General features: G+C 42.7%; 6 protein-coding genes and 1 pseudogene across 15 annotated transcripts; all 7 read right to left on the bottom strand.

Annotated features, from left to right (window-relative positions):
• Positions 1-124,545: 124,545 nt before the first annotated feature.
• On the bottom strand, positions 124,546-192,684 carry LOC118397090 (rho guanine nucleotide exchange factor 12-like). Of its 5 annotated transcripts, XM_035791542.2 has the most exons (42): positions 192,130-192,684; positions 190,997-191,127; positions 156,795-156,815; positions 156,050-156,144; positions 150,028-150,084; positions 149,154-149,252; positions 147,971-148,020; positions 147,076-147,133; positions 146,624-146,826; positions 146,305-146,382; positions 145,436-145,555; positions 143,788-143,904; positions 143,435-143,572; positions 143,032-143,130; positions 142,686-142,796; positions 142,388-142,486; positions 141,600-141,642; positions 140,723-140,828; positions 140,339-140,476; positions 140,111-140,143; positions 139,011-139,125; positions 138,792-138,900; positions 138,275-138,481; positions 135,839-135,983; positions 135,521-135,553; positions 135,113-135,267; positions 133,294-133,440; positions 133,010-133,095; positions 132,195-132,320; positions 131,626-131,740; positions 130,608-130,708; positions 130,177-130,254; positions 129,838-129,913; positions 129,387-129,554; positions 128,996-129,083; positions 128,669-128,746; positions 128,460-128,539; positions 127,939-128,166; positions 127,481-127,729; positions 126,742-126,968; positions 125,594-125,669; positions 124,546-125,506 (listed from the first exon to the last, which is right to left on the bottom strand). In XM_035791542.2, the coding sequence occupies exons 2-42, from the start codon at positions 191,026-191,028 to the stop codon at positions 125,496-125,498; spliced, it is 4,395 nt and encodes a 1,464-aa protein (XP_035647435.1). In that variant the 5' UTR covers positions 191,029-191,127; positions 192,130-192,684; the 3' UTR covers positions 124,546-125,495. The 5 variants fall into 5 exon arrangements, with proteins under 5 accessions (XP_035647435.1, XP_035647433.1, XP_035647436.1 ...); XM_035791540.2 differs by having other exon boundaries at positions 190,997-192,684; XM_035791543.2 differs by having other exon boundaries at positions 156,050-156,141; positions 190,997-192,684.
• Positions 192,685-193,832: 1,148 nt separating this feature from the next.
• On the bottom strand, positions 193,833-201,666 carry LOC118396804 (TLC domain-containing protein 5-like). The gene is made up of 2 exons (XM_052467209.1): positions 201,471-201,666; positions 193,833-195,644 (listed from the first exon to the last, which is right to left on the bottom strand). Exons 1-2 carry the CDS (start codon positions 201,664-201,666, stop codon positions 195,088-195,090), a joined length of 753 nt encoding a protein of 250 aa, XP_052323169.1. The 3' UTR covers positions 193,833-195,087.
• Positions 201,667-204,388: 2,722 nt separating this feature from the next.
• Positions 204,389-210,375, bottom strand: LOC118397089 (TLC domain-containing protein 5-like). Its single transcript, XM_035791538.2, has 3 exons — positions 210,030-210,375; positions 205,237-205,439; positions 204,389-204,921 (listed from the first exon to the last, which is right to left on the bottom strand). Exons 2-3 carry the CDS (start codon positions 205,430-205,432, stop codon positions 204,389-204,391), a joined length of 729 nt encoding a protein of 242 aa, XP_035647431.1. The 5' UTR covers positions 205,433-205,439; positions 210,030-210,375.
• Positions 210,376-210,805: 430 nt separating this feature from the next.
• LOC118397088 (out at first protein homolog) lies at positions 210,806-239,068 on the bottom strand. The gene is made up of 4 exons (XM_035791537.2): positions 238,259-239,068; positions 226,355-226,489; positions 225,715-225,895; positions 210,806-213,503 (listed from the first exon to the last, which is right to left on the bottom strand). Exons 1-4 carry the CDS (start codon positions 238,487-238,489, stop codon positions 213,226-213,228), a joined length of 825 nt encoding a protein of 274 aa, XP_035647430.1. The 5' UTR covers positions 238,490-239,068; the 3' UTR covers positions 210,806-213,225.
• A 13,027-nt stretch (positions 239,069-252,095) lies between these two features.
• On the bottom strand, positions 252,096-253,114 carry LOC127908948 (uncharacterized; annotated as a pseudogene).
• Positions 253,115-259,376: 6,262 nt separating this feature from the next.
• LOC118397087 (high affinity cGMP-specific 3',5'-cyclic phosphodiesterase 9A-like) lies at positions 259,377-273,315 on the bottom strand. 4 transcript variants are annotated; one of them, XM_035791534.2, is made up of 19 exons: positions 273,205-273,279; positions 267,640-267,710; positions 267,223-267,300; positions 266,973-267,016; positions 266,682-266,736; positions 266,479-266,549; positions 266,242-266,329; positions 265,986-266,070; positions 265,792-265,866; positions 265,430-265,516; positions 265,182-265,286; positions 264,927-265,009; positions 264,427-264,583; positions 264,070-264,183; positions 263,382-263,486; positions 263,002-263,130; positions 262,524-262,619; positions 262,233-262,316; positions 259,377-261,391 (listed from the first exon to the last, which is right to left on the bottom strand). In XM_035791534.2, exons 1-18 carry the CDS (start codon positions 273,271-273,273, stop codon positions 262,266-262,268), a joined length of 1,563 nt encoding a protein of 520 aa, XP_035647427.1. In that variant the 5' UTR covers positions 273,274-273,279; the 3' UTR covers positions 259,377-261,391; positions 262,233-262,265. The 4 variants fall into 4 exon arrangements, with proteins under 4 accessions (XP_035647427.1, XP_035647428.1, XP_035647426.1 ...); XM_035791535.2 differs by having other exon boundaries at positions 262,233-262,310; XM_035791533.2 differs by lacking the exon at positions 262,233-262,316.
• A 5,595-nt stretch (positions 273,316-278,910) lies between these two features.
• LOC118397086 (hepatocyte cell adhesion molecule) lies at positions 278,911-287,032 on the bottom strand. 3 transcript variants are annotated; one of them, XM_035791530.2, is made up of 8 exons: positions 286,703-286,840; positions 285,817-285,972; positions 284,722-285,069; positions 283,966-284,247; positions 281,404-281,497; positions 280,859-280,938; positions 280,205-280,284; positions 278,911-280,092 (listed from the first exon to the last, which is right to left on the bottom strand). In XM_035791530.2, exons 1-8 carry the CDS (start codon positions 286,794-286,796, stop codon positions 279,757-279,759), a joined length of 1,470 nt encoding a protein of 489 aa, XP_035647423.2. In that variant the 5' UTR covers positions 286,797-286,840; the 3' UTR covers positions 278,911-279,756. The 3 variants fall into 3 exon arrangements, with proteins under 3 accessions (XP_035647423.2, XP_052323168.1, XP_035647424.2); XM_052467208.1 differs by lacking the exon at positions 285,817-285,972 and having other exon boundaries at positions 284,722-285,065; positions 286,703-287,032; XM_035791531.2 differs by lacking the exon at positions 285,817-285,972 and having other exon boundaries at positions 286,703-286,844.
• Positions 287,033-288,358: the final 1,326 nt, after the last annotated feature.

The following is a 288,358-nucleotide window of genomic DNA, read 5'->3' as shown; positions in this document are numbered from 1 at the left end:
ATTGAAGGGTATGTTTGGTATAACACAAAATACAAACTAATGTGAAAGACACCAGAGGCTCTGGGGGAGTGTGGATATGTGTACGGTCTAATATGATGAAAGCATATGAAATTATCGATAAAGCCATATAAGTAATTACTGGTTTGCGCTTTGAACACAGGGAGTCAGATTATTGTTTTGTTGTGTTTTCATGCTATTTGCCACCTGAACAGTCCACATGCGGTAGAGTCATTTGTTAAGTTAAGTATACTGTACCTGTATACAGAAGTGGATGCTATTTACATACAGTATGTGGGGATCATAACAGTCGAATTGGGAGATTAGATGACTATATAATTGATGTTGATAACATTCCATTGCGTGTTGCTTTGGATGGTTTCCATCATTCCTTCGGGACTCTAAACTGTGTATCATTAATGGAAGGATATCCCCCTTAAGCGATAACTTTACATCTATATATGGCAAAGGAAACGATGTTGTGGACTATATAGTTACCCTATTGTTTGAAATTTAAGGTGTTGGTTTATTTATTTTTATTTCACCTTTATTTAACCAGGTAGGCAAGTTGAGAACAAGTTCTCATTTACAATTGCGACCTGGCCAAGATAAAGCAAAGCAGTTTGACACATACAACAATACAGAGTAACACATGGAGTAAAACAAACATACAGTCAATAATACAGTATGAACAAGTCTATATACGATGTGAGCAAATGAGGTGAGATAAGGGAGGTAAAGGCAAAAAAAGGCCATGTGGCAAAGTAAATACAATATAGCAAGTAAAACACTGGAATGGTAGATTTGCAGTGGAAGAATGTGCAAAGTAGAAATAAAAATAATGGGGTGCAAAGGAGCAAAATGAATAAATAAATAAAATAAATACAGTAGGGAAAGAGGTAGTTGTTTGGGCTAAATTATAGGTGGGCTATGTACAGGTGCAGTAATATGTGAGCTGCTCTGACAGTTGGTGCTTAAAGCTAGTGAGGGAGATAAGTGTTTCCTGTTTCAGAGATTTTTGTAGTTGGTTCCAGTCATTGGCAGCACAGAACTGGAAGGAGAGGCGGCCAAAGAAATAATTGGTTTTGGGGGTGACCAGAGAGATATACCTGATGGAGCGCGTGCTACAGGTGGATGATGCTATGGTGACCAGCGAGCTGAGATAAGGGGGGACTTTACCTAGCAGGGTCTTGTAGATGACATGGAGCCAGTGGGTTTGGCGACGAGTATGAAGCGAGGGCCAGCCAACGAAAGCATACAGGTCGTAATGGTGGGTAGTATATGGGGCTTTGGTGACAAAACGGATTGCACTGTGATAGACTGCATCCAATTTGTTGAGTAGGGTATTGGAGGCTATTTTGTAAATGACATCGCCGAAGTCGAGGATAGGTAGGATAGTCAGTTTTACAAGGGTATGTTTGGCAGCATGAGCGAAGGATGCTTTGTTGCGAAATAGGAAGCCAATTCTAGATTTAACTTTGGATTGGAGATGTTTGAAACAGACACCTAGGTATTTGTATGTTGTCCACGTATTCTTCAGAGCCGCCCAGAGTAGTGATGTTGGACAGGCGGGCAGGTGCAGGCAGCGATCGGTTGAAGAGCATGCATATAGTTTTACTTGTATTTAAGAGCAATTGGAGGCCACGGAAGGAGAGTTGTATGGCGTTGAAGCTTGCCTGGAGGGTTGTTAACACAGTGTCCAAAGAAGGGCCAGAAGTATACAGAACGGTGTCGTCTGCGTAGAGGTGGATCAGAGACTCACCAGCAGCAAGAGCGACATCAATGATGTATACAGAGAAGAGAGTCGGTCCAAGAATTGAACCCTGTGGCACCCCCATAGAGGTTCCCGCATACACAGATGGTTGAAGAACGCAGAGAAAAATTAGAGTTCCTGATCATTCTTTTTTTATTTATGATATTTTATGTTGACCATGAACTTTCTCAACCAGGTATTACTGTGCATCACTCAGTGCAAAATATACATTTCCCGTATACATTGCATTCGGAAAGTATTCAGACCCCTTTTTCCACATTTTGTGAAGTAAGCTTTATCTAAAATGTGTTAAATATTTGTTTTCCTCATTGATCTACACACAATACCCCATAAAGACAAAGTGAAAACAAGTTTTTAGACTTTGTTTCTCATGGTCTGAGAGAGTTCCAGAGTTCCTCTGTGGAGATGGTTGTCTTTCTGGAAGATTCTCTCACCTCTGGAGCACTCCACCAATCAGGCCTTTATGGTAGAGTGGCCAGATGTAAGACACTACTCAGTAAAAGGCACATGACAGCCCTCTTGGAGTTTGCCAAAAAGGTACCTAAAGGATTCTCAGACCATGAAAAACAAGATTCTCTGGTCTGATAAAACCAAGATTGAACTCTTTGGCCTGAGGTGAAGCATGATGGTGGCAGTATCATTCTTGGGGATGTTTTTAAGTGGCAGGTGCTAGGACAGTAGCGAGGATCGAGGGAAACATGAACGCTGCAAAGTTCAGATAGATCCTTGATTAAAACCTGCTCCAGAGCGCTCAGGACCTCAGACTGGGGCGACGGTTCACATTCCAACAACCCTAAGCACACAGCCAAGACAATGCAGGAGTGGCTTAGGAATAGTCTCTGAACGTCCTCGAGTGGCCCAACCAGAGCCCGGGCTTGAACCTGATCGAATAGCTCTGGAGAGACCTGAAAATAGCTGTGCCGCGAAGCTCTTCGGGGAAGAATGGGATAAACTCCCCAAATACAGGTGTGCCAAGCTTGTAGCATCATACCTAATATGACTCGGGGCTGTAATCGCCTCGAGTCGGTGCTTCAACAAAGTGTCTTAATACCCCTGTAAATGTGATGCTTCAGTTTTTTCTGTTTAATAAATGTTGCTATCTCGTAGTGTGTACATTGATGAGGGGAAACAACTATTCAATCAATTTTAGAATACGGCTGTAGAATAACAAAATGTGGAAAAAGTCAAGGGGTCTGAATACTTTCCGAATGCACTGTAGGCCTGTATGTAAGAAAATAAATGTGCCAAATGACTTTCTTTGTTCTGAAATAGTATGTGGAGCTCTGCTGGAACTCATCAAAACGCTGCAAAGATGTCAAGAAACAACATTTGCTATAGATGTGTGGTATGAAACATTTTGGAATATCATATATTCTGAATTGGGAAACAATTATGTGAATAAAGAATACTGTACACCCCCAAGTTCAATAAAGTTTACAAGCTGAACAAGCCTTATTGGAATGATGAGTTAAGGAACCTGTGGTCTATAATGTGCAAGACTGAGTATTTATTCTTACAGTGTAAAGATAAGAGAACATTTTAGGTTGGAATTTAAGAAAAACCTGCATGGTTGATATAAGACTCTCTCTGCCTATTCAAACTGAGATATCAAAAGGCAGATATTCCACCTTGATGATACAGACAAGAAATCCTCAACAGTTTTGGAGACAAATAAGTTAAGACCAAAACAACATAAGAAAATTCCAATGGAATTCAGGGAACAGCAGTGAGGGCTAAACTGATAGTACACAGGTACTGTGGCAAAGAAGGGGGTAGAGTGATACATGGCAGATATGTGAGAGCAGAACTAATAAACTAAAATGGCCACCTCACTAAAATGGCACCCCAATCAAAACTACAGATCACAAAATGGCCCAGAAGCAATTCCCAGAAGCAAGGGGGGCCAATTCCTCAGAATGTGGGGCCCGAACCCACAGATAAAGGGTCAAGACAAACCAGGAAGAGAGAGAGAGAGAAAGGGCTGGAAGGAACTGTGAACCATAGAGAAAGAGACAATATATTACATTTACATTTACATTTAAGTCATTTAGCAGACGCTCTTATCCAGAGCGACTTACAAATTGGTGCATTCACCTTATGACATCCAGTGGAACAGCCACTTTACAATAGTGCATCTAAATCTTTTAAGGGGGGGGGGGTGAGAAGGATTACTTTATCCTATCCTAGGTATTCCTTAAAGAGGTGGGGTTTCAGGTGTCTCCGGAAGGTGGTGATTGACTCCGCTGTCCTGGCGTCGTGAGGAGGAGTGTGTTCCACCATTGGGGAGCCAGAGCAGCGAACAGTTTTGACTGGGCTGAGCGGGAACTGTACTTCCTCAGTGGTAGGGAGGCGAGCAGGCCAGAGGTGGATGAACGCAGTGCCCTTGTTTGGGTGTAGGGCCTGATCAGAGCCTGGAGGTACTGAGGTGCCGTTCCCCTCACAGCTCCGTAGGCAAGCACCATGGTCTTGTAGCGGATGCGAGCTTCAACTGGAAGCCAGTGGAGAGAGCGGAGGAGCGGGGTGACGTGAGAATATATATCGGCTCGATTTACCGTGTATGAGCTGGACTATATATTTTACCTCTTGGGGATGTCATTCGAAAACATTATGTTAACTTTCACTGCTATGCGGATGACACACAGCTGTACATTTCAATGAAACATGGTGAAGCCCCAAAATTGTCCTCGCTAGAAGCCTGTGTTTCAGACATAAGGAAGTGGATGGCTGCAAACTTTCTACTTTTAAACTCGGACAAAACAGAGATGCTTGTTCTAGGTCCCAAGAAAAAAAGATCTTCTGTTGAATCTGACAATTAATCTTGATGGTTGTACAGTCGTCTCAAATAAACCTGTGAAGGACCTCGGCCTTACTCTGGACCGGATCTCTCTTTTGACGAACATATCAAGGCTGTTTCAAGGACAGTTTTTTTCCATCTTACTTAACATTGCAAAAATCAGACACTTTCTGTTAAAAAATGATGCAGAAAAATGTATCCATGCTTTTGTTACTTCTAGGTTAGACTATTGCCATGCTCTACTTTCCAGTTAACCGGATAAAGCACTAAATAAACTTCAGTTAGTGCTAAATATGGCTGCTAGAATCCTGACTAAAACCCCAAAAATGTATCATATTACTCCAGTGCTAGCCTCCCTACACTGTCTTCCTGTTAAGGCAAGGGCTGATTTCAAGGTTTTACTGCTAACCTACAAAGCATTACATGGGCTTGCTCCTACCTATCTTTCTGATTTGGTCCTGCCGTACATACCTACACGTACGCTACGGTCACAAGACGCAGGCCTCCTAATTGTCCCTAGAATTTCTAAGCAAACAGCTGGAGGCAGGGCTTTCTCCTATAGAGCTCTATTTTTATGGAATGGTCTGCCTACCCATGTGAGAGACGCAGACTCGGTCTCAACCTTTAAGTCTTTACTGAAGACTCATCTCTTCAGTGGGTCATATGATTGAGTGTAGTCTGGCCTAGGAGTGTGAAGGTGAACGGAAAGGCTCTGGAGCAACGAACCGCCCTTGCTGTCTCTACCTGGCCGGTTCCCCTCTCTCCACTGGGATTCTCTGCCACTAACCCTATTACAGGGGCTGAGTCACTGGCTTACTGGTGCTCTTTCATGCCTTCCCTAGGAGGGGTGTGTCACTTGAGTGGGTTGAGTCACTGACGTGATATTCCTGTCTGGGTTGGCGCCCCCCTGGGTTGTGCCGTGGCGGAGGTCTTTGTGGGCTATACTCGGCCTTGTCTCAGGATGGTAAGTTGGTGGTTGAAGATATCCCTCTAGTGGTGTGGGGGCTGTGCTTTGGCAAAGTGAGTGGGGTTATATCCTTCCTGTTTGGCCCTGTCCGGGGGTATCGTCGGATGGGGCCACAGTGTCTCCGGACCCCTCCTGTCTCAGCCTCCAGTATTTATGCTGCAGTAGTTTATGTGTCGGGGGGCTAGGGTCAGTTTGTTATATCTGGAGTACTTCTCCTGTCTTATCCGGTGTCCTGTGTGAATTTAAGTATGCTCTCTAATTCTCTTTCTTTCTCTCTCTCGGAGGACCTGAGCGCTAGGACCATGCCTCAGGAGTACCTGGCATGATGACTCCTTGCTGTCCCCAGTCCACCTGGCTGTGCTGCTGCTCCAGTTTCAACTGTTCTGCCTGCGGCTACGGAAACCTGACCTGTTCACCGGACGTGCTACCTGTCCCAGACCTGCTGTTTTCTACTCTCTAGAGACAGCAGTAGAGCGGTAGAGATACTCTTAATGATCGGCTATGAAAAGCCAACTGACATTTACTCCTGAGGTGCTGACTTGCTACACCCTCGACAACTACTGGGATTATTATTATTTGACCATGCTGGTCATTTATGAACATTTGAACATCTTGGCCATGTTCTGTTATAATCTCCACCCGGCACAGCCAGAAGAGGACTGGCCACCCCTCATAGCCTGGTTCCTCTCTAGGTTTTTCCTAGGTTTGGGCCTTTTCTAGGGAATTTTTCCTAGCGTGCTTCTACACCTGGATTGCTTGCTGTTTGGGGTTTTAGGCTGGGTTTCTGTACAGCACTTTGAGATATCAGCTGATGTACGAAGGGCGATATAAATACATTTGACTTGATTTGACTGTTTGGACTTACCTGTTGGTGTTTGGACATGGACCTAACAAGAACCCGATTCATGCACCGAACCCTGCTATCCTTGACCTTACCTGCGGCCTTAGGTGGACCAGGACGGAGAAACAAACACAGGTACTGGCCTGTTCAAAATAACTCTCATTCTGGGGTGATTTTGGTGACAATTTCCCACTTAATTTGTGACAAACGCTCCTAATCTTGAAGAGATTTTCCACAGTACTTAAAGGAGTGGGAGTTTGAAAGTTTGGTCTCAGGTAACAAAAATGTGGCATATTGAGACAATGTATGTTCTCTGAAAACTAAACTGGAAAACTCAATGTTAGAACTCTTATATATGTAACTCGTACTTAAATGAGGAGCTGTCTGTGGCAGAAGTTAAGGTGTTTGATGCTGCAAAAAATGGGAAAGCATTTGGCATTGAACTTCCTAATGAAGTTAAAATCCCCTCAATTAATTAACATCCTATATGATTTGCTCCAAATTTGTTTTGAGTACAGTATACTGCCATCCACTTGGTATAAGTCTATAGTGAATCCAATTCCCAAATCTTAAAAATATGACCAGAGAGTGCCTATAGAGGCATAAGTTAACTAAGTGTGGTCTTTAAGGATCCACCCCTTTCTTTCAATTTTCGCCTAAAATGACATATCCAAAACTAACTGCATGTAGCTCAGGCCAGGAAGCAAGGATATCCAAATTCTTCGTACCATTTGAAAGGAAACATGTTGAAGTTTGTGGAAATTTGAAAGGAATGTGGCAGACTATAACACAATAGATCAGGTAAAAGATAATACAAAGAAAAAAAAACGTTATTTTGTATTTTTTTTTTGTACAATCATCTTTGAAATGCAAGAGAAAGGCCATAATGTATTATTCCAGCCCATGTGCAATTTAGATTTGTGTGCAAAGTTTTATACTTATCCAATGAACCATTGCATTTCTGTTCAAAACTTTGTATCAGACTGCCCAAATGTACCTAATTTGTTTATTAGTAACTTTTCATGTTCAAAATTGTGCACCCTCCTCAAACAATAGCATGGCATTGTTTCACTGTAATAACCACTGTAAATTGGGACAGTGCAGTTAGATTAACAAGAATTTAAGATTTCTGGTGGGAGTTCCGGTTTAGCATGTGAATGGAGAAGAAGTTGGTGGACGAAGCTCCTACGCATTAGTTAATTTTGCCAAATTTGTACTTTGCATTCCACTTTCTTACATACCATATTTGATTGATGAGTTCGTAAATTACCTTCTTGATTCAAATGTCACACGACCCGAGGAGCAGAAGACCTGTAAATAACGTTTAAACCGCATTGGCAAACCTGAATGATAATGGTGCCGACTCCAGTCCAACTGTTACAGAGCCTCATGCGTTCACACTCCCCACAGATCTTCAGAACCTCCATACGATTCTGGCCTCAGAAATTACAGCTATCATTGCCACTCAGCTCAAAACTGCCATCAATGCTGCTCTGGCCCCCTTCTTCTCCGTCCTAGATTGTGTTCGAGCCGCTGCGGATGAACAAGGCTGCCGACTTGACAGTTTTGCACATGACCTGTCTGACTACAGTGACCGCATAGTCGCACTCCAGAAAACCAAAACCTGATTGACAAGACCGATGACCTGGAATCCTGCTCTCGCCGCTGCAATCTTGGTATTGTTGGTATACCAGAGAAATGTGAAGGAGGGGACCCAGTTAAGTTCATATCAGAATTCTTTGCAGATGTGCTGGGTCCCGCCATCTTTCCATCACCCCCGAAGCTGGACAGAGCCCACCACATTGGCCCCTCCCCAGCGGGCGGAGACGACAACTCCAAGCCTAGAGTGTCTGACTTCACTACTACGGTGACAAGGAGCGCATCCTCTAGAGGCAGGGCAGAGACCAGCTACAATTGTTCATCTTTCCTGACCTCAGCTCAAATGTCGCCAAGAAAAGAGATAAATTCCTCGACATGAAACGCAAACTTCATGAGAAGAAAGTGAAGTTCTCTGCTCGTCTGCACATTGAACATGCCGGGTGGGGGGAGCTACAATTCGACTCCCATGAGGATGGCCAGCATTGGACAGTCACTCCTGAGCCGTATTTTGGATCTATGACCTACTGTTTTGCCGGGTAGCATGCATAGCCTAGTCTCTAAATTTGACTTTTACAGCAGGGCATTTTTTTCTCCCTGTTGCCATTACTTTTCTACTTGGGAGGCCCTTTTTTGGCCCTTTTTTTAACGTAGTAATGCATGGTTACAATTCCAGGCTTTTGCAGAGTTTTCCTGTTGTTTTTGGTCTTTCTTTGTGTCTAGCTACTTACTGAAGGACTTCTGAAAACTTTGCTCCCCTTCTGGCGCAAATGAAAACTGGCTTTCAGAGATGGGGTAGCTTGCCACTGTCACTTATAGGAAGGATTTAATGCTGTAAAAATGAACATTTAATCTATTCCAATCTATCCCATTGATTTTACAATCAGGCGGTTACCACATTTATCTGGGGAGGAAAGGTACCCAGAGTCAGTAGATCTTTACTCCAGAGACGCAAGGTTAGTGGGCAGCCAACTTTCAGAAATTGCCATTCTGGTAACATGCTCCAGATACACCATGGTGCCACCTAGAGGCACATTCTTGTATTTCTTCTTCTCTTCCTGCTTTACTCTGCTTCTCTCTCCCAACATCCCCCTCTTGCTATACTCCCAATCCTGTAGTGCTTTCCACACTCAAGATTTGGTATCAGTTTCGACAACATTTTAAATTCTCAGCTGCATCTACTGTGGATCCTATTGATAAGAATCACTTATTCCCCGCTTCTCTAATAGATAATGCCTTCTCTTACTGGACAAGGAAATGTATTAAGTCCTTCCAAGACTTATATGTAAATATACACTGCTCAAAAAAATAAAGGGAACACTAAAATAACGCATCCTAGATCTGAATGAATGAAATATTCTTATTAAATATTTTTTTCTTTACATAGTTGAATGTGCTGACAACAAAATCACACAAAAATGATCAATGGAAAATAAATGTATCAACCCATGGAGTCAAAATGAGGCTCAGTAGTGTGTGTGGCCTCCACGTGCCTGTGTGACCTCCCTACAACGCCTGGGCATGCTCCTGATGAGGTGGCGGATTGTCTCCTGAGGGATCTCCTCCCAGACCTGGACTAAAGAATCCGCTAACTCCTGGACAGTCTGTGGTGGAACGTGGTGTTGGTGGATGGAGCGAGACATGATGTCCCAGATGTGCTCAATTGGATTCAGGTCTGTGGAATGGGCGGGCCAGTGAATAGCATAAATGCCTTCCTCTTGCAGGAACTGCTGACACACTCCAGCCATATGAGGTCTAGCATTGTCTTGCATTAGGAGGAACCCAGGGCCAACCGCACCAGCATATGGTCTCACAAGGGGTCTGAGGATCTCATCTCGGTACCTAATGGCATTCAGGCTACCTCTGGCGAGCACATGGAGGGCTGTGCGGCCCCCTAAAGAAATGCCATCCCACACCATGACTGACCCACCATGCTGGAGGATGTTGCAGGCAGCAGAACGTTCTCCGCGGCGTCTCCAGACGCTGCCACGTCTGTCACATGCTCAGTGTGAACCTGCTTTCATCTTTGAAGAGCACAGGGCGCCAGTGGCGAATTTGCCAAATTTGGTGTTCTCTGGCAAATGCCAAACGTCCTGCACAGTGTTGAGCTGTAAGCACAACCCCCACCTGTGGACGTCGGGCCCTCATACCACCCTCATGGAGTCTGTTTCTGACCGTTTGAGCAGACATATGCACATTTGTGGCCTGCTGGAGGTCATTTTGCAGGGCTCTGGCAGTGCTCCTCCTGCTCCTCCTTGCAAAAAGGCGGAGGTAGCGGTCCTGCTGCTGGGTTGTTGCCCTCCTACGGCCTCCTCCACGTCTCCTGATGTACTGGCCTGCCTCCTGGTAGCGCCTCCATGCTCTGGACACTACGCTGACAGACACAGCAAACCTTCTTGCCACAGCTCGCATTGATGTCCCATCCTGGATGAGCTGCACTACCTGAGCCACTTGTGTGGATTGTAGACTCCGTCTCATGCTACCACTAGAGTGAAAGCACCGCCAGCATTCAAAAGTGACCAAAACATCAGCCAGGAAGCATAGGAACTGAGAAGTGGCCTGTGGTCACCACCTGCAGAATCACTCCTTTATTGGGGGTGTCTTGCTAATTGCCTATAATTTCCACTTGTTGTCTATTCCATTTGCACAACAGCATGATTACAAGATCAGCCTACTTTTTTGTATGTTTCATTGAATTCCAGAGAGCTTTTTATTTTGTAAATAGGGATATTTTAGCCTATAGTTTGTTAAAGACGGGTTTATTGGAAATTTTATCACGCAATCCAGTCTCTCTACAAAGCACAAATTGCTTGTGTGCGTGTTAATGAATATTGTACAGATTGGTTTCCCTCACCCTCGGGTGTAAAACAAGGAGACGCCTTATCACCGACTTTGTTTGCTATGTTTATTAATTAAACAGTTACATATTGGAGTAAGATATGATGATGAAATGCTAAGTACCCTTTTATATGCTGATGATATTATTTTGATGGCAGAAACTGAGCATGATCTGCAGAAAATGTTATTATATACAGTAAATTGGTGCAATAGATGAAGACTCGTGATCAACCAGAAAAAAACACAGATAATGCATTTTAGAAAACCAGGTACTAAGAGAAGTGTTTTTCCGTTTTGTTTTGGTGAAGACATTCTTGAGTTTACTAGCAATTAGAAATATTTGGGTATTTCTATTGACGAACATATTACTTTTCTATACGGGACATCTACCCTGGCCGACTCAGCAAGTACAGTCGTGGCCAAAAGTTTTGAGAATGACACAAATATTAATTTTCACCAAGTCTGCTGCCAGTTTATATGATGGAAATTTGCATATACTCCAGAATGTTATTAAGAGTGATCAAATGAATTGCAATTAATTGCAAAGTCCCTCTTTGCCATGCAAATGAACTGAATCCCCCCCAAAATGTCCACTGCATTTCAGCCCTGCCACAAAAGGACCAGCTGACATCATGTCAGTGATTCTCTCGTTAACACAGGTGTGAGTGTTTTGACGAGGACAAGGCTGGAGATCACTCTATTTCTTCAAGGTCACAATAGTTACTTTGTCTTTACTCATCCATTTCACCACAACACTGACCTGTTTCGGTACGAAGGGGCAATATCCCTGATCTTACCTGTGCACATAGCGATCTCTTGCTTTTAGGTAGGTTGTACATTAACCTGCAGCCTCACAGACTAATTCACCCTTAATCAAAGAAAAGGTTCTCAATTTGGGTTTATGATAAATCTCCTCCATCCATTTTTTCCCCTTCTTCATATTACATCATCAGTTTTTAAATATTCTCTATGTCTCCCTTAATTTGGTTTTCATACAGATGTTCACAGTCAGACTTTTGGAAAAGGTCAGACATTTCAGTTGCCCAGGCTCCACCTACAGTATGGATAGATCCCATTGTGCTAAACAGGACACGTGCATGCCTGATACAGTTTGGAATACGTACTGTAGCATCACCAATATCTTGAAGTGTTTTTGTTTTTCCTATAACTCCCCCAAGAGCTCTATAGTCGTGGCCAAAAGTTTTGAGAATGGCTAAAATATTCATTTTCACAAAGTCTGCTGCCTCAGTGTCTTGAGATATTTTTGTCAGATGTTACTATGGAATACTGAAGTATAATTACAAGCATTTCATAAGTGTAAAAGGCTTTTATTGACAATTACATGAAGTTGATGCAAAGAGTCAATATTTGCAGTGTTGACCCTTCTTTTTCAAGACCTCTGCAATCCGCCCTGGCATGCTGTTAATGAACTTCTGGGCCACATCCTGACTGATGGCAGCCCATTCTTGCATAATCAATGCTTGGAGTTTGTCAGAATTTGTGGGGTTTTGTTTGTCCACTCGCCTCTTGAGGATTGACCACAAGTTCTCAATGGGATTAAAGTTTGGGGAGTTTCTTGGCCATGGACCCAACATATCGATGTTTTGTTCCCCGAGCCACTTAGTTATCACCTTTGCCTTATGGCAAGGTGCTCCATAATGCTGAAAAAGGCATTGTTCATCACCAAACTGTTCCTGGATGGTTGCGAGAAGTTGCTCTCGAAGGATGTGTTGGTACCATTCTTTATTCATGGCTGTGAGTGAGCCCACTCCCTTGGCTGAGAAGCAACCCCACACATGAATGGTCTCAGGATGCTTTACTGTTGGCATGACACAGGACTGATGGTAGCGCTCACCTTGTCTTCTCTGGACAAGCTTTTTTCCAGGAGCCTCAAACAATCAGAAAGGAGATTCATCAGAGAAATGACTTCACCCCAGTCCTCAGCAGTCCAATCCCTGTACCCTTTGCAGAATATCAGTCTGTCGCTGATGTTTTCCTGGAGAGAAGTGGCTTCTTTGCTGCCCTTCTTGACACCAGGTCATCCTCCAAAAGTCTTCGCCTCACTGTGCGTGCAGATGCACTCACACCTGCCTGCTGCCAATCCCGAGCAAGCTCTGTACTGGTGGTGCCCCATTCCCGCAGCTAAATCAACTTTAGGAGACGGTCCTGGCGCATGCCAGACTTTCTTGTGCGACCTGAAGCCTTCTTGATGATCCAATATGATCCAATAAATGGTTGATTTGGGTGCAATCTTACTGGCAGCAATATCCTTGCCTGTGAAGCCCTTTTTGTGCAAAGCAATGATGACGGCACGTGTTTCCTTGCAGGTAAACATGATTGACAGAGGAAGAACAATGATTCCAAGCACCACCCTCCTTTTGAAGCTTCCAGTCTGTTATTCAAACTCAATCAGCATGATAGAGTGATCTCCAGCCTTGTCCTCATCAACACTCACACCTGTGCTAACGAGAGAATCACTGACATGATGTCAGCTGGTCCTTTTGTGGCAGGGCTGAAATGCAGTGGAAATGTTTTTGGGGGATTCAGTTAATTTGCATGGCAAAGAGGGACTTTGCAATTCATCTGATCACTCTTCATAACATTCTGGAGTATATGCAAATTGCCATCATACAAACTGAGGCAGCAGACTTTGTGAAAATTAATATTTGTGTCATTCTCAACTTTTGGCCACGACTGTATGTATATTTATACTACTCTAGGGTTATAATTGTTGTTTGGATAACCTTATTTACTATGTATTTTTCAATCATTATGTGATACACACTGCAGAGATCACCAGAATAATTACCACAGTGAATTATTGTAATGTTTGTTTGTGTCAATTAATCCCATAAGGGATAGGTTGCCAATTGGCGATTTGACAACAACAACAAAAAATGTAATCAAAAGTGTACGTCTGCCTGTCTACCTACTTGATCACACATCATACATCAGGCAGAATTACTTCCTCAAAGCTTCCCTGGTTGGCACAGACAAACCACAAGTATAAATATAAGTAAATACTGTAAGTTTTGCTTTGATTGTATCCAAATATGTTTTTTTCCGGGTGAAAGAGATGGTAAGCTCTGCCTTGACATTTTAAAGAGTACATTTCATTGTTCATTTTCATGAGTGGTAGGCCAATGTTTGGCATTTTGCTGACTTGTTCGAAATGAAATGTCTTGGAATCTCAACCTCTCAAAGTCCTTCAGATCATCTCCATCTCTTACCGTGATGAATTGTCACGAAACAAATAATTATTTAAGTAATCTCCCATGTTTAATTTGCATAAACTAAATAAATCTATCACAAAGTATGAGATTGAACAACAACTTTAGTCATTATGCGACATACAGTATACTAGTCAACCCCCCCCCCCAATTTCCCCTGCATTTTCTCTCTTTCCAAGGACAAGACTGTCCGAGACTGATGGTCTTGTCTGTACCAGAACATGCATGGAGAAGCCATCTTTCTGAGGAGGACTGTGGTTAGGGGCTTGAGTTTTCAGCCTAAAACACTGAGGCAAAGTCAGTCTTGAGATGGAACTGCAGGGTCAAACAAGAAGTCTACCAAACATGTCCAACTAATAAGTTAAATGAAAAATACAGGTCAAAAATAAAGAATATAATTCATGATATAATCAGTAATACTATATTGAGACACTATCGCCTGTATTAAAATTTCAAGACGGCTTGGAACGACATAGTTAAAATGTGAGTGGTGGTAATAAGCAATAAAAAGTGACTGCAGAATATAGGAAAAAGAGAGAATTTAGTCTTCTTTGGGGCATTCTTAGTAAAGGTCATTTGTATAGCCTGACACATCCTCCATTTAGTCCTTGCTCTGTGTAATGTGTGTGCTTGTCTTGGCTTAATGGAATTTATAATGAAGAACAGTAACAGTCTTTTCAGAAACCTCTCAAAGTGGGACAAGATAATGAAGTAATGTCCGCTGTCTCTGTCTGCCATCTCACTGGAGGAAACGGGCCAAGCGCTATCTTGGGGTGACGCATGTACAGTGCCTTCAGAAAGTATTCACACCCCTTGACTTTTTTCCGCATTATGTTGTGTTACAGCCTGAATTTAAAACGGATGGAATTGATATTTTGTGTCACTAATCTACACACAATACACCATAATGTCAAAGTGGAATTATGCAAAGCTGAAATGTCTTGAGTAAATCAGTATTCAACCCATTTGTTATGGCAAGCCTATTTAAATTCAGGAGTAACAGACTCAACCACAGATTCAGGGATTTCACCATGAGGCCAATGGTGATTTTAAAACAGTTACATGGCTGTGATAGGAGAAAACTGAGGATGGATCAACAACATTGGAGTTACTCTACAATACTAACATAAATGGCAGATTTCAAAGAAGGAAGCCTGTACAGTTTTTTTTATTTATTCCAAAACATGCATCCTGTTTGCAATAAGACAGTAATACTTTACAGTAAAACATGTGGCAAAGGAAAAAATGTTTTATTAGGATTTCTCAACGCAGATACCGATACCGATATTTGGAGGACCAAAAAAATCCGCTGCCGATCAATCGGACGATTTTTTTATTTTATTTTATTTGTAATAATGACAACTACAACAATACTGAATGAACACTTATTTTAACTTAATATCATACATCAATAAAATCAATTTAGCCTCAAATAAATAATGAAACATGTTCAATTTGGTTTAAATCATGCAAAAACAAGGTGTTGGAGAAGTAAAAGTGCAATATGTGCCAGGTAAGAAAGCTAACGTTTACGTTCCTTGCTCAGAACATGAGAACATATGAAAGCTGGTGGTTCCTTTTAACATGAGTCTTCAATATTCCCAGGTAAGAAGTTTTAGGTTGTAGTTATTATAGGAATTATAGGACTATTTCTCTCTATACCATTTGTATTTCATATACCTTTAACTATTGGATGTTCTTATAGGCACTTTAGTATTGCCAGTGTAACAGTGTAGCTTCCGTCCCTCTCTTCGCCCCTACCTGGGCTCGAACCAGGAACACATCGACAACAGCCACCCTCAAAGCAGCGTTACCCATGCAGAGCAAGGGGAACAACTACTCCAAGTCTCAGAGCGAGTGGCGTTTGTAACGCTATTAGCGCGCACCCCGCTAAGTAGCTAGCCATTTCACATCGGTTACACCAGCCTAATCTAGGGAGTTGATAGGCTTGAAGTCATAAACAGCGCAATGCTAGAAGCATAGCAAAGAGCTGCTGGCAAAATGCACGAAAGTGCTGTTTGAATGAATGCTTACGAGCCTGCTGGTGCCTACCATCGCTCAGTCAGACTGCTCTATCAGATCATAGACTTAATTATAACATAATAACACACAGAAATACAAGCCTTAGGTCATTAATATGGTCGAATCCAGAAACTATCATCTTGAAAACAAGACGTTTATTCTTTCAGTGAAATACGGAACCGTATTGTTTTTACAAAAATGGAAAAAAACTTAAAAAACGGCCAAATCGGTGTCAAAAAATACAGATTTCCGATTGTCATGAAAACTTGAAATCGGCCCTAATTAATCGGCCATTCCGATTAATCGGTCAACCTCTACTGAGTACCACTACCACGCCCTGGCCATAGAGAGGCTTTTTATTCTTTATTTTGGTGAGGCCAGGGTGTGACTAGGGTGGGCATTCTATATCCTTTTTCTATGTTTGGTATTTCTATGTCTTGGCCTGGTATGGTTCTCAATCAGGGACAGCTGTCTATCGTTGTCTCTGATTGAGAACCATACTTAGGTACCCTTTTCCCCCCACCTGTTTTGTGGGAAGTTAACTTTGACTTTGTTCAGGGCACATAGCCCAAAGCTTCACGGTTTGGTTTTGTTCTTTGTTTTGTCGGCGTCATTTTTAATAAAGACAAAATGTACTCTTACCATGCTGCACCTTGGTCCAGTCCTTCAGCCAGCCGTGACACACTCTTCATATTTTCAAGTATGGTGGTGCCTGTATCACGTTATTGGGATGATTGACATTGGCAAAGGACTAGGGGAGTTTTTCCTAGTGAATTGAGTTATTTCCAACAGACACTGGGAGACAAATTCACCGTTCAGCAGAACAATAACCTAAAACACAAGGCCAAATATACACTGGAGTTGCTTACATTGAATGTTCCTGAGTGGCCTAGTTACAGTTTTTACTTAAATCGGCTTGATCATTGCTAGACTTACTACAGATTTCAACAGGCAAATAGAATAACAGGCAAATATTATACAATCAAGGTGTGCAAAACTCTTAGACTTAGCCAGAAACTGCCAAATCCATAGATTTATGGGGTTGAATACTTATCTAATCAAGGTATTAGTGTTTGATTTTCCATTCAAAAATGTGGAAAAAGACAAGGGGTGTGAATACTTTCTGAAGGTACTGTATCTACAGTATAGGTTCAAAGTTCTTGATCAACACGGACTACTGAATAGGTCTACTGAGACTTCCTCCTCAGTCCAAAGCTACATATATGTACAGTGGGGAGAACAAGTATTTGATACACTGCCGATTTTGCAGGTTTTCCTACTTACAAAGCATGTAGAAGTCTGTCATTTTTTATCATAGGTACACTTCAACTGTGAGAGTCGGAGTCTAAAACAAAAATCCAGAAAATCACATTTGTATGATTTTTAAGTAATTCATTTGCATTTTATTGCATGACATAAGTATTTGATCACCTACCAACCAGTAAGAATTCCAGCTCTCACAGACCTTGGTTTTCTTTAAGAAGCCCTCCTATTCTCCACTCATTACCTGAATTAACTGCACCTGTTTGAACTCGTTACCTGTATAAAAGACACCTGTCCACACACTCAATCAAACAGACTCCAACCTCTCCACAATGGCCAAGAACAGAGCGCTGTGTAAGGACATCAGGGATAACATTGTAGACCTGCACAAGGCTGGGATGGGCCACAAGACAATAGGCAAGCAGCTTGGGGAGAAGGCAACAACTGTTGCCACAATTATTTGAAAATGGAAGAAGTTCAAGATGACGGTCAATCCACCTCGGTCTGGGGCTCCATGCAAGATGTCACCTCGTGGGGCATCAATGATAATCAGGAAGGTGAGGGATCAGCCCAGAACTACACGGCAGGACCTGGTCAATGACCTGAAGAGAGCTGGGACCACAGTCTCAAAGAAAATCATTAGTAACACACTACGCCGTCATGGATTAAATTCCTGCAGCGCACGCAATGTCCCCCTGCTCAAGCCAGAGCATGTCCAGGCCCGTCTGAAGTTTGCCAATGACCACCTGGATGATCCAGAGGAGGAATGGGAGAAGGTCATGTGGTCTGAGATAAAAATAGAGCTTTTTGGTCTAAACTCGTGTTTGGAGGAAGAAGAAGGATGAGTACAACCCCAAGAACACCATCCCAACCGTGAAGAATGGAGGTGGAAACATAATTCTTTGGGGATGCTTTTCTGCAAAGGAGACAGGACGACTGCACCGTATTGAGGGGAGGATGGATGGGGCCATGTATCGCGATATCTTGGCCAACAACCTCCTACCCTCAGTAAGAGCATTGAAGATGGGTCGTGGCTGGGTCTTCCAGCATGACAACGACGCAAAACACACAGCCAGGGCAACTAAGGAGTGGCTCCGTAAGAAGCATCTCAAGGTCCCGGAGTGGCCTATTTTTATTTATTTTTTTATTTCACCTTTATTTAACCAGGTAGGCTAGTTGAGAACAAGTTCTCATTTGCAACTGCGACCTGGCCAAGATAAAGCATAGCAGTGTGAACAGACAACACAGAGTTACACATGGAGTAAACAATTAACAAGTCAATAACACAGTAGATAAAAAGGGGAGTCTACATACAATGTGTGCAAAAGGCATGAGGAGGTAGGCGAATAATTACAATATTGCAGATTAACACTGGAGTGATAAATGATCAGATGATCATGTACAGGTCGAGATATTGGTGTGCAAAAGAGCAGAAAAGTAAATAAATAAAAACTGTGGGGATGTGGTAGGTGAAAATGGGTGGGCTATTTACCAATAGATTATGTACAGCTGCAGCGATCGGTTATCTGCTCAGATAGCTGATGTTTGAAGTTGGTGAGGGAGATAAAAGTCTCCAACTTCAGCGATTTTTGCAATTCGTTCCAGTCACAGGCAGCAGAGTACTGGAACGAAAGGCGACCGAATGAGGTGTTGGCTTTAGGGATGATCAGTGAGATACACCTGCTGGAGCGCGTGCTACGGATGGGTGTTGCCATCATGACCAGTGAACTGAGATAAGGCGGAGCTTTACCTAGCATGGCCTTGTAGATGACCTGGAGCCAGTGGGTCTGGCGACAAATATGTAGCGAGGGCCAGCCGTCTAGAGCATACAAGTCGCAGTGGTGGGTAGTATAAGGTGCTTTAGTGACAAAACGGATGGCACTGTGATAAACTGCATCCAGTTTGCTGAGTAGAGTGTTGGAAGCGATTTTGTAGATGACATCGCCGAAGTCGAGGATCGGTAGGATAGTCAGTTTTACTAGGGTAAGCTTGGCAGCGTGAGTGAAGGAGGCTTTGTTGTGGAATAGAAAGGCGACTCTTGATTTGATTTTCGATTGGAGATGCTTGATATGGGTCTGGAAGGAGAGTTTGCAGTCTAGCCAGACACCTAGGTATTTATAGGTGTCCTCATATTCAAGGTCGGAACCATCCAGTGTGGTGATGCTAGTCGGGCATGCTGGTGCAGGCAGCGATCGGTTGAAAAGCATGCATTTGGTTTTACTAGCGTTTAAGAGCAGTTGGAGGCCACGGAATGAGTGTTGTATGGCATTGAAGCTCGTTTGGAGGTTAGATAGCACAGTGTCCAATGACGGGCCGAAAGTATATAGAATGGTGTCGTCTGCGTAGAGGTGGATCAGGGAATCGCCCGCAGCAAGAGCAACATCATTGATATATACAGAGAAAAGAGTCGGCCCGAGAATTGAACCCTGTGGCACCCCCATAGAGACTGCCAGAGGACCGGACAGCATGCCCTCCGATTTGACACACTGAACTCTGTCTGCAAAGTAATTGGTGAACCAGGCAAGGCAGTCATCCGAAAAACCGAGGCTACTGAGTCTGCCGATAAGAATCTGGTGATTGACAGAGTCGAAAGCCTTGGCAAGGTCGATGAAGACGGCTGCACAGTACTGTCTTTTATCGATGGCGGTTATGATGTCGTTTAGTACCTTGAGTGTGGCTGAGGTGCACCTGTGACCGGCTCGGAAAACCAGATTGCATAGCGGAGAGGGTACTGTGGGATTCGAGATGGTCAGTGACCTGTTTGTTGACTTGGCTTTCGAAGACCTTAGATAGGCAGGGCAGAATGGATGTAGGTCTGTAACAGTTTGGGTCCAGGGTGTCTCCCCCTTTGAAGAGGGGGATGACTGCAGCAGCTTTCCAATCCTTGGGGATCTCAGACGATATGAAAGAGAGGTTGAACAGGCTGGTAATAATATAATAATAATAATAATATAATAATATAATAATAATATAATAATAATAATAATAATAATATAGGGGTTGCGACAATGGCGGCGGATAGTTTCAGAAATAGAGGGTCCAGATTGTCAAGCCCAGCTGATTTATACGGGTCCAGGTTTTGCAGCTCTTTTTAGCCAGTCTCCAGACCTGAACCCAATAGAAAATCTTTGGAGGGAGCTGATAGTCTGTATTGCCCAGCGACAGCCCCGAAACCTGAAGGATCTGGAGAAGGTCTGTATGGAGGAGTGGGCCAAAATCCCTGCTGCAGTGTATGCAAACCTGGTCAAGAACTACAGGAAACAAATGATCTCTGTAATTGCAAAAGTTCTGCTTTTCTGATGTATCAAATACTTATGTCATGCAATAAAATTCTAATTAATTACTTAAAAATCATACAATGTGATTTTCTGGATTTTTGTTTTAGATTCTGTCTCTCACATCTGAAGTATACCTATGATAAAAATTACAGACCTTTACATGCTTTGTAAGTAGGAAAACCTGCAAAATCGGCAGTGTATCAAATACTCAGACCCCTTCTTCACTACCACTACTATACACTCCGCTTAGTATTTATTTGGACAGTTCAGCTAAACTGTGTCAAATTTGCTTTATAATCTAGCATTTTGGAATTGAGATCGACAGTGCAGATTTTCAGCTTGTATTTTAATATATGTTTTACCATTTAAAAATGAAAGTACTATGCACAGTGCATTCGGAAAGTATTCAGACCCCTTCACTTTTTCCACATTTTGTTACTTTACAGGAATTTTTTGTGAATGTATACATTTTTTTTGATTGAAATATTACATTTACATAAGTATTCAGACCCTTTCATTCAGTACTTTGTTGAAGCACCTTTGGCAGCCTCAAGTCTTCTTGGGTATTACGCTACAAGCTTGGCACACCTGTATTTGGGGAGTTTCTCTCGTTCCTCTCTGCAGATCCTCTCAAGTTTTGTCAGGTTGGATGAGGAGCGTCACTACACAGCTATTTTCATGTTTGATCGGGTTCAAGTCCGGGCTCTGGCTGGTCCACTCAAGGACATTGAGAGACTGTGTTGTCTTGGCTGTGTGCTTAGGGTCGTTGTCCTGTTGGTAGTTGAACATTTGCCCCAGTCTGAGGTCCTGAGTGCTCTAGAGCTTGTTTTCATAAAGGATCTCTCTGTGCTTTGCTACGTTCATCTTTCCCTCGATCCTGACTAATATCCCAGTCCACACTGCTGAAGAACATCCCCACAGCATGATGCTGCCACCACCATGCTTCACCGTAGGGATGGTGCCAGGTTTCCTTAAGACGTGACGCTTGGCATTCAGGCAAAAGAGTTCAATCTAGGTTTCATCAGTCCAGAGAATCTTGTTTCTCATGGTCTGAGAGTCCTTTAGGTGCCATTTGGCAAACTCCAAGTGGGCCGTCATGTGCCTTTTACTGAGGAGTGGCTTCCGTCCGGCCACTCTACCATAAAGGCCTGATCGGTGGAGTGCTGCAGAGATTGTTGTCCTTCTGGAAGGTTCTTCCATCTCCACAGAGGAATGGAGCTCTGTCAGAGTGACCATCTGGTTCTTGGTCACCTCTCTGATCAAGGCCCTTCTCCCCCGATTGGTGATTGCAAGCTTCTTCCATTTAAGAATGATGGGGGCCACTGTGTTCTTGGGGACCTTCAATGCTGCAGACATGTTTTGGTACCCTTCCCCAGAGCTGTGCCTCAACACAACCCTGTCTCAGAGCACTACGGACAATTCCTTCGACCTCATGGCTTGGTTTTTGCTCTGACGTGCATTGCAACTGTGGGACCTTATATAGACAGGTGTGTGCCTTTCCAAATCATTTCCCAATCAATTGAATTTCCCACAGGTGGACAATTGGGGGAGAAGGGCCTTGGTCAGAGAAATCAAATCAAATCAAATTGTATTTGTCACATACACATGGTTAGCAGATGTTAATGCGAGTGTAGCGAAATGCTTGTGCTTCTAGTTCCGACAATGCAGTAATAACCAACAAGTAATCAAACTAACAATTCCAAAACTACTGTCTTATACACAGTGTAAGGGGATAAAGAATATGTACATAAGGATATATGAATGAGTGATGGTACAGAGCAGCATAGGCAAGATACAGTAGATGGTATCGAGTACAGTATATACATATGAGAAGAGTATGTAAACAAAGTGGCATAGTTAAAGTGGCTAGTGATACATGTATTACATAAGGATGCAGTCGATGATAGAGAGTACAGTATATACGTATGCATATGAGATGAATAATGTAGGGTAAGTAACATTATATAAGGTAGCATTGTTTAAAGTGGCTAGACACTGGCTAGTGTCAGTGTCAGTGTGTTGGCAGCAGCCACTCAATGTTAGTGGTGGCTGTTTAACAGTCTGATGGCCTTGAGATAGAAGCTGTTTTTCAGTCTCTCGGTCCCAGCTTTGATGCACCTGTACAGACCTCACCTTCTGGATGATAGCGGGGTGAACAGGCAGTGGCTCGGGTGGTTGATGTCCTTGATGATCTTTATGGCCTTCCTGTAACATCGGGTGGTGTAGGTGTCCTGGAGGGCAGGTAGTTTGCCCACGGTGATGCGTTGTGCAGACCTCACTACCCTCTGGAGAGCCTTACGGTTGAGGGCGGAGCAGTTGCCGTACCAGGCGTTGATACAGCCCGCCAGGATGCTCTCGATTGTGCATCTGTAGAAGTTTGTGAGTGCCTTTGGTGACAAGCCGAATTTCTTCAGCCTCCTGAGGTTGAAGAGGCGCTGCTGTGCCTTCTTCACGATGCTGTCTGTGTGAGTGGACCAATTCAGTTTGTCTGTGATGTGTATGCAGAGGAAATTAAAACTTGCTACCCTCTCTACTACTGTTCCATCGATGTGGATAGGGGGGTGTTCCCTCTGCTGTTTCCTGAAGTCCACAATCATCTCCTTAGTTTTGTTGACGTTGAGTGTGAGGTTATTTTCTTGACACCACACTCCGAGGGCCCTCACCTCCTCCCTGTAGGCCGTCTCGTCGTTGTTGGTAATCAAGCCTACCACTGTTGTGTCGTCCGCAAACTTGATGATTGAGTTGGAGGCGTGCGTGGCCACGCAGTCGTGGGTGAACAGGGAGTACAGGAGAGGGCTCAGAACGCACCCTTGTGGGGCCCCAGTGTTGAGGATCAGCGGGGAGGAGATATTGTTGCCTACCCTCACCACCTGGGGGCAGCCCGTCAGGAAGTCCAGTACCCAGTTGCACAGGGCGGGGTCGAGACCCAGGGTCTCGAGCTTGATGACGAGCTTGGAGGGTAATATGGTGTTGAATGCCGAGCTGTAGTCGATGAACAGCATTCTCACATAGGTATTCCTCTTGTCCAGATGGGTTAGGGCAGTGTGCAGTGTGGTTGAGATTGCATCGTCTGTGGACCTATTTGGGCGGTAAAGCAAATTGGAGTGGGTCTAGGGTGTCAGGTAGGGTGGAGGTGATATGGTCCTTGACTAGTCTCTCAAAGCACTTCATGATGACGGAAGTGAGTGTAGTCGTTTAGCTCAGTTACCTTAGCTTTCTTGGGAACAGGAACAATGGTGGCCCTCTTGAAGCATGTGGGAACAGCAGACTGGTATAGGGATTGATTGAATATGTCCGTAAACACACCGGCCAGCTGGTCTGCGCATGCTCTGAGGGCGCGGCTGGGGATGCCATCTGGGCCTGCAGCCTTGCGAGGGTTAACACGTTTAAATGTCTTACTCACCTCGGCTGCAGTGAAGGAGAGTCTGCATGTTTTCGTTGCAGGCCGTGTCAGTGGCACTGTATTGTCCTCAAAGCGGGCAAAAAAGTTATTTAGTCTGCCGGGGAGCAAGACATCCTGGTCCGTGACTGGGCTGGATTTCTTCTTGTAGTCCGTGATTGACTGTAGACCCTGCCACATGCCTCTTGTGTCTGAGCCGTTGAATTGAGATTCTACTTTGTCTCTGTACTGACGCTTAGCTTGTTTGATAGCCTTGCGGAGGGAATAGCTGCACTGTTTGTATTCGGTCATGTTACCAGACACCTTGCCCTGATTAAAAGCAGTGGTTCGCGCTTTCAGTTTCACGCGAATGCTGCCATCAATCCACGGTTTCTGGTTAGGGAATGTTTTAACCGTTGCTATGGGAACGACATCTTCAACGCACGTTCTAATGAACTCGCACACCGAATCAGCATATTCGTCAATATTGTTATCTGACGCAATACGAAACATATCCCAGTCCATGGAAGTCTTGTTTTCAGATTAGCCTTGTTAAAATCCCCAGCTACAATGAATGCAGCCTCCGGATAAATGGATTCCAGTTTGCAAAGAGTTAAATAAAGTTCGTTCAGAGCCATCGATGTGTCTGCTTGTGGGGGGTATATACGGCTGTGATTATAATCGAAGAGAATTCTCTTGGTAGATAATGCGGTCTACATTTCATTGTGAGGAATTCTAAATCAGGTGAATAGAAGGATTTGAGTTCCTGTATGTTTCTTTCATCACACCATGTCTCGATAGCCATAAGGCATACGCCCCCGCCCCTCTTCTTACCAGAAAGATGTTTGTTTCTGTCGGCGCGATGCGTGGAGAAACCCGTTGGCTGCACCGCCTCGGATAGCGTCTCTCCAGTGAGCCATGTTTCCGTGAAGCAAAGAACGTTACAGTCTCTGATGTCCCTCTGGAATGCTACCCTTGCTCGGATTTCATCAACCTTGTTGTCAAGAGACTGGACATTGGCAAGAAGAATACTAGGGAGTGGTGCACGGTGTGCCCGTTTCCGGAGTCTGACCAGAAGACCGCCTCGTTTCCCTCTTTTTCGGAGTCGCTTTTTTGGGTCGCTGCATGGGATCCATTCCGTTGTCCTGTTTACAAGGCAGAACACAGGATCCGCGTCGCGAAAAACATATTCTTGGTCGTACTTGAGTTGACGCTGATCTTATATTCAGTAGTTCTTCTCGACTGTATGTAATGAAACCTAAGATGACCTGGGGTACTAATGTAAGAAATAACATGTAAAAAAACTAAAAGCTGCATAGTTTCCTAGGAACGCGAAGCGAGGCGGCCATCTTTGTCGGTGCCGGAAGAGTAGCAGTCCTGCACAGTGGATCCCCTCTTCTCTCAGTGACTAAGAACTGGATGGTCACTCTGACAGAGCTCCAGTGTTCCTCTGTGGAGATGGGAGAACCTTCCAGAAGGACAATAAAGTTGTAGAAACATCTCAAGGATGATCAATGGAACCAGAATTAACCTGAGCTCAATTTCGAGTCTCATAGCAAAGGGTCTGAATACTTATTTAAATAAGTAACTTTTCTCTAACTTTCTCATTCATCATTATTCACGATTATCCATGATCAGAAACCACTTCTATTCTTATTTACAATAAAAGTGACTACAAAGTGACAAAATGCATTATTCACCATTCAGTTTTTATTGGGCAAAACATAATCCAAAACACATTCAAAACAAACTGAAAATGCATCCACCAAGTTTGTAGAGTCATTAGGTTGATGTAGTCATTGCGTGCTCAGAATATGGGACCAAATACTACTAATGTTTTAGCTTCACTGTCTAAATAAATACAGAGGGAGTGTAGATATTAAGTAGTTGGACTTAAGTGCTGTCATAATTACATGTAAAATTGGGGTAATTTGACATCCTTTACAGCGATATTTGCATTAAGTCTGAACATTAAAAGTATTCATTTTAAAAAGTGGTCTAATAAATCCTTAATAGGGACAAGGTGGTCACAGCTCTCTCTCATGCCTTTGAAGATGTCATTCTAGCCCCTCCATTAATAATAGAAATTGGACAACATCCAATCCTCTGTATGACCATCAGATTGAATTAAAGTGGATAAAGCTGCTCATATTTCAGGGCACAACTTCAGGTTTAAAAATCACACAATGACTTTCTCAGTGTCATCTACAGATTAAAAGTTATAGCGTCTGTTCTATAGCTCTACTTTAATCAATTATTAATCAATAATACTTTTTATGATCAATCAATTTCACACGGAATAGGCCACAAATGGGTTATCTTTTGAATAATGAATCGATGATGAGGTCACTCTCCTTTCACTCACAATAGTCCAGTAACAGACTAAAGAGACCTCTTTATTTGTCCAGCTCTTGACACCAATTCATCCCATGCCAATCCATCTCCGGGAAATTCCCAAAAATATGTAAATGAAGTCAGGAAAGTGCTAATGAGCTAATGACCACGTCTGATAAGATATAATGCCGGAGATGGATGATGATGATGACGGTATAGAAACGGACATTAATGAAAAAGAGAGAGCGACAAGTTGATTAAGGGGTGGGTAAGTGAGTAGCCTGTGGTACAATCTGTCACTGAGATGACACTGTACCTCCAAACAAACACCTGCAAGTGTGCAAGCTCACACACACGGCAGGCACACACTAACGCCATACACTGAGTGTCCAAAACATTGGGAACACCTGCTCTTTTCATGACATTGACTAAGTGGATCCAGACGAAAGCGTTGATCCCTTATTGATGTCACTTGTTAAATCCACTTCAATCAGTGTAGATGAAGTGGAGGAGAACGGTTAAAGAAGGATTTTTAAGCCTCGAGACAATTGAGACATGGATTGTGTATGAGTGCCCTTCAGATGGTGAATGGGCAAGACAAAAGATTGAAGTGCCTTTAACGGGGTATGGTAGTAGGTGCCAGACGGACTGGTATGAGTGTGTCAAGAACTGCAACGCTGCAGGGTTTTTCACGCTCAACAGTTTCCTGCGTTAATCATGAATGGTCCACCACCCAAAGGACATACAGCCAACTTGACACAACTGTGGGAAGCATTGGAGTCAACATGGGCCAGCATCCCTGTGGAATGCTTTCGACATCTTGTAGAGTCCATGCCCCGACGAATTGAGGCTGTCCTGTGGGCAAAAAAAAGGGGGTGCAGCTGAATATTAGGAAGGTGTTCCTAATGTTTTGTACACTGTGTATGCACGTCCAGTACTGTACATGCACACGCCTGCAGACACACACACACACCTGAACTTGTAGACGGACAGCTCAGAACACCCTCCACATACAACTAGCTTATGCCATAAGTCGACCACGCCCCACCGCCCCCAAACACAAAATAAAAGGGCATAAAATACCAACCTGGCGATGTCCAACCTATTCACATCTTAAAGCCTGTTTTAGCAAATAAACTCTATGGCGACCAATCGATGACATCAAAACAAGAGACACAGAAACTGCTCAATGATTGAATGTTGATTTGGGATGCAGGTGAGCAGCAGCCGTTTAGGATACAGCATCAAAGCTCTGTCTTACACACCAAAGCAGGTAGGTTGCATCTTTGAGATGCTGTGTGTGTGTGTGTGTGTGTGTGTGTGTGTGTGTGTGTGTGTGTGTGTGTGTGTGTGTGTGTGTGTGTGTGTGTGTGTGTGTGTGTGTGTGTGTGTGTGTGTGTGTGTGTGTGTGTGTGTGGGTAGCATAGTGACGCTCTATACATCAGTGTCACTGGAGAAACAGGGAGGAGGAGAATGTTCAACAGGAAGCGCTAGACCAGAGCCATGTATTCAGATGGCTCTGGTCTAGACTTGATAGTCAACATATGTTTCAAACATGGAGAAATATAATGGACGGTTGGTGGAAATGTATTGTTTCTCTGATGCAATATGATACCAGCATAAACCATGATAGACAAGCAAATGGATTCACTGATCTGCAAATCTTTTGTGGTGCCAATGAACAGTGATAAAATAGGTAAGTTAACATTTATTTATTGTAATTTTAAATTAGATATTTGTTTAGCTACCTTATATATCTACCTCAATTGTTATTTCCAACAAGATACAGAGCCTTGCAAAGGTATTCAGTGTTACAAAGTGACATTAAAATGGATTTGTCATTTTTTTTCGTCAACAATCATACACAAAATACTCTAATGTTAAAGTGGAAGAAAAATTATATTTCTTTAAGATCCATAAATAACATACAGTATAATTGTTGCATAAGTATTCAGCCCATTTGTTTCGACAAGCATAGTTAGTTCAGGAGTAAAATGCTGCTAAACAAATCACATAATAAGTTACATGGACTCTGTGTGGAATAATAAGGGGTGACATTCTTTTTGGAATGACTAACCAAACCCTTCCTCTGTCCCCCATACATACATCTGTAAGGTCCCTCAGTTAAGTATTGAATTTGAAGCACAGATTCAACTACAAAGACCAGGGAGTTTTTCAAAAGGACAGTAATTGGTAGATGTGTGTAACAATAACAAATCTGACATTGAATATATCTTTAAGCAAGTTAATAATTATGCAGGTGGCTTATGTATTAACTCACCTAGACACATCAAATATAGTTGTCCTTCTGAACTGAGCTGCAGGGACATGAATGACACTGGTCAGGGGTGTCACCATGAGGCATTTGGTGATTTTAAAATAGCTACAGAGTTCAATGGCTGTAATGGGAGAAAACTGAGGATGGATCAACAACGTAGTACATAAATGACAGAGTGAAAAGAAGAATACACATATACTGAATACAAATATTCAAAAACATGCATATTGTATGCGACAAGGCACTAAAGTAATACTGAGGGGGGAACACAGTAAATGAATAAACTGTTTGACCTAAATGCAAAGCCTTTCTGTTTGGGGAAAATCCAACACAACACATCACTGAGTAACTGCCTCCTTATGCTCAAGCATGGTGGTAGATGCAAAAATAAAAGCTAAATCTACACTGGACTTGCTTATCAAGATGACAGCAAAATCATTTTAAGAAATATTTTATATAATAAAAAAAAAAATTATATTAAATATTTTTTCTAATAGATTTAAAAATATATTTTATTTTATTTTAAGAATATATGGCAAATATAAATCAAGCCTGGATGTTCTTCAGAGATAAATGGGAGGGGTTGAGGGTAGCTGAAGGACGGAACTAAAAACAAACAAAATAGCATTATTGTAAAATATACTGTGTCCGTAAGATTTATATAGTGTATATAAGGTGGAAATAGAAGTGTTGTTGAAAAAGAAGAAAAAGAATATCGGGCTAATATTGCACAATCCAGGTGTGCAAAGCTCTTAGACTTAACCAAGAAGACTCACAGCTGTAATCGATGCCAAAAGAGTTTCTATCATGAATTGAAGAAGGGAGCTGAATACATATGCAATATATTTTTGTTATTACATTTTTATTAATCTTAAAAAATATATATTTTTCTTCCACTTTGATATTAAGAGTATTTTGTGTAGATTGTTGACAAAAAAAATACAATTAAATAAATGTTACTCCCACTTTGTAAGACAATAACATTTGAAGAAATACTTTCGCAAGGCACTATATTGAAGATGTGTCTATCTCAGAAACCAGCTAACTAGCTAACTTGTATGAATTGCATTCCATTGGTTGTTAATGCATTGAAATATATGAATTACTTTGCATTGGTTCTTTTGTTGCCTTGACTCCTATCTCTTTTACTAAGCTCCGTTAGTGTGTGGTCACCTCCCTGACCAAGGCCCTTCTCCACCGACTGCCCGGTCTGGCCGGGTGGCCAGCTCTAGAAAGTCTTGGTGATTCCAAACTTCTTCTATTTAAGAATGATGGAGGCCACTGTTTTTGGGGACCTTCAATGCTGCAGACATTTTTGGGTACCCTTCCCCAGATCTGTTCCTCGACACAATCCTGTCTCTGAGCTCTACGGACAATTCCTTCGACCACATTGCTTGGTTTTTGCTCTGACATGCACTGTCAACTGTGGGACCTTATAAAGACAGGTGTGTGCCTTTCCAAATCATGTCCAATCAATTGAATTTACCACAGGTGGATTCCAAGTTGTAGAAACGTGTCAAGAATGTTCAATGAAAACCGGATGCACCTGAGCTCAATTTCTAGTCTCATAGCAAAAGGTTCTGAATACTTATGTAAATAAGGTATTTCTGTTTAGTTTTTAAAATAAAATGTGCCATATTTTCTAAACTGTTTTTGCTTTGTCATTATGAGGTATTGTGTGTAGATTGATGAGGAAGAGGATTCATTTGATCCATTTTAGAATAAGGCTGTAACGTGGAAGGGGTCTGAATAATTTCCACATGCTGTGTATATGAGCAAAAAAATATTCCACTTTATTTGGAATGGCAAGCCAGACAAAGGGGGCCTATTTATATAATGAATATGAATTCGGAGGGCATAAATGATTAAATATTAAAGCATTGGACCTCTCAATTCAGTCAGACAAACTATACTTAAATCCCAACAGGTTAGTAAGAATGGCTCGCCCTTTGTTCAAGAATGGCCTTTTCCCCTTTATTCATATTACAACCTCTCACGTTCAGTTATTTGAAAATGAAATAGTCTCCAAAATATCACTATTTTTAAAACAAGTCATAGAAAGCTGGTTTTGCAATTTCAGTTTAATCCACCAGAAAAAAGACACAACAAATATTACAGTTAAACTCAAATAGTGGCCTTTTATTGTCCCCAGCACAAGGTGCACATGTGTAAGGATCATGCTGTTTAATCAGCATCTTGAGATGCCACACCTGGCAAAGAAGAAATGTTCACTAACATGGAAGTAAACACATTTTTGCACAAAATTTGAGAGAAATTAACATTTTGTGTGTATGGAACATTTCTGGGATCTTTTATTTCAGCTCATAAAACACTGGACCAACACTAAACATGTTGCGTTTATATTTTTGTTCAGTATGGATCTGTGTACTATCCTACAGCCTTTATTTCACTCCCTTGCGTGGACAAATGTCCTTACGACAATCCTGCCTGCACTAGACCTGTGTCATGTTCAGTAGGCAAACTGTAGAAAGATGTTTTGCAACAGAAAACAAAATTGGTGTTTAATATTAGATAAGGTCATGTAGCACCTCTCCATTTCACTTCATTTTAAAACTTTTTCTCCCTTCTCAACACCACCTAGTTGTGGTGGGCAGATATGTGTAAACAGTCAGGGACTGTTGGGACCCTCCAGCTAGCCAAAGCTGGAGGTATCTGCTTCTCAAACAACTCTGCCAGCAGTCACATAGCATTAAAGTGATTTACAGCTGTGCCAGACTGGTCCGGTAGTAACACAAGCTTTGATTCTACCTCTACCCCCACTACCGCCCACTCCCATTAGCCAGAGATAGATTGGCACACCTTCAATAAATCAGAGGCTACACCTTGTCATTTCTGTGTCTTTTAGTCCCAGGGGGGAGGATATAGCAAAGAAAACTGTGAGGATATGGTTCGACAAGACTCTTACTTTAGCACACTGGGATCTCTCCCAAGGTCGGCAAGTTTTTCAACTCTTTCAGGGGTGATGTGCTTTACTGTCATCTCCCTCCTAAGAAGTCTATCCTCTCGTTCTAAAGGAAAGCATTGTTGCCTTTCAACAGAGATCGAGAAGAATGCAAGCTAGGCAAGGACATGGTGAAGGAGCACACACGACTCGAATAGAGATGAGTTTAGAGTGGTTGGCAGTCAAGATGGAGAACTAGAAAAAGGGGAGAGCATGGTTCTTATGAGGCTTTTATTGCAAGATTATGCTATAGCCTTGATTAATGACTTCCCAAACATAATAGCATTGATTCTACCTCACTGAAAAGAAATGGGTTAAAAATAACCCAGGCATGGGTCATTATAGCACCTACCTCTCATTGGGTATTTTAACCCAACGCATTGAGTTGATTTGTTGTTACCCAACACATTGGGTTATCTATACTGAACAAAAATATAAAACGCAACATGTAACAACTTCAAATTCACATAAGGAAATCAGTGAATTGAAATATATTCATTAGGCCCTAATCTATGGATTTCACATTACTTGGTAGGGGCATGGATCAGAAAACCAGCCTCTGATGTGACCACCATTTGCCTCATGCAGAGCGACACATCTCCTTCTCATAGAGTTGATCAGTCTGTTGATTGTGGCCTGTGGAATGTTGTCCCACTCCTTTTCAATGGCTCTGCAAAGTTGCTGGATATTGGTGGGAACTGGAACACCTTACCTTCTCCCCCTTCCACTTGCCTCCTCCATCTTTGCGGTAAAGGCTGCAATCAGTTGGTTGTAATTTTGGATAGAGCAGAAATGTCCATACATTTGTGTAAACTGCATGTGTGAGAGAATTCCACCATGTTATCATTTACAAAGCCTATACCGTAAAAAAATAAAAAAATAAAATTAAAATAATGTTTGTTATCAATTAGTATATGAGCAGAAATGCCTTCTGGAACATGTGCCTTGATAACAAACGTGTACGTTATCTGTAAATACGAATACAACTCTTAAATTACGAGCCTAGTTGGTTTAGCCATGGAAAAAGACAGGAACTTTCCTGCTAGCCGTGATTGGCTGAGATAATGGATGGGCTGGACATGCCGAGAGATGAGTTTGAATTGATCTGCAATGTAGCACGCTTTTGTCTTTAACATGAGCTGGTCAGGATGTGTAGGTAATCCTTTATAACGCAGTTTTCTTTTAAAGGTATCTCATTGTAGAACCAACAATTTTTTTAAATGGTTGTTCCACTGTGGTAGAACTGCAAAAAGTGTTGCTCCACTTTCTGGAGGACTGAGTTTTGAAGTCAGTGGAATGCACAGTGTAATTCGAGTATGATAGCTAAGGAGATGGAGAACATTCTGGTGTTTGACTGCAAATAAGTAGAGGGAGTCAAAGAGAACACACAGAAGGCTGTGTATAAACACCTTTCTCCGGATTACATCTTCAAACTAAGGGCAACCATAGCATCCGTGACAAGTAAGATAATCTAGCTAGCTACATTTTCAGATATTATACATTTCTAATTTGTTAGAAAGTCGTTTACATTTCAAGTTAAAGCATACCATTAGCCAGCTAGCTAACGTTAGCTGGTTGGCTCGCTAGCTAACGTTACATGTATGATATGCGTAGTAATATTATTTGTATCTCAGAGCCATTTGCATTTCTAGTTATTGCCTAATGTTAGCTAGCTGGATAACATTTAACCTGGTTGGTTAGTTAGTAACATGCAAGTTCATGCAGGGTAGTAAAAAAAATGTTTCATTTTTTAGCTAGCTACAAATCTAAGAAACCATTTCACTACAACTTCTGCATCCTGTGCATGTGACAAATAAACTTAGATAGTATTTGATATAGTATGTGTTTACCAGAGACAGTAATGTGAAGAACAACATCACCTGCACCAAAGTCAAATTAGGATACAACGTTAGGCCAACGAGACAGTGTCCAAGTTCAAAACATTTCCGGTAGAATGCCTTGCTTTTATTTCGTCACAATCACAAGCTATTTTCTGTAATTGTCTTGTCATTAACTTGTAAATAATGATAATGTTTTGAGTTTATTTTCCTGTAGTAATAAAGACAAATGATGCAAAGTGAAGATGTTGTCAGCTATATGATATAGTCATTGTTTTGAACTGGCTAGCCAGCTAACTTAACTTTAGCTAGCTAGCTAATAAGCTAGAAACTAACCAAAACATTGTTTAGAAAGTTGCATTTTGTTGCCTGGTTTGCTACATTGATATGTGTTAAAATACACTAGTTATGCTATTTTGGATCACCAATTTTGGACCAGCCTGTAGTTTTTGTGTTTATAATTTTTCATAATGACAAGTTTTTATGCTGTAATAGTTTGTGTCGGGGGCAAGGGTCAGTCTGTTATCTATTTCTCCTGTCTTATCCGGTGTGAATTTAAGTATGCTAATTCTATCTCTATTTCTCTTCTCTCGGAGGACCTGAGCCCTAGGACCAGTCCACCTGGCCGTGCTGCTGCTCCAGTTTCAATTGTTCTGCCTGCAGCTATGGAACCCTGACCTGTTCACCGCATGTGCTACCTTGTTCCGGACCTGCTGTTTTCGACTCTCTGTAACTACAGCACCTGCTGTCTCTAACTCTGAATGGTCAGCTATGAAAAGCCACTGACATTTACTCCTGAGGTTGCACCCTCTACAACCTGTTGCACCCTCTACAACCACTGTGATTATTATTATTTGACCCTGCTGGTCATCTATGAACGTTTGAACATCTTGGCCATGTTCTGTTATAATAATATTCACTCGGCACAGCCAGAAGAGGACTGGCCACCACTCAGAGCCTGGTTCCTCTGTAGGTTTCTTCCTAGGTTCCTGCCTTTATAGGGAGTTTTTCCTAGCCACCGTGCTTCTACATCTGCAATGCTTGCTGTTTGTGGTTTAAAGCTGGGTTTCTGTATAGCACTTTGTGACATCGGCAGATGTAAAAAGGGCTTTATAAATACATTTCAATGATTTATGTCGGACAACAATAGAATGTTCATGATGTCACTGTGACAACTGTTCATAGACGTAGTATAAACCAACCTTTAGTCTTGAAATCTTTGATTGTTTAGTACATGGCCTCACACGTGGATCCTTAAAGAGTGAACACCCTGAATAGGTGTAGACAGAGGGGACAGAGGGGCGCTCCAGTAGGTGCTCTCTCTGACATTTGTGACATTTTCTTAAAGTTTATCAACTTTCAAAGCAGAATTACTTTCCCATTTTTCCTCAATTGTCGTGTATGATATACAATTTTCTAGTTCTGAGTCTCTACTTTTATGCAATGTAAAATACACCATTTCACATTTTTATACATAAGACCAAATCAAGCCGGTCGGTCACAAATGTGCAGTTTTGTCACACAACACAATGCTACAGATTGTCTCAAGTTTTGAGGGAGGGTGCAATTGGCATGTTGACTGCCGGAATGTCCAACTGAGCTGTTTCCAGAAAATGTCATGTTCATTTCTCTACCATAAGCCTCCTCCAATATAGTTTTAGAGAATTTGGCAGTACGTCCAACCGGCCTCACAACCGCAGACCGCGTGTAACCACACCTGCCCAGAACATCCACATCCAGCTTCTTCACCTGCGGGATTGTCTGAGGTGGGGACTCATTGTGGGGAAAAAACAATTCTGATTGGCTGGGCCTGGCTCCCAAGTGGGTGGGCTTATGCTTGCCCATACCATAACCCAATACCGCAACAGTTGGGATAATGGAACAATTAATTTCTTATCCCTGGTTTGAGGTGTGGTCCAGAAGTGGTCCTTCTGTAGCTCAGTTGGTAGAGCATGGCGCTTGTAACGCCAGGGTAGTGGGTTCGATTTCCAGGACCACCCATACATAGAATGTATGCACACATGACTGTAAGTCGCTTTGGATAAAAGTGTCTGCTAAATGGCATTTATTATTATTATTATTATTATTATTAGGTATGTTTTCCCGAGACATATTTCGAGCCAGCTCTGTGGTGTCTTAATCTACAGAGGAAGTCTGTCCGACCTTAGTGCAGCTGTAAGCAAGCGGGTCGGATCGGCTGGCTACCCAATAAGTTGCCCCTCTGGAATAAATCACCTCACCTCAGGGCTTCTATTAGAAATGTCTTTGTGAGCTAGTTTCTCTGTAATAGCATTACTTCTAGCGCAAAAACTGATGTGCCCCTGAAAAGGGCACTAAACTATTATTTGCTCCAGTGGCATCATACTACTATGGCTGACCCTATCAAACATTTCACTGCACCTACTGTACCAGTCAAATGTTTGGACACACCTACTCACTCAAGAGATTTTCATTATTTTTACTATTTTCTACATTGTAGAATTATAGTGAAGACATCAAAACTATGAAACAACACATATGGAATCATTTAGTAAGCAAAAAAGTGTTTAAAAAATCTAAATATATTTTATATTTGAGATTCTTCAAAGTAGCCACCCTTTACCTTGTTGACAGCTTTGCACACTCTTGGCATTCTCTCAACCAGCTTCACCTGGAATGCCTTTCAACAGACTTGTAGGAGTTCCCACATATGCTGAGCACTTGTTAGCTGATTTTCCTTCACTCTGCGATCCAAATCATCCCAAACCATCTCAATTGGGTTGAGGACGGGTGATTGTGGAGGCCAGGTCATCTGATGCAGCACTCCATCACTCTCCTTATTGGTCAAATAGCCCTTACACAGCCTGGAGGTGTATTGAGTTATTGAAAAACAAATGATAGTCCCACTAAGCCCAAACCAGATGGGATGGTGTATCGCTGCAGAATGATGTGATAGCCATGATGTTTAAGTTTGCCTTGAATTAAAAATAAATCACAGACAGTGTCACCAGAAAAACACCCCCACACCATCACACCTCCTTCTCCATGCTTCACGGTGGGAACTACAAATGTGGAGATCATCCGTTCACCTCGTCTGCGTCTCACCAAGACAAGGCGGTTGGAACCATAAATCTCCAATTTGGACTCCAGACCAAAGGACATATTCTACCGGTCTAATGTCCATTGCTCGTGTTTCTTGGCCCAAGCAAGTCTCTTCTTCTTAATTGTGTCCTTTAGTAGTGGTTTCTTTGCTGTAATTCGACCATGAAGGCCTGATTCACACAGTCTCCTCTGAACAGTTGATGTTGAGATGTGTCTGTTACTTGAAGTCTGTGAAACATTTATTTGGGCTGCAATTTCTGAGGCTGGGAACTCTAATGAACTTATCCTCTGCAGCAGAGGTAACTCTGGGTCTTCCTTTCCTGTGGTGGTCCTCATGAGAGCCAGATTCATCATAGCGCTTGATGTTTTTTTTATACAGGTAACAAGCTGAGGTTAGGAACACTCCCTTTAAGAGTGTGCTCCTAATCCCAGCTCGTTACCTGTATAAAAAGACACCTGGGAGCCAGAAATCATTCTGATTAAGAGGGGGTCAAATAATTATTTCCCTCATTAAAATCCACATCAATTTATAACATTTTTGACATGCGTTTTTCTGGATTTTTTAGTTGTTATTCTGTCTCTCACTGTTCAAATAATATAATTTATAATTATAACTACCATTTACCATTTCAAATTATAGACTGATCATTTCTTTGTCAGTGGGCGAACGTACAAAATCTGCAGGGGATCAACTACTTTTTCCCCTCACTGTAAGAATACAAATTCACACACACAGGCAGTCACAGACGCAGGCACGCATGCATGAACACGCAAACAAACACCTCACTCCTTTTGGTGATCATACCAGATGACTGGCAAGTTGACTACAGCAGATTGTTAAAAATTGGTTAAAGATTGGCTAAAATAGGTGACTTTGTAGAGCAAAAAATATTTAATGACAGATAACAACTACAAATAATCTATTGTGTTGTAGAGTGACAGATAAACATAGTTGTGGGGTGGTGAACATAAAAAGCACAGCAGCTCTGCAAATTGATATAGAATACTACTAATACTCCACTGTGTGGCCAAAAGGTCATGGCAGAGTGAAGTGAACTGACCTTTGTCTATGTGTTTTAAAGAAATATATATATTTCACCTTTATTTAACCAGGTAGGCAAGTTGAGAACAAGTTCTCATTTACAATTGCGACCTGTTCAAGATAAAGCAAAGCAATTCGACACATCGAACAACACAGAGTTACACATAGAGTAAAACAAACATACAGTCAATAATACAGTAGAAACAAGTCTATATACGATGTGAGCAAATGAGGTGAGATAAGGGAGGTAAAGGCAAAAAAGGCCATGGTGGCAAAGTAAATACAATATAGCAAGTAAAACACTGGAATGGTAGTTTTGCAGTGGAAGAATGTGCAAAGTAGAAATAAAAATAATGGGGTGCAAAGCAGCAAAATAAATAAATAAATACAGTAGGGAAAGAGGTAGTTGCTTGGGCTAAATTATAGATGGGCTATGTGCAGGTGCAGTAATCTGTGAGCTGCTCTGACAGCTGGTGCTTAAAGCTAGTGAGGGGGATAAGTGTTTCCAGTTTCCGAGATGTTTTAATTCGTTCCAGTCATTGGCAGCAGAGAACTGGAAGGTGGCCAAAGAAAGAATTGGTTTTGGGGGTGACCAGAGAGATATACCTGATGGAGCGCGTGCTACAGGTGGGTGATGCTATGGTGACCAGCAAGCTGAGATAAGGGGGGACTTTACCTAGCAGGGTCTTGTAGATAACCTGGAGCCAGTGGGTTTGGCGACGAGTATGAAGCGAGGGCCAGCCAACGAGAGCGTACAGGTCGCAATGGTGAGTAGTATATGGGGCTTTGGTGACAAAACGGATGGCACTGTGATAGACTGCATCCGATTTGTTGAGTAGGGTAGGATGGTCAGTTTTACAAGGGTATGTTTGGCAGCATGAGTGAAGGATGCTTTGTTGCGAAATAGGAAGCCAATTCTAGATTTAACTTTGGATTGGAGATGTTTGATGTGGGTCTGGAAGGAGAGTTTACAGTCTAACCAGACACCTAGGTATTTGTAGTTGTCCACGTATTCTAAGTCAGAGCCGTCCAGAGTAGTGATGTTGGACAGGCGGGCAGGTGCAGGCAGCGATCGGTTGAAGAGCATGCATTTAGTTTGACTTGTATTTAAGAGCAATTGGAGGCCACAGAAGGAGAGTTGTTAACACAGTGTCCAAAGAAGGGCCAGATGTATTCAGTTTGAGGTGATCAAATCATTTGCATATAACATATTTTAATAATCTACAGCCTTTGCACTGAAAAGTGGTGAAACTTTACACAAGTGTTTATAGTGAAACAAAAGAAGCTGCCAAATAATGATTTGAGTAAAACTAAAGAAAAACAAAATGGGGAAAAAGGTGTTTAATGAAAGCGATAAACAATGAAGATACGACAGAACCGACCCGTGAGGAGCAGAGCTACAAATAACAAGCAATAGGCAACACCTCCATACAAATATGTATAAGGTAGTTGTTGTGAAATTGTAAGATTACTTGTTAGTTATTACTGCACTGGCAGAACTAGAAGCACAAGCATTTCACTACACTTGCATTAACATCTGCTAACCATGTGTGTGTGTGTGACTAATAAAATTTGATTTGAAATGTAGCTGCTATATGACTAACACCATGAAGTCACTCACCAAATTGGATATGAACTGCCTCATAATAACTGAACTACTAATGTACATCTGCGTGGTTACTGCAGAAATAATTGTGTACCTGTGTGCTTCTCTCACCCGAGCTCCAGCATCAATGATCCAGTAACCAGTCATCTGTCACTGGCATTGTAATTAATCTGCTGGTATTTAGTGGATAATGAGATGCTGTTGTGTCGTATTTTGTGTGGCTAGCTCAATTTTTCAACTCTTTTCCCTGTGTCTGAAGTGAATTTAAGTTCCTGAGGATAAGTCAATAGAAGCCTCTAGCCAAACCTGACGAGATGAGCTTCTTAGCCTATTTACTTAACAGTATATCCCTGTTTGTCATTCTCATGTTGATTTCTCCTACCAGGCTTTTTTTTTTTACAATAGCTGAGCATATTGGAAATCTAGGAGCTAGCGTCATGCCAAAGACAGGGGATATGTCAGAAGTTGTCTCAGCTTAAATGACAAAAGCCTTTGTCTTTCTGCATCTGCTGAGCAATAGTGTGATCATGTGAACTGTTCCATATTTACCAGATTGCTGGGAAGAGGTGCCAATTTCACTAAACTAATCTGACAGCAATGGCCGTGTCTGCTGCACACAGATAAATCTTTTTCAATCATGAGTGAAAATTAAATGCCGGACGAGATGGGCGCTCTCGGCTCTGAGATGGAAATTGTACTGCCACATGTAATATCTCACACTGAGCTATTGATCATTTGCACTCTTTTCACTTGTAAAGGACCCCCCGAGAGGAAGTTGCTGCCACTATTTAGATGTAATTTCCTGTCCTAGAGGAAATGCACATTTAGATTCCACCTCCGAAGAATGACAAAGGCTACTTGTCAGTGGAGGCTCCTCAGAGGACGATTGGAAGGACTATCCTCCTCATGGAATTTCAAAAATATGAAAATACTGAAATATTTTAAGTTATCCTTTTTTAGATAAAACTATTCTAAATATATTCACCTCACAAAATTACTGATTACCACCCAATCGAATTATCAGAGAATTAATCTAGTACTGAAAGCATAAGCTAAAGCTAGCTAGCACTGCAGTGCCACAAATGTGGTGAGTAGCTGACTCAAAGAGAAAGACAATAGTTGAACGAATGTATTTCTTCAAAAAATAAGGAGAAGCAAGAGACCGAGAGCGAGAGCTAGCTATATTTCGTTGTATTTTTTTTCACTTCACTTACTTAGCTAGCGAATGCAGCTAGCTAGTTTAGCCTATTCAAACACCCGGCTCAAGCAGAGGGATGCTATGTTAGCTAGCTGGCTATGGCTATCCAACACTGGAACTTTTTCAAGTCAAGGTAAGCTTTTAGTTTTATGAATGTATTGCCACTGGGGCCCACCAGTGTAACTGCTAAACTGCTTGCTGTACACTGTACTGCATGATTGTAGCAGGTTTACTAATGCCTTAGTTCTAATAGAGGAAATGGCACCGACAGATGGGGCTGCCATGCTTCAAGCTCTTAGGAAACTATGCTGTATTTGTTTGTTTTTTGTGTTGTTTCTTACAATTTTTTTGTGTTATTACATACAGCCGGGAAGAACTTTTGGACATCAGAACGGCAGTAACTCACCAGCATTTCGACCAGGAATATGACTTTCCCAAACCGGATCCTTTGTTCGTACCCCCGAGGACAATTGAACTGATCCCAGAGGCTGTTCCAAAACTCAACTGATGGAAAAGGGGTACTCGAAGCAGACTTTTAGTTTGATTCAGGAGGCTCGCACAACACCCACTGCTTTCAAGTATATTACTCGCTAATGTTCAGTCTCTGAATAATAAAGTTGACAAGCTCAGGGCAAGGATTTCCTTCCAGAGAGACATCAGGGATTGTAGCATACTCTGTTTCACAGAAACATGGCTCTCTCAGGATATACTGTCTGAGTCCGTTCAGCCAGTTGGGTTCTCAGTTCATCGCGCAGACAGGAATAAATATCTCTCCTGGAAGATGAAGGGCGGGGGTGTATGTTTCATGATTAACTACTCATGGTTTGATTGTAAGAACATACAGGAACAGAAGTCTTTTGTTCACCCAACCTAGAATACCTCACAATCAAATGTCAAACGTATTACCTTCCAATAGAATTATCTTCGGTTATAGTCACAGCCATGTATATTCCCCCTTGTATTTTGTTTTAATATTTTTTTTATTTTTATGTCTGGTCAGACCAATCAGGGATTCATGCTTTAAGATTGTTTGATCACACGGACTGGGATGTGTTCCGGATAGCCTCCGAGAACAACATAGATGAATACACTGACATCAGGAAGTATTTTGGAGATGTTGTATGACTATTAAAGCCTACCCTAATCAGAAACAGCATTCACGCAAAACTGAAAGCGTGAACCATCGCATTTAATAATCAAGGCAAGGTGACTGGGAATATGGCCGAATTCAAACAGTGTAGATATTCCCTCCGTAAGGCAATCAAACAGGCAATGTCCATATGTGTTATTTACTAGTTTTGTGTGTAGAAAATAGTAAAAATAAAGAAAAACTCTTGAATGAGTCAGTGTTTTAAAACTTTTGACCAATTCGTGTATGTTGTAAACTTTCATTCCTCGGCTAGGTTGTACAATAGCAATAGTATCGGGAAAACTTGAGTATGATGTAGAAGCCTAAACCTATCAATGTTACATTGAGCTGGGTGAATGAAATATGGTAGACAGTCACCCAATATGCTGTAATAGAAATGTGGCCATGCTCATAATAAAATAAAATAAATTGTCCTCCCTCAACTTAAATGGCACTGACCGCCATTGCTACTTATACATATTTACAAATTGGTTGTGGGAATTTCCATGTGGAGTTGATAAACATCAACAAATAGGGCACTGACAGCTGTCAGTGTGGCTAGCTAGCATGCTACCCTTATCGAGCTAGCTAGCTAAGCCCAATGTATTTCTATATGCTCATTTTGAACCTACAGTAAGCTTGTCGCCTGCCTTCCCGCCTTTGGGATGACAGAGACATAAGCATCTCTGTCACGCCCTGACCTTAGTATTCTTTATTATTTTGGTTAGGTCAGGGTGTGACACGGGTGATATGTGTGTTTTTATCTCATCTAGGGTGTTTGTACTGTCTAGGGGTTTTGTAGATTTATGGGGTTGTTTCCATCTAGGTGTTTATGTAGGTCTATGGTTGCCTAGATTGGTTCTCAATTAGAGGCAGGTGTTTATCGTTGTCTGTGATTGGGAACCATATTTAGGCAGCCATCTTCTTTGGGTATTTCGTGGGTTATTGTCTATGTTATACGTTAGCACATTGTTTATATAGCGGTCACATTCGTTTTGTTGTTTTTGTTTAAGTGTTCTTCATTAAATAAAGAAGAATGTATTCTAACCACGCTGCGCTTTGGTCTACTCCATACGACGATCGTGACAATCTCATCATTATACACACATCTCTAGTGTAATTGACAAGGTGCACAGCACAGAAGGAGCGAACAAGACGAGACCAAAAAGACAACATGAGAACAAGCGGACATAAACACTCAAAAATAATGAATACAGCCATTTGTTATATATCGCGCCAAAACATGAACACAAATTCCTTTGGCATATCACCCAGCCCTAATGTCAGGTACACAGTAAATATTTACCTACATCCTCTCCTTTTAAATGGGAAAGAAGGGGTCACAGAGTATAGTACCTAGCGATGACAGCTGGCCCGCACATTCGTTCGCCTCCTTTTCAACTTCCAAGTGGCTGATCATCTCAGGCCAAATGCAGGATTACATTTGTATGGAAATTGCCTGATTGCACAACAAAGCAGAATCTCGGTAGGCCAGGTAAAAAATAAAGTTTGTGAGGCTGTTTACTTCACTTCATATTTGCCGTCAAGAGCTTTCATTATCAGCAGTTTGTTGCTAAACCCATTCCAGTTGATAGAGTCCCCTCAGCTTACCAATGGAGAGGTGAGCAAATGAGCAAATCACGACTCTCGAGTCAACAAGCAGTATGCAACGAGGTTATGAGGGGTAAATGGAAAATAAGTTTTAAAAAGGTGGCTGGCTAATACTCTATATTGAGCAAAGCAGTACTTGGTGGTGTGTTCATGAGCGCTCTCTATCTGTGGATGGGTCTCATTTGAGAGATGGGTGTTTATCAGTGAGTGCTGGGGGTGGCGCAGTCAAGCATAATTTGGCTGACCATGCTTCCTAGGTACACCGGTAATGGCAGTTTGAGTGCAGCGTGAATTGGTGTGAGGCATTCAATGAGGCTACACCACAAAAAAACATTTGAATAGCCGCGTTAGTCAGCCAGCCAGTCAGACATCAACCAACGCCAACAGTGGGAAGTCTTTATCTAAACCATTCAAATTCAATGTGTCACTGTGATGATTTTCGACAGATCAGCATTACCGAGAGACAATGCTCAGACACATATCAAGCCTGTGCACTTCAGATTTCATGGTGCACCTTGTTTGTGTAATAGACTCAAAGCACCACGTCATACCATCCATGGCAGCTTGCTTGTGCCTCTGCACATTCATTTGACTGTCAGTTCGGCTGGCGAGGGTAAGTCAATGTATGAGAGACACTAGGATATGAAAGGACTTGTTCTTAATCACCCTGCCAATCACCCTACAAGCTGGGGGAATGTAGAGCAGCCCAAGATACCCGGAGAGGTACACACGCATGTATGCGCGCACATACGCATGCACGCAAGCACACATGATTGCACAACACACAAATCAAATCAAAGTTAATTGGTCGCAAACACAGATTAACAGACATTACAGCTGGTGCAGCAAAATTATTGTGTTTCTTGCTCCTACAGTGCAGTGTATATATAAGGTCCCACAGTTGACAGTGCATGTTAGAGCAAAAACCAAGCCATGAGGTCGAAGGAACTGTCCGTAGAGCTCAGAGACAGGATTATGTCGAGGCACAGATCTGGGGAAGGGTACCAAAAACATTCCACGCAGTGGAAGAAGTTTGAAACCACCAAGACTCTTCCTAGAGCCAGCCAAACTGAGCAATCGGGGGAGAAGGGCCATGGACAGACCTCCAGAGTTTGTCTGTAGAGATGGGAGAACATTTCAGAAGGACAACCATCTCTGTAGCACTCCACCGATCAGACCTTTAAGGCAGAGTGGCCAAATGGAAGCCACTACTCAGTAAAAGGCACATGACAGCCCGCTTGGAGTTTGCCAAAAGGCACCTGAAGGACTCAGACCATGAGAAACAAGATTCTCTGGTCTGATGAAACCAAGATTGAACTCTTTGGCCTGAATGACAAGCGTCACGTCTGGAGGAAACCTGGCACCATCCCTACGGTGAAGCATGGTGGTGGCAGCATCATGCTGTGGGGATGTTCTTCAGCGGCAGGGAAAGGGAGTCTAGTCAGGATCGAGGGAAAGATGAACGGAGCAAAGTACAGAGAGATACTTGATGAAAACCTGTTCCAGACTGCTCAGTGCCTCAGACTGTTGTGAGGGTTCATGTTCCAACAGGACAACGACCCTAACCACACAGCCAAGACAATGCAGGAGTGGCTTCTGGACAAGCCTCTGAATGTCCTTGAGTGGCCCCGCCAGAGCCTGTACTTGAACCAGATCAAACATCTCTATAGAGACCTGAAAATACATACAACCTGAAAGAGCTTGAGTGGATATGCAGAGAAGAATGAGAGAAACTCCCCAAATACAGATGTGTCAAGCTTGTAGCATCATACCCAAGAAGACACTACTACTTCCGGGTTGGAGCGAGCGGTCGCATCGCACTTCGCTCCGCAGGTAGTATAACTTTTTCATTATATTTCATTATAGTACAACGGTTGAACTGTCTAATCTTAGCAATTTCTTCTTAGCTAGCTACATAGCCGTCCTTGTATCAGAGATAATTGCATAATTATCGTATTTCGTCGCCCTAACGTAGCCTTCACTGCTATTCGCCCAGCAGCTAGCAAACGCTAGCAAACGCCCACAGATTAGCACCACTGTAGTGCTATTACACTATTACACTCAACTGAACGACTTGATTAGTTTAGTGTTAGCCAGCTACATAGCTGTCTTTGTATCCAAGATAATTGTGTAGTTTAGAGTGTGTAGTCTTGGAGTGATCATCTTAATTTACCGAGGTTAGCTAGCCAGCTATTTGTCGTCCTTAACGTAGGAGACTCTGCTAGCTAGCCAACAGCTAACAGCTAACAGCTAGCCAACGTCTACTGAATAGTACTCAACAACCCGGTCGCATTCACAGGTAGTATCACATTTTCATTTCATTTCATTACAGTACAACGGTTTGATTTGTTTGATCGTAGCTAGCTACATAGCTAGCTACATAGCCGTCCTTGTATCAAAGATAATTGTGTAGTCTAGAGCGATTTTCTAGGTTAGCTAGCCAGCTATTGTCGTTCTCTTAGCGCAACGTAACGTAAACAACACTGCTAGCTAGCCAGCTAGCCCCCGAATAGCAGCACTGCAGAAACTATTACACTCAACGGAACGACTTGATTAGTGTAGTGTCAACAACACAGCTACTGCCAGCTAGCCTACTTCAGCAGTACTGTATCATTTTAATCATTTTAGTCAATAAGATTCTTGCTACGTAAGCTTAACTTTCTGAACATTCGAGACGTGTAGTCCACTTGTCATTCCAATCTCCTTTGCATTAGCGTAGCCTCTTCTGTAGCCTGTCAACTATGTGTCTGTCTATCCCTGTTCTCTCCTCTCTGCACAGACCATACAAACGCTCCACACCGCGTGGCCGCGGCCACCCTAATCTGGTGGTCCCAGCGCGCACGACCCACGTGGAGTTCCAGGTCTCCGGTAGCCTCTGGAACTGCCGATCTGCGGCCAACAAGGCAGAGTTCATCTCAGCCTATGCCTCCCTCCAGTCCCTCGACTTCTTGGAATTGACGGAAACATGGATCACCACAGACAACACTGCTACTCCTACTGCTCTCTCTTTGTCCGCCCACGTGTTCTCGCACACCCCGAGAGCTTCTGGTCAGCGGGGTGGTGGCACCGGGATCCTCATCTCTCCCAAGTGGTCATTCTCTCTTTCTCCCCTCACCCATCTGTCTATCGCCTCCTTTGAATTCCATGCTGTCACAGTTACCAGCCCTTTCAAGCTTAACATCCTTATCATTTATCGCCCTCCAGGTTCCCTCGGAGAGTTCATCAATGACCTTGATACCTTGATAAGCTCCTTTCCTGAGGACGGCTCACCTCTCACAGTGCTGGGCGACTTTAACCTCCCCACGTCTACCTTTGACTCATTCCTCTCTGCCTCCTTCTTTCCACTCCTCTCCTCTTTTGACCTCACCCTCTCACCTTCCCCCCTACTCACAAGGCAGGCAATACGCTCGACCTCATCTTTACTAGATGCTATTCTTCCACTAACCTCATTGCAACTCCCCTCCAAGTCTCCGACCACTACCTTGTATCCTTTTCCCTCTCGCTCTCATCTAACACCTCCCACACTGCCCCTACTCGGATGGTATCGCGCCGTCCCAACCTTCGCTCCCTCTCCCCCGCTACTCTCTCCTCTTCCATCCTATCATCTCTTCCCTCTGCTCATACCTTCTCCAACCTATCTCCTGATTCTGCCTCCTCAACCCTCCTCTCCTCCCTTTCTGCATCCTTTGACTCTCTATGTCCCCTATCCTCCAGGCCGGCGCGGTCCTCCCCTCGCGCCCCGTGGCTCGACGACTCATTGCGAGCTCACAGAACAGGGCTCCGGGCAGCTGAGCGGAAATGGAGGAAAACTCGCCTCCCTGCGGACCTGGCATCCTTTCACTCCCTCCTCTCTACATTTTCCTCCTCTGTCTCTGCTGCTAAAGCCATTTTCTACCACTCTAAATTCCAAGCATCTGCCTCTAACCCTAGGAAGCTCTTTGCCACCTTCTCCTCACTCCTGAATCCTCCTCCCCCTCCTCCCTCTCTGCAGATGACTTCGTCAACCATTTTGAAAAGAAGGTCGACGACATCCGATCCTCGTTTGCTAAGTCAAACGGCACCGCTGGTTCTGCTCACACTGCCCTACCCTGTGCTCTGACCTCTTTCTCCCCTCTCTCTCCAGATGAAATCTCGCGTCTTGTGACGGCCGGCCGCCCAACAACCTGCCCGCTTGACCCTATCCCCTCCTCTCTTCTCCAGACCATTTCCGGAGACCTCCTCCCTTACCTCACCTCGCTCATCAACTCATCCCTGACCGCTGGCTACGTCCCTTCCGTCCTCAAGAGAGCGAGAGTTGCACCCCTTCTGAAAAAACCTACACTCAATCCCTCCGATGTCAACAACTACAGACCAGTATCCCTTCTTTCTTTTCTCTCCAAAACGCTTGAACGTGCCGTCCTTGGCCAGCTCTCCCGCTATCTCTCTCTGAATGACCTTCTTGATCCAAATCAGTCAGGTTTCAAGACTAGTCATTCAACTGAGACTGCTCTTCTCTGTATCACGGAGGCGCTCCGCACCGCTAAAGCTAACTCTCTCTCCTCTGCTCTCATCCTTCTAGACCTATCGGCTGCCTTCGATACTGTGAACCATCAGATCCTCCTCTCCACCCTCTCCGAGTTGGGCATCTCCGGCGCGGCCCACGCTTGGATTGCGTCCTACCTGACAGGTCGCTCCTACCAGGTGGCGTGGCGAGAATCTGTCTCCTCACCACTCGCTCTCACCACTGGTGTCCCCCAGGGCTCTGTTCTAGGCCCTCTCCTATTCTCGCTATACACCAAGTCACTTGGCTCTGTCATAACCTCACATGGTCTCTCCTATCATTGCTATGCAGACGACACACAATTAATCTTCTCCTTTCCCCCTTCTGATGACCAGGTGGCAAATCGCATCTCTGCATGTCTAGCAGACATATCAGTGTGGATGACGGATCACCACCTCAAGCTGAACCTCGGCAAGACGGAGCTGATCTTCCCGTTCCATGATCTCGCCATCACGGTTGACAACTCCATTGTGTCTTCCTCCCAGAGCGCTAAGAACCTTGGCGTGATCCTGGACAACACCCTGTCGTTGTCAACTAACATCAAGGCGGTGGCCCGTTCCTGTAGGTTCATGCTCTACAACATCCGCAGAGTACGACCCTGCCTCACACAGGAAGCGGCGCAGGTCCTAATCCAGGCACTTGTCATCTCCCGTCTGGATTACTGCAACTCGCTGTTGGCTGGGCTCCCTGCCTGTGCCATTAAACCCCTACAACTCATCCAGAATGCCGCAGCCCGTCTGGTGTTCAACCTTCCCAAGTTCTCTCACGTCACCCCGCTCCTCCGCTCTCTCCACTGGCTTCCAGTTGAAGCTCGCATCCACTACAAGACCATGGTGCTTGCCTACGGAGCTGTGAGGGGAACGGCACCTCAGTACCTCCAGGCTCTGATCAGGCCCTACACCCAAACAAGGGCACTGCGTTCATCCACCTCTGGCCTGCTCGCCTCCCTACCACTGAGGAAGTACAGTTCCCGCTCAGCCCAGTCAAAACTGTTCGCTGCTCTGGCCCCCAATGGTGGAACAAACTCCCTCACGACGCCAGGACAGCGGAGTCAATCACCACCTTCCGGAGACACCTGAAACCCCACCTCTTTAAGGAATACCTAGGATAGGATAAGTAATCCTTCTCACCCCCCCCCCTTTAAGATTTAGATGCACTATTTTAAAGTGACTATTCTACTGGATGTCATAAGGTGAATGCACCAATTTGTAAGTCGCTCTGGATAAGAGCGTCTGCTAAATGACTTAAATGTAAATGTTAAATGTAAGACTCAAGGCTGTAATCGCTGCCAAAGGTGCTTCAACAAAGTCCTGAGTAAAGGGACTGAAAACTTATGTGAATGTGATATTGCAGTTTTTATTTTTAATAAATTTGCAAACATTTAAAAAAAACGTGTTTCTGCTTTGTCATTATGGGGTATTGTGTGTTGATTGGTGAGGGAAAAAATGAGGGTGGAAAAAATGTAATCCATTTTAGAATAAGGCTGTAACGTAACAAAATGTGGAAAAAGTCAAGGGGTCTGAAAACCTTCCGAATGTACTGTTGGTCCATTATATCTTCTACATACAGTTGATGTCGGAAGTTTACATACACTTAGGTTGGAGTCATTAAAACTCATTTTTCAACCACTCCACAAATGTATTATTAACAAACTATAGTTTTGGCAAGTCAGTTAAGACATCTACTTTGTGCATAACACAAGTCATTTTTCCAACAATTGTTTACAGACAGATTATTTCACTTATAATTCACTGTATCACAATTCCAGGGAGTCAGAAGTTTACATGCACTAAATTCACTGTGCATTTAAACAGCTTGGAAAATTACCAAATATTATGTAATGGCTTTAGAAGCTTCTGATAGACTAATTGACATCAGTTGAGTCAATTGGAGGTGTACCTGTGGATGTATTTCAAGGCCTACCTTCATTCAAACGTGATATGCAACTTTTCAGGGAAGTTAGGAACCAATATACACAGGCAGTTAGGAAAGCTAAGGCTAGCTTTTTCAAACAGAAATTTGCATACTGTAGCACAAACTCAAAAAAGTTCTGGGACCCTGTAAAGTCCATGGAGGGTAAGAGCACCTCCTCTCAGCTGCCCACTGCACTAAGGCTAGGAAACATTGTCACCACCGATACTGTAAATCCACTATAATTGAGCATTTCAATAAGCATTTTTCTACGGCTGGCCATGCATTCCACCTGGCTACCCCTACCCTGGTAAACTGCCCTGCACCCCCCACAATTCACCCAAGCCTCCCCATTTCTCCTTTACCCAAATCCAGATAGGTGATGTTCTGAAAGAGCTGCAAAATCTGGACCCCTACAAATCAGCCGGGCTAGACAATCTGGACCCTGTATTTCTAAAATGATCTGCCGAAATTATTGCAAACCCTAATACTAGCCTGTTCAACCTCTCTTTCATATCGTCTGAGATTCCCAAAGACTGCAAAGATGCCACGATCATCCCCCTCTTCAAAGGGGGAGACACTCTAGACCCAAACTGCTACAGAGTTCTTCGAAAGCCAAGTTAACAAACAGATTAGACCATTTCGAATCCCACGGTACCTTCTCTGCGATGCAATCTGGTTTCCGACCTGGTCATGGGTGCACCTCAGCCACGCTCAAGGTCCTAAACTATATCATAACCGCCATCGATAAAAGACATTACTGTGCAGCCGTATTCATCGACCTGGCCAAGGCTTTCACCACATTCTTATCGGCAGACTCAACAGCCTTGGTTTCTCAAATGACTGACTCGCCTGGTTCACCAACTACTTCTCTGATAGAGTTCAGTGTGTCAAATCTGAGGGCCTGGTGTCGGGACCTCTGGCAGTCTCTATGGGGGTGCCACAGGGTTCAATTCTCGGGCCGACTCTTCTCTGTATACATCAATGATGTCGCTCTTGCTGCTGGTGATTCTCTGATCCACCTCCACGCAGACGACACCATTCTGTATACTTCTGGCACTTCTTTAGACACTGTGTTAACTAACCTCCAGACGAGCTTCAATGCCATACAACACTCCTTCCGTGGCATCCTACCGAGAGATTTTAGTGCGAAAAGTGGAAATCAATCCAAGAACAACAGCAAAGGACCTTGTGAAGATGCTGGAGGAAACAGGTACAAAAGTATCTATATCCACAGTAAAATGAGTCCTATATCGACATAACCTGAAAGGCCGCTCAGCAAGGAAGAAGCCACTGCTCCAAAACCGCCATAAAAAAGCCAGACTACGGTTTGCAACTCTGGTCTGATGAAAAAAAATAGAACTGTTTGGCCATAATGACCATCGTTATGTTTGGAGGAAGAACACCATCCCAACCGTGAAGAACGGGTTGGCAGCATCATGTTGTGGGGGTGCTTTGGTGCAGGAGGGACTGGTGCACTTCACAAAATAGATGGCATCATGGAGGGAAAGTATGTAGCTATATTGAAGCAACATCTCAAGACATCAGTCAGGAAGTTAAAGCTTGATCGCAAATGGGTCTTCCAAATGGACATTGACCCCAAGCATACTTCCAAAGTTGTGTCAAAATGGCTTGAGGACAACAAAGTCAAGGTATTGGAGTGGCCATCACAAAGCCCTGACCTCAATCCTATAGAAAATGTGTGGGCAGAACTGAAAAAGCTTGTGCGAGCAAGGAACCCTACAAACCTGTTTCAGTTACACCAGCTCTGTCAGGAGGAATGGGCCAAAATTCACCCAATTTATTGTGGGAAGCTTGTGGAAGGCTACCCGAAACGTTTGACCCAAGTTAAACTATTTAAATGCAATGCTACCAAATACTAATAGAGTGTATGTTAACTTCTGACCCACTGGGAATGTGATGAAAGAAATAAAAGCTGAAATAAATCATTCTCTCTACTATTATTCTGACATTTCACATTCTTAAAATAAAGTGGTGATCCTAACTGACCTAAGACAGTGAATTCTTACATGGATGAAATGTCAGGAATTGTGAAAAACTGAGTTGAAATTTACATTTACATTTAAGTCATTTAGCAGACGCTCTTATCCAGAGCGACTTACAAATTGGTGCATTCACCTTATAACATCCAGTGGAACAGTCACTTTACAATAGTGCATGTATTTGGCTGTATTTTATATTTGGTTTAAGTTATTTAGGTTTACACTGAAAGCATTGTTCCATCCCAAAAATGTATAAAATAAAGTATTTTACCAAGGATTTAAATGGCATCAACATGAAGAGAATTACATTCACATAATTATGCATGTCTGTGTGGTACAGATCAGAAACTCATGATGAATTCCGTTACAGGGTCTAAATCCACTTCACTTACTGTAGTTCAATAACCAAAAGAGATTTTTTCAAAGTCAATGTGTCATGTCATAACTGACAGCCTCGTTCCTTCTGCAGACATCGTTGAATCTCAATTCAGAGCTGATATTTAACAAAGAAAACGTGGACACAAAAAGCTGAGGGAGATTTGACCAAACTTTTCATTTGCACTGTTCTTCCGGTAAATTAGTTTTTGTCAAATGTTCAGTGTAAACTGTTAAACGCAGTCATAGTGCATAGATAGAGTTGTATGGTTTGTTAAACTTTGAACTCAATGTTTTTTGTTTAGCATACATTTTAAGTAAAAAATCTGAGTCTCAGCGAATTTCTGTTATCGTGGAATTGCCCAAGAGACAAACCATCAATCATTAAAATAATATGTGAACCTTCTGTTTAGTGCCACAAGTGTGTATCAGGCCCCCAGGTTAAACAACTGTAAGACGCTACTGAGCCAGCATCCACCAGTAACAGCTACTAATCAAACATCTCTCCCAGGAGATTCAACACATGGTGGAATACTGTATTAAACAACTGACCCTCTAAATCTCGGCAGGGCATAATCACGTATCGATTTTTACCAAAATAACATATGGAGCACGACGAAATGGAGTGTGGGCCGTGTGGGCTCTTCCCTAGGCTCATAAATGTGTCCGTGTTTGTGGTGCTCCTGTGGTTAGCACACAGCCCGGATCTAAACGGGGGCCTATGAGTCATAGGCTGCTCTAGCGAGATGATGCTCTATTCTTCTCCTAGAGTAAATAAACATGGCCTGGTCCGTCTGATCGCTCTCCAAACACTAGAAGGTCCCTTGTCCAGATACTGAAGGCTTAGCCACCATCTGTGGCAGTCAGACAAGACAACACTAGCCTCCTGTAGTACTGTAGTCACTGCTCCGTGCTGCCCCATTCTCAATATTATAAATAGAAGAGCGGGAAGGAGAGGAGGATCAAAGAGGTAGAGGAGAGGGAAGAAGAGTATAGGAGGAGGAGATGAGGATGGAAGAGGAGAGGGGCGGAGAGTAAGGTGAGGGAAAGGAGGGTGGAGTCCTGCTTCTAAGCACCTGTCTTGTCTCCCTACAGGAAAGGGAGAAGGAGGGCAGGAGAGGAGTGACGCGTCGTGTTTGAGATGCTGTTAACGATGGGCCTAAATTACACTTAATCGATCCATATGAACTTCCCCTCTAAGTCTCACTGACATTGTAATTACAAGGTAGCGACAATTAGGACATTAACGCGAGCTAGTGGACGAGGTTAATATGCCGGCGTTCATGCGGTGCACATCTCCCTTTCATACAATTTCATCTCATTTCCTGACACCAATATGTCAATTAATTTAATCTGTTGACTTGAATTGACGTACATCTTTAATTCGATGATATCACTGTATCAATTTCAGGGCATATAACCCTGTCAATGATTAGTATATTCCTACAGTAGCATTGTGTTTTCTGATACGTTTATGCAGATAAAGCAGCATGACATTTAAACACAATATTTGCAAGACTGTAAAGAGGATTCAATGAGCCATTGCCGCATGTAACCAGAAGTGTCAAAAGAGTAGGCTGACACATTCCAACTTACAAAATCCTAAATCTGCCTTCAGAAAGTATTCATACCCCTTGACCTATTCCACATTGTGTTGTGTTACAGTCTGAATTCAACATGGATTTTTTTTTTAAATTAAAAAATCCACCCACCTACACACAATACCCCATAATGACATATTGACAACATGCTTTTTTTAAAGGGTGCAAATGTATTGAAAATGAAATACAGAAACCCATTTACATAAGTATTCATATCCATGAGTCAATACATGTTAGAATCACCTTTGGCAGAGTCTTTTTGGGAAAGTCACTAAGAGCTTTGCAGACCTTGATAATATTTTCACAATATTATTTATAAAACTATTCAAACTCTGTTAAGTTGGTTGTTGATCATTGCTAGACAGCCATTTTCAAGTCCTGCCATAGATTACAAAGCCAATTTAAGTCAAAACTGTAACTAGGCCACTCAGGAACATCAATGACGCCTATATCTTTTAAGTGACTGGGTGTATTGATACACCATCCAAAGTGTAATTCATAACTTCACCATGCTCAAAAGGATATTCAGTGTCTACTTTATGTAATTTTACCCATCTACCAATAAGTGCCCTTCATGGCAAGGCATTGGAAAACCTCCCTGGTCTTTTGTGTTTGAATCAATTGAATTCACTGCGCGACTGAGGGACTTTACAGATAATTGTATGTGTGTGGTACAGAAGTGAGGTAGTCAAAAAAAAAGTCATACTAAACACAGTCCATGCACCTATTATGTGACTTTTTAAACTCCTATAACTGATTTAGGTTAGCCATAACTAAGGGGTTGAATACTTAGACTCCAGACATTTCAGCTTTTACTGTTTTATTAATTTGCACAAAAATTTGAAGAACAAGTGTAATTCCACTTTGTGTGTATACCAGTGACACAAAATATCTATATTTTAAATTCAGGCTATAACGCAACAAAATGTCAAGGGGTGTAAATACTATAAGAATGCACTGAGCCATACATCTACATATCCATATATAATGTAGACAGGATTAATTTACTTGACCCAGAATTCACTGTTGAGCACAATACTATTTATCTGATTAAATCATCCCCATTTGGCTAATTACTCCGATGGGAAGGCAGCATATCAATAAGACACACACACACACACACACACACACACACACACACACACACACACACACACACACACACACACACACACACACACACACACACACACACACACACACACACACACACACACATCTATATTCCTCTTATTATGGTGATTAACACTGTGAACCCAGTCGTGAACAATGCCTACCCCTCACAAATAATTATGTAGGTACTGGCAGCATGCCATTGTGTTGCCGATGACAAAAGTCTTTGTAGTTGTGAATGTCATTACCAAGGTGGCCACCACGCTGCAAGATCACTGACCCTCAATTTCTATACCCAAGGATGCCCTTTTGACGTCTGATAATTAGATCTATGGGGTATTTATATACTGTTTGTCTCATTGAGTTCATGCACGTTCCATGAGAGATTGATTCCCAAACGTTGCAATATTTTTAATTCTACTCTCTTTCCTTGTGCTTATTTGTACTTTGCGTTTCAAAAATAATTGAGACCACAATCACAGACTTAAGGGTTTAGGGTCTTCCTTTTGTTTATCGTGATTGTATTTCACTTTATCCACACAGTGATCTCTTCTCTCTCTAACTGTTGTTTAAACTTTAATTGAAAACATTAAAGAATCTACCACTTGGCCAGGAGTTTTTCGAAACAAAAACCGCTCGTCAGCTTTAATGCTCCAGTACTAGCCTTGCTCCCCTCCACAACATATCAACTACGCCGAACCCACGTTGTCAGAGGCAGTCTGGCTGATGAACACAGCATGGTATCTGTACATATCGGTATCCCTGGGTTTATAAGCGCGGAAATCGACTCTGCTGCACGAGCATGCATTTGGGGCACAGTCGATAGCGTGCTGGACTTCGGGCAAGAAGGTCGAGGGTTCGAGGCCTGCTCCATGCAGTTTCATTACTGTACTAGATCAACTTTACTACCCATTTCCCCGTGTTCCCTTCACATGACGTTAACTACGTCTCCCTTGGGACTGTGTGTGAAGGGTTAATAGACGGTTGACACTTAAAACTCACATAAAATCTTGGCAAATTACATTTAGACTACTGGTCACCATGGAGACGGCAGTAGCAACCATAAACAATACCCTTTACCAAGACAACGCTGTCTGTATTGTACATTAACCCGAGTAAACTCCCAGCTGTTTTTTTTTTCTCTCACAAAAAAGTCATTAGCCGTTGAGAAATAATTACCGTGCCGGAAAGCACTTTCAACAGGTGAGAAAGGAGGACAAATAATTGACCCCTTCATCCGTGAAATCGCTCCATTCAGGAGTTGCCAATGACCTGTGAAGAATCAGATTGAGTTTAGCTTTTTACCACTACGGAAGACTGTAGGTGTGTGATGCAAAAGTCTTCAAGTGCAGTCTGAGGTGGTCTAGTGTCCCTGTGCATCACCACCACTCTGGGACTAGCCACAGCTCCTCACCGATACTCTTTTCATTTGATTTAACGTTAAGAAATATTAAGTTTTTAAAAAACAGTGACGTTTATGTCTATGTGAATCCTCGTCGGACAGATTACATTTTGTTCTGTCTGCCAGATCCATTTGAAATCTGTTCTATGGGTCGAGGGAGGGAGGGGTTGGGGGAGTTTTATTCCTGGTCATGACCAGCAAGCTCATATTGATTCTTGCAGAATTCAAGCTTACAGGCTGGCGTGAGCTGTTCCATGATTACAGCATATTCATGTCAAATCTTGCATTCCAATCCCTTTGCTTGTACAGTCAAGTACCGTTTCCTAGAGATAGGATACACTACACAAACAAACAAGAATTTCCTATAAGCCGAGCTAATAAAGATGAGATAAGCCTACTATTGCCTGGGATTTAGGAGCAAATGTCAGCTCGGCTCATTGAGATGAGAAGAAGCACAGTTTGCGGCACGACTAGAAAAAAAGGAAAAAGTACAGTTCTCTTTATCCGCAGCTGATAGATGAGGCCATCTTTGTTCATGGCCTTCCCTAATAACCTAAAACAAGGAGCGGCTTCCATCTTCTTCCTTCATGGCCTGAGTAATCACAGGAGAAAATACCCCTTCTCGGCTCTTTAGACAGCATCATTAATAATTGTTGTGTAATTAAATTAAGTGTCCTCTCCTTTTTGGCGATTGGAGCGATTAGTCCCCCAAATGAGTGGCCCTGATGTCCTGCTGCCTGCGTAGATCTCTTCAGACTCCCAACTGAGCTGTTGCATATGGAAAGACGGGAGAGACCATCACCATAAGTGGCCGGCGGTTGAATGAAGAAGACGCACTGTTTATTATTCCCAGGGGGAGAAAGTAGGAGGAGGACCTAAGAGACAAGAAGTAACCATTCACACGAAGGTACTGAAACCGCCACTGCAAGGAGCTAAATAATGATGACCCACTATTGGACAACCCCATCCTCCCTCCCAAAAATAGAAAACAGTGCTGATAAATCACTTCCTAAAGTGAAACGGCGAAAGTCCAGTCTGTTCACAGGTGAAAATTCCAGCATCGTATCTCTTCACCCTCTTTCTTTTAGCTCACCGCCCCCCTTACACCCGACCCCTCTACCTCCCGACCCAACTTCCACCCCACACCTATGCGAGATTTACGATGCCTGCTGCCCCTAACCCCACCCCATGCCCCGGCTACAAAAGCATCTGACACGCGTTAGACTGAGCTCCAAAGGGGCGTGTCTGTCCGGGATCTGGGCCCGGCTGCAGTCTAGACACATGATAAATTGAATCCCCCAGGTGTCACGGTGAAGGAGCCGGCCTGTCAAGTGTGTGCCCCCTCCCGTCACTCAGCTAGCCACCACAGATGCTTGCCGCTAGCTATCGGAGAAAGAGAGAGGGAGAAAAAGAGAAAGGAGATAACAGCCAACATATGCTGCCCTCCCTCATGCCTGGCTGACTGGCTTGTCCATCCTCCCTGCTCCCGCTCACTCTCCCCCAACCAACCACTGCCTTTTTCATTCTAGGCACTGTATCAATATGACAAAGTTCTGGAGTCACTGAATGTATCCTTCCCCTGCAAGCCATTCAAAGCTCTCACTGCACTTGTCCCCCCTCTGTTGTTGACCACCGTTAAGTGCCATGGCCGTATTATTCGATACAGCCCAGCCAAAGGAAAACTGTCATTTTTACTTGTCATGGGTTTTGACATCATATATCAGCCTATAATCTTTCCAAGCGCAGGCTTGATCCCAAATTCACCTTCAATAGGATGGCAAGTCAAATTTACTATCAATATAGGATGCTATAGTTTCCATTCTGATGATATGTAGACTGCAATAATGCCAAAGCCTGTGTTCCTTCCTCCCATTGCCAAGGCAGTCATTATTTACTGTAGGCCAACGACTAACGAGATGTAACAACTCAGTCATCAAGTGTGACAGATTGGCTCGAACCAAATCGTCCTTGGGTTTTTTCCAAAAGCGTACTCCATCATCGGGATGAAAACAGCAATTTAATTGAACACCACAGAACTTCCCATGACAGAGTAACTATCAAAGATGACCTAATGAACAGAGCAGAGGGCCCCCTCTCCAATCTACCTCTGTTCACAAACAATTAGGCTTCTTTTACACAGGCAGCCCAATTCTGATCTTTTGCACAATTATTGGCAAAAGATCTGATCCGATTGGTCAAAAGACTAATTGGCGGCATCCCTATTAACATTGGTGCCGTTTTACCCTCCCTCACTGTCCCAGGTACAACACCGTTTCAAGTATACGTGATGATGGTACAACACCATTCCAAGTATACACCTTGTGGTTTAGTGTGGGGGGCTGGGTATTGAAGGGTTTAGGCTCTGTTTTTAATTGAATTGAGATGGAACCAGTAACAATGCCAATAATGGGGCACGTTCAAAATTAGGAGTAGTAATATTTCGATCACAGTTAATAAAAATTGTCAAACAAGCATACTGTAACTTGGTGTCGGAAAATGTTCTGCTCAGGAAGACTCAAAAGACCTGCCCCAATCCCAGCAAAGCGAATCACACCCACACTTGTAAACTGATAAGAGAGCTATAGAGCTAAAGAGCTACAGCTTGATCAAAGCAAATCTATGCACAGCTTTAAACTAACTTTTAAACTACCAGAAAAATGAAACAACGACCAGCTAGCTAGCTAGGGGGACCCATGCAGCGATCCTAACCAAACATCTATTTGCATTTCAACCACAGACACTGTTCCCAATGAAAGTTGTGTCACGTTTCTAGGACTGTAGTGGTGCCTAACAGCTCCTGTGGAAGCTCTACATAAAATATCCCCCCCTTTAATCCTGTGGAGTGACATCTCTAGCAGGAGCCGAGTTGCACAGTGGCACTGTTCTGTTTCTCTGTTTTTTGGGGGATATTGCCAAAGCTTGCAGATTAATCTGACTGAGTCGGTCACTGCCCCACATGAGGCACTGTGTAGTGCAGAATAGCAGTGCATTTCCACATAACACGATTGGGGCAATGAAACCACGGAGCCAGATTCATTTTCATTGGTGGGAAGTGAAGTATGTTGGGGGACCGTTGAGCGATGCGAGTGAAATAAATCTCCACCTGGTATGACCGACTCAACAGTTGCATTATGGGTATTTATGTTGTCTGATTTCTTGATCCAATTGCTGGTTACTTAAGGATTCTGGGAGGAGAGGAGGAACACTAGCTCAATTAGTAATAATGAGGTAGAATGAATCATGTAAGCAGGGCTCATTTGAAATTATTCACTGACTTACACTAAGGACACATCCCTAACCTCACGTTCACACACAGCCAGACATGTTGACAATGATGATACATAATGTAAATGAATGATTCTTGAGGATGTCATGGGCATTTGTCATGATTCATTTCATTTTGCGTGATTTTCTGTGATTTGAAGGATGTAAGGAGTAAAATGACAGTCCCCACAGACTGCTCACCCCAGGGCGCCATCTTGGTTTAGTCAAAGAGAGGGCTGACTAACATCGAACACGTCAAGAACATCTTCTGCTAACTGCACGATAAAGATTTTAATTCCAGCTGTAACTTCTTCAGTGGATAAATATAAGAACGAATAACATTCTTTGCAGAAAAATCCATCCAATTTGAGAGCGAGACACCCTGTGGTCAGACATCACAGCAGGAGTCACATGCAGCTGCTAAGCACTGCCTCTGGCAATGTTCACTGTAACATTTTCACAGACGTCAATAGATGCATTAGCCTTCTTCGCCCCCCTGCAAACAGGCCTGATCAGGGTCCTTCACATTCTCACGCATGCGCACACACACACACACACACACAGACACAACCACGCACACATGTACCCAAATACACACACACACAATCAGATTCAATCCACATTCTGTCATGGGGAAAAGAGATGGCTGATAATAACAGGACACCTCTGGCTCCACTAAAGCAAGGTATCACAGGTAGCAGGATATGTAAGTCTGCCTCCCTGCTGTCCTCGCCCCAAGATCCATTATCAACTCTCCCCACCCTCTTCCAGAATGCTCTGTAATTTCAAAATAAATAAATCATTACTGACTTTAGCAGCGGGATTAATCAAGTTGTGAACAGCTCCCCTCCAAGTGTTCTGTCCCTCCCATCAAGCATCGGCTTGCGATTGGCAGACTTGACAGAGGGGATTACAAGTGTCAAAGTTAAAACCTACATCTCAGACTGACTGCTGACCATTTCGTCTCTTTACTCCCCCTTTACTCCCCCTAGTAATATAATATATATTATATTATATAATATATATATATAATATAATATAATATATATATTACTCCCCCTCTCTGTGTCTCCCACTCTCTTGACAGATTCTTTCTCTCTACCTTTCTCAATTTCTCTTATTTTTCTCTCCCTCCCTCGCTCCCTCGCTCCCTCCCTCCCTCCCCCTCCCTCCCCCTCTCTTTTTCTGCCTCTCCCTCATCTCTCTCAGCTAAATCCATTCAGTGCTATCAGGGGGCAAACATACCACCATGTTTGTGTACAGTATATGTGACGTTAATCTTGAAAGTCAGACTTTGTGGATCCAACTTTGGAAATGTGATGTTAGCCGTAAGAGGCCCTGTGTAAATTAGTCAGAGAGTGGAGAGTTTAGGGGGTAGGCAGGGTGGGAGGGAAGGGTGGGATGGGTAAGTGCTCTGCTGGATCGAACAAAAAAAAGAAGAGGAGCTCATATCATCGCTCACCAAGCAGCAGCCACAGGAAAATCAAACGGATTGTTTGTTTTTCTCAATACAAATCTGATGCTTTTTTAATGTGACATGGATTTATGGCACCGGCTACTCAGGAGGAATGGGGAAAAAAAGAATCCCAATTTTGTTTGTTTGTCTTTTTGTTATTGAAGGGCCACTCTCTTAAAACAGAGAAGATAGACTTACAAGACAACTGACCAGGCCATCCATTATAAAACATATTTCTAAACCACAATTTGATTTATGTCGTCCCCCACAGATGATGCAGCGCCCTCCTTGGGCCAATTGCGATAGTCGAAATGTGACTAACACATTTCACCTTGGGCCAATCAGTGTAATTTTGTAAATGACAGATCTTTATGGCAAGACGCGTCACTCACCCAAGTTGTGTCAAAATCTTGCCAGTGCTGTCTGTGTGACGAACACAGTCAATTTCATCGTGGGGGACAATTCGTCATACAAGTATCATATGGCTATCTTAGCTATTGTATGACTATTTTCACACAGAAGCAGCTGTTCAGCAGGAGCTAAAGGGAGCATTGTGCTTCACAGTGAATAATAGTGAATCACATTATTCATCATCAATCCCTTAGCTGTCCAGCACAACAACAACAGCAGCAGGTCATGTGGGTGGTGTACTGTTATTGCGCCACTGTGAATCACTCTGAGCCGGTGTCCCAAATGGAACCTACTCCCTATTTAGTGCACTACTTTTAACCAGAGCCCATAGGGACTCTGAAATGCAGATTCCATATCAAGGTCATATCTCTGAGGGGCAGAGTCACGATGTGACACTCCTTCTATAGTTCCTTCCCAGGAAAAACCCACATCGAGCTCATTCATGCAGCTTGGAATTAATTCTAGTCTGCTTATACTCCATACCGTTTTTAAATTGCCTACTCAGCCAAGCTCGTCCCCCAAACTTCAATCGAGAACGCCTAATTAAATTGAACAAGTACTAATTCTTCTATTTACTTTTTTTTCTCTCGCTCTCTCTCCCCAAGAAATTGGCGTGGTTGTATGATTGTGTGTTTTTAATCCAGGGAGATACTAAAGCTGTCTTTCTGCCAAATATTATGCCGAAGGATTTTCGTTAGTCCTTTGGCATCGTGCACAATGACACTTTAATAAACAAGCAAACAAACTGCAACCCAAACTGGCATGTGTGAGGAGAATCAAACCCACTGATATTGGCAGTGGCCTCCTGTCCTCCCTCAGTCAAGACTAGACTGAGTGCTTTGATTTCATCTTCCCATTTACATCCATTAAGACAGACTCGTAAATGAAGGCAGAAATCAGAGACGCCGAATGAAACGGTTCACATTAGCCCCAGTCTGTGGTGAATAGGCTGATTATTACCGACTGAGGTTGATGTGAATTGTGAAAATGGAATGTGCTGCCATTATGAGGGGCATTTTGTTTGGAGAGAGAAAGAAAGGGACTATAGTGGGTGGGGGAAATGATTGAGTTCAGAATATATCTCAGACACATTGTCTGAGTGTGTCTGGGGCCTGGAGAGGCAGAGAGAGCAGCACAGTGCAGCCAGGCCAGGCCAGGGTTACATACAGGCTACGGGTCGGTACAGTCCAGACGGACGGACAGACAGACAGACAGACAGACAGACAGACAGCCTGGTTCTGCATCATCAGCCATCTGGCTGGTCCTGAATGACTGACAGCTAGGCAGGTGAAATCTCCCCTTGAGTTCCACCTCTTAAACAACTCCCCCTCCCTATGCCACAAACATGTGCGCACTGCACACAAACACGTATAATTTCACGTACACAGGCAGGCTTTCGTATACATGATTGGGAGAGTTTTTACATCCACGTACTGCTGTTTGAATAAACCAAGGTGGATCAGAACCACTCTCGCATCACGAGTAACCTTGCCTGAGACCGGAAGACTTAGGTTGGCTCCCTGAACTAATGCCTATAGGGCTTTAGCTCAACAGGCCAACACAGACTATTGGCACCCAGGAAATCCTGGTTTTCGAACCTCAAGTCGGTCCATATGCTTACCCTCCCGAGCTCATCCTAGTATCACAGTCCCCTTGCTCTCACACCAACACACTTTACCTCACACTGCATCTCACACACGGTAACATCTGTCCGTCATTCATGATTATTCGAATGCGTCCCCTTTGAAATGAACATAAAGGCAGACGCTTTCCAGGAACATGAATCCCTCTGTGGATCCTTGGTTGGAAGAAGAAAAGAAAAAAAGAGGCATGATAAATAGGAGAAATCAAAGGAGCTCTTCCTTCTGTTACTGTGCTTACATTAGCAGCAGGAGCTCAAAAGGGGGATTTACAATAGATTAATGAGGAATTGAAAGAGGTTAATAAGGCTAAAATAGGAGAAACAACATTTTAAATGGGATCTCTTACACCATTTCTAATGGTTTGGAGACGGGGTTCATCCCACTATTTGGTGAGTACAACGTCTACTGTATAAAATGAGAAGATAGTGTGTGTGACGAATACATTATGAAGACTAAAATTGGTCAACAAAGCAGCATACACAAGTGATCCAGCAATGAGGAAAAATCCTATATTATTGTGGATGACTGCTTACGAAAGGGTTTAACAGTAGCGTCTCTCTCTACCCCTACAGTGCATAAACATTAAATGAGCTACATGACCGAGAAGAAATTATTACAAAAAGCCCTGAACAATTTCCATAGCAATGACTACAGTGTGATTATAATCACAATGTTGATGACTCTGCGCTGCACACATACAGTATTACAAGTCAAACTCTCTACCTCAAAATTATTTAAGGCACAGTGCAGTCAAAAACTCGATTTTCCACAATATGAAGTTGGAATAATACTGTGAAATTGTGAGCAATTATTTTGGCCTGCCTGATGACATCACCATGCAGTAAATGAGTTAATAGACCAATAAGAACAAGAATCCCAAACCTCTCTGCCAATAACAGCCAGTTTTCCAGTTTTCCTTTCCCCACTCCCAGACAGCCCTAGCTAAATTCTAGCTAGAGAAATTGCTCTTTGCGAAGAAGCTATTATTGTTTCTTCTTGACCATTTTAATTGAAAACAATCACAGTGAGGCAATTAATTGTTACCCAGAAATGATTTGATATTGAGATTTTTTTTTTAAATGGCTGCATTGGGACCTTTCATTAAATGTATCACATTATCAGTACAGAAAAGGCTGCATTACTCAAGTCTTCTCAATGCCTGGAGCTATAAATAGTGGTCTTGTTCTCTGTTTGCCAAATCATGATAAAGCACTTGAGGATTAGAATCTCCTTGGCGTTACCTGAAGAATTGTTTATAAGAAAAAATAAAACTGAAGAGGACATGACAAAAGGCAGTCATTTGTTTGAATGGCATTACTGCACATGTCACACATCAGTGTGTGTGTGTGTGCGCGCGCATCTGTGTTTGTGTTTGAAATGGCGTACGAGACCAACTGGAAAGTGTCTTCACTGACATTTTCAACCTCTCCCTGACCGAGTGTGCCCAAGAAAGCAAAGGTAACCTGTCCCAAATGACTATCGCCGCGTAGCACTCACGTCGGTTGCCATGAAGTGCACTATCATCCTGAAAACCCTAGACCCACTCCAATTCACATACCGTCCCAACAGATCCACAGATGACGCAATCTCAATTGCACTAAACACTGCCCTCTCCCACCTGGACAAAAGGTACACCAATGTGAGAATGCTGTTCATTGATTACAGCTCAGCTACAGCTCATCCTTTCTGGTTGCATCACCGCCTGGTATGGCAACTGCTCGGCATCCAACCGTAAGGCGCTACAGAGGGTAGTGCGTACGGCCCAGTACATCACTGGTGCCAAACTTCCTGCCATCCAGGACCTATATATAGGCAGTGTCAGAGGAAGGCCCAAAAAATTGTCAAAGACTCCAGTCACTCAAGTCATAGACTATTCTCTCTGCTACCGCACTGCAAGTGGTACCGGAGCGCCAAATCTAGGTCCAAAAGGCTCCTTAACAGCTTCTACCCCCAAGCCATAAGATCCCTGAACAATTAATGAAATGGCCACCCGGACTATTTACATTGACACCCCCCCCCACACACACACACACACACACATTTTTTTTTTACAATGCTGCTACTCATTGTTTATTATCTACAGTGTACAAATGTGGTCCTTCTGTAGCTCAGTTGGTAGAGCATGGCGCTTGTAACGCCAGGGTAGTGGGTTCGATCCCCGGGACCACCCATACGTAGAATGTATGCACACATGACTGTAAGTCGCTTTGGATAAAAGCGTCTGCTAAATGGCATTTATTTATTTATTTTATTTACAAATGACCTCGACTAGCCTGTGCCACCGCACATTGACTCGGTACTGGTACCCACTGTATATAGCCTCGTTATTGTTATTTTATTGTGTTGCTTTTTATAAATGTTTTACTTTAGTTTATTTGGTAAATATTTTCATAACTCTATTTCCTGAACTGCATTGTTCGTTAAGGGCTTGTAAGTAAGCATTTCATGGTGTGGTCTACACCTGTTGTATTCGGTACATGTGACAAATACAATTTTATTTTATTGTTTAACAGTGTTTATATGTGTGTGTGTGTGTGTGTGTGTGTGTGTGTGTGTGTGTGTGTGTGTGTGTGTGTGTGTGTGTGTGTGTGTGTGTGTGTGTGTGTGTGTGTTAGAGAACGATCAATAACTCCCCTTTATAACGCGAGTGCACCATGCCTGAGGGACCTCTGAGCGCCAGCATCTTTTTGCTGGCTACCAACTCATGCTGCACATAATTTAGCTATCACACTTGAATAATGCGACACAGCATGTAGAGGTCGAAACTGTTAGCTAATTTACTGTCCTGCAAAACAATATCCATACAGGCTAAAACACATTACAAAACAAGATACCGGTAGCTTAGTAGCTAGCTAGTTAGCTAATAAACAACATGCAAACATTCACTGCAATCTAACTTTGCTAGCGACTTTATTCACTAGCCAGTACTTTTAATTGTGATAATATGCCAACCACAACACAATATGCTGATATTAAAGCTGTCGGTCACCCAAAGAGTTTGTATTTGTCATTCCCTGCCAACTGTAGTGATGTGCACGTTCACAAACAACTCCATATTTTTTGAACAACTCTTTTTACTGACTCGAGAGTCATGATTTGTTTTTCTGGGTGGTCTTGTTCATTTGAGTCATTTGTTTGACCTGCTGGCTGCGAGATTTGATGCTCCTCCGCCTCAGCCGCTCCAGAGACGAGCTTCGACCAACAACTGGCTGTCATATATGCGTACAAGAAAATAGTTCATGCTGCAGACAGCATAGAGAAGAAAAGGACATGTTAAGAAGTGATAATTGATTGCACAGTGCACAAATACATTTAATGAATTGATGATTGAATGTCATGATGTACACAGCCTCGGCTGAACAAACTCGAACTCGAGAACAAATCGTTTGGCTGGCTGTAGTTCACGAACGGTATTGTGGTTTATCACCCTCACGGAAGTCAAGCTACCGTATGCATTCCACCAATGTTGTTAACAACCTAGTCTGGTAGCGGCCACAACTAAACCTGTACAAATGTACATTGTTTAACGCACACTTTTACATGTCGCAGTCAGAAATGAGAGTTCCATTAAGCCCACTATGGTGAACGACATAAGCTTGTAGGTTCATGACTCTTTCGAGTTGTTAGTTCATTGTTCGCCTGGTAGGGGGTCCTGCGTGTTCCGGGTATTACTATCTCAAATGAACGAAACGAGCTGAAATACTTGTTCTTTTAACTGAACGAGTTGAAAAGATCTGAGTCTGTGTAACGGTTTTCTAGGTGTGGTGAAGGAGAGTCGGACCAAACTGCAGCGTGTAGATTGCGATCCATGTTTAATGAAAAAACTAACGTAAATACAAATAAACACAAAACACTACAAAACAATAAACGTAATGAAAACCGAAACAGCCTACACTTGTCAACTAAATAAAGCAACAGGAACAAAGACACTAAGGACAATCACCCACGACAAACTCAAAGAATATGGCTGCCTAAATATGGTTCCCAATCAGAGACAACGATAAACACCTGCCTCAGATTGAGAACCACTCCAGACAGCCATAGACTTTGCTAGATAACCCCACTAGCTACAACCCTGAATACATTACACACCAAAACCCCAAGACAAAACACACCACAATACAAAAACTCCATGCCACACCCTGGCCTGACCCAATACATGAAGAAAAACACAAAATACTTAGACCAGGGCGTGACAGTCTGTGCATGACACCAGTAGTGACTGGTGCCGCTCATCTTAAAGAGACTTCTATGCAAATGTTGTTCATCAGTAGGCTAATTATAAGTCCCATAGAATCCACAGAAATCAGCAGAGCAAGCTCGATAACCCAATGCATGCACAAACTCATATTGAATGATTCATATGCATAGGGATGTGCATGAGTAATCGAGTATTCTAAAGGACATCAAAGCTCGATCATTAACCAGAGATGTATTTTTTATTTTCATCGAATACTGTAAAAACTATTTGGTGGAATGTGCATTGTGGCTGCAACATAATTCGTTTTGACTCTAGTGTTCCATTTGTACATGTGCATTTGCAGGGCACAACAAAGAATAAACCAAGCCAGGCATCACACAGCTCTTCTCCCTAAATTCACTCAACTGTGTTCCGACTGCTCCTTTACACACCTGTGTGCTGCCATTAGGCCTACAGAAATAAATGAAAACGTATCTAACTGATGGGATACACAGAGCTACATTCCTGGCCAAATGACGACAGTTTTATCACAAATTCTAAATGGACTGGTTGATTGAAGTAGGAAAATATGTGGTCCAATAACGAGCTGTAGTTTTTGAATAATTTTCCGCTAAGGCTACTTTGAGAACTGCTAGTGCCATTTAGTGCCAATTGGTTAGCCTAGGCTATAAGCCCACTAAACATAGACAAGTTCCACACTGAAAATCCGCAAAAACATTATTTTGATAAAGACCAAAAGCATATTTTCATCAGAATCATGAAGCATAGGTCTACTCAACAGATGTCAAGGCCACAAACGCATCACCCCATGCAGTGTTCAATGTGGAATTGTTCATCCATTTTGAAAATTCCAAAGAACAGACAATAAACTAAATTGAACATCTGTGTATCAAAAAGAAAGATTTTGGTTTGTAACCCTTTAAGAATTCTGTTCTATTTGATCCAGATTTGTTTATTTTTTACAATAAAATAGGTGTGACTTGACTGTGATAAGAGCTCGGGAAATAATACTGTCTTGTCTGCTAAATTAACAACGGAAGGCTATGCCATTGGATTCTACAAGCAAGAGCCACTGCTGAGGTCAGTGCCTTTTTGAAGATTGTGTTCCACGATATAATATTTATCCATTTTTATTTATTTCACCTTTATTTAACCAGGTAGGCCAGTTGAGAACAAGTTCTCATTTACAACTGCGACCTGGCCAAGAGTCAAAGCAGTGCGACAAAAACAACACAGAGTTACACACAAACAAATGTACAGTCAATAACACAATAGAAAAAAATCTATGTACAGTGTGTGCAAATGTAGAAAAATAGGGAGGTAAGTCAATAAATAGGCCATAGAGGCGAAATAATGACAACGTAGCATTAACACTGGAGTAATAGTTGTGCAGATGATGATGTGCCAGTGGAGATACTGATACTAACCAGTTGATATTACGGTTTAATAAATTCATCTCATATTAAGCCACTTCCTTTTTTATTGACTGAATACTGTGTATATGGGGCAATTTAGCAATTAGGATTTGTTATCTGTAATGGTTATGATAAATGATGCATTGTTGCGCACTGTTGGCACAGGCCTATAGATAAATGCGCACACATATTTTCAGTGGCTGTCTCTGAAATTAGCACATTAATACTTTCAAATGTAATGATATTCAATATCAGCATTAAACATTGGCTGTAGGCCTCTTGCCGCAAAAGATCTGTATCGGCATCAGCTCTCCAAAAAACATATTGGTCGTTCTCTAGTGTGTGTGTGTGTGTGTGTGTGTGTGTGTGTGTGTGTGTGTACACATGCACGCACATGGGTGTCCATTTATGCATGTCACAGGCGGCAGGTGGCACCTTAATTGGAGAGGACGGGCTCATAGTTCTGTTCTGTCTCCCTCTCCGGTGGCTTTTTTTACCTCGGGTTCAGATCCTCAGAGCTCCCGCCCTCATCAGACCGTGAGGCTGTCTAAGAGACCGGCCCATTTAACATCGCCAGCTGTCATCATAGGCAGCTCTATGGTGAGAGATATCATGGTTCCCAAGGCAAAAACCCCTGTGATACCCAAGAGCAAGAGCACAGGACATAACAAGGTTGCTTCCCGACAGATGCCGGGAGCTGACACTGTCGTAGTCCATGTGGGGTCAAACTACATCAGGAGGGCTAGCTCGGAACATCTGAAAATAGATTTGAAAATAACTGATTTTTAGCTTTAAAAGACTCCCCCAAAAAACGGCCAATCATTTCAGGTCCAGGACCATCGTTGGGCCGCAGGTGTGAAAAATTCAGCAGGCTACTGGCCTTACACATCTGGCTAAAATACTACTGTAGCTCTGCTGGAGTCACTTTTATTGATAACTTTGACACCTTCTGGAAACAGAAGATACTCCACAGGAATGACAGAGTCCATCCAAATCATCTTGGTTCCTGGACTCTGGACTCCACGCATTTTCAAGGCTGCGTTGAAACAATGACTTATCAATGACCCAAGACAAGCTCAGCTAATCCCGACCACTGTGACTATGACTCGTCATAATGCTGCATTACATGTTCATTATCCTAGGGGCGTTGGCAGATGTCATTTATGTTCCCCTAATTGCCCTGAATACCTTTGTTAATCCTACAGCTATTGAATGCAGTAATCATGAGCCTATGAACCAGTGTGCCCTAGTAGCTCAACCTGCACTATCAAGTCTACTTCAGATAACCTTCCCAGTAAAGCATTAAATACAATCAAGCAACCCAGAAAAGTGCTAAATAATTAAACATAAGCAGCCTGAGAAACAAGGTCAATAACTTGCTTGTAACAGATGGCATTCATATTATCTGAAAGTCACTTAGATAATACCTTTGATGATACAGTGGTAGCAATACATGGTTGTAACATCTACCGAAAAGACAGAAATGCCAACGGAGGCAGTGTTGCAGTCTATATAAAAGAACCACATTCCAGTAAAGCTTAGAGAAGATCTCATGTTAAATACTGTTGAAATAATATGGCTACAGGTTCATCTGCCTCACCTTAAGCCCATTCTGGTGGGAAGCTGCTATAGACCACCAAGTGCTAACAGTCAGTACCTGGATAATATGTGTGAAATGCTTGATAATGTATGTGAGATCAACAGAGAAGTATATTTTCTGGGTGATTTAAATATTGACTGGCCAAGCTGCCCACTCAAGAAAAAACTTCAAACTATACCAGGGTATTTACAAACAGCACAGGGATGACATCATCAACATGTATTGATCACATCTTTACTACTGCTGCAGAACTTTGCTTTAAAGCAGTATCCAAATCCATAGGATGTAGTGATCACAATATAATAGCCATATCTAGGAAAACCAACATTTCCAAAGGATGGGCCTAATATAGTGTACAAGAGGTCATAGAGGAGGTTTTGCAGTGATTCATATGTTGATCGTATTTGCTGGTCTGTGCTGTGTAATGAGGAGGAACCAGACGCTGCACTTGACACATTTATGAAATTGCTTATTCCAGTTACTAATAAGCACGCACCCATTAAGGAAATGAATGTAAAAACTGTTAAATCCCCTTGGATTGATGAGGAATTGAAAAATTGTATGGTTAAGAGGGATGAGGCAAAAGGAATGGCAAATAAGTCTGGCAGCCCAACTGATTGGCAAACGTATTGCAAATGAGGAAATCATGTGACTAAGCTAAATAAAAATAAAAAGTAATTATACTATGAAACAAAGATAATTAACATAAAGAATGATAGTATAAAAAGCTTTGGAGCACCTTCAATTACATTTTGGGTAAAAAAGCCAACTCGGCTCCACCATTCATTGAATCAGATGGCTCATTTATCACAAAACCCACTGATATTGCGAACTACTTTAATGACTTTTTCATTGGCAAGATAAACACGGAGTGCTACCATTAATGACATGCATGTCAATCTCTTCAGGCTCAAAGTGGAAGAAATATTGACTTCCTCATTACTTGTTTTTGTAAGAGGTGTTGACAAGCTGAAGGTACCGAGCTGTCTGTTTAAAATACTAGCACCCATGCATACCCCACAAGACATGCCACCAGTGGTCTCTTCACAGTCCCCAAGTCCAGAACAGACTATGGTAGGCACACATTATCAAATCAAATTGTATTGATCACATACACATGGTTAGCAGATGTTAATGTGAGGGTAGCGAAATGCTTGTGCTTCTAAGTAATCAAACAATTCCCCAACAACTACATAATACACACAAATCTAAAGGGATGGAATGATAATATGTACATATAAATACATGTATATGGATGAGTGATGGCTGAGCAGCATTGGCAAGATGCAATAGATGGAATAAGATACAGTATCTACATATGAGATGAGTAATGTAAGATATGTAAACAATATTAAAGTGGCATTGTTTAAAGTGACTAGTGAGTCTCTAAGTAGGCAGCAGCCTCTGAGTTGGTGATTGCTGTTTAGCAGTCTGATGGCCTTGAGATAAAAGCTGTTTTTCAGTCTCTCGGTCCCAGCTTTGATGCACATGTACTGACCTCGCCTTCTGGATGATAGCGGGGTGAACAGGCAGTGGCTCGGGTGGTTGTTGTCCTTGATGATATTTTTGGCCTTCCTGTGACATCGGGTGCTGTAAGTGTCCTGGAGGGAAGGTAGGTTGCCTCCGGTGATGTGTTGTGCAGACCACACCACCTCCTGGAGAGCCTTGCGGTTGAGGGCGGTGCAGTTCACGTACCAGGCGGTGATACAGCCCAACAGGATGCTCTCATTGGTGCATCTGTAAAAGTTTGTCAGGGTTTTAGGTGACAAGCCAAATTTCTTCATCCTCCTGAGGTTGAAGAGGCGTGGACTATTTCAGTTTGTCTGTGATGTGTATGCCAAGGAACTTAAAAACTTTCCACCTTCATCCCTACTGTCCCTTCAATATGGAAAGGGGGGTGCTCCCTCTGCTGTTTCCTGAAGTCCACGATCATTTCCTTTGTTTTGTTGACGTTGAGAGGTTGTTTTCCTGACACCACACTCAAGTGCCCTCACCTCCTCCCTGTAGGCTGTCTTGTCGTTGTTGGTAATCAAACTGTTGTGTCATCTGCAAACTTGATGATTGAGTTGGAGGCGTGCATGGCCATGCAGTCATGGGTGAACAGGGAGGACAGGAGGGGGCTGAGCACGCACCTTTGTGTGGCCCCTGTGTTGAGGGTCAGCGAAGTGGAAATGTTGTTTCCTACCTTCACCACCTGGGGGCGGCCATTCAGAAAGTCCAGGACCCAATTGCACAGGGTGGGGATGAGACCGAGGGCCTCCAGCTAATTGATCAGGTCCATTGCTCAGTACTACATGGAGCCATGACTAGATGGAACTCTATTCCACATCAGGTAATTGATGCAAGCAGTAGAATCAGATTTAAAAAGAAGGTTCCATATGGAACAGTGGGGACTGTGAAGTAACACGAACATAGACACAAACACATGCATACACACACACACACGTACACATGGATTTTGCATTATAGATATGTGGTGGTGGAGTATGGGCCTGAGGGCACACACTTAGTGCATTGTGAATTATGAAATGAATGTATTGTAATGTTTTCAAAATTGTATAGATGCCTTAATTTTACCGGACCCCAGGAAGAGTAGCTGCTGCCTTGGCAGGGATCCATAATAAATACAAATACACATAGTAATGGCTGGAATGGTATCGAACACATTAAACATGTTTTCCACGTGGTTGATACCATTCCATTCCCTCCGTTCCAGCCATTATTATGAGCCGTCCTCCCCTCAGCAGCCTCCTGTGATTGCGTGTGCATGCGTTTAGTATGCGAGAGTGTGTCTGGGGTGTCTTTGTTGACTAAGTCCCCCTCCGTCCCGACAATACACGTCATCTCTTCATCTTGATTCAAGGAGTTGTTTTGATCCAATGATCCCTGACGCAAAAAAGCTGTGCCTTTCCCTGCCTGCCTGCAACCTCCGTCTGCATGTTATCATGAGTCACACGTCAAGTAATCTCGGTTACCCAGAAGTATAATTATCTCGCAAAAGTTTGTCATTTCCTGTTTTACTTCTGGGGTGGGTAGGTGGGGAGGATGCCGTTAACAATTGTGATAATTTCACCTGTGTTTATCGAGGCCAAAAAGCACATTTTAGTTTTTAATCATTTTTATGATAGAGCAAATTAGGATTTTGTGGCTGTGGAATCTAGTGTGTACAGACACATGCATACATGATAACATGCGCACTATACACACACGTACACATGGATTTTGCGTTGTAGATATGTGGTGGTGGAGTATGGACCGAAGGGCACACACTGAGTGGGCTCTGATTTCTGTGAATGTATGTAATGTTTTTAAAATTGTATAGCTCCCTTGTTTTTGCTGGAGGCTTGAAAATCACTTCACCAGTTTAAGCACCATCTTCGCCCGGTCCTGATTCGTCCAAATAATCAACGACAAAAATCCAAAACCAGGAAGTACTGCACATAATTATAGGTGAGCCATGACAGATTCTCATCGTTACATCTGTCCACGAGAGATTACACATCCAGCAATAATATTTACATGTGGATATGTTTGCTGCTGAAGATTTTTAAATAAATAATTAGTAATAACAGTGTATTTATATTCGGTAGTACGGTATACATATTAGGGAGTCTGGTGTACAGTTAAGGAAATAGAGTCTAAGGTGTACATATTCGGACATTCACGCTATGCTGTACATGCTACATCAGATATCCATTGAAAACAACATGTTATATAGCCAAAGACCAGCACTGAGAGCCTCAATCCAGGTGCCAGAATGTCAAATGATAGAGAAGGGGAGAGCAACAGTGAAACAACATTTGATTACTGTTATGAACGTACGTGAGGGGCAGACTCTGAATTCTGAAAGTAGCCTGTGAGCCAATTGAAATTCAAGTCTCCGCTATAAGAGGCTGCGAGATACAGGGACAGAGGGATGGGTGGATGAAGGAACGGTGTAGTCAGGGAACAAGTAAAGGGGGATAAAGAGAAGAGGGGAGGGGTAAACACTAGGGGGTAGAGACGGAGGAGGAACAGGAGAGGAGAAGAAAGAAAGGCCACTGATTTAAGAGCAGAGAGTAATGTCTAACAATCTACATTTACCACAAGGTAACATCACACGAAGCAAACCTGCATGGGCTAAGAACAAAAGAGGTTCCCATTTACCTTAACAGATTCACAACCCACCCAGTCCTTTTTGAGCCTTTGACGTAGTATCAAGCATTCCAATCAAAGCCCGTCTGAAATGTCACTCAAACAGGGAACGCTGACAGCATCTGAAACACGTAGGCCTATGTTCTCTTTAGTCTGATATACACAAAAGCTATTCTCACTGAGGTCCATACAGTGCAGTGACTAGGAGGGTGCACAAGCACTCAAGTCACTCAGCCCCCACTGGAATTGTCGGGTTACACTGTCAATCAATATGACCACAAAGCCAAGCACATGTCCCCAACTGCAAAGCCGTGGAGGAGTAAACAAGAGAGGGTTGGATGGGCGGTGTGATGGGAGAGAAGATAACACGGCTTTCAGTGAGACCGACAAGAGCCAGCGAGATTGTACTGCAGTTTAGGTACAATAATAGACGTCCACGTGGAGGAAGATTGCAGTGTAAAGCTACCCAAACATAAACTTCACTGAGGCGAATCCCAAGCGGGATATTATAATAACGGTTTTTATTTTATTTTATTAAGCAAATGTAACACGTTGCGTTTCATTTAACAACCAGAAAGATTGCCTCAAAATGTGTGAAATTGCGTGTGGCAACTGCAAAAAGGTCAGCGTCAGAACCAGCCAGATAATGATGTAAACATCACAACAGCAACTAAAAACAGCCATGCAATTAACAAGTCACAAAAAATGCCTAATCGCTTCTAAATGACTTTTGGCCAAACGTGAAGAAGGCGTCTGGTGCGACGACGTGTAAAACGGCAGGAAAGGTTAGATACAATCAGCTAATCAAGTCAAGATTGAACCAGATCTGGATCATTAGAATCTTTAATTGCCATATGTTCTGAGCTCCCAGCCGAATGTCTCGTCGCCGGAGTTTTTCAAAGTTCTGTTATTTCCTTGGCCCTCCTTTGTGAGGTCCTCGTCACGTCTATTAGCGTGATGCGACCTTTAGTGGGAGAGAGACGGCTGGTGGATTAATCAGGTGCAGTTTTTGTGAATTTTCAGACAAGAAGTGGTCATCTGCTTCTTCTGCGTTCTGCCGCTAGCTAGGTAGTAAAAATGCTGCAGGGGGAAGGTGTGTGTGTGTGTGTGTGTGTGTGTGTGTGTGTGTGTGTGTGTGTGTGTGTGTGTGTGTGTGTGTGTGTGTGTGTGTGTGTGTGTGTGTGTGTGTGTGTGTGTGTGTGTGTGTGTGTGTGTGTGTGTGAGTGTGAGAGAGAGAGCACGTGAGTGTATGGGTGCATATTGTGCGTGTGTGTGAGGACGGGTGGGAGGAAAAGGCTCTGGCCTGGCTACTTGTCCAAATCACACCGATGACTCAGGCTTGAGTCAATACCAGTTATCATTCTGGAAATCTCTTCCCTGCTACTCTATTGATATTCCCATGGCTCCATAGGCTGGATCTGGAATTCCTCCGCTGAAAACCACTGGCAGGATTAGGCAAGACTGAGCCTGCATCTTGGACCGCCTACAATGGAACGCCTACACAGTGATGGCATGATTCACTTCTTCTCAAACACGGGTGTTTATGAGGGGTATAGGCAGGCTTGCCAGCTCTGATTCGCTCCAGTGAGCTGGTGAAGGACTCATCTTGTCACAGCGAGCTAATTCATTGAAATACTGCAAGGGCCAAAGACATTGGCATAACACACATGTCGAGTGTGTTCTGTCGTTTGATTGATGGTGTGCTGTTTGCTGTTTATGGCGTCCAATTAAATGTCTTCATATGCTGTTGCAGAGGTATGTACTAGTTTTTTTTTTGTGTCATGACTGTATGATGTATTTCATTCAAACAACTTGTATGGGTATTATCCCCTCAGAACAAATTGAGGCTTTCAACCCCTTCTTTTCTCCAAAAGGTTATAATAGGGCCATTTTTTTTCCAATCAACCATTAAAGGGCTTATTTTGCCTGTCATTGATACAAAGCAGACTGTAATATAGCCGGGGGACCTGCTATACCCTTTAATGAATTAGAACAGGAATCAGGTAGACGGGGTTGAGCGGTGAGCTGCGGCTAAGGGTTCCGATTCGTCCTGAGGCTGGCCAGCATGAGAAGGTCAGACACGGGCCTTTGCAGTGGAAATGTCACTGTGTCTAGGAGACAGGAGACAGGTTAACTGGGGAACAGTCTCAAAGTGGAGGAGCGCCAGCTACCAACTCTCAGGGCTGATTGAGTCTGGCTGTTCTTGTGGCCTTGTTTTCCTGCCAGCCTGTCTCTTCACCTCAGCCATGATTATAACAAGTGGTAGGAGTATTTCTCTCTCACCGGCAGTGCTATGTATCAGTTTTACTTGTTTATCAAAGTATTTACGCATTCAACTAGCCTGGAACATGGAACTGATGGACTTTTCTTTTAAAAAATGAGGCTGATCAGTGGATGCTAGCCATTACATGGGCGGAGGGATACGCAAGCAGATGGTGGAGACATCCACCAATAGCATATAGGGCCCTGGGCCATTGTACTACCAACATAGTGGGAAGGGATCTACAGTACATGTGAATACCGGAAACGTGAGAGAGATAGCCAGTGTTCCCATGACACGGCAAGGGCCTATGTGACGAGTAAATCAAATCAAAGTTGGTCGCGTACACAGTTTAGCAGCTGTTAGAGCGGGTACAACGAAATGCTTGTGTTACTGGCTCCTAACAGTGCAGTAAAATGTCAGACTTGAGCTTAGTAGCCCCTCCATTACATGAAATGGAGAAAAATGATACCCAGTCAGGCGGACAGGACCTTCTCCCCAAGCAGTTGTTCAGCGTTGATCTACAGTGCCGGTCACCTTGCGTGCCCACATACAGTACGTACTGTGCAAAAACCCACAACACAAATCACACGTCTGCAGCGAATGATACATTTAGAGGTCAATCTGATCCGACGATCCTCTCCCCGTTTATGTCCAACATGATCTGTACGATATTTAACCTTCAGTTAAGAAATATTAGTCAAAGGCTCCTTTTTGCCTGTGACAAAAAAAACCCACAAAAAAACAGAGCCAACCACTAGAGAACAGCCACCATTCATTCACCCCTGGGTAGTACACATGCAAAACTCCCAATTATCTTTGTACGCAGACACTCACTTTTAATTAAAGGCACACCAGTTCTCTTTGGCTTTGAGCCGTCGGAGGGTTAAATCGTAGCTTTAAGAAATACCGCTGGGAAGGAGACAATAAGAGGGCACAAAGACTTAAAGCACAGGTCTATTCCTAGGGCTAGGGCATTTATCTTCAGCTAAATATATTAACATCCACAGTACTGGCCTGAGCAGTAAAACACAGCCCCGCTGATTTTATTACACCACTTTGAGCCTTGTTCCATGAAACATGGAACCTTAATCTGGCTAGGCTAAGGAGCATGAAATAGGATGGGATGGAAAGAACGGGGGCTTTACATGATACTGTACATGGTTTGTCAAAATGGCCAGGAACTAAATCAATCTTTATTTACAATGTGAGGATCGACGCTGAAGACAGCAAGCAGGTACAGGGAGAACATTCAATAAACTGCGGACGTGAAACAGGACAGGAGACAAAATAACGACATCAATGCAGACACGGGGAACAACCGGGGGGGAGCAGACAATTATAGACGGAACAAAATGACAAAGGGAAGTAGTCCAGGTGAGTCCAATGAGCGCTGTTGCACGTATTGATGGTAACAGGTGTGCGAAATGAAGGGCAGCCTGGTGCCCTCGAGTGCAAGAGAGAGAGGGAGCAGGGATCTGGGGTTCGACACCAGGAACGTTGGTAACATGGTTGGGTGGTCTGTTGTTAAGTAACTTTACTTTGATTTGCCATCAGAACTCCTAGATGAAGGGTGAGGCCTAGTGAGGTCAAATCTTCTGCCAACAGTCTTGATCTTATGCAAGATGGTCTTACCCCCTCTTTGTCTGTTGAATTGGTTGGTTGCATCCCTTTATTGCTTTGGGTCTTTCTCTTTTTTTCCCCTTTTTTCTTTACCCCTCTTTCTCCCCAATTTCGCGGTATCCAATTGTTGTAGTAGCTACTATCTCGTCTCATTGCTACAACTCCCGTACGGGCTCGGGAGAGACGAAGGTTGAAAGTCATGCGTCCTCCGATACACAACCCAACCAGCCGTACTGCTTCTTAACACAGCGCGCATCCAACCCGGAAGCCAGCCGCACCAATGTGTCGGAGGCTACACCGTGCACCTGGCAACCTTGGTTAGCGCGCACTGCGCCCGGCCCGCCACAGGAGTCGCTGGTGCGCAATGAAACAAGGACATCCCTACCGACCAAGCCCTCCCTAACCTGGACGACGCTAGGCCAATTGTGCGTCGCCCCACGGACCTCCCGGTCGCGCTGCAGTACAGCGCCCTTAACCACTGCGCCACCCGGGAGGCCGCTTAGGGTCTTTCTCAGCTGAGGTGTTGTTGTAGGAGCAGATTGGTGGACGCTCTTGAGGAATTCCATAGAGTACTTGAGAACTGGGGAATTTCTGATAGGGTCAATTAAAAGCTCACAGAAAACTCTTGTCAAAACTTCAGTCAAATAACTACCAAACAAGGTCATGAACACAACACTCCCAAAATATTATTCAGTTGTCCAAAACCACAGTTTCCTCAGCTGTCCGGGTGGATGATCTCAGACGATCCTGCAGGTGAAGAAGCTGAATGTGGAGGTCCTGGGCTGGCATGGTCTGCGGTTGTGAGGCTGGTTGGACACACTGCCAAATTCTCTAAAACAACGTTGGAGGTGGCTTATGGTAGAGAAATTAATATTCAATTATCTGGCAACAGCTCTTGTGGACATTCCTGCAATCAGCATGCTGATTGCGCATCCCTCAAAACTTGAGACGTCTGTGGTATTGATGTGTGACAAAACTGCACATTTTAGAGTGTCCTTTTATTGTCTCCTGCACAAGGTGCACCTGTGTAATGATCATGCTGTTTAATCAGCTTCTTGATATGCCACACCTGTCAGGTGGATGGATTATCTTGGCAAAGGAGAAATGCTCACTAACAAGGATGTAAACACATTTGTGCACAAGATTTGAGAGAAATAAAAGTTTTTGTGCATATGGAAAATTGCTGGGATCTTTTAGTTCAGCTCATGAAACACGGGACAAACACTTTACATGTTGCGTTTTGTTCCTTGTATATTTGCTGGATTCTAAATCCAACTCTCCATGCACAAAGACGTGAGGCGGACATCTTGTTAGAGGCCACGTCCATTAATAACACCTGACCTGCCCCATGATGTGCAACTTAAAGTGTGTAGTATGTATGATTACGGTTAGGGTCAAAGCCCACTCCAAGACTATTAAACTCAACCTGAACAAAATATGGCCATGATGTTGATGCTCGTAAAACATCCTACCTATGACACGCTGTCGGTCTTTAAGCCACTTAGTTAAAATCCCCTGTGATTATTCCCCATATTAACCACAGCCCATTAATTCTCACTTTGTGAGTTGGAGTGAAAGTACCTTGGTCATTTCCTGGGACAGGAATTAAACAGTCCAACATTGTTGAGTCAATTGCAGATCAGGATATGATAAGGAAAAAGCTCATTGAGAACATTTCAAATGAACTAGTAAATTGCATTTCAGGAAAGAAAGAAGAGAAGAGAGTAGTCAGAATACACAATTCTACTCAATAATATAAAAAAATCCAAATGAGAATCTAACATATTTAGATTCACTTGTGCATATATTGAATACTGAAGAACTAGACTATTATTACTATTATTACATAACTGTGTGAACTGAATAAATTGTCCTAATGTAAGGACTTGAGCGCTTGACTTTTGGCCACAGTACATTGTATTTAGAGCTTCCGCTTTGTGAATCGCAATGTAAATCAGTGCCATATATCATCGTCAAAAGAAAGAGACGCCGAGTGTAGATCGAGGTGGTTCAAAAGCTCAGACCTACGTCTTCAATAACTACAATTTCCATGCCCTTTCACTGTGCCTAACAATCAAGTTGAGTGGAGCCTCTTGTCTCGCGTTAACAAGGCATAACATGCACCATTGGACTAATCCGTCAAACACTGGACCTCTTATTCATCCTATATCAAACACCGTAGTGATTGGAAGACTTGGGGGAAGAAGAACCATATTTCCCTCTTTGGACACACGTGTAACTTCCTATCATCCTATTGGGTCTTTAATGAGTCATTGTGCTTTAAGAGTTGACCCTGCTCGAATGAGATGAGTCGGCCCGTGGTTTTGTTAGGTTAGTACGTTTCCTTTACATCCCCACAACACTCCCAAACTGTCGCCAGATAATGACCAGGATTCTTACTGCAGGCTGGCACCTCATCATCCTCCTCCCTAATTGGTCAGACGGGGCGGAACAGATTCACGTGGCGTCGAACCGTGGGTCAACTAAGTGAGATGGTTGTGTCAAGGTCACACATGCAAAGTAGTACGAAGAACCCCATGATTCTTCATTTGGAGGGGTTTAATCCATTTGTCCGACAGAGGAAACAACGCAGACGCTTCCATAGTGTAGCATGTGTACTGTATGTGTGCAGATGATCGCTACAGCATGGCTCTATCTATGGCTATATCTATCCCCTGGCTGTATGTGAGGTGTGTGTGTGCGTTTGGTCTTGACCTGAAATCCCTAAAAGTAAAGAAGAATTCTCTCTCGTTTGGGGACATTTCCCAGGTCCCCACGAGGACAAAGGCTATTTAAAAAAGTGTAGGGGTTAGGTTGTGGGCTAGGATTAAAATTAGGTTTAGGTTTAGGGGTTAAGGTAAGGGTTAATGTTAGGGTAAGAGAAAATAGATAAAATAGGATGGAAATACATTTTAGGTCCACAAGGAGAGAAAAACAAGTGTGTGTGTGTGTGTGTGTGTGTGTGTGTGTGTGTGTGTGTGTGTGTGTGTGTGTGTGTGTGTGTGTGTGTGTGTGTGTGTGTGTGTGTGTGTGTGTGTGTGTGTGTGTGTGAGGGGTCTGAGGCGGAGCGTTCCCTCCCCAGCATGCACTGTCTTCCTTAGCCCCAGCTCTGTGTTTAAACACTTGCTGCCTTAGCAGCCTTTCAACCTAAGCCATTGCATCTCAGAGGAGAATTAAAGGGAAATCAAACCGAAATCTGATTCATTACGGCATTACTAAAAAAAAACCTTGTACTGTGACGAGTCAGCATTAATGAAAAATAGAAAGGGCTTCTCTCCAAACAGATTCTAGTACTCTAGACACTACTTTTAAGTCAGGGTGGGAAAAATCTTGTTGGAACACTGAGAACCGTGAGACACGTTAAGCTCTACAACCACCCTGAATCAAACAACAAGCTGTTGTCTGGGTGATGCTAACTTCAGTAGGTCTGCCTTTCTGTAACAGTGCTCTTTCTCACCAGACAGCTCCAATGAATTAAGAGTTATCGAACGTTAATCAATATCACTGTATTGATCCTGGCTTGTGAATCTCTGCGTCTTCTATAAACTGATCACAGTTCAGTTGAGGTAAACGACTGCCGTGGCCAGATACACTCTTGGTGAGAAGAGCACCAAATATAAACTGATCTCAGTTCAAGGTAAACGATTTCCTTGGTCAGAGAGTTACATGATTTGGGAGAAGAGCACAACAGATGCATGCATTAGGTATCTTCAGTGTTCCATCATAGCATACTAAAAGGTGGGCATTGTCTCAACAATTAGACATTATTGCCTCCAGGTGCTCGCAGATGCTGCTTCTGTGCATCTGAAGTACATAATGGCAATCAGATTGTATTTAGATTGCATATCATTACATTTTATGATACAAGTGCTAATGATTAATTCAACAGAGTGAAGAAAAATGACAAGCACACTAAAAAATATGATCGGAGAAGAAAACTTTGGTAATTGAAAAATAAGTATTACCAACTGCTTGGTAATACTGAATACGGAGTAAGGGAAGATCTAGCACACTTGCAGTATTTATTTTGTAAGGTAAGTAAGTACCTATTACTTTACTTTCGTAGGCATAGTATCTACAGTATTGCTTTTATCATCCCTTCTGAATATACAAATGTCGTGTCAGTTGTAGGGAGTGTGGGTTGTCTTGTGGCCAGAGCAGGTCAGGGAGAATAGCAGACAGGCTCGGACTTAAGCAGCGCGGCTGAGTAATCGCCCTCTGCAGTTTCCCTCCCTCTCTGATCAATAGGAGACACAAGATCACACAGCCAGGCGGCCCACAGATCCCAATCGCCGCCCTTTAGCAGATTAAACTGATTCTGACGTAAGGCGGGTAATTGCTAGCGCCACCAAACTTGTTTCTCACCCAACTCATTAGGCTTAATAATATCCTAATGAGAAGCTCAGAAGAGCTAAGGAAACCCTGGCAGGCCTCCTCGGCTCTATGTCCTCTGTCTGTTTCTTCTCCTTTGTCCTCTATCCTTCTCTCTCTCCTCCAGGCCCAAATCAAATCAAGTCTTTCCTCTGACACTGCCTAGTATATAAAGGTCCTGGATGGCAGGAAGCTTGGCCCCAGTGATGTACTGGACCGTTCGCACTACCCTCTGTAGTACAGTCAGATGCCGAGCAGTTGCCATACCAGGCGGTGATGCAACCAGTCAGGATGCTCTCGATGGTGCAGCTGTAGAACTTTTTCAGGATCTGGGGATCCATGCCAAATTTTTTCAGTCTCCTGAAGGGGAAAAGGTTTTGTCGCTCCACTACAGCTCCGTCGATGTTAATGGGGGCCTGTTTGGCTCTCCTTTTCCTGTAGTCCACGATCAGCTCCTTAGTCTTGCTCACATTGAGGGAGAGGTTGTTGTCCTGGCACCACACTGCCAGTTCTCAGACCACCTCCCTATAGGCCGTCTCATCATTGTCGGTGATCAGGCCTACCATTGTTGTGTCGTCAGCAAACTTAATGATGGTGTTGGAGTCGTGTTTGGCCACGCAGTCGTTGGTGAACAGGGAATATAGGAGGGGACTAAGTACACACCCCTGAGGGGCCCCAGTGTTAAGGATCAGCGTGGCAGACGGGTCTTTGCCTACTCTCACCACCTGTGGGCGGCCCGTCAGGAAGTCCAGGATCGAGTTGCAGAGGGAGGTGTTTAGTCCCAGAGTCCCCTTATTTTAGTGATGAGCTTCATGGGCACTATGCTGTTGAACGCTGAGCTGTAGTCAATGAACAGCATTCTCCCATAGGTGTTCCTTTTGTCCAGGTGAGAAAGGGCAGTGTGGAGTGCGATTGAGATTGAATCATCTGTGGATCTATTGGGGCGGCATGTGAATTGGAGTAGGTCTAGGGTGTCCGGGAGGATGATGTTGATGTGAGCGATGACCAGCCTTTCAAAGCACTTACCACAGGGAAGTAATCATTAAGGCAGGTTACCTTCAGTTGAACGGATGATCTCTGCATGTGTGGTTCCCACCGTGAAGCATGGAGTAGGAGGTGTGATGGTGTGGGGGTGCTGGACTCTAGAGTGAAGGAAAAGCTGCCAACAAGTGCTCAGCGTATGTGGAAAATCCTTCAAGACTGTGTTGGAAAAGCATTCCAGGTGAAGCTGGTTGAGAGAATGCCAATACTGTGCAAAGCTGTCATCAAGGCAAAGGGTGGCTACTTTGAAGAATCTAAAATATAAAGTATATTTTGATTTGTTTAACACTTTTTTTAGTTACTACATGATTCCATATGTGTTATTTCATAGTTTTGATGACTTCACTATTATTCTACAATGTAGAAAATAATAAAAAATAAAGAAAACCCCTTGACTGAGTATGTGTGTCCAAACTTTTGACTGTTACTGTACGTTTTACATCAGACTTTCTTCTGCACTTAATCGAGGGCCTGGCACTGCGTAGGAGTGATGCTACCTGTCAGAAGTCAATGGGCTGACAGCAAAGCCACCCATGAAGCCACCCACACCATCATCACCATCACTTGGCTGGCAGGCAGCAGGTCCATCTCTGGCTCACTCCATCCAGGGAAAATGGACAGTAAATCTGACATCATGAGAATAATATCTAAGCGGGTTCGGCCAAGGATGACAAAAAACTGTCAATCTTCATAGGCTTGCTCGGTGCCCCCCTCGAAATGAATGAATCCATCTTGATTTACCATGGCGCTCCTCTCAACTCTAGTTCTCAAAGGGCCTCAGATAGTAACATTTCCGAGTGTGTAAGACAATAGATAGTAAAACATGCAGGTAGGCACGTCGCAGGGGTTTGAGGACACTTCTAGCCATCGTGAATGACAACGAAGCCTGAGTAAAATGGACTCAGTGAGGTATGAAGCTGAGTGAGTAGAAGGTCTGCTGCAGTTCCTCGACTCCGGTGAGAGTCCTGACTGAGTACCGAACAGAACGGAACAGATGCCTGCTTATCTCTGTAGTGTGTGTCCTCCTGCTGATTCCCCCTCACACACACTGCCTCGACGTCTCCTCTCTCAGCCCAAACTCAAACAGTAAATAACCAACTATGCACACATATAGGGCCGTTACGGCAAACAAAATAAATTTGGGGCTGGGATGGGCTACTGGGGCCTTGTCTCAGGGAAAATGAACAATCTCTCATCCATGCACAGGAGCTCACTCAGCAAATTAAGCCACCAGTGTCTGGCTGGCAGCCTCCCATTTAAGGAGCTGATATGATGAACAGGTAGAGACTAGAATGTGGTGGGGGGGGGGGCAATGTTAGTTGTTTTATTGATGCTTTCCTTTATCTCTGTTTGAGTTGTTCTGGTTGTTTTCTTGTTCCCTAGTGATTTTCTATGATCAGATATTTAATTTTGTTGGGGGAAAACTTGTTGTTCGGCTTCTAAACAAATACTAGTGCGTGTGTGGCTCAGATACTTCATTAGATAACAGGAAAACAAGTTAGTGGTGATTACGGATCATGTACACAACACACAAATACATTTCTGACGCAAATTAAAATGATTATTCCTAATTCGAAGTTGGCTGAGCAAATCAGTCAGATTCATCAAGGTAAGGCACACCGGTGGAATACATAAAACAAAAGCTTTGACATTTCAAAGTGTCCTTCAGCTGTGCTTCAGGACCGCATAAGCACCTTCTCCTGATTTGCACCTGTTGACATTTTGTTCTCTGGAAGTTTCAGATTTCAGTTTAGAAGGATTGTAAAAAAGGCAAAAAATGGAATCCTATCACCTTCCTCCTACATTTTCTAGTTCGAGAAACGAGACTTCGTTTCTATGAATTATAAATTCACAGAACTAATCCAATTGTCTCACCACTGTTTTACATTGTGTGATGTACTACATAATGCATGTCCCACATATAGCACTGACTGCCAATGAGAGACACCATTAGCTGCTGAGCTAACAAGTATGTAAAGTATCGCCTTTCATGCATCGGTATTCTTAATGAAATACTGTAAGCTATGAAGAACAACTATCCATGCGTTCATAAATGACACACTAGAAAATATATATTTTTTTAAAGAAAGGGATCTTGACAAACGATTCTCATTCAAGCCTTCGTTGTGTAGAGCTTGTGGAGCCCTGGCAAAGACTACAAATACTAAAGAGTCGTGTTCTGTATCACACACACACACACTGAGATTACCATTAATTATAGACAGTCAATCCACTGATTTATTCTCTACCTCACCCTGTGTTTGCCTTCATTACGGAGGTGATGTCTATGGAATATACCAATTCAGACCCGGGAGGGTGAGAATGTAGAAACAACCCTACGTGCCAGAATGGAAAAGCAGACTAAAGGATGACATGTCTCCTCGCCACTTTTAGTGGCAAACATGTCATTAGCGGCGGTGTGAAAAGGACGTCAAAATCGGGAATACATCTTTACTTGTCCTTCTTGAAGGGACTGGGAAATGCCAACTGTCGAGCAATAATCTAGGGTTCAGGGTCTCACGAGCGGAGTTGATAATCTCTCTCAGTGCGGCACATTGCCAGCCAAAGCGCCACTGAGTGATGACAGAGCATGACTGCATGAGTTTTTATCTCCAATAGTCCTCTGATGACCTCGGACAATACCCAATGAGGACTTGACTGGTCGGCAGAATGTCAACGCACCCCCCTGTACTGCTAGGGGTACTAGATCCCTAATGTGACAAGGTAAAAAAGACCTGACACATTATTACAAAGCAATTTCAAGTATTCCCGGCCAATGCAACATATTGTGCTACTACTAAAACTCGTAATGAAATTGTCACACATCAGAGAGACCTTAGCTAAATAGCAGAAATTAATACCATGACATGGTAAGTTCCTGGCTCCCAACATTCTCCACTCCCTAACCCCCTCATCTCTTATGGGCACTGCTTTACGACATGATTAAAAAGTGGCCCCGGGCACTCTAGCTTCTCCACACGGGATCTCCTCTTGCTCCCTGTCAATCAAACCTGAGCTCTGGTGTGTTTAAAAAAAATGTAACCTTTAATTAACTCGGCAAGTCAGTTAAGAACAAATTCTTTGTTACAATGACGGCTTAGGAACAGTGGGTTACTGCCTTGTTCAGAGGCAGAACAAAAGATGTTCTACCTTGTCAGCTCAGGGATTCGATCTAGCAACCTTTCGGTTACTGGCCCCAACACTTTAACCAGTAAGCTACCTGCCGCCCCCACTGGGCTACCTGCCGCCCGGCCACGTCACGACCGGGCTGTCCAAGTAGAACTGCCCAACAATCACTCTCTACCACTACGCTACACGTGAAGGGGTCTAGGTTTGACATGTTAAGCCTTGGGTATGGAATTGAGGAGGCATGGGAAAAGCTAAGCAGGCAGATTGGTAGATACCACTGATGTGAAGGAGGAGACAAGGAGCAGGGGAAAGTGGTCGCTGGTGTTATAGCAGAGGTCTCCAATCTTGGTCCTTGGTGAGGAGCCATAGAAACTGCAAAAGCCCACAGCACTAAAAGGCTCAGGCTCTCATTTCAGACACAGAGCCAGCTCAAGTCAACCAGGATCGGAGCAACAGGGATGAGACCAGTAGCAGCCACACATTTACGCATGGATGAAAATAACATGAATTAATCAATGAAGAGGTGAACTAAAACAGAGTGCAGCAGACTCAGTGATTGTGTTGGACAATGGGTTGATTGGTTGGAGACCACTATCTCTGCAGTGGTGGAAGAGGAGGAGCATGTTAGGTTTAGTGTGCAATGCTTGGAAGCAGCAACAAGGTCTCATGGAATGGCGGGGACTGTGAGGGGCAGTGTTGTGTTCAACACCACCAAAAGCGAGACCGATTCAAGACCAAGACCGGAGCAAATCGAGTCCGAGTCAAGACCAAGACCGGAGGGGGACAAGGGGCCCGAGTCTAAGTCAAGACCAGAAAAATGTGAGTCCAATTCAAGACCATGATAGTCAATTTGTCAAATCACCACCATAATAAAAGTTTAAAATGTCCAGTATTTGTGTGTTCATATTTCAGAAACAAGAGAAACACTGAAGAGAAAAATAGAGCCAATCAGGATTTTTCTTTGCTGTTCTGGGGAGATAATCTAGCTAAATTACGCTACATCAGCCATTGACTAGGCCATCAGAAGTTAGCTAAAGGCATCTGCCATTCAGCTGTAGTAGGGCAACATTTTTGAGTGACAGTGGAATCAACAAATCACATTTTCACTTAATGGGTGGTACTGTTTTGACAAAAATGTCTGGAAATTCCTGCCTTCTTGAAGGCCAACAGCCCCCTGCGCAATAGGGAGCAGTAGTTTTCCCACGGTGTCGCTAGCTAGCTTGCTTTTGTTGTCGGCTAGTTTGCAGCAGCTGCAGCAGGTGTTATCAAAGAGGTTAAATTTCAAATTATCATCATCTGGTGAGTGGGACTGTGTTTGTTTATTGCAGCGTGCTTGCTGCTGTTAGCCATCTCTATGAAAATAACTTGTGTGTGAAACACTGTTGCATTTAAAGTGCAACTAACAGCATTTCAGCAATATGGCATCTTATTCAAATCTGTTTATACACCCCCCAGGAAGAATATTACACTTTTTTAAACATTGTCTTACAAGCGACCACTTAGACATGGTAATTTTCTAATTTTCATAAATTCTTAGTATGTTTTGGACACTGCACTAAATAAAACCGGAAAAAAAAACATCTGTCTTGTCCAGAACCGGAGTCTACACAGACCGGTGCGCTATAGCCAATCAGAGCTACAGTAGGCCTTTATAAAAACAAGCAATTTGCCACACGGGCCTGCTGTCATTCACTTTGAACTGGACTGTGTGTTTACAAGCAGTTGTAACAGCGCGACTTTAGATCATGCATTCGCCAAAAGCCACAGGAAACAACTGAATGGATTTCTGCAAATATGTAAACACCACGGGAGTCCACTTACATTTGGGAACTTTACAGTCCTATTGATCAAACAACCATGAAAAGGTTGGATCGCTCTCCCTCAGTTATACACATCAACAATAACAAGATCAACGACTAATACTTGCCAGAGCAAGATGAGCTAAAATCTAACGAAGGAACATTAGATAAACCCTCTCAAACGTTTTCCCTAGATGGCCGTCCAAATTGCACTGATAAACGATGGGGAATTGTAGCCTCCTCTTCCTTCTGCAGCTTCCCTGCCAATGTGCATGCTTGTCCCAAACAAGCACGCTAACTGGATGAAATTGACTAGCTTGCTAGTTCCAGACCCAAATGAAAGAACACCTCAATCTGATCCTTTTACTCAACGTAGCAGAGCTGGTTAGGCTGTTTACATGTTATCTAGAGTGTTCTTCACTAACTATTACTTTTTTTTGTCCGCGTTTACTGACACCGGTCATATTCAGCAGGTGTTGCGAGTTGGTAAATTGGTCAGTTGTTCTGCTCTCAGGCACGGTCAGAGTGCTCCGAGAGTGGAGTAGATATCCAAAGTGAATTTGCTTGCTACATAAATAGATACACTAGCCTATTAGCCACGTGATGACTGACTTGTGACCATTGCCCCTTGCTGGTTTGATTGTGTTGACATTCCCAGCCTTAGTTACATTCGCCCCTTTTTCTTGTCGAGAATATTGAGTCATTGAAACGATAACAATGCACATTCGTCTGTTTGTACCAAGCCAGCTGTGATTTACAACCCGATAGGAATATTTTGGGGGATTTCTCTATTGTACTACATGATAATTGATCCGTCGTATAACTCCACTACACTACTTTGATACACATCAGTGGGGATTAAGAAGAGAGTATAAGCAATGCCCACTGAAATAAAAAGGTTGGTGTCGTGCTTATACCTGCGTATACCCTCTACTAGACCATTGGCCCTTTGTGTTTTACGAAAAGTGCACTCTCCTACCGGAGTGCGCTAGTATGTCCTTTCAGAATCACAAACCTGTCACACAATTAAAAGGCCTATAGGTTCGCCACTACGCAAACATGTCTATAATTGTAATGGGTGAACGATGGTGGCAGGGAAGTCAGGCGCAGGAGAGTAAACTTGGTATAAGAGGAGCATTTGAATAAATGCTAAAAACACTCCGAACCAAAATGTACACAAAATAATAATAAAGGGTACAAACCCTATTGCACACCATACACATGACTTGCACTAACATACAACAAAACATTCACCGACAAAGACATGAGGGGAAACAGAGGGTTAAATACACAACAATGAGGATTGGAACCAGGTGTGATGTAAGACAAGACAAAACTAATGGAAAATTAAAAATGGAACAGCGATGGCTGCCCCAACAAGGAGAGGGACTAACTGCGGCGGAAGTCGTGACAATAATAGACATAAACACGGTTAAATGTTTGAAGAAAGGAGTGTAAGCTGATAATTCAGAGTTGTTTTCTCCGCTGGAGTGAGTCTTCACTGTCGGAGACCAAGTCAAGACCTAGTACAAATATATCCGACACAGAGACAAGAACGAGACTCAATACGTGGTCTCGAGACCGGTTTCGAGTACTAAATTACTGCTGAGGTGGACACACACACAAACACACTCATTATTCTTGTTGTTTATATTATTTTATAGTTGTATTGTTTGTATATCGTTGCATTTTAAATTTGCGTGGCTGTTCTTGTCTATCAGTTGTTTGTCATGAAGAGTAGCAGCTGCTTCTCTGAAAAAGTTAATGGGGATCCAAATAAGCAAGAAACCTCACCAAACAAATCACACTAATTGTTAAAAGCTACTTGAGAAAGGTTGTCCAATTTGTTTGCTATGGATTGCTCACTAAAGGCCAGGGTAAACAACTCTCATCCCCAAGCGGTGTGTGAGACTGGTGCCATATAGATTCCTTCCAAATGTATAATGTACTAACGACAACACGCACATTGGCAGACTTCTTATGTCACACCAATGGGGTCTCTGTGGCAGTCATTGACAATGGGGTACATTCAAGTCCTGAATTCCTTGGAAGACTATAAAAAAAAATCTATATGGATATGATTCAGAGGGAGAGAGAGTATTGATGTTTGGGGAAAAATTCACAAATCAAAGTGATGTGAGTGAGAGGCACTCTGGGCTATTTCAGAGAAAAAATATTTAACAGTGGTGTACCAATAATCAATCCTTTCAATGTTCTTTTGCAAGACCGCCCAACAGGAGAAATTCGTATTGCAGGAATAAACCAATATCACAAACTTCGATTCAGAAGCTCAGATGGAGGTCCATTGGTATGATCAATATTCATAACGGATAAATCGAACAACTCTTCACTGTATCCTGATGGAATAGTACGCATTATGCTGTCATATATGAGCAAGATGGCTCCTCCATCCACTATTCACAGCCCAAATCATCACATGAAGATGTACAGTAGAGAAACTTTGCTGGGAGTCATATAATAGCAAGATAAATCATTGGCGTGCCGCATGCGACAACTGATAATGATAGCGATGTTCCCTTTCCATGTCATGATCAACTAAAGAGTCTCGGCTTTGAAGTTCACTGTACATTGACACAAGGGCTTTGGGCTATTTCTTTAGAAATATGAACATTCAAGTTTATAGTGTGTGTGTGTGTGTCTTATGTCTGTGCTGAGAAGGGTCGACAGCGGTGCTTTACTGTAATTTTCTTGATATGATATGAATATTCAGGATGTCTAATTTCACACTGGGTGACCATACAGAGCTAGAATTGTGTTAACTTGTTTCTTTAAAAAAAATGTTTTTGCTTGAACACTCTGCAGTCTGCCCCGTATCTCTGTAACACCATTGAGCCACTAGCCCCAAGTATCAAAGACATAGTCCTGGCAGTGGCAGTCGGAATATAAAGTGAAAGGTCTGTTTTAAAGAAGGAGAACCGTTCAATTGATGTGTATTTCTTATACAGTCACCTAGTTCTCCCAAGAAGTAAACACAGGCACTAAAAGCTGTATTCAAGTGCTGCTTAAACTGATCCCCAGAGTTGACTAGAAGACGGTACAGGTCATTCTAAGACGATTGCTGTCTTTCTAGAGCTCTGCTACCCGGCTCGAGTCTGAAGGGCCCCGACGATGTACATCGGGTTAGGGCCGGGTAGGGTCTGTTTCGTCAGCAATAACTGGGGTAAAGGTAAGGCTCGGGTATCACTAAATTGATCACTAACATTTTGAAGCTAAGCCATTTGCCCATGCTGCTCTGCTGCACAATATCTGACTAAGATCATAACATGGTGTCAAAGGTGATTAAACCTCATTAAATATATATTTTTTGTATTATAATTTTTTTATTATAATGTTACTTGGGTTTTGTCAGAGTTTAGAATGACCAAAAGTAGCTAAGAGCTCATTTATTGAGCAGAGCCGGAGATACTTTTGAGGAGATGGGAAACCCCACTGGAATCGTATTAACACCCATTGTGTACGTGGTCCATGCTATGCCAATGGGCAGCGCAGTGCACTCTGGGAAATTCTGGGACAAGGAGATCTCTCCTTCTAGGAGTGAATGCGTGTAAAATTGGGCGCTAGCTCAAAAACCCAACATTAGCATGAATTTCGTCAACAAGAAGTACAACATAACAAATATTTTACAAGATATGTGAGATAATTAACTTGCTATCTGTAATATTGTATAGCTTTGGAATCATGACATTACGTACACTACTTTTTTCAACCACAGCAACCCGTTGCTGACAAAGTGTATAAAATCGAGCACACCGCCATGCGGAGCTCATTGACTTTCAACCTTGCACCGTCATAGGATGCCACCTTTCCAACAAGTCAGTTCGTCAAATTTCTGCCCTGCTAAAGCTACCCCGGTCAACTGTAAATGCTGTTATTGTGAAGTGGAAACGTCTAGGAGCAACAACGGCTCAGCTGCGAAGTGGTAGGCCACACAGAACAGGACCGCCCAGTGCTGAAGCGCGTAGTGCGTAAAAATCCTCTGCCTCAGTTGCAACACTCACTAATGAGTTCCAAACTGCCTCTTGAAGCAACGTCAGCACAATAACTGTTCGTCGGGAGCTTCATGAAATGGGTTTCCATGGCCGAACAGCCACACAAAATCCTAAGATCACCATGTGCAATGCCAAGCATCGGCTGGAGTTGTGTAAAACTCGCCGCCATTGGACTCTGGAGCAGTGGAAACATGTTCTCTGGAGTGATGAATCACATTTCACCATCTGGCAGTCAGACGGACAACTCTGGGATTGGAAGATGCCAGGAGAACGCTACCTGCCCCAACGCATAGTGCCAACTGTACAGTTTGGTGGAGGAGGAATAATGGTCTGGGGCTGTTTTTCATGGTTTGGCCTCGGCCCCTTAGTTTCAGTGAAGGGAAATCTTAACACTTAAGACGTACAATGACATTCTAGATGATTCTGTGCTTCCAACTAGGGCTGGGCAATATGGCCAAATCTCATATCCTAATATAGGCAATTTCATATCCCAATAATGATACATATCACAATACATATCACGATATACCACATTTTCTTTAAATTCAATTTATAAATAGTTTATATAAAATAAAAAGGCCTATTTCTTATTAGATTTTGAATTATACTCAACAAATAAAAAAGGTCATTACTCATATTTGATTATTTATTTTATTTTCAACTTGTGCCAATTTTCAATTAAGCATGTAACAAAATCTAAAATATGAATGTATAAAATCTAAAATGATAAATAGAAAACACTTCAATGATGGCCTCCCGGGTGGCGCAGTGGTTAAGGGCTGTGCCACCAGAGACTCTGGGTTCGCACCCAGGCTCTGTCGCAACCGGCCCCGACCGGGAGGTCCGTGGGGCGATGCACAATTGGCCTAGCGCCGCCCGGGTTAGGGAGGGCTTGGCCGGTAGGGATATCCTTGTCTCATCGCGCACCAGCGCCTCCTGTGGCGGGCCGGGCGCAGTGCGCGCTAGCCAAGGTTGCCAGGTACACGGTGTTTCCTCCGACACATTGGTGCGGCTGGCTTCCGGGTTGGATGTGCGCTGTGTTAAGAAGCAGTGCGGCTTGGTTGGGTTGTGTATCGGAGGACGCATGACTTTCAACCTTCGTTTCTCCCGAGCCTGTACGGTAGTTGTAAAGATGAGACAAGATAGTAGCTACTAAACAATTGGATACCACCAAATTGGGGAGAAAAGGGGGTATTTTTTTTTTTAAAGAAAACACTTCAACTATAGTTGCAAACGAAATAAATATAGGCCTAAAATATATATTTGGGGGGATGGGGGCTTACCTGTTATTTTAGCATAAATACGTGTCACATATCAATTTGCATTTGGTACCTTGGGTCGAGTGTTAGCACCAACTCACGAAACCCCCGTTTCTCGGCCGTGTAAATTGGGGCCATGTCTTTGCAGAGGTAAGTTGTAACGGCAGCTGTTATCTCCTTCCATCTTTGTGATTCTTTGCCACATGGTGTGCCGCGGGCAAAAGCTTCTTGCAACGTCTGAGTTGTTTTGAGCACTTGACTGTACTTTTTGGGGTTTCATCCGTAGACTCTCTCTGTACTGTTTGACATCATCACAGAACCCTGACCACAACCTCATCGAACACCTTTGGGATAAATTGGAACGCAGACTGTGAGCCAGGTCTAATTGCCCAACATCAGTGCCTGAATTCACTAATGCTCTTGTGGATGAATAGATGCAATTCCCCGCAGAAATGTTCCTACATTTAGTAGAAAGCCTTCCCAGAAAAGTGGAGGCTGTTAATGCAGCAAAGGGGGACGAACTCCATATTAATGCACATGATTTTGGAATGAGATGTTTGACGAGCAGGTGTCCACATACTTTTGGTCATGTGGTGTTCTTTTGAGGAAAATAGGCACGTTTCTCGACTCATACCCCGACTTTGAGAAGGGATTGCATGATAATTAGCTTAGCAACCGCATGACGCAGCATGGCAACATGAACGTGATTGGTCAACAGTCTGCTGGGTGGGGTGTTATACGTTCCTACATTCATTGCCCAATGGGATTCCTATCTCCTCCTTTCACAAATATATCTGGCAGAGCAGCCCAGGCGGAGCGGTCGAGTGACAGACATACAGGAGCAGTTAATGGATTTACTAATGGAGGACGTTCTTTCTGATTTAGAGTTTCGGGCAGGGCTGGGCCTCACATTTGGCAGAAGCATTCGGGCCTGGGTAGTGTAGGGACAAAGTTGCAGGCATGGGTAGGGCTCGGGCTTAAAATGTATTCCCGTGCAGAGCTCTGTCTTTCCTCTTATCTATAGGGCAAACTAACATACAGTATATCCCCAACATAAGGTGCAAGGTAAGGGCTTGCTGTATTGTGCCCAGAAAATAAACTATGAATTTATAGTCAAATCAGAGCCATATATAGATCTCTATTCATGCATCATTTTCAAATGTAAAACTGACTCTGAGTGGATGGTAGATCTTTAAACTGCCCCATTAGTTAATGGCAACAAGTTTCAAATCAGGGATTATTCTGTCATTGAAATCCTAACCGTTTTTTCATGCCAAGTCCAAACAGTGTAAAAAAAAAATCATAGATAAAAGTGATATATATATTTTTTTCTTCTTTTTTTTTCGGGATGTTAAAATGCTTTCAGTATTAACTTAAACAACTAAAACCAGCTATAAGCTGGTAGAAATTATAATGAACCTATATTTGTGTTTATAATATAATATTTGAGAACTAACAATCACCAAAATAAAATCTAGACAATCAGGAAGAATTTTAAATGCCAAAACAATGAATTTAACAGTATTTATTTTGCATGATTTTGTAGAATTGCAGGAAAATTCAAAACATTTCTCTACGCCAACAAGGTGGTGGTCTCTAAAATACTCTAAAATTGAACCATACAGACGGCCCAACCACACCCCTTTGCAAGGTTTTGTCTGGACCAAAAAGTGGCAGGGGGCCATGCCACACCCACTTCCTAAGTACCTTTTTGATCTGTTTTATTCTTTAAAATATTCACAAAGAAATCTACTGCCAGAAGGAAACCAATCATAGACATCTGCTATGGACATACTAGGTAAAAGTATAGCTTCAGTCCCTACCTGTGCTTCAACCAGGGACCCTCTGCACACGTCGATAACAGCCATCCTCGAAACATCGTTACCCATCGCTCCACAAAAGCCGCGGCTTCAAGGTCTCAGAGCGAGTGACGTCACCGATTTGAATCGCTAATAGCGCGCCCCCCGCTAACAAGCAAGCCATTTCACATCGGTTACATAGGAGTTTTTCTTGAGCATGAAAAAACTATCATCCCTAGTTAAAGTTAAAGGCTATAACATGGGCCAACAGATGTTCCTGCTCAGTTCACATGGTCATGGAAAACTCCTGTCCATGCAAAGCATGTATGATGTATTATTATGAATTATGTACATATGTATGACTGACTGACAGAGAAGTCCTCAGACCACTGCCATAATCGACTACAGTATTTCACAGTCAAAAAACGAGATCCATATTAATTGAACACCTCTGAAATAAAAAGTTAATTATAGATTATTAGGACTGTGTGCCGCAGAATATGATTCCTTGATAGTTTGCAACTTGAATATGTTACTGCTTGGTTGCAGAGGAAATGAAATCAGATTGCTGAATCGTATTGAAGTTGAGGTTATGGCAAAGGCAGATCATGTGTCTACGTCAATGTACCATAGGGAAATTAAGCATCCACATGCCTCGTGCGAATGCCCAAGATTCAGGAGAGCCCACGTCAGAGCCAATTTGTATCGGACGCCTTTGAAATGTGATGCACTGCTCAGTAGGTCTTGGTGAGATGCCTACTGGCTATCCAGTTCAATGCTACAGGAGACAGAATCAATATGTCTCGCATCCTAACATAGCAGATCCCACATGTGAACGCTTTCAGACATTGATTTCATTGATCATAGCTTGTAAGCGCAAACATTGTAAGACATACCTGCGTACGTTAGATTGTATACGAACGAGCACAATGTGCGTAAGACTGTCGCAAATACGAAACACAGAAACAACAAGATGAGATCCAACCATGGTAACATATGTTACTATAACATAGCATATGTTATAATTAGGCTATATATAACATGTTTAAGTTGATTGTTCCACGAGTGTGACTGAGACCCAAGTGACCCAGCCGGTAGTCTCTATTCTGCTCCTATCTATCACGGTCATCAGTGGTTGACATGGACTTTTAGGGACCGTCTTCGAAAGCCAGTCATCCTGGCTGAATCCTTTCATAGAGCACACTCACAGCTTTCAGATCATTGCAAGTTAATTAATTCATATTTCAAATCTCTTCAAAGCCTGAAGCGGCCCGTCCCGATTGCTAATATTGGAATGAGCTTTGGAAACAAAAAGTAATTATGCAGCAGTAGAAAGATCTATATGCTACAAACTCAAACTCCCTTTTATGTCCTCCCTAATGACATTTGTATCACATGTATAAAGGGTCCAGAGTAATGACATTTGTATCACATGTATAAAGGGTCCAGAGTTTTTCCTGACAACGTGACCTGACAAGGTAAACTATAGGGCCCACAGTTTTTCACTGGTCAGGTGTGTGGAAAAACTCTTGGCTCTACACTCGCCACAGGTTCGCAGAGTTTATCGTACTGACAAAGTTTTAAAGCACATTTCCATTAGCTGAGTCATAAGCTTCTCAAGCAGAATTTGTCCCCTGGGTAATCTTCGGATTGTCAAATGCCTTGAACGTGGCCCTTGAAGTTAAATGTTGTGAATGATTGTCCTTGTCTCAATTCTGTAGAGATCACCTTCCATCAGATGGTGAACAATGGATGCAGCAGGCCTGTTAACCTTCACTACACTAGGGAGTTAGTTGTGCCTCGGTGTCCAATCCATCAATTGATCAAGCATTCAATGAGATCATGCATCTTACTTCACTTTTCTGTCAGCCGGTGCAAATTGCAACAACACACAGGTGTTTGCTCAGGCAGTCATCCAGCAGAGGAAGAGCTGAAAACTTCATTTGGATTTTGGGGCTGTAGCTGTTTTACCTTAACATCGTTATACTCTGAGGAATTATTGTGGAATATTTCACGAAAGCAATTTCCTGTGTGCAGCACTTTGGCCATGAAAGTTTAAGCAGATAATCCAAGGATGCCCCATTCAACCTTGGAGAGTCTCCGCTAGTGCACAAATGGTGGTCAGAGAGTTGGACTTGGGGTCATTAAGATGCAGTGTCAAACACATGAGGGACAGTGTTAGTGTACCCTTGAGCAAATTACTCCACCTGAAATTCAACAGCAAACAAACCGGCAGAATTAATATGATAAATGTGACCTATGGGAGGTGTCGGCTATGCAAATAGATAAATCATCTCTGGATAAAAAGGGCCCTATTTAATGCATACTGGGTGCATGCAGTGAGTGTGTGTGTGTGTGTGTTGCATACCTGCATGTGTGCGCACGTGCCTGCGTGTGTGTGTGTGTGTGTGTGTGTGTGTGTGTGTGTGTGTGTGTGTGTGTGTGTGTGTGTGTGTGTGTGTGTGTGTGTGTGTGTGTGTGTGTGTGTGTGTGTGTGTGTGTGTGTGTGTGTGTGCACCTGCACGTCCATGTGTGTTTTCAGCAGGCTGCCAGAGAAAGGGGAATGCGGATGGCTGGCTAAATTAACTCAGACAGATGTTGAGCACGATAGAGCTGGGCCCTGCCCACTTAGAGGAAATGGGACTTTGTTAAGGACTAGTGACTGTCACTTTGTCCCTAACTGTTCAGGGGAGAGTGGGTGATGATAATTAACCTTCAACACAATCATCCCAGATAGCTGGGGAGGAAGGTCATGGGCACCCCGTGTGGGCCTCACGTCCAGTACACCGCACGCAGACGCATGAACACACACACACACACTGGCAGTTGTAGATTATCCATCTCAATTTAACACTAAGAAAAGCCCATATTTTCAGAACTCAGACATGTGGCTTTTCTTCCCTGGCTGAATGCAGGTCTTAAGCCATGACATAGTGTAGTAAGACACCAAAGGCCTAATATGTCTAATTGGTAGGCTCTAGCTGCTCTACAATTAGTTTGATGAAATGCAGAGCAGTGTTTTCCAAATGGTGGCTGGTGAGTCAAGGATAAATCTGGGATTATGGTTAGGAAAATGATTGTATCTCTTTGAGGGAAAGTAAGAACTCTTGAATGGCTTTAGGTAAACCCCAAATCCCAATGCAAAAAAAGGTTTTGGAAATGGATTAGGAGTATGTACACAAAGGTGGTCCACAAGGGGGTGCCAAATAGCCTCCTAAACCACCAACTAACACCCCTGAGCATGCACCCACTCTCTCTGTGTTGCGCGCTCTCTCACACACACACACACACACACACACACACACACACACACACACACACACACACACACACACACACACACACACACACACACACACACACACACACACACACACACACGGAGATCAATCAAGCAATTCAAACAGATGAATTTGATTGACAATATCCTGCAACATATGTGTGTCCCTTATTCTAAACCTTTATTCATCAGATAAGTGGATGGAATAGATGTGCAAGGGAATGCCATATACCGTATGAGGCTCTCAGCAACGGCAAAGCACAAAAATATAAACTAATCAATGAATGAATCAGTGAAAACCAATCAAATCGATCAATTACTCTAGCTAATTAATATATTATTCTGACTCCGATGGAGTTGACATGCATCAGAACCTTGTGAGCATAGAGGCTGTCACAGGTGAGGCTTCCTAATCAGATGTATGCCATCTGTGGTCAGGGCTTCTTTTTTTTGGAAAGGGGGGTCACTGACAGTCACTCAATTAGCCCATGTCACCAAACATTTTTAGAGTGGTAAATTAGCTATCTGAATCTCATCTGCAAATGACTGCCCGGGCCCTGACCTCCAGGGGGCCCCCATTGATTTTGTTAGTCACTCTCACTCAGATATCATATTAACATGGCACAAGTCATGGCAAAATATACAGAATTGCAGGAGATGAGCTTTTAAACTGCAAAAATGTCTCTCCACCCCAAAATGTGTAAATTGCAGAACATTTTCTGAAAAATTGCTAATGTTTCTCTCTACCCTATGGCAAAATGAGTCAAATGTTCTTATAAAATAATATAATAAAACTGCAACATTTTCTCTACGCCCCATGGCAAAAGGTGTAGAATTGCAGGAAATTAATTTTAAAACATTTTTGCTCTCCACTTTCCAAAAAATGTTTTGCCAGCCAGGTGGGGCCCCCAACCAAATCTCGATTAGGGCCCCCAAAAGGCTAGGGCGGCCCTGTCTATGAAAATCTGCCCTGAATGACACTTGTATCCCAAAGAAAGACAGTTTGTCTTCCAACCAATTTTGGGGCTGGAATTTTCCTTGGGTGTTTATTTTTAAACTCTATAGTACATATGCCTTCATGCCTCAAACTTCAAATAGGCTTAGCTTAACTCAGTTTAAAACCCCATTTAGGTTACATTACAAAAGCACAAATGCAACAATTTACTTTTCAGAGGGGATAGGTGTGTGAGGCAATTCCTATAGGAAAACATTTGATTAACTTAATTCACCATAATTGAGATGGATAGGGAATGAATGAATGAATGAATGAATGAATGAATGAAGGGAGGGGGGGGGGGGCAGATAAATCAGGTTATTCAATTGACGCAACGCAGACCCATTTGAGGGACCGATAAGGCATCTTGCATATGCTATGGACATTACATGATGTGGTCTTATATTCACAATGAACCCTATTAACCGTAAACAACACATAACGAAAGTCAATAGCCTACCATTGCTCAAAATTATTATCTCAGAAGAGCAGTACACAAGCAGTCATTGTAGACTTGTACACTTTCTTACCTGGCTCTCCAACATCAATCGACGTTTTTGCTGTTTTAGCAGTGCTTCTCCTTATATCTTTTTTGGTATTTTCTCCTTATGGAACAGGTGTAGACTCGGTTGGCTTTAGCGGTGCGGAAAAAAACGGCAGCAGGTTGTGCAATGCAAGCCCCGGTTTTCTATAGCAATGCGCTTCCGCGGGTAGCCCTTAATATGGGGTAGCCTCTTGCACGCTGGTATAGGGAGAAATAACCTGCTATATGCGCGTATCGACCAGGCTACTCACTCAATAACCATTTAAAAATCGGTCCCCTTTCCGTATATCCTTGCGGTACCAGTTATATGGGGCATTGATTCCTTCTCTTATATCCGCATCCAAAATAGTTGGAAATTATCCTTTACTTTTCGTTTAAGAAAATGAGTGGTCCAATTCCTCCAAATGTGAACAATTGTCGTTTCCTTGGAGTACTTTCTTGCCTTGAAATGGACAAATAGCTTGAATTGATTTCAGCCTATCTATTTCAGTTTATTCAACAAAAAAACAAAAAATAGGGCTCTCCCTCCTTCCCTTTGCTCCTGCGGCCGACCGGCCGTAGTTGAAAATGCTTTACCACAGCTTGAGCTTCAGGGAGGGTACGGAACGCAATGCATCCAAATGTCAACGGTCAATTCAATATCTCGAAATCTAAATCAAGCATTTACCGAATAAACTATCTCAAATTTCGTTTTAAAGAATCAACTGAACATCAAGTGCCATCCGGAACGATGCTGGAGAAAGACGCCGCTGCGAAGTGAAGTCCCCCTCACACTAGCTTTTGGTGCCTTACTACAGTACATCCAATGTTAAAGGAATCAGCACTTGTTTCTGTGCAGTGAGTTTACAGGTGCATCACTATACAGCATATGGAGTGTTATCCCAGCGAGCACATTTGGTTCCTTGGAAGTTGTGAGAACGTACGTTTTTGGTTTCCCATTAGTTCTGCGATCGAAGGAAGCCACGCGCACTGGCAAAACTGAATGTTTGTTAAACGTTCTGAGAACATCAGTCAAAATGTAGCCTGTTTAGGTAGAAGGGAGGTTCTGAAAATATTTAACTATTGTTCCCTGAAAGTTTTCTTGGGAGGTTTTATTATCATTCTGAGAACGGAAATTATAGGCTATCTGAAAATAATTGTATAACTTTCTGGAAACATTAGCTAAATGTTTTGAACGAAATGTTAAGATTATTTTGAGGTTTTTGAATAACTTAAAACTTTCACTGAATGTTTAAATTAGACATGTATTTGTATATATTTTTAGATAGACCAGCTTTAATATTGCAGATAGATTGTGGCTTCTAGCAATGAAATTATCTGCATCATTTCCACCAACCCCCATATAATTTTTGTTGTAAATATATTATTCTAAATATATATATTTATATATATATATATATATATTTATATATATATATATATATATATAGAATTATTTAAAATAAAATAAAAATCCTTCTTTATTATTTTACCCTAAACCTACCACCACTCCCCTTATTGGAGTAAACTAATGGATAGCAATACATAGGCTTCCACTTCCAGCTTACATCAATTTCACGGACAGTATATATTTCCAATAGTTATCTATTGTTTGTTTTAGTCCCAGCCTTCAGCTACCCTCAACCCCTCCCATCTATCTCAGAATACCATCCAGTTTAGATTTCTAGCTGTCATATATTTTCCCACTGTGCTGTGCTCTTTCACATAAGTTCTGAACCTTTCTATTCGCATAGTTTCTACATATTGTAAATTAAATATAAACACCTTCGCTAAGAGTATTATGGTGGCGAGTTTTACACCACTTCAGCCGATGCTTGGCATTAAGCATGATGATCTTAGGCTTGTGTGCGGATGCTTGGCCATGGAAACCCATTGCATGAAGCTCCTGACGAACAGAGGTTGCGCTGACGTTGCTTCCAAAGGCAGTTTGGAACTCGGCAGTCAGTCTTGCAACCGAGGACAGATAAAAATAAATATGTGCTACGCTCTTCAGCACTCAGCGGTCCATTCTGTACTCTGGTGTGGCCTATCACTTCTAAGCCGTTTGCTCCTAGATGTTTCCACTTCACAATAACAGCACTTACAGTTGACCGGGGCAGCTCTAGCAGGTCAGATATTTGACAAACTGACTCTATTGGAAAGGTGGCATCCTATGACGGTGCCACGTTAAATGTCACTGAGCTCTTCAGTAAGGCCATTATACTGCCAATGTTTGTCTATGGAGATTGCATGGCGGTGTGCTTGATTTTATACACCTGTCTTTTTAAACACCTATCATAATAACCGAATACAGCCTATTAAGCTGCATATATAGAGAAAGCATGCCCACATGTAGGCCCGGAATAAACCCCAATGCATTTAAAAACTCCCCCCTAGTTTATTCCTGACTAATTTTGGTCTTTGGGTACTTTTGTGTTCCAGTTCCTTGTATTTGGGGATTTATTATTTCATAAATTGTCCTAGTTTTTATGTATTTATAAATACCATACAGTTGAAGTCGGAAGTTTACATACAAAGCATTACATGGGCTTGCTCCTATCTATCTCTCTGATTTGGTCCTGCCGTACACACCTACACGTACGCTATGGTCACAAGACGCAGGCCTGCTTATTGTCCCTAGAATTTCTAAGCAAACAGCTGGAGGCAGGGCTTTCTCCTATAGAGCTCAATTTTTATGGAATGGTCTGCCTACCCATGTGAGAGACGCAGACTCGGTCTCAACCTTTAAGTCTTTACTGAAGACTCATCTCTTCAGTAGGTCCTATAATTGAGTGTAATCTGGCCCAGGAGTGTGAAGGTGAACAGAAGGCTCTGGAGCAACGAACCGCCCTTGCTGTCTCTGCCTTGTCGGTTCCCTTCTCTCCACTGGGATTCTCTAACCCTATTACAGGGGCTGAGTCACTGGCTTACTGGCACTCTTCCATGCCGTCCCTGGGAGGGGTGCGTCATTTGAGTGGGTTGAGTCACTGACGTGATCTTCCTGTCTGGGTTGGCGCACCCCCTTGGGTTGTGTCGTGGCGGAGATCTTTGTGGGCTTTACTCAGCCTTGTCTCAGGATGGTAGGTTGGTGGTTGAAGATATCCCTCTAGTGGTGTGGGGGCTGTGCTTTGGCAAAGTGGGTGGGGTTATATCCTTCCTGTTTGGCCCTGTCCAGGGGTTTCGTCGGATGGGGCGACAGTGTCTCCCGACCCCTCCTGTCTCAGCCTCCAGTATTTATGCTGCAGTAGTTTATGTGTTGGGGGGCTAGGGTCAGTCTGCTAAATCTGGAGTAGTTCTCCTGTCTTATCCGGTGTCCTGTGTGAATTTAAGTATGCTCTCTCTAATTCTCTCTCACTTTCTCTCCTTTCTTTCTTTCCCTCTCTCTCTCTCTCTCTCTCTCTCTCTCTTTCTCTCTCTCTTGGAGAACCTGAGCCCTAGGACCATGCCTCAGGACTACCTGGCCTGATGACTCCTTGTTGTCCCCAGTCCACCTGGCCGTGCTGCTGCTCCAGTTTCAACTGTTCTGCCTCCGGAATTGGAACCCTGACCTGTTCACCGGACGTGCTACCTGTCCCAGACCTGCTGTTTTCATCTCTCTAGAAAACAGCAGGAGCGGTAGAGATAATCTGAATGTGATCGGCTACGTAAAGCCAACTGACATTTAGTCCTGAGGTGCTGACCTGTTGCACCCTCAACAGCACCTGGGATTATGATTATTTGACCCTGTTGGTCATCTATGAACATTTGAACATTTCGGCCATGTTCTGTTATAATCTCCCCCCGGCTCAGCCAGAAGAGGACTGGCCACCCCTCGTAGCCTGGTCCCTCTCTAGGTTTCTTCCTAGGTTCTGGTGTCATGCCCTGACAATAGAGAGCCGTTGGTTCTCTACGGTGTAGTAGGTCAGAGTGTGACTAGGGGGTGTTCTAGGTTATTTATTTCTATGTTGGTGCTCTTGGTATGGTTCCCAATTAGAGGCAGCTGACGTTCATTGTCTCTAATTGGGGATCATACTTAAGGGTTCCCTGATCACAGTCACGTTTCGTTGGTCGTTTACTGATTTATTGTGTTTTGCTTAGTTTCACTTTGAAATAAATATGTGGAACTCAACATCCTCTGTGCCTTGGTCCGCTCATTTCCAAGAACATGACATTGGGCCTTTCTAGGGAGTTTTTCCTAGCCACCATGCTTCTACACCTGCATTGCTTGCTGTTTGGGGTTTTAGGCTAGGTTTCTGTACAGCACTTTGAGATATCAGCTGATGTTTTGATTTGACTTCGGTTGGGCTGAAGTCATTAAAACTCATTTTTCAACCACACCACAAATTTCTTGTTAACAAGCTATAGTTTGGGCAAGTCGGTTCGGACATCTACTTTGTGCATAACACAAGTCATTTTCCCAACAATTGTTTATAGACCATATTATTTCACTTATAATTCACTGTATCACAATTCCAGTGGGTCAGAAGTTTATATACACTAAGTTGACTGTGCCTTTAAACAGCTTGGGAAATTCCAGAAAATTATGTCATGGCTTTAGAAGCTTCTGATAGGCTAATTGACATAATTTGAGTCAATTGGATGTGAACCTGTGGATGTATTTCAAGGCCTACCTTCAAACTCAGTGCCTCTTTGCTTGACATCATGGGAAAATCAAAAGAATCAGCCAAGACCTCATAAAAATAATTGTGGACCTCCACAAGTCTGGTTCATCCTTGGGAGCAATTTCCAAATGCCTGAAGGTACCACATTCATCTGTACAAACAATAGTACGCAAGTATAAACACCATGGGACCACGCAGCTGTCATACCACTCAGGAAGTAGAAGCGTTCTGTCTCCTAAAGATGAACATACTTTGGTGCGAAAAGTGCAAATAATTCCCAGAACAACAGCAAAGGACCTTGTGAAGATGCTGGAGGAGACAGGTACAAAAGTTTCTATATCCACAGTAAAACGAGTCTTATAATTACGAATTAACCTGATAGGCTGCTCAGCAAGGAAGAAGCCACTGCTCCAAAACCACCATAAAAAAGCCAGACTACGGTTTGCAACTGCACATGTGGACAAAGATTGTACTTTTTGGAGAAATGTCCTCTGGTCTGATGAAACAAAAATATAACTGTTTGGCCATAATGACCATCGTTATGTTTGGAGGGAAAAAAAGGGGGAAGCTTGAAAGTCGAAAAACACCACCCCAACCGTAAAGCATGGGTGGCAGCATCATGTTGTGGGGGTTCTTTGCTGCAGGAGGGACTGGTGCACTTCACAAAATAGATGGCATCATGAGGAAGGAAAATTATGTGGATATATTGAAGCAACATCTCAAGACATGAGTCAGGAAGTTAAAGCTTGGTCGCAAATGGGTCTTCCAAATGGACAATGACCCCAAGCATACTTCCAAAGTTGTGACAAAATGGCTTAAGGACAACAAAGTCAAGGTATTGGAGTAGCCATCACAAAGCCCTGACCTCAATCCTATAGAAAATCTGTGGGCTAAACTGAAAAGGCGTGTGCGAGCAAGGAGGCCTACAAACCTAAGCTTTTTCACCACCATCTTCAGTCCACCATCCAATTAGACATTTAATAACACACCTAGATTAGGTTAACTGTTTTGACCTTCAAGCACAGTTTATGCCTACAAACCCCATTTATTTTTTATTGTGTCATGACGTCAGTCACATTCAAACCCATGATCTCCTGTTCTCTATCAATGGAATTAGTCCACTGTGCCACCAGGATAGAGCTAGCATTAAGTAAAATCATGAGGAAACTTGCAGAAAACGTTATGCTGAAGTACTGAAATTCTCACAGAAAACATTGTTTCTTAACGTTCTTGGAACAATTTGAGAACATGACTTTAAATAGAACCGTGAGGAAACCTGCAGGAAACATTATGCCTAAGTACTGAAATTCACACAGAAGAACGTTGTTTATTAATGTTCTGAGAACATGACTTTAAAAAGAACCATTAGGAAACCTGTAAAGGGAAAGGAAAGGGGGATACCTAGTCAGTTGTACAACTGAATGTATTCAACTGAAATGTGTCTTCCGCATTTAACCCAACCCCTCTGAAACAGAGAGGTGCTGTAGGAAATGTTATGCTGAAGTACTGAAATTCCCACTGAACACTGTTGTTTCCTAAAGTTTTCGGAACAACATGAGAACATGACTTTAAAGGGGAATTTCACCCTAGAGGAATCTGGGCTTGTTTTCATCATGTCCGGGGCATTTCTAGGACAGTGAGATGTGTTTCACACATAATTGCCCAGGAGGAGGGCAGGCCTGGTCTTCGTGAGCTGAATGATACACCCTATGATGACTTCCAGTGTATTGCCTTGGGGGATGAACTCTAAAAATACATGTGATCTTGCATTGTGGTGTATTGCGAAGGCTCTATGTTATACTGATTGCACCATATGTTTCTGTGGGTGTAGATATGGTTGTCCTTGTTCGATAGAGCCATGGACGTCTTTTAGTGGTGTTCCTATCGGAGGATTCATTGCTAAATATACAAGCTGGCACATTCTTTCCAGTCTCTGAAAGACTACAACTTGTGTTGGGCGTTGCTTTGTGCTCTGGCCCATGTTTTTGAAAAGGAGAGGGCTAGTAACAACACAATCCTTTAGGCAAAACTGAAAGAACTGGCCAGACGCAATGGCTTCAAGTGATTCCTCTCATCAACATGAATTTAACGATGGAGCATTTTGTTTGTTCTATTAGTTACATGGTCAAATTCAACCATACATATTTCAACCGGAATATAGCAAAAAGGATTCAAAACAAAGTGTGATTTAGCTAACGTTAGAAGCTCAGCTACAGACGATGCCAGCACCAAGAGGGCAGATGACAAATACGATGACGAGATAAGCAAGTTATTTTTCCTGCAAGCCACCGAGCTAGCTAACTTTAGTTTATCTACAGAAACCCATATAGCTGGCTAACATACTACTGTGTTACAGTTGGGTGAAATCGGACTATTTTTATGTTTAAACAACTACCTGTAGCCATATCTATGACTAATAATAGAAGAGGTTTTACAATCTGAGATCTTTTATATCTCAATTGTAAAACCTCCACTTTTTTTTAGTCGTCGATATGGCTACTAAACATTACAACCAGCCACCTAAAGCTAGGTTTACCAGCAAACGTTAGCACATGAATAGCTAGTTAGCCTGGTGCCTGCTAAATTGTTATGCACCACATCTCGCGTTTGTAACTTGTTAGCAAGCGTGTAACATCAGCAACTGTAAACAATTTTAATAGCTAGCTATGTAACATAATTGATGAGGGTTGACAGTGGTTATGATTACGAACGTGGATGCATTTCAATCTTACAAAAGGATATGCATGACGCAAGATGTTATTTAGATCCATTTGAAATCCTATGTATGGTATATCCAGCAAGCTAGCTAGCTAAGTTTACTAGCAAACAGTGAGGAGAAACAATAATAGAATGATTTATTGTTCTAAATCTCTACAACTGAAGCTGGTTTTACTATAATGTGCAGTATAGGCGTGGACCACACGGAGACGACAAAGCGTATTTTTTTAAATGGCAAAGACAAATGACTTCAACCCAAAACATTTAATAAAGATGTTTATAGTAAAATATTATGGGGAATGAGAGGGCTACTGGTGTTGGGAAAGGATCACAGCAGTGATTGAATGAGGGTATGAGGCATGAGTTGAGGTGTTCAGAGGATAGGCTTCAGTGCAGGACAGACTCATCATGGATGGACGGTATTGGAGAAGAGCTCAAATCTTCCACTGAGGGCAGGACAATTTGACTGGGAAGACAAAAAACTAGAACACTACACAGTTACACAAAATAGCTAAGAATGAGTTAGTCCAGTCAAGGATTCAAATCACATCGATGTGTAATAATGTGAAAATTGACAGGGCTGATCATAGTGCTTTGGAGAGGAAACATTCAACGTGCCAGTGGATGAGAGGGAACATGAGACCTGGCTTCAGTTCACATCAGGAAAGTAACAAATCAAATCAATCCTTATCTGTCACATGCGGCGAATATGACAAGTCCAGACCTTACCTTGAAATGCTTACTTACAAGCCCTTAACCAACAGTGGAGTTCAAGGACAGTTAAGAAAATATTTACCAAAATGAACTAAATTAAAAAATTATTTAAAAGTAACACAACAAAATAACAATAACGAGGCTACCGAGTCAGTGTGTGGGGGTACAGGTTAGTGGAGGTCATTTGTACGTGTAGGTAGGGGTAGGTAGGGGTGAAATGACTATGCATAGATAATAAACAGCGAGTAGCAGCAGTGTACAAAACAAATGGGGCGGGTGTCAATGTAAATAGTCTGGTGGCCATTTGATTAATTGTTCAGCAGTTTAATGGCTTGGGGATAGAAGCTGTTAAGGAGCCTTTTGGTCCTAGACTTGGCGCTTCGGTACCGCTTGCAGAGAAAACAGTCTATAACTTGAGTGACTGGAGTCTCTGACAATTTTATGGGCTTTCCTCTGGCACCGCCAATTATATAGGTCCTGGATGGCAGGAAGTTTGGCCCCTGTGATGCACCTTTTGTAGCGCCTTATGGTAAGATGTTGAGCAGTTGCCATACCAGGCGGTGATGCAACCGGTCAGGATGCTCTCAATGGTGAAGCTGTAGAACTTTTTGAGGATCTGGGGAACCATACCAAATCTTTTCAGTCTCCTAAGGGGGAAAGGTTTTGTCGTGCCCTCTTCACGACTGTCTTGGTGTGTTTGGACCATGATAGTTTGTTGGTGATGTGGACACCAAGGAACTTGAAACTCTCAACCCGCTCCACTACAGCCCTGTCGATGTTAACGGGGGCCTGTTTGGCCTTCCTTTTCCTGTAGTCCATGATCAGCTCCTTTGTTTTGTTCACATTAAGGGAGAGGTTGTTTAGACTGGTAGGGGAGTTGTCATCCCCTCTTAAATCAGTGAACAGGAGGGGACATAGCTGTAAATACAAATAGCAGATACATTCCATTACAGCAGCGCCATCATAGGTTTGGGCAACACGTTTCTCCATGAAGTTAATAAACTCAGACATCTCAGAACTCACAAAGTCAAACACAGACTACTTAAACACATCAAAGTAGCCCAAGAAAGGATCCTGAATAAAGCCTTGATCCACATATCTGACGATAACTAACAACTGCGAGCGACAGCAGATGTCTGTGGTTTCATCCATTTGCAATGCGAAAACATTCACTGCGCCAACCTCTCTGTTAATCTCACTTTTAATGGATGATGCGATGGAAGCTATCAAATCCTTCTGCATTGATTTCAACATCCCAGAGAAGTCAGTAGAAACGTCCATATGCTCAGCAAGTAAAGCATTGTAACGAGCAATTACCTCTGCAAGTTTCTTGTAGTTACCCTTGATAGGGGAACTTTCCCTCTCATTGTGCCCCTTTGCTTCATCCCGCGATGGCTCGTCGCTGGACGAAGCAACGTGCCCCCTAAAAGCAAATTCTTACATGCTGAAAAGTGCAGTATCACTGTTTCTTCTCACCTTCTTGTTGTGCTGCACAGTTTGAATATGCCGAACGTCGTCCATTACATGATCGGCAACTGCACCTGTGGTAACTGCACCGCCTGCAACCACAGGGCTCTCTAGAGGGTGGTGCGGTCAGCCCAACGCATCATCTGGGGTACATTGCCGGCCCTCCAGGACATCTACAGCACTCAGTGTTACAGGAATGCCAAGAAGATCATCAAGGCCTCAGTCACCCGAGCCAAGGCCTGTTTGCCCCGCTACCATCTAGAAGGCGGGGACAGCACAGGTGCATCAAAGCTGGTACTGCGAGACTATTAAACAGTTTCTATCTCAAGGCCATCAGACTGTTAAATAGTCATCACTAGCCAGCCTCCGCCCAGTAACCTGCCCTGAACTTCAGACACTCTCACTAGCCAGCTACCGGCGGGTAGCCTAGCTGTTAAGAGCGTTGGGCCAGTAACCAAAAGGTTGCTGGTTTGAATCCCTAAGCCTACTAGGTGAAAAATGTACGCTTGAGCAAGGCACTTAACCCTAATTGCTCTGGATAAGAGCGTCTGCTAATTGACAAGACATTTACAGAAACTACCACCGGGTACTTTACACTGCACCTTAGAGATTGCTGCCAAATGTACTGTACATAGAGTCATTGAACACTGTTAACTTTAATAATGTTTATGTACTGTTTAACACACTTTATAGGTACAATGCCTTCAGAAAGTATTCCCACCCCTTTACTTTTTCTACATTTTGTTTTGTTACAGCCTGAATTTAACATTGATTACATTGAGGTTTGTGTTACTGGCCTGTAAACAATACTCCATAATGTCATAATGTTCTGTTTATTAATTACAAATGAAAAGCTGTAATGTCTTGAGTCAATAAGTATTCAACCCCATTGTTATGGCCAGCTTAAATAAGTTCAAGAGTAAAAATGTGCTTAACATGTCACACAGTAAGATTCATGGACTCACTCTGTGTGCAATAATAGGGTTTAACATTATTTTTTAAAGAGTATCTCATCTCTGTACCCCATACATTATCTGTAAGGTCCCTCAGTCGAGCAGTGAATTTCAAACACAGATTAAACCTCAAAGACCATTGGTAGTTTGGTAAAAAATAAAAAAGCAGACATTGAATAGCTCCTTGAGCATGGTAAAGTTATTAATTACACTTTGGATGGTGTATCAATAACCCAGTCCCTACAAAGATACAGGCGTCTTTCCTAAGTCAGTTGGCAGAGAGGAAGGAAACCAAATGTAAACCACTCAGGCATTTCCCCATGAGGCCAATGCTAACTTTTAAACAGTTGAGTTTAATGGCTGTAATAGAGGAAAACTGAGGATGGATCAACAACATTGTAGTTACTCCACAATACTAACCTAAATGACCGAGTGTATTCTAGATATATTCACAAATACTGTATTCTCGACATAGCTCATTCCAATATTTCTACTACTGTGCCTGTACATTGCATTTTAAACTCAGCAAAAAAAAGAAACGTCCCTTTTCAGGACCCTGTCTTTCAAAGATATTTGTAATAATCAAATTGAGTAGTATTGAGTAGCTTGGATGAATAAGGTGCCCAGAGTAAACTGCCTGCTACTCAGGCCCAGAAGCTAAGATATGCATATTATTAGTAGATTTGGATAGAAAGCACTCTGAAAGCACTCAGTTTCCAAAACTGTTTGAAAGATGTCTGTGAGTATAACATAACTCATATGGCAGGCAAAAACCTATGAAAAAAATCCAACCAGGAAGTGGGAAATCTGAGGTTTGTAGTTTTTCAAGTCATTGCCTAATCGAATATACCGTGTCTATGGGGTCATATTGCACTTCCTAAGGCTTCCACTAGATGTCAACAGTCTTTATAGCACCTTGGTTGAGGCTTCTACTTTGAAGGAGGGGGGAATGAGAGCTGATTGAGTCAGGTGTCTGGCAGAATGCCATGAGCTCAGTCTTCCGTGAGATTTAGCTGCGTTCCATTGCATTTCTACAGACAAAGGAATTCTCCGGTTGAAACATTATTGAAGATTTATGATAAAAACATCCTAAAGAGTGATTCTATACTTCGTTTGACATGTTTCTACGAACTGTAATATGACTTTTTGTCTGAACCTTCGCTTGGACTTGCCCACGCCTCCTGAGTTTGGATTTATGTACTAAACGTGCGAACAAAAAGGAGGTATTTGGACATAAATGATGGACTTTATCGAACAAAACAAACATTTGTGGAACTGCGATTCCTGGGAGTGCATTCTGATGAAGATCATCAAAGGTAAGTGAATATTTATAATGCTATTTCTGACTTCTGTTGACTCCACAACATGGCGGGTATCTGCTGGCTTGTTTTTGTGTCTGAGCGCCGTACTCAGATTATTGTATGGTTTGCTTTTTACGTAATTGTTTTTTGAAATCTGACACAGCGGTTGCATTAAGGAGAAGTTCATCTAAAATTCCATGCATAACACTTGTATCTTTTAGCAAAGTTTATTATGAGTATTTCTGTAAATTGATGTGGCTCTCTGCAAAATCACCGGATGTTTTGGAACTACTGAACATAACGCGCCAATGTAAACTGAGATTTTTGGATATAAATATGAACTTCACATACATGTGTTGTGTAACATGAAGTCCTATGAGTGTCATCTGATGAAGATCATCAAAGGTCAGTGATTCATTTTATTTCTGCTTTTTGTGACTCCTCTCTTTGGCTGGAAAAATGGCTGTGTTTTTGTGACTAGGTGCTGACCTAACATAATCGTTTGGTGTGCTTTCGTCGTAAAGCCTTTTTGAAATCGGACACTGTGGCTGGATTTACAACAAGTTTCTCTTTAAAATACACGCAGTCAGTCAGGAAAGCTAAGGCCAGCTTCTTCAGGCAGAAGTTTGCATCCTGTAGCTCCAACTCCAAAAATTTCTGGGACACTGAAGTTCATGGAGAACAAGAGCACCTCCTCCCAGCTGCCCACTGCACTGAGGCTAGGTAACACGGTCACCACCGATAAATCCATGATTATCGAAAACTTCAACAAGCATTTCTCAACGGCTAGCCATGCCTTCCACCTGGCTACTCCAACCTCGGCCCCCCCCGCTGCTCCTCGCCCAAGCCTCTCCAGGTTCTCCTTTACCCAAATCCAGATAGCAGATGTTCTGAAAGAGCTGCAAAACCTGGACCCGTATAAATCAGCTGGGCTTGACAATCTGGACCCTCTATTTCTGAAACTATCCGCCGCCATTGTCGCAACCCCTATTACCAGCCTGTTCAACCTCTCTTTCATATCGTCTGAGATCCCCAAGGATTGGAAAGCTGCCGCAGTCATCCCCCTCTTCAAAGGGGGAGACACCCTGGACCCAAACTGTTACAGACCTATATCCATCCTGCCCTGCCTATCTAAGGTCTTCGAAAGCCAAGTCAACAAACAGGTCACGGACCATCTCGAATCCCACCGTACCTTCTCCGCTGTGCAATCTGGTTTCCGAGCCGGTCACGGGTGCACCTCAGCCACACTCAAGGTACTAAACAATATCATAACCGCCATCGATAAAAGACAGTACTGTGCAGCCGTCTTCATCGACCTTGCCAAGGCTTTCGACTCTGTCAATCACCATATTCTTATCGGCAGACTCAGTAGCCTCGGTTTTTCGGATGACTGCCTTGCCTGGTTCACCAATTACTTTGCAGACAGAGTTCAGTGTGTCAAATCGGAGGGCATGCTATCCGGTCCTCTGGCAGTCTCTATGGGGGTGCCACAGGGTTCAATTCTTGGGCCGACTCTTTTCTCTGTATATATCAATGATGTTGCTCTTGCTGCAGGCGATTCCCTGATCCACCTCTACGCAGACGACACCATTCTATATACTTTCGGCCCGTCATTGGACACTGTGCTATCTAACCTCCAAACGAGCTTCAATGCCATACAACACTCCCTCCGTGGCCTCCAACTGCTCTTAAACGCTAGTAAAAACAAATGCATGCTTTTCAACCGATCGCTGCCTGCACCCGCATGCCCGACTAGCATCACCACCCTGGATGGTTCCGACCTTGAATATGTAGACATCTATAAGTACCTAGGTGTCTGGCTAGACTGCAAACTCTCCTTCCAGACTCATATCAAACATCTCCAATCGAAAATCAAATCAAGAGTCGGGTTTCTATTCCGCAACAAAGCCTCCTTCACTCACGCCGCCAAGCTTACCCTAGTAAAATTTACTATCCTACCGATCCTCGACTTCGGCGATGTCATCTACAAAATTGCTTCCAACACTCTACTCAGCAAACTGGATGCAGTTTATCACAGTGCCATCCGTTTTGTCACTAAAGCACCTTATACCACCCACCACTGAGACTTGTATGCTCTAGTCGGCTGGCCCTCGCTACATATTCGTCGCCAGACCCACTGGCTCCAGGTCATCTAAGTCCATGCTAGGTAAAGCTCCGCCTTATCTCAGTTCACTGGTCACGATGGCAACACCCATCCGTAGCACGCGCTCCAGCAGGTGTATCTCACTGATCATCCCTAAAGCCAACACCTCATTTGGCCGCCTTTCGTTCCAGTACTCTGCTGCCTGTGACTGGAACGAATTGCAAAAATCGCTGAAGTTGGAGACTTTTATCTCCCTCACCAACTTCAAACATCAGCTATCTGAGCAGCTAACCGATCGCTGCAGCTGTACATAGTCTATTGGTAAATAGCCCACCCATTTTCACCTACCTGTGCCGCACACTGTTTTTATTTATTTACTTTTCTGCTCTTTTGCACACCAATATCTCTACCTGTACATGACCATCTGATCATTTATCACTCCAGTGTTAATCTGCAAAATTGTAATTATTCACCTACCTCCTCATGCCTTTTGCACACAATGTATATAGACTCCCCTTTTTTTCTACTGTGTTATTGACTTGTTAATTGTTTACTCCATGTGTAACTCTGTGTTGTCTGTTCACACTGCTATGCTTTATCTTGGCCAGGTCGCAGTTGCAAATGAGAACTTGTTCTCAACTAGCCTACCTGGTTAAATAAAGGTGAAATAAATAAAACATTTAAAATGGTTTAAAATACTTGTATGTTTGAGGGATTTCAGTTGTTTTGAATTTGGCGCCCTGCAATTTCACTGGCTGTTGGCAAGGTGGGACGCTACCGTCCCACATATGCCAGGGAAGTTTTAAACACTGTTTCTCATGTTTCCCACTGTTTCCCATGCATTACACCGAGGTCTGTGATTTGGAGGTGGATGGTCCATCATGGTCTGGGGCAGTGTGTCACAGCATCATCGGACTGAGCTTGTTGTCATTGCAGACAACACTGTGCGTTACAGGGAAGACATCCTCCTCCCTCATATGGTACCCTTCCTGCAGGCTCATCCTGACATGACTCTCCAGCATGACCATGCCACCAGCCATACTGCTCGTTCTGTGGATGATTTCCTGCAAGACAGGAATGTCAGTGTTCTGCCATGGCCGGATCTCAATCCCATTGAGCATGTCTGGGACCTGTTGGATCGGAGGGTGAGGGCTAGGGCCATTCCCCCCCAGAAATGTCCGGGAACTTGGAGGTGCCTTGGTGGAAGAGTGGGGTAACACCATGTTCATTTATTTATTACATTTGTACTCCCTGTACTTGCTTTTTGTTTTTACTGGTGACGTCGGGTCCAAGTGCCGCTGTCGAGGCAACTGGGGATGCCTCCGCCGGCACGTCAGGAAGAAGTGAGAGGCCCGCTCCTGGTCCTCAGGACCGTCCCTTTGGTCAGCGTCTCCGACTCTCAACGTCGCTTGTTGTCTCATCATTACTCACACCTGCCAACATTCTTTCCTTAGGCATTATTGACTCTGTTTCTGTTCCATGTTCGTTTATTTATTACATTTGCACTCCCTGTACTTGCTTCCCAATTCCCAGCGTACACGTTACATGAGGTAGTCACCTGGAATGCATTTAAATTAACAGGTGTGCCTTCTTAAAAGTTAATGCATTTGAGCCAATCAATTGTGTTGTGACAAGGTAAGGAGGTATACAGACGATAGCTGTATTTCCACATTCCATATTATGGCAAGAACAGCTCAAATATGTAAAGATAAACGAGAGTCCATGAAGCTCAGTCAATATGGAACATTTCAAGAACTTTTACATTTTCTTCAAGTGCAGTCGCAAAAACCATCAAGCACTATGATGAAACTGGCTCTCATGGCAGGAATGGAAGACCCAGAGTTACCTCTGCTGCAGAGGATGTGACAAACGATAAGTTCATGGCCACCCCTCAGAGACTGGTTCCTCTCTAGGTTTCTTCCTAGATTCCGGCCTTTCTAGGAAGTTTTTCCTAGCCACCGTGCTTCTGCAATGCTTGCTGTTTGGGATTTTAGGCTGGGTTTCTGTATAGCACTTTGTGACATCGGCTGATGTAAAAAGGGCTTTATAAATATATTTGATTGATTTACTGATTAGAGTTAACAGCCTCAGAAATTGCAACCCAAATAAATGTAACAGACATCAACAACAACTGTTCAGACTGTGTGAATCAGACCTTCGTGGTCAAATTGCTGCAAAGAAACCACTACTAAAGGACACCAATAAGAAGAAGAGACTTGCTTGGGCCAAGAAACACGAGCAATGGACATTAGACCGGTGGATATTTGTCCTTTGGTCTGGAGTCCAAATTGGAGATTTTTTGGTTCCAAATCCCATGTCTTCGCATGTGTATTTCCCACAGTGAGGGGGTGCTTTGCTGGTGACACTGTCTGTGATTTATTTAGAATTCAAGGCACACTTAACCAGCATGGCTACCACAGCATTCTGCAGCAATGCGCATCCCGCAGCAATGCACATCCCATCTGGTTTGGGCTTAGTGGGACTATCATTTATTTTTCAACAGGACAATGATCCAACACACCTCCAGGCTGTGTAAGAGCTATTTAACCACAGAAGGAGAGTGATGGAGTGCTGCATCAGATTACCTGGCCTCCACAATCCCCCGACCTCAACCAAATTAAGATGGTTTGGGATGAGTTAGACAGCCAACAAGTGCTCAGCGTATGTGGGAATTCCTTCACGACAGCTGGAAAAACATTCCAGGTGAAGCTGGTTGAGAGAATGCCAAGAGAGTGCAAAGCTGTCATCAAGGCAAAGGGTGGCTATTGAAGAATCTCAAATATTAAATATATTTGTTTAACACTTTTTTGGTTACTACATGATTCCATATGTGTTATTTCATAGACTGAGATTTGAAATGGTGTGTTATCTTTGGGAATTTACACATTGGAATTTAATACAGACAGGGTCTGAAATTGAGAGAGTGAGAGTGAGAGAGAGGCATGCAGAGGTGTGTGGGTAGGGATGTGAATAGCAGAGTGCTGACGTGAATTTGCAGGGAAAGACCATAGTCGGGAGGCGCCATCACCTCGGAATGATGTGACGTGAACAAGAGAGCGCGAACCAACTCATAATGGATGACACATTAATGCTGAAGCCGGTGCATCTGCATTGACGTATTGATTGAAAGTGCTGGCAAGAGAAAGGTGGGGTAAAATTTACTAGCGAATATCAGAACATGTATTGTCAGCAATGTGCCTCCTTTGCATTCAGAGCATATTCTATTGGCAATTCAACTAACTGTGAAATGGACAAGCATCCATGACATCGTGTACCCTTGTTAGTGTCAACGCCTCTCTGAACGACACATCACTTGATTGCAGAATCTGAAACCATTTGATATAATCAGGGTAGCTCAGTGAGTTTATGAATATCAAAGAGTGGGCTTGCTGCTGAACCTTTGTTTTTTGTGTCTAGACAAGCAAGGGTTTTTCTTCACCGCCCTGTGTTTCTGCTCTGAAGTTCTAAACACAGTACAACCCCGTAATTAACCTAGAATTACATAACTCTGCTTATTATTTTTAATTCCTCTAAAGATCAGCATGCACCTTGTGACAAAGCTGTCCTTTGCCTTGTCACCTAAAAGGCTTTAAAAGAACTACTGAGAAGAAAAAAAAACGTACAAGGTAAAATGGGGCAGTAGGTAACCTAGTGGTTAGAACGTTGGACCAGTAAGCAAAAGGTTGCTGGATCAAATCCCTGAGCTGACAAAGTAGAAATCTGTCGTTCTGCCCCTGAACAAGGCAGTTAACCCACTGCTGATTTTAAACACTTGATTACACCACCTGGGGATTCTGACTGAGCTTAACATACTGTACGCATCAGAGCGTAGTCAATGTGTCAGTGCAGGCTCCAGTGCACACACGTAGCCCAATGACCACCATGGCCCATGGAACCGCATAATAACCGGGCTCTCCATTCAAACACCTGGAGCCTGCTTTACGAGCAACCAACCAGACACCAGCCCTGTGAACCTCCTTAGCACAAAGTCCACCCTTGGGTGATGCTCTCGCCCACTCTCCACCAATCAGAGAGCACACTGCCACAGGAAGAATGAGGCCCGGGGCTTCACCTGAAAGCATACAGTCACCCAGTGGTTCAATACCTCCCTGGCCTTCTCTCTGTGTACTGGAGCCTGGGCCTGGGTAGCAAGGTATAAGGATGGACCGGATGGTAAATATTCATTAGGCATGAATCAGACTCGACCGCACAGGCACTGTGTTGTCTTCAGAGTCCCAAGGCACTGCTGCTGTGGTGGTATTCCATTTGCATCAACTAACAGTATAGATTCCTGTCCTACAGACAGACAGCTGGCTAATGGCTCTCCTCCAGCGTCGAGAGAGAGAGGAAAGAAAGAAAGTGTTTTGGATGTTATCATCGCAGCCCCGCCATCGCGATGCAAATGATATGTGACAATGCTTAAAACAATTACACCATTAGGTGGAGTAAGCCGTCTGGGTTTGAATTACATTTACTGCATTGGGGATCTGCCTGCTCTCAAATTTACCAACAAGAGAGGGTGGGAGGAGGAAGGGAGGGGAAGTTAGTGTTATGCCAAGACACCTTATGGTGCAACCCTAAAATGTTATTTGTCAAGCTTATCTGTGGTAACAAAACTGACATGAGTGTGTCAGAAGTTCGCAAATTGGCTATTGGTTAGAATCAAGTTATTGTACCTGCAATCCCTCTTGAACCCTGAACACAGACGGGCTGTAGTGAGCTCTATCATTAAAACGACACAGGAGAACTGGTTCTGTGACCCTCTTATTACTGACACAAACCTCTGAGACATTAGGTAATTCAATCTCTCCACCTTCCACTTGTTTCTTCATTTCCACCATAAGTCCTTTGGAGGAGGTGTCAATCACTTGGCCCTGACTTTATTAGGGGTTAACCGGAGTAAACAGGCACTTTTCCCTCTCGCAAGGATTGAATTCACATTGAGAGTATTTGCAATCAGACCACCGCATCTTGGCTGCTGGCAGGCAGTCAGTGGAAGAGCTATCAGTGCATATCCTTTCAAACAGGTGGAGATTTAAACCTCCATTCCAGATCAGCAACTACCCAAATAAGATGTTCAAAAAGGACCGAGATGGATCTCATGCTGGTGCCATGAGAAAAATATGGAAAGCATTTTCATGGACAATATTTGTGCTAAGTTCGACTGATACCGAGAAATACGCTTGGCAATTGCTCATACATGCCGCTTCCGGAGAGGGACTTAGAACGGGACTTAGAATGGCACAAAAGGCAATTCAGATGGAGTGATATGCTTCTTCTGCCGGTACAGCCGACTGGATGGATGTCCACGAGAGAGAGTCCAACCACAACAATAAGCTGAAAAGCAAGCATTTATCAAGGAGAGCACACACAGAGACCACTGCAAACAATCTGACTAAGACCACGCTAAAAGCTTCCCTACTCCACGAGGCCCTATCTCAGTGTACAACAAATGAGAGGAAATCAGATGAATAGGCCTATATAATATGGATGTGTGTGAGAATAGTTCATGTGTTTTCACCCCTAACAATACAAAAACCAGTGCATTGGCATGGGTGAAAAATGTCAATGCGGCTACATACGCTGTAGGCCTTCCACCCTTTCTTACAGGCCTTGCCTTCTCACTCCCCGATACATGCGAGACGGTGTAACTGTAAGTGTGGGATTATCACAATCCTTGACTGGGATCATTTCCTCCCCAGCCAAAGAGTTGAACTTTAGGTAAGTGGTGGTGGTGGTGCCTGAGGCAGCTTTAACCTCTAACTTTAGCCGAGAGGATTATTTGCACTGCTGGATCGGCTGCCTTTTCTGGCGCCAGCAGGACACTGTCAGATGTGCTAAACCGGTCAGCAGGAGATCCTCTTGAATGTTCCAAATGACTAGTTTAACGTCTGGCCTGCAGGGGGGTTGCGGAGAATGAGGACAAGCTAACAAAAGAGTGATTTTTTACAATTCCGGTCAGGTTTCGGCTTGGTTATTCTCCAGGCCTCTTTTTCTCTGGATGGATTCTTGAGTTGACATTAGCATCTGACCGGTATTGATCACAGCTCGGTTGGACCAGAGCAAAGTGAAACAAGGCGCTCCAGGTAGAATAAATAACCTGACCAGGTCTCCCCAGTAATTCTTGAGATTCAAGACATGCATTAAAGCTCCTTTATCTACAGCTAAGTCCCGGAACCTTTGAGGTGGGAGAGAGGGAACAGGCTTGCCCTCTTCTCTACACAGGGACACATCCACCTGACTGGACCACAGTCAAGTGTTTTCTTTCCCTCCTTCGGAGTGCGGTAGCTAATAAACAGCCAATCAATCACCAACTCCAAGGGCACCTCCATGGAGTCCTCCTGACCCCTGTCACATGACCGAGGAGTCAATTGAATGGGAATATTTCATTAGACAGCCAAAGCACTGTTTAACTCAATGTGTAACAACGCAACAGAAATCGTTCACGGAGGACGCTGACTCCACCAATATGTCCGGCTGCTTAATTATACCCCCAAACACGATCGCACACACATACATTATTGATTTGAAGCTAAGAGTATCCAAGGCTGAGCTGGCCTGACAACACAGCCTCCTCCTTATAACCAAATATAATACATGCGCGCGCGCATGCACGCACACATTTGCACAACTGCACCCACACCGGCATGTGCGCACCTCGAACACCTCCTTGTTCACTGTAATCACCAACATCGGGAACAGTCATTGATTTTTATACTGCTTCAGTGGTGTGAGAAGCCACACTTGAAAAGGAGGCCCTGAAGGTTATATCCTCCTAAGATCTCCTTTAGTCTTCCTGTCAAAGTAGATTGAACCGAGGGGCCTCATGGTATACAGCCTACCCACAGCCCTGGAAGAGGTATCCGCCTGGACTGTTCATCACTATGTGGTGTGGTAACAAGACAAGGGCTCAATCTCAATTGGTCTTTCTGCGATTCCTCGCATCCTCCTCCACCTTAGTGGAGGTCCAAGGTCCATCACATTGGATCTTCTTGTCCAATGTGTTCTGAGGAGGTGAGGATGTGGGGAAAGCTGAATTGAGCTAGAGCTATGGGCTCATGCAGCATTCAAAACAACTCGCAACTCAGAGATCTCTGACTTCCGACTTCAGTAGTTTCAAGACAACTGGGAGCTTGTCGGAAAAACTATATTTTTGAATGGTCATCCAAATCTGATCCAAATCTGAATTTCATTTTGGAAACAATGGCATCTTTCTAGGGCTCCAACTTCCCTACCTGAAGACCACTGCAGTCATGATTTGACCTGTTTTTTTCCTCCGAGGTCCTAGTTGTCTTGAAAGCACCATTATCCCTCCCACTCACCAGTCGACGAGAACATTGATGTCATCTCCACCCTACAGGAAACGCATGGTGATTCGCCACCTGATATCTACTGGGCCACGCCCACTCAGGGGACTGAGAGGGAGGCAAAGCAAGAGCCCTATTTCTGCCCAAAAGCAGATCCTTAATTACTTTTAAAGAGGTGAGTTTTTGTATGGAGGGTAATGAGTGTCAAATTTGGTCAAAATAAACATGATTTATTTGCTATGTTTTTGATTATTTGATCTAAATAGAAGTTTCATAATGCTTTAGGTTGCTACAAGTGTACTGATGTAAGTGTGATGCACATCCCGGCAACTGAGAAAAAATGATCAGTTGTCCCTGTTGAAAGTCGAGACAATCTATGCATATTCATGAGGCTAGCAGAGCATCTTTCTCTCTATTATACAGGCGGTTGACGTCAACAAACTCCTCATGGATTCTTTTTTTTTTTTAAAGTATTCAAACAACGAGATGTTTCCACGAATCCAGAGGAATAGGCGGAAGCTTGACACCCGCCGTTCCACTCTGTGAACAACGAATGCCATTGTTAGGGGAGACATAGATTTTGCATATGACGAAATACCTCTGACTGAGCTGCCACGGCAACAGTGACAGACTGATTGATGGGTGATTACTCCAGTGTGCAGAGGAAAGATTCATCAATCGTTGGAGGTGTATTGATCCTCAGTGTGATCAATCTGACATTGGTTTCTTTGGGGTATTGAGTACATTTCTGAGTCATTTAGCAGACGCTCTTATCCAGAGCGACTAATAGGAGCAATTAGGGTTAAGTGCCTTGCTCGACATGTTTTCACCTCGTCGGCTCGGGGATTCGAAGCAGCAACCTTTCGGTTACTGGTCACTTAAAGTTCAGTGGTGTTAGATCTAGACACAAGGTAGTCGTTTTTATAAACATCGACACATTATACATACCTTATTACAAGACATATAGAAAGGCTCGTACATGCTTTTAAAAAGTTTTAAAGAATTATACCTTGAGGCAAGTAAAAGTGTTACCAAAATGTGAACATGTTTAACAATGAATAGGATGTGGGGTGCCTGAACACAAGGAAATGTACAAAGAAACTAGAAATGTACAAAGGAACAAGGCAAACACACAAAAGACCTACCTCTCATAAAACAAAGGTAGTGCGCCATTAATGACCATCTACATGCCTGAAAACTTCAAATTAACGTTTTATTTTTGGCAGCAATCAATTGCACGAGAGGCTTTCTTTCTCTTGTGGATGGTTACTAAATATTGTTGGAAAGACTGTCCCTGATGAGCACTGCTCTACCAGAGTCAAGTCATTCTAATAATACAAAAACATTTGGATTGTTTACAGGCTAAAAGCCGTGGTACATTCTTTAGGACAAGTTCTTAGTGGATGGCTGCTGCATGTGTGCAGTAGATTGAGCGTTGTCATTGTCAAGTGACAATGAATGTCAGGGTCAGAGGCAATGTTTTTAAAACACACGGCCTTGGTGGAACTTGTTCATACTTGCATGTGTCTATTCCGTGGGTATGTACATATCTATAATATTCACACAGTTGCCTAAGTGAAAATTGCTTCACTCCTGGTGGAAACGCGCGCGTGCACACACACACACACACACACACACACACACACACACACACACACACGTCTCCTGTCAAGTGAGTCATATCGCCAAACATCCTTATCTTAGAATCAAGCCACACTTAAAGCGCTACAATTACCTGCATGTCACAAACCGCGTCAAGTTGAGCGTCAAGTAACATAAAAATTCCTGATATTGTCAAGATGACTCAAAGAGACACACATCTCCTTGTGATACACCTTGCAGGAAACTTTTTCCACTCTTTGTAAAATAACAGATGCAGCAAAGGTGGTGCATGGAAATTACAATTGTATATTATTGGCTAGAAGAAACAGGCACTCGAAGACAACACACCAACACACCATCTCATGCATTTGGCACAAGGGATACAGCTTATACATTGGCAGAATGAGAAAAACGATGGGCTTGTCGGTAGCTCAAACTGAGATGTGACAGAGCACGCCTCTGTCTAGAACTTCAATTAGGTAATTGACAGGTGCATGTGGAAAGTGTGCCAATCAATTACCACCCCTCTCTTCTTGGTCTCTATTTCGGTGCAGAATGTTTTCAGGAGGACAGGCAGAGGCAGGAGATGTGTCACTCAAACGATAATTAATTAGAGCTTAACCCTTTGTAGAGGCTTCTGTCTGTACTCTCCAGCAAGAAATGTAAAACCATCAGGTAATGTGCACACACTGTCACGTAGTCTAGATTTAACCCAAAACCCTTTAACTACATAAGTTAAATTCCAAAGCCGATTTAGTTCTTCAGACATGACATTGCTTTGCAGTAACAGGGTACAATGGCATTTCTCTCTGGTATATTTAGCTATCAACCTTTCAGACAGTAACTGAGCTTTCAGACAGATGCCTGAAGGGAAAAAAATGTCATTTGATAGTTTGAGCTGAATCATATAATGATAGACTAGATACACATCCAGCAGCAAAAGAACACCTTGTTTCAGATGGAGAAAACTGATGGCACTGCAGGTTTCAGGGTGGGTCCTCCTTATGTCTATCTGGTAGATGGTAAAAGCCTGCCCCCTACTGGCATTTGTCAGGTGACTGCATCTTCATATAAGAGGAAAAGGACAACCTAATTGCCTTGTTATTGATTAATTAAGTCATGGTATTGCTGAATCCATTCCATGTAACAGTACAAAAAAAAAATTTGAGCTGAAATCTGAGAAATAGAAAACTACTGTGTATGGGATAACCAAATTTAGTTACCTAACAAAAGCTTAGCAACATGTTCCTGCATGGTCAAACTCATAGGCTGCATTATTTTGTTCACCTACCTAACCTGATTGGTCAGTATTGAGCAAAACTGTAGTGAAAAGGGCTGTACACTTACTGATGGCTACATTTCATGAGTAGGCTAACTCCATTGCAGGGCAGTACGCCCTGCAGTCCAAGTAACTTGGTGTTTCTTTCTGTCCCATCTTGTCTCCTTGTTAATCAAATAGTTTTAGTGATATATCTACAGGGTTCGAAGTAAGGGAACGTGAGAACATTTCAAGTCTATCACCAAGAGAACAGGACTAAATGAATAAACCGTGTGTAGGTTGAGAAATTTGTCATGGCATTTTTTAATTAAAGTTATGCATAACCTTCCAACTTGATAGTTTGTGTGTGAACTTTATGACATTATCAGCTAGAATTGTCAGATCACTGGCACATCAGCAGTAGCATGGGTGGGCACAGGGAGGGGAAACCAGACATGATTACCAACAGAAGTAGAAGGGATGAGTTTTAGACCAGCTGTAAAAAATACACTGAGGACCAGGACAGAGCCCCTGACTTTTCCATGCTGCTTTAAACACCATCCTATGAGGCCTCCACGCAAAATGTGACTCTATACCCACTCGTATTATTCCTGTTCATTAAGGATAGGATAGTGTGATATGGGTGGAGCAGCCTAAAAGGAGGTCGAAACAGCCCACAAAAGAAACATGCAAGCAACATGGGAAACCACAAGAGAGAAAATAAATACATGGGATAAAAACAAAAACACACAATACATTATCTTAAAATGTTCCTTTCACTTGTCGCTTCTTTTGTGTGTTTAATATATATACTAAACACACGGCTTTGTACATTTTGGTGCAGTTCTCCTTCTTGCAGGGATGACTAGGAGTAGAGAGAAATGGGAGGGGAGACAGGGCGACCCACAGCAATTGGAGTGGGGACACGCAGGGGTGGGAGGGGAGGGGAGGGGGGGGGCTGGATTCAGGACAGTCCCTCTTCCCTGATTGCCTTGTGCTGACGGAGAGGTGCGGGAGGAGAAATCCAAAGGAAACACCCCCTTCCTCCAACTGTCTCTCGCTCATGCTCAGTCTCTCGGGGAGAACCACGGTGGGAGGAGGAAGAGGGTACTCAGCAGTTGAGTGGACAAGCTAAGAGGACATCCAGGTCAACGAGACAGCAGGGAGGCAAGAAATCAACCCTTCCATCTTCACCGTCTCCCTTACGGCCTGATGCAGAGGCCTGGGAGGGGAAGGGGCTGACGTTCCACGACTTTTATCTTTTATCTAGGAACAAGATAATAACAGTCACGTCTCACATGCTCATGGGTTTTCTAATAAACACAGAAATCGCTAAGACTAGACCCATGTTACCTTTGTTGATGTCCGTGCCTGTCGATGACCTGGCCGGCCTCTGGCGTAGTAGACTGTGATACTTGGCCTCTATCTCCTGATAGAAAACAGACACGCAGTGAACAGTCGGCAATCAGATTTGATAAGCATGAACGTAAAATCAACGTTACTATAATTAACCCGTATCCTACAATTTCACTGTCCCGCGGACATAACATAATACACAAATCTCCACCAAAAATCTCTGTTTAAACTAGAGTTCACGGGCTGCATCTTAAATCAACCGCATCCGCCGCATCCGCCGATATCTCCCTTCCGTATATGCGGCAAAATGTGGCAGAGCTACAGAGCTACAGAGTCGTGTTTGTCAGACCGTGAGACATCCCAGAAATCGTTCTCACAGAAACGGTCGCCAGCGTCCGAACAGTTTGGCCTACAAAATGATTATGACCACTCTATTGAAAGAGCGAGGTGCTCTAGGACGCCCACAAGCCTCACCAGACTCGTCTGAATTCGGTACAGCCTATTCTACCAACTTCTGTGTGTAGTGTCCAAACAATTTTGTCTAGACACTATGACTCTGTGGACATCCGAGACCCGATGGTGTCCTCCGTTTTGCTCTAGGACGCCCACAAGCCTCACAAGACTTGTCTGAAGGTCCACGGTACCAGTAAAAAAAAAAAGGATGGAAGTATATATGGAGATAGTTTAGTGTCTAAAATAAGAGGATAAATAACATGTAAAAAAACAACATTTAAATAGTTTCCTGAAGTCTCAGATATAGGACAGACACTTTACAACAAACCTAACTTAGATTTTACTGCCACCATCTGTTGTTCCATGTAGTGAATCTGTTATTCAATACATTTCAACAGCTAATAGCAGTAATGCCAAATTCAATGTTCCATATTTAGTATTTATAGCTAAATGATCCTTGGTATGACCATCTTAAAACAATTCCATGTTAGCTTAGACCCCCCAACCAACCAGTCAGACAGTCAACCAACCAGTAAGTCAGTCAGTCAATCACTCAACCAACCAACCAGTCAGTCACAAAAGTTAGTCAACCAACCAACTCTTCAGTAAGCAAATCATCCAGTCAGTCAACCAATCAACCAGTCAGTCAGTCACAAACCAACCATCCCACCCACCCACCCACGTGTGCGTACCTTGAGGTGGTTGAGGTTGGTCTGCAGGTTGCGAAGGTGGGACAGGACCTGTCGGCTGAAGCTGGAGATGCTACCTGCCTGTGAGGCAGAGGAGAACCTCAGGCTGATCCCAGAGTCTCCTGCCCCGCAGCCCCGCGAGGCGCTCAGCTGCTTCCCGGTGGCCTGGAGGTCATCGTCCGTGCTGCTCTCCCCCGAGCCCCCGTAGCCCTCCAGGACCAGGTACCCTGCTGGGAAACGCAACAACAGGGCCCAACTCAATAGGCAACAAATTTATGAAAACAGATTGAAACAACTTGTCCAAAAACGCTTGTTTTTGTTTTCCGTTGCAAAATGTTTTGCTACAAGGTGCCCAATTATTTTTTTTTATACCTTTATTTAACTAGGCAAGTCAGTTAAGAAAAAAGTATTATTTTCAATGATGGCCTAGTAACAGTGGTTTAACTGCCTGTCCAAGGCTTTAACCACTAGGCTACCCTGCCGCCCCAATGAGCATGATCAAGCGGAGTCCCTGCTGTTCAGCACACCTACGCACTGGAGGTCCTCAAACCTAGAGTTATCTAGCACGGGGTTCTTTAATAATGGGGAACCCAAAGGTGACAGAGGTACCTATTTCTGTTTTTCTCCGGCACTAACACTCTCCTTATTCAACACTGGGAGATTGGTTGGTTGAATCAGGTGTGTTAGTGCTAGAACAAAAATGTGCAATCTCTCGCTCACTCACACACGACCGCAAGCTCACCATAATCCTCGGGGGACTCAAAGAAACCCGTGTCCCCAGACACCAGGTCCTGAGCCGGGTCCTCAGGGTGGCTGGCCTGGGTGCACATCCCGGAGCCTTTCTGCACAGCCACCCTGGCACGGCTGTCCACGGGGGTCCTCAGGGACGTGGTCCTGAGAAGACGCCCACCCCCCGAGGAGGAGCGCCCAGCACGCTCACCGTCCTCCTGCGACATGAGCTGGGTCACCAGGACCTGCTTCAGCGCCGACACTAGAGGAGAGCGGGGACAGATACGGTTAGACCAATGGAGGAGTCTGTGTGATTCTAAATGAATTGATTCCCCACCAAATAAAATCTATATATGTAATGTATGTTTTGGGACGGAGCGCTATCCCTGACCAACCGGCCTGACCGGGTTCATATAACTCTAACTGGTTCTCCTGGCTAGAAAAGTCTTAGGTAGATGTCCTTTCACTCACATGTCTTTAAGGCATCGTCAGCCCTAGAAGGACTGAAGCCCAGCCCGTCCGATTCGCTGAACCCGTCTACGGCCATGCGGAAGGGCAGCCGATCTGCAAGGTCCGGGTCCCCGTAAAGCCCCTCCTCCCGGCTGGGCTCCTCCTCTTCGGGCTTGAGTCCTACAAAGGACTTGGCATTTGGGAGAGAGGTCTGCATCACGCCACCAGAGGCAGCGCTGCACTCTTTATCTGGGGAGATAACAAGGACAATCTAGATACAATCTAGATACTACTGGAGCGTGTTACTGGTGGAGGGTGGAACATAATAGCTGGAATGGAATACATGGGAAGGTATCAAACACATCAAGTCAGTTTCATACGTTCCATTCCAGCAATTGAAATAAGCCCGTCCTCGATTCTAAAGCGATATCAGCCTCCACTGCACATTACGCAATGTCGCTAACTGCTACTGAAAAGTTCTTAAATACACTGATCACTCTAGACGGGGGAACACGGGAGAGGTGAGGTGCTAGTTCAGTTACCTATAGACTGGCTGCTTCCAGAGGAGATGCGGTCCGGGTCCTTACCGAGTCGGGCTACGTCTGCAGCGATGATCTCCACACTGACACGGTGGGAGAGAACGCAGAGACAGTATCAGGAGAAGCAAGGTCATGGTCATCATGATATACACTTGCTGATGAATAAAACCAAAAGAAAACAAAGACGTTTTATACTGAGAGGAGGAACGTACTCCGTTTGAGGTAAGTGGATGCCGCTGTGCGGCTTCACTTTCATGGCGTCCGCTCTCTGGGTGATCTGCCGCTGCCACCTGGTGGAGGGAGGATAACAATTCACAGGCAGACAGAGGCGAGTAGACTGTGGATAAAAAAAAGTGTCCCTTACCTCAGACCTAGGACCAGATAAGCCTAACTGCATTGCTAACCGTAACCATTAAGACAGGTGAGAAAAACATCTGACCCTGTATCAGTGGTTAGGGGCAACTTCTACCTAGGGTGAATTAAATGGGTTTTTTAAGTAGGGGTTATAATGACTAAACCACAGTGTCAGGAGGACTCACATTCTCTGCTCTGATACGGTCTGGGCCATCAGCTCGTAGATCTGTGCCCCGTTGTCCGACATTGAGAGAACAAAGAACGACTTGTTGTCTGTTGGGAGAAGGAATAGCAGGAAAAGAGGGTCAGACTCCTGGCTGCGTCTCTAATCACACCCTATTCCCCATATAATCTACTACTTTTGACCACAGTCACATAGGGCTGCCACATAAGGCTCTGGTAAAAGTTGGACTATATAGGGGGATAGGGTGTCATTGTGTTAACAAGGTTTGATCTAACAAACAGATTTCAATAGAACACTAGAATGGTTATTGGCATTCCATGGTAGCATGACAACAGTGCAGCCATCTTTGTCAGGGAAACTAATAGTATGATTGCATCTATATGGTAACTCACCTGTGGCCACAGAGCGCACCAGCACCGCGTTGAGCTTGATGATGGGGCTGAAGATGTGCTTGGTGTCGGCGGTGCCCGACAGGTTTTTGCTGTGGCACTTGAGGACGAGCCGCTCGTCCTGCTTCTGCAGCAGCACCAGGATGTCCTCCAAGAGCAGGGTGTACAGCTCTGAGACCAGAAGAAGAGGGGATTTATCCACAGAATTACATAGAACACTTCAATGGATATAGACGTCTCAATTATATTACTATTATATCTCATTAGGCGACAATCGTGTTTGTTTTGTGATTTCTCCCATGACATCATATGGTTTGTCTTAGGGGACAGGAGTTTTTCCTAACCACATGACCTGACATGGGTTAGGAGTTTCCCCTGGTTGGATCACATTGGTCAGAAAAATCCTCCTGGCCCTACTTATCCACATAAACGCCTGATGAAGTCATAAGCGTACCAATAGTCTTGTCCTTGTTGACCTTCCATGACAGTGGTCCCTCGTGGATCATCTTCTTCTTGGTCAAGTCCAGGTTCTGAGTGTGGAGGGAGTTAAGGTCAAATGTCAAATGTCAGATTAGCTGGGTTTATTTGTTTAGTCAGATTCCCATTAGCTTTCACTTTGGAAAAAGGTACTCTTCCACACCAAAGAATGGAGCGGCACGACCTAGTCTAGATCCCCCTTTTAATAACTGCAGTGGCTCCCTCGCAGAAACTGAAGCAAAGATGTTGCTTCAAGTCAATTGTGGGTAGTCTACAGACTAATACGCTTTGACACATGCTTTATAGATCGCCTCACCTTGAGCTCTGTAATCATGGGGTTCTCCGTCTGCTTCAGAGACGAGAGGTCTAGCCGCCTCTGGTAGTCCTCCAGCCTCTGTGGAAAGAGAGAGAGAGAGAGAAAGACGGAGAAAGAGAGAAAAAGAAAGCAAACAAGAGAGGGAGAAAAAAAAAAAAGATAGGTACACAGAAAAACAGCCGTCAGCTGGATGCTCTGCTGCTACAGGCAGTATTAGACTAACCAAGAGACACAAACCCCATATTCTCTCTGTAATAAATCACCTGCAATCATCTCTGCTGGCTCTAAGAGGAACAGTGGGAGGACAGATTTCAGAGTGGCTGAGAAGCTTTCTCGGCAGAACAGGGGTGAAATGAGACAGGGGAGATGTGGGAGACCGAGGGGATAGGCTGTGCTTCCCGTTCCCAGATGACGCTAAAAATCACACCTACTTGTTTGTTTTCAGACTCCTTCACCGCTTGGTTGACGTGGTTGAGAATCCTCCTGCAGCAATCGCCTGCCTTCTTTACCTTATCTTTCTCCATGGTGTCATCTGAAATGAAATTACAAGAGAGAAAGGGTGATGAAGATTCTGTGGAGGAAAAACAGAAAAAAAAACGCCTCTGTGGGGTACTGTACAGCAAATTGATATTTTCCTGCACCCATTAGCAGCTGATCATATTCGAAAATGAAGACCAAGTAGAGGTCATTAACATTCCTTAACAGCTGGTTCTACTTTATGTTTAGTGCATTTTATTTCCGTGAGGGAGAACTAAACCAGAGCCAATATTAAAAATGATGGGACTCAAATAATGCGAGAACATCTCCCAAAATGTGCATTACCGACTTTGGAAAATGCCAAAATAATCATCTCAGTTTAACCGAGAGCACAGATTTAATTTGAGCTGGGCTGGCAGCTCCTAACACACACAGGCGCGCATACACACACAGGCGCACTGAGACACACAGGCGCACTGACACACACAGGCGCACTGACACACACACAGAGAGAGAGAAAGGGTGGTCACTGGGGCACCACAGTGGAAGGACACTGCTATCATTAACGCTGCTGTAAGCGCGCTGCCCTGCATCACTGTGATGGCCCAGTTCACTTCGAGCCCAGTGCCATCACCTCATTGTCAGAGTCCAGTACGCTTTTTACATTATCATGCCAAACACAACCAACCCCTACTGTGCTGGCTCACAGGGCGGCGCACAATCGGCCCAGTGTCGTCCTGATTAGGGGAAGGTTTGGCCAGGATAGGCCGTCATTGCAAAATAAGAATTTGTTCTTAAACAACCTGCCTCGTTAAATAAATGTATTTGTATGTATTTTTACATTCTTGTACTAGCACGGTTCCAGCAAGTATTGTGGGTGTGTAGTCAGCCCAGTACAGTGCAGCTTGGCTTAGTAGAGTGGACGAGGTATAGGAGTGTGTGTGTGTGTGTGTGTGTGTGCGTGTGGTCTACCTGTGTACTTGGCAATGTTTTCCAGTAGGAGAGGGTACTTGGTGAGCCTCTGCATTTCCACGGGAATGATGTCCTTCAGTTGGAGTCTTCGACACAGTCGGTTACTCTCAGCCTCCTGCAAACGCACAGTGAAGTCAGGTCAGAAGGCCGCAGGAATGATGAAAAGAGCAACAAAACAGGCACGATGCATACTTTTCGTTCATATATATACTTCGCCCACCAGTGACTGTGGCTTTGACAGAGCTACATCTTCAATGGTTACTTTCTACAACTTTCGTTAATGTTTAAATTGATTTGAACAAATCATTTTCAAATGCTATCATTGAACTACACAAGCTTCCCTCAAACATCCCAATTCCCTGTCATATACATTGTACTGTACAATCTGCAGAAGTTGATTACATAGTCAAATACCTGACCTAAACCTCAAGTAACAGGCAGTAACTCAATAGCAGTTAATAGCAGTTAACAGTTACTCAAGTAATAGCCCTGTGTGTGCACTCCAGTACCTGCGCTGCCCTCCCCCTGTCCATATCTCCTCCTCTTCTCTCCTCCATTCCTCCACTTACCTGCATGAAGGAGGTGAAGCGCGAGTCCTTCTTCTGCCTGCTCTTGATGAGCTCCAGAGCAAAGGGCTGGTTGCTGCAGAACGTGCCCACCGCCTGCTTGATCTTCTCCTCCTCGCCCCCGCTGAACTGGAAAACACAGGCGAGCCAGGCGAATCGGGGTCAGTCGCCATGGCAACTCCCTGCCGCCAAGCCCTTGGTCCTTGCGTGTGTGGTGGCACAGTGACAGATCGATGGGGGGGGTCTAAATCTGCCTCTACATGCTTTAGCCAATTCCCTCTGACTATCATTGCTGTCATGATTCTGTCATAGCTTTATGTTGGTTCTCATGGTTTTCTCCGCCCGTGATAGCTGATGTGTTGTGAGCGTGTGCTTCACACTGGCGGTGGTTAAGGAGAGTTTCCCCTTTCTATGTAAGCACTTTGAGCATTTGGAAAAGCGCTTTATAACTCCAAAATAATTGTTATTAAACATGTATAGACAGAGGGGGTTTTGCTAAAGCACGTGTAGATCTGGGACCAGGTTAGTGGATGGGTTCTGCCAGTCCATCTGTGCCACACTATCGTTTAACAATTTTACTTCCATTCCGCTAAACACAGCACCCATCTTTACCCTCCAGTTCATTGCCAATTAAAAAGATAAGCAATCCCATAAAAGAAAGTGGGTGTTTATTCCGCAGTGAAAAGCAATTTCAGGCAACGGCACAGCTTTCGTGGTTTGTGTGAGAGAAAGACTTCTCTCCAACAACACAAATATTACATGAATCCTATTTCGTTGGGGAAAAGGCTTCAAAAGAAAAAGAAAATAGCTGTACTCACCCAGGACAGCAAGTCGTCTCCTATTTGGTCGATTACGGATGTCTCGTTCCTTTTCCGGATTGTTGCCATTTGCTCAGATATCAAAACTGAAAAATGAAAGGGAATGTAAGAGGGTCATTCTGACATTGTGTCTCTGTGTGTGTGTGTGTGTGTGGGGGGGTGCATGTCATATCAAAGTGGGAAAGTGTGTGTGTGTATGTGTCCATGTTTGTGGTTGAGCATGTACATTCCTGTTTGTGTGTGTGTGTGTATATGTGTTTGCTTATGTCCACGTGTGCAAGTACCATGCAGTTGAACAATGTCCCCCAGGTTGGTGAAGATGTTCTTGATGTCGGCAGGAGGCAGTATGGCCTCTCTGGTGAGCTTCTGGTAGAAGATGTTGTCCAGCACTTTGAGCATCCGCAGGTGGGCCCTCTCAGTGTAGAACAGCTCTGTAGACACAGACCCACAGCACTCATCACTATTGTAGACTGATAAATGACTACAATTAGGCAACCATAAATAAGCGATAAACAGTGATAACGAAAACGGTTATTTCAGCTTGTTCTTCGGGCCCAGGTTCCTACTAGGAAAGATGCATTTGTGAAAGTGAAATATTAATCAAGTTTGTTTGATTGAGTTTGCAGTGGTTACCACACCCTACACTGTTAGTGTATGTCTGTTCATTGCACTCTTTAACTCGTTACACTCATACCCATATATGGGTTAGAAATAGCAGATTTGGACACTGATAAGCGCCAAAATTGGAACGCAGTGGCTGTACAGTAACATGCTATACATGACGTCAGAGCTCAGGGTCTCCGCTTCACAGCGCAGGTTTTTTACTGACAGCGGTTCTGAACTTGAACACAATAGCGACAAGAAGTTGCTCCCATCCCTCCCGCTACCGTGGATTTTTTTTTTTGTCGTCGGAGTGAGGGAAATACCGTTAAATAAAGGCTTGATATATTTTGAAAGATGAGACATTGAGGATTATAATAAATACCACTTTGATGTCATACAAGCAAGCCAAGCACCCGTTAGTCCAAATGGGCACTTCATATTTCCATATCATAAAACTAATTTAATATACAGTGCCAACGTTTATGATCACTGCGCTTGATGTACAGTCACAAGATGACATGGCGTCATAAATGAATATTTCTGGTGGATCTCCTCAGACTTAATTGAATGCACTCTATTCTATGCGTACCAAAATGGCAATCTGCATCTCTGAATTGACTTGTGAAAGACTAACACTAAGATTGTAATTTGTAATTTAGCTAGCCATGTTGACAATACAACACACTTTGAAATGATGCCGACCTGACTAGATTGCGATTTATAATGGACCGTGTTTGGAATGAGTAAACAACAGTAATTGTGTAAAGGCGGGGACGCAGGGCTGTGTTCCAAACAAAAGAACTACACGTCTGCTTGCTGTAGTTCCTCAACGGCACATCGAGGAAAGCTCAAAATGGCACCTTAAAGTTGAAGACTATTCATTGAGTTGAAATGACATAGGACCGGTTCACACTTTGGAGAGGTGTAGCCACCAGTTAGACCTCTCACTCAAACCCATGTATTTTTTTTGTCTTATTATGTTGAACCCAGCCCACATTTACCATGAATATTCCTGTTACTGACTGTATCCAGATTGTCATTTTTTTTTTATCAACAAATACAAGTACAGTAAATATAAAATTCTCATAAAATCAACAGTGTAACGTTTGGATTCAGTCTTGTGTCAGATTATCGGTTTTATCCTCACCTTCAGTCTAATAATGTTTTCATGATCTCCAAACGGTTCCCTTTTGATTGCTACCATGCATACCAGCATATGCTTTCCATATTTCTTCTGTAAGAAATGTTTCATTTTAGCCCTATCCATACAGGCCAATTCCCACTTGTGTAAGGGGTCAACAGTAATTATTCCTTTTGAACAATAAACTGCCTACTAAAAAAATGAATAACTAACACAGACATACAGTATGTGCAGGGCCTTGGGTTTTTCCTAATCATGCAAAGCCAATCACTAGGGCCCAGAGTTTTTCCTGGTCAGGTTACATGGGCCTTATTTACTTATATTACGGTGACTGGGTTACAGTTCGAACAGGAAGTTACCGTTAATGACTTCCTGTCTCTTGATCTCGTGGGCCCCGAGTCCAGCCAGGACCTCACGTCCCACCAGCTGCTGCCAGTTGAGAGGGTCGTGCTCAGAGTCCGTGCCTCCTTGGTCGTCTTCACTCTGCACCTCCGTAGAACCAAGGCCATCCAACCTGGGAGATGGGCAGCAGCAGTTAAGACACTGGTTACAACCTTGACTAAGAAATGCAGTCACGAAATATAACAAAAGATGTTAGGAAATATCTAAACTCATACTGTTTCTAACCATAGCCTACATCACTTTTGATAAAAGGTGGTCCACATTTTGACCGAAGAGGTTAAGGAGACTCACTAAAAACTATCTGACCATTGTCTTTATCAGAAATAGTAGTAGGTCAAGTCAAAAACAAAACAGAAAATACTTACCTTCTGATAGACTTGGGTGTTCCTTCAAGGATTCTGTAACAAGAGGATACTATAAACTACGAGGCCTGAATGACAACGCTTCACATACTCATCAAGATGTTCTCCGCCTGCATGAAACAACAACTAAAACTGTGCACGATAGGGATAAAAAAAAATGTCAACGGCTGACTGGAAAAAACAGTTGTATCAACTGGAATGGAATTACATGTTATATATAGAGGGTAATTAAATAAAATGGCACCCTATTCCCTCTCTAGTGCACTACTCTTGACTGGGCCCATAAGCCCTATGCTTTCGCCTGCTTGGGGTCCATCTTACCTGCTCTCCCTGTCCTCCTCCTGCAGCTGGTCCAGGCTGTATGGGCTCAGGCTGTAGTCAAAGTGTGTGTTTGGAGTGTACTGTAGACTGTCCAGGTCTCCAAGACCTTCGCTCAGTTTGAGGAAGGCAGAGTTAGGGGTCAGAACTGAGGAGGAAAGAGACAGAGAGATCAGTTACATTGTACAACTATCAGGCCAGGTGGGAAGACCATTACTTCAGCTTAGAACAGGGACGATAAACCGAAAATTGCCTTCCTCTTATTGAAACATTTAGCTGTAATTTTCAGTGATTTTGCTACACAACGTTTCTGTAGATTGTTCTAAAACCTCTATTTGGTCAACAGTAATAGCCAATGCATTATGTTGACTCTTGATATGAAAGCATCTGCCTGTCCCTGTTTCGCTGGAACAGGCAGCACATGGAGAATGTAGAGATGCATTCTGAGAAACACAAGAATATGACCGTTGCGCAAAATTGCTATTGCGGGGAAAAGACAGTTTTCAAAGCAACTACTGTTCTAGTTACAGAGTCATAACTTCCTGTGAGTATATTATGTATTTCTCTTAATATTCAGTTCATGGCACCACTTTACAACCGGAGTAGGCTGTAGTGTAGTATAGTTTTGATGTGCTGTGGAGTGGATCCGAGAACTCCATTTTGGTACATACAGTGCAGTCGTAAAATATTCAGACCCCGTGACTTTATTCTTTATCCTTATTCTAAAATGTATTATTTAATTTTTCCCCCTCATCAATCTACACACAATAACCCATAATGACAAAGCAAAAACAGGTTTTTATACATTTTTGCACATTTATTACAAATAAAAAACAGAAATATCACATTTACATAAGTATTCAGACCCTTTACTCAGCACTTTGCTGAAGCACCTTTGGCAGTGATTACAGCCTTGAGTCTTCTTGGGTATGATGCTACAAGCATGGCACACCTGCATTTTGGGGAGTTTATCCCATTCTGCAGATCCTCTCAAGCTCTGTCAGGTTGGATGGGGTGTCGATGCACAGCTATTTTCTGGTTTCTCCAGAGATGTTTGATTGGGTTCAAGTCCATGCGTTGGCTGGGCCACTCAAGGACATTCAAAGACTTGTCCCGAAACCACTCCTGCGTTGTCTTGGCTGTGTGCTTAGGGTGGTTGTCCTGTTGGAAGGTGAACCTTCCTTCCTGCTCTGGAGCAGGTTTTCATCAATGATCTCTCTGTACTTTACTGCGTTCATCTTTCCCCTCGATCCTGACTAGTCTCCCTGCTGCTGAAAAACATCCCTTCAGCATGATGCTGCCACCCCCATGCTTAACTGTAGGGATGGTGCCAGGTTTCCTCCAGACGTGACGCTTGGCATTCGGGCCAAAGAGTGGCTTCCGCCTGGCCACTCAACCATAAAGGCCTGATTGGTGGAGTGCTGCAGAGATGATTGTCCTTCTAGAAGGTTCTCCCATCTCCACAGAGGAACTCTAGAGCTCTGTCAGAGTGACCATCGGGTTCTTGGTCACCTCCCTGACCAAGGCCGTTCTCCCCAAATTGCTCAGTTGGTCGGGCGGCCAGCTCTGGGAAGAGTATAGGTAGTTCCAAACGTCTTTCATTTAAGAATGGTGGAGGCCACCGTGTTCTTGGAGACCTTCAATTCTACAGACGTTTGTTGGTACACTTCCCCAGATGTGCCGACACAATCCTGCCTCGGAGCTCCACGGACAATTTCTTAGACCTCATGTCTTGGTTTTTGCGCTGACATGCACTGTCATGCACTGTCAACTGTGGGATCTTAGGTGTGTGCCTTTCCAAATCATGTCAGATTAATTGAATTTACCACAGACTCCAATCAAGCTGAAGAAACATCTCAAGGATGATCAATGCAAACAGGATGCACCTGAGCGGAATTTCGAGTCTCATAGCAAATGGTCTGAACAGTTATTTGTAATACATTTGCAAACATTTCTAAAAACCTGTTTTTGCTTTGTCAATATGGAGTACTATGTGTAGATTGAAGAAAAAAATTATTGAATCCATTTTAGAATAAGGCGGTAATGTAACATTTGGAAAAAGGGAAGGGGTCTGAATTCTTTCCAAATGCATTGTATCGCCCAGCTCTACTACAGCTACAATGACCCAAAAATAATAGGTAATATTGACAGCTAACAATTAGGACATGAAACCAAATACAAAGTTACAGAGATGTCGAGATTCAGGAATTTAGAGAGCGCCGCAGACAAACCATGTTCCTCAAACACTATGAGGAGCATAATTGGTCTTGCGTTGCTTGCGCTTGATATAGTATGTGGTCTAGAGACTAGGGTACTTTTAGAATTTATGGTACTTTTAGAGTTTAGAATTCAGTATGTGGGAATTGTGCTAGCTAGAGAGTTTAGTAGGTATGTACTATGTACGAGTCTTGTACAGTATGTGGTAGTTCAGGGTCGCACCAAACTCAGAGTCTCTGCTGCCTCCATCTGAGGCGTGGCTGTTGGTTGGCGAGGTGGCGTTGGTATTGGAGGAATGTGTGAGCTCTGAGCCCTCGCTGGATTGACTGGCCGTCAGGCGACCCGCCTCCAGGTGCTCCACGGCCCCCAGGCAGGGCTGGGACAGCTGCTTCTGGGGCCGCGGCTTGTTGAGGTCCATGGCCTTGCCGACTGCTCACACAGACAAGACAGGCAGACAATCAGTCGGAGAGACAGGCAGGAAGCACACATACAGACAGACACACAGAGGTGGAGCAGGAGTCAATACTATAGGATCTATTTACTTTTCTGTTGCTCCTCCTTTTTTCCATAGTAACACAATGATTTGTTTTGAATGTGGGTGATATGTGGGTGATGATAACCCCTCTCCAGGGGTTCAGTAAATTGGGATACCTATAGTATACTAGTGTTGGTCACTGATATTTATCATCTTAAATGACTAAATGAAAGCCAGTGTTGTTTATAACACAGACAGACTCACTGGACGTGGGGTCGACGCGGCTGGGCCGGCGCGGAGGCCCGAGGATACTGGGAAACCTGGTTCGTTTCACCTTCTCCTCCCCTCCCTCCTTCTCGGTCTTGACGCTCTTCTGTTGACCACAGACATCCCATGATCAGTCAGTAAGAGAGATATAGCAGGGTGGGTGATGGTTAACCGAGCTAGGTTAGCGCAGGGTTCAGTGTAAGGGTAGGCTCATACCTTGATCTTGGGGAGGAAGTTCAGGCGGACCCTTTTGAACTCTAGGCCCCGTGGCTCTTTGACTTTCACTCCAAGGCGCTTCATGTACGCGAGGATGACATACTGCATAGTAGTGCTGCAACAACAGACCAATGAGGAGTCCCGGATTTAGAGACTCAGGCTCAATTGCCATGTTCTCGGTTTTATATCAATGGAACAGATTGGGATGAAGCTGAAGTGAACTACATGTTGGCGTGTCTTTAGCGTGGCTTTGACCATATGCTGTGAAAACGAGTGACGGCGGCAAGATGTCGCGTCCATTCATTAATCATTTGGGATATGCCGGGACCATATGGCATTTGAAATAAGGTCGTTGCACAACGTCGGAAATAGTCCCTTATGAATCTAAATGAACTAGAGAAATGTCATTTGTTATTAAAGGAGGTTGGCCAAGAACTCATGTAGCTAGATTGCCCCCTGGCAAAGAGATACTCCACATATACAACGTGACTTCTGTTATAATGTTAACTGCTCAACCTCAAAATCATCTAATATGGTGTTCTTGTCCTCTTTCTGTGCAGTGAACTGAAACTAGGTGGTTTGTCTCCAGTATGACATTGAGTAGAAATGACACAGACAGTGGTTAGAAAGGCCAAGAGTCTGCAAGACCCCAAAGTGTCTTAAACCCCTCAAGGAGTGCAGTGCACTTCACCACATCCTTCCAAAAGCTCAACAGCCTGTGCTCCCAACTCTAGCTTTAGAGGATGGAGTGTTCTGTGGGGGTGTGCAGTAAAAAACACACACACACAAAAAAAAAACCACATTGAGCACTGAGTATGTTGTGTGTTCACAGCCACAAGTAAGTATCGGTTGTGTTCAGTGGGACAAGGAGGTTCTACATGAATTTGTCCAATAACACCAGGTTTTTTTTTCTGGCTGCAAAATGTTTTGCTATGTTGTGCCCTACTGAACACGATCATGGTCTCCAGTCAGCCTGTGACCATAAAGTCTTACACTGACACTCCCCAGACATCACACCGACTAAAATCAACGGATAGTGTGAAATATGTAGGGCTCATATCTGTTCTTTCCAATGGACATACAAAAGAGAATCCCCTCACCATTTCTCCTCCTCTGTGGATTGGGTTGTCAACCTAAAATATGTCAAGACATTCCATTAGAACAAATTATATTACACAGAAAATGATTAACATGTCAGAGTACAAAAAGAACTTCAAACAATTAGACAGAAGTAGTAGACTTCCAATCAATATATTATCAGCCTCAATTAAAATGAATGTTAAAGAACTTCTACATTAAGAAACAAAGCTGTGAGTGTTGCTACTAACAGGACATCCTCGATCTTGGTGATGATGTTTTCAGCACAGGAGCGTTCTCTCTCCAGTGCTACCCGGTCTCTGACGCGCTCCGTGTCCAGCCGGGCCAGTTCCCCCTCAGCCAGGGTTAGGCCCATACTGCGCTTCTGCCTGCACACCCCACAAACCACGGCGTTAGATCCCACTTACAGTATGTTGACTTATAACATGCTTACATCATACTTACATCACATACTTATAACAGGATTATAATAACTTAACGTTTAGAAAGACAAACAGTTACACTGTCTACATGTAAGACTCACTTGCATCTATATTTACAATATGACTAGCACGTATGTACACACCAATGGGAAAGGCAGCCATTTTTGGAAGAGCACGAGCAAGGTGACTGACCTGAAGTCCTCCAGGTTCCTCTGGATGTCAGGGAGCAGGGTGTCCTGCATCATCTGGACTAACTGTCTGTTCTGCTCCTCAGGGATCAGCTCCGTCCTCCGCCGGTCTTCACAGCCACCGCACAACAACACAGATAGGAAGAAGGTTGACACAAATTACAGCTTAAGCTTTGATTTCTCAACAACTGATGTGGGACAGTAGTATTAAATCAAATAACAGTTTATTTGTCACATGGTCCGAATACAACAGGTGTAGATCTCACCGTGAAACGCTTACTTACAAACAACGCACTTCAAGAAATAGAGTTAATAAAATATTTACTACAAAAACTAGAGTAAAAATCGAATCAATCAAAAAGTAACAAGAAATGTACATAACAATAACAAGGCTATATACAGGGGTACCGGTACATGTTAGTTGAGGTCATTTGTAAAGTGACTATGCATAGATGATAAACAGCGAGTAGCAGCAGTGTAAAGGGGGGGAATCACTGTAAATAGTCTGGGTGGCCTTTTGATTACTTGCTCAGCAGTCTCATGGCTTGGGGGTAGATGCTGTTTTGGAGCCTTTTGGTTCTAGACTCGGTGCTCCGGTACCACTTGCCGCGCGGTATCAGAGGGAACAGTCTATGACTTGGGTGACTGGAGTCTGACAATTTTTTTGTTTTTTGTTAGACTGGTTAAACAACCAACCACACACTTTGAGGCTGTGTGATAATGCTGCTAGTACACCGTTGAAGTAAGGAAACTTGAGTTGGCTCTATTTGGCATTCCATTAGATAACAATGGTCATTCCTCCATATACCCAGATGTGACTTGGCATGGATTTGTCAGCCAAGGAAACTATTGGAAATGAAAGCAAAGTCACAAATACTCACCAAGGTCAGAGGAGATGGACTCGGGAACAGCTACTTTTAAATTCTGTATGAAAATAAATCACATGTAGACGGGAATTGACAAAGCCAGACTTGTTTATATGTGGCTTACAGAAACACTAGAGTAAAAATACTTGACATTTAACAAAAAGAGTCAAATGACAAGTGCAGAAGAAGTCCTAAATGTATGCCGTGTGTGTGTTAGTAGTGTATGAGAAAACAAACTACAGAAGAAAATCTCTGGGTCCCTCAAGTACTGCGGTCTTAGGCACTACAATATATTGCATTGGGAGTCAACAGAACAGTGGATGAGAGAAATGACGGCTCCAGCTGAGGAGAAATGTATTACTGCAGGGAGAGGGGACTCCTGACAGAATAAACCAATCAAACAAACACACTGCTCTATAGTAACACTAGTGTTGCATATCATACCAACACTGTCAGGGGATGTAGGTGTTTAATCACAACTGGTGTGGGGGGAGTCCATGACTTCTGCCAAAGCGCTGTGGGGTTTGTTTAATAACAACAGTGCACTGTGCATGTCTGTGCTGGCTTGGGCCTGCAGTTTGGATAAAAGCTAGCTGGGATCATGTAGTGACTGTGGATGAAAGCCACTTGAGACTACAGGGCGCCGTATTCATAAATAGTCTCAGAATAGGAGCACTGATCTAGGATCAATTTATCCTTTTAGAGCATACTAAATATGAGTTACATGATCTTAGATCAGCACTTCTACTCTGAGACTCTTGGTGAATGTGGGCCCAGATGTAGGCTAGTTTAACTCAACTCACAGCTCCCCGGTCGATGAAGAAGCTGTGGAAGTCCATGAACACCCGTCTGGTTTCTTTGGAGTTAGTTTGCTTGCACAGGTCAGCGAAGAGGTAGCAGAGCTGGAGAGAAACATTTCACATGATCAATGAGAGGTGACACAAACACGTTCTACACCATCATGTCTTTGTGTCAGCACTGTACTGACATCCCTGTATTTTTGTATTTTTTTTAATAAACTTCTATTGTTCTCTGTAACTGGTCACAACACAAACATGGTCAGGTGAGGGTGAGTGTGTGTGTGTGTGTAGGGACTCTTACCAGCGGTGCAGGGTCAAACTGCGAGACAACGTGATGCAGGAAAGCTGCCAGGTGAGCAGGTCTGGACTTGAGCAGCTCCATGCTCTGGAAACAGCTGCACTGACCATTGACCTGAGATACACACAGTGTGTGTGTTACGAGCTAGCTTAACCCCATTAGAAAATCCTCAGTGAGGCTTGTCAGTCTTTCACCCTTTTAGGGGGAGAGAAATCTGGACCAAAAAACTCCAGCACCCTGGTATGTTTCAGTGTTTGTAATGAATGTTAAAAAACAAACGTTTGGGTCGATAGGCCATAATGCAAAGAAGTTATATTTTCACCTTATTTTGGATGTATTTAGGGCCTACCTGTTCTTGATCAGAGTCAAAGTAGTCGTCCTCAGCTCCAATGATCTGGGAGACGAAGCGTGAGGAAGGGCTGTTTACAGCAGAGGGGGACAGCGAGTCCTGGAGGGGTGGGGAGAGGAGGAACACAGCCCTTAGATCTCGCACTCATTGAGCGTTGACTGCTCCGTTCTCTGAGGTAGCTAACAACCTCATATACCATCAAAGGGGTGTTTAATGAAGTTGGCTCCACATCTGCAGGGCATGGGTCATGTTCATTAGACACCAAATGGAAGAAAATTGACTGAAACAGGGAGGGACAACCTGGACAAGTCCAATTAGAAACGCTCATTCTGGTTTTACGTGGCAAAACATTTGTGTTTTCAGTAGCATGCCCAAATGAACTTTAGCCAGGTCTCGATCTCACCAGGTCTGGAGTGTCTTCTGGGTCGGGGGAGTGGCAGGAGTTGAAGCTGTCTCGGGGCGTGCTCTTTGGGCTGTGGTAGGACAACATGTCTCTTTGGCACAGGCTCTCCGGGGAGGCAGCTGCAAAACTGCGGAGAACCTGCAAAAGGATAACATTTGGTAAGCTATCAAACATTCACCTAGCTAGACCTGGGTGGTGTTCATTAGGAACCAAATGGAAGAAACTCAGCTGAAACAGGGAGGGATTATCTGGACCGCTCCAATAACAAACACTTGTTTGGGACACAGCAGTGGGTTGCGGGTTTGGGTTGTAGTGTACTGTCTGCTAGGTGCAAAACTGAAAGTAACACTTACAGGGGACATGGTACTGCTGCTCCACGAGAGGTCATTGCTACTGTCTCCCCTGGAGGAAGGGGTGTGGTCCATGTCCACCATGCTACCGTCATCTCCGTCACCCAATTGCAGGGCATCCTTAGAATTATATCACAGTCAGTCACACGCAGAAAGTATAAATATTCCCCATAATTGAAAGCGAAAACCAACAAGTATTTTGTATACATCTATATTGTCATGATTTAAACACACACAGTCTACAGAAATGGAGCAGAACATGCACAGATCAACTACCTATAAATATCATTGCTTAGGGCAAGGCTAAAACTCAGGCAAAAAGTTTGTCCTGGTAAGGTTACATAGTCCGGGAAAACTCATTGGACTGATTATGGCACTCACAGAAAACCAGATTCTCACACTAGCTATTAGTTATTAATACTACATATTACAATAGCCAGAAGCCACTCCTGCATTGTCTTGGTTGGGTGCTTAATAATAATAATAATAATAATATATGCCATTTAGCAGACGCTTTTATCCAAAGCGACTTACAGTCATGTGTGCATACATTCTACGTATGGGTGGTCCCGGGGATCGAACCCACTACCCTGGCGTTACAAGCGCCATGCTCTACCAACTGAGCTACAGAAGGACCAGGATCGTTGTCTTGTTGGAAGGTTACCCTTCACCTCAGTCTGAGGTCATGAGCGCTCTGGAGCAGGTTTTCATCAAGGATCTCTGTACTTTGCTCCGTTCATCTTTCCCTCGATCCTGACTAGTCTCTCAGTCCCTGCCGCTGAAAAACATCCCCACAGCATGATGCCACCATTCTTCACCGTAGAGATGGTGCCAGGTTTCCTCCAGACGTGACGCTTAGCATTCAGGCCAAAGAGTTTCATCAGTTTCTCATGGTCAGAGACCTTTAGGTGCCTTTTGGTAAACTCCAAACGGGCTGTCATGTGCCTTTTACTGAGGGGTGGCTTCCATCTGGCCACTGTACCTTAAAGGCCTGATTGGAAGAGTGCTGCAGACACGGTTGTCCTTCTGGAAGGTTCTCCCATCTCCATAGAGGAACTCTGGAGCTATGTCAGTGACCATCAGGTTATTGATCACCTCCCGGACCATGGCCCTTCTCCACTGATTGCTCACTCTTTGTGGTTCCAAACTTCTTCCATTTAAGAATGATGGAGGCCACTGTGCTCTTGGGGACCTTCAATGCTTGGTACCCTTCCCCAGATCTGTGCCTCGACACAATCCTGTCTCGGAGCTCTACAGACAATTCCTTCGACCTCATGGCATGGTTTTTGCTCTGACATGCACTGTCAACTGTGAGACCTTATATAGACAGGTGTGTGCCTTTCCAAATCATGTCCAAATCAATTCAATTTACCACATGTGGACTCCAATCAAGTTGTAGAAAGATCACAGATGTGCGAAAGGTCTGAATAGTTATGTAAATAAGGTATTTCTGTTATTTTTTTCTTTTTCCTGTTTTTACTTTGTCATTACGGGGTATTGTGGACTGTTAAGAAAATGTTTTCATTGAATCCATTTTAGAATAAGGCTGTAATGTAACACAATGTGGAAAAGGGGAAGGGGTCTGAATACTTCCCGAATGCACTGTATAATACGTTTGTTTTATTGTTTTATTCGGGGGGATGCAAGTTACCTGTGCTCCTCCAGTGGCCTTACTGAGCTGCCACTGCAGCTGTGGAATGTGCTTCTTGGCTTCCTGGATGTCCTTCAGTAGTTTTGGCGTCGGATTCCTGCTGTACTCCTCCTTCATTGCCTGTAGGGAGGGAGAGAAGGAGGAAGGGCGGCAGAGACACTCAGTCAGACAGTCATTGGAATCCAAAGTAGCCAAGTCCATAAAAGTATTTTGGACTTTGAACGGTATAGACTTGCACTCCTTTTCAAAGGTGTTTCTCAACACACTTGCTGTGGCTATACTGTCCTGACCCTGTCGTGTTTACACACGTAGCAGCAGTAAAGTGTGCTTAGTGGAGTGGGTAATGTGGCTCTGTGAAGCACAAGAGAGAATTATTGGAGGGGAGGTGGTGGGGTTGACTGGTTCTCTTCTGAGTGGCTGTCTGCTAGAGTGACTGTTCTAGTCCAAAACCACAGGAAAAGTTCTTATAGTCAGTTATCAACACAAGCCACACACCAGTGTTGTTCTGAACGTCTCAAAACCTATTCGAATACAATTCTAGGACAAAGACCATGACTTCACATGCTTCAAAATGTAACCTCATCCAACTACAAAACATTGCTTTTCTTGACAGTATTTGACCTCGTATGTCCAGAGTGAGCAGTCTCTGAAAAACAATTCATAGACTAGGACCAGTATATATTCACCGTCTCGGGTAGAAGTGGTGATCTAGGATCAGGTCTCCATGAATTCTTAGTCATTATAATGTAAAAGGCTATACTAAAATCAGCACCCCTACTCGGAGACACTTCATGATTATGGGCCCTGAATTTAGCATATGCCCAAATACTAAAAGAGATGGTTTCTCCTGCATCAGATAAAATGCTCACCTGCAAATCTTGTTGCTCCTTGGACAACATCTTCTGCAGGATGTCCACCTTTTGGCTGTGTACGCTGTTGTTCTCTTCCTGCACAATGGGAAGGAGACAAACAGCGCTTGATCAGGACATGGAACCAAACACATAGTAGAAGAAATTAAGTGAAGTAGCAAGGGAGAACAACAGAGTTTTAGTGAACAGACAAAACATAAACTATGGAAACAAACACTGAGGACAGACAGGCAAAGAGGGATGACATGGAGAAGATGGAGCACAAAGGAGGAATGCATCTCAGTAGACGGTAAAAGGCGAGGAGGAGGCGCTCTCATACCCATATCGGTAGAGGAGAGGTGATGCGGTCATGGGGGCTGTATGGGCGCTCCCCCGTTGGCTGTCCAGGAGCGTTTGGAGAGGAGACAGGGGACAACCCAGCCTGGGGCCCCGGGAACCCCAGCTTAGCCTCGCACTCCGATAGGGGGATCTGGGGCAACCCAGGGGGTCGCCCCAACACTGTGAGGGCCACATAGGAGCCCGCTGAAGAAATAAGACGGATACGGAGGTATGCTTAAAAAAAAAAGGTGTATTCGGAATACTAGGCCTAATTCTGATTATCATTGCATGACTTTCCTAGCCTGGTCCCAGATCTATTTGTGCTGTATTAGCAACTTCTATGGTCTTTGGAACAACCACAGCAAAAATATTAGTTGGAAATACAGCACAAATAGGAACCAGGCTATGACTTTCCGGTGTCAATTACGAACAATAAAACTTCACAATGCTTACATTTGATGAGCTTTACTACTTCCACGTGATTTGAATGTGTTACTAGGGTCCCGTTCACCTGGAATGAAGTAAAACAGTCATAATGAGAAAATTCATTCAACGCTGCTTGGAAATCAAATGAGTTAATGTCCTGTCCGGCCTAATGTCAATTCAGTATTTCATTCATCCACCCCTCTTCGCACACACCCCAGTGACAGCAATGTTTAGGTTTTTGTGTTTTTTGGTGGGATCTAATCCAACCAGCAGGTGGCATAGTGGAGCTGGTGTTTTGGCTCGAAGCCTCAGTTCACAAAACAAGCTGTGACTGGAGACTATAAGGAGATGGCAACAAGGCACCTGGGTCGTGATCAGTGACAATAACATCTTGTTATTGGATTTTCAACATTGCAGAACCAATTTCAACTTAAAAAGGGCAACTCCACCAATGTTCTAACTCATTATCTCATAACAAAAATAACATAATACCAGTGTCAACATGTGTGAAAACAGCACATTTCTAAGTGAGGAGCAGGAAAATACCCTTCCCTTAGGCTGAAAACTCGTTGCAGCTTTTGAAAATCTATTATTATTATTATTTTTAAAAACGTTTAATCCTACCCTGTGATGTCATGAAATGAGACGATTATCAAAGTGTTTTGGAGTGCAATGTTCAACCCTGTGGTCCAAATGTGGTTGTGGGTCTTCCAGCCAGACAAAAAAACACAAAAGCACTCTGGGAATGGATCAGGAAGAAACACTAGACTATTCTGGAGTAGCCAATGAAAAGTCCAGATCTAAATCACATCTGTAACCTATGGCAAGAGCTGAAACAGCAAACTTATTTGAGAATAGGAGTTATTTAAGAAAAGTGCAAGGGTGCCAATATATTTGGCCGCAACTGTATAGATTAGTATACCTTGATGATCCGGTCACCTGTCTGTACACCCGCACGCTCTGCAGCGCCATCTAGGAAACAGAGGGGACGAGAGTCAGGAAAACACAGAACAACCCTTTAGGGGGGAAAAATAACAGTGTATAAGATGAACAACGCCCAATATACCCATTACAATACCACTGTTTGCCCTATAAAAGTAATGTCGAAGTACATCGTATATATCGTAACATATCGTACACCATAATTTGGGGCCTGAGTTTTTCCAGACCTAATCGGGAGGAACTCCGGGCCCCAAACCATCACAGTGGTAGTGTGGTGCTGAAGGAGCCCATTAGGCTGCTCCTCCCCAGACATAGGGCTTTAGGAGCCAGAGAGAGGGTTCATTATGGGATAGGATTCAGAGGAATATTATAGGGTCAGGAGACAACCGAGACATAGGTGGCACCAGAAATGAGTGCCCGTGCCGTCACAACATAAACACCAGTGCGGCTTTGTACATGTCAGTCTGGAGCTTAGGCAAGCAGGCAGAAATTCCTACCATGTCACACTACTGCGTTATATGGGGAACTGTAATATAGCCCTGTCACAAAGAATATACAGGTATTTTAAACCATCTTAAATGTAACATTGAAAGTGTGGGGAAACAGAAATGTGACTGAAAGGAGTGATATAGCGTAAACTTGTATATAAATGCAATACTGTATGTTAACACCTTTGGGCTGTGTATGGGATACTGAAAAGTAGCCTACACCACTTGTATCCGCAGCGTAGACAACAGCCTTCGTAACTTCAACTGGGAGAAACATTACCAAGCCCATCCATAATAATACACACACATTGAGACCCCGAGCTTCTCTTCCTCTCTCCCTCCCGAATGTGTGCAGCTCACTATGCACACATCAGCCTCTATAAGGGAAAAGACAAGAGCTGTCTTGGATTCAGGGCCTGTTAGAATTCCCATCTCTCACATAGATGACATGGCAGTACACCAGAGCCTCAAACTAACTTCCTGGTTAGTTCCTGACTTTTTTTTATACCAGTATTTGGCTGATGATCTGATGCTAAGATTTGGCCCTGAGACTATTGAGGATGAAAAGTAAGTGAAGGCAAAGACAACGGCTATTTCCATTGTGTGTGTGTGTGTGTGTGTGTGTGTGTGTGTGTGTGTGTGTGTGTGTGTGTGTGTGTGTGTGTGTGACCTTACCTTCCTTGACGAGCTGCACAAAAACTGGGTTGTCTCCGCTCACCGTCAGCCCAAAGCCATTCTCATCTTTCTGAATGATCACACATCGCTGGACAAGCCCTTCGCAGGACAGAGAGAGAACAATGATTTCACAAACAGGGGCCTCAGATTCAGTTCGACGAAGGCCAGTTTGGTAGGTCAACCCAGACACCCAGTGGTGTCCTGTGAAAGGAGAGGTAGCAGGCCGAAAGAACAACACCGTGAACAGAGGGTGAAGGATTCAAATTAAGACTACCACTGCACTCATTGGTCACTGTAAAGGTTAGGGTCAAATAATTGCAGAGATTTCTTGAAATCTGTAGGCTAATGTACATACTGCTGTTAGCGAGTGGAGAGTTAGTAGAACAGTGTATGTAGAGGGTTGAGATGTCAAGGCACTGCAATCAAAACCACACAAAAAGTAATTGAAACAGAAGGGCACGCACACGCAGGGACACACACAAACACGTGCATATTTGATGCGCACACACACCTAGACCTCTTGTACTGGGAGATGAGGGAAGACAGGTTTGGAGGGCAATGAGGTAGTAATTAACTGGGCTGGAGAGGGTCAGGGAGTGGGAAAACTAGTACTGTGCCCTCCTTGAGCTCTTCCAACAGGCAGGCTGTGCTTGCCTGGGTCTTGTAGGGGAGAGCCATGCTCATGACATTCAAAACAAAAGAGGCTGGGTCAGGCGAGATTTGAGCTCCAGGCTGGGGGAGGGTTTTGAATCGGGAGGAGCAGAGGGGGTCAGAGTGAGAGAGTGTGAGAGCGAGAGAGAGAGAGAGAGAGAGGGCGAGAGAAACAGCCAGCAGAGAGGCAGGCAGCTAGCGACACCAACCAGGAGCAGCTTACCACAGGACTCGGGCTTCCCCTCCACTAGAACACAGTCACTCTTCTGCACCAGAACGTCTGGCCCACCAGAATGCAGGCGGGCAGGCAGAGCAACACAACACCCAACAGAACAACAACCAGCGCAAAAAGGAAAAAAAGAGACAAATAAAAAGAAAGGAAATTATAGGAGAAAACATGGAGACAGAGAAATCTAAATAAAACATTAGCTAATAAATAATGGGATGGAATGACAGGAGTGTAGCTGTCTGAGTATGAATGAAATAGGTAGCTAAGACATTACGTTTGACTACACCTACGTGTTTTAATTACACCAGTTGAAATGTAGGCCTACCACAGGATTGGAACCAAATTTTAAAAAATAGCATAGATTTCATAGCTTGTCATCATTTTTGTTTTTAAAGACAATACGGTGCAGTGTCCTTTTTGGATGCTGGGGGGGAAGGATACCCCCAGCCCCACTAAACCATTGACAACTATGTTGTTAACTATTTGGTTGTAATATCATAACCTCTTGAAGAGCATAGTAGGAACTATCAGAGTTATATAGCCAGTAACTATCTGCATGTTTTTCATGAACCGTAAACACCAAGTGATCATGCAATTTCAGCTACATGAGGGTAGCCTATCCATTTGGCATGTAGCTAGCTAGCTAAGCAAACGACATGTGTTATTTTGCATGCTTCATCAGAGATTAGGCTTTTGGAAAGAGCTCGTCGTGGGCAAGTCCTCGTCCCGGTAAAATTGTCAGTTGGACTATTCTCATCATCACTATAGATAGAAAGCAAATCAAACAATATTTGGATATAACCGTCTAGTTTATCTCCTGAAAGTTATCTTGTTTAATTAGCCATATTGACGGGATGTTATTAGCTAGCTAGCCAACTTGACATGGTCCATCAATCAATGTAGTCCATCATGTCTGTCAGCAGCAAGCGTGACTAAACACTCTTAAAAACAATGTTGGAAAGGGGATGTTAAGTAAATTCGCTATGTAGGCCTACATTGGTTGGAGAAATGCATGTAGTTGCTTGTTGTATAACTCTGATGATAGAGCTAATGTGACAAATAGTTTTGCATGGAATAATCAGACAATTTTTTTATTCTGACTCTGCTCTTCAATAGGTGATGATCGTACAACCAAATAGTTAACATTTCTTTAACCATCTCTTGAAAACAGCACACAGTTGTCAATGTTTTTAGCAGAGCTGGGAGTTTCCTTGACCCCCCCCCCCCCAGCAGGCAAATTGAACACTCTGCATCTTATTGTGGTGTTTTATTGATGACGACATATATACAATTTGTAAAAGTAATAGCTTACATGATATTTCAAGGATGCTTACATCATCAACAGATGTAGCTAGCATCTGGGCATTTCCATCGAAAAGGAGCCATGAACACCAACATGTGAAGTTCATAGGAGCATATCAAGTTGGCTGTCAAATGAAAGCTAAGATTCTATATTTTTGTGAAATGAAGGGATATATACATTTTTCAACCATTTCCCATCCTAAAAATGGAATAAGCAAAAGCTTGATTTCTGGTCAAACAGATGGAAAAGGGAACTAGGACAACATCTAACATAAAAAGTCTTAAAGGGTATCAAAACACAATAATGTTGAAGTAAAGACCCCTGCCAACTAATATCAACAATTCAATTTAGTTTTGGAGAAAGTTTTTGCATTCTGTAAGTTTAAGAAACATTGCCTTGTGCCTTCAAATTCCATTACGGAAAACCCACAATATCTTTAAGATATTTTCTAATCAACTACCTCAGGAGGGGGGAGGATAATGAAAGTGCACAAAAATAACAAGGTAGACCTACCAATTAGTTAGTGATTTTACTGATAAAGTTTGTTAAAACACAGAATTTCTGATTCCAAATCGGTAACGGAATTACAGAAAAATCTGTAATGGAATTACTGCAGTTGAATTAGCTACAATGGGAAATCAGAGAAACCACAGTTGGGTCACCTGCTACTGTCCTCCCTTCCACTGGCATACTGTTATGTTCAGCTCATAACTGTTATCTTTCTGTCATCTAGTAGTCAAAGCAAGACTGTCAAAACCCACTCTTTCTCCTCTCCCGGCCCTTACTGACACTTACTATAACACCTACCGCCTACCCTTCAGCACCCCTCATTGCTGGCTCAATAACCCACATCTTAAATGTAACATCGGGAAATATTCCAAAAGTATGAAAGGCAGCTTATGTGCGTGCTGGCACGCCATAAGAGTGGGGACCAATGTTCCCTAAAATGTTTTTGGGCACTGAGCAAATTTTAGGTCTCGTGAGCGGAAACATGAACATTGTGAGAATTATGTGCAACTTCCGGTGCGCGTTTATAGTGAACACTTAGGCTGTACCCTTACAGTTTTAGACAGTAGCCAAATAGGCTATTGTGGCTATTTGAGCATAATGTAGGCCTACCAACAAAACCAATGGAGCAAATCCCATAACATTAACACATGGAAATAGCTTTGGATTTCTATATACAGTAGCCTATATGCGATGTTCATTGTATGCCTACATTGCATGACACTTTTAAAAACATTTTAACATTATATAGGGCTTGACATTAACTATTATTTTTATTTTTAGTTGGTCTGCAACACCAAGCCTTTTCACAATTGCAGTCTGATTTCCAAGTGCTACAGAAGTCACTCTTAGATCTTAGTACTTAACGCAAACCAAACAAAAAAACATGCTATTTTCTAGGTCCCATAACTTAGACTTAAGCGACCTAGAATTTACTAGCCTGAACAGAACACAAATTGAATGAGTTCCCTCTTATAAATATCTTAATATCTGCCTAGATGATAAATTGCCATTTGAAATTAAATGTTTCTGAGCTGGTAAAGAAATTCAAGATCAAAATTGGATTATTTTACAGCAGTAGAGCATGTCTGTCTTTTGATAATAGTAAGGAAGTTGTCCAGACCACTTTTGTCTGTTTTAGATTACGGGGATATAATCTACATGCACGTAGCAGCTTCCACACTTAAACTTCTAGATGCTGTTTTCCATTGTGCCCTTAGACTCATTACTAGTGATAATTTTAGAACTCACTACTGTGTATTGTATCAAAAGGTGGGTTGGGCATCTCTTTATGTAAGAGGAGAGCAGCGTTCCCTTTAGTTTATTTACAAAGCGCTCTGGCAGAAACTTCGGATGTATCTGACAACACTCGTCAAGGTCAAAACAATAGGATACAATACAAGAACACAAGATTAGATGGTGCTATAGGTTCCAAGGGTGGCTTCTGATTTAGGGAGAGCTGCTTTTGGTTTTTATGCTCCACAGATGTGTAATGTGTTTCAGGGGAGGCTCAGGCTTGAATGCATGTTGCCCTTTAGGGGATTTAAAACAATGGGGAAGATTGTGTTAGTTTATGATCTAGTTTTGTAATGTAGTATTTTATTATGTTTTGTACTGATGTGTGTGTTTGTACCGCGCATGGCTCATTTGGAAAATGTAAATAGTCTCAATATGACACCCTGCCAAAATAAATTTACAGTAATAAGCATTCTCACCCACTAGAGTAGAGTACAGTATAATGTACTATATATATCTACTGTACTGTACTGTGCTGCAGGGGTATTCAACTGCAGGGGGTCCTCAAAGGAAAAAATAATATAAAATAATAATATAAAAAAATAATTACAAAACTACAGTATAGAAAATATAACATTCTTTCTAATGATGCCAACTTTATTTCTTTCTCAACTCCTGATAGAGGAAATTACACTCACTTCAGTATCTAGCATAGGCTTTGGAAAAGCACCCACAAATAGGCCACCAGTGCAGCAAGTGCCGTTGGCTAGCTGACTAAACTCCACCATGGTGAGTCTTGTCACAACACAACTGACTTGCTCAAAAGCATTAAAAGGAAAGAAATTCCACAAATGTACTTTTAATAAAGGCACACCTGTTAATTGAAATGCATTCCAGGTGGCTACCTCATGAAGCTGGTTGAGAGAATGCCAAGAGTGTGCAAAGCTGTCATCAAGGAAAAGGGTGGCTATTTGAAGAATCTCAAATATAAAACATTTTGATTTGTGTCACACTTTTTTTTGGTTACTACACAAATCCATATGTGTTATTTCATAGTTGTTGTCTTCACTATTATTCTGCAATGTAGAAAACTGTAAAAAAAATAAAAATAAAGGAAAACCATTGAATGAGTAGGTGTGTCCAAACTTTTGACTGGTACTGTATATTAATATCCAGAATTATGCATTGCTGTATAGTACAGATCAGAGACCCATGATGTAATTCCATAACCGTAAATCCGTTACTGGATGTAAATCCACTTCACCTACTGTCGTTCAAAAACCATAATAATGTTTTTTCAAATTCAACGTGTCATGTCATAGCTGACACTCCTTTCTACAGACATCTTCGGAGCAAATATTGAACAACGTTTAAAAAAAAAAAACATTATTTAATACCGTAAATCTTTTAACAAACTTTACATCTGCACAGTTCTTCCAGTAAATGTGTTTTTGTGAAATGTTCTGTGTTGTCTTTGTGCATAGAGTTGTATGGTTTGTTAAACTTTGAATTCAATGGTTTTTGTTTGGCATACATTTGAAAGAATCAAAGCGTAATTCCGTTACTGTGGAATTGCCCATCTCGACTCATTAAAACTAGTGATCCGAGACAGAGTGCCATGCAAAAGTATTCATACCGCCTTGGATTTCTTCACATTTTATTGTTACAAAGAGCTGAATACTTATGCAATGACTATATTTTAGTTATTTAATATTAATTTAAAAAAAAATGTTAATACATTTGAATCAAACTTTGTATCAAGAAAATGTGAAGAAATCCAAGGGGTATGAATACATTTACATTTACATTTAAGTCATTTAGCAGACGCTCTTATCCAGAGCGACTTTTGCAAGGCACTGTATAGAGAAAGCCAGGGTGCCTTTTTTAGGCTATGGGGCAACATATTCATAGTGCAAAATAATTGTACAAAGTGCAAAACTCAAGCTGGCAGCGACAATAGAGAGTTAAAATGGTAGTATTCTATCCAAACCCAAATCCAATCTCAAGTACACTCTTGTTATTGTTAACTATTAACATGCCAGTGAAAGATCATGTCTTGAGACTAGCACTGAGACAATTGACTTAAACCCCAAAAAACAGCCAATTCATTTAGATCACGTTAAAGAAAGATGATGGCGCTTGAAAACTATTTGGGGATATCATTGTTAGGAACTAGGAATCATGCAACACAAAAAGGCAAGCCAAAAGGTGAAATACAGATGAAGAAATGTGGACATGCAAACAGGGGTAAAGAAAAGTCCATCGGAATGAAACCTCCGATCCATCCAATCTCTAATTTTTCAACCGGAATAATCATTTGATAATATTACTCCACTAAAGATTGGAAGTCATTGGGGGCGGCAGGTAGCCTCGTGGTTAGAGCATTGGACTAGTAACTGAATGGTTGCAAGATCAAATCCCCGAGCTGACAAACAACCACTCCGAGACCTGTCTTGGGGAACCTCTCGCTGAACACGTCTTGTCCATGTTCGTTGCGTCATTCTGAGATAAGTTGGAGGGCATGAGAATTCTATCTTTAAATCGCCCTGGTTGTTTGATGAGAATAAAAGAGAGCTAGTGACGAGTCATCATACCCAACCATAATCCGTGCCTTTTCTCTTATACGCCCAGATTTCAATAGTGTGAATGAACAAAAAAGTTGCCTGGTGTTTTTTCACTTGGCATTAAGGACACCAAACAGTTTGTGTACAATAACACTGAACAGAAGATGTGATTGTGCACAACAAAGATCTGCGCATAATCAAATAGAGCAAGACTTCTGCAAGACCTATTAAAGACATGGTGGCCTTAAAGGTTCAGAAATTCAGGAGCAGAGATAAAAAATAAACAGTGCATATCCACACAGTGAACATGAAGCATAGTGCATAGCATACACCATCGACTCTCACCATCCCATCATGCCGATTGCAAACCATTCATCTGTACGTGTGTGTGTGTCAGAAGGTTTACCTGTAGGGTCAAACTCATGTGAAGAGGAGACTGCCGGTTTATCACTTTTGGGTTTCTTGTCAGGGGGGTGGTCTTTACTGAGAATGCTACTGCTTCTGAAAAGAGAGAGCTTTGTAAAAAAACAAGGAAACATCGGAAAAACATAAACACTGACAACTGTCCTTTTCTATAGGAAACATAACAATTGAAATGTTGTGGAGTACCACCAATGACTGCAGTGCCGATGGGAATATCCACAAGCATAAAACAGAGAAACTCAATTGTTCACTCAATGGCCACCCCATCAACGACGAGGTGACATCTTATGAATCATGATAATAACTGCATTTGACAGATGATCTTGGACTGGCTGTGCTGCCGAGTGGGTCTGTAAGAGCTGGAGGAGCGAGTGAATGGGCCCTCGTCAGAGGAATGTCGTAAGGCCAGAGCGTGGGCCCTGCTCTGCATACATGTGGCTGTAAAAGGCCTCTGTTTTCTCGCCGGACTAGGCAGAGATGGGCCGTGCTAAAAGAAGGACCCCTTTGTCCCCCTCCCATGAACTCAGTGAGGAGGACCACTGTGTGTGTGTGTGTGTGTGTGTGGCAGGCAGGCAGGCTTCTCCTAAAGACCGCTTCATTTCCTTCATCTGGCCTGTGAGTTCTGTTAGTGGTTAGGCCTAAAACTTTACTTCTGTGTTGGGTAGAAACGTCAGGAACACAGGTATAAAACAGCTTACCGCTTGGTTGTATGAAATGAGGTTTCTTACCTGTTTGCTTTATTGGAAAACCTGCAAGGCAAAAGAGGGGAGAGTGTCAATCATCAACATAATCCGATTCGAGCAACATCACAGAGTGATGACAACATCAGCAGACAGCAGATTCAAACAAGAACATGTAAGCCTGTACAGTACACTGCAGGTACTTTGCAAGAGATTTTGGGAGCAGCAAAAACAAGAGACTGACGCTGGTAAACATCATAATCCTGGTGAAACTACACCAAGCTTTCTTTAACACAGACAGCAGCAGCTAAAAGATTAAAGGCTTTGCCAGGTCAAATCCCCCCCCCCCTCTCAGATCTTATCCAATTGTGTCCTTTACAGTTCAAAAACAGACCACTATCATGATCATAAAATCTGAGTCATGCTCTGCTCAGTCTGTCGACTGGGATGCAGACTGGCTGGCTGCTTGTAGTGCCTTGCAGGGATTAGTGTCCATAAGTGGGGTAGGGGGTAAAGTAGGGAATCAATTAAAATAGGGAACTTTTCTAGAGAAGCATTGGTTGCTTGATTGGAAGGGCTAAGACCATTAATCACAATGATTGACTTTAAAATACAAAAAGCAGATTCTATGCTGTTCATTTCAGCTCCATCACATCAATAATGAGGCATGTTCCAGCAGTTTGAGTCTTCTCATGGGGAACCAACGGACGAGGAACTGTCATTGATCTTTGCTGGCCAATGTGTGGATTCGGCTAGTTCTTTAGAAGTTAATTTCCTGTGGCATGCGGAAGGCCGAATAGGAGCTTCAGCTAGCCATTATAGCTTACGTTAGCATTGGTAACTAAGTACCAATGCTAATCATTTGAATGATCCATTTTTATAACCCAAATTAATAAATAGGCTATCCCATGAAGGATAAAAATGTTAAAAAATCCATATCATGCCATTTTCCCCCTTTTTATTTTCCTTAAACAATGGCCCTGACCCAGACTTGGGGGGAAAGCCAACCTCACCAGCCCCAGTACCAAGGCTGAAAACAGGGACAGATTCCCAGAAAGAATGAGCACTCCTGGCATAGCTCCCGTTTCCTCAGTTAGAAATGTCCAGGCTGCAGAGGTAGCAGGCAGCACTGCGCCTCCGAGGAGAAAAAGCAGCACCCGTCAGGATTTGGAAAATCTCACTCATTCCCTATTAACTTTTTAAGCTTGCTTCAGTTGTCAGCAAACAGTGCTAAGCCCGCATTATCACAGGGTCCAGGAAGTGAAAGAGACCACTTGAAGGATTAGCCATTATGATCCAGTTAAGTAGGGCCCTATAAAATCTGTTGAATGTTTTTGCCTTATTCTCCCCAAATTCAGTTCCCTCCATTTTGTTTTTCCAGGTTTCCGTTTCCCCCTGTTTTTTCAGGTTTTCGCTCAAAAATCACAAGATTTTAATAGAAAAACGATTAACTTGGATTTTCTAAGTCCACAACAATGCTTAAAACTACATCAGATGACCACTTTTGGGGTCTGGGAAAATTGGTATATAGCTGTGTTTTTGTAGTGCAAGTGATGGTAGAGTTCGCGAAACAAATGCCCACTGGATGGATGCAAATAAATCATGATATAATTCTACCAGGTAAGCATAGGCTAACGTAGTTGACGCTTTCCAGCCCATTCATTCAAAATAAATCTGAAACATGTTTCCGATGGTTGTGACATCAATATCTCTGCAATACAATAAAGAATCTTTTCATAAAACCCCTCTTTTGATGGGTTAATGCAGACATTGTAACCCATCAGAGTCGAAGCCATGTCTTAGCCAAGGGAGGGGGGTTTCGACTAAGCTACATGGAATTATGTTAAGGTCATACTATAACTAGACTACCAACACAGGCTAAGTCAGTCACCCAAAACAAAGCAAGATAGGATCTAATTCAAATAGGCCGTCATCTGTTTGATCAACGTTTTCGTTGATAACGGTACAAAATAAAATGCATTTGTCATTAGTTATTAGACCTAAAAACAAACTGGCCAGTGATTATATTTTGTCCCTAGCGAAACAGCCAAAAGAGACAGGGGTGCTGTGAAGGAAAATTGAGTGGCCAGCTATATTTTACTAGCTAGTCATATCCCCTAGCTAGATGACTACATCTCATTAATTGTCTGTTTATCTGTGATATGATTCATATAAAATATTGCAAGAATGAATGTAACGTTATAGTCTAAGCCTTTTGATAATCGCTTATTAATAATAGACTTTGTGTTGGTCAGCTTGGTAACGAAATGATTCTGGTCTAGCTGGTTTGTGACTTTGCTACTTACATGATCATATGATTTCAGTTATGGACTATCAGATATGCAATTGATAACTTGAGGATACACTTCACTTTTCATTGATGATTTCCTTTTTTATTTACATAAATATATTCGGAATTTAACTTTGTTAATCTTAGGCTATTCTTTGGAGGGGTTGTCACTGATTTACATTTAGAAAAATGTTCATTTTCATTGTTTGTCTTTATGTCTTAGAAATGGACAGAGACCAGCACTAGCGGATAATGCACTTCCTGTCCTTGAGGAGGAGGACACTGACGGCAGATGAGCTGCGGGGACCATGAAGGCATGGCCTTCTTAGAGGAAGATGACCTTAAGGCTGAGCTACTCGGAAAAGACGAGGATGAAGAGAATGAAATCAGCCTCTCAGCCAAGCTCTTCAACTGGAAGGCAACTATAAATGACGTGTTATTGTTATGTATCATCAGGCCTTGATAGATTGGACAAGGACCATGTTTTTTTAAAAATAAATAATTAAGTATACTAACAATTATCTATTTTCTCTCATCTTGTCTTTACGTTCGTGCTCCACATCCCCGTAACTGTAAACACACCTTCTTGCCCAATAGCATGTTTCAGTCCTATGATAATGTTGATACATAGGTACCGGAATCTATCCCTTTCAGGCCAGAACGTCCAGTTGGTTTAGATCTACGTAGTAGGACCTTCATTGATACTGGGGTACAAAGTCTCTGCAGGGTTCTAGGGTAATCGCTTCAAAGCTCTGTTGACTGCTTTACATGTTGTGGATCCTGCCTCTGAGGATAATGCAGTTAGGCTTAGAAAACCACAGTACTTACTGGACCACCTGAAAAAGATTCGTTAAAAGCTATATCAGCACACCACAATGAAGCCATAGATGAGTGTTTTAAATTATGGGTCATTGCTTGTTCTGACACAGGCTACATTTTAAATGTCCATGTTTACACCGGCAGTCGGGATGGTTGTGGTTGACTTTCAAAAGTGGGAGCATCAAACTGAGGGTGGGGATATGCATTTGTGTAGGTTAGATGGCAATGCATTGGCCATACAGTGGAGAGAGACACGTACTGACACTTGCCTTTCCAATTTTCCAAATTCAAAGGATTCCACTCAAGTAAATAGGCTAGAGGATGATGTTTGGAATAGGAAAGTGGGTCTGCCAGCCTGCTGTAATCCACGATTAAAATAAACAGATGGGTGGGGTTGACAAGTCTGATCCAAGTGATCAACTCCTACAATGTTTTGCAGAAAACACTTTTTACACTGTATTCACATTGCAGTTGTCAAACTGTTTACTGACAGATTACATTCCGAAAGTACTTTGCTCATCGGTTAGGAGGTATTGACGTTAATGACAGGTATCCATCTTTCAACACACCTTTGTCTGTGAAAACTGTAAGCTCATCTTTTCAGACACAGCACGTGCCTAGTCTACAGGCCCCCTCTAGAAATTGTTACAGGAAAGATAAAGGACAACAGGACCCGGTTTGTTTGTGTGGCACTTGAATGCGAGGGCAAGCGGTTTTGCATCGGAGAGGACCGAAATTGTTTACGGTTGTGGCATTCCAGTGACTCATTGCGGAAAAAGGCACTAGTAAAAAGGGACTCAGATGTAGCTCAGATATTAAGTGGTAATTTTGCCTCTCTTGTATGTTCCCCTTTCCTGTATGTTTCTTCTCCCTTGCATGTTCTCCCTTTCTTCGTGACTAATGGCCTTGGAGATATAAAGGACTTGGAAATGTAATGACTTTAAAGTAATGCGGTTCTTTTGGAATTGTTCCCGTTCTGAATCTTTGTGTGGTAGAAAATATGCTAGTTGAATGTAGAAATTGAAGATGTAGAAGCCAATTGTTGATATATGCCTTGTTTTGTTTCAGATTTTGTAATCACAGTAAAAATGTTGATTAAAGTAGCCCTGAAATGAAGGCTTTATCATATTATGGTTATGATAGCGATATAAATTAGTCTTCATTTTCAGGCTTGTATGAGAAAATGTATTCCCTCTAATATTATTCTTGTTTTATTAATACACAGCTCAAAAAAATAAAGGGAACACTAAAATAACACATTCTAGTTCTGAATGAATGAAATATTCTTATTAAATACTTTTTTCTTTACATAGTTGAATGTGCTGCCAACAAAATCACACAAAAATTATCAATGGAAATCAAATTTATCAACCGATGGAGGTCTGGATTTGGAGTCACTACAGGCTGATCCAACTTTGATGTAATGTCCTTAAAACAAGTCAAAATTGGGCTCAGTAGTGTGTGTGGCCTCCACGTGCCTGTATGACCTCCCTACAACGCCTGCTCCTGATGAAGTGGTGGATAGTCTCCTGAGGGATCTCCTCCCAGACCTGGACTAAAGCATCCGCCAACTCCTGGACAGTCTGTGGTGCAACGCGGCGTTAGTGGATGGAGCGAGACATGATGTCCCAGATGTGCTCAATTGGACTCAGGTCTGGGGAACGGGCGGGCCAGTCCATAGCATCAATGCCTTCCTCTTGCAGGAACTGCTGACACACTCCAGCCACATGAGGTCGAGCATTGTCTTGCATTAGGAGGAACCCAGGGCCAACCACACCAGCATATGGTCTCACAAGGGGTCTGAGGATCTCATCTCGGTACCTAATGGCAGTCAGGCTACCTCTGGCGAGCACATGGAGGGCTGTGCGGCACCCCAAAGAAATGCCACCCCACACCATGACTGACCCACCGCCAAACCGGTCATGCTGGAGGATGTTGCAGGCAGCAGAACGTTCTCCACGGCATCTCCAGACTGTCACGTCTGTCACATGTGCTCAGTGTGAACCTGCTTTCATCTGTGAAGAGCACAGGGCGCCAGTGGCGAATTTGCCAATCTTGGTGTTCTCTGGCAAATGCCAAACGTCCTGCACGGTATTGGGCTGTAAGCACAACCCCCACCTGTGGACGTCGGGCCCTCATACCACCCTCATGGAGTCTGTTTCTGACCATTTGAGCAGACACATGCACATTTGTGGCCTGCTGGAGGTCATTATGCAGGGCTCTGGCAGTGCTCCTCCTGCTCCTCCTTGCACAAAGGCGGAGGTAGCGGTCCTGCTGGGTTGTTGTCCTCCTACGGCCTCCTCCACGTCTCCTGATGTACTGGCCTGTCTCCTGGTAGCGCATCCATGCTCTGGACTCTACGCTGACAGACACAGCAAATCTTCTAGCCACAGCTCGCATTGATGTCCCATCCTGGATGAGCTGCACTACCCGAGTCACTTGTGTGGGTTGTAGACTCCGTCTCATGCTACCACTAAAGTGAAAGCACTGCCAGCATTCAAAAGTGACCAAAACATCAGCCAGGAAGCATAGGAACTGAGAAGAGGTCTGTGGTCACCACCTGCAGAACCACTCCTTTATTGGGTGTTGTCTTGCAAATTGCCTATAATTTCCACCTGTTGTCTATTCCATTTGCACAACAGCATGCAAAATTTATTGTCAATCAGTGTTGCTTCCTAAGTGGACAGTTTGATTTCACAGAAGTGTGATTGACTTGGAGTTACATTGTGTTGTTTAAGTGTTCCCTTTATTTTTTCAAGCAGTGTATTATATCACTTGTTTGACTTTCCTTATCATATGTAAAAAAATAAATGCTATTTGTTTTTTTTTAGGGCCAGATATGTGTTTAATATACTATCCAGATAAGATAAGTGTCCGATCACAGAAAAATATAACAGGTCACAAAAACATCTTACTCATTCACAGTAAAAGGTATTTCTATTCTGATTTCAAATGATCAAACATTACAAAATAAGACTCAGTTTCTCTATCGCCATCAGAAAGTTAGGCAAATGGCAGTTTTTGGGGAGAAATAAGATACACAAGTGTTTTTTCTTGACTGATTACCATTTGATTGATGTGGTGCTATTGTATGTCAGATCACTTGAAAGAGCGGTATCTCAGATTTCAAAATACGTATCATGGCTTCATTCAAGGTTTGACACCAGCAAATTATTCTCATTTACGCACACAGGAGTGACGATCCAGTAAAAAAATTGAACATTTGGGAAAGTTTTCCATCTACCAGAAGACTCTTCATTAGCATCATCGCTACCTGCTACACTAAAGTGGTAGACGCGAGCACAACACATACACAGACGGGGAATTCTTGTTGCCTCCTCAGAAAGTGGCATGAAATATAAAACACCGATGCATTCTATTCATGTCTTATGATAAACATGGGCAAATTAATTACTTTTCAATACATTTAGTTAATTCCCTAAGTTCAACTTTTATTTACAGTACATTTTGAAAGTTTTCAGATCATTTTGCTTTTTCCACATTGTTACATTAAAGCCTTATTCTAAAATGCATTAAATGAAATGTTTTACTCAATACCTCTTTATGACAAAGCAAAAACAGGTTTTAGAAATACCTTATTTACTTAAGTATTCAGATCCTTTGCTATGAGACTTGAAATTGAGCTCAGGTGCATCCTGTTTCCATTGATCATCCTTGAGATGTTTTTACAACTAGATTGAAGTCCACCTGTGATAAATTCAATTGATTAGATATGATTTGGAAAGAAACACACCTGTCTATATGAGGTCCCAAGCCAAGAGGTCGAATGAATTGTCCGTAGAGCGCCGAGACAGGATTGTGTCGAGGCACAGATCTGGGGAAGTATATGTGTACAAGAGCACAGTGACCACCATAAGTCTTAAATGGAAGAAGTTTGGAACTACCAAGACTCTTCCTCGAGCTGGCCGGCCAAACTGAGCAAATCGGGAGAGACCCGATGGTCACTTTGATAAAGCTCCAGAGTTCCTCTGTGGAGATGGGCGAACCTTCCAGGAGGACAACCATCTCTGAGGCACTCCAGCAATCAGGCCTTTATGGTAGAATGGCCAGACGGAAGCCACTCCTCAGTAAAAGGCACATGACAGCCCACTTGGATTTGGCCAAAAGGCAACTAAAGGACTCTCAGACCATGAGAAACAAGATTCTCTGGTCTGATGAAACCAAGATTGAACTCTATGGCCTGAATGCCAAGCACGTCTGGAGGAAATATGGTGGTGGCAGCACCATACTGTGGGGATGTTTTTCAGCGGCAGGGACTGGGAGACGAGTCAGGCTCTAGGGAAAGATGAACGAAGCAAAATACAGAGAGATTCTTGATGAAAACTTGCTCCAGAGTGAAGGTTGGGGTGGGGTGGGGTGAAGGTTCACCTTCCAACAGGACAACAACCCGGAGCACACAACCAAGACAACGCAGGAATAGCTTCGGGTCAGGTGTCAATGTCCTTGAGTGGCCCAGCCAGAGCCCAGCCCAATCTGATCGAACATCTCTGGAGAGATCAGAAAACAGCTGTGCAGCAACTGCAGAGAGGAATGGGAGAAACTGCCCAAATACAGGTGTGCCAAACTTGTAGTGTTATAACCAAGAAAACTCAAGGTTGTAATCGCTGTCAAAGGTGCTTCAACAAAGTACAGAGTGAAGGGTCTGAATACTTATGTAAATGTAATTTCAGTTAAAAAAAATTCATACATGTTTAAAAAACAGTTTTTGCTTTGTCATTATGGGGTATTGTGTCGTTTGATGAGGATTTTTTAGAGTAAAGCTGTAACAAAATGTGGAAAATGTGCACTGTATTTGTATTTTTTGCCCTTGTTTTACCAGGTAAGTTGACTGAACACATTCTCATTTACAAAATGACCTGGGGAATAGTTACAGGGACTGACCCTGCTTATAGCTTTAGTGGCAAGCCAGCAGTGGGATGCAGGTTGTTGAATTCCATTTTCTGTCTACGTTCTCTGTATCGCCGATTTGATAGAGCCCTAGTTAAGATTCAGAGAGTTTCCTCCAGTCTGTGGGTACAACTTATTCTGATGACTACGGTTTTCAAACACGAAGCCTGAACAAGCTACTTGGGAATGACTTGGGTCTTTAAGGAATACCTAGGATAGGATAAGTAATTCTTCTCACCTCCCCCCTAAAAGATTTAGATGCACTATTGTAAAGTGGCTGTTCCACTGGATGTCATAAGGTGAATGCACCAATTTGTAAGTCGCTCTGGATAAGAGCGTCTGCTAAATGACTTAAATGTAAATGTAAGCTGCAGCCTTCTTAGGCATGACTCGAAATAATAACTCAATATAATAATGAGGCAACCTCTTGAAAATCAGACCTATACGTGAGTTTAGGCTGATTAAGTAAGCTAAATCATTGGTGCTGTCTCATAAAAGGGGTGATGGGTTACAAATATAAAGGGTAAATAACCTTTTGACAGCATGTCTTGATTTAAAACCAAACTTTCCATACATGTTTTGCCATGGCAATGGCAGTACTTAGATCATTTACATTTAAGGTATAACTTTTTTTTATTAAAACACTTTTCTAAATTTAATAAATAAATAAGTTAGTCCTTTTTGCAAACTTTTAAATTATATCAATCTCAACCGTTTATCTTTTCCAGTGATGAGGACATGGATGTCTCTCAGTATGATGGGGTATGCAAAATAGGTTTGAGCACCTTTATCTCTTGAATGTTTTGGCATTCAAGCCCAAAAATGCACCTTTTGAGTATTTCTACAAATGGGAAAATATGTATGGAAGGTTTCGTTCAAATCAAAAGGTGTTCCATCAGAAAGTGATCGAATTCAAATTGATTTACGCATGAAGCTGAACTAGTAGGCTAAAGTTCCAGTTCCTCTCCATCAATACTGAAGTGAGACCAAATTTTGTATTGTGGTTTGTAAGATTCAATGTCGACCGTATGGGACATTTGTCTCACCAAGTAACCATATTAAATCTATTTTCTAGTGACACTGTATCCCATTCAGCAAGGTAATGACGAGCTGAATGGCCCATTTATGAAATGTTCTCAGACTGTAATAAGTTCCAGAGACGGCTGCCTGCAACTCCATCAAAAAGCCATATAGGAGAAATGGAAAAGCAAGCACAAACAACCTCAATGAGGTTAAACCCAGGGACTTATAATCATAGCTTGACGATGTGTTGTTCTCTCCCTCAGTGAATCATAGGAGAAATGGAAAGAAAACGAAGAGCAGTTGCTCTCAAAACAAATATACGCTACCAGTATCCGTTAACTTTCAAAACCAACATTCATCATCACTGAGCAAAAGCATTTGCTAGAAGACTTCCTGAATGCTATATAAAAATTTTGGGCTGTATTTCAAAAAAGCAGGGCTCTACAGTGCAACCATTTTACTTGCATATGCGCCTAAATATTTAGCTGTGTGACCTGGAATTTTTACATTTAGGAGCACCAGAGCACCTATTAAAAAAAATTATCACCCAGATAATAGTTGTTGCAAAGATTACTTCCCTGTACCGCAGCCCCCGAGTGCCATGTAGAATACACTGAAAGCAGATTCATGACCGTCATGCTTGCACCATTATTACAAAGAAAATGCTGTTGCATAAAATATTTTTAAGTTCTTTGTGAGCTCCTACATTTTTTCAACATAGGCACACACATGTGCTCTTTGTAAAAAAAAATATATATATTTTTTTAAAGTCAGTGTAGAGCCCTGGAAAGGTTCAGGAAAAAAATATTACAAAGACAAATGTCTGTTGTGAACTCATGGCCTTCTGCCTGAATGTCCCTGGATGTTTTTGCCAGGTTTGTCACTGCACTGTTATGCCAGCGGGGCAGAGTCCTCACAAAACACCCAGCTATAGGTGCCCGGACCAGGATTCACATTGGAGAAGGGCGGAGTTTGTAGGAAGAGGAGATGAGGACAAAGTGGGAGGAACTAAAGGGAGCAGCAGAGAACAAGGTGGGGAATGGGAGGGGCAGTAAAGGAGGGGCCAGACTTGAATACTCAATTGAGGTTTTGTGTTTTCTTGGAAACTGGCGGAATGGGCCAAGAGGGCCTGGTTCAGGGACACCCCCAAACAGAGGAGGACGCTGAAAAACAGAGCTTGTCTGTGACTCATTTTCGACAAGAGAGTAGTGGCTGGGGGGATAGAAAACAGTGAACTGTAAGAGGAAGTAGCAATGATGTTACCCTGATTCATAGGAAAAGGACAACAAAGTCAAGGTATCGGAGTGGCCATCACAAAACCCCAACCTCAATCCTGTAGAGAATTTGTGGGCAGAAATAAAAAAACGTGTGCGAGCAAGGAGGCCGACAAACCTGACTCAGTTACACCAGCTCTGTCAGGAGCTTATTGTGTGAAGCTTGTGGAAGGCTACCTGAAACATTCAACCCAAGTTATACAATTTAAAGGCAATGCTACCAAATACTAATTGAGTGCATGTAAACTTCTGACCCACTGGGAATGTGATGAAAGAAAGCTGAAATATAATAAATAATTCTCTACTATTATTCTGACATTTCACATTCTTAAAATAAAGTGGTGATCCTAACTGACCTAGGACAGGGGATTTTTACTCTGATTAAATGACAGGAATTGTGAAAAACTGAGTTTAAATGTATTTTGTGAAGGTGTATGTAAACTTCCAACTTCAACTGACATGGAGAAAGCGAATGCAGCCCCAAGTGAATTGAAATTAATGAATTAGGCCCTAATCTATGGATTTCACATGACTGGGAATACAGATATCCATCTGTTGTTCACAGATACCTTAAAATAATAAAAAGGAGGGGCTTGGATCAGAAAACCAGTCCGTATCTGGTGTGACCACTATTTGCCTCTTGCAGCATGACACATCTCCATCACATAGAGTTGATCAGGCTGTTGGTTGTGGACTGTGGAATGTTGTACCTCTCCTCTTCAATGGCTATGCGAAGTTGCTGGATATTGGCGGGAATTGGAATGCGCTGTCGTACACTTTGCTCCAGAGCATCCCAAACATGCTCAATGGGTGACATGTCTAGTGAGTTTGCAGGCCATGGAAGTACTGGAACATTTTCCACATCCAGGAATTGTACAGAGATACTTGCGACATGGGGCCGTGCATTATTATGCTGAAATATGGGGGGATGGCGGAGGATGAATGGCACGACAACGGGCCTCAGTATCTCACCACGGTATCTCTAAGCATTCAAATTGCCTTTGATAAAATGCAATTGTGTTCGTTGTCCGTAGCTTATTCCTGCCAATACCATAACCCCCACTATGTGGCACTCTGTTCACAACATTGACAGCAGCAACCCGCTCGGTCCAACGATGCCATACATATTTATTTAATCTGCCCGGTACAGTTGAAACCAAGATTCATCCATGAAGAGCACACTTCTCCAGCGTGCCAGTGACCATCGAAGGTGAGGATTTGCCTACTGAAGTCAGTTACGGTGCCAAACTGCTCAGGTCTAGACGAGAATGCAGTTGCGCTACCATGAGATGGTTTGACAGTTTGCGCAGAAATTCTCAGCTGTCCGGGTAGTTGGTCTCCGGCCGGATGGACGTACTGCTAAATTCTCTAAAACAACAGTCTTTTGGTAGAGAATTGAACATTCAATTTTCTGACATCTCTGGTGGACATTCCTGCAGTCAGCATGCCAATTGCACACTCCCTCAAAACTTGAGACATCTGTAGCATTGTGTTGTGTGACAAAACCGCACATTTTAGAGTGGCCTTATATTATCTCTAGCACAAGCTGTACCTGTGTAATGATCATGCTGCTTAATCAGCTTCTTGATATGCCACTCCTGTCAGGTGGATAGATTATCTTGGCAAAGGAGAAAGGCTCACAAACAGGGATGTAAATACATTTGTGCACAGAATGAGATAATATTTTTCTGCAATCTTTTATTTCAGCTCATGAAACACTTTACATGTTGCGGTTATGTCTTTGTTCAGTATAGATGGCAAATAACCTAGCTATGACAAGCTAGAAGTTGGTCTATAGGTGCGAGTCGGCTTGGTATGGTTGGTTGCGGTCTCCCTCTCCCTCCTTGCTACCCGTGTCACTCACACACACTGCAAGGCCCTTCCGCCACCTGCTAGAGTTTTTCTCCCTTGTGCTTTATCAGCTCTGGGCCCAGTTTCCCAAAAGCATCTTAAGTCTAAATGCATTGTTAGGAGAACCATAGGCTGCTGCTTCCCTCACTCAGATCGGATCAAGACCCGGTCCAACCAGGTCCGTTAGGAACATGTCTCTATATTTTAAATAATATATTTATGGATATTGGGTCCGGGTAGGAAAGCCCCTGGTCCATTTCATTTCGGAACCGTTCCATGAAGACTGCTACTCGAGAGGCCCAACATAACAATCCCTGTCAAAACAGACAATGCAAGGAATATTGTAAATGCTGTCACAGAAACTGGACTTGGGGTAGGGATCAGAGGTCGACCGATCCCGTTTGGCCCTGTCTGGGGTGTTCATCGGATGGGGCCACAGTGTCTCCTGACCCCTCCTGTCTCAGCCTCCAGTATTTATGCTGCAGTAGTTTGTGTCGGGGGGCTAGGGTCAGTTTGTTATATCTGGAGTACTTCTCCTGTCTTATCCGGTGTCCTGTGTGAATTTAAGTATACTCTCTCTAATTCTCTCTTTATCTCAGAGGACCTGAGCCCTAGGACCCTATCTCAGGACTACCTGGCATGATGACTCCTTGCTGTCCCCATTCCACCTGGCCGTGCTGCTGCTCCAGTTTCAACTGTTCTGCCTGCGGCTATGGAGCCCTGACCTGTTCACCGGACGTGCTACCTGTCCCAGACCTTCTGTTTTCAACTCTCTAGAGACAGTAGGAGCAGTAGAGATACTCTTAATGATTGGCTATGAAAAGCCAACTGACATTTACTGCTGAGGTGCTAACTTGCTGCATCCTCGACAACTACTGTGATTATTATTTGACCATGCTGGTCATTTATGAACATTTGAACATCTTGGCCATGTTCTGTTATTATCTCCACCCGGCACAGCCAGAAGAGGACTAGCCACCCCTCATAGCCTGGTTCCTCTCGAGGTTTCTTCCTAGGTTTTGGCCTTTCTAGGGAGTTTTTCCTAGCCACCGTGCTTCTACACCTGCATTGCTTGCCGTTTGGGGTTTTAGGCTGGGTTTCTGTACAGCACTTTGAGATATCAGCTGATGTACAAAGGGCTATATAAATACAATTTGATTTGATTGATTTTTCAATTCCGATACCGATTATTGGAGGACCAAAAAAAGCAGATACCAATTGAAAATCGGCCAATTTATTTTATTTGTAATAATGACAATTACAACAATACTGAATGAACACTTATTTTAACTTAATATAATACATCAATAAAAATCAATTTAGCCTCAAATAAATAATGAAACATGTTAAATTTGGTTTAAATAATGCAAAAACAAAGTGTTGGAGAAGAAAGTAAAAGTGCAATATGTGTCATGTAAAAAAGCTAACGTTTAAGTTAAAGAGTGAAGCATTAAGCAAGAATGTTAGCTACATGAGAAAACAACTGTAGCCAAATATTATAGGGTCCCCTAGGAAACATTTAAAACTTTGGTTCCTATCCTGTCACAATAACGTCGTTGTTATGTCAAAAACTGTAGTCAAAGTGCCCACAATTGTATTCTAACTGTCGAATTAGAATAATCATTATTTTTACATGATTCCAGCAGTTCACCAAGTGTTTCGCTCTAAATCACAAGCCAAATCACAACTGCAACATTTGGTTAAAAATAAGGCCTAGATTGTTTGCCAATAAGAGCACAGCCTTACATGGTAGTATGGAAATTATCTCAAATGAGCACAGGAAATGCCAAAATGTATGAATATGTTAAATTATTTGGGGTTGAAGTTGAATTTTAAAAAACAGTATAAACAAATCAGAATGGAGAAAGACCCATTGAAATCACTTAAAATGTGTGCTGCCACCCTAGCTAGGATCACAAACTACTCATAAAGCAAATGAAGAAACATAAAATACTGTTAAACTGTCCATCTATCGCCCATCCCTAACCTGGGCCACAAATAGGGTGCTTTTTAATTTAGCGTCTTTTGCCAAATAAACAAAAACTGGACTACAGAAACGTTTGGCATTTCATTTTTCCACTGTACCGTAACCAGGGTACCTGACAAACAACTAGGGCTTAGCAGCACAAAGGTAGCTGCAACACATACCTAGAACTACTTTTCCATCCAGGACAAAGTGTAGTTTAAATCTGGGCTAAAACTTGAGCCAACTGCTGTAATTTTAAGGAAGGTTCCAGCAGCAGTGTAGTAGCGCACAGGCAGGAGTTGTCGTGAGAGAAAGGGGCCCTTCCTTCTGTTCTGACATCCTCAATGATCTGAGAGCTGTGAATGGGTGATCTCAGGGCTGCTGGCCAAAGGGGCTGAGAGAAAAGTGACTCATGTTTGCAGAGCCAATGTGGGCGAGAGAGAGAACACATGCTGTTTGTATCAGACTACACACACACTAACATCACACTCACAACTATGACATCACCTGTCTTTCCACTAACAGAGGAGAAGTCCTCCCGCAAACACACACACAGCTTTTGATTTGAAAAACTCTCTTGGGGGATTCAGGTTGATAATGCAATGTCTGATTGGACAGACAGGTGACAATATTATATATGGTTGATATACATTACATACAATAATGTGCAAAGAAATGCTACCTTCATGTGAACATAATCACAAAGCCAATAAGCCACGTTTCAAACTCACTCCACAGAGGGCAGACTGTCTGAGGGTTTTTCCTCCCCCCTTGTAGTTGATCGATGAACTAAGGTCACTAATTAGTAAAGAACTCCACTCACCTGGTTGTCTAGGTCTTCATAGAATTTTATTTGGGAAAAAAACCTGCAGACATTAGGGCCTCCATGGAATGAGTTTGACCCCCCCCTGCAATTAGCCAATGAACCAATGTGACCTATGGACGTTTAGGCTAAAGCAATCGGTTGACTTGTGAAGTAAGAGGAGTCAAAGTGCAACGTTCAAAGAGATAATGAGATGCCATATAATAGGCTACCTGTCCTGCACAGCTAAAATATATGTGCTACAAGATCCAAGTGGAGATGAGTCACAATACGAGCGAAAAGAGAAATTGTCAGTCAAGTGTCTTTGGAAAACGTGACCCGTGTCTTCTGCCTGTAAGATTCCACGTTGATTACCGAGGACAGAGAGATGGAGGGAAAATAGAGCCAGTGGATTGGCTACCAGGCTGAAATGGCAGGGTCAAAGCTAAGGCACTGTCAGGCACAGCCCCTCCCCAATTATGGAATCAAAGCATTGCCTTGGTGAGAAGAAAAGTCACAGTCACAGCCGGAGGGGGTAAGGCACAATTTCTGCCCCAATAAACCCAAATAAGGATTTCTGACAGAGCTTGGGGACAGACATTTTTTCACCCTAGACTGTCTGGAACTATCCTTTAATATTGCAAGGCAGGGTGTGAGAAACTGGCTTTACCTTTTGGCCCAGGCAGTGCAGTCTGAGGGCGAGGTTGAACCTGCAGTGAAAACAGTAAACTCCATACGGCACTAGTATCAGTCTGATCCAAAATACAAGGACTTGAGATCAAGCCACAACACTTATGTTTTGCTTGAGTCAGATCATATAGCGAGGGCCAGTGATAAGATCTTGGACCACCTTCCACCATCATAGCGCAACCGTGACTTTGCGTCAGTCACAGTGCAATGACACTGGAGGCATTAGTGTTCGCTTAACAAAAGCAGCTCGTCGTTGTAGGTTTAACTTTAAAACTGGAAGCATATCCCAGAGGAAGGCTACATCAAGTGTTTACCTTCACGAGCCGTGCGGCAATTTGGAGGAAATATAGGCTAGTTGAAGCACATGCATCGAGTCCAGTGTTGCAGTCTGTTATGCACTTGCATAGAGCTCTAAAGAGGTTTGCAATTAAATGGTGCTTTTCCAGTCTCTCCACATAATTCTGATTGATGAGAGGTGTTTCAGACATACATTACCAGTCAAAAGTTGACACACCTAACCATAAGGGTTTTCTTTATTTTAACAATTGTTGTAGTGAGCACACTGCAGAATAATAGTGAAGACATCAAAACAATGAAATAACACATATGTAATCATGTAGTAACCAAAAAGTGTTAAACAAATCTAAATATATTTTACATTTGAGATTCTTCAACGTATCCACCCTTTGCCTTGATGACAGCTTTGCACACTCTTGGCATTCTCTCAACCAGCTTCATGAGGAATGCTTTTCCAACCGTCTTGAAGGAGTTCCCACATATGCTGAGCACCTGTTGGCTGCTTTTCCTTCACTCTGCAGTCCAACTCATCCCAAACCATTTCAATTGGGTTGAGGTCAGGTCATTGGATGCAGCACTCTCCTTGGTCAAATAGTCCTCACTCAGCCTGGAGGTGTTTTGTGTCACTGTCCTTTTGAAAAAACAAACATATTATAAGCGCACTAAGCCCAAACCAGATGGAACGACGTATCGCTGCAGAATGCTGTGGTAGTCATGTTGGTGAAGTGTGCCTTGAATTCTAAATAAAATCAGACAGTGTCACCAGCAACTCCCCCACACCATCACGCCTCCTCCTCTATGCTTCACGGTAGGAACCACACATGAGGAGATCATCCGTTCACCTACTTCTGCGTCTCACAAAGACAAGGCGGTTGGAACCAAATATCTCAAATTTGGACTCATCAGACCAAAGTACAGATTTCCACTTGTCTAATGTTCATTGATCTGGTTTCTTGGTTTCTTCAGGTGTGTCCCAGGATAAATGCACCTCTTCCCCATTCATTCTAGAGACTCTCGTACTTAGTTTACTTTATTTAATAAATAAATATATTTTGTTATTCCTTGTCTCCATGTTGTCTCCCTTTTTTTACGACCTTCGAGCCGGTTCGTGACAGATGTGTCTGATACTTGAACTCTGTGAAGCATTTATTGGACCTACAATCTGGAGGTGCAGCTAACTAATGAACTTATCCTCTGCAGCAGAGGTAACTCTGAGTCTTTCTTTCCTGTGGCGCTCCTCATTGAGAGCCAGTTTCATCATAGCGCTTGATGATTTTTGCGACTGCACTTGAAGAAACTTTCAAAGTTCTTGACATTTTCCGGATAGACTGACCTTCATGTCTTAACCTTTTGCGTGTAGGGGGTAGTATTTTCGTTTTTGGCTAAAAAAAAGTACACATTTGTAACTGCCTATTTCTCAGCCCCAGAAACTAGAATATGCATATAATTGTCATATTAGTATAGAAAACACTAAAGTTTCCAAAACTGTAAAAATATTTGTCTGTGAGTATAACAGAACTGATATTGCAGGTGAAAACCTGAGGAAAATCCAATCAGGAAGTGCCTCTTATTTTGAAACCTCTCTGTTCCTATGCATGCCTATCCTCCATTTAAAGGGATATCATGATCGTGAAAGATCACATTGTGTAAGTGGTTAGGTGGGGGCTCTCAGAGTGAGTTTTGCGCTACAGAGTAAAGCGGCCATTGTTTCTCCCGGTGTATTTGAAAAACCTAGACACCCGTTTGATATATTATCGAATATATATTTTAAAAACAGCCTGAGGCTTGATTATAAAAAACGTTTGAGGTTTCTGTGGACATTATGAATATTATTTGGAATATACGTCTGCGTTGTCGTGGCCGCTTTTTCCTGTGGATTTCTGAACATAACGCGACAAACAAACGGAGGTATTTTGGGTATAAAAATACTCTTTATGGAACAAAATGAACATTTCTTGTTTAACTGGGAGTCTGGTGAGTGAAAACATCTGAAGATCAAAGGTAAATGATTCATTTGATTGCTTTTCTGATTTTTGTGACCTAGCTACTTAATGCTTAGTGTACATAATGTTATGTTAGGCTATCGATAAACTTAAACGCTTGGATTGCTTTCGCTGTAAAGCATAATTTCCAAATCTGAGACGACAGGTGGATTAACAAAAGGCTAAACTGTGTTTTGCAATATTGCACTTGTGATTTCATGAATATGAATATTTTTAGTAATATTATTTGACTGTTGCGCTATGCTATTCAGCGGTTGCTAATGAAAATGAGCCCGCTAAAGGGATGGGTAGCGTCAAGAAGTTAATGTAATGATAGACTGTTGTTTCTCTTTGCTTATTTGAGCTGTTCTTGCCATAATATGGACTTGGTCTTTTACCAAATAGGGCTATGTTCTGTATACCACCCCTACCTTGTCGCAACACAAGTTAATTGAAATGCATTCCGGGTGACTACCTCATGAAGCTAGTTGAGAGAATGGCAAGAGTGTGCAAAGCTGTCATCAAGGCAAAGGTTGCTACTTTGAAGAATCTAAAATATATTTTTATTTGTTTAATTAAGACTTTTTTTAGTTACTACATGATTCTATATGCGTTATTTCATAGTTGAGGTCTTCACTAATTATTCTACAATGTAGAAAATCTCTGGAATGAGTAGGTGTGTCCAAACTTTTGACTGCTACTGTAATTATGCACTATAGTTGTATTTGTATTTTTTTTCCATGCCAGGTGAGTTCAACCAATGATGTCATCGGTTGATTGAGCCTGCCGTCTGATCTAAAAATGTATGGAGTCATTGTTTTGTGGCAATTATTGTGGCCTTTGTGTTTCACCGATCACGCTAGCAGCGAGTTGACATGGTTGTCCTTGTTCAATAAAGCCGTTGCACTTTCTCAACAACCTATCTGCCAGGACACTGCAGGTTATCAAGGTTGACACATTTTCTCTGGCTTTATAAAGCCTACAGCTGACAGGAGCCATACTTCCTTGTCCAACTGTGTCCCCACCCTCGAAGGCGTCCTGAAATTTCTATGAATTCTGGATATTGTGGTTTGCTTACAACCAGGAAAATGTAGATGGCTCATTTCTACCTGTGAGATGCAGAAACGCTTGTATTTGTGTGAGGAAATTATTGATTTTTATGGCACATTATATGTTAACATATTCATGGCCATTTACAGTGAAAGAGCAGAGGTGAAATTTCCCTTTAAGTGTATTTTGCACATCAAGTCTAATGCACTTCCTCAACTGACGCGCATGGGGGGGGGGGGCTTACGGCAGCATCTGTGCCGCCAGAGAGTGTGGAAATGTATTGTTTCCTAATGTTCTGCTTTGGTGAGTTAATCTTCGAGACCACAGGAATTCTAGGCTCTGGTCGGTCATTAAATCACAGTGCAGCCACTGATAGTCTCCGCTCTGCTCCACACTACCCCTTGAGGCCGCATTCAATTTGGGCATCCTCACCAAGATGCAGGGAAAGAGAGCCGGGCAAAATAAATAATGTCTAATCGGCCTCTGCAGAGAAGCAGACCCTGCTCCCTCACACAAACACCTTCCCATATGCCATTGTCGTAAAAGTCTAACAGAACCTAGTGGAAGCCTAGATAGAGGAAAAAAACTAGGAGGCTGGTTGTGTGGTAAAGGGTCAATCCGCAGTTGAAACAATAAGAAAGTGTCATCCCCGCACCTCTTTCGGTAAATGCTGAGGGATAGGGTTTGAGTAATGTACCCACTCATGTTTTGAGGTTATATAGTGTTTGTTCACATTTACTTTGTTTATAACATAGGAGTAAAACAAGCTTCTATTATGGGTTCTGATGGAGTACAACAGTTGAACTAAGCTCATGAGGCATTTACAAGTTATATTCTTCAAGAATCAACGTGTACATATCATTCATTTAAAAATCCAAAAAAGGTTTGCAGCAACTGCAGATTGCCCATTTAACATATATAGGCCTAAAGCATGAAAGTGGGAGGCCGTTTCTTCTCTTGCTAGAAAAAAAGCTGTGTGCCGACCCGGTAGTGACGAACCTACCGATTCTTCATGTAGAATCGCAATGCTCGTCAGTTGCCAACAACTTGACTTGAGCAAATCAAAGATCACGGACCCCCAAGTGGGGGAGCCAACAAAAAAAAATACAGAAATTCTCCGTACATCCACAGGTGAGCCTGTCACACTTCATATGCAATGTAGGCTATGGGATGGTATCTAAGCTAAGTGCACAGATTGACATAATTAAACCACAATGGACTAGCTAATGGACTAGCTTTCCATGAAACAGCTGCCTGTGTTGGTGCAGTGTCCTTAGCTAGCTAGTTAGCATATTCACTAGCTAGCACAACATAGCTAACTTTAGCTAGCTAGCTAATCACTTGTCTATGAGCTGGCACTGGCCGTATGGTTAGTGAAATATATATATATATATATATATATATTTGTCATCTTGCTAGGAAGTCATCTAGCTAGTATCAACAAGGGCTTTCTACAAAATAGCAACATTAGCTCAGATAGCTTGGAATCTAGACCATAAGCAACACACACAGATATGCATTGCCAATCAACGCTACTGCTACCTTCTGGTTTGGAGTATTTTAACAAGGCTGAGTGGCTGACAACTTCCAAGGTCTTTGCTGTGTGAACACAAATAAGATTGACTGCCGGCACCGTTCAGAGGTGGTCAGTACTGTCACCAGGCAAACCTACCGGTGTGTCTGAGCTTTAACTGGCAAGACTGCTTCCCTGGTCTTAAGTTTGTTTCTGATTTGCAGTATTTTGAACATCCAAGTCAGGAAATGAGTCTTCCACTGAAGTAAGAAATGCAAAGTTATCTGTCCATGCAGCTCTCAGTTAAAACGAGAAAGTTCCTAAACTCTTCGGGTAAAAACAGAGAGCTGACAGTCCTAAGTGGCAAAAACAACAATTACTTGCAGAGTCATGAGGGAGTATAATGCCTTGAATGGGCCTATTTTTTCTTGGTCTCTGAAACCACAGCACAGACATGTGAAGACTTGACACATTGGCAACGCTGCCTTCCACCGTGTCCTTCTCTCCATTGTTGCGATCCTGTCTTCTGTGAAGTGAAAGTAATGTTGGGCCCTGCAGCACTTCTTTGCAAATAAGAGATTGCAATGTGTCCACTAGCATCAGCGTCACAAAGCGAGATGCGCAGTGGTGGTCCCCCACCCCTTAGCCTGGGCTCCTACCCCACCCCCTTTCCACCACCAGCCCTGGGGCATCGCCTAGATTTATCTGAATCTCCCAGTATATCTCTCTCTCGCTATGCTGGCCCAAACAACTCCCAACCACCCACTGCTGAGAAAATACTAGGCTACATAATTATAGAAAATACTGGGAGCAGATGGCATTCTATTTTATCCACTCCTTACTTTCATTTGTTCCACTAACGTGTTAATGGATAAAGTTTTTTTTTTTTTTGCAGTGCAGTGCAGTGCAGTAAGCATGTATTTTTTTCTGCAGTCTAAATATTAGCTCCACTAACCTAACTCTAGGTAAGAAAGTGATCTAACAGAAGGGATGGGCAACCAACCAGGGCTGGGATTAAAATCCTGGGCTCTGACTTGAAGAGAATGACTCACCGCCGCCTGACAAAACATATTTCCATCAGGCGGCTTTTGAGTTACCAGCTACGTCTTCAGACTGTCAAAGAAAGGGCCGGTACTAACACCTGCATACTGCTTTCAATATTCCCTCTAAACCGAGTGCAGTCGCGCAGCTCCCCTCAGATTGCCATGCAGAAGAAATATGAGCCTGCACAGAGAAGCACTAGATTGAACTTTACTCAACTTTCTAGAGATTTCCCTTTCAGTTAACACAAATCAACATTTCACACTACTATTGGAATTGTGATTGAATGAACACAATATTAGCCACTTTCAAAACTATGCAAGACATAGTATTCAAAACTAACTTTGCAAAATATTATTTCTACCAGCATGTCAAATGTGCAACCAGAGAAAACAACAATAATAATAATAATAATAATAAATATATATATATATATATATATATATATGTATATATATATATATATATTTTTTTTAAACTCTGCCCAGACCTGTGCGTCATTAACCAAGCAGAGCTGCAATAGGCCTATATGCAAATAGCCATTGCCATATATGGATCTGTGCCATTTGTTTAGGCTACAGTATGACCGGTCACGAGTAAAAGAAAGGGGGATACCTAGTCAGTTGTAGAACTGAATGAATCTTCCTCATTTAACCTGAATGATAGAACAGGTACTTCCATGTTAAAATGTTATGGGATGCATTTTCTCCATTGTTTTTGATGGTAGGCCACTCAGGTAAGCCTACATTATGATCAAATAGCCAAAGTAGCCTACTTGACCACTTAAAACTGCAACTTAAAGCGGGTACAGCCTCACTGTTCACAGTAAACGAGAACTACAAATTTGTGCTCATCAGACATGACGTTTTTTGAGGGAACATTGATTGCATTTATAGGTGTGGCCCGCCTAGCATGTCATTCTTCAACATTACAGTAATCTTTTATAATGTACTTGTTCGCTCTAGAGCTGCTGGGGCTGGTGATAGGGACTGGGAGCTTGCAGTGGAAGGGGAGCTGATGTGTGCCTGTCAAAGTGGCAGCAAGGTGTTAGGCAAGCCCTCCACAGCTCCTCATTTACACCCCAGTGAGAGACTGAATCGATCTACGATAAGTCTCCAAGGCAATTAAACCCACAGGAAAATCAGGTGCCCAACCCAACGTTGGGGAAGGGTAGTGAGAGAGCAGACTGGATTATTATGATTTTTTATTAAAAACTCAAGAAACAGTAGAATCACTACGAGGTTTAGCGGCACCCTGAGAACCTAGACAGAGGAAGGGGAATAGGAAACTACAACTAAAATAACAACGTAGGAGTTGAGAGTGAACGGATGGGACCGCTGTGACGGCCATGTTGCGTCACCGGCCATCGCCATAACATTCCATCAGGAGAGTGAAAGGCCACATGAGGAGGCATCTCTAGTAAGTGGGCACCCACCAAACTGTATGTCCAGTAATTCCATCTGACTCAACACCTATTCCAGGCATAATAAGGGTATCCAGTCATAATATCTAGGCTACCTTGCTAAAGCGTTGCATAGCTTAGAACAGACCTTGATTTACATGAAATTGGTTGCTCAACAAGGTTCTCTGTTTCAGATGTTCTGGCCTGTAGTGTTTTAGTGTGTGCTAATAGTAGTGACGAAAATAATAATCTATAGTTATATACCGTGATGTTATTTTAGACAATATTATATCGATACTTTGACTTCAAGACAAAAGATGAAAGCATTTTTTCTAGGTAGTGTTACCTACTGCTAGTCGGCTGTACCTGCTTTTCATCATAAAGCTTGTTCATCTTCTTTAAATAAAAAAAATTGTTAGCCAACATGTTTGCAGCACTTATTTCCATGACTGATCAAAACTCATTATAATGTCTCTCTGCAGGAGACTTATTTTGAGCAAAATCGAATCACAGTATCGAGTTGCAATACATATAGAATCGCAATATATATATATATATCGAATCAGCACCAAAGTATCGTCATAATTAGAGGTCGACCGATTATGATTTTTCAATGCCGATACCGATTAAATCGGACAATTTTTTACATTTTATTTGTAATAATGACAATTACAACAATACTGAATGAACACTTATTTTAACTTAATATAATACATCAATAAAATCAATTTAGCCTCAAGTAAATAATGAAACATGTTCAATTTGGTTTAAATAATGCAAAAACAAAGTGTTGGAGAAGAAAGTAAAAGTGCAATATGTGCTATGTAAGAAAGCTAACGTTTCAGTTCCTTGCTCGGAACATGAGCACATATGAAAGCTGGTGGTTCCTTTTAACATGAGTCTTCAATATTCCCAGGTAAGAAGTTTTAGGTTGTAGTTATTATAGGAATTATAGGACTATTTCCCTCTATACCATTTGCATTTCATTAACCTATGACTATTGGTTGTTCTTATAGGCACTTTAGTATTGCCAATATAGCTTCCGTCCCTCTCCTTGCTCCTCCCTGGGCTCGAACGAGCAACACAACGACAATTAGCGCGCGCTAACTAGCCAGCCATTTCACTTCGGTTACACGAGCCTCATCTCTGGCGTTGATAGGCTTGAAGTCATAAACAGTGCAATGCTAGTGATGGATGATGGATTGTTTTTTAAAAGATAAGTTTAATGCTAGCTAGCAACTTACCTTGGCTTACTGCATTCGCGTAACAGGCAGTCTCCTTGTGGAGTGCAACGAGAGAGAGGCAGGTCGTTATTGCGTTGGAGGTGAAAAGGTGAAAATCTGTCGTTCTGCCCCTGAAAGAGGCAGGTAACCCACCGTTTCTAGGCCGTCATTGAAAATAAGAATGTGTTCTTAACTGACTTGCCCTAGTTAAATAAAGGTATAAAAAAATATTTAAAAATAAATAAATACAGATTTCCGATTGTTATGAAAACTTGAAATTGGCCCTAATTAAATCGGCCATTCCGATTAATCGGTCGACCTCTAGTCATAATATCAGATCGTGAGGTCCCTGGCAATTCCAAGCTCTAGCTAATAGTACCAGTGAAATATTGATTCAATATTGACATTTCCCCCTCCATGGAGCTGGAGTCGTCACAGCTCATCACGAGACCTCCCTTTTTACTTTGACCCCTGCATGCTCAGTTCACACCTGCTAAAAGAGCTTACTCTGTATAAACACGGACCAGTGGAGTGCACCACAGGCTGGGAGTAATGTAGACATTCATGTTTTGCTGTCATTTAGTAGGCTAACACGCAGTTCAAAAACAAACCTGGCGGAGCGAACCTTAGTCAGACCCCAACTCACAGGGTCTCTGATTGTGTGTCCTAGGCTTTCAACAGCCAGGTAGAACAGACCACTCCAGCCTCCCTTACACTGACAGACAAGCAAACCTATGGGAGAGGGCCGGGAGGTAGTGTGATCCCACCAGGCCTTGAATTTCCCAGCCATGGCTGTCGATGCACCCTTGTGTGGCTGTAATGGCCCCTAAAAAGTGGCCCTTGTGCCCTTAAGTTAAATATATAATAATTATTCTCCCGGCTGCCAATAGCCGTGCTTCAAAGAAACTCACATGGGTCTCTCATAGGGATATGCAGCTAGCTCTCCTTAAAAAAAAACAAATCGATACGCATCTAGATACATGGGCTCCGATATGATACATGATACATTTTAGTTTGAAACGATTCTGTGCGATTCGGGGAACTAATTGATGTGATTAAATAAGATTCAATGCAACAACAAAAAACATTTTGCATGAACACATTCATTTTCCAATTAAAAATGAATATCTGCTGCTGATGGGAACTCAGGAGCTGGGCCCCTCTGAGCTGGATCTGTCTGAGAGCACTTCACTGAGCTGAGTGGCTCTTTGTTAGTGTATGTGTGTCTGTTAGGGCTGGGCTATATATCCAATTATATCCAATGTATGTTTTTGTGTGATATTCGAAGTGTCTTTATCGCAAGAATCAAGGATATTTCTTCTATTTTTAATGAGCGTTTTATGTCCGCTTTTTCTCATGCCTTTTTAATCTCGTCTCCTTCGCTTCTTCTGTGCTGTATGCACCTCCCATTTAAGCCAGGGATCTGTATATAATGACGAGATTCTCATGTCTCCACCCAAACAATGGGAGTCATTGTCCAAAAGGCAGGCGACAAGGTTAGGTCCAAAATAAGCCAATAGAAACACACTGGGCTTATTTTGGACTGATTTTGGGAAGTGTAACTTCTTGCCTCTCCCTTTTCCTCTGTTTATACACACACACACACACACACACCAAGCCCCTCCCCTACCACTAACAACAAAGATGAGAGCTCACTTCTTCCTCTCTGACAACTCACCATTTGCATTTCAGTTTAGGTCCAACAGTATCCGTCATATGGACACCGAAACACAATATTACAGTAAAATAACGTCTCAGAGGTGAAGTTACCCTTTTATGTTTAAAGTATCAATTAATATTGATATGGGGAAATTCATGCTCACTTTGATACCACGTAACGCTAGCATCATTTTAGCCAAAGGCTGTAATACTAGCTGTTTGGTCAGTGATTTATAAATGTGCAATAAGCATAAAATACAATTATATAAGGAATTGGCAACTCCTCATTCTGAGAAATAAGGTAGGCCACTTTACTTCAACATCTGAACAAAGTGGACAGGCTAGCATGCTGTTCAAACAGCTGGAGATGGACAGAAGGGTGTGTTCCTAGCAACTCAACTGTTCTGCCTTATTAGCTAGCAAATAGATCCAAGTTGGCAAAACTTGAAATATAAAGATTATCTGGTTACTCACTAGTATGTGGGCCTGTGCTTGTTTTATGAGAGCTATGTTAATTAATCAATAAGGTCCGATGAGGTGTGGCATATGGCCAATATATCCCGACTATGAGCTGTTTTTATGCAAAACGCAACGCAGAGTTCCTGGATACAGCCCCTAGCTGTGGTATACTGGCCATATACCACAAAAGAGGTGCCTTATTGCTATTATAAGCTGGTTACCAACATAGAGCAGTAAAGTCAAATGCTTTGTCATACCCGCGGTATATGGTCTGAACATTTGTTGTGTAACTGGGAGTCTCGTGAGTGAAAACATCAAGACAAGATCAAAGGCAAAACAAGACCTTTGATCAAAGGTAAACGATTAATTTGAATGCTTTTCTGATTTGTGACCTAGCTACTTAATGCTTAGTGTACATAATGTTATGCTATGCTATCGATAAACTTACAAACGCTTGGATTGCTTTCGCTGTAAAGCATCATTTCTAAATCTGAGACGACAGGTGGATTAACAAAAGCCTAAGCTGTGTTTTGCAATATTGCACTTGTGATTTCATGAATATGAATATTTTTTAGCAATATTATTTGACTGTGGCGCTATGCTATTCAGCGGTTGCTGATGACAATTATCCCGCTACCGGGATGGGTATGTTAATCACCATGTCACCTCAGATTTTGAAATTATGCTTTACAGCCAAAGCAAGACAAGCGTTTGTGTAAGTTTATTGATAGCCTAGCATAGCATTATGTCCAGCTAGCACCGTTTACCTTCGATGATCTTTGGATGTTTTCACTGACGAGACTCCTAGTTAGACAGCAAATGTTCCTTTTGTTCCAGAAAGATTATTTTTATACCCAAAAAACCTGTTTGTTTATCACGTAATGTTCAGAAATAGCGGTCACGACAACGCCGAAAAGAAAATCTAATTTAATCCATAATATCGACAGAAACATGGCAAATGTTTTTTATAATCAATCCTCAAGGTGTTTTTCAAATATCTATTCGATAATATATCAACCAGGACAATTGGCATTTCAGTAGGAGCGAGAGGAAAAATTACTACCTCTGTCTTTTACACAAGAATCACTCAGAGAGCCCTCAACTGGCCACTTACGCAATGTAGTCGTTTACGCTCATTCTTCAACATAAAGGTGTGAAACTATGTCAAAATGCTGTTGACACCTTAGGGAATACGTAGAAAAGGGATTCTGGTTAATTAATCACCATAATTTGCAAATAAATTCATTAAAAAATCCTGCAATGTGATTTTCTGGATTTATTTTTCTCATTTTATCTGTCATAGTTGAAGTGTACCTATGATGAAAATTACAGGCCTCTCATCTTTTTAAGTGGGAGAACTTGCACAATTGGTGGCTGACTAAATACCTTTTTGCCACACTGTATATGTGAGCCCAAGCCCGAAAAAAAACCTGAATTAAAAATGATTGTATTGTAACTTTATTTCACCTTTATTTAACCAGGTAGGCAAGTTGAGAACAAGTTCTCATTTACAACTTTGACCTGGCCAAGATAAAACAAAGCAGTTCGACATATAAACAACAGTTACACATGGAGTAAAACAAACATACAGTCAATAATACAGTAGAAAAATATATGTCTATATACAATGTGAGCAAATCAGGTGATAAGGGAGGAAAAGGCAATAAATAGGCCATGGTGGCGAAGTAAATACAATATAGCAATTAAAACACTGGAATGGTAGATTTCACAGCAGATGAGTGTGCAAAGTAGAAATACTGGGGTGCAAAGGAGCAAAATAAATAAATAAATAAATACAGTAGGGGAAGAGGTAGTTGTTTGGGCTATTTATAGATGGGCTATGTACAGGTGCAGTGATCTGTGCGCTGCTCTGACAGCTGGTGCTTAAAGCTAGCGAGGGAGATAAGTTTCCAGTTTCAGAGATTTTTGTAGTTCATTCCGGTCATTGGCAGCAGAGAACTGGAAGGAGAGGCGGCCAAAGCAGGAATTGGCTTTGGGCGTGAAAAGGGAGATATACCTGCTGGAACGCGTGCTACGGGTGGGAGCAGCTAGCCGGGGACAGGCGGGCAGGTGCATTCTCATCGGCAGACTCGACAGCCTTGGTTTCTCAAATGATTGCCTCGCCTGGTTCACCAACTACTTCTCTGATAGAGTTCAGTGTGTCAAATCGGAGGGTCTACTCTCTGGACCTCTGGCAGTCTCTATGGGGGTACCACAGGGTTCAATTCTTGGACCGACTCTCTTCTCTGTATACATCAATGAGGTCGCTCTTGCTGCTGGTGAGTCTCCGATCCACCTCTATACAGATGACACCATTCTGTATACTTCCGGCCCTTCTTTGGACACTGTGTTAACAACCCTCCAGGCAAGCTTCAATGCCATACAACTCTCCTTCCGTGGCCTCCAATTGCTCTTAAATACAAGTAAAACTAAATGCATGCTCTTCAACCGATCGCTACCTGCACCTACCCGCCTGTCCAACATCACTACTCTGGACAGCTCTCACTTAGAATACGTGGACAACTACAAATACTTAGGTGTCTGGTTAGACTGTAAACTCTCCTTCCAGACCCATATCAAACATCTCCAATCCAAAGTTAAATCTAGAATTGGCTTCCTATTTCGCAACAAAGCATCCTTCACTTATGCTGCCAAACATACCCTTGTAAAACTGACCATCCTACCAATCCTCGACTGGCAATGTAATTTACAAATTGCCTCCAATACCCTACTCAACAAATTGGATGCAGTCTATCATAGTGCAATCCGTTTTGTCACCAAAGCCCCATATACTACCCACCATTGCGACCTGTACGCTCTCGTTGGCTGGCCCTCTCTTCATACTCGTCGCCAAACCCACTGGCTCCATGTCATCTACAAGACCCTGCTAGGTAAAGTCCCCCCTTATCTCAGCTCGCTGGTCACCATAGCATCTCCCACCTGTAGCACACGCTCCAGCAGGTATATCTCTCTAGTCACCCCCAAAACCAATTATTTCTTTGGCCGCCTCTCCTTCCAGTTCTCTGCTGCCAATGACTGGAACGAACTACAAAAATCTCTGAAACTGGAAACACTTATCTCCCTCACTAGCTTTAAGCACCAACTGTCAGAGCAGCTCACATATTACTGCACCTGTACATAGCCCACCTATAATTTAGCCCAAACAACTACCTCTTTCCCAACTGTATTTAATTAATTAATTTATTTTGCTCCTTTGCACCCCATTATTTTTATTTCTACATTGCAAAACTACCATTCCAGTGTTTTACTTGCTATATTGTATTTACAGTACTTTGCCACCATGGCCTTTTTTGCCTTTACCTCCCTTCTCACCTCATTTGCTCACATTGTATATAGACTTGTTTATACTGTATTGACTGTATGTTTGTTTAACTCCATGTGTAACTCTGTGTCGTTGTATCTGTCGAACTGCTTTGCTTTATCTTGGCCAGGTCGCAATTGTAAATGAGAACTTGTTCTCAACTTGCCTACCTGGTTAAATAAAGGTGAAATAAAAATAAATAAATACATTTGTGGGGGTCCAGATTTTGCAGCTCTTTCAGAACATCAGCTGTCTAGATTTGGGAGGATATATGGGGAAGGCTTGGGCGAGTTGCTGTGGGGGGTGCAGTGCTGTTGACCGGGGTAGGGGTGGGCCAGGTGGAAAGCATGGCCAGCCGTAGAAAAATGCTTTATTGAAATTCTCAATTATAGTGGATTTATCGGTGGTGACAGAGTTTCCTATCCTCAGTGCAGTGGGCAGCTGGGAGGTGCTCTTATTCTCTATGGACTTTACAATGTCCCAGAACCTTTTTTGCGTTTGTGTTGCAGGAAGCAAATTTCTGCTTGAAAAAGCTAGCCTTGGCTTTTCTAACTGCCTGTGTATATTATACAATAGATAGCCTACCACATATTGTACACAGCAGAAAAAAAATAGAAAAAAAACGACTTAAGATGTCTGGTGCATAATTGATCTAGCCTATAACTCCAAAATTAAACAAATTCTAGTAAAGTGTGGACTTCGCTCCAAACTTTCTATCCATGAGTCTGGGAGAGAATGTATAGACCTAGGCGACACTGTTTGTTTATTGCTTATGAAGGACTGCTTACAGAGTTAGCCTACAATGACAGTGAATTTGTATTTGAATAGCCTAGTAATAGGGCATTTTTTATATTTTCATAATTAATAGTGTGACATTAACTTTAGCTACAGCATAAATAGCTCACCACCAAGTGTTCCCATCTCCTCCAGTCTTTCCTTCATTCCTTTCTCAAGCTAGTAGAGAAGGGGACGGTCAACAGTTTAACGAAATAGCTTTTGTCGCGAAAACTAGTGATGCACAGATATGACATTTTTGTCCGATACCAATATCCAATATTTTTCTTGCCAAAAAAAACGATACCGATATTTAACATTTTTGCGGCCTTAAGCATTCTAGTACAGTTAAATAGTTCACACACACAGAGACACAGAGGTCCAAGGCACTGCATCTCAGTGCAAGAGGCCTCACTAGTCTCTGGTTCGAATCCAGGCTGTATAACATCTGGCCAAGATTGGGAGTCCCATAGGGCGGTGCACAATTGGCCCAGCGCCGTCCGGGTTTGGCCGGGGTAGGCCGTCATTGTAAATAGGAATTAGTTCTTAATTGACAAAAAAAAGTTATTTTGTTGGCATTTACATTTGTCCCCATTACCAGTACAACATAATCAAAACCTATTTATTTCACTTACTTATTGTGCTGTTTCGCTTTTCATTTGATCAGTGGCTTCATTCTCAACCAGGATTTATATGGAACGCCATTTGGGTCTTTGCGTGTCAAAAAAGGTACTATTTAATGTGTCAAATAAGCTTGTTGACCAATCAGGACCCGAATATGACGGCATGTCACATAATTTAACGCATTCATACATTTTTACGTAGTTATTAAACATTGCAATCTCCATAGACAAACATTGGCAGTAGAACGGCCTTACTGAAGAGCTCAGTGACTTTCAACGTGGCACCATCATAGGATGCCACCTTTCCAAGAAGTCAGTGTGTCAAATTTCTGCCCCGCTAGAGCTTCAACGGTAAACAAATTATTGTGAAGTGGAAATGTCTAGGAGCAACAACGGCTCAGCCGCGAAGTGGTAGGCCACACAAGCTCACAAAACGGGACAAACGAGTGCTGTAGCGCGTAAAAATTGTCTGTCCTCTGGAGCAGTGTAAACGTGTTCTCTGGAGTGATGAATCACGCTTCACCATCTGGCAGTCCAACAGACAAATCTGGTTAAGCGGGTGCAAGGAGATCGCTACCTGACCAAATGCATAGTGCCAACTGTAAACTCTGGTGGAGGAGGAATAATGGTCTGGGGCTGTTTTTGATTTTTTGGGCTAGGCCCTTTAATTCCAGTGAAGGGAAATCTTAACGCTACAGCATACAATGACATTCTAAATGATTCTGTGCTTCCAACTTTGTGGCAACAGCTTAGGGAAGGCCCTTTCCTATTTCAGCATGACAATGCCCCCGTGCACAAAGCGAGGTCCATACAGAAATGTTTTGTCAAGATTAGTGTGGAAAAACTTGACTGGCCAACACAGAGCTTTGACCTTCCATCGAACACCTTTGGGATGAATTAGAATGCCAACTGCGAGCCAGGCCTAATCGCCCAACAGAAATGTTCCAACAATTAGGGAAAGCCTTCCCAGAAGAGTGGAGGCTGTTATGGCAGGAAACGCGGGACCAACTCCATATTAATGGTCATGATTTTGGAATGAGATGTTCGACAAGCAGTCGAGCATGTCCACATACTTTTGGTCATTTAGTGTAGGTTTTGATTTGTAAGACATTCTAACTGTTTGTATCGCTTACAACTGAAGTTGCCAAATAACTCTAAATCTAGCGTATAGGACCTGTTTCAAATTATCAGTTTTAACCTCAACATAGCCACTTCATATGTGCACTCCCTCCAAAATGGGAAAAATATCCTTTACATTTTATTCAGCTAAGTTCAATGATATTCTTCTTACTATAAAATCATAAAACAATGGCAAGGGACTTATAAGCATATCTTGTGTGCTAAATGAACAAGCCTACAGACTATGGGATGGTATATAGCCAGATAACATACAGTAAGCCAAGTAACTCATTCTGTTCTTCTGAAATAGATTTTCTTCATATCATGTTTCTTTAGACCTGCCTAAAATAAATAATGAATTTATTGTGATGTATATTAAATTGATTTTTATACTTAAAAAAAAATTTAGATGTTCCAAAAGGCATGCATCAGCGTCTTATATTCGTGGAGGCCTGGAGATGCTAAAAGTGTTTATGTTAATTAAAGGTAAATTACTGTGACATTTACTCAATTGCATGACAATAACCGGCTGACAAAATGTATGGCCGCCACAGCCCTAGCTCTTATTTCTTAAATAACAAGAAATTGGTTTCAACACTAAGCCCTAGTTGTTAGTAAATCAAATTAAATGAAGCCTAATTTCAGCACCCATGCGCTGTCCATCTCTGATTGATTGTGCCGCGGCTGCCGCTTCAATGTAATGCAAGTTGTGTAAGTTACTCGAATCTGGCTTATTGTGAGGGCAACATCTCTGATAAATAGCTTAACCATGGGCAACAAAACATAGTGTTTATGCAAATCAATTATAGCAGCAGCAAGCTATCAAAGTTTACCTCCAGTACTCATCTTCGTGCTCTCAAACTGAATCAGTAATCCACGTGCACAGACGTTGCGTTCCTTCTATGCGCATTGTTATGCTTCTTCAGTTGCTATGATGGTTTCCTTACTAGGCCTGCACATGTGCAAACCTGCCCAGCAAGTAAAGCCTGATTCTGGCCCAATTGTCCAAATCGTACTGACACAGAGGTGCGGCCAGGTGTATGTACTAAACCGATTACTGGGTCACTACAATTTGGCCTGACTGAATCGTTAAATGTGAGGTTCTCTGATGGTTAGAGCCCGTAGAAAGCAAAATTGTCTAGTGTATTGTTGCCTTTAGACAAGCCAAAGCATAAACAAAATGCAGCTCACAGAGGAGAGAAGAGTGCTGCACTGCACACATGTAGTTGCATAGGTAGAATTATTTTTACTAGGCTTGACCAAGTAGCATCCTATTCATTCAAAACACCCCATAAGACTACTCATGTTGGAAACGTAATTTCTCTATTTTGGATAAGATGAATGAAACAGCTTCCAGTACAGGCTACAGGGTGAGCCTACACACGGAATATCTGGTCTGTTAATTTCCTTCTTTGCAGGAAAGTGGATTTCAGGTGCAGAGGACACAATTGCACCATTCCTTCATTTGGCTGTCAGGCCTCATCAGCTCTACTACTGCCATGATTGTGGCTGATGCTCTTGGAACAGATCAAATTCCATTTTCACTCTTGGTGGTGCAAAAACAACCTGCTCAAGACCTCTTTCTAACTTAAAATGGTTGTTTGTGCCAAAATCATGGTAAATGGTCAGAGGTCTGCCCCTACCAAAAAGGGCCATTTCAGTGGTGTGACATATTGGAGAATTGAGTAGAGTGCTGGGTTGAGAAAATAGATTGGGGGTTATTGTGCTACTTAAAAACAACACTGCAATGAAAAATAAAGCCCCACATAGGCCTGCCTTTTGGTTTATCATTTTGAAATGGGGCAACATTACTTGCCTGGGTTGATGGAATACATAGAGTTACATTAAGTACTAATTAATAACATACAGCTTGGTATATAGCTTAGGCTATTCCATATGGGAGATAGAAAAAAATATAAAGCTGACTCCAGAAACTGTAACAATTGGCCATAACATAACATGAGAAGAATTGCCACTTGCATGCAGCCGGTAGAAAATTCCCATAGTGGCCATAACAATCCTTGCAGGCTTTCACAAGACTTGAGATCAAACATAACATGTCTGATGAAGCAAAGGTGCATAAGTACAGGAGCCAAGAGGCACGCAGCCTTCAATGACATTGTGAAGTGTGTTTACATAATGCCTGGAAAAGGTTGTACTTACCTATCAGTGATACTGGACTGTGTGTCGCTCATTGGGCTTCCGTTTCTAGATTTGCTGGGATTTATATCCAATTATCATTTTCCAAAGTATGATAAGACAGACTCTTTGAATAGCCCTCCCCTAACATCCGTCTATGTTGAAGAGATGATTGAAAAAGGTGATGACATCAACAACAACAAAAAATCAACAACATTGAGAGCGGAATCTCCAAATAACAATGTCATGAAAACACCTTCAATTGTCGGCGATAGACTCCCAGTGAAAAATAAATGTCTGGGTATGTCCTAATACTGAATTCAATACCTCAATGTAAGAGTTTTGCAATCATGTGCATTGAAATGGTACGTAATTCAGTGAAGCCACTGACGATAATGCTATTTTCGCTACTGTAGCAATTTCTTGAGATAAATCAGGACCTCTAATAAGCTCTAGTCTTACGTCGTGCAGCTCTCCACTTTATCGCACAAGACACCAGGGTCGGGGATGATGTTCCTATTGACAATGATGCGTTGTTCCCTTGGAAAATATTGATACAGGCTGCACTTTAACTGTTTCCGCCCTATAGAAAATACAACAAGTTTTTCTGTGCCTGGTGTAGTAACAGCCAGCGTATCTTAAAAAAATAAAATAAATTAAGATGTTGAAAATCGAGTCAGTCCCATTTGGTGTTCCCAGCCTCCAGGTTTGCCTTTATCCGTAGACGAGCAGCCAGCCCCTCGTGACCATGAGAATTTCTAAAAACCGACAAGTCTGAATTGAAACCCGTGTTGGGAATTAACTAGATAACCATTAGTAATTATTGCATCAAAATAACAAACTACGTAATATTCCTAGCTTGATCAGCTAGCTATAGCAAATGCATTGTTTTCCCCCCCAGCTAGCTATTGCACTATTTAGCTTGCTAGCCAATGTGCCCCTCTAAATTTGTTGGGAGCTTCAATTCAGATAGCTTGAACGCTAGCTAGCGGTTAGTTAACTCCAGGGAGTGGAACATCCAACGGCTTTTCCTCCAGTAGACTCGAAACGTGTCCAATAATATACGTTTTCCATAAAAGTGAAGAGTGATAGCTGGCTAAGAAACAAAGTAAATCATTGAAATTCAGCCGAATGAATACATCAGCTAACTACTGTACCTTGCTGCCGAGTCTCGGCCAACGATGGCTAGCTAGCTATCTACTGTACCAACGAAAACGGGATCACTTTCAGTAACTAGAAAACTTCGCTTCGTATGCTCCGACAATTCTGAATGTCATTCCCCAAAAAATAATTCCCAAAACAAGCGTAGCAAATATTATAAAACGTGTCCCGGCGAATATATATGAAGTCCTCACGACCTAAGGAACCGTTTCAAATGTTTCTTGTAGATCTCCTTCGGGTTGCAAACATCCACAGAACTTAACGGAGCGCAGTTTTCGTTGACTCCATGTTTCCAGAATTCAGACAATTTGAGTTGTTTCTCTGCAGAATTCCCTTGGACGTCTATGCTAACAAGGATAGCTAGCTAACAAAATAATTATCTCATTTACAAAAAATAAACACTGAGCCGGTTATCACTTTAGAATAATGTGATTATTAGAATGTGTTTCCAGATGTGTTATTGAGGAGAAAAATACACGACATTCTACAATTTCACTAAATATCAGGATAACTACGCCCTGGCCAACAGCTCCCAATTTGCGTCTGTCTACTTCCGCCGAAAAAAAACATGCCAGACTATCATAAATAATAACAATAATAATAGTAATACATTTGCCTTTTTCATTATGGTGTCTAATTGGATGACATTGGCATATGGGATTCAAATAAAAACCTTGCCAGACTTTCATAAATAATAATAACAATAATAATACATTCGCCTTTTTCATTATAGTGTCTGACGGGATGTTCGTGGCAGATAGGATTACACATATTTTACTGTAGACCAAATCTATTTTGAACTTAAAATGTAGATACATTTTCTGTGAAACCTAAAATTATCATTGTTATTATTGGCCTAATGATTATCACATTGGTATTCTACAACACCATCTTATATTCCCCTCATTGTGTCTACTTATATATGTGTTAGACCACTCCTAAAACTTGAAAACATCTGACACTCCAAAATCTAAGTTTTCAGATGATTTTAGGTCTCAGAAAGTGGTCTAATGTCAAGAGGAGTCCATGTTAACCGTTGTATGCCTCCAACCCAAATGAATGAAAACAAGGCCCAGAATAAAATAAGATCCCTATACCACACCCATTAATTTGGGATTCCAGTATACTGTAGAAATGGATCTACACAGCAGATGGTTAGGATGTGGACTCATCAGGACTCACCTTTTGGGGTGTGACAACTTCTGACAAACTTTAATTTGTGGGTGAACTATCCCATTAAAATGGCCAGTTAATAAAGTACAATCATGTCCTGGTGTGACAATCATAACTCATAAATCATAACACTTTACAGGGATAAATGGTTATGGCATTTAGCAGCAAAACGTGTTCAAACATTTTTGGTTGAGGACTATACTACAGTATAATGGAGGATTTGGTGATTTACACATGCCACCATGTGGACAATTTGAATGCTTCAAGCACAGAGAACTCTGTGATGGCTTTAGCACAATAAGCCTACCCTACAGGACAGGACAAGGTTACACTATATCTCTGATTGTAATGTAGACTAGTATCTCTTTAAAATTGTTGTAATAAAAAATAAATACATGTAAAAGTTCATTGCAACAAATGGCAAACTGAGTATAAAAAAAAACATTTTTATACTCTATAGGCCTACTGGGATGCAATCATTTTTTGACTAATTTACTTGATATTACAGCACATATTTTTATACCAGTTCTGTATTCAGGGTATTTATTGAACACACACAAGTAAACATTACAATTGAACATGTATAAAGTCACACTTGTATGATTCTCCCTTATCACAGACACAGGGATGGTGAATGTTAAAGTTAATATAGCATTCCACAGATCTAACTATTTAGGCACCAGATTTAAATATGTAATATAAAAGTAGTGATTTTCAAATATGAATGCATACAATATTGGGAAATGTGACCTTGCGTCATACTGGAACATTTCTACCAATACAAAACATTTAGCACAAATCACTGTTTACCAGTTAGTATTTTCAACTAATTTACAATGACTAATGACTCATATACCCAATCAAGCAATGGAATGCCACTAAACATATCATTATTTTATTCCAAATTTGTTACTGATTTGTTGTTGCTGTGAACTTAAACAAAAAAACGTTGTGAAAAGCATTATTGTAGCTAAATCGAAAGACAGAGATAAGAAACATTGTTTTTTTACTGAGTTTTATGTTATATAAAAGCCAATGTCATGTACTCCATATGAATATGCATACAATACACAATCTATAACACTGCAATCTCAGCGAGCGTTTATAAACATCTTCCTGAAAACAAAATGGAACGTAACATGGGATATTCCATGGCTTTATAAGGAGTACCACAATTTAAATTAGACAAATTAGACTGAAATTAGAAACATTATACAACACATTGCAAAAAAGTTGAATTTCTGCAGGAAAACTACTGCATACAATAACAACATAAAAGTAAGGAAACAGTCAGTATTGGTTCAATTTCACTGCCTCAAAACAGGTGTGGCCTAACCTATGATGGTTAGGGGATGTTATGTCATCTGGATGGAGGGAATCAATGGATGGATATCAAAAGTGTCTGTTTCCCAATAGTCAACTTATTGCTGGATACAAGGTTAGAAGAATATACTATTAGGTTACAGTTCATTGCAGTAAGCTTGTGAAATACATCTGTTCATCATATTGGCACTAGGTCCTTTGGTTTCAATGACACACTATGTCTCAATTGTTTTTGCTACAGTTGTACATTTTTCAAGATGCTTTTGCAACATTCTCTTGCACTTGTTATTAATTAAAAAAGCAAACAAAAAAAAAAATGTACAAGTGTTAGCTAAATACCAAAAAATAGTTCCCAATAATCATATAGGCCCAAAGAATGGCTTGACTTTGACCCCATGTTTACAGTATGCACAACCAATTGTATAAAGGTGGTCTATTAGTATAAACATTGGATGTTTTTATTCATCATGATAAGGAAGTCTTTCAGTCCGTTTTCCGTCATTTCCGTTAGCTGCTGCCGATCTGTGTTGGTTTCTCCAGCGTCTGTATTTGGATTGACTCTTGCGGTAGGCGAAACGACCAATGTCCACCATGAACACCCAGGATAGCACATACATGGCAACTCCCTCACACTTTATAATGAACCTGGGCCATGGGGAGATGAGCTCGCAGTACAGCATCCTTCCGCCAACCACTATGCGCATAAACACAAATAGCACTACAAACAGAACATCCACCGCCTCCCCTGTCAGGCTCTCATAGCGACCCAACTGTCTCAGGAACCAGCGAGCTTGCAGAAGGGGGTTGGTGATCTCACTGGCAAAGATTACGGCGCATGACTCAATGCCTGATTCCCCCAAGCTCAGGGTCAACAAGATACCCAGGATGCTCATGGTGTGGTGGATCAGCATCACCGGGCCCTCTGTGCGGAAGTACACACACCAGCCCATGTCAAAGATGAAGTAGCCCAGGCTAATGACCATAGCAGTGATCTGAAGGGGGGTGTTCTTTGTGCCTGAAATCAAGATCACAACGTTATTGTAAACACTCTTCATGGTTAGTAACATTGTCATAAACACATCAAATTATACTAGGCAAGAAACTCTACATGAGAACATTTGGTTATGGATGTAAGCCTTGGTTCTCTGAGTAGATTAACGGGGTCGCCAAACGACCTATGGAAGCTCCTTCCCCTTCACGCGATGAGATGCTTAATATCAAAGATGTTTACAGTTAGGCCCCTCCCTTACTGTACCCATGTGACCTGTCAATATTTATATATAAAAGGCGGTGTGACGTGGCATACTGTCTATTACTTCACTTGAATTCCACAGAGGTGGAGGAAAGACATGAAAAGCTTGGCGATCCGTTACTCTAGTCAGAGAACCAAGGCTAAATCCGTAATGTTCTCTTTCGTTTTTGTAAAGGGGCTGCTGTACCAAACAGGTGGTTCAGGCAACAGAGTGGGATATCTCACTCACCATTAAACCTTAGTCTAGATGAGTCCCTGGAAAGTCCTTGTATGTACCACAGCAGGGTTTCCAAAACCTGTCCTCAGGTCCAGCCCCCCAGACATTTTTGTTTTAACCCTGAACTGCCAAACCTGATTCAGTTAGTCAAAGGCTTGATGATTAGTTGGCTAATTGAATCAGGTGTGCCAGTTTAGGTGTAAAAATAAAATGTGAAATGTCTGGGGGGGGGGACGACGACACACGAGGGGAACGAGGAAATGGTTTGCAACAGAATATATTAACCCAACAGGGTGGATTAAATGCCAACTGTAGTATACAACTGTAAGCACAAACAAGCTGGACGCTAGAACTTAAAACATGAGGCTTCAATTAGGTGTAACATCACCAAGAGTAAAAGGCCTCTGTATAGAACATCCATCTCACTGATGGTTGATAAGTATGTACAAGGTTCACAGTATGCTCACTTATCTGGGTTGAGAGACTAATGGTGTGGACATAACATTGAGTCTGGAATACCTTGTGAAAGTAATGGGTGTTGATTCCAGGGAGGCCCCTCTGAACAAGGCCCATGAGGTGGCCGTACCCCTAGTGGAGTGTGCTACCATGCCATCTGGAGTTGGTGTACCTACTGCAATGTATGATTTTGAATAACACTGCATTGGTAATCTAATGTGCCAGTCTCTGCTTCGAGACAGTGCGACCTTTGGTGTTCTCTCGATTACACACAAAAAGATGTTCTGTTTGACGAACAGTTCTTGTTGTGGCAAGATGGTCTCTCAATTCCCTAACCGTGCAAAGTCTATGCAACTCACAACTCTCCTGTGAGAAGTGGGGAGGCTGTCATATACACATTCAATGTAGATGGGGACTTCCCTGCAGAAATAAGCTTCTGGAGAAAAGACGAAATGTCAGTAATTGGGCAGGAAGATGGCAATTCTGCATGGGCAATACACCACTTCCTGAACACGTTCCACTTGTTGGAATAGAGTCTGTGTAGAGGACCCCCTTACTGCACGTATTGTATCAATTACCAAGGAGGGTACAGCTACAAGGCGGTCACGTTCAGGGGCCACACACACACACACAACTTCAGTATGCTGGGTTTGGGGTTTGGGGTGAAAAAGCTTGCCATTTGCTTGTGACAGGAGGTCTGCTTGAAGAGGGAGTTGCTCCAGTGTACAGTTTCAAACCCAGGAAGAGCACACACTGAGTAGGGACCAGATAACTATTTTCCAAGCTCATTGTTAGTCCCAACTCGGAGAGGTGATGCGAGACAAGGGATGTGTGTGCCAAGGCTTTGTGACCCTACACATACTAACCAATCATCTAAGTACTCCAGGACCCCGACTCCTGCTTGGCGAAGGGGTATTGACGCTGCGCTTATGCAATTTGTGAAAGCGCAAGGAGCAAGCGAGAAACTTGCGGTAGGACCAAGGCTCTGTGTGCTGTTGTGCAGTGTACGCGGTCTGCATGTGGTGCATCTCTGCCTTTTCCGAGGCCCTCCACCTATTTGGTATGGCTGAGAGTGTCCGTTCCCCCACTGATGAGCAGGTGCAGCATGTCTGAGCCTTGTAAGTGGGCCGCTGCTGAGCCAAAAGTCTGGCCAGGTAATATGGGTATATCTAAGAGTGGAACTTTCTTTGTCAGGTAGCTTGGGACTGCGCTAACCATAAATGGCGCTGTGCAACACTCAGTGTGGCCAAAGTTTTCCCAACCATCTTAGCATGGCCCTGAAGGCACTGGATGAGCAGATCTGTCACTGTCAACAGTTCTTTCATGGTCCTAGTGTCGTAGATTGCGGAGAGGCGTGCCTGCAGCTACTCCTGAAAGGAAGCCAGTACCGTTGCTGAATTGCCAAGCCTAGCGGCTAGAGAGGTGCTGTCATGTGTCCTGCGTAGGAAGCAATCAAATGCCTTGCATTGTTTGTAAGCCAGCTCTTGGTCTGAACTGTGACAGAGAGAAGCAGGCAGAACAAGTGAAGCAAATTATTTATCCATACGGGGGAAATGGCCAAAACCATTCTTGTCTGCATCATGAACTGTAGCTAAGCGAGTGCATTTGCTTGGCATGGCAGGGGTTCTTTGATTTGGCGTGTTTCATGTGCATTGGAGCTCACGCACAAAGTCTTTGAACAACAGGAGGCATACCTCAGTCTTTGAAGAACTGAATTCATCAAACTTGAATATGGACACCATGGCAGAAGGGGCGTGCTCCGCATTGAGGTTCCTGTTTGCCCTCTCAAAGATTTCAAATGATATTTTCTGGTCGACTGTCACTGCCAGTAGCAACGGTCATCAAAATTGTTAAAAGGTTTTACTAACAATTCTAATAAATGTAACAGTAGGACAATGGATGAAGATACTCCAAACTGTTTGAATCCATCAAGTATTGACTCAATTATAGTACATAAAACATTTTACTGGCACAGACAAATAATGAATGGAGTGGGATTTTGGTGTGGAATCCAGGTGTTCAATTTGTCAAATTTCACTTTTGTTTTCATAGAATGCACTCATATATACTACATTTTCTAATGGTATCAGGTATTTATTTTATATTTTGTGTTAAAATAAAGAAAACTATAAGTGCCTAATTTGCATAAATACACTGGGTGTATTGGCATATATTAATACATTAAGATAAAGGGGTAGGCTGCGACCACAAAAATGTCTAGGCCTACCTGCACTCACCTGTGCTGTCTAGACTGCCTCATTCATTACTGTTGTTGTCCCATTCGGTTGCATAATTCAACAAGTGAGTCAATAGCAGGATACACCGATAAAAAAAATCAACACACTTGGCTCTATAATACATATATCTATACATACTTTACATTGTTTGTGAGATCAGACATAATATCACTCACTATAAGTCTTCATATTCAGAAGTTGCTTTCATTTCAGTGCATCTAATCATTATAAAAATTCTAACTTTTTTCAATTCAACAAAAAATGAACCCCCATCAAAATAAAGTTATCTTTCTTCTCTTCCTTGTGATGCAAGTGTCGAAATGATGTGTTAAATCCAAGATTAAGCTTTAGCGTTCTTAGAAATGCAACGGAAAGAGAATGTATTCCATTGAGCCCATTTCAGCCACCTGGGTGTGTTTGACAGGTCCTTACAAGCATTTCCACGTTGTCACGTTAACGGGAAAAAAACGTCAGGCACAAGCAAGAGTACGAAAGAGTTGCAGGAGTAAAATGAAAGCAATCAATTCAGGGAAATTTAAGCAACAAGTGGATTTTGCACCCCTCGAACAAAGTAAATTGATGGCTGAAAAATACACATCCTCAGGTGGGCAAGGGCATGAGCGTGGCTACTGCCAGGCCGACAGGCTGGGACTGGATGATGCTAGAGCCATGGTGCATACCATCATCATCATCATCAGAGTGATCATAGTCGGTGGCATAAAACTGGGAAGCTCTTGTGGACAGTACATCAGTGTCGTCCGATTCAACAACCACACTCTGTTCAGAGGTAGGGGTTGGGTTTGGTACCGGTGGAGGAAGACTGGCCAGGATGTGCTTGAGGGTGGACTCAAATGGTTCCCATGTGGATGCCCATCTCCTTGCGCACCTCCGTATGGCGAGATTTGTGCCCAGGCGAGGATAAGAAATGGTGTTTATTGGGCGGTGGATCACGAGGTGAGTGAGACCTGTCATTTGACCTGGAGTGTTTGAAATAATCTGCAGAGGAAGGTCTACGATCAATGATCTGTGTGGCAGACTCAATCTGATGACAGTCTGGAGGTTCCGCCCACAAAGCTCTCAAGTCGAGATTTTAATACTCTCTGTTTGAATTTTTGACACTGAGTACAACAGCTGCTACACTGTGAAGCCACTTGAGCATGTTCAGCTCCCAAGCAGATGAGTGTGCTCATCTGAGGCTGGGAGACGCTTCTCACACTGTTGACACGGGTGGAATGACATTCTGAGTACAGCACTGAATCTGTGTGCAAAGAATGGATGTCACACAATTGGATACACAAGAGAAGTGTGTTCCAAGAAAAAGTCGCTATAATACAAAAATATATGCTAAATAGCTTTGTGTCTCGATGTGCCTCAGTGTCTGCTTTGCTGCTGCGTGCTCTTGCCTCGGTGTCGGATGCTTTGAGAGATTAGCTAGCAACACTATAAGCATCAGCTCTGATCTGTAGAGCTTAGGGGGCGAGACTCCTGCCAAAATATGTAGCGAAATCCTGTCTCGAGACTCTGTCTATATAGGCGAACTCAATACATTTCATGCACGCTTCGACAAAAACAACACAGAGCCATGCACGAGGGCCCCGCCGTCCCAGAGGACTGGGTGATCTTACTCCCCGAGGCCAACGTGAATAGGATTTTTAATCTGTTCAACATTCGCTAACAGGCATCTCCATGGTCATTTTTAAACTCTCCTTGTCCCAGTCTGTAATCCCCACGTCAAGCTGACCACCATCATTCCTGTTCCCAAGAACTCTAAGGCCACCTGCCACACTGACTACTGCTCTGTAGCACTAAAATCTGTAGTCATGAAATGCATTGAAAGGCTGGTCATGGCACATATTACCTCCATCATCCCAGACACCCTAGACCCTCTTCATTTTGCATACTGCCCCAGCAGATCTACAGACAATGCAATCTCAATTGTACTCCACACTGTCCTCTCCTACCTGGACAAGAATACCTATTTGAGAATGCTGTTCATCGGCTACAGCTCAGAATTCAACACCATAGTGCCCTCCAAGCTCAGGACCCTGAGACTGAACACCTCCCTCTGCAACTGGATCCTGGACTTCCTAACGGGCCGAAACAAGTAGACTACAACCCCTCCGCCACGCTGACTCTCAACACGGGGGTCCCACAGGGGTGTGTGCTTAGCCCCCTCCTGTACTCCATGTTTATCCATGACTGTGTGGCCACGCACATCTCCAACTCCATCACCAAGTTTGCTGATGACACGACGTGGTAGGCCTGATCACCAATGGAGATGAGACAGCCTACAGGAAGGAGGTCAGAGAACTGGCTGTGTGTTGCCAGGGCTGTGTGTTGCCAACTGTGTGTTGCCAGGACAACAACCTCTCCTTCAATATCAGCAAGTCCCAGGAGCTGATCACGGACTACAGGAAATGGGGGGTGAAAACATTCAAGTTTCTCAGTGTCCACATAACTGAGGGCTTAATATGGTCTCTTCACACCAGAACAGTCGTGAAGAAGCCCTTAGGAGACTGAAATGATTAGGCATAGCCCCTCAGATCCTCAGGAACTTGTACAGCTGCACCACTGGTTGTACCACTCCCAGAGTACCTTCAGAAAAAGGTGTTCTAGAAGCAGCACTCTACATGGAAACGATTACACTGTTTCCGTGCAATTAAATAGTGAGCATCTTACCTGGATGTGTGAAGGGCCAAGGTCCTTCCACATAACCTATGTAGGCTGTTATGCAGACTGCCAGGATTCCATGGAACAGTGTGACCAGCCTACAGTTCCACTCAGGCCCACGGCTTCCATTGGTGTTACACAGTAGTGTGTAGAGAGTGATCCAGCCTGTAAGGCAGAGGACCACGCCAACAGACAGTGATGTCATCCCTCAGCTAAATACACAAAAACAAGACAAAAACAACTTAATGACCAACAAACACATGTAGAAGTTTTAAAAGATTGCACTTCAATTTCTACCATTACCAAAAAGATTAGCTATGCTCAAGATGTGTGTGAGCAAGTCTGATTAACCTACATTTTATATTCAGGTAATGTTCTGTAAAATGCAGCATAATTGCAATATGGAAATACAGTGCCTTCAAAAGATATTCGCACCCCTCAACTTTTTCCACATTTTGTTTAGTTACAACGTGGGATTAAAATGGATTTAATTGTTATTTTTAATTTTTTTTGTCAATGATCTACGCAAAATGCTCTAATGTCAAAATGGAAGAAAAAGTATATTTTTATAAATAATAATAAAAACAGTTATGAAAAATAAAACACTAATATATCTTGATTAGATGTATTCAACCCCCTGAGTCAATACTGTACATGTTAGAATCCCCTTTGGCAGCGATTACAGCTGTGAGTCTTTCTGGGTAAGTGTCTAAGAGTTTTCCACATCTGGATTGTGCAACATTTGCCCGTTATTCTTTTCAAAATTCTTCAAGCTCTGCTGATCATTGTTACACAACCCATTTTCAGGTCTTACCATAGATTTTCAAGAAGATTTAATTCAAAACTGTAACTCGTTCACTCAGAAACATTCACTGTCTTCTTGGTAAGCAACTTCAGTTTAGATTTGGCCTTGTGTTTTAGATTTTTGTCCTGCTGAAAGGTGAATTCATATCCCAGTGTCTGGTGGAAAACAGACTGAAATAGCTTTTCCTCTAGAATTTTGCCTGTTTTTAGCTCCATTAGGTTTCTTTTTTATACTGAAAAACTCCCCAGTCCTTAATGGTTACAGGCATACCCATAACATGATGCAGCCACCACCATGCTTGAAAATATGGAGAGATGTACTCAGTAATGTGTTGTATTGGATTTGCTCCAAACATAACACTTTGTATTCAGGATAAAAAGTGAATTGCTTTGCCACATTCTTTGCAGTATTACTTTAGTGCCTTGTTGCATCAGGATGCATGTTTTGGAATATTTTAATTCTGTGCAGGCTTCCTTGTTTTCACTCTGTCAATTAGGTTAGTATTGTGGAGTAACTACAACATTTTCTCCCATCGCAGCCATTAAACTCTGTAACTGTTTTAAAGTCACCATTGGCCCCATGGTGAAATCCCTGAGCGGTTTCCTTCCTCTCTGGCAACCGAGTTAGGAAGGACGCCTGTATCTTTGTAGTGACTAGGTGTGTGTTGATACACCATCCAAAGTATAATTAATAACTTCACCATGCTCAAAGGGATATTAAATATCTGCTTTTTTCCCATTTTTTTTCTTCTTTTTACACATCTACCAAACAGCACCCTTCTTTGCGAGGCATTGGACAACCTCCCTGGTCTTTGTGGTTGAATCTGTGTTTGGAATTCACTGCTCGGCTGAGGGACCTTACAGATAATTGTATGTGTGGGGTTAATGAGGTAGTCATTTAAAAAATCATGTTAAAAACAATTATTGCAAAGAGTGAGTCCATGCAACTTATGTGACTTGTTATGCACATTTTTAATCCTGAACTTATTCAGGCTTGTCATAACAAAGGGGTTGAATACTTACTGACTTATGTAGTAATTTACACCACTGGTTTTAAGTAGTTTTTTGGGGCATCTATACTTTACTATTTATATTTTTTGCAAATTTTACTTCAATACATTCCTAAAGAAAACAATGCACTTTTTACTCCACACATTTCCCTGACACCCAAAGGTGACTAACTCAAGTAGTATTTTACTGGGTGACTTTCACTTTCGTCATTTTCTATGAAGGTATCTTTACTTTTACTCAAGTATGACAAGTAGGTACTTTTTCCACCACTGGTCAAGGCAATTCAGCTTTCATTTGTAATTCATTTGTCAAAATTTCAAACAACAATTCTACTTTGACATTATGGGGTATTGTGTGTAGGCCAGTGACCAAAAATCTAAGGTTAATAGATTTTTAATTTAGGCTGTAACACAACACAACCACCACATACACTGCTGCTACTGTCTATGGTCTATCCTGTTGCCTAGTCACTTTACCCCTACCTATAATTACAGTACATAGCTACCTCATTTACCTCGTACCCCTGCACATCGACTTGGTACTGGTACTCCCTGTATACAGCCATGTTATTTTTACTTGTTCTTTTTTAGTAAATATTCACTGTGAATTTATTCCTTGTGTCAATATTTAAAAAGTATTACATTGTGTATCTTAACTTAAGAATTGTAAGTCGCTCTGGATAAGAGCGTCTGCTAAATGACTTAAATGTAAATGTAACTCTGCATTGTTGGAAATGGAACTGTAAGTAAGCATTTCACCGGTTGTCTACGAAGCATATGACAAATAGAAATGGATTTGAACAAAATGTGGAAAAAGGACGTGAATACTTTCTGAAGGGACTGTACATTACCTTCCAGTGAACCTATGTTATAATCCAAAGTGACTGATGAACAGTGTATGTCTAAACTGAGCAGCTTGTTTTTTTTCTGAACTGAGCACAAAAAAAGTGTAAACCGAATACCAAAGACGTCTCCCCAATAATCATACTTAAAAAATGACGTGACTTTGACCCTCCTCTTACACACAACCATGTGTTAGTTAATCATTTGTTAAAGGTATATTAGCATAAACATTGGATGTTTATATTCATCTTCTAAAGATCAGGAAGTCTTTCAGTCTGTCTTTCCATCATGTCTGTTAACTGTTTCCAATCTGTGTTGGTCTCGCCAGCGTCTGTATTTGGATTGACTCTTGCGGTAGACGAAACGACCAATGTCCACCATGAACACCCAAGACAGCACATACATGGCAACTCCCCCACACTTTATAATGAACCTGGGCCGTGTGGAGATGAGCTCGCAGTACAACATCCTTCCGCCAACCACTATGCGCATAAACACAAATAGCACTACAAACAGAACATCCACCGCCTCCCCTGTCAGGCTCTCATAGCGTCCCAACTGTCTCAGGAACCAGCGAGCTTGCAGAAGGGGGTTGGTGATCTCACTGCCAAAGAGTACGGCGCAGGACTCGATGCCCGATTCCCCCAAGCTCAGGGTCAACAAGATACCCAGGATGCTCATGGTGTGGTGAGCCAGCATCACCGGGCCCTCTGTGCTGAAGTAAACACACCAGCCCATATCGAAGATGAAGTAGCCCAGGCTAATGACCATAGCAGTGATCTGAAGGGGAGTGTTCTTTGTGCCTGAAATCAAGATCACAATGTTATTGTAAACACCATTCATGGTTAGTAGCATACATACAGTACCAGTCAAAAGTTTGGACACACCTACACATTCAAGTGTTTTTCTTTATTTTTACAATGTTCTATATTGTAGAATAATATTGAAGACATCAAAACGATGAAATAACACATATGGAACCTTTGACTGGTACTGTACACATATCGAAGTATACTGATCAAGAATCTACATTAAAAAAACATGTAGCTCATATACCAACTTTACAGAAAGCTGATACAGGAGCAACACTACATGGGATTAGATAGTGAGCATCTTACCAGGATGTGTGAAGGGCCAAGGTCCATCCACATAGCCTATGTAGGCTGTTATACAGACTGCAAAGATTCCATGGAGCAGTGTGACCAGCCTACAGTTCCACTCAGAGCCATGGCTGCCACTGGTGCTACACAGTAGGGTGTAGAGAGTGATCCAGCCTGTTAGGCAGAGGACCACGCCGACAGCCAGCGATGTCATCCCTCAGCTAAAAATACAAAAACATAATTGCAATACGGAAATACATTACCTTTCAATGAACCCTTGTTATAATCCAAAGAGACGGGGCGGCAGGGTAGCCTAGTGGTTAGAGCGTTGGACTAGTAACCGAAAGGTTGCAAGTTCAAATCCCCGAGCTGACAAGGTACAAATCTGTAGTTCTGTCCCTGAACAGGCAGTTAACCCACTGTTCCTAGGCCGTCATTGAAAACAAGAATGTGTTCTTAACTGACTTGCCTAGTAAAATAAAGGTAAAATAAAAAATAAATAAAAAGACTGATAAACAAGTGTATATCTGAACTGAGCAGCTGTAGTGCTCTGGCCAGTCTGAGTAGTGAAGGTCTGGTGAGGGGGACGTCTCATGTCATAGGATTGGGAAATGAGACCATGATACAACCTCGTTGGTGAGGGGAAATTTCATGCTAGCTCACTTCAGGGAGTTTCAAAACTAGTCCAAAAGTAATTGTGTCTGGGGCAGTGGGGCAGCACATCCTGGTCTCATAGACAAGACGTAACATAGTAAACTCAAATCCGGGACACTCAAATCAGTATCACACATACCAAATGTAACATACAAAGACAGAAGGTTATTTAAGGCAAAAAATAAGAGGGTGGTAGGTCGGGATGGATGGGTGTATAACATAAATGTCTTGCAACCCAAAGGTTGCATATTTGAATTTTATCATAGACAACCTTGTCACTTTTAGCTATCCCTTCCTCTAACCCTTTAACCTAACTCCTAAACGTAACTCTAAATGCTTGACTAGCTAACGTTAGCAACCTAGCTAACGTTAGGCACAACAAATTGGAATTTGTAACATATTTTGTAACATGTTTAGCAAATCCATAACATTGTACGTTTAGCTAATTCGTAACATGTAACATATCATACGAAATGGATGATGGACATTCACAAATTAATACTTACCATACTAAATGGAGTCCCGGTTTTACATACTGAATAACACAAAATGCTCTGAGACCAGGTTGCGCTGCAGTGCAGACCGTAGCCATATCTGCCAGTAAACTGTCATAAAGCAAGCTAGAGTACCTATTTATTATTTATACTTGCAGCTTTATTATGTACATCATGTTTAAAAAAAAGACAATATTCAAATGTAAATGTTTATTATTAATATCATGAATTTGGCGTACTATTTATAGAGCTAGCTATGATTTCCCCTGTTCAGTTGTTTTGACATCAGTGCAGAAGGGGAGAGAGCAGCTAGTTTGCTAGTATAGAGTAGAGGTCGACCGATTAATCGGAATGGCCGATTAATTAGGGCCGATTTCAAGTTTTCATAACAATCGGAAATCTGTATTTTTGCCGATTTTTACCTTTATTTAACTAGGCAAGTCAGTTAAGAACACATTCTTATTTTCAATGACGGCCTAGGAATGGCGGGTTAACTGCCTTGTTCAGGGACAGAACGACAGATTTTCACCTTGTCAGCTCGGGGGATCCATACTTGCAACCTTACAGTTAACTAGTCCAACGCTCTAACCACCTGCCTCTCATTGCACTCCACGAGGAGCCTGCCTGTTACGCGAATGCAGTAGAAGCCAAGGTAAGTTTCTAGCTAGCATTAAACTTATCTTATAAAAAACAATCAATCAAGCATAATCACTAGTTATAACTACACATGGTTGATGATATTACTAGTTTACCTAGCGTGTCCTGCGTTGCATATAATCGATGCAACGCTGGGGGATGATTTAACAAAAGCGCATTGGCGAAAAAAGCACAATCGTTGGACGACTGTCCCTAACCATAAACACCAATGCCTTTCTTAAAATCAATACACAGTATATATTTTTAAACCTGCATATTTAGCTCAAAGAAATCCAGGTTAGCAGACAATATTAACCAGGTGAAATTGTGTCACTTTTCTTGCGTTCATTGCACACAGTCAGGTATATGCAGCAGCCTGGCTCATTGTGAACTAATTAGCCAGAATTCTACCTAATTATGACATAACATTGAAGGTTGTGCAATGTAACAAGAATATTTAGACTTAGGGATGCCATCCGTTAGATAAAATACAGAAAGGTTCCGTATTTCACTGAAAGAATAAACGTCTTGTTTTCGAGATGATAGTTTCCAGATTCTACCATATTAATGACCTAAGACTCGCATTTCTGTGTGTTATTATGTTATAATGATCCTGGACAACACCCTGTCGTTCTCAACTAACATCAAGGCGGTGGCCCGTTCCTGTAGGTTCATGCTCTACAACATCCGCAGAGTACGACCCTGCCTCACACAGGAAGCGGCGCAGGTCCTAATCCAGGCACTTGTCATCTCCCGTCTGGATTACTGCATCTCGCTGTTGGCTGGGCTCCCTGCCTGTGCCATTAAACCCCTACAACTCATCCAGAACGCCGCAGCCCGTCTGGTGTTCAACCTTCCCAAGTTCTCTCACGTCACCCTGCTCCTCCGCTCTCTCCACTGGCTTCCAGTTGAAGCTCGCATCCGCTACAAGACCATGGTGCTTGCCTACGGAGCTGTGAGGGGAACGGCACCTCAGTACCTCCAGGCTCTGATCAGGCCCTACACGCAAACAAGGGCACTGCGTTCATCCACCTCTGGCCTGCTCGCCTCCCTACCACTGAGGAAGTACAGTTCCCCGCTCAGCCCAGTCAAAACTGTTCGCTGCTCTGGCTCCCAATGGTGGAATACACTCCCTCACGACGCCAGGACAGCGGAGTCAATCACCACCTTCCGGAGACACCTGAAACCCCACCTCTTTAAGGAATACCTAGGATAGGATAAAGTAATCCTTCTCACCCCCCTTAAAAGATTTAGATGCACTATTGTAAAGTGGCTGTTCCACTGGATGTCATAAGGTGAATGCACCAATTTGTAAGTCGCTCTGGATAAGAGCGTCTGCTAAATGACTTAAATGTTAAATGTTAAATGTTATAATGGTAGGCACCAGCAGGCTCGTAAGCATTCATTCAAACAGCACTATCGTGCGTTTTGCCAGCAGCTCTTCGCAAGCACAGCGTTGTTTATGACTTCAAGCCTATCAGCCTAATGGCTGGTTTAACCGATGTGAAATGGCTAGCTAGTTAGCGGGGTGCGCGGCTTTTGTGGGATGATGGGTAACGCTGCTTCGAGGGTGGCTGTTGTCGATGTGTTCCTGGTTCGAGCCCAGGTAGGGGCGAGGAGAGGGACGGAAGCTATACTGTTACACTGGCAATACTAAAGTGCCTATAAGAACATCCAATAGTCAACGGTATATGAAAAACAAATGGTATAGAGATAAATAGTCCTATAAATCCTATATTACCTACAACCTAAAAACCTCTTACCTTGGAATATTGAAGTCTCATGTTAAAACCACCAGTTTTCACATGTTCTCATGTTCTGAACAAGGAACTCAAACGTTAGCATATTGCACTTTTACTTCTCCAACACTTTGTTTTTGCATTATTTAAACCAAATTGAACATGTTTCATTATTTATTTGAGGCTAAATAGATTTTTATTGATATTAAGTTAAAATAAGTGTTCATTCAGTATTATTGTAATTGTCATTATTACAAATAAATCAAATAAAAATTGGCCGATTAATCGGTATTGGCTTTTTTTGGTCCTCCAATAATCGGTATCGTGTTGAAAAATCATAATCGGTCGACCTCTAGTATAGAGTACCACACCCATAAAACTGAGCTGTCAAACAGGGAAATAGTTCCAATCATATTTCCACCATTCATTTTTCCCATAAGCGATTTTAGAAACACTTAAACTAAGGGCTGTGTTTCGTGTAGGCTTGGCGTGAAATTTTGATAACCTTGTAAATCTCTCTAAGACATTGTGACTTTTATCAATGTATTAGCCTGTATTTATCCCCCAAAAATGAAATGCTAATGTGGCTATCATAAAGAATGACAAATGCAATGATCTTGACGAGTCTGGCAAATCGAGGCAAAGGAAAGAATCTCTGTATGAACTATCTAATGTTAGTTAAATGTAGTAATTAAATGGGGAGTTTTGTGAACTGTCTTGTGCACGTTTTGAAAAGACACAATACCCGTTTGCAAAGATGATATTTAAGAGCTTGCAGGGACTTGTAGTTTTGCATGTCCACTTTGAAGCGAACTAGCATTTTCGAATCAGAGTAAATGGAGTTGGATATATTTATTTAAAAAGTCACTCGTCAGAGATTTACATGGTTACCAAAACGTCACGCCAGGGTAAGCCTACAACGAAACACAGCCCTTATTTTAAGTGTTTCTAAAATCCCCTATGTGAAAAATGTAAGGTGGAAAAACCGATTGGAACCATTTCCCCGTTTGACCACTATGTTTTAGAGGTTTTATGACAGCTCCACTGTAGGGCTCTATAGCAAAGATAGAAAATAACACTGCCAATATAGCTCCAGACTGAGCCATTTATAAAGATGCGAATATTTTAGCTAAAAACTAATTTAAAAAGGGAATAAAAATGAATCCAGATTAGCTGTCCAGACACGTTTCATAAGGCAGGCTACAAGACAGCAAGCTAGATAGACAAGAGCTTGGCTCCTCAAGCTATCAAATGTTGGCAAAGCGAAAAAACTATTTTGTAACGTCACCTTATTTCTGCACCGCTTGCACGTTCATGTCGGTGACATCTCTCGTCTCTTTGTGGCCAGCATGGTCCCTCGGGTGACAGTCACTTCATCTTCGGTTCTTTGTGTCCATTACGTTACTCGGCTCAAAAACAAACAATTGCGTCTCGAGTATCTAATCTCAATAGCCAAATCCCCCACCTTGCAGTGTCAGCAAATGGTGCTGCAGATAGCTACCCAACCCTAAACGAAATTAGTGAATTAGTTTCCAACACTCAGACAAAAACAAAATATAATTACTGCTAGCCTGGTTCCCGAATGTAGGAGTAGCTTTACCGTGGTCGGGTGGTGTCTACTTGTCAACTAGAATGGGCTTGTGGCGCCATCTGCTGGTAATACTTTGGTGTTTTTTCCATCAGTACGTGGATTTTAAATTTTACATTTTTTTACCTTTATTTAATCAGGCAAGTCAGTTAAGAACAAATTCTTATTTTCAATGACGGACTGGGAACAGTGGGTTAACTGCCTGTTCAGGGGCAGAACGACAGATTTGTACCTTGTCAGCTCGGGGCTTTGAACTCGCAACCTTCCAACGCTCTAACCACTAGGCTACGCTGCCACCCCAATGGATGTGAAAAGGTGGGATGCAGGTATAATAAGCCTTCTGCAGAAATGCTCTCTGGTACAGGTGGGGAACATGAAAGCTACACGAAAATGGATACTGTACCTGGCGCATGGTAGGTGTCAGTGAATCTTGTTCTGAAGTCAGATTTTTGCTGAATAAAGACCACCCACAGAAGTGCAGTGCAAAAGAGGTGCCTTTATTGAACCCTTGCAGGCAAAAATGTACTTTTGAATTGTAAATGACTTCATTTTCTGTGGTATTGCTCTTTGCAAACATACACAACTCTTACATAGAAAAATACAAGAGACTTTACTCTAGTTTTACATTGCAAAAATATCATTTGAAGTGTTAAGGCACACAGGTTACCATAGAATGGCCACAGTTCGAAGGGTTTTTACAACAAACAAAAAAAATACATTTTGGTTTGTGAGTTAGGAAGAGGTCATACACAAAGTGAACATTAGCATAACGTGACAGAATAAAACAAAACAATTAGGTACCAGTTACTACTGAATATGATTAAACACATTAAGCTACTCGAGATGTAAAATGCCGTAATGAGGTATAGGAATTGGATAGCAGACAAGTGATCATATTGTGGAATAAAATTGGACTTTTCCCTACTGATTGCTGATTATTTTAGTCCTACCTGAACAAAGTGTTCTGTGTGGAATGGAATCACATATCCAAGTGATAATCAGGAAGGTCCTACACGTACATTTAACTAATTGTGATGTTAATGAAATGAACCGACATGAGAAATGTAATAATGGTAAAAGGGTTTCACTGACTATGGTTAGATGTTTCTCCCCCCCCCCCCAATAATCCATGTGTTGAACGTTGAATGGAATGCATTAGCTACACATTGCATTAACGGTATTGCTTCAAACGTTTATCAGATCCATTCCATGAGAAGTGAACACAAATCAAATAAGTTGCAACTTCAGCCCTTCCTTGGAGAATATTTCCTTTGTGAATCTTTACTGTGGTTTGCCCCTAATCTTGAAAGAATAATGAAATATAAGCAAATTAACTTGGAGACCTTTGTCAAAATGAAATATATATATATATATAGTGTGTGTAAAAGAAAAATCAATCATGGTCGTCAGTGATTGAGCTGTGAATGATGTTCAAGTTAGTGGCATTCTCTCTCAAACCCAGAGGGTTTACAGATACTCAGGTGATCCATTGTGAATTGGGATTCATGAAATTTGGTCCCAAGAATCTTTTTTTTTTTATCACATTGACAGGAGAAAAACAACATTGAGGCTAGAAAGAAGTAACTTGCTATTCAACAATGTACTTTAAATTAGCATCAGCATCTATACTGTTAACTAAATACAATGCCCAGACATTTTCACAATATACTCTGAGGGTAAAAAACATTAGGAACACCTGCTCTTTCCATGACAGACTGACCAGTTGAAAGCTATTATCCCTTATTGTCACCTGTTAAATCCACTTCAAATCAGTGTAGATGCAGGGGAGAAGACAGGTTAACAAAGGAGCTTTAAGCCTAGAGGCAATTGAGACATGGATTGTGTATGTTTGCCATTCAGAGGGTGAATGGGCAACACCAAATATTTAAATGCCTTGAAAAACAGGGTATTGTAGTAGGTGCCAGGCACACTGGTTTGAGCGTGTCAAGAACTGCAACGCTGCTGGGTTTTTCACACTCAACAGTTTCCCGTGTGTATCAAGAATGGTCCACCACCCAAAGGACATCCAGCTAACTTGACAACTGTGGGAAGCATTGCGGTCAACATGGGCCAGAAATCCTTGTGGAACGCTTTTGACACCATGTAGGGTTCATGTCCCCGACGAATTGAGGCTGTTCTGAGGGCAAAAGGGGGTGCAACTCAATATTAGGAAGGTGTTGCTAATGTTTTTTTTAATGTTTTTTTTTTACAATGTGTATATAATCTGTCTGTTTTGCTACACAAATCAAAAGACAAAATGGGATGAAGTTTATATAAAAAAAACTTAAGATTAGTCATTTTATACATTAGAATCTTCAATAATTTCACCTGGCAACCAAATAAATAATCCCAGCAATCAGAGAAACATTGTTGATTGCAACCTGAGTTGCCGTCGACCAGGAAGAGCTGGCTAAAGCGGTGTTATTGACGTCATAAGTCACTGTCCGACTGACCGTTCCGATGCGCATCCCACGGTTTCCTGTGACAACATTATGGGAACGTTGTTCCTTCACCAATCATCCCACTGGGCAAGAAATGTAGAAAAAAAGGCTGCCTTGTCCAGCCGTATGCATAAACGTGTCCTTATGAGAGGAGGTTCTTGAAGTCATTTTTTTATTAGCTGGGCACAAACGTGTGAGAGTAACTTTAGGTGGCACAGTAGGTACCTGGACACTTCGGCAGCATCATATCCCAACTATAGGAAATGTCAAAAGGAGTCATTGAGAGGGTATAGCTTTGGTCTCAATTTCAACCTAAACTGTCCCATTTAAGGCATAAAACTACTACCATCTCACGACAGGATGAACTGAACTCCAACGTGATATCCAAATTAAATAAGGGAGGAAAAGAAAAGCATTGGGGGGTGAGGGGGTCTGACTGCACAGCCAGTGTGCTGCTAAGTCTCCTCATCCCAGAGACAGAGCTGTTTGTGGGGGACATAGTAGGTGAATTGGTAGCCTTTGCTGCAGCTCTTGATGCCGCACTTGTAGGGGCTGCCTTTGCCTGTGGTGTCGCGGTTGCGGCAGTACTTGAGCAGGCAGGGGTACCACTCCAGACGCAGGCTGAAGCTGCAGGAGCAGGGCTGCCACACGTCTCTCGTAGAGCGGCACGACAGCAGGACCGGGACCACGTCCACCGACTGGGGCAGGATCTCAAACACGGAGCCCTCCACTCCTACAGGTGCAGCAAGCAACATATTTGTGAGTCAATGCACTAATTAAGGTAGCCTGGTCCCAGATCTGTTTGTGCGGTCTTGCCAACACCCACTGTGACAATGACCATAGGATTTGGCAAGACGGCACAAACAGATCTGGGACTAGGCTAGTAATAAGGAGCTTTTTCATGCAAAAGAGTGCTGCTATCTCTATTCAATCACAGATGGTTCACCGTGCACTGCACTGACCATTAGGCAACATTTTTTTTACAGTACATTATCTACGACTAGACACTGTTGACTTCATATAAACTAAAAGATACAGGGCTCTTCAGTCAGCTCTCGTAAAAATAAAAAAACTATCACAAAAAGTGATTGCCTAAAGTTGAGCAAGAGAGCTATAGGAGCAAAACAGACTCAGGGAGAGAACGTTTCATTTTACAGTCAATTGCGTAATTTTTTTCTACATTGTCAAATACTAATAGTGTTATTTATTGAAGTAGAACTGGGCTAGTTTGGTAGTGTACATATAGAGCTAAAATGTATTGGATGAATTTAACTTGGAGCGAGTGTGTGATTAAGGTCTAGACCAAGGGTGGGCACTGAATTCCTGGAGGCCATAGTGTGTGCAGGCTTTTATTCCAGCTCAGCACTCCAGTCAATCACACTTCACCGAGGGAGGGGCTGACCTCTCCAAATGAAAAAGAGAAGCTGGGAGGACAAAAATGAAAAAGGTCATCTGCATCTTTTATTCCACGTCCACACAAAGGTGGACTAATGTGCACCTTGTCTTGAGAAAGGCCACTAGGCCAAAAACATTGACTGTGAAAGATACTATTCCCCAGTGGTGGAAAAAGTACACAATTGTCATACTTGAATAAAACTAAAGATGCCGTAATAGAAAATGACTCAAGTAAAAGTCACCCAGTAAAATACTACTTGAGTGAAAGTCAAAAAAGTATTTGGTTTTAAATATACTTATTTTTCAAATGTCAATGTAATTGCTAAAATATACTTAAAGTATCAAAAGTAAAAGTATAAATAATTTCAAATTCCTTATATTAAGCAAACCAGGCCGCACCATTTGTATTTATTTACAGATAGCCACGGGGTGAGTCCACCTGATCAGAGGCAGTAGAGATGACCAGGGGTGTTCTCTTGGACACTTTCTGTCCTGCTAAGCATTCAAAATGTAAATGAGTACTTTTGGGTCTTAGGGCAAATTTATGGAGTAAAAAGTACATTATTTTCTTCAGGAATATAGTGAAGTAAAAGTAGTCCAAAATATAAATAGTCAAATACATACCCCCAAAAAACGACTGAAGTAGTACCTTAAAATATTTTTACACCACTGCAGATCACTTGTTATTATTTTCACCTAACAGACTCTTAAATGTATTTTTTGCTATTCGAGTATTGTTTGTTTGTATATCTCAACGTGCAATACTATTATGGCTTTAGCCAGAGGTTTTGCTTTATTCTACAATTCAAACACGGCGATTATCCTAAACTCCCATTCCACCTACACCGAAAGACGTGGATGGAAATCTTCGCTTTCATATTGTGAACTTCAGCCATGAGCAACTGAACAGGTGATGTGTCCGAAAGTCTCCAACCTGGCAGAACTCCCCCCTTCTAATTTCCTTAATTCTGTGGCCAGAGTCAAATACTTTCTATAGAACAAACTTCACGTCAGGATAGGCAACAGAATTCATAAATGCGTATTATATTAAACATAGAGGGAGTAATATGTTGGCAATATGTTGGCAAGCAGTAAACATTTCAGAACAATTATAGCTGAATTATTATCCTTCCACTTTCAAAAATACTAGTTGAATAATACATGGGAGAGATGACGAATTTTGGCAAAGAGATTGATTTATAGACTAATATAAATCAGTAGCGGATTTAGGTACGGGTGACATGGGCAGCCACCCACCGTAGCATCTTGCAGGGGGCGGCACGGGTGCCCCCGGGTGCTGAGGGGCGCCATACAAGCTAGAACCGACACATACACTTGAAACAAATAGCCAAACCGAAGACTGCAGACAAAAAAAAAATGCTTTCTGCTACTAAGATCAGTGAAATGTAGGCTAAACTGACAACGGAGTGAAGAGCAGAAATCTCAACTAGCAGGCAAGTCGCAGCAATGAAGAACACGAAGGGGGGGGTGGGAATTCTGGCAGGGGGGGACATTTTCCAGCACAGCACCAGCACCTGATATCACCTTTCCTACGGCAACAGCTGAGCCGCTCGAGGAAGGTACACAGTAAACACAGCTGAGACCGGTGTTAACTCCAACAAGCTGCGTGTTACATTAAGCCTGCTACGCTGTACACCCGTCCTGGCCCAAACACCACAAAGCAAGCTAAAACAACTATGCCCAAACTGTGGTAAGACCAAAAGGAAGAATTCAAAAGCAGTGGATTGTGACATTTGTTTGTTCACAAAGTGTGGAAGTATCAACCCCTTGTCATATGATGAAGCTGTAAAGTCTCAAAGTAACATTTTGCTTGTGTGCAATGTATGCTGTTTAAATGCAGTGCCAAACATTGGGATGCTGGACACAAGCAGGGATGATGAGTGCAATCTAGATGAGATTGTCGATGTATCAGCAGTGGGCACAGAAAATGACATGTTTGACTGTTTCAACCAGAGAGGACCTTTTTTTTTATCCATGTGAACGCAGAGCCTGCTGCTGAAATTAGCTATAAAAATACATTTTTAAAAAATCAGCTATTTGGACTAGAACAACTAATTGTTTAGCCAACCCAGGTGCGTATTGACAGTAAATCGACTTTGGGTTTGATTATTGTATCAGATCAAGAGAATGTCTGCCAGTCAGGAGTCTTAAATATTGGTTTTAGTGATCATATGGTAACCTACTGTACCCGTAAGAAATCCATAATGCTACTAGAGCTGGTTAATATATTCATGAAGGTACGGTCTATGAAACAATACTAAAAAAAAAAAAAGTTATGTCGAGGTCCTGGGAATTTTGGATTGATCTCATGTACTAAACTGTGATGTTGATCAAGCTTGGTATCTTTTTAATGATCTGTTTGTCTGCACTCGACTCTGGCTTCGATGAAACAAATTCAAATCAAACAGCGATCAGGGAAATGGATCACTTCTGAGATCTTAGACCTCATAAGGAAAAGGGATCGCTACCTGGCCAGATTCAGAAGGACAAATCTACGACAAGATTATGATGGTTATATTAACTGTAGAAACCAGGCAAGATACAAAATGGATAAGACCAAATCCCAACATTATATAGATGCCGTTAATGACAACTTACATCAATCAGCCTTGTATACTTTAGAACTTTTTAAATGGACATTGGCTCAAAAACTCCTCCTGATGTTTTATGTTATGACCAGGCAAAAGGTTGGAAATTATTTTAAAACATTTTTTACCACTATAGCTTCATAAGTTACCCTTCTGCTCTGTACACTATGACCAGTCTTTCATTAACTACTTTTACCATAGCAACGGTCTCACAAATTATTTGTTTGAGCTGTGCTCATTAAGCATAAACAAAGCAACTGGGCTGGATAACCTTCCTGCACAATTCAAAGAATAATGCTCGTGCCACTGCTAAAATGATAACATATTGTAAACCTTTATTAGTAGTGGTCCATTTCCCAAGGATCTCAAAACAGCCTGAGTGGTTCCACTCCACAAGCAGTAAAACAAATGCAGGAAACTACAGGCCTGTGTCAATCCTCAGAACCTCATCCAAAATTGTTGAGAGATTAGTTTTTAAAATAATATAATAATAATAATAATAATAATAATATATGCCATTTAGCAGACGCTTTTATCCAAAGCGACTTACAGTCATGTGTGCATACATTCTACGTATGGGTGGTCCCGGGGATCGAACCCACTACCCTGGCGTTACAAGCGCCATGCTCTACCAACTGAGCTACAGAAGGACCATAAAATCAACTTGAGGGATACCTTCTTGAGCACAAACTTCTTTATGAACTACAATCTGGCTTTAGAACCGCTCATTCCACTGATACTTGCCGTATCCACATTAAGCAGGAAAGTGAGAAGGGGAACTATACAGGTATGGTCATGTTAGACTTGCAGGAAGCTGTTGACACTGTGGACCATAATATTCTCCTGATGAAACTGAAATGCATGGGTCTAAATGATGTAGCAGTGAACTGTTTTAAGTCTTATCTGACCAACAGAACACAAGTATGTAATGTTGTGGATGTGTCAGAGGCATTTGGAGTACCGCAGGGATCAATTTTAGGGCCTTTCTTATATACGTTAATGATATGCCAGATAAAGCAGGAGTTTGCACTTTACTGTATGCTGATGATTCAGCCACACTGGTATCAGGGAAGGATACAGTTTACATAGAGGAGACCCTGAGTTAAGGAATTGTATTTTGTTAGAGATTGTTTGTCTGACAAAAACTGTCACTACATTTGGTAAAAACTGAATCGATTTTGTTTGGAACAAAACAGATTGCTTAGGGCTGACAAGATAACAGTAAACTGTCCAGGCAAGGAGAGCGAATCTAAAACAAGTATCTTATCTTTGTGTCCCAAGATAAATCCCTTTCTGGAGACCTGATTGCTGGAAAAAAAAAAAAAAAAAAAAAATGGCAAACAAATTAAAATTTACATCATAACACTAGATATTTTAAAGTTAAACTGCTCGTCTCAACCTTGATTCAGTGTCATGTTGATTATGCCTGCTCTGTTTGGTATAGTGGGCTATCAAAAAAGCTGAAAAAGAGAACACAGGTCTTGCAAAATAATGTTCAGGTATATGCTGAATGTCTCCCCTAGGACCCACATAGGGGTAGGGGAGTTCCTGAAGGTGGGCTTGTTGCCTTTGGAGTCCAGAGTGGACCAACTTAAATCATATGCTTGACATCTTGAACGATCGCGCCCCAGGTTACATGAAACACATTGATATGGTCTATAACCAACACAGTCACAATACCAGAGCTCGTGTTATGTCTTGTAAAATCCCAAGAGTAAACAGTACTGCGAGGAGCACGTTTTTCCATATAGGCATTTGTCTATGGAATAGACTTCCCTTGGAGATCAAGCAAATAAAAAGTAAAAATAGCTTTAAAAAGCAGGCAAAATTTAATTTGGTCAAGGTCGTAATTGTAAGGGAAACCACTCCACTGACCCTTGTGCCCCCTACTGCTGGTCAGGTGTATTTATTTTAAGGATTGGTATGATGTGCAATCATTATCATACTCATCACTATCAAACGCTCCCTGAAACACTTCAGCGAGCAGGCCTTTCTAATCGACCTGGCCCGGGTATCCTGGAAGGATATCGACCTCATCCCGTCAGTAAAAGATGCCTGGTTGTTCTTTAAAAGTGCTTTCCTCACCAGCTTAAATAAGCATGCCCCATTCAAGAAATGTAGAACCAGGAACAGATATAGCCCTTGGTTCTCTCCAGACCTGACTGCCCTTAACCAACCCAAAAACATCCTGTGGTGTTCTGCAATAGCGTCGAACAGCCCCTGTGAAATGCAACTTTTTAGGGAAGTTAGAAACCAATATACACAGGCAGTTAGAAAAGCCAAGGCTAGCTTTTTTAAGCAGAAATGTATTTCCTGCAACACAAACTCAAAAAAGTTCTGGGACATTGCAAAGTCCATGGAGAATAAGAGCACCTCCTCCCAACTGCCCACTGCACTGAGGATACATCCACTATAATTGAGAATTTCAATAAGCATTTTTCCACAGCTGGCCATGCTTTCCACCTGGCCACCCCTACCCCAGTCAACAGCACCGCATCCCCCACAGCAATTCGCCAAAGCCTTCCCCATTTCTCCTTCTCCCAAATCCAGTCCGCTGATGTTCTGAAAGAGCCGCAAAATCAGCCGGGCTAGACAATCTGGACCCTTTCTTTCTAAAAATTATCTTCTGAAATTGTTGCAACCCCCATTACTAGCCTGTTCAACCTCATGTCGTCTGAGATTCCTAAAGATTGGAAAGCAGCTGCAGTCATCCCCCTCTTCAAAGAGGGGTGGGGGGGGGACACTCTTGACCCAAACTGCTACAGACCTATATCTATCCTACCCTGCCTTTCTAAGGTCTTCAAAAGCCAAGTTAACAAAAAGATCACCGACCATTTCGAATCCCACTGTTCCTTCTCCGCTATGCAATCTGGTTTCAGAGCTGGTCATGGGTGCACCTCAGCCACGCTCAAGGTTCTAAACAATAACTTAACCGCCATCAATAAGACAATACTGTGCAGCCGTATTCATTGACCTGGCCAAGGCTTTCGATTCTGTCAATCACAACATCCTAATCGGCAGAATCAACAGCCTTGGTTTTTTAAATGATTGCCTCGCCTGGTTCACCAACTACTTCTCAGACAGAGTTCAGTGTGTCAAATCTGAGGGCCTGTTGTACGGGCCTCTGGCAGTCTCTATGGGGGTGCCACAGGGTTCAATTCTTGGGCCGACTCTCTTCTCTGTTATATATCAATGTCACTCTTGCTGCTGGTGAGTCTCTGATCCACCTCTACGCAGACGACACTATTCTGTATACTTCTGGTTCTTCTTTGGACACTGTGTTAACAACCCTCCAGATGAGAAGAACACCATCCCAACCGTGAAGCATGGAGGTGGAAACATCATTCTTTGGATATGCTTTTCTGCAAAGGGGACAGGACGACTGCACCGTATTGAGGGGAGGATGGATGGGGCCATGTATCGCCAGATCTTGGCCAACAACCTCCTTCCCTTAGCCATGACCCTTAGCATTGAAGATGGGTCGTGGCTGGGTCTCCCAGCATGACAACAACCCGAAACACACAGCCAGGGAAACTAAAGAGTGGCTCCGTAAGAAGCATTTCAAGGTCTTGGAGTGGCCTAGCCAGTCTCCAGACCTGAACCCAATAGAAAATCTTTGGAGGGAGCTGAAAGTCCGTATTGCCCAGCGAGAGCGTATTGCCCGAAACCTGAAGGATCTGGAGAAGGTCTGTATGGAGGACTGGGCCAAAATCCCTGCTGCAGTGTGTACAAACCTGGTCAAGAACTACAGGAAACATATGATCTCTTTGCAAACCAAGTTCTGTACCAAATATTAAGTTCTGCTTTTCTGATGTATCAAATACTTATGTCATCCAAGATGGCGTAGCAGTGTAGATGTGTTTTGTTTGTCCTCTCGTGTACTTTTGTATTTTTCATATTTTTTGTATATATTTCAACAACAAACAAAAATTATCTTTTCGATTTTTAATTTGATTATACCTTCCGGTAACCTGCCTCACCCAATGTGATACGGAATTGCTATTATTTTTAACTTTAGAACACATTCAAGAACCTCCAGAAGTTAACCAGCTAATTAGCTACAAGCGATTTAGTCATTGTTAGCCACTGCTAGCGGCTTTTACCTTCTGCACAGATACCAGCCCTGTTCTTAGTCTGGATATTACTCGCCAATCTATCTGTATCGGACTGTCTCTCCACAACAACGCCGGATTCCTGCCGTAATCCATGTGCCACTACTTCTAATCTTCACAGCTAGCTTGCACCCTCCGTGGCACCCAGTACCGAAGCTATCCCTCAGGCCCACCCCCCGGCCTACCCAGCTGTTCACCCGAACCCCACTCATACACGGATAGAGCCCAATACTCCACCGGATCCTTGCTGTAAACTCTGGACCTTGGCACCGGATCACCACTGCTACCAATTGGCTATAGTGGCTAACGCCACTGCCACGAAGCTAGCACCAGTTAGCCGTGAGCCAGGCACATCTCCCGGCTAGCAAACAAAATTCTACAATACCTTTCGCCATCTGGCTTGGATTCTCTGTCGACACGGCGCCCCGACACAACACCACGTCTGGTCTGCCGACGAATACTCCATCCGCTGTGCCTTCAACCGGCCTCCGTCTGAGCAGACTCCCCTACCAACCCCGGGCTACTAAACACTGTGTCGCCGCGTGCTAGCGTAGTGGCGGCTTCCCTGTTCCATCTACTGCTGCCCCCTGGACACTGATCACTTGGCTACATAGCTGATGCCTGCTGGACTGTCCATTAATCACGGTACTCCATTCGGTTTATTTATGTTTTATCTGTCGAACTCAGCCGCAAACTCAGGCTCTGTGTGTAGTTAATACGACCCTTTCTGCCTAGTCATCACAATTTTACCTGCTGTTGTGTTAGCTGACTAGCGGTTGTTGTCTCACCTGTTGTTTTAGCTAGCTCTCCCAATCAAGACCTGCGATTACTTTATGCCTTGCTGTATGTCTCTCTCAAATATCAATATGCCTTGTATACTGTTGTTCAGGTTAGTTATTGTTTTAGTTTACAATGGAGCCCCTAGTTCCACTCCTCATACCTCCTTTGTCCCACCTCCCACACATGCGGTGACCTCACCCATTATAACCAGCATGTCCAGAGATACAACCTCTCTTATCATCACCCAGTGCCTGGGCTTACCTCCGCTGTACCCGCATTATGCCCTGAATATATTCTACCACACCCAGAAATCTGCTCATTTTATTCCTAGTCCCCAACGCTCTAGGCGACCAGTTTTGATAGCCTTTAGCCGCACCCTCATCCTACTCCTCCTCGGTTCCTCGGGTGATGTGGAGGTAAACCCAGGCCCTGCATGTCCCCAGGCACCCTCTTGTTGACTTCTGTGATCGAAAAAGCCTTGGTTTCATGCATGTCAACATCAGAAGCCTCCTCCCTAAGTTTGTTTTACTCACTGCTTTAGCACACTCTGCCAACCCTGATATCCTTGCAGTGTCTCAATCCTGGCTTAGGAAGGCCACCAAAAGTTTTCCATACCAAACTATAACACTTTCTGTCAAGATAGAACTGCCAAAGGGGGAGGAGTTGCAAAGTTCTGTCATACTTTCCAGGTCTATGCCCAAACAGTTCGAACTTCTAATTTTAAAAATTAATCTCTCCAGAAATAAGTCTGACTGTTTCCGTCTGCTTCCGACCCCCCTCAGCGCCCAGCTGGGCCCTGGACACAATCTGTGAATTGATCGCCCCCCCATCTAACTTCAGAGTTTCTTCTGTTAGGTGACCTAAACTGGCATATGCTTAACACCCCGGCAGTCCTACAACTAAGCTAGATGCCCTCAATCTCACACAAATCATCAAGGAACCCACCAGGTACAACCCTAAATCCGTAAACATGGGCACCCTAATAAACATTATCCTGACCAACTTGCCCTCCAAATACAATTCAATCAGGATCTCTGCGATCACTGCCTCATTGCCTGTATCCGCTACGGGTCCGTGGTCAAACAACCACCCCTCATCACTGTCAAACGCTCCCTAAAACACTTCTGTGAGCAGGCCTTTCTAATCGACCTGGCCCGGGTATCCTGGAAGGATATTGACCTCATGCAGTCAGTTGAGGATGCCTGGTCATTCTTTAAATGTAACTTCCTCACCATCTTAGACAAGCATGCTCCGTTCAAAAAATGCAGAACTAAGAACAGATACAGCCCTTGGTTCACTCCAGACCTGACTGCCCTCGACCAGCACAAAAACATCCTGTGGCGGACTGCAATAGCATCGAACAGTCCCTGCGATATGCAACTGTTCAGGGAAGTCAGGAACCATTACACGCAGTCAGTCAGGAAAGCAAAGGCCAGCTTTTTCAAGCAGAGATTTGCATCCTGTAGCTCCAACTCCAAAAAGTTCTGGGACACTAAAGTCCATGGAGAACAAGAGCACCTCCTCCCAGCTGCCCACTGCACTAAGGCTAGGTAACACGGTCACCACCGATAAATCCGTGATAATCGAAAACTTCAACAAGCATTTTTCAACGGCTGGCCATGCCTTCCTCCTGGCTACTCCAACCTCGGCCAACAGCCCCCCAGCTACTCGAACAAGCCTCCCTAGCTTCTCCTTTACCCAAATCCAGATAGCAGATGTTCTGAAAGATCTGCAAAACTTGGACCCATACAAATCAGCTGGGCTTGAATCTGGAACCTCCATTTCTGAAACTGTCCGCCGCCATTGTCGCAAGTCCTATTACCAGCCTGTTCAACCTCTCCTTCGTATCATCTGAGATCCCCAAGGATTGGAAAGCTGCCGTGGTCATCCCCCTCTTCAAAGGGGGAGACACCCTGGACCCAAACTGTTACAGACCTATATCCATCCTGCCCAGCCTATCTAAGGTCGCTGCCTGCACCCGCACACCCGACTAGCATCACCATCCTGGATGGTTCCGACCTAGAATATGTGGACATCTATAAGTACCTAGGTGTCTGGCTAGACTGCAAACTCTCCTTCCAGATTCATATCAAACATCCCCAATCCAAAATCAAATCTAGTCGGCTTTCTATTTCGCAACAAAGCCTCCTTCACTCACGCCGCGAAACTTACCCGAGTAAAACTGACTATACTACCGATCCTCGACTTCAGCGATGTCATCTACAAAATAGCTTCCAATACTCTACTCAGCAAACTGGATGCAGTTTATCACAGTGCCATCAGTTTTGTTACTAAAGCACCTTACCCCACCCACCACTGCAACCTGTATGCTCTAGTCGGCTGGCCCCCGCTACATGTTCGTCGCCATACCCACTGGCTCCAGGTCATCTACAAGTCTATGCTAGGTAAAGCTCCGCCTTATCTCAGTTCACTGGTCACGATGGCAACACCCACCCGTAGCACGTGCTCCAGCAGGCGTATCTCACTGATCATCCCTAAAGCCAAAACCTCATTTGGCCGCCTTTCCTTCCAGTTCTCTGCTGCCTGCGACTGGAACGAATTGCAAAAAATCTCTGAAGTTGGAGACTTATCTCCCTCGCCAACTTTAAACATCTGCTATCTGAGCAGCTAATCGATCGCTGCAGCTGTACATAGTCCATCGGTATATAGCCCACCCAATTTACCTACCTCATCCCCATACTGTTTATATTTTATTTACTTTTCTGCTCTTTTGCACACAAGTATCTCTACCTGCACATGTTCATCTGATCATGTATCACTCCAGTGTTAATCTGCTAAATTGTAATTATTCACTCCTATGGCCTATTTATTGCCTACCTCATGCCTTTTGCACATAATGTATATAGATTATTTTTTTTCTATGTTGACTTGTTTATTGTTTATTGTTTACTCCATGTGCAACTGTGTTGTCTGTTCACACTGCTAAGCTTTATCTTGGCCAGGTCGCAGTTGCAAATGAGAACTTGTTCTCAACTAGCCTACCTGGTTAAATAAAGGTGACATTTAAAAAAAATACCAAATTTAAAAATGTTACGCAACAAAATGCAAATGAATTACTTAAAAATCATACAATGTGATTTTCTGGATTTTTAGATTCCGTCTCTCACAGTTGAAGTGTACCTATGAGACAAAGCATGTAGAGGTCTGTAATTTGTAAGTAGAAAAACATGCAAAAATCGGCAGTGTTTCAAATACTTGTTCTCCCCACTGTATATCTCACTTGTCACCCCCAAAGCCAATTCCTCCTTTGGCCGCCTCTCCTTCCAGTTCTCTGCTGCCAATGACTGGAACGAACTACAAAAATCTCTGAAACTAGAAACACTTATCCCCCTCACTAGCTTTAAGCACCAGCTGTCAGAGCAGCTCACTGCACCTGTACATAGCCCATCTATAAATAGCCCAAACAACTACCGCTTCCCCTACTGTATTTATTAATTTTGCTCCTTTGCACCCCAGTATTTCTACTTTGCACACTCATCTGTCAAATCTACCATTCCAGTGTTTAATTGCTATATTGTATTGACTTTGCCACCATGGCCTATTTATTGCCTTTTACCTCCCTTCCCACCTCATTTGCTCACATTGTATATAGACTTATTTTTCTACTGTATTATTGACTGTAGATTTGTTTTACTCCATGTGTAACTCTGTTGTTATATGTGTCGAACTGCTTTGCTTTATCTTGGCCAGGTCGCAGTTGTAAATGAGAACTTGTTCTCAACTTGCCTACCTGGTTAAATAAAGGTGAAATTAAAAGAACAATAAAAATAGATTGTTTTAATATGGTTGATCTTTAAGGTTAGGGAGAAGTGCAGTGAATAGTGGCACTTTTTAGGATGTCAATATAAATGAATATTTATGGTTCGTAATGTTGTCTTGTATTTTAATTATGTGTTATTGTTTTTACCATTGAGGACCACTTTGGAAATAAGCGTTTTAATTAATACTTTCAAGCGATATCCTCTGGGTCCACATTGTGCATTTTGTTGTATATGTCACGATGTGCCCACATATTCATTCTATTGACCTCTCTCCAGCCAATGTTTGACGTCCCTCTCCCGGGTGTAGATAGCCTCCCGGGCCTCGCTGCACATGTTGTGGATGTGGCTGCTGAGCTGCCAAGCCTGGCTCAGGTTCACTGCCACGTTCATGGTCAGCTGGTCCAGGCCCCGCCTCTCCTCCGCCATGCGAATGGATTGAGGGTTTTTCTGGTGGACCGCAGGACAAAGTCAGTCATGTCACCATGGTCACTTTATTTATCAAATGGGATAATGCTCATTCACTTCCCCCCACACTCCCAGCAAGGGTACCCACTGGCCTTATTATTTGTTATTCCCTGTACCCTTCCTTTGGCATTATCACTGATCTGACATAGCAGGAATAGGTGGAAGCTACATAGGAACCACTTTCTAGCAAGTATCATGTTAGATCAGTGATTACCTGAAGGAGAGGAAGGATACACTTTCAACATATTCAAACAAGGCAACTCAGAAAGTTAATTTCTCTGTACTGCTAGTGCACATGTAGCAGAGGAGGTTTGGATCCACTCTCATGCATTGACTAAACTTGCCTGAGACTTGAATATTTCTGTTAAGGCCTTTAACTCAGCAACTAACCGCCTTGAAGCACCTGAGACCCGGGTTCGAACCCCAGTGGGTGACACATACCTGTCTGAGTCGGGCCATGGACTCGCTGGGGATGAACTCATTGTGGTTGAGGTGCGAGATGAAGCACAGGGCCTGGTACTGGCTCTGGCCCCTCTCCAGCTCCCCAAGGATGAGCGCCCGGAAGATCTTCACATGCTGAAGGGGAGGGAAAGAGGGAGACCGATTGTGAGGCAGGGTAACTGCATAGGATCTGGGTTGTGTTCATTATGCACCATATGGAAGAAAACAAAACAAACAATTGAAACAGTGAGGGACTTCCTGGACTTGTCCAATAAGAAAGATTTTAATTTACCATTTTTAAAACGTTTTGCTCACATGGTGTGCTATACTGTTTTGGACCAGTATAGTAGGCTTGAAACAAGGTCGAAATGAAGTTAAATAACTGAACCCTTCATTCTGCATCTGCACTGTTACACACTAAACCACATTAGTATGAGAGATTTGGAAATAAATTCACATTCAGTCTCCTTTCACTAACACTGCTTATTTAGTCAAATCGGTGCCCAAAGAGTTCTTCTTAATAAACTATAACACCCATAACTTCAAAAGTTGAATCATCTCATTATACTCATGTGAACAAAGTGGAAAAATTAAGATGTTGGAAGGAAGGTTTACCACGACTTTGTTGCTGTTGGCAACCGAACGAGAGATCTGGCTGCAGCCCCAAGGCCATAAAGAGAAGTTCCAGCCGAGGACAGCAAAGCCACAGACCTGTCTCCCCCATTCATCAGCTCTCCTTTCCCTGACGTGTGTCTCACACACACACACACACAGTCCGCGGAGAACCAGGCAGCCCGCGGAGGGACTGCTCTGGGCACACTCAGGGTAATTACAGGAAAGCAGCACTGCTCTTCTCCTCTGAAACCAACATCATAGGTGAGGAACCCAGGCAGAGAGCAGCAGGGGGGTAGTACAAGGGGAGGACATGGTAATGCAGCAAAGGCTTCTCCAACCCCAGCATTGTGTTATGTCGGGTGTTAAGACTGGGTAACATCTATGTGTTACATTTAACATCCTGCTCTAAAGTATGCTGGAGACCTACTGTGTGTGAAGTTCATAAAAGAAAAATGTTTTTTTTGCACTTTATTTTAAAAACATTTATGGCATTTTTGGAGTGGTTTCACTAACCCGGTAAAATGGCTATAATTTTTTTTAAACAAATAAGATGGACACCCTCTGTTCTATAAATACAACAGCACCAGTAGGATCATGGAGTAGTCCTAACTTTGGGCTGCAACAGAAGCTCCGTGCCAAGCCACACTAGGTTGGCACCCTCCCAGTCCCAGGCGTAACTGCCACAGCAACACTGTGCGCTCGAGAAGACAGACATTAGGTTACAGGATAAGTGAGAAAATGTGCAACCAATGATGGGCGGTGTCAGAAAATGGCTAAAAGGCAGTACCCCTGCTCATATGATGACAGAATGCAAATAAGCCATGTCAAGAGCAACACACCATGCGAGAGTGTATTGAAACCTAAACGATCAAAAGATAGATCCTACTTAAAAAAAAAAATCTGGCAAGTGGGTTGGTCATGTTTTTTTAAATCAGTGCATTATGCAAATACCTTGTCAGCAAAGGCAAAGTTCTTTAGCAGCACATGGTGACTGAGCACAAGCTACTGGCCGCCTCAAATCAATTTGCATAGATAGTCGGCTCCAATTCTCTCCCTACCATTTACCTCTGGCCCTAACCTTTTGACTTGATCTGTAAGGTGGAAAAAAATCTGATGGAAGTTCCACCTGATTTAGTTGTCCAGATTCGCGAACAGCACGGCAGTACGGCTTGTCATTTTTATTCAAGCATTTTCATGTTTAATTATACCCCTAAACTGAAGTTTGTTTTGTACACTAGTCAGGAGAATCTGTAATAAAAAAATAAAATAAAACATTTTTAAAATCAGGAGCTTTGTTCTATCAGAACCAGTAACTGGGTTTCTGTGAACAAGTTTTAAAAATGCAATCTGATTGGTACATCCATTTGAATTAATGATTTATACCCATTGATTATTGAAATAAGACTTATTCCTCATGAAACCCCATCAGAGCCCAAAATATAAGAATGATTGACTCCAATATTTGTAAAAAATAATAATAAAAATAAAAATAAAAATAATAAATAAATTTTAAAATAAATAAAAATAATAAAATTAATTAAAGTTATAAAATGACATGTATGGTCTGTCCTTGCAGCCATAGCTGTTTATGAATTTGAGTGGTTACATTTACATCCTTCAGCTTTTTACCAAAACTACATATGTGCTTTAAATTAAAATGTGCCAAGTGCTATGAAAAAACATGATAAAATAAGCCCATCTGCTAAAAGCAGAAATATGACCACATAATTATATAGAATTATGCGTTTTACCGAACATTCAGCAACATCCCTGACAAAATGAGTGTGTTACTTTGATCTAAAATGAACAGACATGTCTTCTCATTTGACATTCAGAAAATTAGCCTTTCATTTCCTAGGAATCCAAGCCCATTTGTTATCTAATGTTTTAAAATGTCAGTGCACTGATTGGCACACTTAGTTGGTGTAGAGGAGCAGAGGAGTTTCCCTGATGAGACTGAAGATGACATAGCAAATTAACAAAAGTCAGACACTGGATTTCACAAGTGTTTTGTGGCTCTGGATCAGTAATTTGGACATGCAGTTCCACACGATTGAAGCTATATGCGAGGAGTTTAGACCAATTCAGTCATTTTCATAAATGTAAGTAACAGAAAATTTGGTTATCTTGCCATAAATTGAGAAACAAGTACACCAAAGACATCACATATGGATTTGAAAATGAAGTGCGATATTAAAGACGATATGGTGACACTTTTTTCAGATGGTCTTCGTCCTGTAGAGCTCCTAAATGCCATCCACAAGCTGCAGCTACAGAGCATTTTTGGAGAGGTGTGCGCTGCACTGCGACTCTTCTGTACAATGCCTGTAACAGTTGCTGGATGCGAACGTTCCTTCAGTAAGCTGATTTTTTTTTTTTTTAATAACTAAAAGATCTACAATGTGCCAAGACAGGTTGAACAGCCTTGCCATCCTTTCAATTGAAAACCAGTTAGCCAGAAAGTTAAAACTTTACATACATAGAAAATTACATAGAACGTATCTCTTAGTGTTGATTCTACATTTACATTTTACATTTACATTTAAGTCATTTAGCAGACGCTCTTATCCAGAGCGACTTACAAATTGGTGCATACACCTTATGACAACCAGTGGAACAGCCACTTGCATCTAAATCTTGTTGGGGGAGAAGGATTACCTACCCTTACTTACCCTATCCTAGGTATTCCTTGAAGAGGTGGGGTTTCAGGTGTCTCCGGAAGGTGGTGATTGACTCCGCTGTCCTGGCGTCGTGAGGAGTTTGTTCCACCATTGGGGGCCAGAGCAGCGAACAGTTTTGACTGGGCTGAGCGGGAACTGTACTTCCTCAGTGGTAGGGAGGCGAGCAGGCCAGAGGTGGATGAACGCAGTGCCCTTGTTTGGGTGTAGGGCCTGATCAGAGCCTGGAGGTACTGAGGTGCCGTTCCCCTCACAGCTCCGTAGGCGAGCACCATGGTCTTGTAGCGGATGCGAGCTTCAACTGGAAGCCAGTGGAGAGAGCGGAGGAGCGGGGTGACGTGAGAGAACTTGGGAAGGTTGAACACCAGACGGGCTGCGGCGTTCTGGATGAGTTGTAGGGGTTTAATGGCACAGGCAGGGAGCCCAGCCAACAAGGTGCCTTGCTTTCCTTGTTGAGCTGCAGTCCAAAAAGGGAATATAGATGGGCTAAAACAAGTAGAAACCAGATCCATTGTCATAAAAATCCAGTTAAAAAAAAGGTCTAGTGTTGTGGAGCATTTGATTGCAAAAAGTTCAAAAGGTATTTGGCGTTACTGTGCCTGCCCTTTCCCCTCCTGCCTGTCTCTGACTGTGGGAACGACAGGAGACCTTTTTTATTATTAGCAGTGTTCAAAGCCCAACATCTGCCTGGCGACCCAGAGCAGAATAAAGACATCCGCTAGTGGATGAGGCCAGGAGGCAGTCCTCAGGGAGAGCAGCCCGGAGTAGAGGACAATGAGTATGGGAGAAAGGCTCTGTTCGTGCTGTGTAGCCAACAACCACAGGAGTGAGTTGGCTACAGCAACACAAAAAATAAAAATGGGAACAGGCTCTGAAAACAGCAGGCTAAAAATCGCCAAAACAGCAAACTTGGCCTAGAATAACAATGTAGCCCAAATTATTTTGCCGCACCAAAACAAGGCTACTGTCAGAAAGCAGCTCGTCTTAAGAGAAAGAAACTAGACACCATTCTTCCTCCACACCTCCCTCTTTAGTGTGCATGCTGACTGTCTGCTAAACTTAAAAGATATTCAGAGGAAATGCCCTGCAGGTCCTGTGTATTGAGCAACTACCCATTTCTTGTCTGTGGAGCAGATCTTCCACACAGGGATCAATACATGGTGGGAGTTGGAGTCCATATCCTTCCCATATGCAGTGCAGTAGTGGGACCTTACACAACTGCAGTGGATGGATTCACTGGATGGCCCCTGTGGTCCAAGAGTTCTAACCTTGTATGGCATCCACTCCTAAAACAACAACATTTCCTGGAAAAGGTGACACTGCTTGCCCGTTAAAAAAAAGGCTGACAAGTTTGTGCAAGTGACAAAGTGGGATGGCCTCAGTAGAGCATAAGATCTGGTAAATGAGTCGACTTCGGACGCATTGCACACCGAACCCCACTTCAACGTTCACGAGGAAATGCTGAGATAAATTTCACAGAATTCCCACACGAGCAACCGAATAACGTGTAAGCCACCCAGATAATAATGAAAAATTGGAAACAAAAAAGGCGCAATGGTAATTGTGCTGCAACGGGGTGTCCAAGTTATTGTTCAAGTTTCCAACTACTTGTCCAAGGTTACTGGGAGATATGCGATGGCTATGAAAGGATATAAAAAGGGATGGGCAGCCGCCATACGGGTCAGAGATATATCGCAATGGGAGTCTGCTCATAAAAGGCTAACCGCCGTGCTCGCTGCTCTTTACAAACAAGTGGGTGTGTGAGAGAAATAAATCAATTCATCCCAAGAGTTGCTTACTGTTTGGGCGTATTCATAATGACCTTTTCTTTGAAGAGAATATCTAGACATAAGACAGCCGGAGGGCTGAGGGAGTTATGAAACACAATACATTTATGAACACCGATAAAAGACTTAAGAGAGAGCTAATGTTCCCATTCACACGACCGTGGCATTGTTGGTACAGGGGCATAGTAAATTTAAAGTGATAGTGTGTCAGGTATATTCCCAACATCTGTTGCTCATCTCAACCAGTGTGTATGTGTGAGACAAATAAGCAGCAATTATAGTATCGGTCACACATACAATGCATTTCGAATGTATTCAGACCCTCGTCTTTATCCACATTTTATTACGTTACAGCCTTATTCTAAAATGTATTAAATAGTTGCAAAGAAAAAGCCATTTCTCAGACTGGCCAATAAAAAGAAAATATTAAAATGGGCAAAAGAACACAGACACTGCACAGAGGAACTCTGCCTAGAAAGTCAGCATCCCGGAGTCGCCTCTTCACTGTTGACGTTGAGACTGGCGTTTTGCAGGTACTATTTAATGAAGCTGCCAGTTGAGGACTTGTGAGGCATCTGTTTCTCAAACTAGACATCCTAATGTACTTGTCATCTTGCTCAGTTGTGCACCAGGACCTCCCACTCCTCTTTTTATTCTGGTTAGAGCCAGTTTGCGCTGTGCTGTTCTGTGAAGGGAGTAGTACACAGCGTTGTATGAGAGCTTCAGTTTCTTGGCAATTTCTCACATGGAATAACCTTAATTTCTCAGAACAAGAATAGACCGATGAGTTTCAGAAGAAAGGTATTTGTTTCTGGTGGCCATTTTGAGCATGTAATCAAACCCACAAATGCTGATGCTCCAGATACTCAATTCGTCTAAAGGCCAGTTTTATTGCTTCTTTAAAATCCTCATAACCGTTTTCAGTTGTACTAACAATTGCAAAAGGGTTTTCTAATGATCAATTAGCCTTTTAAAAGTATAAACTTGGAATAGTTTACAACGTGCCATTGGAACACAGAAGTGATGTGTCATGACGTGGTCCTTTTTGGGTATTCTCTTACACACACACTTATCTCAGGTCGTAAATTCCTGGAGGAGACCCTCTCCCCCGGGCCATGCAGAAAGAGACAGAGAGAACAAACAATTTCACATGGCGAACTCCTAAACTCCTAAATGTAAGGGTATGACGAGTGTGTTTCATTTGGTGACCTCAGAGAGGGCAGGAAACACACATGACTATCTCTGAATATGTACATTTCTCAATTAGGGTGTTTGCATCTAATTCTTGTATAAAATGAATGAGTAAAAATGAAACTATTTGTGAAATGATGTAATATGATGCGAAACATTTAATGTTAAAGAATTGTATTCCTTAAAGTTAACTAAGTCATCGGGCCCACCCCCGTGAGCACAGACATGATCTAGCGTCATGGAACAGCCCTTTTCTAGTGTTACGATTAAAAAAAAAACCTCCTGAAGAAATCCTCTTCAGACCACGCGTACCTCAATGGACACCGAGGGGGCACAAGTTGAGTTTAGACCACAAAAACCTCAGTTTAAGCGAAGGTTGTTGAATTCCTAACCATACCACGTGGAGCATTGGCGACACGGCTGGAAATGGTTAAACACTGAGACTATCGATCCCGACAGAATAAGAGCAAATCTTAGATATTAATTACTAGTCTGCAGCTAGAAATTATATCAACCTGGGATGCGAAGACGGACAAACGCAGAAACATCTATTCGATAAGAACATTTCTGAATGGTACTCTGAAGTATCCATTCTAACCACGAAAGACTTCAGGGAAGCAGAGGGAGAGAGACGCTCGGATGAACTTTCCAACAGAAGGGACTGACGATTCCAACAGAGACCACGATGACACACTGGTGCATAAATATATTGATTGATTGCAATTATTCCCGAATGAGTGATCGTTCAAGTGCAAAGGATTAGCATTTCAATTAATATAATTATCAACTGTATAGTGAGTGTCTTTCCCGCCCTTCTCAGTCCACACCCTTTGTCCGCCAAGCCGTCATATCGGCTTAGTCCACTAGGGAACCTCCCCTATCATTTCATTGTAACCATAGATACTGTGTTTGTTTATGCATTTTTGTTATTATTTAGTTAATCATTTATTTACTAAGACAATTTATGTATAGATAACTCATAGTAAAGCCTGGGGCTCGTGCAGATAACCAACTATTTACAATGTTTGGAATGAGACTAACATGAGGTAAAGAATAATTCATTAATTAGAAGACTAACTGATCAGATGTTAAATATCTGAAGTTATATTAGGAAAATTATAACTTTATAATCTCAAGATTTTCCTTAGTGCCCCAACTTCCTAGTTAATTACTTTTAAATGATTAGTTTAATCATGTAATAATAAGAGAATTGATTTGATAAAATAAGTCGTAAAATTTAATGATGCCATAGACACGACAGATGGTTGCTGATAATGGGCCTCTGCACGCCTATGTAGATATTCCATTAAATCAGCCGTTTCCAGCTGCAATAGTAATTTAACAGATTAACAATGTCTACACTGTATTTCTGGTCAATTTGATGTTATTTAATAATGGACAAAAGTGCTTTTCTTTCAAAAACAAGGACATTTCTAAGTGACCCCATACTTTAATGGTAGTGTACAGGTACATGATGTAATGACGCCAAGTAAAATGTTGCACTACACGTGCAACACAGCATTCCTAACCTAGCCCACAATGTCTGCTGTGTGGATCGAGCAGTCAACAAGTCGAGCAGGCATTCAAAAGAGTAAGAAAATTTCAGCGAGAACTCAAAAAGGCTAAATCCATTAACGCCAAGATAATGGTTGTGGGTAATGTTGGCTTTCACTGATTGGTCGCGCTCCGGTACATACTACCAAGTGCGCTATTTTTCAAATGTTGCCCTACCGGAGTCACACAGTAATAGCATCACTGCTATTAGCTTCACGACTGACATTTGGACCAGTAAAATATCAGCCCATGAGCATGCCAAGTCCGATAGCACAGTGGGTCGTTGAGGATTTCGTACTGAGGAAAGTCGTTTTGCATGCTCATGAATATGTTGGTTATCATACCACTTCTGCCATTTCAATGGCACTTGAGAACAAACTTGAGAACAAACTTGCACACGCTAGCTAGCTCCACTCGAACAACTGACTTGAGAAATAAGCTCATCAACTGCGCCTGCAGAATACGTGATACTCTCGGTCATGGCATTGAAACGCCTGCTCAACAAAACTGCCAACACAGGCTGTGCACAAGCGATTCGGTGGCATTCTCTCTTTACTGTGTCGCCACCATGCTCGATGCTATGTACAAGGACCGCTACCTCGAGGCAGACAAGAAACAGGGTTTACGTGAAATGTTACATACACAGCTGAACAATATGGAAACGGACAGTGTGCACAGAGGAAGAGAAGCCACGGACAGAGAGAGCTGAAACTTCACTGCTTGACATGTATGGTGAAATCCTGGTTGAGAATGAAACGACTGAACGACGAAACAGCACAGCAAGTAAGTGAAAGAAATAGGTTTTGATTATGTTTTACTGGTAATGGGGAAATACGTAACTCTAACAAAATAACTTTTTGGTCAGTGTGTGTGTGTGTGTAACCTTTAACTAGACAAGTCAGTCACGAACAAATTATTATTTACAATGGCGGCCTAGGCCTACCCTGGCCAAATCCGGACGACGCTGGGCCAATTGTGTGCCACCCTATGGGACTCCCAATCACAGCTGGATGTGATACAGCCTGGATTCGAACCAGGGTATACTTTAGTGTGTGTGTGTGTGTGTGTGTGTGTACATACCCCACCAGACAAGCCACTATGGTTTCGTTACAGTACCCAAACCAAAAATAGAGATTTTATGCATTGCTCAGTTATGTATAGAGCCATGTCATCGTGGAATGCTCTGCCACCAGAGGTTACTCCGGCAAAAAGCTAAGTTTAGCTTTAAAAAAAAAAAAACATATGGTATCCTCTATCTAAAGATCTAATTTAACCTTACTGTGAATAATATTATGTTTCCTTGTGTAAATAGTATGTTTGTTGTCTCCTGGTGTTTTCCCAAAATACACTGAGGATACAAAACAATTAAGAATACCTGCTCTTTCCATGATGGGTTCACCTGGTCAGTCTAGGTGAAAGATATGATCCCTTAAATCCACGACAATCAGTGTAGGTGAAGTGGAGGAGACAGGTTAAAGAAGGATTTATAGGTCTCGAGACATGGATTGCGTATGTGTGCCATTCAGAGTGCGAATGGGCAAGATATTTAAGTGCCTTTGAAAGGGGTATGATAGTAGGTGCCAGGTGCACCGGTTTGTGTCAAGAACTGCAACCCTGCTGGGAGTGGTCCAAGAGTGGTCCACCACCCAAAGGACATCCAGCCAACTTGACAACTGTGGGAAGCATTGGAGTCAACATGGGCCAGCATGCCTGTGGAACATTTTCAACACCTTGTAGAGTCCATGCCCCGACAAATTAAAGCTGTTTTGAGGGGACAGGGTATACTTTAGGGAATACGTATACTTTAGGGTATACTCAGCGTTTAGGGAATAAGGTGCTCTTTGGGACACAGCCAAGCTAGTTTTGTGGTTCACATTCAAACTGTTGGGAAAGACCACAAACATTCTCTCACTGATGAGTGTGTGTGTGGGCCTGGCCTGCATCATCGTGACCATTCCAAGATATTTTTCCCCCTCAAAAATGTTAGACATTCCCAGTTGAAAAGGAAGGATTGAAACTCTATTTTATTCCACCCGTGTCGTGGGCTGGAGTGCGAGGTTGTGCCCTGAAATGAAACTCTGGGGAGGTTTCGCTTTTCAGTCAAGGTAACAGTACACTTGTTTTCATATTAGGTCGTCTTAGACTAGAGACTAAATAATACAAGAATTAGGATAGGATGCCCTACTTCAGGGATCATCAACTTTTTTGAGAGGATGGTCAGGGGGCCGGAACATAATTACAAATAATTTGTCAACTGCAAATTGACCGCAAGAAGCCCAAACTGATATAATATTTAACTAAATCAATATTTCAAACCTTGCTTACATTTGTACACAATCATATACTGTTTCTCTCTATTATGTGTGGGAATACTTTGTAATTCTGAATGTGCCACAACATTGGAGTTCAACGTAAAGCAGTGGTCTTCTGATTTTAGTAGAGAGACTTTGGCAATTGCATCTCCCTTTTTAGTCAAATTACATTTTGGGGAATCAGAGGCTACATTTTGGGGTCAAGTGCTTGCTTGAACATGGCAAATTAATATACACATTCCAGCTGTTTTCATGCAAATGGGGAATAAGAATAATCCATTCCTACAGATTGAGGTGTGGTTTGTTAGGTAGCCATATCATTTCGCCACGCGTCCATGTTCGTGTAAAATGTTCAGTTCACCCCCCCTCTTCTTATCACGGAATGACTCATTCCGATTCTCATAGTTGTGCTGATCCCATAGATTACAGGACTCCTGTTCCCACAACCCATGCCAACTCATGGGGATTTTGGCATGAGGCTATGACTGATAAAAACAGCATCTACACACCTAGATGGCTGGTCCCGTGAACAAACTCATTACAGCAACAAATCCATTCATTTGGATCTACTCGGTCCATTTACTGCTACCCATTGTTTGATATGCCCTGTTTAAGAGCTTTCCTGTCCAGATGCAGATCCGAGCAGTAAATTCTTCCCATAAATACTTGAGATAGAGAGTTGAATGAGAACCACATGTAAACGGAATGGAGAGGCAGGCCTCCAAGTGGAACTGATCAAACAGAGAGGAAACCAAGAGGAAAGAGCCCTGTGCCTGTTGCTAATTTGGCTAAACAGGCTCCACCACCATGGTGTGATGTGCTCAGATGTGTCATCACCGATTTGGCAACGTGCCAGCCTCTTTTAATCACAACATTTCCCATTTGATTTGTGAACCAAACCACAGATCAAAAAGGTCAGACATGCCCACTTAATCCTAGAAAATCTCCCCCTTCACATCTTGCCAGGCTGTCAGTTTCTGTGGGACTGCAACAATCAGAGACGCATGCCTTTGGTCTGTGTCTGAGAGTAGTGCACAGTGACCAGAGGCACCCGGAGAAGAGGCTGCATGTTTGCTGGTTCACATGTCACACTGAAGCAGAGAGTAGATCAGTGATTCTCAACCTCTGGCCCATGAACCAGCACCAGTCCTGGAGATATTGCTGACGGGTCCCTTATGGTTAGCGGACAGTGGTTGAGTCTTAGTCGCTTATTTTGTGCTAGTTTTAATGTAGCCATTTGTTTAATGTAACTGGTCCTGCAAGAAAGAAGGACCATATCTTTCCGGTCCCTGGCACAACCAAGTTTGTGAACCACTGGAGTAGATGGATGCCCTTGCTCTCCGACTAGGCCCTTCCGTGTTGATAGGACTGAGCAGGCTCAGAGTAAAATACATTGTTGAGTTGCATTGCAAAACAGTAAGAATAGCATTCCTAAACCGATCCTTACAAGTGAGAGTCTAATTCAATATTCAGTTTGTTGTGCCACCTCACATTATCCACTCATGCATGTTGAGGAATTTACCAGCATGAGGAGGAGGGCCCATGGCCAGGGAGTCAACTCATCAGCACTGAAATGACACAGGCTAGACTACCACGATTAGGCTATGGTGTACCGTTTTCTAAATTAGCTACATGGAGGTATAATAGTCTTCATTCAACATCTGCGTTACCGCTGATCAGGCTGGCAACATAGGTGGGTGGTCATTGGGCAATAACCCAACACAAAACAATGAGGATGTGGGGCAAAACACATTTGGTACCGCTCACCTGTTTGAAGTCAGCGACAAACGTTATGAGAGTTCCATCTTCCTGTTTGAACTCAAGTGTGATGGAGTCTTTTTCACTGTCTGCTTCTAGAACTTCCTCTGTGATTTGTCCATCAGCTAAACGAACACGAACTTTCAGCTCTGAACAAAGTCCGAACGTTGTTAAGAATATTAGTGCCCAGAGAAATGCATTTATTCGAGCTGAAACCGGTGGAAAACAACTCCCAAACATTCCAGAAGACGCAGAACTGAACTTGACAGAGGAGAAATACTAAAGTCCAGGAGAAATCCAACCGTCTCTATTCAACATTAACAGATAATTATTTAGTAGCATTTCAGTTTCAACAGGTAGCCCCTTTGCGATCTATTCTTTGTAAAAAAAATATATATATGAAATCCAACCAGTTGTTCGTCTTCCATGCTTTACGCTATAATTCATGCCGTGATTGATTTGATTATGTACAAACATTAACGCGACTCCGGTGAATTGTCAAAGGCATACAGTAACGTTAGGTAGGTAAACCCACCTCGATCAAGAATTCAATCTCTGCTTTTCATTTCACAGCTAACGTTACTTTGTAACAACTAAAAAAAACGCACGACTTCAATGCATATCAGAATCATGCGAGATGTAAGTATCCCACTCTCTCTCTTGATCGTACACACAGCACGTTGCTTCGTATTCTGCTTTCTGTTTTTATCCTCATATTATTTTTCCTTTTTTTTCTCCCATTCAGTCCCGTCACTTCCTTCGGTATCCAAACTTCAGCAGAGTATTCTACTTGCATTGCCTCAAAACTTTCAGCGACGGCGCTGTGAATTCAACGAGCGTTGCAAACTCTTAAAGGCACAGCGCCCTCGAAATGTAGCACAAGGGGATGTGATGATTTGGTTGTGATCCAACAAGAAAATCCAAGCTTGCACAATAATTATAGCATATGGTAATGGTATAGGCCACAAGAGAAGGTAATTTTTATAAAACCGTTTTTTGTTATTGTGAAGCATTGTTGCCACTAGTGAACAAGAAGATAAACCTACTGCAGTTGCTATAATAGTTTGTGTGATTTTTTTTGTGTAAATATGATTGTGGATTTTAATTAACCTAATCAAAATAGTCCGTATTCTTTTCTGAATTTATATATGGAGTTATATACAAGTTGTGGCTAAAAACTTCTCATGATTTCAAAAAATACATTGTTTTTATTTGCGCTTAAAAGCTATCTTTTTTTATTTCATTCATTTAACTAGGCAAGTCAGTTAAGAATTATTTTTTTTTTTAAATGATGGCCTACCAGGGAACAGTGGGTTAACTGCCTTGTTCAGGAGCAGACCTACAGATTTTTACCTCGTCAGCTCAGGGATTCAATCCAGAACCTTTCGGTTACTGGCCCAACGCTGTAAACACTAGGCTACCTGCAGCCCCAAAGTCATCCACTATCTAACCCAAAGTCATCCATTGTTTATGAGACCATTGAATTATAGCTTGTGAACTTCAGATAATTACTAGTTGTGTCAAGCCACATTGGGTATTCACTGATTTCCTTGTAGGAAAAAGTCACTCCTCTTTCCTACTCACTCGTGTTATTATACTTTTATGATGTCCTTAAGGGGGAACTTTGACAATACAGAGGTGTGTGAAGGAAGTGCCACACACAGAGAGCAACATCTGGAGACCGGTGGCTCAATCAATGTGCCACATTTAATGGTAGATTACCTCTGAAGGCAGTGATGTTCCACAGCCAGACCTCACCATCAGATCTCTTATCTCCAGGTGATGCACTGCCTGCTGGGTGGCCTCCAGGTTGGTGACCATGGGGAGGAGCACTTACGCACTGCTGCAACCAAGTGGTGGTGCGCTCCACTGAAGGTGAAAGCAAATAGCCAGGGCTCTAAACCTGAACAAACAGTGTCAGCTGGTTAGGCACATTGATGAATTTGTGAATTGGTGAATTGGAAGAGCCAAGAAGGTCAAGCAAACAGATCCTTTGTGGTGTGTGCAAACCTCAAGCATTTATGGGCTTAGCGCAGAGCCTTGTTGAACATGCTGATTTGTCATAAAAATGGATTATTATCTGATCTCTGTATGTGTTTAGCATGGGATAACTACTTTTGGCGACTATGGTTTAAGCTGCGTCATGCAGAAATTGCTCTGCCATTTCCTGGTTGCAAAAATTAAAATAGTTTGCCTAATTTTAGTTTATATGATAAAACAAGCATAGAGAATTCAGAGAATCATTGTACCATCTAAACCGCTGTGAAATGTCTTTTCAATAACCAAAAATATTGTATTTTCAGATGTTTGAAGCTGGTGTATAAAACTGAAAGTAAAAGATGCAAAAAGTAAACTTAAGAATGGAAAGCATAGATATTAGAGCACATAGAACAGATCTACTGCTTCTTAGACTTGCTTTCAATGATAATGACAGATCTATAACTCACGTTTCTATGTGAATTTGGTAGGGTCGCCCAAAAAGTTACATATTGCGGCTTTAATGTTCTTACTTGCTTAAGAGCGTAACATCAGGCAAAGGTTTTGTAACAAACTCTTGACCTAAGTGTCGATAATACCAAGGTTTTGTAACAAGCTCTTGACCTAAGTGTCGATAATACCAGTATAGCCCATTATGAATCAATGATACAAATATAAAGGCTTACAACTGCGTAAGTCACGGAGTAAACAAAGGTCACAAACCCCTCACTTCCCCTGAAAGAAGCTTGAGAGATACAATTTTATACTGTTTTTTCAGCATCAGACTTTCTTTGTTTGCTTGCCTTGCCTTATATGGCATGTTGTTCCCATGTACTTAATAATTCCCGTATTGTATATCCAAACATCTCAGTCCAAAGTGCAGGACTGTTTGACTTGCCAGTGCACAGTACACAGGTTAGTCACGGCCGTGTACAAAAGGTGTTCATGATTAACTAAGCATTTTAGTGATCCGGCTATCAAAAGAGCACAAAGGCCTGTCTGTGTGTGGATGATTGTTCGCCTTTTGTATAATTCCCTCTCTACATCAAAGGACCTCTTTGACCAATAAAAACATATACAGACCCATGAAAGTGTTGAATTATTAGTCTGTGGTCAGACAAAGAGTGGATGTCAGGGACCAACTGTGGTGGGAAAACACTCGGGTCATTCAACCTACCTCCTCTGCATGACTGGGGAGAGAACCAAAACAACAGCCTTTCAAATATTGGGCTGCGAAATCACTAGCTATTATGTCTCAGTTGATTTAAGCATCCTATGTGATAGGTAATGACACTGAATGAAGCTCTGTGATTGTCATGTTTAATCTGCATGTTGTTCTTACAACTAAGAGCTACAGTTTGTTTATAATTAATTTGACAAATTGTGCCACAAGCTGTGTCTCTTGTGCTACAATGCACAGTTTTCACAAGCAATGTCTCATTCCAACATTGCTTCTGACATTGTTGAGAGGAGGTTTGTGTAGAATTGGTTGGCCAAGAGATGTAGATGGAGGAAATGTTTTTGCATTCCTGAGACCTGGGACCTGCATAATTGACATTATGGTTGTCTACTTGGCCTGTGAACTCATCAATGTTTTGCATTTTGTTATTGTCACAGTACAGCTACAGAGGTTTCCTATCCTAGACATCACACTTGAACCGTACCAGTTCTGAGAAGAAATTATCACACCCAACTCTCTGCTCTGCTCTACTATATACGTACATGCATATTGCATCTCTCAGTCTAAACAGTGCCTACGGGTGTTTTGTGGAATCTGGGAGTTAAAAATGATGAGCTCATTACAGTGTGAAGAACAAGCGGTAACTAGCACCAAGACTGTTTTGTGTTCTATTGTACCCCACATTATCTGCCCCACACACACACACACACACACACACACACACACACACACACACACACACACACACACACACACACACACACACACACACACACACACACACACACACACACACACACACACACACACACACACACATGCATTCACTCCATGCACGCAAGCACACACACTCTGACACACATTCACACACAGAGTCACATAAGGATCTCCTCTTTATGCAATGAGGGCTTGTGGAGACTCAGCTCTTTATCAAGGTGCCACATAAACATGACTCAAGGTTGAAATGTTTTACTTTAAATGGTCACCGCCAATCCACGGCAATGGGGGAACTTGTTGCTGTCCCTTCTACAAGAGAATTCTACACGATATACACAATTGTGATAGAAAACGTACTTACAGCCCTACTCAATTGTGATAGAACATATGCATCCCAGGGTATACTTACAGCCCTAATAATCTTTCAACTATTAATAATACCTCTTTATACACAATTGTCTAAGTATTGTATTATTCAAAATTACCACGTTTGAATTGTTTTGAAGCATTTCCTCTTGTTTAATTACGGATAACTAATATGCCTATTTGTCAGGTATTTGGGTTTAGCTGAGACCAGGGCGATAATGCTGCATTCCTCTGAGGGAAAGTATGAATGAGAAACGCCTACTTACTGGGGATTTAAATTGCAAAGTGTTGTTGGCCCAAATGGTACGCTTCAAGTTTGACCCACTCTGTTTTACTCTGCTGAATACCAACCATTTTTAATACTGATAACGATCAAATGTAGACACTGTTGGGTTTAAAAGCAGGATATCATATAACAATTGAGTCAATTAGTTATCACATTGTTTTTCAAGCAGTTATTAAGCCTATAAATAACCATCTCTGGAACACTGGACAATGATCGTGATCCATGCGCTCATCTGGTGAGTATATTTCAACCTCTTTTTAGGGATTGGCATTCTTGCAGAGGAGTACAGCATATATAGAGCAGGCTGACATGGCAAGAGTCAATAAGCAAGTATTTACATTGGGGATTGAGAGCATCACATGGGGCCCAGATCGTTCTCCAAGCTCTCTTTAACCTATTTCTCTGTTAAAAGCTAATGATAGCCTTGAAAGAAAAAGTGTGCCTCTACATTTTTGCAGTTGTACTTATAATATATGGTCAACAACTCATAGCCAACATTCTCCCACTCTCTAGAAAACATTGGGAGACCATGATAACCTAACACAGGATGCAACCTCCCTACAGCATGAAACCCTTTACTCTTTTCCAAAATGTCTCCCAAAACAATTGGCCAGGAACTGTTTACCTCCGGCCCCATGAGTCAGTCTGTCGTCTTCCACTCCAGCATGAGGGAGCAGGAGGAGAAGGAGAGCCTGTGGTGGTTGAGAGAGCTTGATCTCTATCCCAGACAGATGTTAGAGGAGTGGGAGGCTGAGGCTGACTGACTGTCTAATTTATATAAGGACTGTAGGGGCTCAGATTAAGTTGCTTTCCAGTCTCCCAGGTCCCTGGCTCGGATACTTGGAGCCCGCCGTGGAACTGCGAGCTGTGGGCGGATATCCTCTTACACATGTCTCTGATGGTGGAGCTGTACTCTTAGCTACAGTAGCTCACCTCCTGGAGCACAGGCTCGCATGGTGGAGAGGAGAACAGCAAAAAGGCAAAAGCAGCATTAGAAATACTGTATATGGAAAAGAGTGGAGTGAGTGTAGTCTGCAGCAAACAGTGATAATTAGAATACAGTTTGACTTGTATATCTTGGCGAAAATCCATGTTTAGATGGTCATCTCAGCTCTGATGATGAAGTGACGTCTCCTGAACTCACTAAGATGTGTTCAGGGCAAAGAAGGTGATTGGTAGAATGGTAAATGGAAGCTAAATGGCAACGTTGTGAAAGTCCTTTATTTAGCAAGAACACATACTCCAACATAATTTGTATTTTATTTAACTAGGCAAGTCATTTAATAACAAATTATTTTTTACAATGATGACCTACCCCGGCCAAACCCGAACGACTCTGGGCCAATTGTGCACCACCCTATGGGACTCCCAATTACGTCCGGTTGTGATACAGCCTGGAATCAAACCAAGGTCTGTAGTGACGCCTCTAACACTGAGCTGCAGTGCCTCAGACCGCTGCGCCACTCGGTAGCCCTAAATGTTAGCATTAAACTGTAAAGGTCCCCTCGGAAATGAAACTACAAGAAAAGGAATAGACTTCCTGTTTCAAACATCACATTTTTTGACTTAAGTGATGACAGTAGATAATGACACAGACAAGGACATTCATTGACTGCTATGAAGGTAATAAGGTCACTCAGAGAGTGGAACCATACTAGCCTTGATGTCTGCTCCATTAACTTTGCCAAATGTTGACTAAATGCATGGAAATTCCATTGTCAAGAGGTTGTTTACATATAAATCAAATGGTTCAACTCCTGCAATACTCAATTGCCACATTTTTCCTTCCCTGCCTGCCTGTTGTTTACCCAACAGCCTAGACAAGTGGTGTCCAGATGTGATCCTTCCAGCAGCAGCTCATCCAGGGAGAACAGCTCAAAGCAAAGACAGAATGAAGAAGAGAAAGAGAGAGAGAGAGAGAGAGAGAGAGAGAGAGAGAGAGAGAGAGAGAGAGAGAGAGAGAGAGAGAGAGAGAGAGAATCTTACTCCCATTCTAAGGGATACGCACGCACGCACACAGCTCCACAGAAGGAATCCTAAACACAATTCCATGGAAATTCCCGGAGTCGAAAGGGAGAGAAAAAAGTCTTTAGAATGATAAAAATAAACAAACATGTTTGGACTCATTGTGGGAGCATTACACCCCATGGAGGCCCTTTACTACCAGACCCCAATGCATGAGGAAAGACTATCCCACTTTAAACACGGCCGGTGAAAGTATCATTTATCTTTCCCCATTATGCGAGGTCAAAGCAGTTATAATGTAATACCTGCCAGGACTCCTCTCATGGCCTATCTTTAGACTGCTGCCATACGTACGAAGACTTGGTCTTCGGTTTCAACCATCGACAACCTCCTAATTACAGAATAGGGAGAGCCTGTCATATACTTGTGTGTTTTTTAATTTTAATTTTACCTTTATTTAACTAGGCAAGTCAGTTAAGAACAAATTCTTATTTTCAATGATGGCCTAGGAACAGTGGGTTAACTGCCTGTTCAGGGGCAGAACGACAGATTTGTACCTTGTCTGCTCGGGGGTTTGAACTTGCAACCTTCCGGTTACTTCCGGTTCCTAGTCCAACGCTCTAACCACTAGGCTGTACACATCAGATGGGCCTTGATCCATCAGTCCTCTGAATTATTATATCTACCGACACCCAAAGTTATAAGAGCTCACTGTGAGGGTTGAAATGAATAGCCAACAAGAGGTTTGCACGGGATGTCGGCTGGACTTCCTCTGTTAATTTTCTAACCAGAGGAAACTATCTGCAATACAGCGGTGCGGAGCTGCATGCAGGACTGGTCTGCAAAGAATCTCCTGCAAATCCTCAGGTGCTGTTGATTAAATTAGGGTGCTGTGGAACTGAAGCGCATGATCCCGGCCCATCTGCTGTGGATGTTAGGATAAGCAGCGTTTAATCAAACTCATGGAACGGTTACCACAAATGACATTAAAGACTCGAAAGGTCAAAGGAACAATTATGTACTGGGGGAGGTTGATCTGGTAGATGTTGCGGCTGTGTTGGGGTCATTCTGAGGGGATCTTTTGACACACTTTTCTTTACTCAACTTAATTCTTCTCATTTAGGATAGTTGTATACATTTATTTTTTGTGTCGTAGGTTTTTCCCAAATTTCATCGAAGATGATTTCATAAAAAGATATGCAATGAATAAAAGGATAAGAAGATTGTGTACTGAAATACACTTCTCCAAATGCTATCCTATAGTCTTCTCCATTGCACTGTAAATCCCAAAATAGCTTTGGTGAGTGAAAGTCCCCATAAGTATGAGAGAGGTCATGAGTGGCTGGTGACAGGAATGACAGAGTGCAAGGCGAGTATTCTGCAATAAGTGTGCTTTGATGACCTGAGAGAGAGAGAGAGAGACAGAAACAGACAGACAGAGCGCGAGAGAGAGAGAAAGAGAGAGAGAGAGAGAGAGAGAGAGAGAGAGAGAGAGAGAGAGAGAGAGAGAGAGAGAGAGAGAGAGAGAGAGAGAGAGAGAAAGAGAGAGAGAGAGAAAGAGAGAGAGATGTATAGTAGTGTCAGGACAGCGCAGAGAGAGTGCATGGTTACCTGCTGTTAAGCCCGGGCTGACAACAGGCCTGCTATTCATTCTGATAAGAGCACAGTGTAATTGCCGTGTGGGCCAGCAGTCGCTGCTGATGTTTTGCCAACACACAATCAAGATGCCTGCAGGAGATTATCGCGGCATAAACCATTCCGTCTGTCCGTTTCCTTTAGCAACCAGATTTTTTAGCTCTGAACAGGATTAAGCCGAATCTGTTCCGTTTTTGGAGTCTTCTGGTATTCTAATTTGGATTAAATAACCACTCATTTAACAGTCTGCAGCAGCAGACGTTGTAAAATGTCTGTTTTTAGACTGTTGCAAAAGAGGTCAAGGGCTGACGTATGCTTTTGAGTGTAGATACTGTAAGTCTTGCTATTGTTAGTTGTAGACCTAATAGAGTTAAATAGCAGGCTGATCTAATACAAGCACATAATATGTGGATGAATAAAGATTTAAAAAATAAAGATGCTATTTGACAAATGCAAGGGAGTTACTCTTCACGGTCATCGACCCATGTATACATCACGCCACTCATAGACTGTTGTGACACGTGAACTGGCCATTTCCCTCACGTTCTTTTCAGTGGAGGTGCAAATGAAGATATGATGGGGTATTTCAGAACCACCATGACATACATGCCAGCTCTCGAAAAAGAAACCTTTTCCATGTTGTTTTTTTCAATACCTTACTTGTCCGTTTCAAATCGATCAACCGGTTCCAATATCCCTCCCGAAAACGAATGAGTACCATGTGAACGTTCCCGCAACGTTTTAAAGTGAAGTTGCATAAGACCCTTCACCGAGTCTAAAAATAGAGGTTGGAGAAGAGGAACATTCAATTACAGGACGACTGTAACTGACATTTAGTTCCAGCGCTTCTCCTACTAAACTAAAGAAAGACGTTTGAGAAGAGGAACAGAAAGAGAGAAGCTCCAAGATAAGACCATTCCCTGAAAACATCTATTTCCTGAAACAGAAAGGGCCCCCGCCTTGAAAATCAGGATTGTTTGACCTGCATGTGGGATGTTATGCAATCACATGTTGTGGATACAGCACTGGGAAATGCTGGTATGCATGACATGTATACTTTAAGATGGATTAGCCTCCATAGCCACCAGAGCTCTTTTGGAAACTAGACCTCTCCATATTTTCATAAAAGAATGTTGCCTTTGAGAGATTTGCCTTATTTATGAAGAACTGAGATTTTATAGTCAAGGGATAACTCACACGCTGAATAAACTGCTCTCATATGTTATAAGAAGCTGAGATAAATTAAATGTTGAACGGGAATATGAGAATGCATCTGGTTTAATTTTTAAAAAAACGCTATATGCTCTCTGTTTAGCAGAATCCTATGCTGCATCCTTGACATCCTGTCAAGTTAACGACTTGGCGCTGACACAGGTGTCCTTGTGAGGTTTTCCAATCTTGTCAAACATGTAGAAAGTGTAACAGTTCAATGAGTTGCAATGCAGCCATAAATAGCATAGAGAACGGCTCTCCCGGGAAGAGGGGCGTGCTACTTTTATCTTTATTTATCTTGTCTCTTACCTCCCTAGCCCCTACCCAGAGATCAGTTGGAATCTGACATTCTCGAGCATGTGGGAGTCAAGAACAGAACATCCGTCATAAAAACACACCTTTGTCTCTCATCTGAGAACTTGAAATGGCCTGTGTCTGGACTGGTCAGCACTGAGTCGTCGTCTCTGTCTGCATGGCCAGCAATGAAAAGGGAGTGACTCACAAGACCGTATAACCATTACGCCTGGTCTGAAGATGACAAACAACCCCTTTTTAGCTGAAATGCAGAGAATCTTAAACGCCATCTTCACTGACCGTTCTCCGAGAAAGTAGTTGGCATGTACAAGGCACGTAAAGGTTGCTCTGTGAATGTGAAGAATTTGGGTATGATGGCTATAGGTTCATGGGTCATGATAGGGCCTGCAGCTGCAGCAGACAAGGCCTGCTGATGGAGGGGTTTAAAGCAATAGCGCTGTCATCCAGCCCACACACTGACCTTTTACCCTAGTAATTTACAGAAAAACAGCCACGGAAAAGTCTCTGTGCCTAGGGAATGCTCTGTGCAGAGAAAGAAAGAACAAAAGAAAGAAAGAATGGGGAGGAGAGATACATGTACTGAGCAGTGCAAAATGGATCTGCAACTTCAAATCATTTGTGTTGCTCCTTTAAACTAAACAAATTGCCAGCTGCTACACATTGCCAGCTGCTACCTATCATTGTTGTCTCTCAATGCACATACTTCTCTTTTCCACAAGACATAATTCTTTTGGACGAAAATATGACTCCAGGCTACACTTGTGAGCTTCTTAAACTTGATATACAGCATGTATAAATTATAATCGAGTTATATTGAAATAGCTTCCCTTTTTTCGGCCTGCTAATTGATTTTGAAATACAAATCGCTAAAAAGAAAAAGTCTGCGTGGCCCTCCGTTGAATTTTGAAATCTGAATGTGGCCCATCCCTGACCTATCCCTGATGCATGAGTAAAGGTAACCCATTTCTTTTTAAAGAAAAACTAAAACATGTAGACAAAACTATCTGGCAGTCTCACTTGATGCGTTTAGTTCCTCTATGAGTTTCAACTATTGTGGTGAGTGCAGATGTAATCTCTTATGATTAACATTCCAGAGAGCATATCTCCAACACACTCACTGACAAATGCAGTTTAAAGAACAACGTTTATTTGATAAATCATGATACGGGCCTGTACGGAGCTTCTAGTGAGGTCAGATTACCACAGGTCCCTTTTTACTGAGAAGCGATGCATCTCTTCCTGGTTCACTGTTATTAGGGACGCCATTTCACACCCCCTAAAACACATCTACTTCTTGGAGTTTACAATTCTCTGACAATTGTTTGACTGAAGAGTTTCTGGAAACAAGTCTCGAATGACGTTGAATAAATGTGTTCTGAAGATGGTTATGAATGATACTGAAACACTCATGAAGGTGATGACCGGTTTTTATAAAGGTGAATGCCTGTGTTACCAAGTTACTTTGTCCATTTTCTTGTCCTGTGTTCGCCTTGTGTAGTCTTGCCCACTTGACCCAGTTCCCTTTCGAACGCGATTGTGTTTCCGTTTCACAACTTCCGTCAACGCTAGCGAATTACCTCCGAGCGGTGGCCAGCTAACAATTAAAAACGCGCAATATTAACGCATCTTAACAAATACACAAAAGCAAAACATGGCTCACATTTCAGAAAAACACACAAATGGCTTTTCGTAGGCTCGGATGGTATCACCGTACCCCATCCGTCCATGATTAATAATTGGGTGGATAACATGATAAAGTTACATATGGGGACATTTTTTATTACTTCATGCTCTCCTTGGGAGTGGATGGTTCCACTAGGAAAAATGAATACAGAGGCCTGTCAGTACCTCCACAGTGGTAAGGTGGGCCGAGTTCTTCTTCACCAGGAGGAGGGAAAAGGATTGGTATTCGCAGAAGGCCGAGGTTCAGCCCAGCCAATCAAGCAGCTCTTACCACTCTGCATGGGTACCTGTATCCAACATCGGATCTGTAGAGAGCGCTGGATGGGCTTGCATCGCTGGCCTTGGAAGGTCATGCAGCCTCAATTATGTGGAAGGTTGGCTAATAAGCAAAGGAGCTAGCATTTCCATGTGTAACATTACTTAACAGAAGCGATTACACCGTCCAAGCAGCCGGCGTGTGTTGTGGTGACAGACAATATAATCCATAGGCTAACGTTAATGATAGTTCTCAGATGATATCTATGCTCAATCTCCGCATTACTTGGTCTTGCAATTTATGCGCATAGCCTATTTTCTCTGTTCCTTTTATAGACGAATGTGCGCAATACTGCCTTATCTAGACACAGAATGAAAAAGTAGTCACGCTTAAACATAGCAGTTGGCCCAAATGTTTTGTTGGATGAAAGCTGAATTGAGAATGTCATGATTTATTGGTTATGTTAACATGCATTTGTGGATCAACAGAACTGCTGTATTCACGTGGGTAATCTGTAAGTATCCTGTCAAATCTCATGCCGGTGAAGCAAGTTAGGTTTATGGAGTCTAGGCGAGTAAGGTATTAACATGTATTTAAACATGTCAGCATCACATGTATTTCTTTAGTGTTATTGTTTTTCTGGGTGAATAAGTTGGTCAAATATCCTTGTGGTTGGGGGGGGGGGGTAATGCCGAAATTATGGTCAGTATAAGTATAAGTCATCTCATTGGGAACAATAGCAAGGTAAGTTTTTGATAAAAACGTGCATGTGTTTTGATTAAGTTGGATCACATAGTCCTCAGTCACACAGTTGTTAATAAGGGGATTTTCTCTGAATGTCTTTTTTTGTAACAAACATTCTATCACAGGTGCAGAATGCGGTGTCCAGTAGGCTAACTGGCATAGCCTGCACATATAAGAAGAGACAATGGTATGCAGGGACTCGGAGGAACCTTGAGCCAATGTGGTTAAACAGCATTGACTTCACACACCAATATGTGACCAATATGCCAAAAAGCGTCCAGAATGTCCACCCCTGCCTCCCACTCCTGCATGTGAATCTGCCTGTGGGTCGTCTGCTCTATAAGTGTGTTAATGCTGAACCGACAATAATATCACAGCCAGTAGCATCCCAGGTAAAATTGGACAGAAAGCAATATTTATTTGTGGCTGTACCATTTTAATGTATTTGTAACTGATGTGTGTCTCTTCTGTTCAATGCTTTCAAACTCCATATAATAACTTAATATAGATTCTCTACTCGTTCACAGCCACATGGAGCATGTCAGTTACAACTGCCAGAAGTGCCTGTCCTTCTACAATGAATTTGTGAAACTTGAGCCAACCCAGTCGACTGTTTTGGAACAGATCACAAAGGAGCAGAGTGCCTCACACTTGTGGCATGACTCAAGGAAGCTTCGAGTTACTGCAAGCTCAGCTCAGTCCCCGACAGGGAATCAACCAACCCTGGTAAGTTTCTCCAGGAGCATCTGTATCCCAGGTTCCGAGGGAATGCAGCCACATGCTACGGGAAAAAATAATGAGCTGATGGCCACCTAGTGGCTGGAAGACTGTGGATACTCTGTGGACCACAGAGGCAGTGTTGTCAGTGTTGAAGAGCCACGGCTATCAGCAAGCCCTGACGGAGTGCTGAACTCCAAGGTGCTGTTGGAGATCAAGTGTACTGTCATGGGGAAGGGCTATGATTCTCTGGATGATGTCTTCAATGGGAACGCCTGTGATGTGAAGGTGGTGGAGGGCACACCCCGACTGCAACCACATGACATGCAACCACATGACTGCAACCACATGGGCCACGTGGCTACTACATGCAGGTACAAATTGGTATGTTTTGCACAGGACTGAGAGAAAGTAAGGTGCTCCTCTGGACTCTGTCCCAGCAAGTTGTCATCCCTGGTCCCTATGACGCACAGTCCTGTGCAGAGGCTGTCCTGAGGTTGAAGGCATTCTACTTTACACACATGCTGCCATTTATTGTTGAGGAGCATCAGGCAGGCAGATTGTCACTGAGTGACAAATATGTGCAGCTCTGTAGAAGTATGTAGTCAGATGTCTCTCCTGTTTGCAGTTACTATTAACACATTGTGTTTCATTTGAAAAGCTTCGACTTAATGCGTCAACAGTCAAAGTATTGTGGAAATTGTTTTTATGGCTTTGTTTTTTTTATTGATATTAATGAGTGTGTAAAACAAATAATTAAGTCGAGCTGTTATAGAATGAATTGAAATGTATTTCACGTAACTTTAGACAACTGTAATTCATATTGGGAAATCGACACTGTGAATGGCATTTGACTGGTCAGTTCATTCAGGATCTTCATGAGTGATACCACACACAGGCTACACAGGGCAGCACAGATTCAAAGTATTTTGTCCATTTTAGATGAGACGTTGATTGGCACTGTCTGTGAGATGATTCAAAACCGTGTGAGCCTTTGAATTACGCGTTCCACATGAACCCTCATGTTTGCTATCCGTCTTGTACTTCTGGTGTCCTCCTGTGACAGCTGTGCGCCACTTTTTGTGAAGGCTGGAATTGTTCATTTGACCTTCCTCTCTTGTAGCCGATCACGGACTGTGAAGCCCCGGTCAGCCATGACCTCATCACCTGGAGAGAGGTACTCCAGGAACCCAAAATCCGATGTTATACTGTATATTTGTCGCTACATCTACCTCCATGCCTGTATGCTGAGGAGATGAACATCACTAGACCACAAGGAGCAATGGCCACCAGGTACTTGATAGTGTTCTGGGTGTAGTAATGGCTGAATGACTCCCCCCTTGAATCCAGATTCTTGCTCTTCTGTAAAGCCGTTTCCGAGCAGTCAATAATGCAGGTTGTTCCTGGGTAGTGGTCCTTAAAACATTGTGGCATTGTAGCACGGATGGTCTCCCTTAGCAACCGTGGAATGTACTCCCTCGGATTCTCTTCCATCATGTCAATCAAATAACTAATCACTCGACTGACAATCCTCTGGGAAACACCAAACCTTTCTGCTAGGTACTGTTGCAGCAAGTTGAGCTTCAGCTTCATCAGTGTCACTGTCAGGTCGAACTGAAAACTGCCTTCGTAGAGCGGTAGGAGATGTTCCGCTTCGTACCAGGGCAGGGTTTTGTAGAGAGATGCTTCTGGGCACTGTGCCCCTGCCTCACAGGTAGTGGGCTTTACATGATCACCTGAGCAGTAGTTATGATCACTTAGAGATGGGTCTTCCCATTGGGCTTGGGCATCCTTCTCTGAAGGCATATCCATTCCTTCTATCTGTGTTTGCCAATCCCCATTTTCAATTTGGTGAATTTGGCCTGTTATCTGTCATCTGTTAAGAAATCAGTATGGCTTGTTAAACAAGTCAATGGACAATTAATAACAAAACCGTACAATAAGACACCCTACTGCATGGACACTACTAATAATATTTAATAATCATAATAATGAAGTATATATAAAATGGGAATGTTTTATTGAGTTCTAGAGGAAATAAATTGTACTATTATGAGACTGTGCTTAGATACAAGAGCAAGACACAAAATGACTTGCCTGTCATTGATGACTGCCTGACTAACACACAACGCTTCGTCATGAGTGGAGCATCGTAGCCATACCATTTTTCTGGGTAAGGATGCTCCACTGTAGGCTTCTTGACAAAGAAGTGTTTGGAGCACACAAATTGATGTTTTGGTGGTTTCTTTAGGTTCAGCGCTTTAAGCCAGAGCCTCAAAGACTCTGCGTCTTCGGGAGGTGGATGCAGGTCGTATGGGGCTCCACAGGTACATTCCGATCGACCTAGAGGTTGGTGTTCAAAACATTGCTGTTGTAAAAACTGCCTCGTACTGAACATATAATGCATGTCATGTTGATCGATTTTAGGATTTTGTGCGGTTCTGTCAGTGTAAGACTATCAAGCTCTCAACGAAAAGTAGCACTTTATGCGCTCGCGTCGCGCAAATTTTTCCAGAATTTTTTCCAGAAACACAATTGCAACTAACTCACCGCGATCACTGTGACGTTCCAGAAGAAGGGATTTCATGCCCTCAAATTTGTTCTGTTTAAAATTGTAAAATGTAAAATGTATATATATTTTTTGCTACCGTTTTTGCTGTTGTTTCTCAGTAATAATACTAGCCACCTACCAATTTTATGAAAATGGCTTTAGGGAGCCCAGATAGGACCCCAATCTCCCAACCTCATAACTAGCTACCAAGAAGACATTTCAGGCTATCAATGAAGTTAGACGAGCTCGCTTGACTAACTATCTTAGCTGGCATGCCTGCTGGCAAGGCCGGTATACTTAAGAAAAGCAAGCAATTACAGTGAATCATATTTATTTTCTTTAAAAAAATAACAACAAATCAGGAGGGTACAGACAGCTCAAGAGGTATGCTTAGATATGCAGAATTATATACATATGTTTTTTTTTTACATAGAATTAAGCGTAATGATTATGGCTCTAGATTGCAGGAAAAAGGTGTTTCAGGTGTTTGAAAAATGCAAAATGCTCCACCTTAGTCAGGTCTACTTATCAAATTCTAACAAGTTTAATGTGAAACTTCTGGTCTTCCTTCCCTCTCCTCGCCCCAACCTGGGCTTGAACCAGGGACCCTCTGAACACAGCAACAACAGTCACCTCAAAGCATCGTTACCTATCGCTTCACAAAAGCCAAAGCCCTTCCAGAGCAAGGGAAACAACTACTTCAAGGTCTTAAAGCGAGCGACATCACCAATTGAAATGCTACTAGCGTGCACCGCGAACTAGCTAGCCATTTCAGATAAGCAACATTAGCATGTTAGAAAGAAAAATGTTGCAAACGTTTTGAAAAACCTTTGGAAGGTCTTGTTGTTTTTACTATGGAATGTCAAGCTTTCTTTGAAATAGATACAGTAGTTAACCTTTTTTAAATCAACAAAAATACCTTTAAGATGTGACACTTCCCCAAGGCACTTATAATAGGGTATGATTGCATTCTTAAAAGCAACTTCAGTAATGGGTTGTTGTTCAATTAAATGGATGTTAGAAGTGCCAAAGAAAATAAATGCCCCCCTGGAGTCGATGTCCACGCCACCGCTGAAATTTAATGAGCATAATAAAATCTCCATAAAAATCGGTTAATTTAAAAATAATATTTGATTAGACTTTCAGACTAAACTTTGAATATTATCACTCAGTTTTTTTGTTCGAAACAAAAAAACGAATCAGCTGTCTCCAATGTTTTCAGAAAATAATCACAATATCCAAAAGCTGTGGTGACATGTTCTCTGCCTCCAGTGTCTACTGTACATCTTCATCCTCTTTAATAGTTATACAAGGTAGCAGTGAAATACACATAGTTGATGACAGTTGCGATTTTAGCATGTAAATCTTGGTGGGGCAAAAAAAAAAAAAAAAGTGGGATGCATGCCAGCAAAGTCAAAACACAACACTAAACAATACATTAATTGTACTATAACGGTGACGAACGGTACCCACAAACTAGGGCCTACATGAAGCTGTCCCAACAGCAGAGTCCCAACAGCAGTCCCAACACCCGCTACATCTGGCTATCAGTGGAGACTTGTCTGGCAGCAAAACAATTCATTCAGCCTCATTTCCTGGCTTTAAAAAAACATAGCTGATATGGCTGACTTGCTTAAACAAATGTGGTTTCTACTGACAATTGAGATGTGCAAACTATGGCATAAGGAGAAGCAGATAAGAGGCAATCCGTAATTTCTAGTAAGACTTTAATGAACGAGCCAGGACGGACGTAGTCAATATAACTATTTGTTCAGTACTTTTGAAATGTACAGCGACAGAATTCAGAACATGGGCCGTTCTTACAGTGTTTTCCCTGTATACCAAGTCAGAACCGTAGGATAAATTAAGTGGGCATATAAGCAGACAAAGCTCTTACAATATTCAATGATTACATTTCTTTAAAACAGGTTATAGGCTACATGTGCACCACCAAGTCAGAACAGTAGGCAAAATTAAGAGGTGAAAATAGACCAAATTATTAGGGTGAGGCACATGGGCTACTAACAGCTTACTACGCAACATATACTTAGTATTACTTTCTTAGCTACAGTATACATATCTCTCTGGCATATCATTTATGCAGCAACATATAAGACATTTTTGGACTCACCTTGTTATGATGTGCTCTCTTGAACAGGAAGGTGGCGCGGCGGTCCTTCCAAGAGAATGTGGTCGGATTTACAATTCCAAGTTGGATGACCATTCAAAACATATTTTCACAGTCTGAGCTCGTTAATTCCCGACTTCCCAGTTGCAATGCTTGTAGTTATCCACTGTCACCGATTCCTTCCAAACCACTCATTGTTGAATTTACGATTTCCAACTTGTTGTGTAATGTTTATATCCAATGGCCGATGAGCACCGATACCTTTTATCTATAATTTCTGTTAATTATTTCTCTTCATATGACAAGGATTTAAAAGAATTTGCCAGTAGATTGTCAAATTGATTCATGATGCTAGCTAGATTTTAAAAGTAAGATGTTGACATGATCAGTCCAATCAAAGCTACTGTACATATAACGTGATTTGACATAATTTTATCTGTGACCAATGACCTTGAGCCTTCTTGGAAGGGCACTACTAATGGTTGGCTGTTCGATGTCTACCCTTATTACTTGGCCGTGACGAAGTGTCCCCATGAGTGACAGAACACTGAGCCAATCATGGCACAATGCTCCTATTTTCTGCTGGCTTGCCCCACCACCACAGAGAGCACTGAGCTAGGCTGCATTTTGGAGCTACCTTACTCAAGAAAACAAAAGAGAGACCATGTTTGTATGTGGCTATATTAACTTAATGATATATATATTTTGACATTGTTTGTTTGTGTGTGTATGTGTGTGGGGTGGGGGGGGGGCTTAAAAATATGGGGCTCAGAACAGATGGGGCTCTACAGTATATTAAACTAAATCAATATGTCCCTTTAGCTCTGCTTGGCAAAGCAACGACATCACCTTCGTGATAAGAGTATGTCATAGCTAATTAAAGCATTCCTTCTGGTTAATGTAAATACTGTGTGTCTTGATATCTCGCACGCAACTGAGTAGAACAAAGGAGGGAGGTAGGGAGAAAGAGTGGGGGGCTGGGGGTAATTACTCTCATTCAAAGACTTAAGACGGCTCTCTCAGTCAGCTGAGAGCTGTCCTTTCATTGAATAAACTCAAGTGATGAAAACGGTTAGAATTGTCTCGGGGGGTCATCTCTTGCTGCCTCATCATCAACAGTAGGACATGTCTAAGGGTGTTTATGAGTAATTGAAATTAATGAAAAGGGCAAAATTATACTGCAGTGAGAATCAAACAAAGAACTAAAACAACCAGTTTACATGCAAAGTGTAATTTATCAGAAAGATACAATGTTGGGGGGAGAGTGAGATAGCAAAGCATGGTGGTTACTTTTGTAAGATCAAAATGCAATTTTATTGGTCACATACAGTACACATATTTAGCTGTTGTTATTGCGGGTGTGGCAAAATGCTTGTGTTCTTAGCTCCAACAGTGAAGTATTATCAAACAATTCACAAAAATACACAAATCTAAAAGTAAAATAACGGAATTAAGAAATATATAAATATTAGGACGAGCAATGTCGGAGTGGCATTAACTAAAATACAGTAGAATAGAATACAGTATATACATATGAGATGAGTAAAGCAGTATGTAAACATTATTAAAGTGACTAGTGTTCCATTACTACCTACATATTACCTCAATTACCTTGACTAACCGGTGCCCCCGTACATTGACTCTGCACCCGTACACCCCTGTATATAGTCTCACTATTCTCATTTTACTGCTGCTCTTTAATTACTTGTTACTTTTATTTCTTATTCTTATTCATATTTTTTTTACTGCATTGTTGGTTAGAGGCTTGCAAGTAAACATTTCACTGTAAGGTCTACATCTGTTGTATTCGGCGAATGTGACTAACAACATTTGATTTGATTATTAAAGTGGCATGTGATTCCATGTCTATGTACACAACCGGTCAAAAGCTTTAGAGCAACCACTCATTCAAGGGTTTTTCTTTATTTTTACTATTTTCTACATTGTAGAATAATAGTGAAAACATCGAAACTATGAAATAATGCATATGGAATCATGTAGTATCCAAAAAAGTGTTAAACACTTAGCCACCCTTTGCCTTGATGACAGCTTTGCACACTATTGGCATTCTCTCAACCAGCTTCATGAGTTAGTCACCTGGAATGCATTTCAAGGAACATGTGTGCCTTCTTAAAAGTAATTTTGTGGAATTTCATTCCTTCTTGATGCATCTGAGCCAATCAGTTGTGTTGTGACAAGGTAGGGATGGTATACAGAACATACCCTATTTGGTAAAAGACCATATTATGGCAAGAACAGCTCAAATAAGCAAAGAGAAAAGACAGTCCATTACTTTAAGCCATGAAGGTCAGTCAATACTTTTGAAAGTTCTTCAAGTGCACTCGCGAAAACCATGAAGTGCTATGATGAAACTGGCTCTCATGAGGACCGCCACAGGAAAGGAAGACCCAGAGTTCCCTCTGCTGCAGAAGATAAATTCATTAGAGTTACCAGCCTCAGAAATTGCAGCCCAAACAAATGCTTCACAGAGTTCAAGTAACAGACACATCTCAATATCAACTGTTCAGAGGACACTGTGTGAATCAGGTCTTCATGGTCGAATTGCTGCAAAGAAACCACTACTAAAGGACACCAATAATAAGAAGACTTGCTTGTGCCAAGAAACATGAGCAATGGACATTAGACAGGTGGAATATGTCCTTTGGTCAGGAATCCAAATTGGAGATTTATGGTTCCAACCTCTGTGTCTTTGTGAGATGCGGTGTGGGTGAACAAATGATCTCCGCAAGTGTATTCACCACTTTAAAGCATGGAGGAGGAGGTGTGATGGTGTGGGTGTGCTTTGCTGGTGACGTTGTCTATGATTCATTTAGAATTCAAGGCACACTTGACCAGCATTTCTACCACAGTATTCTGCAGCGATACATCATCCCATCTGGTTTGGGCTGAGCGGGACATCAGTTGTTTTTCAACAGGACAATGACCCAAAACACACCTCCAGGCTGTGTAAGGGCTATTTGACCAAGAAGGAGAGTGATGGAGTACTGCATCAGATAACCTGTCCTCCACAATTCCTCGACCTCAACCAAATTGAGATGGTTTGGGATGAGTTGGACCGCAGAGTGAAGGAAAAGGAGCCAACAAATGCCAACAAGTGCTCAGCATATGTGGGAACTCCTTCAAGACTGTTGGAAAAGCATTCCAGGTGAAGCTGGTTGAGAGAATGCCAAGAGTGTGCAAAGCTGTCATCATGGTAAAGGGTGGCTATTTGAAGAATCTCAAATATAAAATATATTGTGATTTGTTTAACACTTTTTTGGTTACTACATGATTCCATATGTGTTATTTTATAGTTTTGATGTCTTCACTATTATTCTACAATGTAGAAAATAGTAAAAATAAAGAAAAACCCTTGAATGAGTAGATGTTCTAAAGCTTTTGACCAGTTGTATGCATATAGGGCAGTAGCATCTGAGGTGCAGAGTTGAGTAGCTGGGTGGTAGCCGGCTAGTGATGGCTATTTAAAAGTCTGATGGCCAAGAGATAGAAGCTGTTGTTTAGTCTCTCGGTCCCCGCTTTGATGCACCTGTACTGACCTCGCCTTCTTGATGATAACGGGGTGAACAGGTCGTGGCTCAGGTGGTTGATGTCCTTTATATCCATGCAACATATTGTATGAAGATAGTTCCCTCTAAACAAAATGAATAGGCCATACTCAAGTTCAGCCCAAAGACCCCATCAAACAGTTTCAGTGGTGAAAATGACTTAGACGTGAGGCCAAGTCGCAGGGGAAAAGTACAGAAGAAAGTTATTTCCATCTCTGTCCCTGTGGAATTTTCCAAAAGTCACTATTATCTACCAGCAGACCTGCAGAAAACATTAAAGTCAGTATCTCTTTGGAATATTCAGAGCTTTATCATCCAAATGTCATCAGAATCATGTAGGTCATAAAAAGCGTAAGCATACTGTATGTAAGTATCGTCTTACAGATAGACAATTATCACTCTTGGAAATGTGAAACAGGTTGCAATAAATGAAGGTTATGAAACAGGCCATAGTAAATCTACTGTACCTGTTGAATACCACCCACTTATTTTTTTTCCTATAGAGAGATGTGGGTTAAGTGGTAGTTTGGAGTTGTACAACAAAACTGTCAAAGAAGTCCTGTTTCAACACATACCCCCTCAAAGCCCGAAGCTATGGACTACCACGCTCTTAAAATGGTTTTCCTGAATGACAACGAGCAGGAAATCCAAGCGTAAGCGTGGGCCATCCGCATTGTGCATAAAGCATACACATCAGAATACAGATATCAAGTAAAGTACACAAGCTTTCAAAGACTCCCGAGCTGGACCAGCCATTGGTTCATTCATCCCTGCACCATTCAGAGAAGAGTCAATGGTATTACTCATGAACCGTCGACGAGAATGACATTTTGATCTCTTCTTAATAACCTGCAACTTTTCAAAAATACTTGTGGAGTTTATTACTAGGTGGCACATTTTGTATAAAAGGATGTTACATGTTTTACAACTGTAATGTAGTTTGCACAGTTTTTGTAGGATGTACTATGCACAAATAAATAAAATACAAGAATAACATTTTAGATTGTAATGAAATACTTCTGTAATAACGTACAACATGTATCTAAGACTGAATATATTGAACAACAATGGATGTGCTATTACACAAACCTCAAAATATGAATGTATGTAAATTCATTCAGTGCACACCCTAGGGGATAATTAGTAGAATTTGTTGTAACAATGTTTAAACCTCTAATAATTATGTTAAAATATGCTGTGTACTTGACATGGTTAAATTAAGGGTCAATTTATTCAAACTGTTTTAGAAACAGTTTTTGCATTTGAATAGGAGACTTGTAAAAGGAAAAGACAGTGTTGCAGTAAACGTCTTAGTTGTTATTCATTATACCGTAATAGGCAACATCAACAAGTGTGACTAAAACCAGAAAGCAGAAAATATGGCAAAAAATATATACCTACAATGACCAATTGTCACTCAGAAATTATGATAGGTTGTGTATACATAGACAGACCAATTATGATATTTTGCCCAATTATTGGTATTTTGACCAATCAGATCAGATATTTTCCCAACAATTGGGCAAAAAGATCAGAATTGGGCTGCCTGTGTATACACAGCCGTGGATAATGACCAACTAGCGTTCAGATGAGCTATATTCCAATGTGCCCTGATACATGAATTCATCCTATGTAAGTATGCCAGTGTGGACATTGAAACAGAGCGATTGTCCTTCTGTAATGTTCATAACAAAACAGTGGCGATCAACCAGGAGGTTTCATGTAGTCTGAGGTTGTTTCAGTGTGTCGAAGACACGTCTTTTCACCCTCCATCTTCAAAGACGCAGATCAGGACGACCCATGACCTTTTTGAATTTTTGGATCATAAAACGAGAGCCAGAGCCCTAAAATGAAAAAAGCACTTCAGGATATCAGACGGGATTCTCCAGAGAGGATTCTGATTAAGTGGCACACACACACACACACACACACACACACCCTCACGCACACAAACACATAAGCACACACACACACATACACAAACAAGGAAAAAGCATTCTTGATTGTGACTTGGCTCCGTCGGTATCCATATTCATCACAATGCTCTTCGCTGTGGAAAATCCTGCACACTATGAACTTGCAATACCACACACAGCAAAGGGAGAGAAAAACTGTCAAATCATAGACGGGGAAGACACTATTCGGTCGTCAGAACGTTATCAATGAGGTTGTGAAGAATCCAACGACCCACATTGATGACGTTAAGACAGCGCAACGTTTTCACCACTTTGCCTTTGCCGCTGGGCTGCGGGTCTATGTAATAGACCCGCTTCGTTTTTGGTGTTGAGGTGAGTGCCCCCCTCCCAAGGGCCAGGACTGATTGGTGCAAATTGGAGGGGAATACTATAGAACAGAATACTTCAACTATAAACCTCATCTTCAATGGAAGAGCCTCATCTTGCTGGTGGTTCCAAATACTCAAGTCAGTTTTTTGTTGTTGTGAAAACCTAAATTTGTAATGCGGTAAGAGTTCAGCTGTTTCTTTTTTGTTAATTCAGTTCTTTTTTTCGAAAGCAAATTCAGAGTGATGAAAATATTGTGCGGTCATAGTCAAAAGCCTTGTGCTCCTATTACAGCTGGCTCACTGGCTTGCAGCAGTGTTGTTGTTGGCAGACTGGAGAGAGGCAGAAGAGAGAGGGGGCACTCAGGACTAACACTACCGGCCAATCAGAGTCCGTTACTTACACAGTACCACTGTGCTCACAGCAGCAGCAAAGCTTACTTCTTCTTCCCTCCTAATGACATATTTTCCGTTTTCTTCTTCTGTGCCTCATTGAACAAAAGACACATCTTTCTGTTAGAAAGTGGTTGGACACAGACGCGTACATCCCACCCCTCCCCCGACACAAACACCCCGGATGATTGTGAGTAATAAGAAATTCCAATTCCCTCCAATGTTTTTCAACTAGGAAAAGTGGGAATTTGAATTTGGTTTACTAAGGACAGTGCAATATTAAGTGAGAACAGATGTCCGACCTCTGTCATGGCGTCATCGATCTGCTTCAGCTCCTCATAGTGGTCTCTAGAGTCTCTCAGAGGCTGCACCATGATCTCCTCAATCTGGGGGAAGAGCTGCAACACACACAGGGGAGGATTGTGGGTAGGTATTCAGGACAGTATGGAATTATCCACTGGCATTGTTTTCAAGAGGTCATGAAACACAAGAGACGTGTACAAACAGAAACACACGCTTGTGTGCACGAACACCAACACACACATACTTGCACACTATGTCAAGCTAATATTGGGGCGGCAATTTACAGTGGTTAGAGCGTTGGGCCAGTAACCCGAAAGTTTGCTAGATTGAATCCCCGAGCTGACGAGGTAAAAATATGTCGTTCTGCTCCTGCTGTCATTGTAAATAAGAATTTGTTCTTAACTGTCTTGCCTAGTTAAATATATATATATTTTAAATATGGTCACATTGCTTTGTAGCTCAAACATGCACGCCTACCTTCATGACTGTCTCAAACATTGGGATGAGGACAAACTTGATGAATCCGATCTGGGCAGTGGGCTTGGTCACTTTGTCTCTGTCCATAAACGGAGCCACCGGCAGCCCTTCAGTCTTCTCCCTGTCACTCTGTCCATTCCCGAGACAGGAGGGTTTGCACATGTCATTCCGCTCTTTCATGACGTTCTAATTAATAGACTCATCCCGATGAAGGCCAAGACGGCTCAAGGGGAACTGATTTTTACCCTTCTAAAAAAAGCATGCGCAACTTCAAGAGTGACAGCTGAGCCTGTTTTCACCCCATAGTTCCAATCAACACATTACTAGACTCATTTTTTTAAACTTTATTGTTAGACATGATTAGACTCAATCGAGGTCACCTGCATGAAGTACTCCTCCAGCAGACAGTCCACCCAGGGTTCGGCCACCTCGGTAGGCCGGACCTCGTTGGAGATGTCGCAGCATTTGATCAGAACCATCTTCAGCTGCACACATACGGACAAGGCACAAAGAGACCTTTTCACCATGCGTTATGTCAACACAAGCATCGTTTTTAGCATTGGCTAGCTAGTTTGACTTTTCAGGAACGTTTCCACTTGTGGTAAAAGGCTTCGGAGCGCTTAAGATCAACGCAGGCACTTTGTCTTAGAACCCTCTGGCTTTATCCCATTGGATGGACTGGACTGACGTCACGAGACCGACGTCAGTGTGCTGCAAACAGTTTCGCTTTCCCCGCTGTCCCTGTCCCCATATTGGGCTTGAACCAGCGATCCTCTGCTCGCAGACACATGTGAACGCCTGACTTGACAACGTACCAACCGTTTGAGCTATCAAAAAAAGACATTCTTAACTCCATTACAGTCACATGATATCACCAGTCCACTATTCAAAGTCTTTCTTGAGTATGCCCTATTTTTTCCATCCCTGTCTTTGTTACTGAGCACCCCTCTTGCTTTCTGTTGTTTGCTGAAGTGCAGAGGCTATACCTGAACAAAGCTTTGCCGATTTGGCACCTCTTGATATACAGTATACACAGACAGTTGATGCCACGTGATGTACGATACGTACGCATGTCACATGCTCCTCGTTGGTGAAGTCAAAGCTGTCCACTTTATGTTTGAACGAGTCTAATATCTCTCCATGCCGGGCCATGTCTGTGGCCAAGATCAGGGTAATGATGGCCTGTAAAGGGAGATGGAATCATCACAAATGATGAAACCCCCCTCCTGCCTTAGGCCAACTCAAAACATCTCGTGGTTAGTTGGAGAGAAGGAAATGCAAAAAAAAGACAAAGGCAGCAACCCAAATGGGACCCCATTCCCAATATAGTGCACTGCCTCTGTCAATAGTGGTGCACATGCAGGTAATAGGGTGCAAATTGGGATGCAGAAGAATCACTGTGCATTAGCCTAGGACACCACCTACCTGTCTGATCTGCTTGTAGGCCTCCAATTCGACGTTGGCGAATATGTTGCACTCGGGCAGCGATAGGATCTGGAAGGCCACGGCGCAGTGATGGTTCTCCAGGGGAGATATATCGTTGTAACGCACGGCCAGCTCTGTGCGAGCGTTGATCTGGTACCTGACGAGCAAAATACACCTCTGTGACAGTTTGATTTATGCCTAAGACCAGGAGTGTTCCTTGACAACATGACCTGACCAGGGAAGCCTATAATCACTGGGCCCGGCGTTTTACCCTGGTCATGTCACATGGTTAGGAAGGAACTTCTAAATTTACATCAAACCTGGAAGTGTAGATTGGACCATTTCCACAATGTAATAACATCAATGAAGAAGTTCCAGAACATCTCTTTGTGAATGAAGACGTCAGTATTGTGTCTATCATCAACATCTATTCACAGATCTAGTGAAGGCTGTAGAGCAGGGGTAACTAAGGCGCAGAGTAGGAACATTTGGGCACCTACGTGTTGTTGTAGCCGGGGTGGTCCAGGTCGTGGCACACGGCAGCTGTCATGAGAATGCCCATGTCCGTCAGAGTCATCTTCTCCTGAGGAACACACACAGCACATGTTAGTCTCCTATAAATCTCTCGTACAAGGTGACAGGAGATTTTCCTGACATCCTGACCTGACCAGGAGAAAACTCTGGACCCATGTTATAGACCATGTGTGTCTGGTAAATGGCATGTATTATATTGTATTAGGACAGTCGTTTCTTACCGGCAGGTTACACAGGTTAATCATGCCATACATCATCTGACCGACACAGAAGCAGTGGCGGAAGTTGTGGAACGGGTTGCTGCGATAGTTCTCCTGAATGCCCAGCTGTGAGAAAGAAAGCTGTCAATCAAACTAGCCAAATAAGTCATCAATACTCGTTGGTCCTCTGCTTTGAAGGTGTTGTCCCATATCAGTTGCATATCCACTTGCACATTGAGGTAACTGCTTTCATACAGTTGTACTTTTACCAGCCAGCGTTTGAGAGTGATGGGGTTCATGTTGAATTCCTTCACCAGTCCCAGGTCATGGTACATGTACTCCAAGCAGCTCAGCATCTAAACCACCGACCAAAGACACGGTTAAAAGAATACTACGCGCATCATCACAAGGCGCAACAAGTGCTCTATCTTCAACTCGGTTGCTGACATGCAAAACATTTTTGGGATTGGACTAATTAACAAAATGCCAAAAGATAGTTTTTGAGTGTGTAGTTATTCCTTTAAGTTCACAATTCGAGAAAATACTTCAAAATGTTTTACTACAAAAAATGATTATATATGCCTGGTTGGAAATATGATAGATATTAGACCTGAATCTCAAGAAAACTAACCTCATTGTGTTCCCAATGCCAGACATCGAATGTTGGCTTCTTCAGTGCTTCAATAGTCTCCTGGGATAAGGTATACTGTAGAAATGAGCGAGAAGCCACAGTGTCAGTTCTAGGATTTAAGGATGTCAAAGTGATGAATATCTTTTGGATATGTTTAGCCTACTGTATATTACTGGAATCCCCTAATTCTGTACCTTTGGATAACTTGGGACGTCACGTCTGGGATTAAGCTTCTTCCCGTCGTCTGAGAAGTTGTACTTGCAGGGACAGTTCCCGACTCTGAAGAGATGCGAGCAAATACATCATATTTGTGTCATCGATCTGCAAGCTGTGTGATTCCTCGAAATCGCAACAACATTTTAAAACCATCATAAAAGTCTTACTATAGAATATCCTAAGAAATCTGGAGCATGGCTTGGTGAGTGTCATTGATGTCAAAGGTCACCGTACCTCCCTCCTCCTCTGGATGTCACCTCATCTCGTAGTTTCTTTAGGTCGTTTTTGCACTTCTCAATCTCCACAACCTTCAGTCCCTCCACTGTAACGTTCAGCACGACTGTTAGTACATGAAACGGTGAATTCAGGGACAGTGAAACGACAACACACATGCACACAGAAACACACACACACACACACAAAGAGAGAGCACACACATCAAAAGTTCAGTGAAAAAACCCTTGCACATACACTCCACTCTTTTCTCCAACATTGCCAGTCTGTTGGTCACCTCAGTTTTCAGCTCGTTGATTCGGAAAGCCCTGCAAAAAAAAAATATATGTGAAAGGGGTTTGTTTGAAAAGCCTCTGGTGTCATGGAAGTATTTCTGCGGAAAGAGAAAAGACGAAAACGGAGTGCTTCTGTCTGCAGTGGAACATAAACGCGCCAATTACCTGCTGAACTGCTCCGCCACCTGAGATAACACGTTTTGAAACATGTCTTCTTTCTCTGTGGGCGCAAACAAACGAGAAACAAATCGCTCGAGTGATCAAAATGCTACCTGTGAAACATGAAGAAATGTTTAGTACGCAGATCTGTTTTAATGTTGTTTTTACATTGTTTGAACGTTTTTGTTGCCGTGATCGCTTTATGTGCGCTATGCGAGTAAGATCGAATTATTAAGGATTAAAAGGTCAATGTTTAAAAAGTGTTTCTGAATTTGAAATATCGTGTTGGCACTTCACCTCCGAGCTGACCGGTGGACAAAGAAATGACTTTGTACAAGGAGCTGAAAAACATGTCAGTGACATTCATTCACATTCATTCACCAAAGTCATTGTCTACATCACGTTTGAAAATCATTTTTTACACATAGTACAAATGCTAGGCATTCTTTGGATGAACAACGGTCAGGAATGATTTTCTATGACCGAGATCAATAAAATATACTGTATCATTGAGATTTGGTGATTAGGGTAAAGGTGACATGTTTACTTGGGAGAGTTGGTAGGCATAGTAGGGTCTATGGACACCAGGGCCCCTTCAGGATCCACCATCATGATAGCAGTATTCCTATGGACGGGGAGCAACAAGAATAAATAACAAGGGTGTGTTCCAAATAGCACCCTATTCACAAACTGCACTACTTTTGACCAGGGCACAAAAGTAGTGCACTCTATAGGGTTTCAACCTACATTTCTTGTCAGCATTCTCTAAAACGCACGCAAATGAGCTTGTCGTTTGGTGTTTACTTGTAGTTGACTTATCATTCATGAAGCTCTGTCAGGATAGTGAGTCGATACATTTGTAGTGAACTTGAAACAAAGGCGTTGTGTGTAATGCATACTTTAGACTGATGTGGGACTGTGAGGGAGTGGTGGGAGAGACGAGAGAAGGACAAATGTCACTGACCTGGGGATGTTGGACGAGGAACAAAGAAGCTCCTTGATGTCACATGGGCTGCAGTGACGACTGAATGCCACCTGGGAAAAAAGGCAGACGCATGGTGAGAGTCGTTCGTGTCTCTCTACGCATCTCAAGCCACCTAAAACAGTCAGCTCTCTGTGAGACCGAAGTCTGTTATGTCATTTTCTTTTTTAAGTCTGCAGTGTCCAAAGTGGAAAGAGTGGGGAAGAAAACAATTGTATTTTTAAAAATGTTATTTATCCTTTATTTAAACAGGGAAGTCACACTAAGATGCACATCTCTTTTTCAAGTGAGCCCTGTATGTTGAGAGTTAAGATGTTAAGGACTAAATCACAAAGGCATGCAGTTGAAGATGTGTGTGAACTAAACACAGTGGAGCCTACCCTTGTCAGGGACCAACCCAATCTCGTAGATAATACGACACTCTAACAGCATACTAGCAACAAATCCTTGCGTCATCAACCCAGTAAGAGAGTTTGTATCGTTCTCTGTAAATCACAGCAATATACACAGAAATGCCTAAACAGATTATACATTTCATAAACAATGTCAGTTATGTGGTGGTATACTGATGGCACACATATTCGTTTTATATTGTGTCTGTCTGAAATGAATTGTCAAATAAATTGTATCAAAGCTGGCCATGTTGGCTAGCCTCCAACAACTTGAAGACCTTTTGCACAAGCAGATGTAGTAGACAATCCCTCAAACTCTCGAGGCCTTGAATGGACATGTGTCACATTCAGGTTTCTATTTGAAAAACTCTATGCCACCATAACAACAGGGGTTTGTGTAATCACAAGTATACTGGGTTTACTAAGCGCCTGGCTCTATGTAATCCAAAATCCAAGCAGACTTGAAGAAATAGGCAAGTCAGTGTTCAAACGTAACAAAATCTGGTAGAGTCACTTGTGCTAAGTGGAAAAAATATGAAGAGGGCATTGACCATTTTTATTCCTGAGTGCATATCCATTGGAGAAGCAGTTGCTGTTTGAAATGCTGCCAAATGCAACATTGTGACTGCACTGTTTGGTCATATGATCGGAAGTATGGACACACCTACTCATTCAAGGGTTTTTCTTTATTTGTACTATTTTCTACATTGTAGAATAATACTGAAGACGTCAAAACTATGAAACAACACATATGGAATCAGGTAGTAAATAAAAAAAGTGTTAAACAAATCAAAATATATTTTATATTTGAGATTCTTCAAAGTAGCCAACCTTTGCCTAGATGACAGCGTTGCACACTCTTGGAATTCTCTCAACCAGCTTCTTGGAATGCATTTCAATTAACAAGTGTGCCTTGTTAAAAGTTCATTTGTAGAATTTCTTTCCTTTTTAATGCGTTTGAGCCAATCAGTTGTGTTGTGACAAGGTAGGGGTGGTGTACAGAAGATATACCTATTTGGTAAATGACAAAGTCCATATTATGGCAAGAACAGCTCAAATAAGCAAAGAGAAATGACAATCCATCATTACTTTAAGACATGAGGGTCAGTCAATACGGAACATTTCAATAACTTTGAGAGTTTCTTCAAGTGCACTGGCAAAAACCATCAAGCGCTATGATGAAATTGGCTCTCATGAGGACCGCCACAGGAAAGGAAGACCCAGAGTTACCTCTGCTGCAAAGGATAAATTCATTAGACTTTACAGCCTCAGAAATTGCAGCCCAAATAAATGCTTCACAGAGTTCAGGTAACACATCTCAACATCAACTGTTCAGAGTTGACTGCGTGAATCAGGCTTTCATGGTTGAATTGCTGCACAGAGAGGAACTCTCGACCCACTCCACTGCAGCCCCATCGATGTGGATGGTCCCCGTCCCCGTCCCACCTGTATCCTGTAGTCCACCATCAGCTCCTTGGCCTTACTGATGCGGAGGGAGTGATTGTTGTTCCGGCCCCACACTGCTAGGTCACAGCCCTACTTCTTTCTGTAGGCTGTCTCATCGTCACCGGTGATCAGGCCTACTACCGTCGCATCGTCAGCAAACTTGATGATGGTGTTGGAGTTGTGTGTGGCAATGCAGTTGTGGTTGAACAGGGAGTACAGGAGGGGACTAAGCACACACCCCTGTGGGGCCCTCGTGTTGAAGGTCAGCGTGGTGTAGATGATGTTGTATAGCCTCACCACCTGGGGTTGGCCCGTCAGGAAGTCCAGGATTCAGTTGCAGAGGGAGGTGTGCACTCCCAGGGTCCTAAGCTTGGTGACGAGCTTGTAGGGGACAATGGTGTTGAACGCTGAGCTGTAGTAAATTGTTACGGATACAAGTATCCTGTGTGTGTATTTGTTTTCTCTCCTTCGGCCCTAGTCACAGGTGTCACTAATCAGTCGCCAATCAGTCGCCACTGAAGACACACCTGCTCCTTTTCCCTTACCCAATCACATCCCCTTTCCCTTGGTTTAATAACCCAGTCAGTTGTTTTCCCAAACTCTCAAACTCTCTCTCTCTCTCTCTCTCTCTCTCTCTCTCTCTCTCTCTCTCTCTCTCTCTCTCTCTCTCTCTCTCTCTCTCTCTCTCTCTCTCTCTCTCTCTCTCTCTCTCTCTCTCTCTCTCTCTCTCTCTCTCTCTCTCTCTCTCTCTCTCTCTCTCCCTCTCTCCATGGATGGAGCTATCTTTCTTTTGTTTTGGTGCCTACATCTCACTTTGTCCGATATCCTTAGCCAGCAGCATACTGCCCTGCATACCACTGCTGGCTTGCTTCTGAAGCTACGCAGAGTTGGTCCTGGTCAGTCCCTGGATGGGAGACCAGATGCTGCTGGAAGTGGTGTTGGCGGGCCAGTAGGAGGCACTCTTTCCTCTGGTCTAAAAAAATATGACAGTGCCCTGTGTAGGGTGCCGTCTTTCAGCTGGGACGTTAAACGGGTGTCTTTGACATTAAAGATCCCATGGCACTTGTCATAAGAGTAGGGGTGTTAAACCCGGTGTCTAAATGCCCAATCTGGCCCTCAAACCATTATGGTCACCTAATAATCCCCAGTTTACAATTGCCTCATTCATCCCCCTCCTCTCCCCTGTAACTATTCCCCAGGTCATTGCTGCAAATGAGAACGTGTTCTCAGTCAACTTACCTGGTAAAATAACGGATAAATAAAATTTTAAAATCCTGTGAGTATGTATTGCTATGGTGTATGACTGTTTGTTTGTTGGAGGGAAAAGGGGGTACCAAGACAAGTCGCCCATGGGCATACACTACCCGTAGGAAAACCTTGTCTAAGAACCCTAGTTAGAACTGGGCGGACCACCCACTGTATTTTATTGGTTAGATAGCTAGCGGTTATTGAGGCGGGTTAGACTAGCTTAGGGGTTTTTGGATATTTATTATTTCTTCCGACCGGTCCAGCTCAGCCCCCCCCCCCCCCATTACCGTGTGTTGAAAATAAACCTTAAGTGTTTGACGGTAGGTTTAGGTTGTCTGTTGTTTTAGTTCTCACTGTTCCTTTTCACTGTTATGATTTGCGTGAGATAGGTCTCGTTTCCATCCCCTTCTAGACTGCAGGGCCAAAGGGGTTCGTAACATCAATGAACAGCATTCTCACACTGGTATTCCTCTTACGCATCTAGGTGGGTGAGGGCAGTGTGGAGTGCAATAGAGATTGTGTAGTCTATGGTTCTGTTGCGGCGGTATGCAAATTGGAGTTGGTCTAGGGTGTCTGGGATGATGGAGTTGATGTGTGCTATATCCAGCCTCTAAAAGCATTTCATGATTACATACGTGAATGCTTACAGGGCGGTAGTCATTGTGGCAGGAAGCCTTGGAGTTCTTGGGAACAGTAATGATGGTGGTCAACTTAAAACATTTGGGGATTACAGACTGGGACCAGGAGAGGTTGAAAATTACAGTGAATATGCCTGCCAGCTGTTATGCTGCATGCTCTGAGAACATGCCCCGGAATAACATCGGGCCCCGCGGCCCTGCGTGTGTTGACCTGATTAAACCTTCCTCACAACGACCTCAGAGAGCGAGATCGCTCAACCTTCTGAGTCGGGGGCGACCCTCACACCACGATGGTGTAGCTTATATGATGAGAGCAAATATGAGACACAGAAGCCTATATTGTTGTCTATCTGCATTACATGCTTACGGTGCAATGGCCCGGGAGCTGCGATAACAAGAACATACTGGGTAGGCTGGGGATGTTTCTAGCCTCACAAGTATCACGTTCTGTTTCTTCCCCCTTTGATAATGAATTAGTCCACCGCACATTGGTTCTCCTTACAGGACAGTGAGTGCATACTTTTTCTGTATGTGATCCTTGCGGGAATTTAAACTACAACATTGGAAGCAACGCGCTTTCACCAGGCTACACTGGGGCGGCAGGGTAGCCTAGTGGTCAGCGAGTTGGACTAGGAACCAAAAGGTTTCAAGTTCAAATCCCTGAGCTCACATGGTAGAAATCTGTTGTTCTGCCCCTGAACAGGCAGTTAACCCACTGTTCCTAGGCCATCATTGAAAATAAGAATTTGTTCTTAACTGACTTGCCCAGTTAAATAAAGGTAAAGTAAAATAAAATAAACTGAGCCACACAGGAACTGTCTCCTCAGACTCAGGGGGGAGTAGAAAACAAGTGAGGCATAGAACCTGCTTGCAACAGGTGGCACTGTCTGTGTTCGTTTAAAGTCCGCCACAAACACCTGTGAACCACAACGTCACACCACCTCTTGGTCTATTTTTACCACAACTTGAAAACACAGCTATTTCAGAGGCCTCTCACATGACTGAGGAGTATTTACAACGTATTCACCACGAATATAGAAATATAATAGAGCATATAGGCAACAAGGGGCACAGAATGACTGGTGCACAAGATTAGGTGTGTGGTAACCGACAAGAACCGTGGAGCCATAAGGAACCCATATTCTGTCAATATCATTAGCCACCTGTAGAGATTATATGACTTTGGTGAGCTTTTGGTTTGGTGCCCTGAATCATACAGTAGTCAAATCATACTGTAGCCTACCATTACCAGAAAAATAACATTTCACCATCTGTCTGTCTATTGGTTGACTCCCTCATTGCAGCCAGGGACCTCAATGATTGAAGAGATGTAATCAAACAAGATCATTTGGATGCAGTCTATGATAAGTGTCTAACTCTGATACGGGAGTTCCCACAGAGTGACCCCCAGCTCTCCCACTGACTTAGCTCAGAGGACATCTCCTCTTACATGGAAGAGAAGAGCATGATTACTCTGTCTGTGGATCTAATTTTGGTCAACTAGGATATTTGCTAAAGAAAATGGATGGAACTCATGGATAGGTAATAAGAGATGAATTCTTGGTGTTCCCTATTTCATTTCAAGTATGCTGACTAGCTACGGTAGAGAAAATACCTGATGGCACAATCTGTTAACTCAGCTGATACGGATAATATCAGATAGAATTCAATAATTAAAAAATACATAACAATTGGGGATAAAATATAAAATTCATAAAGAGGTGGACCCACTTTTTCCAGGGAGATTAGTATGGACAAAAAAACGATCGGAAAAGGGAATGGGGAAAAGAGAGACAATATACATCTCATAGAGTTGGACCCACCTTCTGAACCTTACCATCCACGTCCAGATAGATGGTTTTTGGGGCATAGGAAGAGGAGCTGGAACCCATGCTGATTCCTCTCTCTCTCTCTCTCTCTCTCTCTCTCTCTCTCTCTCTCTCTCTCTCTCTCTCTCTCTCTCTCTCTCTCTCTCTCTCTCTCTCTCTCTCTCTCTCTCTCTCTCTCTCTCTCTCTCTCTCTCTCTCTCTCTCTCTCTCTCTCTCTCTCTCTCTCTCTCTCTCTCTCTCTCTCTCTCTCTCTCTCTCTCTCTCTCTCTCTCTCTCTCTCTCTCTCTCTCTCTCTCTCTCTCTCTCTCTCTCTCTCTCTCTCTCTCTCTCTCAGCCCCCGTCCTCCTGCAGAGGAGCCTATATGGCCAGGGTCAGAGCAGAGGGAAACACAGAGTGACGCTATGACTGCAACACGGGAGCCACTATTGAAATACTGCAATAAACAACTCCATTGGAACTGAGACTTGAAAATGATGAATCGTTACATATGCTGATTTTACTATCTCAATTCATCTGTAATCCAGAAAACAATTAAAGCACCATCAACATTTTGTCACTTATAAAGCAGCTTTGCATTATAATTTTCAACTGCACACTAAAATCACTGATCAAATATGACCAATCAATTGCTTTCATCTCATAATTTCCATCTACCTCCATCAACACATATGACATTATTATCACTATTCTGACTATGATAACACAAATATGAAAAAACAACATTGTAAGGACAATGCACATAAATCAAATTAAATCACAAATGTATTCTGAAGCTCTATCTTGGAATCTAATCTTCCATGGTAAAACACAAATTATCACAATGACTTACTGTGTCAGCGATAGCGTTTTCCCCTGAAAAGCTTCTAAACTTTCCCGGCGCTGCTGATGCTACTAATACACAGAGTGAGATGGGAGAACCTGGGGGTATTTTGCGATAATTGGCACTCTGGTCCGTTGCCAGGGGACGGTTACTACGGTGATTAAAAAAAGAGGCTGCCCTCCTCCTATCTCCATAATGTCTTTAGTACAGAAGCTGTGAAAACTGCTGGTCACTACTACACACTCATTTCCGTACGTCTTATCAATGAGATATAGGCGTGTATGCACGGGTTGATTCAAATGTCTTTATTACTTCCTACGTTATTATTTGTGTGCTTTTGTCAGTAAGTTAATTGACTGGAGGTCAAAATACAATAGGAGGTGGTGTGCCGGATTAGTGGATTAGTGGCATGTTGGACATTAGTTAGGCAATTAATACTTGTCAGAACATGGATCAAGTGAGACTGCTGCTTTCTTGCACTATCGAGGGAGCAGAAGATATGGTATTTAACCATTCGGAAGTACACATGGAAATACGTTCAAGCTATTTGTAGCTCTGCTGTGTCGTAGCAACACAATCCACGTTCACAACTAAAGTTGTCTTTATTTCATTTGCAGGCAGCATCCACTTCACGCTGATGGATTTTAGAACTAAAAGGTGGCTTTGAGGTCGAGTGGGACCTTATCGTCCCCCTTTGGGGTCATCCAACACCTCCTCATATACACACGCACGCACACACACGGGCGCGCACGTGCGCGCACACCCACACCTCTCTCTCTCTCCTCAACCCCTCATTGAAAATCAGACAAGCAGATGGTTTAGTCAGACAAGTTCTAGAGATCACAAGGGATCTATCTACCAGTCTTCACATATCCCTTTAACTCCTCTTTTCAACGCCGTATCGACTGCTGTGAATCTATGTAGGCCTACAGTAAGTAGATATTGTGATAAAAGTCCATCAATATTCCCTCTGGATTAAGAAACACATGTATGTCTAAACCAATGGGCTATTCTACCATATCAAAATCAAATACACTTTGCGCTCAAGCCCTCTATTCTCATTCGGTATCAACAACCTTCGAAATTCAACAGAGCCAACTGAGTTCAATCAAGGTTACGGCTTGCATTAGAACCAACGATCCACAACACAGACTCACAAAGATGTCTTTCATAAAACAATGTGGGCTACTATTTGGCAATGCTCATGCTGTCACTGTCAAACCTCCCTCTCTCACTATCTATCCCGCAGTTTGGGAGGAGTGTGTGTGTGTGTGTGTGTGTGTGTGTGTGTGTGTGTGTGTGTGTGTGTGTGTGTGTGTGTGTGTGTGTGTGTGTGTGTGTGTGTGTGTGTGTGTGCGTGCGTGCGTGTGTGTGTGTGTGCGTGCGTGTGCGTGCGTGCGTGCGTGTGTGTGTGTGTGTGCATGCTTGACTTCCCATGTGTGTGTGGCACGCTCACACTAGGCAAAACTATGCCTATTCCAACCATACAGGTCTGCTATAGTTAATTGCACTGGGGGAGGAATAACAGCTTCCTCTACCTTGATTCACAGGGACGGATATGCCACTGACTGACTGACTCCTCAAAACGACACAAGCCAGATAGAGCCACACGAACATAGCTGGTGCGGCCAACCTGTCCCTGAGGTATAAGTACAGGCTTTGAGTACACATTACCTTAGTGGGAGAGACAGAGAGGCAGAAAAGCACATTGAGAGCTCGGACTAATACAAGAGATGACTCCGTAGAGCAAAGATCATTTCCCCAAACATTAAACTCAGTCAAACAGACCTACTCTTCTGTATTTGTTTACGATATTAATTTGTGCCAGCCCAGCTCAGCCGCCTCAAGAAGGGTTGTGTTTAAATGATCTTTAAAAATGGAATAGGAACAGTGGGGCTGAGAACAACATATATTTTCAACGCTTATGTAAATTGAGAGTAAGGAGCATTTACACCTTTTTGGGTAATCGGGGAGGCAGAATCAACAGGACAAAGGCGACAATGTGAAATGTGCGGTCCGATTTTCATGATAAAAGACCAACCAATCTCTCTCTCTCTCTGTTTCTCTCTCTCTCTCTCTCTCTGTGTTTCTCTCTCTCTCTTTCTCTCTCTCTCTCTCTCTCTCTCACACCTATCGCTCTCTCTCTATTGCTCCCCCTCTCTCCCTCTATCTCCTTCCCCAATCCCTCTCTCTCTCTACACCCACTCTCTCTCTCTCTCTCTGTCTGTCACACCCTGATCTTGTTTACCTGTCCTTGTGATTGTCTCCACCCCCTCTAGGTGTCTCTTATTATCTCGCTGTATATATCCCTGTGTTTCCCGTCTCTCCGTGCCAGTTCGTCTTGTTTGCCAAGTCAACCAGCGGTTCTCCTTGCTCCTATTTTTCCCCGTTTCTGTTTGTTTCTAGAACTCCTGGTTTCTACCCCTGCCTGTCCGGACTCCGTACCCCTGCCTGTCCTGACTCCGCAACCCTGCCTGGCCTGACCACGAGACTGCCTATTGTCTGGTATTGTTTGGACTCTGACCTGGTTTATGAACTCTCGCCTGTCCCCGACCTGCCTTTGACTACTCCCTTTGTTACAATCAATATCGTACCTCTAACATCTGCCTCCTGTGTCTGCATTCGGGTCTCAACCTTGTGCCCTTATACTCTCTCCTGCTCCCTCAGACCCCAACACAGCTCAGAAGTGTTGAAGACTGCTCAGAAGCTCCTTTTATCCCCTTTCTCTATCCTTTCTCGAAATCCTTTATGTTGTGTCTGGAGGGTGAAAGACCCTTATTTACCTATTCTTCCTCTTTGTCCTCCTCTGTAGCTATCGGATACGTCAAGCACAGATACGGTCCTGTATTTTGCAACGGGGCAGAGAGACATTTTTGTTATTTTAAATCACATTTTCTGTAGTTCTACACATTTTGCCATGGGGTAAAATGGACATTTACCAATTTTATAGCAAATTTTATGCAATTCTTTTAAAAAATTCAATGTGGCAGAGAGACATTTATGCAGTTTTAAAGCTAATTTCTTGCAATCCAACACATCTGCCATGAGGTTTAGAGAAAAATGTGCTATTTTATAATACAGTCCATGCAATTATATTTATTTTGCCATGTGGCAGAGAGACGTTTTAAAGCAAATTTTTGGGGCAGAGGGAACATTTTGTGATTGTATAAGACATGTCATGCAATTCTTCAAATTTTTCCATGTGGTAGAGATACATTACTGCAGTTTTAAAGCAAATTTTCTGAAATTCTACCATTTTTTCCATGTGGCAGAGCTAAAGAAAGTTTTAAACCTAATTTGATGCAATTATACACATTTTGCCATGGAGCTGAGAGAAAATGTTGCAATTTTATAAAACATTTAATAGAATTTGACTTATTTTGCCATGGGGCAGGGATACATTTTTGTTGTTGTTTTAAAGCAAGTTATCTGCAGTTCTACACATTTTGCCATGGGGCAGAGAGAACATTTACCAGTTGTAAAACACATTTTATGCAATTCTACTCATTTTGCCATTGGGAAGATGTTTTTACTTTGCAGTTTAAAGCAGGTTTTCAGCAGTTCTACACATGTTGCCATGGGGAAGAGGGTATTTTGCAGTTTTATGATACATTTCATACAATTCCACTAATTCTGCCATGTGGCAGATATTTTTTACAGTTTTAAAGGTGATTTCCTGCCAATCTACACATTTTGCCATTATGCCAGATACAGTATCTAAGTGCGAGTGAATAACAAAATCAATGGGGGCCCCTGGAGGTCAGGGACACTGGGCACTTGCCATGTGTGCCCAGTCAGTATTTGCCCATTATTACAACAAGTTTAGATAACTGTCTAGACTAACTTACCAATTTAAAATGTGTTAGCTGACATGGCTAGTTGAGTGACTGACCAAATAAGAGAAAAACTGCTGATGCACAAATTTCGAACTTACAACTGGTGTATTCTACTATTCTAACTCTCAACAATAGCTTGAGACTCAGACTGAGTTCCTAAAAGAATAGCTTACGTCGCTTATGCCTAGAAGCCGGCACGGAGGTTAGTGTCCTCCACCTGTAGGTCTTCTCGGCTAGGGCCTCAACCTTCATCTCAACCTCTGAAAGCACTTTAGACCACTATTCAAGCTCAATCTACCAGTTGGTATGCTGTAGCCCTTAGTGTTAGAGTGCAGGTCTCCATTTAAAACACAGTAATTGTCCCAGGGGTTTCATCAGTTTGATTAGAAGTATCCACCCCATAACATTCGAGAGAGCTAGGCTATGAATAGAGAGGTATTAGGGATTTGTATCTGTGTTTGTGTGTATTGTGTTTTTACTTAGGTTGTGTTGTTTTTCACATTTTCTGCATATATTGTTTTACATTTCTTAAGGACTATTGGAACACTAGTCCTTTGAGAGCTGAAAGAGATCCTAATGAAATAAAATCCATCAAACCTTCAGCTTTTGCTTGGGCATCACCTACTGGACACAATACGGACTTGCAGTCTGGCATGCAGCTCATGGCCACACTGTATGCCACTGTCAGTCTGTGGGGTTGTAGGTCTTGCAGTCGGAGAAGCTGACACAATGTTCAGTCATCTTTGCATTAGACTGCAAAACTTCATGATGGGAGTCTTAGTGCGAACTTAATGTTGAGACTGCATAACTTATCAGGTGAAATAAAGAAATGAAAAGGGGAGAGGGGAATAGCAACAAGCCCACACACTATCATGGCAGCTCTGAATCTTCTACCCAGAAGCCCTTACAGGAGGAGCCAAATAGAATATAGGTATGAATGCATGTCAAAATAAAAGTCTTACATATTACCAAGCCTCACAGTATTGAATAGAACTGTTTTTATGCTGGTATTCAGGTAAAAGTAAAACTATTTTATGGTAGAGGCATTTTGCAACTTTGCATTTATTGTTACATTTATTAGGCTATAAATGTCATACTTCATTTTGAAACATGGAATAGAAACACGGTTTTAGGATGAAATGTTATTTGAAAAAATGTATTTGGAGGCAAAAGGGCCTAAAAACATTTCTAAGAACATCACATACACTATTGACATATGTACATAATGAGTCCAAGGCTTCGGATGGCAGTTTCTGTGAAACCCCTTTCCCCATTACCTCTACTGGAAGTAGCAAATCAAACGAATTAGACGCATTATCATTACCCCAATTTTCAAGTAATAACATATCCAGATCCCAGTGTAAATCGACTGTGGCTACTTATACCCCCTTTGCCCCTTACCATGTGGCAACTGCCACACATTGACTGCCCCAATACATTATTGGTGGATACTGTCTGTTACATGAGTTCACCAGAATAGCCATGGGGGTTAGCCTTGTCCCAGATCTGTATGTGTTGCAGCTCACTCCTCTGACTACCATTGTCACCACAGTAGAGAGGAGTTGGCTAAAGCGCAACGTGATCGAGAGTCAGGATACATGGAGGCCATTGGTCCAAGTGGATTCACACCTGAAACAATCTCAAAGCAGTGTTGTGCAGTATGGATGATGCTTCATGTTTTTAAACCTTGGTGGGGAAAAAAGAACAACGTACCATTTTTCCAGGGGTATAGGGAAACCATGATCAGAGCAGTTGATCCTGGCGCAGCAAATATCTTTACACCAAAACCCAGCCAAACAGACTAGATAATCGACACATTTCCATTGGTTAGATGTGGATGAATTCTACAGTAGTAGCAGTGATAGGTGAGTGAGGGTGGTCATTCAGACATTAATCCCGGTCGTCGGCCTCTGAGGTAGCCGGGGGCCCCTCTGTCTGTTGATTGGTGGGGATGCCCACAGGAGGGCGGAGTTTACGCCCTGAGCTCTGGACATGTGGAGGTGATCCAGGGGGTGGAGCTGAGGGCATGACAGGTGGCTGAGCAGAGGGCTTGAGTGGGGTGGGAGGGGGTGAGGGCACAGGGGTACGAGGGTATTTGCGAACGGGCCGGGTGGGTGCTTCGGGTGAGTGGGAGGATGGTGGGAGGGGGCTGGGGTAACCAGAAGGGGCGAGGTCTGAGGGGCTGATGGAGTTGGCTGAACAATCATCCTCACCTTCAAGACTCTCCTGGAATAACAACAATGAAGGAATAGAGTTAAGCAGATGAAAAATGAAGGGAAAACTAGCAACATTCTTGAAAATAAACTAGTCTTCGGTAATTGAAAAATCTGTGACTTACATCTTCATTGACAACATAAAGAGCCATAGGGCTCCTACGGCCATGGGTTCCATGGGCTATTGTTTTTGGCACCACGTCAACTGCAAATTAAAGAATGTATGAACAACTGCACAAACTGAGAAATGTGTGTAGGCCACAGGTGGCACTTTAATTGGGGAGGACCGGCTCATAGTAATGGCTGGAACAGAATACATGGAATGGTATCGGACACATAATAATAATAATAATAATAATATATGCCATTTAGCAGACGCTTTTATCCAAAGCGACTTACAGTCATGTGTGCATACATTCTACGTATGGGTGGTCCCGGGAATCGAACCCACTACCCTGGCGTTACAAGCGCCATGCTCTACCAACTGAGCTACAGAAGGACCACCAAACACACGGTTACCATGTGTTTGAAACCATTCCATTTACTCCATTCCAGCCATTATTATGAGCCAGTCCTCCCCTCAGCAGACTACTGTGGTGTAGGCTTACTCTGCAAAAAAAATGTGTATTGACTATAACTTTGCCATGAAATCCATCCATCTAAAAAGCTAAATATCTGTAATAGGAAGAGTAAGTAAACTACAAAATTAGCGTGGGGAACAAAGAACACCACACATTCAAAAAGCACTGTCAAAAGCTCCCATCCCTCTCTCCCCTTACCCCCGTGACTGTTGTCACTCCTCTCTACATATACCGGAGATCTCTGCAACATGGCTGCCATGGCAGCCCGCCGCTTCTTCCTTAACCCCAATGAGAGACAAATGGTAGATTAGCGTTTCATATGTGCACTCGCGTAGTGTTTACATTCTGTCTCCTCGAGAACATGTCAACCACAATTGTTTTGTAAAATACAGCACATAGTGTAATTCTAGCCTGGTCCCAGATCTGTTTGTGCTGTATAGCCACAACATTGACAACAACCATCGGAGTAGGCTATACAGCACAAATAGTTCTGGCACCAGGCTAGTGGGATACCATTATCACTGCATTGTAAACAACAGAGATATAATCCCTCCCACACGATGCTATCAGTGTCAGAACCTTAGTGTAACATTGGACATGCGCCTGCAGGACTGCAGAGTAGCCGAGAGCTAGGCCAGGGGATTACGGTTCGAGCCGCCTGCTCCCTGCCTAGTGCCTAAGTCTGGTCCTCGAAAACATATCAAAGCGAATAGGGAGATGGAGGCACAATGTGGAACTCTTACTTTTTAGAGGGCTTCCAGCAGGCGCACACTGTCACCAGGGTGATGAGGAGGAAAATGCCCCCGGTGGTAAGAATGATATACAGGGAACTCCGTCCTAGCAAAGGAATGAAGCCTATGATTAACAGAGTAGTCCTTTCTCAAACACCGCAAACACTTCACCACTGTGCAGGCAAAGAGTCCACTCGGACTAGACAAAGATATCACCTCTCGGGCTCTGGAAATGAGCTACACTCTCCTCTTTCTCTACTATGGGCTTGTCTGAACACGCTCCACTTTAGAACTTTTAGTGGAGGCCACAATAACATCTAATAAAAAAGGAACCGTTTCAGAATGAGTAAAAATGCTAAGTTCTCCTAGTGTGGAACTGGATCTGTTTGTGCTGTCTGGCCAACGTTTGGCGCAACAATGACCATAAGAGTTGGCAAGACAGCACAGACATACCTGGAACCAGACTAAGGTTTTCCATCACTAGCTGTGCCAGCCAAGTCTGTGTGTGAAAGCTAGGATAGAAAGGTGCAGCTTTGAGGCTTTGTACGGAGCTGTATGTAAGGAGAGAATGCAGGGCCCTTACGGGGCTAGTTGATCTCTCGACGCACTGTTGTAGCATCCCAAATGGCAACCTATTCCCTATATCGTGTACTACTTTTGACCAGAGCCCTATGGATCGTGGTCAAAAGTAGTGCACTATAAAGGGAATAGAATGTCATTTGTTACACAGCCCTTGTCTCAGTTGGGGGAAAATGAAGGAAGGATTAGTATGCTCCACTGGGGCAAGACCTCAGCTCCACCGGCTTCCTTTATCTACTGGCCCTCATAAGTAACTCAAGCTTTACACTGGATTACTCTCTCTCTCTCTCTCTCTCTCTCTCTCTCTCTCTCTCTCTCTCTCTCTCTCACTGCTCTGTTTGTCTCTGTCTGTCTCTCTCTCCCTCTAACCTTGTATCAATTCTGTTTCCTCATCATGAACTTGCATCTCAACCTTTCCCTGACAGGTACAGTACCAGTCAAATGTTTTCACACCAAGTCATTCAACGGTTTTTCTTCATTTTTACTATTTTCTGCATTTTATAATTAAAGTGAAAACATCAAAACTATGAAATAACACTTATAGTATCATGCAGTAACCAATCAAAAAGAGATTAAACAAATCAAAACATATTTTAGATTCTTCAAAGTAGCCACCCTTTGCCTTGATGACAGCTTTGCACACCATTGGCATTCTCTCAACCAGCTTCTTGGAATGCATTTCAATTAGCAAGTGTGCCTTGTTAAAAGTTAATTTGTAGAATTTCTTTCCTTCTTAATGTGTTTGAGCCAATCAGTTGTGTTGTGACAAGGTAGGGATGGTATATAGAAGACAGCCCTATTTTGTAGAAGACCAAGTCCATATTATGGCAAGAACAGCTCAAATAAGCAAAGAGAAACAACAATCCATTATCACTTTAAGACATGAGGGTCAGTCAATATGGAACATTTCAATAACTTTGAAAGTTTCTACAAGCGCAGTCGGAGGATAAGTTCATTAGAGCCTCAGAAATCGGCAATTAACTGCACCTCAGATTGTAGCCCAAATACATGCTTCACAGAGTTCAAGTAGCAGTCACATCACAACATCAACTGTTCAGAGGAGACTGCTTGAATCAGGCCTTCAAATTGCTCTAAAGAAACCACTACTAAAGGACACCAATAAGAAGAAAAGACTTGCTTGGGCAAAGAAACACGAGCAATGGACATTAGACCGGTGGAAATCTGTCCTTCGGTCCGATGAGTCCACATTTTAGATTTATGGTTCCAACCGCCGTGTCTTTGTGAGACGCAGAGTAGGTGAACGGATGATCTCCACATGTGTGGTTCCCACCGTAAAGCATGGAGGAGGAGGAGGTGTTATGGTGCTTTGCTGGTGACATTGTGATTTATTTAGAATTCAAGGCACACTTAACCAGCATGGCTACCACAGCCTTCTGCAGCGATACGCCATCCCATCTGGTTTGGGCTTAGTGGGACTAACATTTGTTTTCAACATGACAATGACCCAATACACCTCCAGGCTGTGTAAGGGCTATTTGACCAAGAAAGAGAGTGAGATGGAGTGCTGCATCAGATGACCTGGCCTCCACAATCACCTGACCTCAACCAAATTGAGATGTGTGGGACGAGTTGGACCACAGAGTGAAGGAAAAGCAGCCAACAAGTGCTCAGCATATGTGGGAACTCCTTCAAGACTGTTGGAAATGCATTCCAGGTGACTACCTCATAAAGCTGGTTGAGAGAATGCCAAGAGTGTGCAAAGCTGTCATCAATGCAAAGGGCGGCTACGTTGAAGAATCTCAAGTATAACATATACTTTGATTTGTTTGACTTTTTTTTTGATGATTCCATATGTGTTATTTCATAGTGTTGATCTCTTCACTATTATTCTACAATGTAAAAAATAGTAAAAATAAAGAAAAACCCTTGAATGAATAGGTGTGTCGAAACCTTTGACTGGTACTGTACATGTTGAAGCAATCAAGATAAATATCCTTACTATGGAGAAAGTACTACGACTGTAGTTCTACTTACTGTAGACGGTGAGTTTGACAGACACACTCCTCATGCTACTGATTGGGTTATCCACCGTACAGCTGTAGATGTCATCGTCTGACATCAGCACCCGGGCGATGGTCAGATACTTCTGGTCATGTGACAGGAGCAGGCGCGAGTCGTTGGTCAGCACCTTTCCCCCTTTCAGCCAGCCATAGGTGGGCTTGGTGCCATCGCCGTGGGAACAGTGTAAGGTGAAGAGTTCACTCAACTCCAGCACCGAGGAGGCTATCATTTGGACGTAGGGTCTGGACACAGGTACTGTGGGGACAATACACAACATGTCAAATAGATTCACTACATGTGACATAAAGCATATTCCACTGTTTAGATAGCATGCTTATCCCAGTAAAGGATTTGTGAAGAAATAACAAGCTATCTACTCTCTAAAGTAGGCCTTAGAAAGAACTTATAAAGGCTGCTATAAGATGTACTTTGTTTAATGTGTGACCTCACTTTTTAGCCTTGCACCTCAGTCTGCAATAGCATCATGTGATGTAAATTCACTAAGGTGAATAGTTGGTCAGTTGTTGGACTGTTCATTTTAATACGGTAGCCTGAGCCGTATTGTAAATACAATCTCAAATACAATGCCATTTAGCAGACGCTTTTATCCAATGCGACTAACAGTAATGCTTGCCTAAATCTTTTACATACATTATATGTATGGCTGGTCCTGGGAATCGCTGCAAGCACCGTGCTTTACCAAATGAGCTGCAGAGGAAACTCTCCTACCATCTACAGTGAGGTTGATGTTGCGCTCCGCAGTGAAGGCATCGTCGGTTATGGAGATCTCCACTTCATAGGCCCCCTCGTCAGACAGCTGCAGTTTGTGGAGGAGCAAGGTGCCGTTCTCAAACACCATGATGCGGTCCCTGTACTCGGGCCGCAGGTTCCCGATGATGCTGGTGCCTAGTGACTGGACTACGGTGATGGGCTGCTGCTTGTCCCTCTTCAGCTGCCACTTGATGACTGGTTGGTCGGAGCTGGTGCTGGTGTAGCTGACGGAGAGGAAGGCCTCTCCACCCAACGTGCCTCGGACCAGATGAGCCTGACTGGTGATGTTGACGCCGGCCACTCTGACTGCATGGACACAGCCCAAGACACAAGGTTCAGTGAACACTGTGGCAGACTATACAGTGCTGGATAAAGTGATCGCATGCATGCAGGACGATTTGATGGCTGTAAGTGGTTGATTACTGTCACCACATTCACGACAAGCAGAGTGATCTGGTCTAGTATAAGGTCCTAATAACGAGTATGGAACTTTCTGATGTTTTTAGCTTTTGTATTTATATGCCTCTCACAGATATACAGTATAAAATCAAGTCAGATATGGGCCTATATTTTCCACCATTCCTTAAATTAGTCCAGGAGGAGATCTAACTTTTATTCTTGAAAGCGGACTTTCGAAATCAAGACTCAAAATCCAATTCAATCTACAAGTGAAAACAACGTCCTCAAACCTCCTCATTATTACCGCAATCAATTATCCGGTGAAAGTTCAACAACAGGACAAGACCCTCTCCAAACAAGCCCAACGTATTACATCTGTTTTGATTTGTGCACCATTAATGGATCCCCCTTGAGCATACAGGAGGATGGCTTACAACATAAACCCGCATATCCTCCTTTCGTCTCGTTCTGCCCTGGAAACCACACACAGTAACGCCATTATGCTCACAGTGGAGCTTCCTATAAGTCACCACATCCTCGACCACATGTAGCCATAGGCTAAAGCCACTTACGGGCCCTGTACTTAACGGACAGGCTGTTGCATGTTATGTTGGGGCAATAGAGAGAGAGAGAGAGAGAGCATCTGGCACCGACCTTCCTCGGCCACAGCTCTGCTCCCTGTAGCGTGTCTGCGTGGCATCGCTCGATCGCTGTGGTAACAATTTTCAGCCTGAAGGGGGTTGCCAGGGAGAGGCAGACAAAGGCCAGGATTGTTGGACTGATTTCCTCCCTCCAGTGATATAAAAAACACTGGGAGAGACATGCTCTTTGTGATTGTAGAAGCAGGAGACACAAGGGTTCAGTGATTCTGCTAATAGTGGATGGCCACAATGACACAACACACAGCCACACAGCAGAAGCAGGCTGAGACAGGCTCCTAATGCAGAGAAACCACCACTGCCTCGCCTGGGCTCCAACTCCAAGTCCCCCAAAGCCTCTTCTCGTAATATCATAACTCTTAACCTATGCTTCACCCACTTACATCCCAACAACAGCTCAGCTCACCCAGGCTCTTTTCACTACAGCTGTATGGCTGAATAGACCTGTGCCTTCGAGCTAATCCACACAAGAGGGTACACCAGGACAAAACAACTCTCACTGCCTGGGCCAATTAAATATGTTGTACAGCACTTAGCCTACTTTAACATAATATGTAATGAATTGATCAAGCACATAAAGGAACAATGGTTACCACCAAATCATGCATTATCAAAAAATATATATATTTTCAAATTAATTTGCCAACGAAACAATGTAAAAAATAATTTGTGAATTTAAATAGGAAAGCTGTGTAAATCTCAAATATCTACTCGATCGCCTTATCACATATTACTTGACTACCATGTGATGAACATACTTGCCAATATAGTCACATACATATTCATTCAAACGATCTATTCATTCCTGATTCAGCCACTAGTCCTTCACCACATTGTGTTTCCCAAAAAGTAAATCATGAAGGTTGAAAGTGTTCACTTACCTGCCTGGAAAAGTAGGAGGAGGCCGAAGAGTGAAAAGTGCGAAGGAATGGCTGTGTCTTCTTTCGAGGAAGTCGTCCTCCTCTCCTCCTTCATCTTGGGTACAGCGCTGAGTCCCTCTCCCACCCAATGAGCATGATTTGTCCACTCCAGGCACGTCCCTGAGAATGCACAAGACTGCAAGACTGGGCTCAGCTGCCTGCATACTCTGAACCCCAGCACTGAGGACCCCAGCATGAACAAAAGCACTGTGTGTGTGTGTGTGTGTGTGTGTCCTCAGCTTTATTAGACAGAGACATAGACAGATAAGCACAATTTTATTATTATGCTGGGAGGCTTAAGAAGACAGCTACATTTAAATGGTGTTATTTTCTGTACTGCATTTGTATGGCTGTAAAAATGTGCTATTACCAACGATGAGATCATATCTTTCAAGCATATGCATATGGTTTCAATATATTTCAAAATATTGTGTGATTGAAAACAAGTGTATTCAGTAACAGTACCTTAATTGTCATTCCTACAGTGCTGCTCGGAATTGCTTAATAAACCAAAGGCTTTATAAAAGGACCCCACTCGGAGAAACAGAATAACTGTTCTTGAAAAACAACTAACTGCTATCCTCGACTACTGTCCCCACCCCCTCCAGACTCTAAATAAGAGAGAAACAGTGATTATGTGTTAGTCCACACCTTAAAAAACTGTTTCGCAACGAAAACAAGCAATTATTTTTGGACAAATTCAGGTTAGTCCCTCCCTGTCACGGCCCGTTTGCTTCCGTTTGGTTATTAGTGCATACACCCCAGATGTAAGATGATGGGAAGAGAAGTGTGGGAAGTACTCAGAAAAACATTCCATGTGTTCCCAATGTGGCCACTAGGTGGTGCATTAAAATCTGGAAATCAATGAGCACAGAAGTAATACACGGGAGACATGAACATTATGACACCGTGATTGATGTTGTTATAACATGTTTTGATATTTCTGATAATCTTATCATTGTGACAATACCTGCAATTCAGCTTCTTGTTGCAGCATGTACACTGCAGTTCAGACAAGTGAAAAGTACATCCTGTCTGACACTGTACACTGCAGTTCAGACAAGTGAAAAGTACATCCTGTCTGACACTGTACACTGCAGTTCAGACAAGTGAAAAGTACATCCTCTCTGACACTGTACACTGCAGTTCAGACAAGTGAAAAGTACATCCTCTCTGACACTGTACACTGCAGTTCAGACAAGTGAAAAGTACATTCTCTCTGACACTGTACACTGCAGTTCAGACAAGTGAAAAGTACATTCTCTCTGTACACTGTACACTCCTCTCTGACACTGTACACTCAGACAAGTGAAAAGTACATCCTCTCTGACACTGTACACTGCAGTTCAGACAAGTGAAAAGTACATCCTCTCTGACACTGTACACTGCAGTTCAGACAAGTGAAAAGTACATCCTCTCTGACACTGTACACTGCAGTTCAGACAAGTGAAAAGTACATTCTCTCTGACACTGTACACTGCAGTTCAGACAAGTGAAAAGTACATCCTCTCTGACACTGTACACTGCAGTTCAGACAAGTGAAAAGTACATCCTCTCTGACACTGTACACTGCAGTTCAGACAAGTGAAAAGTACATCCTCTCTGACACTGTACACT

Source organism: Oncorhynchus keta, chromosome 18, assembly GCF_023373465.1.
Source record: "Oncorhynchus keta strain PuntledgeMale-10-30-2019 chromosome 18, Oket_V2, whole genome shotgun sequence".
Taxonomy (NCBI): Eukaryota; Metazoa; Chordata; class Actinopteri; order Salmoniformes; family Salmonidae; genus Oncorhynchus; species Oncorhynchus keta.
The sequence above is the reverse complement of the archived record's forward strand: the minus strand, read 5'-3'. Positions and strand labels throughout refer to the sequence as shown.

Bases quoted from the DNA above. Each gene is read 5' to 3' on its own strand.
- LOC118397090 (XM_035791540.2), bottom strand. From the start codon at position 191,028: ATGAGCGACACACAGTCCAGTATCACTGATAG. The intron at 141,643-142,387 runs GTGAGTTGAGTT...ATTTTCATACAG, and splicing joins TCTTCATCGACCGGGGAGCT to AATTTAAAAGTAGCTGTTCC. The intron at 128,540-128,668 runs GTACGTTCCTCC...CCACCGTGTCAG, and splicing joins ATCCACTTACCTCAAACGGA to TGTGGAGATCATCGCTGCAG.
- LOC118396804 (XM_052467209.1), bottom strand. From the start codon at position 201,666: ATGACATCACTGTCTGTTGGCGTGGTCCTCTGCCTTACAGGCTGGATC. The intron at 195,645-201,470 runs GTAAGATGCTCA...TCTTGATTTCAG, and splicing joins TTGGCCCTTCACACATCCAG to GCACAAAGAACACCCCCCTT.
- LOC118397089 (XM_035791538.2), bottom strand. From the start codon at position 205,432: ATGACATCGCTGGCTGTCGGCGTGGTCCTCTGCCTAACAGGCTGGATC. The intron at 204,922-205,236 runs GTAAGATGCTCA...TCTTGATTTCAG, and splicing joins TTGGCCCTTCACACATCCTG to GCACAAAGAACACTCCCCTT.
- LOC118397088 (XM_035791537.2), bottom strand. From the start codon at position 238,489: ATGTTTGGGAGTTGTTTTCCACCGGTTTCAGCTCGAATAAATGCATTT. The intron at 226,490-238,258 runs GTGAGCGGTACC...CCTCCCCTTCAG, and splicing joins TTGTCGCTGACTTCAAACAG to CATGTGAAGATCTTCCGGGC. The intron at 213,504-225,714 runs GTCAATAGAATG...CTGCACCTGTAG, and splicing joins CAAACATTGGCTGGAGAGAG to GAGTGGAGGGCTCCGTGTTT.
- LOC118397087 (XM_035791532.2), bottom strand. From the start codon at position 273,273: ATGGGTTCCAGCTCCTCTTCCTATGCCCCAAAAACCATCTATCTGGAC. The intron at 267,301-267,639 runs GTCAGTGACATT...CCCCGTCCATAG, and splicing joins TCCTCGTCCAACATCCCCAG to GAATACTGCTATCATGATGG. The intron at 266,330-266,478 runs GTATGTGCAAGG...TGAACGTTACAG, and splicing joins GTTGGAGAAAAGAGTGGAGT to TGGAGGGACTGAAGGTTGTG.
- LOC118397086 (XM_035791530.2), bottom strand. From the start codon at position 286,796: ATGAAGGAGGAGAGGAGGACGACTTCCTCGAAAGAAGACACAGCCATT. The intron at 284,248-284,721 runs GTAGGAGAGTTT...TTGTCCCCACAG, and splicing joins CATCAACCTCACTGTAGATG to TACCTGTGTCCAGACCCTAC. The intron at 281,498-283,965 runs GTAAGTAGAACT...TTCCTTTGCTAG, and splicing joins TGTCAAACTCACCGTCTACA to GACGGAGTTCCCTGTATATC.